Below are 283,032 nucleotides of genomic sequence, written 5' to 3' on the forward strand. Positions count from 1 at the left end.
CTTTTCTGAGTGTAGTAGCACACAGTTGGTACGTTACTCTTGGGTTATTGCTACCCATACGCAGTACTTTGCATTTGTCAATGTTAAACTTCAGTTGCCACTTCTCAGCCTATTTGCCCAACTTATCTAGATCCAGTTGGAGTAGCATACTGTCTTTAATGTTACTAACAACCCTGCCAATCTTTGTATCATCTGCAAACTAGGACATTAAACCTGATATACCTTCATCCATATCACTGATAAATATACAAAACAACAATAGGTCCAACACCGAACCTTGTGTAATTCCACTAATAACATTTGATCACGAAGAGCAGTGTCCATTGATTACCACTCTCTGTCGTCTCCCACTCAACCATCCCTTTATCCATTGTAGCAACTTAACCTTAATACCATACCTCTCCTATTTGTACAGCAGTCTTCCACATGCAACAGTATCAAAAGTTTTCCTGAAATACAAGTATATCAAATCAAAATTATTTTTGCCATTCAATTCCTTTGTGTCCACATCATAGTATCCAATCAAATTGGTCAGACAAAACCTCCCTTTAACAAACCCATGCTGTGTCTTAACTATTACTGCAGCCTTGTCTAGATGATCCTGTAATGCTTCTTTAACCAGTGATTCCATTATTTTCCCCAAAACACAAGTTAAGCTAACAGTTCTGTAGTTACTTGTGTCACCTTTTGAACATCCTTTGTGAATTGGTTATAAATTTGCACACCTCCAGTCCATGGGGACCTACCCTGAGTCCAAGGAAGCTCTCATAATTACGGCTAAGGGTTTGCTTACTTCTTTTGCTGCCTCCTTTAATATAACTGGATAGATCCCATCCACCCCAGGTGCCTTCCTTATGTTTAATTTCAACAATTTTTCCTCCACTTTGTTCTCAGTTATTACAAAATCACATAGCTCCCTGTTAGTATTTGATAATCTTCTGACACTCCCCTCATTGAATAACTCCTGTGTGAATGAAGATGCAAAATACTCATTCAGTTTATCAGCTACCCGAGCATGATCATCAGTAGTCAATCCATCTATGTTAAGTGGTCTATCTGATTAATCTGCCTTTGCCTGCCCCTACAGAGGTCTCAGACAGTTTTTAAATTCTGTTCAGTGGCATGAACTGATGATGTTACCAATTTTGAATTCTAAATGGTAAGTCTTCAGGGACTTAATTTTGGAGGCTACTAGGCTTTTTATTCCAACTAAGAAATACTGTTCAAGCTTTAGACCTAAATGGATTTTAGATGAATTAATGAGGCTTGTGGCAGAGAATAAGAATGTATGGGATGCATATAAAGTGTCAGGTGACACAGAAGCCTATAGCAGATATAAATGAGTCTGTAATCAAGTCACAAAGGAGATTAGGCAGGCGAAGGCAGATTACGAGAAATCTTTGGCAAAGGATGCAAAGAAAAACAGCAAAGAGTTCTTTACTTATGTAAGCTCTAGAAGGAAAGGGATGAATCAGATTGGACCACTTAACATAGATGGGTTGACTATTGATGACCATGCTCAGGTAGCTGATAAACCGAATGAGTATTTTGCATCTACATTCACATATCAGGAGTTATTCAATGAGGGAGTGCCAGAAGTTTAGAACGAGTACAAAGAAGGGCAACAAGATTGGTTAGGGGAACAAAGGGGTGCTTTTATCAAGAAAGGCTTAAGTTCTGCCAATTGCAGCGCCTGGAGAGTAGGCACCTGCGAGGTGATCTGATTGAGGTGTATAAGGCCTTGAATGGGTTGAGCAAGCTAAATGCTGATAGGATTCTTCCTCTTTTTCAGACTAAGAACCTGAGGGGGCACAGTTTCAAATTGAGGAAAGATAGTTGTAGAACAGATGTGCGGAAATTTGCCTTTAGCCAGCGGGTAGTTGATTGGTGGAACAGATTTCCATCGTTTGTTGCGGAAGCTAATAGTCTAAATAAATTTAAAGCTGAGCTGGACAGGCATTTTGAATGAATGTAGGGGTGAAATGGGAGGGTTTTTTTTTTTTTTTTTTTGGCTGATGCAGCCTAAACTTGCTTTCTTGCATCGTATGCCTCTACTAATGATAACCTTCTTTGTGACTTGATTACAGACAAGCTTATATCTTCCGTAGGCTTCTGTGTCACCTGATACTTTATATGCATCCAATACATTTTTCTTCTCTACCACGAGCCTCATTAATTCATCTGACATCCATTTAGGCCTAAACCTTGAACAGTATTTCTTAGTTGGAATGAAAAGCCTAGTAGCCTCCAAAATTAAGTCCCTGAAGGCTTCCCATTTAGAATTCAACATTGGTAACATGATCAGTTGATTCCACTGTACAGAATTTAAAAACTGTCTGAGACCCCTGTAGTCACATTTACGAAAACAAAAGCCCTTCCCTTTTGCCTTGATGGTAGTTATATCTTTAAGTAATTCCCACATCAGTACATTGTGATCACTGTCACCCAGTGGTTCCTTTGTCTGCAATTTTTTAATGCATGAAAAATCACTGCTGATAATCAGATCAAGAGTATTACTCCCTCTGGTTGCCTCTTGAACATGTTGCTGTAGAAAACAATCATCCAATAAATCCACAAAAGTTCTGCTAGTGTGTGAGTGACCAATCCACAAGTTTAATCAATATCTGGAAAGTTAAAATTCCCCATTACAAGACATTCTGATTTACTGGCTTATTCTATTTCTCTGCACAACTGCCCATTATACTAATCAGATTCATTATGCCTATAACACACACACCTACTCTCATTTTTCCTTTCTCAGTGCTTATGTCACACCAAACAGACATAACATTGCATTTTCCACCAAGATCAATTGGATGCACTTCCTTAGATTTTATGTGTTTCTTAACTAACAGCATAATCCCTCCTCCCTTCCTGTTCTGTCTATCCTTTCTGTACACATTGTACTCCTCAAATTCCAATTCTGCACTGCTTATGTCTGTCTGACACCATGCCTCTGATATCCCAACAATATCTGCCTTTGATGTCTTGACTAGCACTTGAATCTCATCAAATTTATTAACTATACTCCTAGCATTGGTGTATATGCAAGTATACATGCACCTGTTTCTACTCTTAGTCATCCTAACACAGCCCATGTATTTACTTGTTCCACTATGACTCCCAGCAGTCCTGGAAATCTCCATTGCCTTGCTTTCCAGGCTGCTGCTCATTTTAATAGAAGCATTGCAAGAATCACTTTTGCCTCTTCCTGTGGCCACTGTTATCCTTTAATCTTTGTATTCCCCCAAACTAACAGTTTTTCGACCCACCTAACACTGCCTCAATAGCATCGGCAAATATTCTTGCACCCTTTCTATTTAAGTGTACCATATCCCTGTAGAAGCAGTCTCTCCTGTCAACAAGCATAGAGGCTGAAAAAAAATTCTACACCTTGAGCCTTGCACAATCTCTCCAGGGCCAAATTGATCGATAAGGCTCTCATCATATAAAAAGTGCAGCCATTATCAACCCACTGCAGGATGGAAGCTTCCTCAACAATTCATGCTGAGGGAAATGGACCATAATCTGCCACGCTGGTCCAGTGCAGGTTGGCAGATCGACCGTATTCAGCAGTCAGGGGCTTGAACCCTGATCTACTCAAAGAGCTTGTGCTATTGCACTCCCGCTCCTGACCACTCGGCTACAGAGGCATATATTCTCTCCTATTGTGTCTGGGCAGAATTGCAGACACTTTCACATTCAACCCTAACTCGCAACTTTATTTCAATGACCTGTAATTATTGAGTAAATCTGCAGATCTCTTATTCTTCTTAAATTTAATCCTAACTTGCGATTCTCTCAACATTGCCCTGTACTTGTTAAGTAAGTCCTCAAATCTCCTACTCTTTATATCATTAGTGCCAACATGTACAATAATATTACATTTGTACCCTTAAAAGATTATATCTGCTCTACGTTATCTCCTTTTGCTCCTGTCAGACATAACCTGGTCCTATTCCACTAATCCTTGCACAACATATTTCCCATTTCTCTGACAATAGAGTCACAGACAATAATCACCTCTTTTGAAACCAACACATTCTGCTTTGGAGATTGCCACTGTGTTGCCTGATTCCCAAGTGTGAGCTCTGGCTTTGAATTAAGCAACTGAGAGCTTGATGCACCCCTAGTTTAATTCCCTCAGGGGTATCTCCTCTACTCTTCAAATTCTCATAAACGCTCATCAGAATGATGAGTTGGTGCCTAATTTCTTCACATTCTTTTTATCAATTTTATCAATGATATTGATGAAAGTATATCAGGCTTAATATCGAAGTTTGCACATGATACAAAGGTTGGGCAGATGGGCTGGGAAGTGGCAACTGAAATTTAATATTGAAAAAAAAAAACAAAGTACTGCATATGGGTAGCAGTAACTCCAGAAAGATGTACCAACTGTGTGGTGCTACACTCAGGGTAGTGGAGAATGAAAAAGACCTGAGGGTAATTGTGCAGTCAAATATGAAGTTTTCTGAGCAGTGCAGACAGGCTGCCAGAGCATGCCATGGGATCTTGTCAATGATATACAGGAATTTTGCCAGCAGGGATAAGGAGGTGATTATCCCTTTGTATAAGCAATTGTCAGGCCAAACCTTGAGTACTGCATACAGGTCTGGGGGCCTCATTTTAGGAAGGATGTAGAGTTGCTAGAGCGAGTGTAGAGAAGGCCAACAAGATTGGTGAGGGGAACAATGGGGTGCTCTTACCAAGAAAGGCTTAAGTTCAGCAAATTACAGCATTTAGAGACTAGGCACCTGTGAGGTGATTTGATTGAGGTGTATAAGGTTTTGAATGGGTTGAGCAGGCTCAATGCTGATGGGATTCTTCCTCTTGCTCAGATTACGAACCTGAGGGAGCATAGATTCAAACTAAGGAAAGATAGTTGTAGAATAGATGTGTGGAAAAAAGTTTGTCTTTAGCCAGCGGGTGGTTTATTGCTGGAACAGACTTCCATCTGTTGTGGGAATTGATAGCTTAAATAAATTCAAGGAAGAACTGGACAAACTTTTGGAGTGAATGAATAGGTGAAATGGGTTTTTTTTTTTTTTTTTTTAACTGATGCTGTATAAGCTTGCTTTCTTGCATCATATACCTCTTCTACTGCTAATGGCGTGCACCTGTATATGCGATACTATCTGTATATACGTCTACATGATTATCTGATAGGAATGAAGCTATAAGGCAAGACCACTCTGATTCAGTACTATGAGAATATCAGAAAAGAACTGGATGTATGGTATAATTTTGGCATTTCTGACATAGATTTCAATAAAACTGTTAATGCCATCCCACACAAAGGTCTTTTGTATAAATTGGAGGAAGTGCAGTATTAGAGGCAGATAAAGGGATGGTTAAGGTGGTAAGAAACAGAGTGGCGAATAATGGCTGCTGCTTTTCATGAATGACGTTTGGGGTTAGACTGTTTATAAATTAATGTTTCTAATATTTATTAATAATATATGTAGAGTTCAAGTTTAATGCCTAAGCTGACTGATGAAACAATGGTATGTAGGATGATTAATAACATTAATCAAAGTATGCTACTTCAATGAGATCTAGTTAAACATTTCTGATATTTGAAAAATGGCAATTGAGGTATAATAAATGGAAGGTACTGCATTTTGGTACAGTAATCCTAGGATAAAATACAATCTAAACATTAAATGCAAGATAGTCAATACTAAAAATACTTGGGGATGGTTAAGTGCACAAATTAAAAATTGTACAAATTATTATTTTAATGGCACTGAAGCTTGTTGCTCATATGCATATTGTGGATTTACATGTAGGAAGTTGTGTTTACAGGTCAATCTGCATGCTGTGTTAGCTGAAAAACATGGAATAATTCATGGAGGAAAACCCTATTCCCACCACCTGAGATGTACTAACCACAGCCTTATTAAAAAAAACCTTTCCATATCACTTGTCCATCCTCTCTCTAATAGTTTGTCTAGTTCTTCCTGGAATTTCTCTAAACTACCCACTTTCACAACACCAGGTGGAAATTTGTTCCAATAGTCACCTGCCTACTGGCCAAAAGCAAATTTACACGTATCCAACATCTTCCAATCATCCCCTGCCTCAATTTGAATTTATGCCCCCTTCTGTACGTAGCCTGAAAAAGAGAAAGGATGTCATCAGCATTAAGCTGCTTACTCAATCCACTCATGCCTTAAAGACCATAATCAGATCTTATTACAGATGCCTAGTCTCCAGATGCAATTTGCAGAAATGAAGCCTTCCTTGGTAGGAGCACTTTTTTGTTCCCCTAACTAATCTCTTTACTCCTCTCTGAACCCATTCCAACAGACCCAAATCCTTCCAGTCATGCATACTGTGTAGGTTTGTGTGTATGAGTTGTATGACTAGCCACTTGGCAACCAGCCAGCAGATAATCATCTGGAGATTTTCTCTCTAGTTCCTGTCCTTAGCCACGAGGAAGTGGGCTATCTTTACTATTTGTTTAAATTTCTGTACTGATATGCATTCAGTCAAAAAACAAGCACTGGAGCAGCTAAGGACCCTAATCCCTAATAACAGCTCCTAACTGGAGCTGTTAACCAACTGGAGTTGGTTTGTTATTTGTTTGTTATTTGGTTTTTAGGAGCATTAGCAACTAAGGCCATATTGCTCCGGGATATGCGGTGGTCATTCCTTGACCTTTCCGCATACTCCGTATTTGGTGGTGACGGGCTCGAACCCCGGTCTAATCAAGAAGCATGTGCTACGCACTGCTGCTCCTTCCCACCTGGCTACGGAGGCGCCCTCTGGAGTTGGTTAACAGCTCCAGTGCTCGTTGTTTGGTAACGTTCACATGCCATGAGGCAGCTTCCTGAAAGGATCCAAAGGTGGGCAACTCGCATTGGCAAAAGAATTACCAGATGAGAAAAGACTTTTGATTATGTGGGCTACGGAGCTTGGCAACCAGGAAATTTAGAAGCTCTGAGAGGAGTTAGTAAAATGAATGAAGATGAAATTTTCACTCTTATAAAGAATTCCAGAACTAGGGAGTCATAAATTCATATTACAGGGGAAAAGGTTTAGACAAGATTGTAGACAATTTTCTAGCCATCGAGTTGTTAATTAGTGGAACAAGTTGCCTCTGCAGTCAGTTGAGACTGACAATTTGAAGATATTCAAAGGTAAACCAGACAGTTACCTATGTGAAGAGGGCAGTGCCTATCTTATACACCAAGGCAGTGCATAATCAGTAATTTATCTCCTTTTTAGATTTTTATTTGGTCCAGTGCAGCAAAAGCCCATGGTTTCCTTGCACTATATGGCAACTATTAATACTAACATATTCCAAAGCACTTTGATAGGAAGAGCACTGCAAACAATGTACTGAGTGTGGTGAAGAACACTTCATAGTTAGACAAGACACATTAGGTGGGTAGAAAAACTGCTAGCTTGGGGGATTCACAAACTAATAGATTAACAGTAGCTGCAAGCAGAGATGGAAGTGATTTTAGCGCTGCTTCTATTATAATGAGCAGCAGCTTGGAAAGTAAGTTGCTGGGGATTTCAGGAACTGCTGGGAGTCATAAAACAAGTAAATACATGGGCTGTGTTAGAGTAACTAAGAGTAAGAATAGGTTCATGTATAATTGCATGTAAAACAATCCTAGGAGTATTTTAAATAAATTTGATGAATTTGAAGTGCTGGTCAAGACATGAAAGGTGGATATTGTTGAGATATCAGAGACCTAGTATCACACAGATATAAGGATTGCAAAATTGGAATTTGTGGAGTACAATGTGTACAGAAAGGATACACAGAATAGAAGGGGAGGAGGGATTATGCTGTTAGTTAAGAAACACAAAATCTAAGGAAGTGCATCCAGCTGACACAGATGGACAGTGTAACGTTGAGTCAGTTTCATGTGACATAAGCACTGAGAAAGCAAAAATGAAGGTAGCAGTTTGTTTTAGGCACAATGACTCTGATGAGTACAATAAACAATTATACAGAGAAATAGAATGGGCCAGTAAATCAGAATGTCTTATAATGGGGGATTTTAACTTCCCAGATATTGGCTGGAACTTGTGGGTTGGTCACTCCCACACTAGAAAGACCTTTGTGGATTTATTGGATGACTGTTTTCTACAGCAGCAGCACGTTCGAGAGGCAACCAGAGGGAGTAATACTCTTGATCTGATTATCTGCAGTGATTATTCATGCATTACGAATTTACAGATAAAGGAACCACTATGTAGCAGCAATCACAGCGTACTGATGTAGGAGTTACTTAAAGATTTAACTGCCATTAGGGGTAAGGGGAAGGGTTTTTGCTTTGCAAAGATGACAACAGTGGTCTCAGAGATATTTTTTAAATTCTATACAGTGGGACCAATTGATGATGTTACCAACAGCAAATTCTAAATGGGAAGCATTCAAGGAATTAATCTTGGAAGCTACTATGCTTTTCAAGCCAATTAAGAAATACTGTTCTAGGTTTAGGCCCATATGGATGTCAGATGAACTAATGAGACTTGTGGCAGAGAAGGAAAATGGTTAGGCTGCAAGTGGCATCTTGAGTACTTGGGAATCCCACCAAGCTAGTACTTGAGTACTAGCTTGGGTGGATTCACAGATTAAAAGATTAACAGCAGCTGCAGGTAGAGGTGCAAGTGATTCTTGCGTCTATTAGATTGGAGGGTGGTGGTGTTGGGGTTTCAGGGACTGGTAGGAATCATCATGGAACAAATAAATATATGGGCTGTGTTAGGGTAACTAAGAATAGGTGCATGTATACTTGCATGTACACCAATGCTAGGAGTATAGTAAATAAATCTGATCAATTTGAAGTGCTGGTCAAGACATCAAAGGTGGATATTGTTGGGATATCAGAGAAGTGGTGTCACACAGATATTAGCAGTGCAGAATTGGAATTTGGGAGTACAATGTGTACAGAAAGAATAGGAAGGGAGGAGGAGTTATGCTGTTAGTTAAGAAACACACAAAATCTAAGGAAGTGGATCCAGTTGACATAGATGGTCAGTGCAATGTTGAGTCAGTTTGGTGTGATGTAAGCACTGGGAAAGCAAAAACGAGAGGAGTGTGTTATAAGCCTAATGACTCTGATGAATACAAAGAACAACTGTACAGAGAAATAGAGTGGGCGAATAAGTCAGATTGTCTAATAATGGGGGATTTTAACTTCCCACATATTGACTGGAACTTGTTTGCGAGTTGGTCACTCGCACACTAGCAAGACTTTTGTGGATTTACTGGATGATTGTTTTTCTACAGCAACACATTAGAGAGGCAACCAGAGAAAGTAATACTCTTGATCTGGTTATCAGCAGTGATTATTCGTGCATTAAGAATTTGCAGATAAAGGAACCACTGGATGGCAGTGATCACAGTGTACTGATATGGGATTTACTTAAAGATATTACTACCATCAGGGGTAAAGGGAAGGGTTTTTACTTCTGCAGAGGTGACTACAGTGGTCTCAGGCAGTTTTTAAATTGTATACAGCGGGACCAACTGATGATGTTACTGACAGCAAATTCAAAATGGGAAGCATTCAAGGAAGTAATCGTGGAAGCTACTAGGCTTTTCATACCGATTCAGAAATACTGTTCAAGTTTTAGCCCTAAATGAATGTCAGCTGAACTAATGAGTCTCATAGCAGAGAAGAAAAATGCATGGGATGCATATAAAATATCAGGTGACACAGAAGCTTATGATGGCTAGTCTGTAATCAAGTCACAAAGTAAGTTAGGTAAGCAAAGGCAGATTATGAGAAATCTTTGGCAAAAGATGCTAAGAAAAACATCAAGGACTTCTTTAGTTCTATAAACTCTAGAAGGAAGGGGATGAATCAGATCGGCCCACTTGATATCAATGGTTTGACTGTTGATGATCCTGCTCAGATGGCTGATAATCTGAATGAGTATTTTGCATCTACATTCACACGAGGAGTTAAGGGAGGGAAAAGCAAGAAGTTTATCAAACTGTAACAGGGTACTTAATGATTTTGTAATAACTGAGAGGAAAGTGGAGGAAGTAAGCAAACCCTTAGCCATAATTATGAGCAACCTTGGACTCGGGGGAAGTCCCAATGGACTGGAGATTTGCAAATGTATCCCCAATTCACAAAGGGTATCTCAGGGTGACACGAGTAATTACAGATCTGTTAGTCTGACTTCTGTTCAGGGGAAAATAATGGAGTCACTGGTAAAAGATGCATTGCAGGATCATCTAGACAAGACTGCAGTAATAATTCAGACATAGCATGGGTTTGTTAAGGGAAAGTATTGTCTGACAAATTTGATTGGATACTATGATGTGGTTACAAAGGAACTGGATGCAAAAAATAATTTTGATATCATATACTTGGATTTCAGGCAAGCTTTTGACACTGTTGCACACAGAAGACTACTGTACAAATTGGAGCAGTATGGTATTAAGGGTAAGTTGCTACAATAGATAAAAAAGGATGGTTGAGTGGAAGAAGACAGAGTGGTAATCAATGGATGCTGCTCTTCGTGGACTAATGTTATTAGTGGATTCCCCCAGGGTTTAGTGTTGTTTTGTATATTTATCAATGATATTGGTGAAGGTATATCAGGCTTAATGTCGAAGTTTGCAGATGATACAAAGGTTGGCAGGGTTGTTAATGATAGTAATCGCAGTGCACTACTGCAACAGGATCTAGAAGATTTGGGCAGATGGTCTGAGAAGTGACAACTGAAGTTTAACACTGACAAATGTAAAGTACTGCATATGGGTGGAAGTAACACCCAGAGAAACGTACCTACTGTGTGGTACTACACTTAGAGTGGTAGAAAATGAAAAAGACCTGGGAGTAATTGCGCAGTCAGATATGAAATTTTCTGAGCAGGGCAGACAGGCTGCCAGAGCAGGTCATGGGGTATTGTCAATGATATACAGGAATTTTTCTAGTATGGAAAAGGAGGTGATTATTCCTTTGTATAAGGCAATAGTCAAGCCATGTCTTGAGTACTGCATACAGGTGTGGAGGCCCCATATTAGGAAGGATGTAGAGTTGCTTGAGCACGTATAGAGAAGAGCAACAAGATTGGTGAGGGGAACGAAAGGGTGGTCTTATGAAGAAAGGCTTAAATTCTGCAAATTGCAGCATCTGCAGACTAGGCACCTGCAAGGTGATCTGATCGAGGTGTATAAGACCTTGAATGGGTTGAGCAGGGTCAGTTCTGATGGGAATCTTCATCTTACTCAGATGATGAACCTGAGGCGGCATAAATTCAAATTGTGCGGAAATTTGCCTTTAGCCATCAGGTAGTTGATTGTTGGAACAAACTTCCATCTGTCATGGAAGTTGATAGCTTAAATAAATTCAAGGGGGAACTGGACAAACGTTTAGAGGGAATGGATGTGTGAAATGTTTTTTTTTTGGCTGATGCTACATAAGCTTGCTCTCTTGCATTACATGCCTTGATTACTACTACTACTACTTCATATAGGTCTGGAGGTCCCATTTTACGAAGGATCAGATCTGCTGTACAGAGAGAGAAGGGAAAAAGATTAGAGAAAGGAACAAAAGGGTGGTCTTACCAAGAAAGGCTTCAGTTCTGGAAACTGTAGAGTCTGGAGATTAGGCACCTGCAGGGAGATCTGATTAGGTGTTTCAGGATTTGAATGGATTGAGCAAGCTCAATACTGATTGCATTCTTCCTCTTACTCAGACTACATGTGAGGGAACATAAATTCATATTGAGAAAGGATGGTTGCAGGATAGATGTATGGATGTTTGTCTTCAGCAAGCAGCCGGTGGATTGTCAGAACAAACTTCCACCTGTCTTTGTCGAAGTGGGTAGTTTGAATAAATTCAAGATAGAACTTAGACAAATTATAAATTTTTGATGCTTTATAAGCTTGATTTCTTGGATCATTTCCACTATTAATACTAAGGGTTATTCTTACTGAGAAAAACTAGATTCTCTACACAACTGTAGCACCTGAAAAGTAGGCATCTACATAAAGATCTAACACCAAGGTATCTGATGCTTCAAGAGGGTTAAGTAAACTAAATGCTGATGACACCTTTACTCTTTCAGTGGCATATGTAATGAGGCATAAATTTAAATTGAATCAGGATGGTGGTTTTGTGATAGAGCAGCCACTTTTCCAAGTTTTACCTGGAATCTCCAGGTTTAAGCATGCCATGTTCAGGTTCTGGGTTTGTTGAAATTTCTCTAGGTTACAGAATGGTACGGATTAAAAAAAGTAAAATTTCCACCCACTTTGAGGTGAATATAACATACTGTATGTCACATATCTTCTCTTTCTTGGTGATTCCTTTCTGCTTCTGACTCTCTCTCAGGGTAACTCAGGAATTTTTTTGGCTGGTGCAGCATAAGCCTCAAGCTTCCTTGCACCATATGACTAATAATAATATATGCTTTTTTTGTAATATATAAAACTTATGAAACCATTTAATGCTCATGTAGCCTTTAGCATTATTAGGTACTTTTAAGTATAAACAGAGTGATGAGATTGACTGATCACAATTTTTTTACAAGAGTATCCTATTTAAAATATACTAGTTGTAGAATTATTATTATTATTTTTTTATTATTATTAAGTAAGTAGATACATAAAAATTTGAAGTAAACTTAAACACTACATTAGTCAAGTAATTAATGCGATTCCTGGAAATGGTGTTATCTGAAAAATTATAATTAAATTTTATTTCTATAAACTGCAATTGACAGGAGTTGCTGAGATCTTAATAAGGTCCTAAACTGAAAATAACCAGAAATCTTTACAAGTATATAGTTATCAGAAATGTTCTTTAAGCAATTTATTCCTCCTAATATATATATAATATTTAAGCAATTAGTGTGTTCAGAAGGATGTAACATTAGCATTAGTAGAGGCATATGATGCAAGAAAGCAAGCTTATTCAGCATCAGCCAAAAAAAAAAAAAAAAAAACACAAAACAAAACACACCACTCCCATTTCACCCCTCCGTTCACTCGAAATACCTGTCCAGTTGAGCCTTAAATTTGTTTAGGCTATCAACTTCAACAACAAGTGATGGAAGTCGGTTCCACCAACCAACCACCGGCTGGCCAAAGGCAAATTTCTGCAAATCTATCCGACATCCGTCCTTCCTCAATTTGAATTTATGCCCTCTGAGCTGATTATTCTGAGCAAGATGAAGAATCCCACTAGCATTGAGCATGCTCAAACCATTCAAAGCCTTATATACCTCTATCAGATCACCTCGCCGGTGCCTAGTCTCCAGACTCTGTAATTTGCAAAACTTAAGCCTTTCTTCGTAAGAGCAACCCTTTGTTCCATTCACTAATCTTGTTGCCCTTCTCTGTACCCGTTCCAGCAGCTCTACATCCTTCTTGAAATGAGGCCTCCAGACCTGTATACAGTACTCAAGATGTGGCCTAACCATTGCCTTATACAAGAGAATAATCACCTCCTTATCCCTGCTAGAAAAATTCCTATATATCATTGACAAGACACCATGAGCTACTCTTGCAGCTCGTCTGCACTGCTCAGAGAACTTCATATCTGCCTGCACAATTACCCCCAGGTCCTTTTCATTCTCCACCACTATCAGTGTAGTACCACAGAGTTGATACGTTACTCTGGGGTTACTGTTTCCCATATGTAGTACTTTACATTTGTCAATGTTAAACTTCATTTGCCACCTCTCAGCCCATCTATTCAACCTTTCCAGATCCTGTTGCAGCAGCATAGCGTCAGTGGTGTCCTTAAAAACCCTGCCAACCTTTGTATCATCTGCAAACTTGGACATTAAACTTGATATCCCATCATCAATATCATTCATAAACACCGAAAACAACAACGGACCCAACACTGAACCCTGAGGAACTCCACTAATAACATTAGTCCACGTTGAGCAGTGTCCATTGATTACCACTCTCTGTCTTCTGCCACTCAACCATCCCCTTATCCATAGCAGCAATTTGCCTCCAATGCCACACTGCTCCAATTTGTGCAGCAGTCTTCTATGTGCAACAGTATCAAAAGCCTTTCTAAGATCCAAATATATAATATCAAAGTTATTCCCTGCATCCAGTTCTTTTGTGACTACATCATAGTATCCAATCAAATTGGTCAGGCAAGACCTGCCCTTAACAAAACCATGCTGCGTCTGAGCTATAACTGAATTCTTGTCTAGATGATCCTGCAGTGCTTCTTTAACCAGTACCTCCATTAATTTACCTGGAACAGAAGTTAAACTAACAGGTCTATAATTACTTGTGTCAGTCTTTGATCCTCCTTTGTGAATTGGGGTTACATTTCCACATCTCCAGTCTATGGGTACCTCCCCTGAGTCCAAAGAAGCTCTCATAATTATGGCTAGGGGTTTGCTTACCTCCTCTGCTGCCTCCTTTAATATAACTGGATAAGCCGACCGGGCTAGCCGAGTGGGTAAAGTACCTGCCCGGCAAACCAAAGGTTGCGGGTTCGATTCCCGCCTCGAGCTTGGATCAAAGTACTGCAAAAACCTTGGGAGGTGCAATATGGCCACAGAAGCCGATGCGCCAACAACTACCAAATCAAAAAAAAATAAAATAACTGGATAGATTCCATCCACCCCAGGTGCCTTTTTTATGTTTATCCTCAACAATCTCTCCTCCACTTTCCTCTCAGTTATTACAAAATCATCCAGCTCACTGCCAATGTTTACTTTACCTACATCATTCTCCTTCCTGAATAACTCCTCATGCGTGAATGTAGATGCAAAATACTCGTTTAGATTGTTAGCCACCTGAGCAGGATCCTCAACTGTTGAACCATCAATATCCAGTGGACCAATCTGATTCATCCCTTTCCTTCTTGAGTTTAAATAGGTAAAGAACTCTTTTCTGTTTTTCTTTGCATCCTTTGCCAAGGATTTTTCGTAGTCTGCCTTTGCCTGCCTAATCTCCTTTGTGACTTGGTTACAGACCAACTTATATCTATCATAGGCTTCCATGTCACCCATTAATTTGTATGTATCCCATGCATTTTTCTTCTCTGCCACATGTCTCATTAGTTCATCTGACAACCATTTAGGCCTAAACCTTGAACAATATTTCTTAGTTGGTATGTAAAGCCTGGTAGCCTCCAAGATTAGTTCCTTGAATGCTTCCCATTTTGAGTTTGCTGTTGGTAACATCATCAGTTGGTCCCACTGTATAGAATTTAAATACTATCTCAGACCATCATAGTCGCCTTTACGAAAACAAAAACCCTTCCCTTTACCTCTGATGGTAGTTACCTCCTTGAGTAAATCCCACTTCAACACACTGTGATCACTGCCACCTAGTGGTTCATTTATCTGCAGATTCTTAATGCATGAAGAATCACTACTGATAATCAGATCAAGAGTATTGCTCCCTCTTGTTGCCTCACGAACATGCTGATGTAGAAAACAATCATCCAATAAATCCACAAAAGCCTTGCTAGTGTGCGAGTGACCAACTCACAAATTCCAGTCAATATCTGGGAAATTAAAATCCCCCATTATAAGACTCTCTGATTTACTGGCCCACTCTATTTCCCTGTACAGTATCTTATTATACTCATCCGAGTCATTAGGCCTATAGCACACTCCTACTCTCAATTTTGATTTCTCTATGCTTATGTCACACCAAACTGACTCGACACTGCCCTGTCCATCGATGTCGACTGGCTTCACTTCCTTGGACTTTATGTGTTTCTTAACTAATAGCATAACCCCTCCTCCCCTCCTGTCCTGTCTATCCTTTCTATACACATTGTATTCCCCAAATTCCAGTTCCGCATTCCTTATATCTGTGTGACACCACGTCTCTGATATCCCAACAATATCTGCCTTTGATGTTTTGAGCAATACCTCAAATTCATCAAATTTATTTACCAAACTCCTAGCATTGGTGTACACGCAGGTATACATGCACCTGTTTTTATTCTTGGCTACCCTAACACAACCAATGTGTTTACTTGTACCGCAATGACTCCCAGCAGTCTCTGAAATATCCTGCATCTTGTTTTTCAGGCTTCTGCTCATTTCAATAGAAGCAGTGCAAGAATCACTTCCACCTCTGCCAGTGGCTACTGTTAATCTATTAGTCCTTGTATCCCCCCCAACTAGCAGTTTTCCGACCCACCTAACTCTGCCTCGACAGCATCAGCAAAAATTCTTGCACCCTTTCTATTTAAGTGTATCCCATCCCTGTAGAAGCAATCTCTCCTGTTAACAAGTACAGTCCAGGCTGAAAAAAATTCTACCCCTTGAGCCTTGCACAATCCCTCCAGGGCCGAATTGATCGACAAGGCTCTCATCATATACTCCCTCCTATCGTGTCTGGGCAGAACTGCAGCCACTTTCAAATTCAACCCTAATTCACGGCTTTTTTTCAACAGTGACCTGTACTTGCTAAGTAATTCTGCCGGTCTCCTACTCCTACATGGTTGCTCATAATGGATTAATTAAATTTGAATAACACTAATTAAAACGTGATTTAAGCCATTTTATCACTTAAAAAGCATACTTTTTATGATAATATTTATATAGCAAAATTCACTTAAACAAATCAGGTGGTTTAACAAATCAGTTAATTAAATTAAATGTGTATAGTAATAATTAAACTACTTGATTTTGTTTAAATTTAATAATTTGTTTAATAATAATCTAAAAAATATGTATTTTATATGAAAAAATTTCAGGATTGCATTCTTTACCCTCTCAATCATCTCCAAGTCAGAGGATTTTGAAAAGGTTGCAAACTGTAGATAATTTGAATAAATTTAAAGAATTGTATACATTATTAAACTGGATGAACAAATAAAGTGGGTAAAAGTTTTCCTGGTAGAAGCTTGCTTCCGTATATATAATTAACACTAACACCAATACAAAATATATCTGTCTTGCAAGAGAATCCAGCAAAATTAAAAAGGAAGAAACTTACAAACAATATAGGCCAACAACTTATTACAAATTATGTCCACTGTGCAGGATGCTCTACACTGTGGAAAGTTATTGCACAGTGGCAGATTTACATAATAATCACAGAAATTGGGGATGACAAGTTCCATTATGGTATGGATAATGTATTTAGGGAAGATAGAAGGGATAGTGGTGGAATGATACTTCTTATCAAAAGCAGCCTGTGTGAGAAAAGAGCTTCTGTTGAGTCAGTAGTTACATCTACCAGCATAGAATCTGTGGCTTGAGTTGGGAGCAAAGATATAATGAGAGTGGGAGTAATCTACAGACCAGAAGATTCTGAGGAGTAAGACAAGTCTTTACATGGAGATGGAATGGGAACAAGTGTGTGTCTTATTACATGTGACTTCAGTCTGCCCCTAACTGATTGGAATAAGTGGGAAGGGAATTTGCCATGGGGAACAAAATTTTTAAATAAACTACATGATTATTATTTATACTAGAAGATTAGAGAAAATTAGGGGTAAGAATATTCTTGATCTCATTATTACTCGCAAATCAAATGACATCACAGGGCTTAATGTATAGGAACCATTGGGAGGTAGTAATCACACAGTTGTTAGTTGGAAGATGAAGAAATATGTTGCAGTAGTTAAAGGCAAAAGCATGGATTTTAATTTCAGAAAAGGGACCTATGGCAGTGTAAGGCACTACATGACATCTATTAATTGGGCAGATTGCCGAGGGAGGGCAAATATCTTCAAAGCAATAATCACAGAAGCCAAGAACATGAGGACATCATATACCATTTAAAAAATATAGCACGAGAAAGATGCCAGGATGGATGAATATGGAGTTGGCCAGTCTAATAGAACAGAAAAAGAAAGCATGGGAAAGTTAAAAAGCAGTGAAAAGAATACAAAGAGGAAGAAAACAAATTGGATCAGACCCTTGTGTACTGTGTGTGGGATGGTCTTAATTAATCCATTTATGATGAAAGATCCTTTATGCGGAGGAGGGGGCTGAGCCATATGAAATTATTGATTTCAAAATTACAGATGACTATTTATTTGAAAAAAGTTCGAGCTGAAAGGAAAGTAAGGCTCCAGGAGTTGATGGAATATACCCAGTAATTTTCAGAGAAGCAGATAAGAGAGTATATTGTACCATTGAGGTTAATTATGAGGGCATCATTGGACGTGGGAGAGATTCCTTTGGATTGGAGAAGTGCCAACATATTGTCAATACATAAAGGCAGTTCTAAAAGTGAAGTTGGTAACTACAGGCTGGTTAGTTTGGCTTCATTGGTAGGGAAAATCTTAGTGGTAATGATTAGGAGTGCAATTCAAGGTCATTTGGATAGAAATTGCATTCTGAAGGATACACAACATAATATTGTTAAAGAAAAATCATGTTCAACTAAACTGGTAAGCTGTTTTGACACAGAGACAGGGAGATCATAATTCCACTGTATAAGGAAATTTTAGAAGTACATTTGGAATACTGTGTCCAAGTAAGCAGACACTATCTGAAAAAAGACATTGAGCTTCTTGAAAGGGTCCAAAGCCAAAGCAACTCGCATGGTGAGATCGGCAAAAGAGTGACTGTATGAGGAAAGACTTTGATTTTACGGGCTACAGAGCTTGGCAATCAGGCACCTTAGAGGGGGATCTGATTGAGGTTTATACTGGAGATATGTGAACATTTCCCTAAATCATAAAGAAAGATCAAAGGTTTAAGTGAATAATTGCAGACATGTAAGCATGACTTCTGTCCCAGGAGAAAAATAATGGAGTCACTGGTTAAAGAAGTAATGCAGGACCATCTAGACAGGAATGCAGTTATGCAGCAGTCAGAACATGGATTTGTTAAGAGTTGATCTTGTCTGACCAATATGATTCAATAATATTATTATTATTATTATTATTATTATTATTATTATTAATGGCCATATGGTACAAGGAAGCCTGAGGCTTATGCTGCACCAGCCAAAAAAAAAAAAAAAAAAAAATTCCCAAGTTACCCCCTGAGAGAGAGAGAGAAGTAGAAAGGAATCACCAAGAAAGAGAAGAATGATGATATCCAGCTCAGGACCCTGGGTTTGCCAAGCCCATACTCACTAGACGTGAGCCCCCGGGGTTAATGATGCAGTAACAAAGGAACTGGATGAAAAATATAATTTTAATAACTTAATCTTAGATTTCAGAGAGCTTTATACTGTTCTATAAAAATAAATAAATAAATCTGCAGCCATTATCAACCCACTGCAGGATGGAAGCCTCCTCAACAATTCACATTGAGAGAAATGGACCATAATCTGCCACAATGGTCCAATGCACGTTGGCAGATCAACTGTATTTAGCAGTCAGGGGCATGAACCCCACTCTACTCAAAGAGTGTGTACTACTGCACTCCTGCTTCTAGCCACTCAGCTACGGAGGCCTCTGTTCTATATGAGAGACTAATTTACAAATTGGAGCAGTGCAGCATCAGGAGCAAGTTATTGCTATGAATAAGGTGGTTATCATAAGGCACTGCTCTTCTTGAACTACTGTTATTAGTGGAGTTCTTCAGGGTTCAGTGCTGGCCTTTGTTTTTCTATATTTATTAATGATAACGAAAGACACATAATGTCTGGGTTTGCAGATGTACATAGGTTGGCAGGATGGTTATTGACAGTAATCAGCACATGCTACTGCGACAAGATGTAGAAAAATTAGGAAGAATGCAGATTTGTTTGAATGGTTACAGAGAAAAATACCATGATTTATCAAGTATACAGAATGGTAGTCTTACTATGAAAGACTTCAGTTCTGCAAATTGCAGTGCTTGGAAATTTTGTGAATTGCGAGACCTGATTGAAGTGCTTAAGGCTTTAAATGGATTGAGTAAACTAAATGCCGATTGCATTCTTACTCTTTCTTGGACAACACACAGGGGATGTAAAATCAGGAGACGTAAAGTGAACTTGAGGGTGCTGAACAGAGGTGCAAACATTTGCTTACAGACAGAGAGCAATTAATTTCTGGAGCAGAGTTCCATCTGGTGTTTCGGAAATGGGTAGTTTAAATAAATTTAAGGAAGATTAGCAAAATTGTTAGAGGGGGGATGTATAGATAAGGTTTTTTTTTTTTTTTTTACTGATGATGTATAATTTTGCTTTCTTGCATGTTTGTATTAATTTGATATTAATACTAGTTTGATTAATATTAGTGTGATATTAATAATATTTATCCCTTCTACTTCTGTTGTTTGGGATATCCTTCCATCATATGTACTTTCTGAATATTATAATTTACAGAAATTCAAGTCTAATGTTCTACTGTCAACAAAGATTTTTTATGTTATTTGGATTTTAAGAGCATTAGCAACTAAGGCCATATTGCTCCGGGATATGCGGTGGTCATTCCCTGACCTTTCCGCATCCTCTGTATTTGGTGGTGATGGGCTCGAACCCCGGTCTAATCAAGAAGTGTGTGCTACGCACTGCTGCTCCTTCCCACCTGGCTACGGAGGCGGCAAGATTTTTTATCTTTTCTGCCTTCGACTCATACACAGTACTAAAGTACTATAGGTTCTTATGCCTTTTCTGTTTGGGGCTTTAATTAAAAAAAATATATATATTTAACTTTATTATTATTATTAGCTATATGGTGCAAGGAAGCCTGAGGCTTAATGCTGCAACAGCCAAAAAAAAAAAAAATTCCCGAGTTACCCTGAGAGAGAGAGAGAGAGAGAGAGAGAGAGAGAAGGGAATCACCAAGAAAGAGAAGAATGATGATATCCAGCTTAGGACCCTGGGTGTGCCAAGCCCATAACTTACAAATATTGTGGCAGTCAGAACTGATACCTACCAAAGAAGTAATTATAAGTGATATAATGATCTTGGAGAAGAACATTAAGAAAAGCTGCTGAGAGAAGTTAAGGATCTGGTGGTGGATACGGTATACATCTTTTTATACTAAAAAGACTCCATGTGTATGCACCAACACGGGAATGTTGAGATCACCTTGGGACTAGGATGATCCCTTGAACTATAAAAACATTATTTCCCCAATCCGCAAAGGTACGAAAGAGATGATTGGCAGCTATCATTTTTCCACATCCCTGCCAAGATTTCTGCATGATATACAGGACCATCTTGATAAGAATGGTATCCTTAATAGATCATAGCTTGGGCTCAGGAAGTGGTGGTCTTGCCTGAAAAATCTGATAAATTAATATGATAATATCACAAAATAGTTGGATGCAAGGCTCCATTATTTATTCTGCATTAGTAAAGCTTTTGATACAGTTTTTGCAAAATGACTATTGTATAAACGAGAAAATGTAGGCTACTGATACGATCCTTCATTGGATCAGGGGATGGTTAAAAGATGGCAGACAGGGCAGTCATAAATGGTCATCTCTCAGGTTCGACCAGTGTAGGAAATGGAGCCCCTCAGGGGTCAGTGCTAGCGGATGCATCGCATTTCTGACTTTATATTCTGACATTGGTTGGTTAGTTATAGGGTTTTAGGCGTATCAGCTGCTTAGAGCATATTGCGCCATCTATTATGTCTGTAAATTGCATGTGTTCTGTGGTCGATTTGTTTGTTGGACGAAACACATTTATGGGAGAAAAACCATGCTACCCTTGCCAAACCTATCTGTTTTATAGGACATTGGCAAGTAGGAAGAAGTAGTAGTAGTGGCATGTGAATGCAAGTGTATGAGCTTATGCAGCATCAGCCAAAAAAAAAAAAAAAAAAAATCACACCATTCCCTCCAAATGCCTGTCCAGTTCCTCCTTAAATTTATTCAACCTATCAACTTCCACAACGACAGATGGAAGTTTGTTCCAGCAATTAACCACTCGCTGGTTAAAGGCAAATTTCCGCACATCTATTCTACATCTGTCCTTTCTTAATTTGAATTTATGCCCCCTTAGGTTCTTAATCTGAACAAGTGGAAGGATCCCATGAGAATTCAGCATGCTCAACCCATTCAAGGCCTTATACACCTCAATCAGATCACCGCGCAGGTGCCTAGTCTCCAGCCACTGCAATTTGCAGAACTTAAGCCTCTCTTGGTAAGAGGATCCTTTCATTCCCCTCACCAATCTTGTTGCCCTTCTCTGTACACGCTCAAGTAAATCTACATCCTTCCTTAAATGAGGCCTCCAGACCTGTACGCAGTACTCAAGGTGTGGCGTGACCACTGCCTTATACAGAGGGATAATCATCTCCTTTTCCCTGCTAGCAAAATTCCTATATATCATTGACAAAACCCATGACCTGCCCTGGCAGCCTGTCTGCATTGCTCAGAAAACTTCATATCTGCCATTGTCCATTGGATGCATTGTCCATCTGCATAAGATGACGGTGAGACTGTATTTGAAATATTGTATACAGGTAAGGTCTAGAGATTACACCTGAAAAAAGGCATGGAGCTTTTAGAGCGGTTTCAAAGAAGGGAGACCGGACTGATGAGAGGCACTAACAGACGTCCACCTGAAAATCAGTTTGGAAGCTGAAGGTGTAGCGTTCAAAGATTAGCAAATAGATATGTTAGAGGGAGAGAGACCATATATACAGACCCCTCAGTTAATAACAACATGTTGCCAAGCTTTGCATTATAATATTTAGATAGAAAGTTGTTGATTGAATGCATGAGTACTAATAATTTTGCATCACCAGTTTTATTAGAAATCTATCAGAAGTGGTACCATAAACTTCCATTCAAATATCTGAAAAATTGAAATTAAAGTATATTAAAATATAATTTATTTTATTTGTTCGATATAATTTAACTTATAAAAAAGAGCTACACAGCTCAATAGATCCTACTTTCTATCAATAAGTAAAAAATATAAAAGATTACCTTATTCAGCTTCATAGGATACCTTCAATACGACACTATCCAAGTATAACTGACTAAAAAACGACTTAAAATAATTTTAATGCATTCTTCCACTCATTGCTCATGAATGATTTGACACACTGGGAACACAGATGCAGGCCCCAACCCGACCTTCTTCCAAAGATATCAAAGTCCCACGAAACTGAGTGATATCTGGTGAGTATGGGCTTGGCACACCCAGGGTCTTGAGCTGAATATCATCATTCTTCTCTTTCTTGGTGATTCCTTTCTACTTTTGACTCTTGCACTCTCTCTCTCTCTCTCTCTCTGGGTAACGTGGGAATTTATTTTTGGCTGGTGCAGCATAAGCCTTGGCCTTTCTTGAACCATATGCCTAATAATAATAAGACATTATGTCAAATTCATTAAGGTATAAAAATGGATCTTGACAATGGTATAACATAAAACCATGGAGAAATGAAACTGCTATTTTATGAATGGTTTCCTGCCCTAGAGTGGACTGAGCTTTTCGACTGGCGTCTTGTTCATAGGTTGAAAAATGATGCGAGGCATGCGTGTGTTAAGATATTAATAGGAGATTGTTTATCCTGGTGCAAGTGTGTGAGTGACCATGAATGGGAGGAGAGGAAGGGGCATCAAACACATAGAATTACCATACAACTTCATTTCCAAGGTTTCAGCGATTCATAATTTAGTATAGTTGTGCTCAATGCTTGGAATTTTTGTTCGTTAAATAGGAATGTATGACTTTCATTTATTACATGAAAAGCCAGTTCTGATGCTGTAGCATGTGAAGCACGAACCAATCCAGCATGTTGCTTCAATCTCTGGTCTAAAGTACATCGGGTCGACCCTTCTTAAGTGGAGTCACAATCACCACACGAAATGTTATACAGAAGGTTATTTATTTGTACTGTTGTTTGTTATTTGGTTTTTAGGAGCATTAGCAACTAAGGCCATATTGCTCCGGGATATGCAGTGGTCATTCTCTGACTTTTCCACATCCTCCGTATTTGGTGGTGACGGGCTCGAACCCCGGTCTAATCAAGAAGCGTGTGCTACGTACTGCTGCCTGGCTACGGAGCGCCTTTATTTGTACTGAGAAGGAACAAAGGACAATATGATTTCTTAGTATGGAGTGTAATTTCTGCATAGGTTTTGCTACCATTTTAAATTCTGTGTCCGTAAAGAGTCTATTAAGTTGCTTATACCATTATTTTACAATGGCAGACAAAAAAAACTGCATCACTTGTGAATTTTGCAAATAATGTTTTGTGCTGCATTGTGGGTTGCAGAAATGTTCAAAATGCATTTGTTAGATGGCATCACATCTGGTGAGTATGGGCTTGGCAAACCCAGGGTCCTGAGCTGGATATTACCATTCTTCTCTTTCTTTCTTTCTTTCTTGGGTGATTCCCTTCTACTTCTGACTCTCTTTCTCTTTCAAGGGTAACACAGGAATTTTTTTTTTTTTTTTTTTGGCTGGTGCAGCATAAGCCCCAGGCTTCCTTGCACCTTAAGGCTAATAATAATAATAATATCAGATCTGGTCTCAGTGCACAGTTCTTACTGCAGATAAGCAAGTTGTGACTGCCCAAACACTAGTCTTCTTTTTTGGAAACAGAGCTACAACTGACTTTAATATTTCCCCTGCTCAGATGCTCCATTTGGCTAGCACCAAAGAAAGAGAGAGAGTGACAGAGCTGAATTGTGATAGTTAACCTACAACTAACTAACTAATCCAGAAAGTTTCTCCACATTGGGTAATTATCTTTTAATCCTTCTAAAACTAAGTCCTGTCTTATACCTCACAAAACGGATTCTTCTACTCCTATGATTATCTTTGATGACACTCAGATTTCCAGACAAGTTCACATATCTCCATTAGGGATTACTAACTTCTAATCTCTTTTGACATAAGCATATCACAAATATTGTCTCCTCTGTTACTCATCAATAAAAAACTGGGTTTCCTCTTTCACTCCTGGCATTAATTTTCTTCCAAACAGCCACTTACACTGTACAAATCTCAGATCTGTCCTACCATCGAATACTATTCCCACAGCTGGGGTGGTGCCTCCATAACCCTTCACAGGCTTTTAGACCATTCAAAGGAGGGCAGTTAGGTTAAGTAATGACCCATCTCTTACAAAGTCTTTCCTCTCTTTGTCTTGTAGATGTTATGTTCCTACTGTGTGCCTTTTCTATAGATACTTCCATGGCCACTGTTCTTCTGAATTGAGTTCTGTAATTCACCCTCTTTCTTCTAAAAGTCCAAACATGTACCAAAACCAGTCAGCATCCTTTTAATGTCCAACTTAAAACTCAAAGAACCGACTTATCTTCTTCCTAATTTATTCCTTCAACTTCTGTTGTCTGGACCAACCTTCCTGCGTATCTATTTCTTGAAAATTACAATCTACGGAAATTCAGGTCTAATGTCAAGAAGTATTTTCTTTTGTCTTCTCAACCATCAGCCTATGCATGGTATTAAGTACTACAGGTTCTAATACCTTTAGTGTTTGGGGTTTCATTAAAAAAATAACAATGGACTGGGCATTTTTTGTGACAGTTTATGGATTCAACCTTGCAATATACATGATGGTATATGTTACCACAAGATCATGGCCAACTGTGATTATTGTTTGAGGCTTTCATAAAAAGAAAAAAAAAAAAAAAAATCGAAGATTCTGTATCAATGGGCTAATAAAAGTTGGAGTTATGAATTCTATATAATCAATGTAAAATCTAAGTTTTATAGATTTTTAGCTGTTAACCATAAAAAAAGGAGCCACATGGGTATGAAATGTCTGGTTTTATATGTATATATTTTTTAATTAACTACTTGAAATTATTAATATTAGCATTAATAGTGACAAATGATGTAATTAAGTTTGCTTTCTTGCTTTCCAAAAAAAAGAAAAAAAAAAAATCTTATTTAACATAACCATTTGCTTTTGCACTATACTTATACATAGCCTAACCATTTCCTCCAATAGTTTGTCTAGTACTTACTTGAATTTATCCAAACTATACCACTTCCACAACAACGGATGGAAGCTTATTCTGGCAATCATCTACCTTGACTGATTGGATTGCCAAGTAAGGGCAAATACATTTGAATTAAGAATACCATTTAAAGGAAAAATTGCAGAAGCCATGAAAGCATTTTTAGCATTAAGCAATTATTGGAGGAGGAGGAGGAGGATGCTGAAATGGATGACTGCAAAGCTGACCAGTCAAATAGAGCAGAAAAAGATAGTATGGTATGGTATAGTTACAGAGCGATGAAAAGTACTGAAGCCTACAACAGGTACAAGTTGATCTGTAATAATACTACAAATAAGGTTGGGGAGGCAAGGCTACATATGAGAAAGCACTGGCTAAGAAAGCAAAGAATGTGGACAAGGAATTTTTCATGTACGTGAATACAATGAAGAAGAAAGCTATCAGATTGGACCTTTGTTCAATGGGTATGCTAAAGTCTTAGATAACCATCCAGCTGATGTGAAGGAATCGAATAGATACTTTGCATCGGTCTTTACTGACGAATGACCCTTCATGCTGAGAAGAGACTGAGCTATATGAAATTAGTGATTTAAAAATTACAGATGATTGTTTTTAGAAAATTTTTGGGCATAAAGGCAAGTAAAGCCCCCAGAGTTGATGGCATATACTTGCTAGTTTTGAGGGAGACTGCCAGGGAATATAATGAACTATTGAGGTGAATAATGAGGGCATCTTTAGACTCAGGGTGTGGGAGGGGAATTCCTTTGAATTGGAGAAAAGGCCAACACATCATAATACATAAAGGAGATTCTAAGAGTGAAGTTAACTACAGACTGGTTACTCTGACTTCAGTGGTAGGGAAAATCTTTGAGGCAATGATTACGATTGAAATCCGGTGACATTTAGACAGATATGGCATTCTGAAGGACACACAACATAGTTTTGTTAAGGAAAAATCATGTTTAACTAACTTAGTGGGACACAATTACTCATGAGCTGGATGCAGGGAATGATTTCGACATAGTTTATTTGGATTTTAGCAAAGCATTTGACTTGGTCCCTCACGAGAGGTTAATGTATAAGCAGGAACAGGTTGGAATTACTGGAAAGCCTCTAAAATAAATTGCTGGGTTGCTGCAGGGCAGAAAACAGAGGATTGTGATTAATGGATATTCTTCATATTGGTAACTATTGTCAGGAGTGGGGTCCCCCCAAAGATCAGTTCTTGGACCACTGTTGTTTCTCATTTTCTTAAATGATATTCATAAAAGAATAGGTGTGATATCAAAATTTGCAGAGAACGTAAAGATTGGTAGAGTCATTAATGATCAGTGCAAAGCAGTGCTTCTTTGGGATGACTTGAACAGACTTCACAGATGATCAGAGAAGTGGCAGCTATGCTTTAAGATTAAGAGTGCTTTAATGCAGCTAAATGTAAGGTCTTACACTTGAGGAACAGCAACTCCAAAATAAATTACAACTTGGTGGGGTTGAATTAAAAACAGTGGAGGAATAAAGGAATCTGAGATTACGATATAGGCAGATGTGAAGTTTTCTGAGTGATTTAAATAGGCAGCCAGGAAAGCCGATGGAGTCCTATCGATAATTTACTGAATGTTATCCTGTAGAGATAGGAAGGTCATAATCCCACTGTATAAGTTATAAGACCACATTTGGAATACTGTGTTCAAGTATGGAGACCTCATCTGAAAAAAAACATTGAGCTTCTTGAAAGGATCCAAAGATGGGCAACTTGAATGGTGAGATTGACTATAAGAGAAAGACTCCAGTTATGTTCGCTACACAGCTTGGCAACCACACATCTCAGAGCCAGCAAGCTGTTGATTGCTGGAACAAGTTGCCCTCACAGGTAGTTGGAGCTGACAGTTTGAATAAATTCAAAGGTCAATTGGATAGTTACCTATATGAGGAGGGAAACATATAATTTGAATTATTATCTACTTGGTGTGTTTTATTTAATTTTTGTCAGTGCAGCAAAAGCCTGCAGTTTCCTTGCACTGTATAGCAAATACTATTACTATGCGACCTGACTATTGCCTTATATAATGGGATAATACCTCATTATCCCTGATAGCAAAATTCCTATGTAAAACTGTAAATCCCCATGTGTCCTGGCAGCCTGTCTGCACTATTCAAAGAACTTCATATTACTGCACAATTACTCCTAGTTCTTTTTAATTTTATTTTCCACTACTCTGAGTGTAGCATCACAAAATTGGTACTTTAATCTGGGATTACTGCTACCCATATGCAGTAAATTGCATGTGTCAATGTTAAACATTAATTGCCATTTCCAGCCCATCTGCTCAATTTTTCTAGATCTTGATCATACTTTGATTACTTTCATTAACCACCAGTGGCATATCCAGGTATCATCGTGGGGGGGGGGGGGGGGGGGGCGGCAGTAACCAGGTCCAGATATCATTGTGGGGGGGGCGTAGTAACCAGGTCCAGATATCATCGTAAGGGGGGCATGGCAACTAAACTTTTGAGGTTTTTTTTTTTAGAACACCACCTGCGTTCTTTTTCTTTAATTTCAAATTTTTGGTTAAGGGGGTGCATATGCCCTCTCTGCCCATCCTTGAATATACCCCTGTTAACCACCCTGCCAACCTCTGTATCATCAGAAAACTTAGACATTAAGTGTTATTTGCCTTCATCAATATCATTATGAAATACAGAAAACAACAGTGGGTCCAGGACTGAACTCTGGGGGAATCCACTAATAACATCAGTCCACAAAGAGCAGTGTCCATTAATAACCACTCTGTCTTCTCACACTCAATCATTCCTTTATCTTATCCATAGCAGTAACTTGCCCTTAAGGCCACACTGCTCCAATTTGTACAGCAGTCTTTTATGTGCAATGGTATCAAAAGCTTTCCTGAAATCCAAGTATATGATTATCAAAATTATTTTTTGCATCCAGTTCCTTTGTCACTGTGTCATAGTATCTAATCAAATTGGACAGACAAGATCTCCCCATACAAAATACCCATATTGTATCCGAAGTATAACTGCACTCCTGTCTAGATGATCCTGCATTACTCCTTTAACCAGTAACTCCATAACTTTACCAGCAACAGAAGTTAAGCTAAGAGGTCTGTAATTATTTTTGTTACCCTTTGTAAATCGGGGATACATTTGCACATCTCCAGTTCATAGGTATATCCTCTGAATCCAAAGATGCTCTTGTGGCTAAGTGATTACTTACCTCCTTTGCTCCTTCCCTTAATATAATTGGATAGAGCCCATCCACCCCAGGTACCTTTCTTATGCGTAGCTTCAACAATTTTTCTTCCAATCTCCTCTCAGTTATCACAAAATCATTAGTTCCCTGTTACAGTTTTATAAACATCTGGCATCTCCCTCCCTAAAGAATTCATCATATGTGAATGTAGACAAAAAATACTTATTCAGCCTGTCTGCAACCTGAGAAAGATCAACAGTTTATTATTATTATTATTATTATTAGCCATATGGTGCAAGGTAGCCCGAGGCTTATGCTGCACCAGCCAAAAAAAATTTCTGTGTTACCCTGAGAGAGAGAGAGAGAGAGAGAGAGAGAGAGAGCAGTAGGGAAACACCAAGAAAGAGAAGAATGATGATATCGAGCTCAGAACCCTGGGTGTGCCAAGCCCATACTCACCAGATATGAGCCCCTGGGATAAACCATCGACATGAAGTGGACCGATGTGATTCAATTCCTTCCATCCACTGTTAATATAAGTGAAGATGTCTTTGCTGCTTTTCTTGGTATTCCTTGCCAGTGACTTGTAATCTGTCCTGTCTCGCAAAACTGCTTTGTGACTTGTTTGCAGTCTAGTTTATATTTGCTACAGGTTTCTGTGTCACCTGATAATTTATATGCATCCCATGCATTTTCTTCTCTGCCACATGTTTCGGTAGTTCACTCACATCCAGTTAGGTCTAAGCCTTGAACAATATTTCTTAGATGTTATGAAAAGCTTAGTAGCATCTAAGATTGTTTTTGTGAATGCTTCACATTTAGAATTTGTTGTTGGTAACATTATTAGTTGGTCCCACTGCTTAGAATTTAAAAACTGTCTGAGACCACTGTAGTCTCCTTTATGAAAGCAAAAACTTTTCCATTTAGCCTTGCCAGTAGTTACATCTCTAAGTAAACCTCACACCAATACACTGTGATCACTGCCACCTAGCAGTTATTTTATTTGAAGATTCTTAATGCATGAATAATCACTGCTGATAATCAGATCAGGAGTATTATTCTCTCTTGTTGCCTCTCTAACATGTTGCTGTAGAAAACAGTCATGCAATAAATCCACAAAATTGCTAGTATGTGAGTGACAAATCCACAAGTTCCAGTCAGTATCTGGAATTTTAAAATATCCCATTATAAGAGGTGATCTGATAGAGGTGTATAAAGCCTTGAATGGTTTGAGCATGCTCAATGCTGATGGGATTCTTCCTCTTGCTCAGAATAATCACCTGAGAGGGCATAAATTCAAATTGAGGAAGGACAGATGTGGGATAGACGTGAGGAAATTTGCCTTTAGCCAGCGGGTGGTTGGTTGGTGGAACAGACTTCCATCCCTTGTCATGGAAGTTGATAGCCTAAATAAGTTTAAGGCTCAGCTGGACAGGTATTTCGAACAAACAGAGGGGTGAAGTGGAAGTTGTTATTTTTTACTTACTTATTTTTATTTTTATCTCTTTTTCTTTTTTTTTTTTTTGGCTGATGCTGCATAAGCTTGCTTTCTTGCATCAAATGCCTCTACTAATGCTAATGCTAATGCTAATAAGACATTCTGATTTACTGGTTCTCTCTATTTCTCTGTACTCTGATGAGTTTGTTGTACTCGTCAGAGTCATTAGGCTTATAACACACTCCTACTCTCATGTTTGCTTTTCCAGTGCTTATATTACATATACACCAAACTGATTGATTAGGCACCTCCGTAGCCAGGTGGGCAGGAGCAGCAGTGCGTAGCACATGCTTCTTGATTAGACCGGGGTTCGAGCCTGTGAGCCACCAAATACAGAGGATGCGGAAAGGTCAGGGAATAACCACCGCATATCCCTGGAGCAATATGGCCTTAGTTGCTAATGCTCCTAAAAACCAAACAACAACAACCAAACTGATTCAATGTTCCACTGGTCACCGGTGTCAACTGGATGCACTGCCTTAGATATTACGGCCTTCTTTCCTAAGAGCATAACTCCCCCTCCTGTCCTGTCTGTATACCCCATCCCTTATATCTGAGTGGCAACACATCTCTGATATTCCCCCAATATCTGCATTATACAGACATAGTTTGGAGATAGTGTGACTTTTACTTATACAGTCAAAGCTCTATATAACGACCCCCCCCCAAGGGAATGAGAAAAAGGATCGTTATAACTGAAGGATGTTATATCTATCTTTCATAAAATCAGCAACAAAACAAGTAAAAGCTTGAACATTTAATGTAATTCTAGTAATATCATACAGTGTAATCTTATTTATAATATGTACTACAGTATTACACAAAATCATGATTGTAAATTTTGCATTGATTGTGGAGTGCAGTAAGGTTACAATTAAATTGGAAATTTCACTACAAAGGCTGCATACCTATCAAGACCTAATAACAGAAATGTTTCATATCATACTTTAAAATAAAACATGCTGTTTCAATGGTAGAGTATGTTTTAAAAGAGAATTATGATGGTGCAAGATAGCAATTATTTCACTTTTGTTAGGCTGCACATGAAAAAAATTGATGTACAAGTTCTAATCCTTGATGAGCATCTTTCACTGAAACTTCTTGTTCAACCACAGTAGGTTACACCATTACACCTGCAAAGAGTTCCTCTTCATTTGGCACCTCCGTAGCCAGGTGGGCAGGAGCAGCAGTGCGTAGCACACGCTTCTTGATTAGACCGGGGTTCGAGCCTGTGACCACCAAATACGGAGGATGTGGAAAGGTCAGGGAATGACCACCGCATATCCCTGGAGCAATATGGCCTTAGTTGCTAATGCTCCTAAAAACCAAATAATATCTATCTATCTATACCTCTTCATTTTTGCATATCCTGAAACAGACAATGTCCGCATCCACTTCTGAGTAATCTTTAAAACTTAAGTTTTCCTGTACGTTTAAGTGATGGTGCACATGCCCAAATATTATTGGACTGTTCTTCGCAATTAATAGAGGACGAAGCATGCGAAACTTCACACATTGCATAATTCAAGGTGGTGAATCCAGCATGTTTGAAGCAGTTGGTGATTACTTTTTCATCAACTTTTTCCCATGCTGAAACACATAAATACATTGCCTGCAAGATGTTGATTTCAAGACAGCACAATTTTATTCAATAGCCTTCTTTAGTTGGTAGTTTTTCTTAAATCATTGGATTACACTTTGATCAAGTGACTGAAGAACTGACATCATATTTGGTGGTAGGTACTCAACTGTGACTGCACTTAGGTCATTTACTTGACAATGCAGTTATCTACAAACAGCAAAATTTTTCTGTTCTCATCACTCATCCTGCAATCTAAGTCTCTGATCCATTCTTTGTAGATTTGTGATGTCATCCATGCTTTTGGTTTGCTCGATACATAGTCGGAAATGTCTTCAAACCTTTAAAGCATCGAGGCTTCTGGGCTTTCCCACTGATTAGAGTCCAGTTTCATCAGCATTGAAGATGTTATTGTGATCTTATGTCAGCAAAACATTTTTAAAATGATTTTCCTTCCATTCTTTTGTAGCATAAATGTCCACAGCTGCACACTTTTGAAAGACAGGCCATGATGAGTCTTAAATTTCTGGAACTATCCATCTGAACTTTTAAATTCTTCAGTATCCATTCAATGTGCAAATGATTCAGCCTTAACCATTCCAAAAGTACCTTTTCAAGATCCGGATACTTCAAGATGCTTGAATCTTCCTGGTGCAACAGATTTCTCTAAACCTTCAATCTTTTTCTGATCTTTCAGAATATAGCAGTAGTAGTAGTAGTGGCTTGTGATGCAAGAAAGCAAATGTATGAGCTTATGCAGCATCAGCCAACAAAAAAAAAAAAAAAAAAAATCACACCGTTCCCTCCAAATGCCTGTCCAGTTCCTCCTTAAATTTATTCAACCTATCAACTTCCACAACGACAGATGGAAGTTTGTTCCAGCAATTAACCACCCGCTGGCTAAAGGCAAATTTCCGCACATCTATTATACATCTGTCTTTTCTTAATTTGAATTTATGCCCCCTTAGGTTATTATCTGAACAAGTGGAAGGATCCCATCAGAATTCAGCGTGCTCAAACCATTCAAGGCCTTATATACCTCAATCAGATCACCGCACAGGGGCCTAGTCTCCAGCCACTGCAATTTGCAGAACTTAAGCCTCTCTTGGTAAGAGGATCCCTTCATTCCCCTCACCAATCTTGTTGCCCTTCTCTGTACACGCTCAAGTAAATCTACATCCTTCCTAAAATGAGGCCTCCAGACCTGTATGCAGTACTCAAGGCGTGGCCTGACCATTGCCTTATACAGAGGGATAATCACCTCCTTTTCCCTGCTAGCAAAATTCCTATATATCATTGACAAAACCCTATGACCTGACCTGGCAGCCTGTCTGCATTGCTCAGTAAACTTCATATCTGCCTGCACAATTACTCCCAAGTCTTTTTCATTTTCTACCACTTTAAGTGTAGTACCACACAGTTAGTACATTTCTCTGGGGTTACTTCTACCCATATGCAGTACTTTGCATTTGTCAAGGTTAAACTTCAGTTGCCACTTCTTAGCCCATCTGCCCAAATTATCTAGATCCTGTTGCAGTAGCACACTGCCATTACTGTCATTAACAACCCTGCCAACCTTTGTATCATCTGCAAACTTGGACATTAAGCCTGATATACCTTCATCAATATCATTGATAAATATACAAAACAACAGTGGACCTAACACCGAACCCTGTGGGACTCCACTAATAACATTAGTCCAAGAAGAGCAGCACCCATTGATTACCACCCTCTGTCTTCTCGCACTTATCCATCCTTTTATCCATTGTAGCAACTTACCCTTAATACCATTCTGCTCCAATTTGTACAATAGTCTTTCATGGCCAACAGTGTCAAAAGCTTTCCTGAAATCCAAATATAGGATATCAAAATTATTTTTTGCATCCAGTTCCTTTGTAACCACATCATAATATCCTATCAAATTTGTCAGACAAGACTTTCCCTTAACAAACCCATGCTGTGTCTGAATTATTGCTGCAGTCTTGTCTAGATGATCCTGCAATGCATCTTTAACCAGCGACTCCATTATTTTACCCGGAACAGAAGTTAAACTAACTGGTCTGTAATTACTCGTGTCACCTTCAATCCCCCTTTGTGAATTGGGGATACATTTGCACATCTCCAGTCCGTGGGAACCTCCCCTGAGTCCAAGGATGCTCTTATAATTATGGCTAAGGGTTTGCTTAGTTGCTTTGCCGCCTCATTTAATATAACTGGATAGATCCCATCCACCCCAGGTGCTTTTCTTACGTTTAACTTCAACAATTTCTCTTCCACTTTGCTCTCAGTTATTACAAAATCATTAAGTATCTTGCTACAAGATACTTAATATAGGAATATTCCTAAGAATATTCCTATATTCTTAGGAATGCCAAACTGTTTGGCAATATTAGTCTTAGAACACACACCATTATCTACAGCTTGCAAAATCCTAATTTTATCTTCAGTTGGGCTATCTGCTTCCTTGGAGCCATACCAATAAACATACACTCCAACTAATGGAATGAACTTCTAGCTGATGTTCATTTCATTATGCACTGCGAGAAGAAAGAGCATGGGAAATCTTAAATGATTTCTCATGGTCAGGCTGCAAGCTTGTCAATTATTTCAATACATTTGACGGTATTCACTCATTTTTAAACATGAATATTGTAATAAGAAAGTAAAAATTTTGATTAAGAGGTATAAATTTATGGTAGTCGTTATAGAGAAATCCTTTTATTTTCAAGGTCGTTATACTGAATGTAAAAGAGCATTAAGTTAATGAGAAATTGGCTGGAACCAACCCAGTGTTTTCCCCAGGACCTATCAAATGGGTGTACTGCCCGGCTAAAATTTAAGCGATTCTTGTGGTACCATATGGTACTGCTCACTGATCTCGATCAATATTAATTTGAACATACTATGCAAAGTATTAAACTTCCCCACCCAGCTGAAAAATTTTATTATTTTAAAGGACGTTAAAAAGAGGGTCACTATAAAGAGCTTCAACTGTACTACAGCTCTGCACCCATTACTGCTCTTTCATATCCTACATTTTAAACATTTTACATATCTGTTTTTGTTTCCATTTTCACTAGATAATCTAAGAATGGATCAGTCATGTCTAAAACAGCATTCTTTATTAGCAAAGCATTCATATTCTTTTATGAGCAAAATTACTCATGCATTCACCATTTTTTTTTATAAGATTTTATATGGGCAACTAGTTAAAGCTAATGGGCAGTTATTATAATTACCACCCATTATCTAAACATTTTTTTTCTGTTAGAGTAAGATCTTTGCTTTAATGCACTTTTTCTTTTCAATTGCAGAAATATTTCTATCAGATAAAGTTTTTAGAAATTTTATTTTATATTAAAAGCTGTACTTATGTGATAAGGAAACAGATTATAACTACATATGAGAATTTTATTTTTCTTAAGACTGTTGGCCTTAAATCATTAAAAAGTATTAATGCCTCTGGAGACTCTTTACTGTGTGAAAGGCTACATTTTATGACCAGTTGAACTGCATTATCATACAAATAGCACTAAGGTGCAAAGTGGCACAGTGCTACATTACATTCTAAATATGAAATTAATGATTTGTATTAAATATACAAGTTAAAGTAATTTATTTCTGTGTGTTTCTATAACTCGTCTGCAAATTAAAACATTTATTGTGTGAGACTGAAATGTTGTGCCAATGTGTTAATAAACCTGACCATTTGTTATGTTTGTGGCAAGTTTGTAACTGAATAACACAAAAGAACAATTTCTTCTGAGATCAAAATAGCTGACAATTTTTATTTTGGCCACAAAATTAAAAAAAAAAAAAAAAAAAATCAAATAAATTCCGACATGGCATATTTGCTGTGCAGTTAAACTTTGAACATGGCTGAAAAATTTAATGTATGCAATTTGTAGTACCAATGATATGCAAAGAAAAAAAAACATTTTGAGGACTGCTACTTTTGTTTAAGCAGGACTGCTGACTTTACCTAAAAGAAGTGGGTTCAGTACTTCAATATGTCTTCCACTCTGTAGGTGGTAGCTCATTCTGATGACATAATTTTTGAGTCTTCTTAAACATGGACTTTAGATGAAGGTGTGTCATCTTGTGAAGCTGATGATCAAAATAAATAAAATAAATTTCCATTTATTCTCAATATGGCTGAGGCCAGAAGAAATGTCTCACAAGGATGAAGAATGTATGCTAATAAAAGAGAGTCAACCTCAATTGATTATTCATGTGGAGCTGAATGACCTGATTTGGGAACTAAAACTTTCTAAGAGTGAGTTAGCATTAGTAGAGGCAAACGATGCAAGAAAGCAAGCTTACGCAGTATCAGCCAAAAAAACCAAAAAAAAAAAAAACCCCATCTCACACCTCTATTTGTTCCAAATGCTTGTTTAGCTCAGCCTTAAATTTATTTAGGCTATCAACTTCCACAACAAAAGATGGAAGTCTGTTCCACCAATCAACTACCCACTATGTCTTTCCTCAATTTGAATCTATGCCCCCTCAGGTTCTTAATCTGAGCAAGAGAAAGGATCCCATCAGCATTCAGCTTGCTCAACCCATTCAAGGCCTTATATACAGATCACCTTGCATGTGCCTACTTTCCAGAACTTAAGCCTTTTCTTGGTAAGAGCACCCCTTTGTTGCCCTTCTTTGTATGACCTGCCCTGGAAGCCCCTCTGCACTGATCAGCAAACTTCATATCAGACTGCACAATTATCCCCAGGTCTTTTTCACTTTCCACTTCCCTGAGTGTAGTACCACACAGTTGGTACATTTCTCTTGGGTTATTGCTACCCATATGGAGTACTTCGCATTTGTCAATGTTAAACTTCAGTTGCCACATCTTCCACTCAACCATCCCTTTATTCATTGCAGTAAGGTTGGTTGCCTCTTGTACCAGGAATTCAGATTCTGCTCTTCAAGAAAGATCTGTTATACAGGAAGAGTAAGTAATCCAATATTTGGAAAATTGGTGATAGGTGTTTAATCATTTCATAATGGATGTCATCTGGTCCTAGAGCACTTGCTTTTGCAGGGGTAAGAGATGTTCCAATTTTTGTATGGTAAATGACCTGGATAAAAACCTGACATGAAATAAAATGTCTGTTTTTTATTTTTCTGCTTCTGGACCAGGAACTTTGGGAAATAAATCTCTGTAACATCATTTTACTTCCCAAAATTGCATATACCCGATTTCCTGGAAATCGGGTAGATGTTTTTATAACTTCAATTGCAGCTGTATAAATAGTATTTCTCGTGATGCATATTACTGCATTATTGATAGGTCCCTGACTGACTGTAGTGATGTTACACTTTTCCAGATATAGGAAAGAATTCCATTCAGCCATCTGGATAACCTAAAATTAAGACACGGTCTTACTTTTAAGTAAAGAATTTACCATAGGGAGGTTTTGCTCAGTGGTGGGATTCAAATAATTTAACAACCGGTTCACTGCCCTAATGACCGTTCTAAATATAAAAAAACTATATACCGAAAGGTAGTTTATTATTCCATGCAGTTAATACTTAAATAAGAACAATAAAAGAGGTCCACAAAACTAGATTATGTTATAAGAAAGAGTTTTAAAATATTAATGAAAAAATATTAAATAATACCTGACAAAAAACAATAAAACTGTTATTTAAGATATTTCCATATTGTTTCTTGATTGGCATCCTCGCTTGCAATTTTCTTCGCTTTTATCTGATCATCATCGGCTGAGTGATTTATCCTTAACCACTGTAGGAGTAGGATCCCATTCCTTTAGAGGTAGACCAATTAGACTAATAGTCATTGTGTTTGATATATTAGAAACAGTTAGGCGACTTCTCTTCTCTGAACATATTATGTTCATCTTTGAAAAACCCCTTTCCGCTTCTGCTGAACTTACAGCAATTGTTCTGACAATATTTTTAGCTCTTTGAACACTTTCAGGATAATTCTGAAATTGCATAATTCTGGGAATTTTTTAAAACGTTTTCCAAGAAATCTCGATAATCATTAATATCAATTTGGTAATTAAAAATGTCATTAAATACGAGCAATTGTTCTTCAGCTGCTTTCCATGGAACTAGTACTTCTTCAATATTCCAGTAATCAGGCTCCAAAAAATTGAGAAATTGTAATTTATTCCTATCTTGAAATTAGCTACAACTTGCTTTTAAATGTTTACAATCCATTAGTCTTTTTTTCAAATTCGTTTTACGATGTTTTCTAAAAGTCTTTCCCGAGGAAGCCCGAGACAAATCGATGATTTTCTACAAATTTTATATTTTTGAAGGTTTCTGAAGTAATTAATTCATCAACTTTTTTTTCGTATGGACCCTTTTCTTTTCCAAGCATTTGAAATGCTTTAATAGATCTTATCACGAGTTTTTCAGCCTTTATTATGTCTATATTTCTTGCTTGCAGTGCATTTGAAAGAAGAGAAATTTCTTTTAAAATATCAATCATCAATGCCAAATCAGTTATAAAATATATATTTTCAAGACGAGCAGCCACACCTAAGTACTTTTTATTTGAATAAAAATAGTGATGTAGCGCTGGATAAGCGGGCCACACAGCTAGGGTTGACCTTAAACCACAGGCAGCCCATCTTGGTCCCAAAACTCTACCAATCTTTATAATTTCAATTCCAAGTTGTTCGGATATTTTGGAAAGTTCAATTTGGCTCTTATTGAATTGATGAAAAATAGTATATATCTTATCAATAAATATTTTAAAATGATTTACTTGCTTTGTTTCCTTTATCAAATCATCTAAAACAAGATGGAGGCGATGATTTAAACAGTGCCATATTATTATGTTTGGAAACTCTTTTGCAATCCTTGTGCTCACTCAAGATTTTCTTCCAAGCATAACGCTGGCACCATTGGAGCAAAATCCTATTAAATTTTTTTTAGGTAGTTCTTAGTAAGCCCAAAATTATTTAAACTTTCCATAACTGAAGAACGTATTGTCTCTGCATCTTGTTTTTCCAATTCAACTAGTTCAACGAAAATTGTTGGTGATGTAACTGAATCCAAGGCCAATTCTAATACAACAAATTCTGATTTTGGTTTCTTATTGAAAAAAATCTGTCAAACTCTGTTGCCTTTTCATCCTTTTAAGGGCTACTGCAAAAAAATTTTAAAAATGTTTTATTTTAATATATTATAGAGCAGGAGCGGATATGTGCCAATATATTTGAATATTTTTACTGGTTCTGTCCACGTGTGGTCATGTCATAAAATTTTATAAACATCAGTCAGAACATACATTTTCTTCATTTTATCGATATTAAACGAAAATTTCTTGCTGAATTAATAAATGGCATAGAATACCAGGTGCCCACCTTAGAGAGAACCCTGATCACAAGTGCCATTTTAACAACCAGTTCGCCGAACTCAACAAAAAATTAGGTATCGGTTGTTTTTTTGTTTTTGTTTGTTATTTGGTTTTTAGGAGCATTAGCAACTAAGGCCATATTGCTCCGGGATATGCGGTGGTCATTCCCTGACCTTTCCGCATCTTCCGTATTTGGTGGTGACGGGCTCGAACCCCGGTCTAATCAAGAAGCGTGTGCTACGCACTGCTGCTCCTTCCCACCTGGCTACGGAGGCGCCTGATTAGGTATCGGTTCTGCCGAACCAGTGCGAACCGGCTGAATCCCACCACTGGTTTTGCTTCCAGAGGATGTTCACCTCCACCTCTCAAAAGAAGTAGGTAAATAGAATGATCAGTGGCAGAAAACAACAGAGTAGGCATGTGGAAAAAAGGTGTTAGTTCCCATATTTAGAAGGGAGAAGTTATTGTTAGTGAGCATATGCTTTCAGACATGTCCCCTTCCATTAATGTCAGCACTATCCAATAGGGTGTTGTGTCCATTAAAATCTCCAAAAGATGGGGGAAAGCAACTGCATAATAAGATCTGTTGGGGGGATATGGCAAAAAAACATAATAAAATGGAATACCGCCAATAAAAACTCAACTTCAAGTCTAAATACTACTGCCTTATGTTAGTTGCAAAAAGCAAAGGCTGAGATGGATCTGGTTGCCCACAAGGCTAGCAACTCCTCCATGGGAAAGTCCATTCCTAGTTTTGTTACTGTGTATGATAGTAACATTATGCAAGGAAAGGTTTTCATTTGCCTTTAGGTTTGTCTCCAGCAAAGAGAAGGAAACTAGTTCATGCTTTTCAGGAGGGCCTTGATGTCATCAGAATTTTGTCGGAATTCACAATTCCATCGTTGGAATATAGCCATTATTTGGACTTAGCTTCTGAAGTGCTGAGAGCTTGTTTTTCTCAGTGCTGGATTTATCTCTTTATTTTATTTTATGATGTATGGGTGCTGTCCTCTGCTCATTTTATTGCAAGGTTGAATCATCTGGTAGCTGCTTTACCTTTACCATTTGATTTTGTTAGAGGTAGAGCACAAGGAGATACTGATATAGGAATGGCAGCTGATTGAGTTTTCTGTGCAAGTTTTTGCGATCTTAATAATAGCATGCAATGGAGTAAATGACTCTAAGCGTGGAACAGTCATTTCGCTATGTGTTCTGATTAAACCCCAGGGGCTCACATCTGGTGAGTATGGGCTTGGCAAACCCAGGGTCCTGAGCTGGATATCATCATCCTTCTCTTTCTTGATCTCTCTCTATCTCACACTCTATCAGGGTAACTCGGGAAATTTTTTGGCTGGTGCAACATAAGCCTCAGGTTTCCTTGCATCATATGGCTAATAATAATAATAATAATACTAATAATTAAAAATCTTCCTGCAATCTTCTAAGCATGTAAAGGTTATTACTATTAATAGGTTTTACTGCTTTTCTTGCCTTCTGCAAATATTCAACTCTGCCTTTAATCTTTGTATCTCTTTTTCTTCTTTCCATCGCTGGCATGCTCAGGAGTCAGCAGGGTGTTCTCTTTTGCAGTTGATACATATGGGTTTGGGTTTGGTTTTTTTTTTTTTTTAGAAGCACTAGCAACTAAGGCCATATTGCTCCGGGAATATGCAGTAGTCATTCCCTGACCTTTACATATCTTCCGTATTTGGTGGTAACGGGCTTGAACCCTGGTCTAATCAAGAAGCGTGTGCTATGCACTGCTGCTCCTTCAATACAGTTCATATCTGGAATGTATGTTGCTGGGCCAGTCCAACACTGTAATGCCAGCATTTCTGAGGTATGATTGCACCTTAAGGGAGAAAAACGAGAGAAAATATTGGTGTAAGTATGTTTTAAGCCTTGTAAGCCTTGTAATGCCAAACTCATTAAATTTAAATAGCATAAAACTTACTAATTTTGCTATGTGGCAAGGTGCTGATCGTGTTGAAAAATGCAGTTTTGGACATCTGTGTGGTGATCCTTAATAACGGATTTCAGGCACTCCTCCAAGATAGCAGTGTAGTTTTCTGCATTCACCGTTCCATTAATAAACTTAACTCACTCACCCCTTTGCTTGTTATGCATCTCCAGACCATCTGACTGGCGGGGAACTTTACAGTCGGTGTTATGCAGTCAGGATGGTATGCCTCCGATTTTTGTCTTCTCACATATCGCTTCCCATCCAAGCCATGCAGGTTGAATTTTGTCTGTGTGGGTAGCACAGTGGTATCGTCACATGCACCGCACACCAGGTGGAAAAGCCCCAGGTTTGTATCCCATCAATGATGCGAGGAACTTTAGTGGGCTTTTTTCATTCTGTGGCTGAGTTAGTCGGTCTCAGGCGTAGATAGCAAGTTTTTTTTTTCCCCAGAAACTGGGGTTTTTTCGTCCAGCAAACAGGCAAATCGACCAGAGAACACATGCAATTTACAGACAAAATAAATATATGGGTAGATGTAATCATTTATGGGGTACCCTAATATCATAATTTTTTTTTTTTTTTTTTAAGGTTGAATTTCGATTCGGCAGAAAATATGACAGTGTAATGTCCCATTGCTCTTTTGTCCTTGAAAGATGCATTTTAGTCCAAGAAAGTCGCTTCTTCCTCATTTGTTGGGTCAATAGAGGCTTCTTGGGCTGGTTTTTTTAGGAGCATTAGCAACTAAGGCCATATTGCTCCGGGGATATGCAGTGGTCATTCCCTGACCTTTCCGCATCCTCCGTATTTGGTGGGCATGGGCTTGAACCCCAGTCTAATCAAGAAGCGTGTGCTATGCACTGCTCTCCTGCCCACGGAGACGTCTTTCTTCTTGGGCAGATAGGCATGCAGACCACATTTCGAAAGCCGTCTTTGGATAGTTCGTGCACTTGTTTCAACACCATCTCAAAGTTCAGTTTAAGATCAGGAGCACTAGCATGCCGATTACGAAGTTTCAAATATCGATTTTGGGAAGGGGTAGTCACTCTCTTACGGCCTGATCCAGGTCTTCTCTTCATGCTTTAATTTCGGCACTCGGATTGCTGTTGACTGGTGGCAGCCTATTTTATCAGTGATAGCACGCATAGGAAGCCCTTCCTGGAACAGAGCAACAGCTACACTTTTTTTTTCTTAGTGTCAACTGAACATATGGAACCATGCTTAAATCTCCACAAAACAGGATACTAATGAGCATGTATACCATTCCAATGGAGTTTTTATAGAAACGGCTGATGCAATACCTTGCAATTACTGTCTGATGCAATACCTTTGCTTTGCGACAAACAAAATGACTGCAATCAAACAATATCTTATAATGGGAGATTTTAACTTTCCAGATATTTACTGGAACTTGTGGGTTGGCCACTTGCAAACTAGCAAGACTTTTGTGGATTTATTGGATGACTGTTTTCTACAGCAACATGTTTGAGAGGCAACCAGAGGGAGTAATACTCTTGATCTGATTATCAGTAGAGATTCATCGTGCATTAAGAATCTGCAGAAAAAGGAACTGCTGGGCGACAGTGTAGCCAAGATGGTAGCTACATCTTTAAACAATTCCCACATCAGTGGGAATTGTTTAAAGATATAGCTACCATCAAAGCTAAAGGAAAGGGCTTTTGCTTTCGTAAAGGTGACTACAGAGGTCTCAGACAGTTTTTAAATTCTGTACAGTGGGATCAACTAATGATGTTACCAACAGCAAATTCAAAATGGGAAGCATTCAAAGAACTTATCTTGGAAGCTACTAAGCTTTACATGCCAACTAAGAAATACAGTTCAAGGTTTAGGCCTAAATGGATGTCAGATTAATTAATGAGGCTAGTGGCAGAGAAGAAGAATGTATGGGATGCATATAAAGTATCAGGCGATACAGAACCTTATGGCAGGTATAAACTCGTCTGTAATCAAGTCACAAAGGAGGTTAGGCAGGCGAAGGCAGATTATGAGAAATCTTTGGCAAAGGATGCAAAGAAAAACAGCAAAGAGTTCTTTACTTATGTAAACTCTAGAAGGAAGGGATAAATCAGATTGGACCACATAACATAGATGGGCTGACTGTCGATGATCATGCTCAGGTAGCTGATAAACTGAATGAGTATTTTGCATCTACATTCACACAGGAGTTATTCAATGAGGTGAGGGCCAGAAATTTATCAAACGCTAACAGGGAGCTAAGTGATTTTGTAATAACTGAGAGCAAAGTGGAGGAGAAATTGTTGAAGTTAAACATAAGGAAGGCAACTGGGGTGGACAGGATCTATCCAGTTATATTAAAGGAGGCAGCAAACACTTGGCCATATTTATGAGAGTTTCCTTGGACTCCGGGGGAGGTCCTCATGGACTGGAAGTGTACAAATGTATCCCCAATTCACAAAGGAGCTTCAAAAGGTGACACAAGTAACTACAGACCTGTTAGTTTAACTTGTGTTCCAGGGAAAATAATGGAATCACTGGTTAAAAAAGCATTGCAGGATCATCTAGTGACAAAACTGCAGTAATAGTTAAGGCACAGCATGGGTTTGTCAAAGGGAGGTCTTATCTGACCAATTTGATTGTTTACTATGATGTGGTCACAAATGAACTGAATGCCAAAAATAATTTTGATATAATATACTTGGATTTCAGGGAAGATTTTGATACTGTTGCACATGGAAGAATGCTATACAAATTGGAGAGGTATGGCACCAAGGGTAAGCTGCTACAATGGATAAAGGGGTGGTTGAGTGGGGGACAACAGAGTGTGGTAATCAATGGACACTGCTCTTCGTGGACAAATGTTATTAGTGGAGTTCCCCAGGGTTCGGTGTTGGGCGTATTATTGTTTTGTATATTTAACAATGATATTGATGAAGGTATATCGGGTTTAATGTCCAGGTTTGCAGATGATACAAAGGTTGGCAGGGTTGTTAATCCAACTGGATTTAGATAAGTTGGGCAAATGGACTGAGAAGTGGAAACTGAAGTTTAATATTGACAAATGCAAAGTACTGCATATGGGTAGCAGTAACCAAAGAGAAATGTACCAACTGAGTGGTACTACACTCGGGGAAGTAGAAAGTGAAAAGACCTGGGGGGGGATTGTGCAGTCAAATATGAAGTTCACTGACAGTGCAGACGGGCTGCCAGGGCAGGTCATGGAGTCTTGTCAATGATATATATGAAGTTTGCTAGCAGGGACAGGGAGGTAATAATCCCGTTATACAAGGCAATGGTCGGGCCACACCTAGAGTACTGTGTACAGGTCTGGAGGCCTCATTTTAGGAAGGATGTAGAGTTGCTTGAAGAAAGGCTTAAATTCTGCAAATTTTTTTTTTTTTTTTTATGAAAACCCCAAACACTAAAGGTACTTAGTACCGTGCATGGGTTGAAGGAGAAGTATAGGGGGAGGGGAATGCCGGAAACTTTGCTCTAGAGACTAAACATGGGTTTCACCTTTGCAGTGCCTGGAGAGTAGGCACCTGTGAGTTGATCTGATTGAGGTGTATAAGGCCTTGAGTGAGTTGAACAAGCTAAATGCTGATGGGATTCTTCGTCTTGCTCTGACTAAGAACCTGAGGAGGCACAGTTTCAAATTGAGGAAAGATAGTTGTAGAATAGATGTGCTGAAATTTGCCTTTAGCCAGTGGGTAGTTGATTGGTGGAACAGGCTTCCATCTTTTGTTGTGGATGTTGATAGCCTAAATAAATTTAAGGCTGAGCTGGACAGGCATTTGGAACGAATGGAGGGATGAAATGGGAGGGTTTTTTTTTTTTTTTTGGCTGATGCTGCATAAGCTTGCTTTCTTGCATCGTATGCCTCTACTAATGCTAAATGCTAATGCTAATATCTTATACGTTTCACTACAAATGTTACTTTTTTTTAAGGTGATGTAGTTTTTTTGTCTGCCACTGTATATAATGACAATGATTTTAAAAGATTTACAGCATGTTGTAAATTCGAATTTTTATTTTGAAGATTTTCAAATTCGTTTGCAAAAATATTTTTCTCTTCCACTTTCAATTATTATCATATCAATATTTTGGCGCCCCCCTCTGATCGGAGGCCCTAGGCAGATGTCTTTTTTGCCTATTGGATAATGTGCCCCTGTCCACAAGGAACATTATCTTTACGTTTGGTAAACCAAATTTACCTCCCAGTGTTAAAGCTGGCTATCCCATCATTATTGCCATGTAAGGCCATGTTCCTAACAGATGTTAAAGTACCAAAAATTTCGGCACTCTCAAATTGTCTGTCAAGGGGATGCAGCGTACCCAAATTCCACATGAAAATGTACTGTGATGCTAAAACACCACATTGTCTGAACTGTCAAGGCCAACCCCACTTACTTGTAAGTCCTGCAAATTGTGAAAAACAGGAAAAAAGATTTGAAATTATAAAGTAGAGTAGAAAGTCACCTATTAGGAGGCAAAGAAGCAAATAATGCTCACTACACCAAAACATACCTATGCACAGCAACAAAGAAATACCATTCAGTAGTGGCACAAGTCAAAGTGTCAGTTCCACCAACCATGCCTATTGTAGATTGGGCTTGAGCAATACCCTCAACCTCGCAGTAGTCTCCTAAAGAACAGTAGGCAATAGATCATGCCAAGAACACACAAATCACAGTACCACCAAGTGCATTCCAATCTTCAACAGAACAGCAGCCCAATGAAGACGGCTCAGCCAAATTTAATCAACATGGATACAGACGACAATACCAACCTGGATGAACCAATCTTAGATCTGTACACAGAAGATGATGTGAACTCTGGATGTCCTATCTTTCCCCTCCCCAAAAAAGAATGAAAGTGGAGAGACAAAAACGGGCTGGACCCAAAACAGAATGAATCAAACCCAACCATTAAAAACAAATAATGGATCCAATAATCAAGAACTGCATTATCTATCAACGCAACAGAAATAACAATAATACAGTGCATGGAGGTATGGCCATTCTTGAAGGTTCATGAATTTCCACTAAACACTTTCCACTGCAGACATCCTTAGAAGTAGTGACAAAGAAGAACTAGACAAATTCTTGGAGGGTATGAATGGGTGAAGTGTGTAGGGTTTTTTTTTTTTGGCTGTACTATATAAGCTTGCTTTCTTGCATCATTTGCCACTACTTTTACTACATTTCACTTTAATACATTTCACCCACTCTGGGGCTTCCCACATATAGATAGATGATGAAATCTTCTGGAATCGCTGCTTGACAAATATAATCTAACATTATTGAATGCTGGTACTGATACGTACATTCATTTCTCCACTAGAACAAGTACAGATATAGACCTGACAATCTGTTCTACAACACTGCTTCCACTCATCTGCTGGTCAGCACTGGACAACCAGCTGAGCAGTAGTGACATTACCTGATAATTTCTGAAATTTAAACAACTAGTGTTCCTCAGGAAGATACTCACTTGAAATGGAAATTTTTCAAGGCTAAATGGAATTTATTTGCTTCAAACATCTCATTTGATGATTTAATCATCAAATGAGATGATTAAATCATCAAATACCAATCCACTGAAGTGCTCTACAACACATCATGATGCAGATTCTGACTGCTGCAACCAATGCCATACCGAAAATCCTTTTAAACATGCTAATCAGTGGTGGAATGATGTGTGCTGCCTTGCCTTGACAAAAAAGAGAAAAACTGGGCATGGAACCTGTTTTGTAAACATCCAACAACAGAGAACCTTATAAATTTCAAAATACTTAAAAAAACCAAAGGCATGGTTTACAAGAAAAAGGACTAAAAAGATTCTTGGATTCAGTTTGCCTCTACTACAACAAAGAACATGAACAGCAGAATAATCTGGAACAAAATAAAAAATGCTGAATGTTAGATTTCCACCAGCATCCTCTCCAATACTGAGATGGAATGGGCAAGCTTTATCATTTCTAGTAAAAATAGCAGTGGTTTGGCAGAAAGTTTTGCACAAATCTCAGATATATCTGCATATTCAACCATGAACCACTAAACCACAAATATGAACCACCTTTTGAACAGCTTAAAATAAAGGATGAGCAAATGCAAAATAAATTTCAGTGCAAGACTATCAATTACATATAATCAATCCTTTAAAATGCAATGGCTAGACAAAAAGGCATTAAACTCCCTATTGCTTTTTGTGAATCAGATTTTCTCCAAAAGCTACTATACAGGAATTTTTCTAGCAGGGATAAGGAGGTGATTATTCCCTTGTATAAGGCAATGGTCAGGCCACACCTTGAGTACTGTATACAGGTCTGGAGGCCTCATTTCAAGAAGGATGTAGAGCTGCTGGAACGAGTACAGAGAAGGGCAACAAGATTAGTGAATGGAACAAGGGGTTGCTCTGACGAAGAAAGGCTTACGTTTTGCAAATTACAGTATCTGGAGACTAGGCACCAGCGAGGTGACCTGATAGAAGTGTATTAAGCCTTGAATGGTTTGAGTATGCTCAATGCCGATGGGATTCTTCCTCTTGCTCCGAATAATCACCTGAGAGGACATAAATTCAAATTGGGGAAAGACAAACATAGGATAGATGTGTGGAAATTTGTCTTTAGCCAGCGAGTAGTTGGTTGGTGGAAAAGACTTCCATCCCTTGTTGTGGAAGTTGATAGCCTAAATAAATTTAAGGCTCAGCTGGACAGGTATTTCGAATGAACGGAGGGGTGAAATGGAGTGGTGTTTTTTTTTTTTTTTTTTTTGGCTGCTGCTGCATAAGCTTGCTTTCTTGCATCATATGCCTCTACTAATGCTAATACTATCTTAACTTATTGTGTTGTTCGACAGTGCTAGTTTTTCCTAAACCAACCTGGAAAAGATTGGATGAATCTATGCAACTATTGACTAATGTCCCTTACCAGCTGCTTGGGCAAGACATTAGAAAAGATGATATACAATGGATTCATATGCTACCTGGAATCTCACAATCATCAATTATAATCAATATGGCTTCTGCAAAAACCAATCCATGTCAGACTTCATGGTGAAAGCGGAGTGCAACATACAGAGTGCCTTCATCTGAAAAGAACATCTTGTCATTGTATCCCTGGATATTGATAAAACATTTGATTCCAACTGGTACTATGATCACAGAGAATTTCCTTCAAAATAGAACTTTTCAAACAAGTTATCACAATGCTATTTTGCAATCTGTTGTTCAAAGAGAAGGTGTATCATAGGGACTGGTACACCAGTCCCTATGATACACTCTTTGCTCTCAGAATAAACAATTTAGTGCAGAACATTCTGTATAATTTGTAGACATCTATCTTTATGTTGATGATCTCACAATACCTTGCCACTCACAGAATGAGTTCCACTGAAAGACAACTTCAGCTCATAATAAACAAACAGTGTCATAGACTTCACGTAGCAGTTACCGTCTATCAGCTTCAAAAATCAAAGCCATTCACTTTTGCAAAAAGTGTCAACTACATTCAGAACTCAAATTATCACTGGAAACTCAACTTATCAACAAAATCTGATTCTTAAGCATAATATTTGACACTAAATTGACATCCCAGAAACATATACTGTAATACATGAATTCTCTGAATGAAAAAGCAGAACATACTTAGTCATCTTGTCCATGAGGAACCGATCGTTATACTCTCCTCCACCCACACTGAGCTTTGAGCAGATCTAGGTTAGATCATGGAGCTCCAGTTTATGATTTTGCTAAAAAAAAAACTCTCTTAACATGTCTCAACCCAGTACAACACAGTGCACTTAGGATTGCTCTTGTGGCATTCAGGATATCGCCATTCTAAAGCCTATATATAGAAGCAAATGAAACTCCACTTCATCTTTGGAGGCCGCCTCCGTAGCCAGGTGGAAGGAGCAGCAGTGCGTACCATACGCTTCTTGATATAGACCGGGGTTCAAGCCCATCAACACCAAATATGGAGGATGCGGAAAGGTCAGGGAATGACCACCGCATATCCCGGAGCAATATGGCCTTAGTTGCTAATGCTCCTAAAAACCAAATAACAAACAAACATAACAAACAACATCTTTGGAGAAAGATGCTGCTCCTCAATTAGCCTTCTTTCTCATCTTATCTGGTCATACTGCTATGATCCTCAACGGATAAACCTTTTTAGCAATAAACTTTGTGAAAACAAACCCACAGGAATCCATCTGCCTACCCTGCAAGAGCTAATTCAGAGGAAGAATATGCATCTGACCATGGGCACTGGCAGGATATTTTGAAAGGTGGGAATAAATTTTTTGTTCACCAAATTTTAATTATTTAATTAAAATAAGTTATTTTAATTTTGTTCTTGTTTTGATAAATTATTTGAATTAATATTTTAGCTTTTTTTTGTAGAATTTGTATTGTTTTAATAAATTAATGAAAATATTAATTGTGTATTACTTCAAAATCCAAAGGTGGTGCACTTGCACTATGATGCTGGCACCCGTGCATCTGACCAATGCTCGTCAAGACAAAAATTGTACAATCTCAATGGAAAATGTGCTTACCCTCATGTGATAACTATATCCATCATTGGGGAAAACAGCCCTTGGATAATAAAACCTTTCAGAAACTACAATGTAGCCCATGTGGCAAATGCACCAACTCTACAAATTTATAATGACTGCTCCAAAAGTGACACAGTTGTGGGAACTGTAGTGGTCCTACCAACATCAAGTCTCTGTTTCATTGCCACAGGAATGCAGTATGTTCACTGCTGAACTCTATGCCCTTAAAGATGACTTTGACCTTTCTTACAAATGATTTCAGTTAAAAGACTATAATCTATACAAACTCTTTGAGTGCAGTGATGGCCTTCTAAGACAATATTCACTCTTCATATCCATTTGTAAAACAAATAAAATCTCAAATATTGGAACCCGATAATAATAAACAGACTCATATTCTGTTGGATCTTTAGGCATGCTGGAATACCAGAAAATGAGTGTGCACATAAAGCAGAAAGAAACCCCGTCTGACAACAACCACATTCAGATTCCCTATACAGATTATTATAAACCAATCATATGGCGAGTATGCAATGCAAAATGGACAGAATTTGGCATAACCAGTTATATAACAGGTTAAAAAACATAAAATTGAATCCACAGCTATGAAAATCCAGCTTCTGATCAAATAGACACAAAGACTTCTGCTAGCCAGAGCACATATTGGTAATACTCACCTTATGCATCTTTATTTATTGCAAGGAAATGATCCTCCACTATGCTTGCACTGCAGTTTGCCATTAACTGTAAAACATATTCTTATATAGTGTACTCATTATCAGTCTGCCAGATCTGGTTTGGTTTGTTTTTTTTTTAGGAGCATTAGCAACTAAGGCCATATTGCTCCGGGATATGCAGTGGTCATTCCCTGACCTTTCCGCATCCTCCGTATTTGGTGCTGACAGGCTTGAACCCTGGTCTAATCAAGAAGCGTGTGCTATGCACTGCTGCCCCTTCCCACTGCCAGATCTACATCATTCTGTCGGCGCCTCCGTAGTCAGGTGGGAAGGAGGAGCAGTGCGTAGCACACGCTTCTTGATTAGACCGAGGTTTGAGCCTGTCACCACCAAATACGGAAGATGCAGAAAGGTCAAGGGAATGACCACCACATATTCCCGGAGCAATATGGCCTTAGTTGCTAATGCTCCTAAAAACCAAATAACAAACAAACATCTTCTGTTCCTCTCTAACTTACAGGAGTCTTTTCAGCTTAGTCATATTATTGGGGGAAATTTCAATCTAGCTGAGTTTTTCCACTATCTAAAACCGATTAATATATATATGCTCTTCTTAACCCATATTAATAAATTCTGTCTCACATCTGGTGAGTATGAGCTTGGCACACCCAGGGTTCTAAGCTGGTATCATCATTCTTCTCTTTCTTGGTGATTCCCTTCTACTTTTTGACTCTCTCTCTCAGGGTAACTAGAGAAATTTTTTTGGTTGGTGCAGCATAAGCCTCAGGCTTCCTTGCACCATATAGCTAATAATAATAATAACAACCTTTACCATCTTTCTCCAGAGGAATAGGCACAATTGGCCCATAGCAGCCCTTGCACCAAAAAAACCCACTGCAAAACCAATTTGGAGAACATTAATTCTCATATTCAAAAGAAAGATGTAATTGTCAGTGAATATATGTTTTATGATATGTCTCCCCCATCAATGTCAGTACTATGAATCATGACTGAAGTTTCTAGTGAGGACTAGATTCCCATACATTAATAATCGTTTTGCATCTATAACTCTTTGTGATTTTATCTAAGAACAGATTTCCTTTACATATGCTTTAAGATTCCATTCAGAGACTGAGCCCAGGGCTGGTTTAGTATCTTTTAGTATTACAGTGTATAAATATATATATATATATATTTTTTTTTTGTTAATGAAAACCCCAAGCACGAAAGGTATTAGAACCTATAGAACTTACTATCATGCATGGGTTGAAGGTCGACAAGAAGAAAGAAGATTCTTGTTGACATCAGCCAAGAATTTCTGTTGATTGTAATTTACAGGAAATACATATGAAGGGAGATTGTTCCAGAAAACCAAAGTTGAAAGAATATATGAGGAAGAAGGAAATGTTGATTCTGTGAGTTTTAAGTTGGAGTAAGAGGATGCTGACTGGTGTAGCCCACCTTCGGATTGGTTTGGAAAAGAGAGAGTGAGAATTATAGAGGTCAATTCAGAAGAACAATGGCTATGGAAGTATCTAGAGAAAAAGCATACAGTAGGAACAGAAAGAGAGAGAGAAAATCTTTATTGCAACAACCTCTGATTGTAACAGGTTAAAAGGTTAAATAGTGTTGCATTTTCAAACTCTTCATGGAAAAAAGGCCAGGGGTTTACAGATAAGAGTTGGTAAATCACATTAAATAACATAAGACATTAAAGAACAAAACAAGATGACATTAAATGATATGCCATAAATTTACATAAGACATTAAGGTGACGAGAACTGGCATTAAACAAATTACATTATAAAAACTACTAAATCTTACCATGAGATAAATTTAGAACATTAAACTTAAATAAACCAAATGACAACTGATACATATATGATTTACATTAGTGACTATTGTTGACTCACAGTTCATGGGGAGAGCAGAAAGAGCAGTGTCAGGCTCATTCCCCATTATGTTCATTACCTTATTCACAGAGACCGCCAAGTGGTGATGAAGGGTATGCTGTCTTTGGATGTGCAGAAAGAAGGCTTTTCCTTGTGCACACTGTCTGGACCAATGTAGAGTATTCCTTACTAGGAGCAACCGGAGCAGTTTCACTTCCATCTAGATAACTGCGACTGGTTGTAATGCTTTAGCATTAGCATTAGTAGAGGCATATGATGCAAGAAAGCATGCTTATGCAGCATCAGCCAAAAAAAAAAAACGCTCCCATTTCACCCCTCCATTCGTTCCAAATACCCGTCAAGCTCAGCTTTAAATTTATTTAGGCTATCAACTTCCACAACAATGGAAGGAAGTCTGTTCCACCAACCAACTACCCGTGGCTAAAGGCAAACTTCCGCACATCTATCCTACATCGGTCTTTCCTCAATTTGAATTTATGCCCTCTCAGGTGATTATTCTGAGCAAGAGAAGGAATCCCATCAGCATTGAGCATGCTCAAACCATTCAAATCTTTAGACACCTCTATCAGATCACCTCGCTGGTGCCTAGTCTCCAGACACTATAATTTGCAAAACTTAAGCCTTTCTTTGTAAGAGCACCCATTTGTTCCATTCACTAATCTTGTTGCCCTTCTCTGTACTCGTTCCAGCAGCTCTACATCCTTCTTGAAATAAGGCCTCTAGACCTGTATACAATACTCAAGGTGTGGCCTGACCATTGCCTTATACAAGGAGATAATCACCTCCTTATCCCTGCTAGAAAAATTCCTGTATATCATTGAAAAGACACCATGAGCTACTCTTGCAGACCATCTGCACTGCTCAGAAAACTTCATATCTGCCTGCACAATTACCCCCAGGTCCTTTTCGTTCTCTACCACTGTCAGTGTAATACCACAGAGTTGATACGTTACTCTGGGGTTACTGCTTCTCAATTGTAGTACTTTACATTTGTCAATGTTAAACTTCATTTGCCACCTCTCAGCCCATCTGATCAACTTTTCTAGATCCTGTTGCAGCAGCGTACTGTCATTAGTGTCCTTAACAACCCTGCCAAACTTTGTATCGTCTGCAAACTAGGACATCAAGTTTGATATAGCATCATCAATATCATTTATAAATAAAGAAAACAACAATGGCCCCAACACTGAACCCTGAGGGACTCCACTAATAATATTAGTCCAGAAAGAGCAGTGCCCATTGATTACCATTCTCTGTCTTCTCCCCCTCAACCATCCCTTTATCCATAGCAGCAATTTGCTTCCAATGCCACATTGCTCCAATTTGTTCAGCAGTCTTCCATGTGCAACAGTATCAAAGGCCATTCTAAGATCCAAATATATATGATATCAAAGTTATTCCCTGCATCCAGTTCCTTTGTGACATAGTATCGAATCAAACTGGTCAGGCAAGACTTTCCCTTAACAAAACCATGCTGTGTCAGAGCTATAACTGAAGTCTTGTCTAGATGATCCTGCTTTTTTTCAGCCTGGACTGTACTTGTTAACAGGAGAGATTGCTTCTACAGGGATGGGATACACTTAAATAGAAAGGGTGCAAGAATATTTGCTGATGCTATCGAGGCAGCGTTAGGTGGGTCGGAAAACTGCTAGCTTGGGGGGAGACAAAGACCAATAGATTGACAGTAGCCACTGGCAGAGGTGAAAGAGATTCTTGCACTGCTTCTATTAGAATGAGCAGAAGTCTGAAAAACAAGATGCATGATATTTCAGAGACTGCTGGGAGCCATTGCGGTACAAGTAAACACATCGGTTGTGTTAGGGTAGCTAAGAATAGAAACAGGTGCAGGTATACTTGCGTGTACACCAATGCTAGGAGTTGAGTAAATAAATTTGATGAATTTGAGGTATTGCTCAAAACATCAAAGGCAGATATTGCTCAAAACATCAAAGGCACACAGATATAAGGGATGCAGAACTGGAATTTGGGGAGTACAACATCTACAGAAAGGATAGACAGGATAGGAAGGGGGAGGGATTATGCTATTAGTTAAGAAACACATAAAAACCAAGGAAGTGAAGCCAGTCGACATCGCTGGACAGTGCAGTGTTGAGTCAGTTTGGTGTGGCATAAGCATTGGGAGATCAAAATTGAGAGTAGGAGTGTGCTATAGGCCTAATGACTCTGATGACTATAATAAGAAACTGTGCAGGGAAATAGAGTGGGCCAGTAAATCAGAGATTCTTATAATAGGAGATTTTAATTTCTCAGATATTGACTGGAATTTGGGGGCTGGTCACTCACAAACTAGCAGGGCTTTTGTGGATTTATTGGATGATTGTTTTCTACATCAGCATGTTCAGGAGGCAACTAGAGGGAGTAATACTCTTGATTTGATTATCAGCAGTGATTCTTCATGCATTAAGAATCAGCAGATAAATGAACCACTAGGTGGAAGTGATCACAGTGTGCTGAAGTGGGATTTACTCAAAGAGGTAACTATCATTAGGGGTAAAGGGAAGGGTTATTGCTTCCGTAAAGGCGACTACGATGGACTGAGACAGTTTTTAAATTCTATACAGTGGGACCAACTGATGATGTTACCAACAGCAAATTCAAAATGGGAAGCATTCAAAGAACTTATCTTGGAAGCTACTAGGCTTTACATACCAACTAAGAAATATTGTTCAAGGTTTAGGCCAAAATGGATGTCAGATGAATTAATGAGGCATATGGCAGAGAAGAAAAATGTATGGGATACTTACAAATTAACACATGACACAGAAGCCTATGATAGATACAAGTTGATATGCAACCAAGTTACACAGGAGGTTAGGCAGGCGAAGGCAGATTACGAGAAATCCTTGGCAAGGGATGCAAAGAAAAACAGCAAAGAGTTCTTTACTTATGTAAACTCTAGAAGGAAGGGGATGAATCAGATTGGTCCACTTGATATTGATGGGTCAACTGTTGATGATCCTGCTCAGGTAGCTAACAAACTAAATGAATATTTTGCATCGACATTCACACACGAGGAGTTATTCAGCGAGGGGAATGCCAGAGGTGTATTCAACTCTAGCAGTAAGCTACAGAATCTTGAAATAACTGGGAGTAAAGGGGAGGAGAAATTGTTGAAGATAAACACAAGAAAGGCACCCGGGGTGGATGGGATCTATCCAGTTATATTAAAGGAGGCAGCAAAGGAAGTAAGCAAACCCTTAGCCATAATTATGAGAGCTTCCTTGGACTCAGGGGAGGTACCCATAGACTGGAAATGTGCAAATGTGACCCCAATTCACAAAGGAGGATCAAAGGCTGACACAAGTAATTATAGACCTGTGAGCTTAACTTCTGTTCCAGGAAAATTAATGGAGGCACTGGTTAAAGAAGCACTGCAGGATCATTTAGACAAGACTTCAGTTATAGCTCAGACACAGCATGGTTTTGTTAAGGGGAAGTCTTGCCTGACCAATTTGATTGGATACTATGATGCAGTCACAAAAGAACTGGATGCAGGGAATAGCTTTGATATTATATACTTGGATCTTAGAAAGGCTTTTGATACTGTTGCACATGGAAGACTGCTACACAAATTGGAGCAGTATGACATTGGAGGCAAATTGATGCTATGGATAAAGGGGTGGTTGAGGGGGAGAAGACAGAGAGTGGTAATCAATGGACACTGCTCATCGTGGACTAATGTTATTAGTGGAGACCCTCAGGGCTCAGTGTTGGGTCCATTACTGTTTTCTGTATTTATAAATGATATTGATGATGGTATATCAAGCTTAATGTCCAAGTTTGCAGACGATACAAAGGTTGGCAGGGTTGTCAAGGACACTACTGACACTATGCTGCTGCAACAGGATCTGGAAAGGTTGAGCAGATGGGCTGAGAGGTGGCAAATGAAGTTTAACATTGACAAATGTAAAGTACTACACATGGGAAACAGCAACCCCAGAGCAACGTATCAACTCTGTGGTACTACACTGACAGTGGTAGAGAATGAAAGGGACTTGGGGGTGGTTGTGCAGGCAGATATGAAGTTCTCTGAGCAGTGCAGACAGGCGGCAAGAGTAGTTCATGGAGTATTGTCAATGATATACAGGAATTTTTCCAGCAGGGATAAGGAGGTGATTATTTCCTTGTATAAGGCAATGGTCAGGCCACACCTAGAGTACTGTATACAGGTCTGGAGGCCTCATTTCAAGAAGGACGTAGAGCTGCTGGAACGAGTACAGAGAAGGGCAACAAGAGTAGTGAATGGAACAAAGGGGTGCTCATACGAAGAAAGGCTTAAGTTTTGCAAATTACAGTGTCTGGAGACTAGGCACCAGCGAGGTGATCTGATAGAGATGTATAAAGCCTTGAATGGTTTGAGCATGCTCAATGCAGATGGGATTCTTCCTCTAGCTCAGAATAATCACCTGAGAGGGCATAAATTCAAATTGAGGAAAGACAGATGTAGGATAGACGTGCGGAAATTTGCCTTTAGCCAGCGGGTTGTTGGTTGGTGGAACAGACTTCCATCCCTTGTCGTGGAGGTTGATAGCCTAAATAAATTTAAAGCTCAGCTGGACAGGTATTTTGAATGAACAGAGGGTTGAAGTGGAAGTGGGGTTTTTTTTTTTTTTTTATGGCTGATGCTGCATAAGCTTGCTTTCTTGCATCAAATATCTCTACTAATGCTAGTGCTTCTTTAACCAGTGCCTCCATTAATTTTCTTGGAACAGAAGTTAAACTAACAGGTCTACAATTACTTGTTTTGCCCTTTAATCATCCTTTGTGAATTGGGATCACATTTGCACATCTCCAGTTCATGGGTACCTCCCCTGAGTCCAAAGAAGCTCTCATAATTATGGCTAAGGGTTGGCTTACTTCCTTTAATATAACTAGATAGATCCCACCCACCCCAGGTGTCTTTTTTATGTTTATCTTCTACAATTTCTCCTCCACTTTCCTCTCAGTTATTACAAAATCATCTAGCTCACTGCCAGAGTTTAATTCACCTCTCCCTGAATAACTCCTCATGTGTGAATGTAGATGCAAAATACTTGTTTAGTTTGTTAGCCTCCTGAGCAGGATTCTCAACTGTTGAACCATCAATATCCAGTGGACCAATCTGATTCATCCCTTTCTTTCTAGAGTTTACATAGGTAAAGAACTCTTTTCTGTTTTTCTTTGCATCCTTTGCCAAGGATTTCTCATAATCTATCTTTGCCTACCTAATCTCCTTTGTGAATTGGTTACAGACCAGCTTATATCTATCATAGGCTTCCATGTCACCCTTTGATTTATATGTATGCCACACATTTTTCTTCTCTGCCATGTGTCTCATTAGTTCATCTGACATCCATTTAGGCTTAAACCTTGAACAATATTTCTTAGTTGGTATGTAAAGCCTAGTAGCTTCCAAGATAAATTCTTTGAATGCTTCCCATTTTGAATTTGCTGTTGGTAACATGATCAGTTGGTCCCACTGTACAGAATTTAAATACTGTCTCGAACCACCGTAGTCGCCTTTACGAAAGCAAAAACCCTTCCCTTTACCACTGATGGTAGTTACCTCTTTGAGTAAATCCCACTTCAGCACACTGTGATTACTGTCACCTAGTGGTTCCTTTATCTGCAGATTCTTAATGCATGAAGAATCACTACTGATAATCAGATCAAGAGTACTACTCCCTCTAGTTGCCTCCCGAACATGCTGATGTAGAAAATAATCATCCAATAAATCCACAAAGGCCTTGCTAGTGTGTGAGTGACCAGACCCCAAATTCCAGTCAATATCTGGGAAATTAAAAACCCCATTATAAAACACTCTGATTTACTGGCCCACTCTATTTCCCTGTACAGTTTCTTATTATACTCATCAGAGTCATTAGGCCTATAACACACTCGTACTCTCAATTTTGATCTCCCAATGGTTATGTCACACCAAACTGACTCAACACTGCACTGTCCAGTGATGTCGACTGGCTTCACTTCCTTGGATTTTATGTGTTTCTTAACTAATAGCATAACCCCTCCTCCCTTCCTGTATACATTGTACTCCCCAAATTCCAGTTCTGCATTCCTTATATCTGTGTGACACCACGTCTCTGATATCCCAACAATATCTGCCTTTGATGTTTTGAGCAATACCTCAAATTTATTTACCAAACTCCTAGCACTGGTGTACACGCAAGTATACATGCACCTGTTCCTATTCTTAGCTATCCTAACACAACCAGTGTGTTTTCTTGTACCGCAATGACTCCCAGCAGTCTCTGAAATACCCTGCATCTTGTTTTCCAGGCTGCTGCTCATTCCAATAGAAGCAATGCAAGAATAACTTTCGCCTCTGCCAGTGGCTACTGTTAATCTATTAGTCCTTGTATTCCACCAAAGCTAGCAGTTTTCCAACCCACTTAACACTGCCTCGATAGCATAAGCAAATATTCTTGCCCTTTCTATTTAAGTGTACCCATCCGTGTAGAAGCACTCTCTTCTGTTAACAAGTACAGACCAGGCTGAAAAAAATTCTATCCCTTGAGCCTTGCACAATCCTTCCAGGGCTGAATTGATCGACAAGTCTCTCATCATATACTCCCTCCTATAGTGTCTGGGCAGAATTGCAGATACTTTCAAATTCAACCCTAATTTACAGCTTTTTTTTCAACAGTGATCTGTATTTGTTAAGTAATTCCACCAATCTCCTACTCTTAATATCATCAGTGCCAACGTGTACAACAATACCACCTTTTGTGCCTTTAAAAGATGATATCCGCTCTACAACATCATCAACCTTTGCCCCTGGCAGACATACCCTGGTCCTGTTCCACCTATTCTTTTTACATGCAATGGTCCCTGTTTCCCTGACAACAGAGTCACCAACGACTACTAGTTCCTCTGTCAAAGGATGGTGGTGCTACATCTCCTGGGGTCACCAATCCCTCAGAACATCTATGAGACAAAGATGTTGAAAAACTTTGTAAAAGATGGGTCATAAATTAATTTAACTAACCTCTTTGGAATGGAATCTAGAAGCCTGAGAGAGGTTATGGGTGCATCACTCTAGATGAAGAAAATATTCTATGGTAGGCAGACTTCAGATTTGTACAGAGTGAATAGCTGTTTGGAATAAAAGTAATGGCAAGAGAGAAAGAGAAAACCCAATTTTTTAGATGAAGATTAAGAATACTTGTGATGTGCTTAGGCAAGAGAGATTAGACATCAGGGTAATCCCAGAGATATGTGGTTTTGTCTAGAATCCTGAATGTCATTGAAGGTACGCATAGGAGCAGAAGAATCCTTTGTGCGAGATATAAGACAGAACTGAGTTTTAGAAGGATTGAAATTAAATAAGTTATCTTTGCCCACTGGAAAATTACCTAGAGATCAGCATTTAAAGAATTTCAGAAGTTGAAGATGTTTGTGCAGGCCAACGTTTCTCAAACTGGAAAGCAATGTGCTATCATCAGCAAAATTATGGATTGTATTTCTGGTCAGTGGAAGGTCATTAATATATAATAGGAAAAGAGGGGAAGAAAGAACTGAAACTTGGGGAACACCAGTATTAGTGAAGTTGGAAGACAGAGAGCCATGTACCATCACCCAAAGTTAACAGTCATGAATTTGTCCATAGCTGAGTAACATAAGCCAGCATATAACCAGTGGATTGGCATTGATGGAATCCATACTGACAATTGTTGATCAGATGGAAGATTTCTCGTTAGTTTAGGAGTTTCCTTGATACTTTAGACAGAGTACAAATAAGTGCAATGGGAGAAGACAGAGAAGACATGGAAGGAATTTTTCATCCTTTATAGGAACTGGCTGGATATCAAAAAATTTACAAGCAGAAAGAAAAACACCAGTGGAATAAGAAAGTGTAAAAAGATGACAAAGAACAGCAGTAAGCTTAGGAGCACAGGTTTTGAGAACAAATGGAGAAATACCATCAGAATATGGTGCTTTCTTGGCATCAAGACTGTCCAAAATTACATCTAACATCCTTTTGACAGAAGACCAGAGGAGGCATTGAACAGAGAGTGCTAGGAATGGTAGGAGGAGGTTTACTAAGACCATCAATACAAGAATTAGAAGAAATGTAGAATGCTAGCAGCTCAGCTCTATTGCTAGCAGAGGTGGCAATAGAACAACCCATTTTGACGGAGACGGGACTAGAGATGGCCAAAAATTGCAGTAAATAGCTTTAGCAAGAGACCAGAATGCTCGACTACCATTTGGACAAGAAGCAAGTTTTCTACTCTTAGCCTGTTCAATATTTAGTTTGGACTGATTAATACTTGCTTTACAATTGTTGCAGTCTTTGGTGTAGGCAGAAAATGAAGATTTGGATATGGATGCAAGCCAATTGTGATATGCAACATTTTTATCTTAAACAGCCTTAGCATATTTATTGGAAAACCAAGGTTTGGATAAAGGACAATATTTTAAGATGGAGTGTGGACTTAAGGATTTCATTCCTATAAATATAATTTCACTGACATGATCTAAGCAAATGTTGACATCAGAAGATTTAAAACAGTAATCCAACAAAGGAAAAGAATGTAAAAGCAATCTTGCAGATCATTCCATTTTGCATTCTTGTAATGCCAAACAATGAGAGGTTGTGGACAGCCAAGAGAGAAAGGCTTTATTGGAGAAGAAACCATCACTAAGTTGTGATCTAAGTTGCCTAGAGGACAACTCACCTCAACCTTGTACTTAGCACTACTGCAATAGAGGAGGCCTTTAGGAGCTGGTCTGAGTGCTTATTACTTTTTTTTTTATATGAGGATGTCTCTAAAATGCAGCTGGCTGTTTGACTGATTTAAGAAAGCCTACCAACTTCTGGATAAAAGGATGGTGGAATTTTCCCTAAGGGATTCTTACTAATAGAAAGAATTATCAAATATAAACGTGTTAGACCTAACATATCTTCGCTCCTCTGCCTCATTGCTGATATCTGGGTCAACGTCTAAATTTTCTGAAAGGGTCTGAGAAGCAGGACTTATAATATCAATGTTCACAGAGCCTTTAGTCTGTTTTAGTGACTGGCAGTTCCCCCACTCATCATGGAGACCAAAGGGATATTCACTAACTGAAAAACTGTACGTGTTCAGCAGTGGGATGTCAGGGTAACTCAACAATTGAATCTCCTAATTTGTCAAAGCAGGGGCTAAAATGGCATGTTAAAGCTAAACTCCCATCTGAATTCCGGATGCAGTAATCCAATCTAGGAAAAGAAGAATAGAAATCTTGCAGATCATTCCATTTTGCATTCTTGTATTGCCAAACAATTCAAGATTGAGAATGACCATGAGAGAAAACCTCCACTGGTAAAGAGTGATCACCAAGTTGTGATCTGAGAATCACCAAACCTCGACCATGACTTTTGACTGTTCGGTCTCCCTCCAACCACTATCTGGTAGAGTAGAAGCAGTGAGATTATACACCATCTGATCTGCAAGCCTCCTAGAGAGTTACCAATATGTTCAACCTGGTAGGTATCTAGCAGCTCTTCTGAAACACTGTTTCAGAACACCCCAACATATAATTGATACTAGTATCTCTCCTCATTGTGATGGCACCACCCCTTGACAGTTTGTTGCCAATCAAATTATCTCTACTAACCCTGCTGTCATCTTATTACAAGGTATGGGATTCTAGCTTTTACCTTGACTAATCAAATATTCTGAAACAGTAACCTACACCAGGGATGCCCAGTCCATGGCACATGTGTTACTTGTGGCCCATGTAGCTTGTTTAGTGGCCTGCCTTTCAATGTGAAAAAATAAAATAAAAAATTACATAGTCAAATTTAAAAATCAGAAAGGAAGCTAAAACACATTATAGCAGATCTTTCCAAAGTGGGTGTTGCATTATATTGCCAAGAGTCTCATGAAATTTTGGCATATCAGCATTTTTTCACTCTGATTTTCTCTCACTGCATATCATTGATTATTATGAGCCATATGGTGCAAGGAAGCCTGAGGCTTATGCTGCACCAGACAAAAAAAAAAAAAAAATTCCCGCATTACTCTGAGAGACAGAGTCAGAAGTAGAAAGGAATCACCAAGAAAGAGAAGAATGATGATATTCAATTCAGGATCCTGGGTGTGCCAGGATGTGGCCCCCTGGGGTGAAAAGCCAACTAATTAAAATACAATTACTGATTAATACATAAAAGAATTATGAAATTTATTTATCTGGATATGTTCTTTCTCTTTAAAAGATAATAACTAACTGATATAGTCAGTCAGATAATAACTGACTAGCTTTCTATTTAAAAGATAATAACTGACTGTGGTGTAAATTGCAAATATGTAAGGTAATGAAGACCTTCCCTCTCTGTTATTCTTGTTTACATGCTTTTATCTTGAAACTGAAGGTAGTTTCATATTTTTAATTTTACCAAAAACTTAAGGAACAAAAAAAAAAATAATAAATAAAGGGTAGGCCTTGATTAATCAAAAAATTCTGGGTGGAGTGTCAAATTATTTTTAACACATCTATTGTGTGTTAACATAAAAAAAAAAAAAAAAAAAATGGAAAGCAATGACATAGTTTAAATTCCACTTTTATTGCCAAAAATTATGACAGGTTTCACTGTGATGGGAACTTTATTTGCCTTTTATTTATTGACTTTTGGAACAGGTAAGTAGGGGTTGTAAGTGAGCTTACCATGATATTGATTCTGTGAGGGCAAAAATTTATTTGTCAACTATATAAAATTTATTTTTAAGCATAAAATTTTTAAGTTTTTTTTATTTTAAGTGCTTATTATAAATTACCAGGTGCTGATCAGTAGTTTCTGTTTCTACTCCAAGATGGTTTGCGATGCATTTCCAACACATGTGGAAAAGGATGGCCACACCTAAATGACTAACAATAGCATTAGTAGAGGCATATGATGCAAGAAAGCAAGCTTATGCAGCATCAGCCAAAAAAAAAAAAAAAAACCACTCCCATTTCACCCCTCCGTTTGTTTGAAATACCTGTCCAGCTGAACCTTAAATTTATTTAGGCTATCAACTTCCACAACAAGGGATGGAAGTCTATTCCACCAAACAACTACTCGCTAGCTAAAGGCAAATTTCCGCACATCTATCCTTCCTCAATTTCAATTTATGCCTACTCAGGTGATTATTCTGAGCAAGGGGAAGAATCCCATCGGCATTGAGCATGCTCAAACCATTCAAGGCTTTATACACCTCTATCAGATCACCTTGCCGGTGTCTAGTCTCCAGACACCGTAATTTACAAAACTTAAGCCTTTCTTTGTAAGAGCAACTCTTTGTTCCATTCACTAATCTTGTTGCCCTTCTCTGTACTCGTTCCAGCAGCTCTACATCCTTCTTGAAATGAGGCCTCCAGACCTGTATACAGTACTCAAGGTGTGGCCTGACCATTGCCTTATACAAGGGAATAATCACCTCCTTATCCCTGCTAGAAAAATTCCTGTATATCTTTGACAAGACAGCATGAGCTACTCTTGCAGCCCATCAGCACTGCTCAGAGAACTTCATATCTGCCTGCACAATTATCCCCAGGTTCTTTTCATAATCTACCACTGTCAGTGTAGTACCACTGAGTTGACACGTTCTTCTGGGGTTACTGTTTCCCATATGTAGTACTTTACATTTCTCAATGTTAAACTTCATTTGCCGTATCTCAGCCCATATGCTCAACCTTTCCAGATCCTGTTGCAGCAGCATAGCGTCAGTAGTGTCCTTAACAACCCTGCCAACCTTCGTATCATCTGCAAACTTGGACATTAAGCTTGATATACCATCATCAATATCATTTATAAATACAGAAAACAATAATGGACCCAACACTGAACCCTGAGGGACTCCACTAATAACATTAGTCCACGATGAGCAGTGTCCATTGATTACCATTCTCTGTCTTCTTCCTCCTCAACCATCCCTTTATCCATAGCAGCAATTTGCCTCCAATGCCACACTGATCCAATTTGTGCAGCAGTCTTCCATGTGCAACAATATCAAAAGCCATTCTAAGATCCAAATATAGAATATCAAAGTTATTCCCTGCATCCAGTTCTTTTGTGACATCATAGTATCCAATCAAATTGGTCAGGCAAGACTTTCCCTTAACAAAACCATGCTGTGTCCGAGTTATAACTGAAGTCTTGTCTAGATGATCCTGCAGTTCTTTAACCAGTGCCTCCAATAATTTTCCTGGAACAGAAGTTAAACTCACAGGTCTATAATTACTTGTGTCAGCCTTTGATCCTCCTTTGTGAATTGCGGTCACATTTGCACAATATATAAAGAAAAAAATAGGGAAGTAAAAGCAGAAGTCATCAAGGCAAAGAACGAGTCCTGAGATAGAGTATGTGCCGAGGTGAACAGCAAACTAGGATGTACAAGATCTGCAGAGGCATGGAGAAGAGAGTTTAAGGAAATCTCATAAGCAAAACGCTAAACTGGAAATGATAGATCTGGGAGGAATAGGTCAATTATTATGAACAGCTATTGAATTAAGGAAGAGAGGAATTTAGAAAAACTGAAACAGAGACAGTTGTCATGGAAAAAGGATTGAACATTCAAATTAAGGAAGTGGAAATAAAAATGGAAAAAAATGGAAAAGCACCAGGCCCAGGTGGAATTAACATGGAGCTGCTTAAATATGGAGGTCGAAAAGTTATACATTTACTAACTCGATTGTTCAGTAAATTATGCGATGGCGAAGAAATACCAGATGAGATGGCAATCGGATACATTACATCAATTTTCAAGAAAGGTGACAGAAGATGCTCCAACTATAGAGGAATCTGTGTTATGCGTTTTATTACTAAACTATTTGGAAAAGTGATAAAATCAAAATTGGAACAAGAGATTGATATTTCTGAGGAACAGTGTGGTTTTTCGACTGGATGCTCATGTAAAGACCATTTATTTATTGTTAAGCAAATTCTGCAAAAATATCGGGCTACAAACCAAGATGTAGGTGTGCTGTTCATAGACTTGGAGAAAGCATATGATAATGTGCCAAGAAATCTTCTGTGAAAGGCTATGAAAAAAATATCAATAAGCCAGCCATTAACTGAAATCATCATCATTATTATTATTAGTCATATAGTGCAAGGAAGCCTGAGGCTTATGCACCAGCCAAAAAAAAAAAAAAAAAAATGTTTCTGAATTACCTGAGAGAGAAAGGGAATCACCAAGAAAAAGAAGAATGATGATATCCAGCTCAGGACTCTGGGTGTGCCAAGCCCATACTCACCAAGATGTGAACAATGCTGTATAAAAATTGGTTAAAAAATTTCAAGAAAATTTAAGACTTCTAAAGGTCTACTTCAAGGATGCTGTTTGTCACCTACTTTGTTTAAGCTGTACCTTTACGATCTACTGTTTGCAGACAACTAAGCTGTGGTAGCACAGGATGATAATAATGTAAACTACATGAGCAGACAGTTACTATAGGAATATAAAACATGGGGACTGACAGTTAATTTTAATTAAGACAGATTTTTAATAATAAGAGAACATGAATCGAAGTGGGGAGATTCTGGATTTAGATGGAATACAGGTGAAAACTGTACAGCAATTTAAATACCTGGGTGCAATTATCCAGGCTGATGGATCATCTGTGCAGGAAATTGAGAGAAGACTGGATGAAGGTAGAAAGGTCATGAGGAATGCTTAATTCTGCGCTATGGAATAAAAATATTATTAACAAAACTAAACATCAAATATATAATCCAATATTACAGTGTTTTATTATATGGATGTGAGATTTGGACCTTAACTGAAAGACAAAAAAATAAACTACTGGCCGTCGAGACAGATTTTTGGTGAAGATCAGCATGAAAGTCTAGGACTGAAAAAGTTAGAAATAACATGATAAGGAATATAATGAATGTCCAAAAAACCACAATTAATAAAATAGAGGAGAAAAGATTGGAGTGGTTTGGCCATGTGAAGAGAATGGAGGACGACAGATTGGCCAGAGAAGCCATGGAGAAAGAAAAAGAGAAGAAAACAAGGACGTGGATAGAAGGCGTGAAAGCAGCCATGAATAGAAGAGGACTAGTGGATGGAGATTAGGAATATAGAAGAAAATGGAAAAAAAGAATAAAGGAATGACTTTTCGATGTTAGGTTGAGGAGAACCGTTGTAACAACAGAATAAATCCTAAGAAAAAGAAGAGAAGATAAATATAACACCCACTCCTCTTCCTGTTAACACCTGCTCGTGTTAGGCCACTAGTGGATGCCTTCCCTTGACTTAAGGCTGGACAGAACACATGCCCTGTCTAAACTCTGGCCACCTTGGTTGGTTTTTTTTTTTTTTTTATGTAAACCCCAAACACAACAGGTATTAGAACCTATAGTACTTAGTACCGTGCTTCGGTGGAGGTTGAGAAGATATTTGTTGACATTGGACTTGAACTTCTGTAGACTGTAATTTTCAGGAAATACGTATGAAGGAAGGTTGTTCCAGAAAACAGCAGTTGAATGAATAAATGAGGAAGATGAAAAGTTGGTTCTGTGAGTTTGAAGTTGGACAGTAAATGGATGTTGGCTGGTGACGGCACGTGTTCGGACTGTTTTGAAAGAGAGAGTGGGAATTATAGAAGCCAATTCAGAAGAACAGTGAACATGGAAGTATCTGTAGAAGAGGCATGCAGCAGAAACAGTACGTCTATGAGAGAGCGAGTGGAGAGACTGTTAAAGATGAATCATTAATTAACCTAAATGCCCTCTTCTGAATGGAATCAAGAAGCCTGAGAGAGGTTTTGGGGGCACCACCCCAGATGTGGGAACAATATTCCATGGCAGGGAGGATTTGCGATTTATACAGAGTGAGCAGCTGTTTAGAAGAAAAGTAACGCCGAGAGCAAAACAGAAAACCAAGTTTTTTAGATGCAGAGGAAGCAATATTTGTAATGTGCTTGTGCCAAGAGAGATTAGAAGTCAGGGTAATCCCCAAAAGAGATATATCATTTTGCCTAGAAATCGGAGTGTCACTAAAGATAAGCATAGGAGCAGAAGAATCCTTTTTGCAAGATATAAGACAAGACTGAGTTTTTAAAGGATTGAAATCAACTAAGGTGTATTTGCCCCACTGGAGAATTACTTAAGATCCGCATTTAAGGAATTGGTAGCAGATTTTCGAGAAATTGAAGCTGATTAAGCAGGACAAGTTTTCTCAAAATGGAAAGTGGAATGCAATGTGCTATCATCAGCAAAACTATGGATAGGATTTCCAGTCAATGGAAGAAGGTCATTAATATACAAGAGGAAAAGAGTGGGGGAAAGAACTGAACCTTGGGGGACACCGGCATTAGTGGAGAAGTTAGAAGACAGAAAGCCATTTACCATCACCCTCAGTGAGCGATCAGAGAGAAAACTGGATAACCAATTACAAAAAACAGTTGGCAAACCATAAGATGGAAGCTTGTTTAGAAGACCTTTATGCCAAACACGATCGAAAGCTTTTGAGATGTCAAGAGCAACTACTTGTGTTTCACCGAACCTTTCCATTGAATTAGTCCATAAATGGGTAACATAAGCCAGAATATCACCAGTGGATCGACACTGACAGAATCCATACTGGCGATCGTTGATCAGATGGAAGGTTTCTAGGTGGTTTAAGAGTTGGTGGTTAATTGATTTCTCCATTACTTTAGAAAGAGTAGAAGTAATTGCAATGGGACGATAATTGGATGGGAGGGATTTGTCACCCTTTTTAGGAACTGGTTGGATATGAAAAAATTTCCAAGCAGAAGGAAAAACACCTTTGAAATAAGAAAGTGAAAAAAGGTGGCAAAGAATAGGGGTAAGTTCAGGAGCACAGGTTTCGAGAACAAGTGGAGAAATACCATCGGGACCTGGAGCTTTCTTAGCATCAGGATTTGTCAAAATCCTTCTGACATCCTTTTGGCGGAAGACAACAGGAGGCATTGAATGGAGCGTGTTTTGGAATGGTGGGAGGTGTTTTACCAAGATCATTAATACATGAGTTGGAAGAAAAATAGGATGCTAGCAGGTTAGCTTTATCCTTGGCTGAAATGACAACAGAACCATCTGGTTTGGACAGAGGTGGAAGAAGATGGGCAAAAGTTGTGGCCAATAGCTTTGGCAAGAGACCAGACTGTTCGGTTACCATTAGGGCAAGAAGCAAGTTTTCTACTCTTAGCCTGTTCAAACTCTAGTTTGGACTGATTAATAACTGCTTTACAATTGTTGTGAGCTTTGGTGTAGGCATAAAATGAAACTGAAGAATTAGAAACAAGCCAGTTACGATATGCAACATTCTTCTCTTGAACAGCCCTAGCAGATTTATTTGAAAACCAAGGTTAGATAAAGGATGAGATTTTAAGTGGAGTGTGGGATAAAGGATTCCATTCTTGCAAGAATAATTTCACTGACACGATCTGAGAAAATGTTGACATCAGAAGTTTTGAAACAGTAATCCGACCAAGGAAAAGAAATCTTGCAGGTCATCCCATTTTGCATTCTTGTAATGCCAAATAACACGAGGTTGTGGATAGCCATGAGATAACGGCTCCATTGGAGAAGAGACAATCAAGTTGTGATCTGAAGTGCCTAAAAGACCTCTCACTTTGACCGTGTACTTAGAAGGGTTATTTGTGAGAAAAAGCTCAAGCATGTTATCTGTATGATTAGGATTGTCCAGTATTCTTGTACAATTTTCTTGTATTCTTGCACAATCTGTGCAAGGTCATTAGTAATTGCAAAAGCTTCAGCATCTTGACCAGCTGGGTCGGGGTGACTAGAAAATGGAACCCAGCTGGAGTTGTGAACATTAAAATCATCAAGGAAAATACCTCACTGGTATGAAAGTTGGACTGGAGAAAGTCAAGTTGCAAAGAGAGGAAGTCAGACTTCCAAGTGATTAGTGGAATTGGGAGAACGGTAGAGAAAACAGATGAGAATTTGACACAATGAGGTAGAGAGATTTTAAGTCAGAGAAGATCGAAAAGAGGAAATTCCAAATTGCCAAGTCTCTGACAGGGAATATAAGAATGGACATATGCACAAGTACCACCTTTGAGGCGAAAGGAATCATACAGTGAATAATTTGGGCATCTGAGATGAGCAGTAGTTGAATCAACCGATTACTGAGATTCTGTCAGAAAAAGTACATGGGGTTTGGCACACTGCAAGTGGAAACTGACATCGTTGAGATTAGAATTGAGACCATGTATATTTGTGAAATGAATTAGGAAGTGCTTGGGAGGTTTAGATCTTTTCGCAGATAAGCTTGCTCTATTAGTTTGACAATTCATGGTGTATTCAATAGTAAGAAAAAGTGAGTGGGACATGCTGTATGAAGTAATGAAATTTTTGGATATGGCGTACACGTGGTAAGAATATACCCAGATCCTTGACATAATGTGGCCTCGACAATGCTCCCAGCATACACACTACTTGGACTCCCTCCAGTCACTATCTGGCAGCATAGAGGTAGCAAGATTATACACTAGCTGATCCGGAAGCCTCCTAGAGAGTTACCAATAGGTTCAATCCGGTGTACGAACTAGCGGCCGACCTGCGAACACCGTTTTAGAGCTGTACCCTCGAAATGTAAGGAATATTGGATCTCGCCACGACGTTCATCATAACCTCAAAAGTCATCAATCATACTGCATGATGGAAGAGATAGGGAAGGGTTGACCGGAACTTAGCTCTAGAGACTAAACATGGGTTCCATCACTTCAAGCCTCCAATAAGCAAAGTGGTGGTATTGCACCGGTTGATGAGAGTCATCTATCACTTAGTACTGCCTGGTAACATAGAGGGGCAGCGTTCCTCAATGTGGTGTGGGCATCACACCTCGACCCCTGCTTACGTTGGTTCACACCTGGGTGGTCACCACCATATACTTGTGTATGGAGGTTATACCCAGGATTACTAACAGTCCCACCATCGTGAAGGTGCAAGCAGAGGATTTGGCTATCACAGACCATCCGGACTTCTCCGAAATTGGGTTCACTTGACTTCAGTGTCACCCGAATATCAGTTCCATCAGCGTTTTAGGCTCCCAGGTAGCAAGTACAGCTTGTCTGGCATATCTGAGAGAATGTCGGTGACAACGTGAAGGACATAAGCAGCATTACCTGAATGCGGAATGGTCTCAATCGTGCAGATGAGCTAGACCATTCACACTTGGTATACAGCAAACACATTAAATAGCATTTCGCAATCTGTTTAACAGAGTGCAGTATCCACCCTGTGATCTTTTCCCAACAGATGCCTTCTCTATCATCCTCTAATGCTGTCCCCCTCCTCCTTCCCACGTAACAACATTAAATTTCTACTCCAGAGATATTTCTTTTTGTATTGCATCTTATGCAATTTTTTTTAGTTTACTTGTCTATCTTAACTCTTCTCCTTTCTTTTATTGGGAACTTGCACTGTGATCCCAGGGTTGGGGTGAGAGGCCCAAAAATCATGTTTTTGTGTAGAAGATGGCCTGCCTCCTAAACATGGAGCTGCCTAAATATGGATGTCAAAAAGTTATAAATTTACTAACTCGATTGTTCAGCAACTTATGCAATGGTGAAGAAATACCGGATGAGATGGCAATCGGATACATTACATTAATTTTTTTTTTAGTGAATTTTGCTGGCTGGTTGCTAAGAGGCCAGTCATATACATCACAAACTTACATAAATGGCTTTGCAGAGGTGCTCAACACAGAGATATGCGGCAGGTTTGAGTGAATCCCTAGACATGCATAAAGATGTTCTGTCTATACTTTGGCAAGACTACTAGGTCAGACGATTTGATGATTAATCATTTCCAAATAAATACAATTGTTAACTGTATTCAGCCGTCACGTAAGTTTGAATCATGATCCATTCAAATGTATCTGCATTACTGCACACTCATGCTTAGCCATGTCAGGTCATTAAATACATCCCCCCAAATGGACACCAGCAAAAAACTATAAAGTTTAGTGATAATGCAATGCTTGTTGATCAATTATACCACCATGTAGATAATGTATAAAAGTGCACCTACAACATATTAGATTGGATTGTACATCTCAATCCTGGAGATTGAAGCCTGCATTAGTGAGGTTTATTCCTCCGATCTTTACAACATTTACATCCCTTCTAACAATTCATTCAATTCCCTGAGGTTGGAAAAGCAAGCTTTATTTTTCATAGAAGGCTTATCCCATTCAAACACAACATTAAGAAAAGTAACCATTAAACAGGAATGGATTATGTCTTGCAAAGACACTAACAAACTCCACTCCAAACCAAAACAGTTTTCAGTCCTTCTGTGCTCTCAGATGCATCCACGATCTTCTTGTTGCCAAATCTGAACTTGATCAACCCCAAACAGCAGTATATTTTGAGAACTTCTGGCTTGTGGGCCTGATTTCTAGTAGTGTCCATTTGGAACCAACCTTTAATTCACCTATTATGAATGAAAGAAACATTTCACAATCTGTGGCACAGTGGCAGTAGGATCTCTCAGGTATTTTGTTCAAATTAATGCAAGATCTCTCACTTACTGAACCATTAGCTGATTGTGACAAGAGAGATAAGAGAAAAAAAGAGTCAAACAACCTGTCTACTAGGGAATGATTGTCTTTTTAATCCAGTTTAAACATCAATTTCAGCCCAACTATAAAAAAGTCCAGGTGAAATTTATCCAAACTTAATAATAAGCAAGATACATCTGAATGTATTTTAATTGAAACACACTGTATATCGCAAAAAATAGTAGCAATTCATTTAGTATTTTATAATTTTTGCTTTTTTTTTTGGGTATTTATTCTATTTTAATATTGTGTATTTGCATACATACATGCACTGAAAGTAGTAAAACGTGTTAAAGCAAAACAATTATGCTTATCTGATTCATTCTTGTATACAGTTTAAAGTGGTCTACTTTCCAACACGAAATTTAGATATTTCAAAAAAAAAAAAAAAAAATCATTAAATTTAGTAAAGGTGTACACACATATTCCATTTGAAAAAATGTTTACTGGAAGGCTGAAAAATCAAAATATAAAAAAAGTATTTACAATCTTGAATGTCTGGAAAAGTAATTTTTTTAATTCTTCAATTCTGTGGTTAAATATTTAAATTTTTTACACCCCAATTTATACTTCTAAATTCTGAAAAAAAGGCTACCCTTGAGGTTTAAATGCCCAGTTATTTTCCCAGCTATTCAAAGACAATGCTTTCTCAAATTTTTGTTTGTTAGTCAGTTTTAATATAATATTTTTATGTGTGACAAGTATAATTCTTTTTCTGAAGTTCATGTGTAGTCCACATATACTGAAATATGAACAAATCTTTAATTCTGCAAAATTTCATTCAGCTTCAAATTTTGCATACTACATAAAATGTGATTGTCAAATAACTGCATGTGGGAAAGGAAGGCTTGGTAAATAAAGGGTAAGCTGAAAATTACAATTATTACTGGAAATATGATAATTTAAAACTAATGTTATCATTTACATCTTGAACAGAGTATAATAATTATTTTGATTATTATAAAGTTTGGGTAACTGCAAATATACCATGTAAGAATACAAACCAGAGAAGTTTTAATTTATATAACTTTTATCAGAAAACATACACACACACATATAATTAGCTTGATGTTCATATATATAATCAGCTTGAAATTTTATAGTAATAAATGAGGGCAATTACAAAAGTGAATAAATTAATTAAAAATACGAGGACGGCTGAAATAAATAACGAGCCGTGCTGAATTATTTTCACAGCTGCAGTAATGATAGAAATTTGCTTTTATAGAAATAATGTAATTTGCTATTGTGATTCATTAACTGTTAGTTACCATATAAATGGTGACTGAATTAAAATGGAAATGGTGACCTTGTAATATTTTGTCATATTATTTTTTTCCACCATCTTGTGGCCGCCGATTAAAATATTACGCAACGTGTTATGAGACATATTTGCTTTTAAATTGTGCTTGGATCCAGAAGCATTAGTTTATCAATTATACGATATAAACTGCAAGGTATTAAAATTATTAATAATTGGCTAAAGCCGTTTTATGTAAATATATATTCATAGTTCAGTTCAGCATGTATTATCAAGAAATCGCAGATACAATGTAAAACATGTTATCTTTATTTTTAGATATAAGAGAATAAATTGTTTTTTATATTCAGTTATGAACAATAACGAAAAGAGCAATTAAAAATGCAGTTTTTAAGAAGTTATCGGGTACTCATTTGAAACCTGGTTTTTTTTTCCAAGCGCAAATGCAACTAGGTTTCCGTTGATAAAACCTTAAATTAAGGTTTTATCAATTAAAAAAAAAATACATTTGCGACTAAACAATTTAACAGACGGGTATAAAATGTATTGGAAAGCAAGTTTGCTTTTAATAAATTGAATTCATCACATGAAAGATCGCTACGTGAAGATTTCAAATTTATTGTGAAATTACCAACTCAATGTATTTACAAATACATATCTGTACCATCCACCTGATGACTACCGTTTTCCAATTTTGCTGTGGCATCAACGATGTTAAATCTATCGCCATTGGCCAACTGACGAAGCGATGTTCTCACGTGATTGGATGATAAAGAATAGACGTTTTTCTTTATTTCTTTTCTTCTCTGGTTTTGCCTTATTTCTACGCATGTTATATTTATTAGAGGAAAAACTTACTCAAATTAGTATTCATATATAGTAATATTCTTGGAAAGATCACTGTTAGATTTTCTGCTCTCTCCGCCTTCACTATGTGACGCTATACGGAAGATAAGCTTTCCGATTGGTAAACAAGTTCAAGCGGTAGATACAAAGGTAAGCCACAATACAGTTCTGACGTCATTGGTCATTGGCGAATCAAAAGTGGCAACTGATAACTCATTACTTTTTCCTGATTACGTTTAAAATCACGCCTTTTAAGTGCTAAAAGGCCAGGTGACAATATTAAGTTTAGTGGCGGTGAAAGAACTTTAAACAATGTAATGATTCAATGTACTACTTCAAGTAAATTCAGTTATATTCGCTTGTCATTTAGGCATGAATGACCCTTTTTTTACTGGTCAGGTAAGTGGCTGAAATATCTGTTTTGTGGCACTCACATGGGATCTGCCCCACCAATAGAACCTTTTATTATATTTTTATTATATATATAACAATGTGGTTATTTAGTAGTTTCTGGGGTTTTTTTCTTCTTCAAAATTTTTAGTCTCTTATGAAAAATGGTTCCTTGATAGTGATATTAATACGAAAGTCATGTCGACCTTTGTATGTTCGTAGGAAGCTTAGCTTGTACTCTGGCTTCACAATGTTCAGGGTTGGACTAGGAAGCACACGCGCGCGCGCAAAGAGACACGCACTCACAATACATACAGACAAAAAGGTTTTGTTGAGCCTTCGCTTTTCTTCTATAATATAAATGTTATAGGAATAATGGCCACTTGTGGATATAATTGAATTGAAGTAGTATTTCTTGTGAGCAGTTTGTATTAAGATAACGCTATATAAACGGTAATCGGAACTCGCCCATTTTTAAAGATGGAGAATGCAATCTTTATGAGTGTCGAGGTGATGATGAGATCCAAACTTACTTGATATCATAGCTCCGTTCAGTTATTATTTGTAGAGGATGTTTCACACGTTCAGAGTCAACGAGCCCAGTCGTATTCGATGAAAACTTAATATTTTATGAGAGAATGACAGTAGTATGTCAAACGAACGGAAGTTCACCGCTGTGAACTGTATATGCAAACTCATTTGTAGTAAAGGTAATTACATATGTTTGTGATTTAGTCGCTTAATTTATTCTTTTTTGATCTCATTTATTTAACATTATGCATGTCATTATTCGTGAAGTGTTTTACTTGTATAGCTCAACTTAGCCGAGATTTCCTTTTCCACTTTTTTTTTTAATGTGTACATGTTCTTGAGTTAGGGTAGTTTAAGCCTAAATTCATGCTATACGTAATTATATACAAACACGAAATAATACTGCTTATCCATTTCTTGTCGTTTTGCTCATTGTTAATGGCTTAGTGTTACTGTAATCTCTATGCTTATTCAGCGATTCTTTAATAGAAGTGTAGCACGATTTATCCTCAAATTAAGAAAGACATGTAATATTGATTGTTATACTTTTTGTCAGTTTATGCAAAAACAATTCAATCATAAAATGCCTGTTGGCTACAGTTTCGCTTTAGCTTAGTAAGAATTAAATAAACAATGGTAAGTGCTTCAGCTTAAATAGTTGGAGTATTTGTTATAGCTAACACCATTGAAGGCGGGCGGGCGGGCTTGGTATTGTTTGCATTTTATTGAAAGATTGAATATGGAACAGTCTTCGATTATGAAGGACCTATGAAAAAGGGATTCGAACCGAATCCCCCCAATGTAATAATAGGCAAAATGAACTGGTACTTTGAGAAAGTGTCATATTTGGGATTATAAGATCTGTTACTGATTGAATACCGAAGATCATTTGTTATTGGCATTTTTGTGCCGTTAGTGTCATGTTTTTTCCATATAATAATGAGATTGCTATCAGAATTATTTTACTTGTATACAAAAGTTAGATGTGATAAAAAAAAAAAAAAAAACATCACTGAGTACAGATAGGTTGTTTTGCAGACATATGCTTTAATTCTGTTTCAGATTTATGGATATCCATAAGTGTGAAACCAATTTATTTTAGTTAAATTTCATGAAGAATATAGCTTAATTAAAATTAGCTGATTTAAAAAAAATTAAATTAAACTTCAGAAAATTAAAACTTTCATTTGAGGTTTTCCCTCTTGTAATTTTACATGTAATATATATATTTTTATTTTTTAGGCTAACAGACTGAACACCCATCCAAATTCTATGATTATATGAAAAAGAAGTGCTTTGGTATGCATATCTAATTTGTTTTTAGCCCATATAAAATATTTTCAGTAAATTTAAATTTCAAATCATTTGCATGTTAACAGGGCTCCAGAACTTCTATGTTATAGAAAGTACTTTAAAAATAACTTATTTTAATTGGGTTAACAGTTCTCACAATAGTCATACTGACTTTTCCTATGAAAACATTATTTAAAATATGCAAAATCGCAAATATGAGCTTGAATTTTGTAATAAATAATTATGGATTTACTGATAATCTCTTGTATTAATTGAGACTTCTGTGAATTTAGAGAACTCTTAATTCGATTTTTTTCCCTCAGGGTTTTCTTTAATCTTGTTTTATGAATTATTTATAAAGTTTATTTTTTAGAATAATTGTAATTACAAAAATACATACTGTAGTTGTAGCTGAAATTATATTCTGTGAACAACTTATCAGGAGTGCCTCTCTGACATTGTGTAGTACCTCCATTTTACTCCAGAACAAGTGGTAGTTTGCATTATCATTGTGAAATGTTCTCCACTTTATCCATACAGCTGTATACATGTAATCTTTTTACAATTTTTTTTTTTAATAACTATGGAAAATGCAAAAATTTTATTAGGGATAATTAATGGTTAAACTTAAATGGATCAGAAGTATATGTATATCATGGCTTGATACTACAGAGAAATACAAGAAATAAAATCATATGTGATTATTGCAGTTTCACCAGTATTAATTGTTTTAAATACTTGTGGCTATTTATAAGTTACCTCCAATATTATAATTTTTTTTTTGTAGTTTTGACTGATATTTCTGAATCTCCCTCTTATAGGGATTGTTGATGGTGGAGAATGTTTTTTTCCAAATTCAGAATATTGATAAATGCAAGCTAGTGCATTTGGGTAGTGTTACTCTAGATAAATACGGCCTCCGTAGCTGAGTGGGTCAGGAGCAGGAGTGCAATAGCACATGCTCTGAGTAGACTGGGGTTCAAGCCCCTGACTGCTGAATACGGTTGATCTGTCAACCTGCACTGGACCAGCATGGCAGATTATGGTCCATTTCCCTCAGCATGAATTGTTGAGGAGGCTTCCATCCTGCAGTGGGTTGATAATGGCTGCACTTTACCTTTTTTTTAACTCTAGATAATTCATAATGAAGACCTAAGTGTTATAACTGTTTGCACTGCTGACAGAGTTCTTGTTTGTCATATACAAGGATAATAAGCTGTTATTCTATTGATATATCTTGAATAATGCATACAGGTTTGAAAACAATTTTAGAAGGGGCAGAAAGAAGAGCAACAAGATCAGTTACAAGCATAAATGGGGTCCTCCTGTCAAAGAAGACTGAGGTTCAATAAATTGCATCATTTGGAAACTTTCACCTCTGTAGTGACTTGATTGAAGTGTTTGAGGCTTTTAAAGGGTTGAGTAAATTAAATTCTAGTGTTATCTGTAATGTTTTTCAGGTGACATATACAGGGAGGAATATTTTTAAATTGAAAAAGATGGTTTTAGAATAGATGTGCTGAAATTTTTACCTTGGGCCAGAGAGCTATTGTTGGAATAAACTTCCAACTAGTATTTTGAAGGTGGGTAGTTTTGAATGAAATAAATTCCAAGAATTAGTCAAATTATTAGTAGGAATATGCAAATGAAGTGAGTTTTTTTTTTTTTTAATATACGGCTCATGCCGTATAAGCTTGTTTTCTTGCACAATTTTACTGATACTAAAACTACACTTTCTTGCACATTTTACTACTGCGTTATGATCAATGTTATTTTCTTATCTCAACTTCGTTGCTGAAAAATTCATATTATAGATTTTATATTAAACTTTGATTTTTATAATAAATCTAATTCTAAAGAATTAGAAAAGGCTTTACTGGAAAAATAAGTTAAAAACATTGTGCTGCATTATAATTTTTTTAAATAAATTTCTGTAATTGTCAAATTGTTACTTAAGATAAGAAAAAAAAATCGCTATGAATTGCATGTAGTGCTGTTTTCCATTAACCTGAGAAATATCCATGTGCAGCTGCATTATGGATTACTGAAATGAGACATATAGAAGTGGATGTAATTTAAGGTATTTTGCTGGGGGGGGGGAGTAAATATATGTACATCTCGACATTAAAGGTCTGGGTGTCATATCAGCTCGTATGACACCCAGAACAACATGCTTTCAGAGTAATTAGGGGTAAAAAAAACCTAAGAAAATATCAGAAATTCACTGTGCATAACATCAACTAGAAGAAAACAAATGAAAAATACTATGTTGCCACCAGGGCCACAGTAATGCTACTGCCGAACTGGACACGGCCAGGGCCTCATTTTCAGTGTAAATATTTTCCAAAGTAGTAATAAAATTTCTAATAATAATAAACCAAGAAAATGTGTAATATAAAAGCATTCTTAAACTTTAAGTGTTTTAAATTTTATTCTTATACAATTTTTATTGTACAATAAATAAGTTAAGTTTCTATTAAAATTGTTTTTAATATTATTTTATTTTTTCAAGTCAAAAATCAAAACATTTTTGATCTTAGTTTACATTTTTATCAAGGAATTATTCACAATATAAAAACTTATGTAGTATTTATGTGTGTAAAATATACACTGAGCCATTATGCAAAGCAACTGCTGGCAAACTACGGTGTGTGCGTGGATCAGGACATGGTATAAAAAACACCTGATACTGAGATCCGTTTATAAGTGTTACTCTTGTTCTTCAGGTGGGAAAGGCAGTGGACTTAAGAAGCGAGTTTTACGAAGGCCAAATTGTAATGGCCAGATCACAGTCAACCGTGGTTAGTACCTACCGAAAGTGGTCCGAGGAGGGGAACCCACGAACTGCTGGCGAGTTCCTGTTGCACTATGTGGACGGCTGGGTATGTGTGCATTGTTTACCTGGGGAAGTGATGGTGCCTGGATGCACCATGGGACGAAAACAAGCCGGTGGCAGCAGTATCATGCTTTGGGCAATTGTTCTGCTGAGATACCCTGGGTTCAGCCATCCATGTGATGAGCACTCTGATGTCTACCACCTACCTAAACATCATTGCTGATCAGGTACGCCCTTTAATGGCAACGTTCTTTCCCTCTGGTGGTGCAGTCTTAATGCACCATGCCACTCCGCCCGGATTGTTCGAGACTAGTTCGCGGAACATGAGGAAGACTTCCAGGTATTTCCCTGGCCTCCAAATTCCCCAGACATCAATCCCATCGAGCATCTGTGGTTTGTGTTGTAACAGCAACTCCGATCTATGGTGTCTGAACCACAGACATTACAGGAGTTAATAGGATCTGCTGGTTACGTGTTGGTATCACATACCACAAGACACATTTAGAAATTTTGTAGTGTCCATGCTTCGCCAGGTAAGAGCTGTTTTGGCTGCATGTGGAGGACCAACATCATATTAGGTAGGTAGTCATAATGTTTTGGCTCATCGGTGTACATATATATTAAAGCGGCCCCAAATTTAAATGACTGAGAGGCCTATTTCATCCTTAATCTGGCCCTAGTTGCCACATTGTTTTTAAAATGACTTTTTTTTGTAATAATATGAAAAGGCAGAGAGTTAAAGATCTAGCAACATAATCATAACGGCCAGTAGAATTGTCAGAGCAAATATAGATTTATTTGAATGACCCCAGCCTATCAGAACATCTCCATCTACAGAAGATATCTGTACTGCCCTTAACCTGTGTTTATCGGGCAGTGTCATCACATTTGGCGACTCTCTACAAACAAATACGTGGTATGGCTATGGGTGCCACTGTCAGCTCCATCGTTGCCAACATTGCAATTGAGGATTTAGAGGAACTCATCTTCCTGAAGGCGCCTCCGTAGCCAGGTGGGAAGGAGCAGCAGAGCGTAGCACGCTTCTTGATTAGACCGGAGTTCGAGCCAGTCACCACCAAATATGGAGGATGCGGAAAGGTCAGGGAATGACCACCGCATATTCCCGGAGCAGTATGGCCTTAGTTGCTAATGCTCCTAAATAACAAACAAACAATCATCTTCCTGAACTCACTGGTACCAATCACAGTGTGGTGCAGGTATGTAGACGATATTTTCACCATAATTCCTCGTGGTTTGGATACACCTCTATTAGAATACCTCAATTTCCTATCTCCCTTCATCCAGTTCATTTTAGAACTGTAAGTGAATAAGACCCTTTCTTTCTTGGATGTCTTAGTGAGGGTGGGTCCTCATCTGGAAACCGACGTGCTACAGGCAATTCACGAAATACAAGTTAGTGCATGCCCCTTGTCACCTGAACAGCAATACGCGTGCTCTACTCTCTCGAGTGTGGAGTCATTCCACCTCAGAAGCCAGGTGCACAGAGGTTTCTGGTGACCTCACGAGAAACCTCTGTGCACTGACCTCACCAACTGTGGCTTCCCAGCCCACGTGTTGGATAAGTGCTGACTACAAACATAAGAACTCTCCTGAGGCTCTCTTCCCTAATGACAGCAAAACAGTATTTCCTGCTTATGTTTCATATTACCTGGGTGCCTCAGACCAGGTTTGTAGGATCTTACGGGAGTGCCACGTGAAGTGCTTACAGCTTCCTGGTAGAAGTTTGATCTTTGGTCTCAAGAGTAAAAACACCCATTGCCCCTATCTTACGGAGCGGTACGTATACTGGAACATTTGCCATGATTGTGGCAGCTGCTGTGTGGGGGAAAGCTCCAGGTGACTCCAGGACTGCTTTGTGGAACATGATAGGTCCATCTGCCTGGGTGACTGCACACTCTGCAATCCCAGGTGCAACAGCAAGGTGATCGACCAATCTTGGCACTACTATCACAGAGTCCCTAGCTGTCATGGTTTTAAGTCGCAGCAGAGGTACAAGACTAGACCCAATTTTGGAGTCTCTAGTGTTAAAGCATAACAAACGCTGGCTGGCAGTCATCCCACATACATGCCAGGTACCAGCAACAATCACCTGATCTGACATAGTAAGTGATTGAACATTCATGTGCATGCTCTCCCAGCAATCTGAGCACGCACTGCTTATTTAGTTTATTCCATTTCTAACGTTTTATGTTATGTTTACTTGCTGAGGAAGTGGTTCATTACCCTGAAAGTTTCTTTACGTTATTAAAATTAATTTAGTTACCGTATTCTTTTGTAGATTTCTTTTATTTTCAATATTAAAAGGTGGTACAAGATCAGCTAAAAAAAAAAAAAAAAAAAAAAGTTCCCGAAATGAAAGTGTCTGTTTCTCTGATTAAAAATAACTGAAGTATTTTAGGAGGTAGGATTGGCTGCACTTCTATTTTCCTCTAGAACTTTTTTCACCTCATTTACCAGACTACATGGTCACTAATGGGATTTGTTTGACACGGTATCTCTTGTTTCACCCTTATATGTTCTGATTCTTATTGTCAATGTTATCTTGCTCATCACACTATAATTGCTTTTCACAACCAACATGAGGGTCAACCACTAAGCAGTGGTTGCAATCATTGCTTAGCAGATCGTGTCATTGTGAGGGCCAGCTGCTAACTAGATTAATGATAATGAACCAGTGGCATTCCTAGCTAAGTGTACTGGCATGTGGCCAATCATGAAAGTTTATACTTTAAATGTTTTATTCAAAGGCAAACTTGTTTTATAGTGTATGAGACATCTAGGGTGAAAATTGTGTTGAAATTAGTCTACAGTATGATTACTAATTTTAGTGTTTTTTTTTCTCTTAAGACCTTTTTAAGTTTATATTTTTGTTTCAGATTATTCAACTGCAACTGGATCCCCTTTACACAAACTTTTACATCCTAAAAGTGTTTAATGACAAATATCAAGTAGCTGTCACACAGATATTGCTTTTTTTTTGTAATTTACCACTTTTTTTTTTTTTTTGTTCATACTTTTAACTCTTTAATAATAAAATAAGACAGGATAAATTTTTTTTGTTGTAAAAATAATACACTGAAACCTGTAGGGTTAAAAGCAATAAAAATGATATATAAAATTAAAATATACAAAATATTACAAATTAAAAACTTAAAAGAACCATAGCTTTCAAAGGCAACTGCCTCCTTTATCAACAGTAAAACTTGACTGTCATGATACATCCTTAAATAACATCAGGATCACAGCACACGTGTTGCTGTAGGAGCATGGACATTATTCTCCACACGTGCATGGAGACTGGAAATGGCTCAGAGTGCTGGTTGGAACTATTAATCACATCTAAGGATTAGTTTCAAAGAGGAGATGAATACAGACTCCCTATCTCTTTTGATGTATTATGTTCTGAAGAACAAATCCAGAAGCTCTCAAGCCAGTTCCAATATCCATTCGAACGATCAATGATGACTGCGTTGCTTGGAGAGATTTGGCAGTTCTCTCAGAAGTGTTCTGCCACAAATTTCCCATAGTTTGCTGTCTTTATTGCATTAACATGCTCCCCCATGCGATCTTTTAAACCTGCCTTTTGTCTCTCGAACATAGCACTCCTCACACTCCAGACATTTGATCTCGTATATAACCAGACTTGTACCCTCACATTTTCACCTTGTCATTCATTTTGCCTCAGAGGTGGCAATGGATGGTACCCTCCCCTTCCTCGATGTGTTGGTTTGTAGTGATGGCCCCAGAGAAAAAACGAAGTGCATAGGAAACCTATGTGTGAGGACACTACACAAACCCACAATCGTAAGAACAGTTTAATTAGGGCCCTATTGGATAGGGCTGGGTCCCACTATAGCACCTCCGAGGATAGTATGGAGGAGATTAAATGTGTCATAGAGGATCTCCAGAAATGTGGCTACCTCCCGGAAGATCTTGGACAAATATATCCTAGAAGCTGAACATGGACGAAGAGAGCAAGTCTCACCTGCTGCTACCGCGTACATTTCCCACTATCTCTGCTTAATATGGTAGATTTCTAGAATATTATGCACCTGTCAGACATACTGTGTGCAGCTGCCAGGGTGAAGTTTGTGCACACACTAGTTTCAAAGGTAAAAGATCCTGTACCGATTGAGGGTACAATGTGAGATCAAATGTCCAGACTGTGGGGAGCGCTATGTTAGAGACAAAATGCACTAAATTTAGTGCAATAAAGACAGCAGACTGGGAAATCTGTTGTGGCTGAACACTTCTTGGAGGAGAACCATCATACTTCTCCAGGCGATGCCATCATTGTTGATCGTTTGTATAGAGTATTAGAACTGGAAATGGGTTGAGAGCTTACGAATTTGTTCTTCCGAACATAATACCATCAATAGAGATAGGGGAATCCATATTCATCCCTGCTTTGAAACCTTAATTCTTGGATAGGATGAATGGTTCCACCTGACATGCTCCTCAGGCATTTCTAATTTCTATGCATGTGTGGCAGATAATACCCATGCTGTGACAGTCAAGTTTTACTGTTGATAAAGGAGGTGGTCACCTTTTTGAAAGCTACAGTTGTATCTTTTTAATTTGTAATATTTTAATATCTATCATTTTATTGCTTTTAACTCTACAGTTTTCAGTGTGTTTTATTTTTACAACAATTTTATCCCATCTTATTTTATTATTTTAATAAAGTTTGTTATATACAGTTGGTATATTCTACTGCAGTTATGAGGAAGTTGTCATCCAGCATTCTGTAAGGTGGCTCTCACCCCACTTCTGTTCTTTATTCTTCAATCTTTTTGAAACCCACCAAAGAGTATAAATTACTTTGGGATTGCTATTTCCCAAGTGCATTAAAACATAGCTATCACTTTTCTGATTTATCCTTTAAGGTTGTGCATGGCTCCTGAAGGAATGCAAATCATTGACCACTTTCCAAACTTTTCATCTGTAAATTTTGAATCTTGCCCAGTATTTGCCCCCTTTGCCAATGTAATTTATGAATATCAAACTATTTTGTAATACAAGAATATTCAATTAATTGAAGATTTGAATTAAACTGTATATTGCAATATATTAGGAGAATAGATTTAAGAAACGGTGTTCAATAATCTGCTTGAAATTTGTATAAAATGAATAATTCCTTTTCCAAAAGATGGTTATTAACTTGAATAACTAAATTTATTCTAATTTTTTTTTTTTGCATAATGTCTAGCTCTGTTGGGAATTGTCTCTACTAAGGAGGAGCAATTTAGGCTTTGTTGCCTTATTGCACTTCTAAGATTCGTATATTTAGTTATTATTACAACAAAACTGCTATTCAATGAAATGTACATAAATCGGAATGTTTTGTTACCGTATCATGCACTTGAAATGGTGAAATCTAGCCGCTTCATTGTCTCTCCATATTGCCATTTTCCCTTGTCCATTCTAGATACTATTTACGTTTGTGTTGTATTTGAGTTTTGTGGTGGCACCCAAGGCAATTAAAGGAAGTTAAGTAAAATTAAAAAATAAGGTAAATATTTCTCTTTTTATTACTAAGATTAATGTTGTTCACCCCACTCCTGAGTAAGATTCTAATATATATATATATATATATATATATATATATATATATATATATATATATATATATAAATAATAATAATTATGAATAATAAAATTAAAATTAAGTAGAGAAAATGGATTTGAATAGCGATAATATGAATTATGGATCAGGGACACTGCAAGAGCAAAGGTACCCTACAACCATAATGTATATATATAAAATTATTTTTAAAGTTATGTGTAGAATGTAGTAGGTATAAATTTATAATATAACTAATGCTAATAATGAAAATACCGTATACCCTGGGAGCAATATATGTTGATTAAAGGGGGAAGAACGGAAAAGAAAAATGTAACGTTATAAACAAAGTGCAAATTTTGAAAAAATGTAAATTTTGAAAAGAACGACCAAGGTAGAAATAGCAGATTTTTGAAAATTTCTACCTTGGTCGTTCTTTTCAAAATTTACATTTTTTCAAAATTTGCACTTTGTTTATAACGTTACATTTTTCTTTTCCGTTCTTCCCCCTTTAATCAACATATATTGCTCCCAGGGTATACGGTATTTTCATTATTAGCATTAGTTATATTATAAATTTATACCTACTACATTCTACACATAATTTTTTATATATATATATATATATATATATATATATATATATATATATATATACTCTTTTTGGAATGTTGCTTCTATTCCATTTTATTGTAAGCTTTCTCCTATGCATTATAATGCCATTCTTGCTTAGTACATATAGCAAAGATAGGGCATTGCGTTAAGTTTGTCTGTAGCATTCAATTAAATGTTCAAAAGCTTGAATTGCATCACTCGCAGTGAAAAATCATTTTTCTACTTCTACAACAGATTCGTGCTCTGATTGTGTAGTGAAGTGCTTCTTTGACTTGGGTGGTCGAACCACTCTTGCAATTGGACATATCAGACTGCTTTTCTCAAAAGCAATGTCTGATATGCCCACTCCTCTCCATCTCATCTGCACTAACTCCTTCAATCAAACACAGTTGTCACATGGTTGTTGTCTTGGTTGCACTGGATAGCTCATCTTCAAAAGCAAGGAATCTTGTCTGACTTCTGGGTACTGTTGCTTCTAGATTCTCTTCGTACAAACTGGGGAGACTTCATTGTTGTTTTCTCCAGTGTTGCTAATTTCTTCATCATGCTGAGATCTTTTTCACTGGTTTCACATGCTTTTACTATTAGGCCACCAATAATAGTTTAACACTAGTGGTTGCCCAAGACCTGTCAAGTAACTTGTGCAAAAATTATTGAATAAAGGATGATAACTGAAACTTTCTTTGCTTTCCTTAATGTTCTAAAGACATCTTTAGTGTAGTGGTTTTGGAAAAAAAAAAAAATTTAATGTTTATGCAAAGTAATTGCATTAAAGCACATGTCAGCAGTTCTGAAAACTACTTTTGTTTAGCAATTGCACTGTGCATGTGTGTGTGCACACAAGGTAATGGCTGAGAGGAAATAGTTGAGGCTAAAAGTAAATAAGGCAACTGGAGTTTATGTAATCTGAAGCAGCAGAAGTATACCTTTTAGCCATAATTATGAGAGCATCCAGGAAACTTCACTGTGGATTGGAAATGTGCAAATGTTTACTCTATTCATAACGGGGATCAAAGGGAGAAGTGATTAACTGCACTTTTGTAAGCTTGATTCTGTTCCAGGACAAATAGTCAGTTATCAAACTAATAATGCAGGATCATTCTGACAGGAATACAGTTATATGGAAATCACAACAGTGAAAGGAGCTTTATATTAAAACCTCAGGGGAAAATAATGGATTCATTAACCTGCCTAGTTAGTGGTATTGCACAGTTTAGCAAAAACAGTTGCAGGTGACATTCCAGGTGCCCATCTTTCTAATTTAAGGAAAATGCTTTGGATTTTTGAATTCTGCTTGAGCACTATCAATATTTCATATTTTCGTAATGGATTACAGTACATATTATATGTAATCAGTTTTAATGAAAAAAAACAAGTCTTAAAATATGAGTGTTTTATTTTGGAAAAAAAAAACCAATGGAAATTTCAAACGTACAGTGGTACCTTGGATTGAGAGTCACTTGGTCTAAGAGTGTTTTGCAAGACGAGCAAAAATTTTTAATAAATTGTAATTTGATAAATGAGCGAGGTCTTGCAATAAGAGTACAGTCAGTCCTCGTATAACAAGTGTTCACACTACACGAATTCGATCATACACATATTTATAAATATGCAAATGATAGCTTATATAACCCGAACCGAATTCGCTTATGCACGATTCGCCTTTGTGTTCAAATGCCAAGAAATGGCAGTTGAACGCAGAATCACCCCAACCAAACGCAACACGATAGGAATTAAGAGAAGATTCTGAAAATGTGTGTGGTTTTTTTTTTTATATATATCAGTGAAGGTGAAACACTTCACCATAATAACGTCAAAACCAACACAATTTCAGCTATCAGTATAATCACAAATGCAATTAGATCGAGTTTACTACCAGTTTATAACAGATTCCACTAGCAGGAAAAAAACTGGAAATTGTTTTATGGTAGTAACCCCTAGAAATGTGCTTTAGTAAAATGCGAGATGTTAATAGTGTATCTCTGCCTTTACGGTGTTGTTTATTCAATTGCTACACGTGTGCAGCTTTGTTTGTGTATGCCTCATTTTGTAATAGTGCGAGTGGTGGTATCTGTTTAACGACAATGCAATGTCATATTTCCGTGAAATCCTCAAGAGGAGGCAAGTGTCATTGGAGAGGTTCCTTGTTAAAGTCGCACAAAAAGAAAGACGACAGATAGCAGTGATTCCGTTAGTGACAGTGAAAGTTGTCCTACCATAAATTCGATTGCTTTATGTATATTAAATTTACATATTAAAAATATGAAAAGGTATGTATTTTGTATTAATCATTTTTACAGTATATGAATATATTTGAGTTTTGGAACAAATCATCTGGGTTTCCATGATTTCTTATGGGAAAATTCACTTTGATATACGAGTGCTTTGGATTACGAGCATGTTTCCGGAACGAATTATGCTTGCAAACCAAGGTACCACTGTATATATTTCTACTTATGTATATAAATATTAAAGCATTATAATTTTCTCTTATTTCTTCAAACTATCCATTTCCACAAAACAAGATGGAAGTTTGTTCCAACAATCTGCTACCCACTGGCTGAAAGTAAACTTCTGCATGTATTCAGTATTATTAGTTCTGTTTTCAGCTTTATTTTAAATTGTGCTTGGTGAGAAGCATGAAAAATTTGAAATCGTGTATCTTGCTTCATGCTGTGTGATAGCCATCTTGTGAGAATAATGGTTTATGTTTTTGATTTTACTAAATCAAAACAGTAATAAATCATAAAACAGCTAGGGCTAGGATAAGATTGTATATTTACATTAGTGGGAGAAAATCTAAGTAACGTGAAACTAAAAAAAGTGTAGAATGTAGAAAAAAATTAAGATTTTTAATCATTGATTAATGTGGAATGTTACTTTCAAGGGTCACTTCTGTAAGTTGATCTGTCACCCTGTCACCTCCATCAGTTCAAGGGATGACATTGGTCAGGCAATCTGATTGGCTGCTGTGATGTTACATCAATGGACCTGGATGCAAAAATTTTCGATTAACCTCTGTATTTAATGCATTTTTACCCATAACACGCAAAGAACCCTTAAACAATGCAGGAGTATGTACTTCAATATCAGCAACCTTTTGCTGTTCCACATGAGACTGCTTTATAAATCAGAACAGGGTTGCATTAGGGGCAAGTTACTGCTATGGATAAAGGGACATGATGTATAGTGTTTGTCAAGTGGCACTGGGGTCTCCCCTAAAACTGTATGGTATTCTGTGTCGCAGTAAAAACTCTAAATGCCAGAGATAGTGCAAATTTTGTTCTTGGTCTGCATAGTGTAGTGTTGATCTGTTGTTCCTCTGGTGTTTAGCCATGGAACCCAATAGTGGGATCCCACGTTGTCTGTCCTTGTCCTCCCCCCTAGGAGACAGCCGGGTATAGTAGGAGATATAATATCTGGCTGGAGCAAACCCTGGTCTGCACATGAGCTTGCCAGGGAGGTCCCCAGGACAAAAAAAAATTGTGTACCGAGCACGCATGGCAGAAGTTAAGTGAAACTTCTTTAGGCAAACATTTATCACTTGACAGAGAATCCCGTATTGACTGTATGAATTCTGCAGGCAATGAATCTGCACAAATGGGAACCTCCTGAGATTTGAGACGTTCCGTTATCAAATCTAGTTTTGTCAAGTGCTGTGGCATCGGATGATAAATATTTAAAACCATTTGACTTTGATAGAGCCAAAATCACTTCGTTCCTGAGAGAGCAGCGACAGCTGTTACAGGCCAATATTTGACTTGCTTCCTCATTTGGAAATGCTGTTTGGAGAAGATCTCGACTGCTACAATCTTCACATCATTCTTGAACCACAGCTGTGTTTCACACAAGGAACAGACTGACTCAGTCATTATCCAGGAATGTACTTTTAAACTGTACGTGGATGCTTTGGTGTCTTAAAATCCTGTTGCTGCTCCTGCTGTGTATTACGCCTGCTATGTGTTTAACAATTTGGTGGAGTACTTCTGTCGGTTTTGGCTTTTTGCTTACGATTGGGTTTCGAGGACTCTTCATCGTTTTCATTTGCACTATCAACTTCCATGACTCCTTCCAAATTCACTTTCTACATTTCTGGAGAGATGTAAGGCACGAAATGATGTGGATAGACCTTCTCTGGCTTCTTTGTTCATCTCCATTGCATGCTGTAATTTCTTCCACTGTTGAAATAGCTTAGATGCCTCCTTTGTACTCAATAGAGGTGGTTTCAGTGGTCTCATTGCACGTATATGTGCTCTGTACGGCTTACAATACTCACTATTAGTCTTTGACATGTTGAATTATAAATTTTTTCCCCCCATCAATTATTTATTAAATACATGTCCCCCCCCCCCCCCCCCCCGCTTAACGCTGATAATTCGTTCCGGAAAAACAGAGTGCTAAGTGAGCACTGCATTCCCATAAGGTAATATTTTTGCGAGTTGCAGTCAGTGCCATAGGATATTTCCTAATCAATAATAAATGGTAGGGAAAAGATGCAGAAATGTCGATCAAAATATTTAATATTCAAATATTTGTACATATAAAATATTCTGCATTACATTATGTATATAATTATGTGGTAACTATTTACGTATCAAAATTAAACTTAATTCCAATTAAAATCTTAAATTTAATTGAATTTAATCAAGAAATGTGTCGATTTTGGGTTGAACTTTGGCCCTCTTCCAAATAAACTAAAAGGGGTATTAATTTGAAATCCCCTGCAGGTTACCACCCAACAACAAAGTCAACCGATCCTTTGCCGCTTTGAAACTTGGCATGTTTTTTTCTTCTTTCAATATGAAACTTCTTTTAGGCATCCGTTTCTACAAAAGTCCTGCTTCATCTATGTTAAAAACTTGAAGTATAACACATACTCCTCTTCAATAATTTTAACTAGTTCTTTTTTGAAAGTTTTGGCTCCTTAATCTGCACTTGTGGCTTCTCCCTGAATTTTAAATCTATTCAACCAACCCTTACTAGTTTTAAATGGTTCCAATTTTTTTTTTATAATATTTAACTTAACTGAATTCTGCATTGGATATTATCTTCGATAAAATTAGTCTTTCCATTTCAATCCTAATATCCGTCCTAGCCCTAGTTGCTTGCAATGGAACAGCTATCTTTCCCACTGCTAAAATTAATTAATTTTTTTTATAATTGTTCTTACAGTTAAATTTGTAAGTTCTAAATTATGGCACACATCTGCTTCTCTTTGACTGGAATCGATTCACTTCAAAACAACTAATTTAATTTTCAAATTCAGTCTTTTTCTTACATTTATAGTCTTCGTACTGCGTTCAGACGTTGTTGCTTTTTCATTCTTATCCGCCATTATTAACCTTTTCGAAAATGTAACTGCGTTGGTTGCATTAATTATGGTACAATGTTCAAGTAAATTGTCTGTTACACACGATGTCTAATACTGTACTGAGTGATGACTAGACTTCGGATAAATGCATGTAACGCAAATATTACAAGCAATATACTTGATCATTTTTTAAAATGTTGATCTTGGAACTACGTAACAAGTCAATGTACATTAAATTAGCATGCGAGAATTTCTCAAGTTGGTGTGGGAAACGTTTTAATGCTGTTTTGCTATTCATTTTCAAGCTATCGACTCCATCAAATGAAACGATCTCGTTAAATATGCCAAAAACGCAATCTGTAAAAGGATGTTATAGTGATCTGTGACAGCATTAGTCAGTTACGGGTTATAATATAAGAACAGTGTTAAAGCGAACGGTGTTATAATGGGGGCCTGCTGTACAGTGGAGAATGATGCAATCACTAGAAGTATTGATTGGGTCGTGCATTGCTTGTGCCTGGTACAGTGGTGGTGGTGTGGGGGGATGAATCATTTCATGTCACATTTTCTTGGTGATTTTTGTCAATCCATGGATGCATTGCACGTGTACGTGCTCTCTATATGCCTTACAGTGGACACCCGCTTTATGATTGGTTCAATGTACGATCAAATCACTTTACGATATAACTCCATAACAAAATACCGTTCACTGTATAATATGTAGCAAGTGCTGGTTATTGTGATCACATTTATGAATTGAATTTTAATTCTATTAATGGTGATTCTAATAAGCAAAAATAGGAGGAATATTACACACAGGCTATAAAAGTAAAGATATAAAGCACAGATTTACACTTTATTACCTTACCAATTAATAAAATTAAATGATACTTGAAAATTGGAAGAATATTTTCCACACAAAAGAAAGGAAGGAAACTAGACAAAGTATTCCCAGGTGGTTATCCTCCCAATTGCTTTCCCTGCTTATCTTCGGTGATCGCACGGAAACCGGTACGTTTAGCCTAGTATGATAGTTGGCTGTTCGGAGTTTCTGTAATGCATATATTTATGGCAATGGTCACATTTTCGCTGTGTTTTTTGTCAGTCTGTGAATGCAAGTTACTCTCATTTGAAAACTGCCTGGAGCATGCCTAAAGAAGTAGGAGGGAACAGATGAAGATAAGGAAGGTGCATGATAGGAAGATAGTAGGGCATCCCTGTGGAAGGAGCCCATTCTCTACATAGCAGGGCACTGTTAAGAACAGTAAAAGTTGTGGTGGTTCAGTAGGTGACATGCTTGGGTGGGGAAGAGATGTGGAATTGGTTGGGGTCAGTCATCGGGCCAGGGTGCCCTATGATGGGGAGAGATCGCACTGTGGGTGCATAGTGGCTCTCTGCATAAGATCCCACTCCAGTTAACTTCTGAAACCACTTGAGTTGGTTTCAGAAGTTATCATGCCTGACGGGAAGAGGCATGGCAGGGGCTCCTAATAAGTTGCCCCCATTGCAGTCTGATTTGGGGTCCTGTTAGAACACATACTCCACATATTTGGCCCATCTGTACACCTGTCATATATACTTATATACGAGTGCACTTTTTTTTTACTTCAGTCCTTTTGATTCTTGACAAGATCATAAATTTTAATTGCATCTATCATTTATCTTCTGGCCTTTTTATTTCACAAATCTAGCAATACAAAGGGCATAAGATTAGGTGCAGACTGAATAGTAAGATATAGGAAAACTCTCTCGCACACATTTGTCATCTTGCATTCAGCCACACCAGATGCAGGTACCACCTAAACAGCATTTGTCAGACAATCACTTTTATTTTTTGTACTATTCACTCAGTCACTGCATGGTTTACACAGGTGACCTGACATTCACTCATACAAGGGGTTTCAATAAATTATCTATCTATGAAGGAAATGAGAGAAGCAAAAATCTGGTTTTGTTTTTAGTGCAACTCTTCTGAATTTCAATAAACTTGTTCCATTTTGTTGGCAATGAGGAAATAACAGACAAATAAAATTCTTGTTCCTGTCTATGAAAGAACACAGAAACAGCAGACTTCAGTTCATTATCATCAGCAAAGCGATCTCCAAGTTTTTCTTGAGGTGTCGAAACTGGAAATAGTCACTCGGGGCCAGATCTGGCCTGCAAGGTGGATGGGTAAGTGCACAGTCTCAAAACAGCAACCTGTGCACTGGTGTGTTGTCCTGAAGAAGCAGAATGCCTCTGGAAAGCTTTCCATAGCTGCTCATCTCTGTGATTTATGGATTCAATTTTGGCCATAGGTCTACATCTGTGGGGAATTAATAATTGGGTCAGTCAAAAAGGACATAAATCCAATCCTTATCAACTTCACAGGTACATTTGTGATTCTAAATAAGACCCAGTTGGCATAACTTTTCACTTAAAAACCATGCCCTGTAAGTAAGTGCGTGACTTAGTCCTGGGGAAAACTAGAATTATCTGAGGCAGGAACCACCCAATGACTTCTTTAGTTGACTCTACCCGTCTGGTCTGCTATTGCTGGTAGCATGTGGTTGTTTTTTTTTTTTTTTTAACATTAGCCTTGAGATCTATTGTAATCCCTAGGATATTAGTTGTGATTTGTCTCTTAATTCTATAATTGAGGCCTCTTATTACTTCTAGTGGCAGTGCCCCTGCCCGGACCTGCAGAGCAGATATACTGACAGTGCAGCATTCCCTCGTGTTAGTTAGTAGTATAATCCATTGTATAGAGTCTAGCTTTTTGTTTTTATCCAAGATAGTGCTGTAGAACCATATGCCTGCACAATAAGTAATGATTTGGAGACAGATTGCACTTATAAGTGTCTTCCTCTTTATGTCCCAGTTTGCATGGCTGATTCTTGTTATCATTCGAGTGTAATTTCTCACTATTTTGGCAATATACACTAGATGGAGATAGAATGTGTTGTGTCAAAGATGACTCCCAGTTGCTTGTTCTGTCACCAGGGTTATTGTTTTGCCAGAAATTGTTAGCCTGCAGAGCTGTCTCATGATTAGCATGGTTTTGGCTTTGGAGATTTTTAGCTTATGGATTTTTGCCCAGTCCTGCACAATGTTTAGAGCATTCTGATGTTTTAGGCTAGCTCTGGTGTTAGCTTTGACAAGCAAGACAAGGTTGTCTGCAAAGGTGGCTCTGTCAATGTTGCCAATACCATTGGCAGGACAAGATTACAAGATGTGGGAATGAGAACTGAACCCTGGGGGGAGCCATCCTTGGGTTATTGTATGGGTAATACTCTGGTAGTGGATAAAGGGATAGTTGGTAGTTATAAATGGGTGCTGCTCTTCTTGGGCTTAATGCTATCTGCGGAGTTCCGTGGTGTGCACTGCCGAGCCCTTTCTTTCAATGTTTATTAATGATATTGATGAAAACATAAAGTTATGTGAAGGATCTAAACCTCCTAAGAACTTCCTCATTCACTTCATAAATATACATGATCTGTTTCAATCTCAGTGATGGTCATTTCCATTTAATGTGCTCTGCACTACTTTCTTTTTCTGACCAAATCTCAATTATTGATTGCGTCAACCACTGCTCATCTTAGTTGTTCTAGTTCTTTTGCTTCTAAGTTGGGAATTGTGGATATGTCCACTGTGATATTCCATGTCAAAGACTTTAATTTGAAATATCTTTTTTTTTTATCTTCTTTGGTTTACAATCTCTGCCTCATTCTGTCAAATTTGTCTATTGCCTCTTATCTTCTCTCCACCCATCTTAATCACTTGGTCCTCTGACTTTCTTAACTGTTTTTTCCACTCTAGTGAGGTAATTTTCCATTATGATTTTAATATTGACAACTCCAGGTGCCTTCCATCTCTAGTCACATGGACCCTGGACCTAGATGTTGAGGCTTTTGCAGTTACTAAAGACCTTGCAAGGATTGTCCACTTACCTACCAGATAATCCTAACCTTTGATCTTTTCCTTGCAAAAAACCCTTAAATACACAGTTGAGGTGATTGGTTCTCTTGACACTTCAGATCACAACTTGATGATGGTTTCTTCTCCATAGAAGCTTTTCTCTTATGGTCATTCTTGCCCTTGAGTTGTTTGGCATTGTAGGAATGCAAAGTGGGATGATTTAAGATTCCCCATATCATTTCCTTGGTTGGATTACTATTTTAATGTTCTAATGTCAGTGTTGCTTATATTGTGTTGAAGTTTTTTTCATAGGAATAAAAGAAAAATCATTGTACACACTCCACCTTAATCTTGTCCTTCTAATAAATTTGTCAAGGCTAGGCTGTTCATGATAAGAATGTTGCATAAAGCAATTGACTTGCATCCAAATGTCCAGTTTTCATTTTCTGCCTACACTAAAGCTTGTAACAGTTGCACTTTTTGGCTGTGAGGCTTTTTAAATAATACGATTGATAGTTGATTGCAGAGTGAATTAATTCTGTGAGATGCAAACTGCAGAACTGTTTTAGTTCAGTTTTTGGAGACTAGGCATCTGTGAGGTGATCTATTTGAGGTTGTGAATGGATTGAGCAAGCTCAGTTTTGATGGGATTCTTCTTGCTCAGATTACTCACTTGAGGGAGCATAAATTCAAATTTGAGGAAGGATGGTTGCATTGATAGATGTGTGGATGTTTGCTTTCAGCCAGTGGGTGGTTGATTGTGGTAACAAACTTTGTTGTCGTGGAAGTAGGTAGTTTGAATAAATTCAAGGAAGAACTAGACAAACTATTGGACGTGATGTGAGGTTTTTTTTTTTTTCTGATTCTTTTTTTTATAAGCTTGATTTCTTACATATGCCATTACCACTAATAATGTTAGGGAAACAAGCTTAAATAATTCACTTGAAGTTATTTAAGCTTGTTTCCCCCCACCCTTTGTATTTAATTTCACAAGAACATTAGTCTTAACTGTATCCACAGGAACATTAATAAAATAGGTAAATTTGAACTGATAAACTCTAACATAATAGGGTTAATGGAAATATGGCATCACTCAGAAATAAGAGATGAGTTTCACTAAGTTATATATGATGTATTTAGGAAGGATAGGGAAGAGAAGCGGTTGGGGAGCAGAGTTATTTTTCTGCTCAAAAGCAAGTTTAAGCTTAAAAGCTTTTCCAGATTCAGACTTGTATAGAATGTGTGTTGTTTGAAAATAGTTGTGATGTAGATGGAAAATAAGAGTGGAGCCTGCTGCAGATAAGAATATTGTAAAGGGTATGACAAGAGCCATCTGTCTGCAGATGGCTCTTGGTGGAATGGGTGAGAATGCTGTGTGGGGTGTTAATTTCTCCTGTACAATAATTGGAGCAAGTGTGAGGGGAGAACTTGCCATGGAGGACAAATTTTAAATAAACTAGGTGATAATTATTTGTATCAGCATCTAGAGTAAACACTAGGGGTAAGATATATTTTAGACCTGGTCTTTATCCACCAATCAGATAACATCCTTTTAACAACTGACCTCTTTCTTCATCAGAAGATGAAGAAAGAGGTCAGTTGTTAAAAGTAAAGGCATGGAATTTAAAGAGTGACAGTTACAGACACCATATGGCATCTTTCCATTTGGCAGACAGAAAGCTGCAGAGTGATAAATAAAAATTATGGAATATCTTTTAAAGATAGGTATAGATGTATATATACCATTAAGCAAAATAGCATGAGTATATTAGCATTAGTAGAGGCATTTGATGCAAGAAAGCAAGCTTATGCAGCATCAGCCAAAAAAAAAAAAAAAAAACCCACTTCACCCCTCTGTTCGTTCAAAATACCTGTCCAGCTGAGCCTTAAAGTTATTTACGCTATCAACTTCCACGACAAGGGATGGAAGTCTGTTCCATCAACCAACCACCCACTGGCTAAAGGCAAATTTCTGCACGTCTATCCTACATCTGTCTTTCCTCAATTTGAATTTATGCCCTCTCAGGTAATTATTCTGAGCAAGAGGAAGAATCCCATCAGCATTGAGCATGCTCAAACCATTCAAGGCTTTATACACCTCTATCAGATCACCTCGCTGGTGCCTAGTCTCCAGACACTAATTTGCAAAACTTAAGCCTTTCTTCGTAAGAGCAACCTTTTGTTCCATTCACTAATCTTGTTGCCCTTCTCTGTACTCGTTCCAGCAGCTCTACATCCTTCTTGAAATGAGGCCTCCAGACCTGTATACAGTATTCAAGGTGTAGCCTGAACATTGCCTTATACAAGGGAATAATCACCTCCTTATTCCTGCTAGAAAAATTCCTGTATATCATTGACAAGACACCATGAAGCTACTCTTGCAGCCCAATCTGCACTGCTCAGAGAACTTCACATCTGCCTGCACAACCACCCCCAGGTCCCTTTCATTCTCTACCACTGTCAGTGTAGTACCACAGAGTTGATATGGGGTTACTGTTTCCCATATGTAGTACTTTACATTTGTCAATGTTAAACTTCATTTGCCACCTCTCAGCCCATTTGCTCAACCTTTCCAGATCCTGTTGCAGCAGCAAAGTGTCAGTAGTGTCCTTGACAACCCTGCCAACCTTTGTATCGTCTGCAAACTTGGACATTAAGCTTGATATACTATCATCAATATCATTTATAAATACAGAAAACAACAATGGACCCAACACTGAACCCTGAGGGACTCCACTTATAACATTTGTCCATGATGAGCAGTGTACATTGATTACCACTCTGTCTTCTCCCCCTCAACCACCCCTTTATCCATAGCAGCAATTTGCCTCCAGTGCCACACTGCTCCAATTTGTGCAGCAGTCTTCTATGTGCAACAGTATCAAAAGCCTTTCTTAGATCCAAGTATATAATATCAAAGTTATTCCCTGCATCCAGTTCTTTTGTGATTGCATCATAGTATCCAATCAAATAGGTCGGGCAAGACTTCCCCTTAACAAAACCATGCTGTGTCCGAGCTATAACTGAAGTCTTGTCTAGATGATCCTGCAGTGCTTCTTTAACCAGTGCCTCCATTAATTTTCCTGGAACAGAAGTTAAACTCACAGTTCTATAATTACTTGTCAGCCTTTGATCCTCCTTTGTGAATTGGGGTCACATTTGCACATTTCCAGTCTGTGGGTACCTCCCCTGAGTCCAAGGAAGCTCTCATAATTATGGCTAAGGGTTTGCTTACTTCCTTTGCTGCCTCCTTTAATATAACTGGATAGATCCCATCCACCCCAGGTGCCTTTCTTGTCTTTATCTTCAGCAATTTCTCCTCCACTTTACTCTCAGTTATTACAAGATTCTCTAGCCTACTGGTAGAGTTGAATACACCTCTGGCATTCCCCTTGCTGAATAACTCATGTGTGAATGTCGATGCAAAATATTCATTTAGTTTGTTAGCTACCTGAGCAGAATCATCAACAGTTGACCCATCAATATCAAGTGGACCAATCTGATTCATCCCCTTCCTTCTAGAGTTTACATAAGTAAAGAACTCTTTTCTGTTTTTCTCTGCATCCCTTGCCAAAGATTTCTCGTAATCTTCCTAATCTCCTTTGTAACTTGTTTACAGATCAGCTTGTATCTATCATAGGCGTCTGTGTCACGTGTTAATTTGTATGTATCCCATGCATTTTTCTTCTCTGCCATATGTCTCATTAGTTCATCTGACATCCATTTAGGATATTAGATGAACTAGTAGCTTCCAAGATAAGTTCTTTGAATGCTTCCCATTTTGAATTTGCTGTTGGTAACCTCATCAGTTGGTCCCACTGTATGGAATTTTTAAATACTGTCTCAGTCCATCTTAGTCGCCTTTAGGAAAGCAATAACCCTTCCCTTTACCCCTAATGGTAGTTACCTCTTTGAGTAAATCCCACTTCAGCACACTGTGATCACTTCCACCTAGTGGTTCATTTATCTGCTGATTCTTAATGCATGAAGAATCACTACTGATAATCAAATCAAGAGTATTACTCTCTAGTTGCCTCCCAAACATGCTGATGTAGAAAACAATCATCCAATAAATCCACAAAAGCCTTGCTAGTGTGTGAGTGACCAGTCCCCAAATTCCAGTCAATATCTGGGAAATTAAAATCCCCCATTATAAGACACTCTGATTTACTGGCCCACTCTATTTCCCTGTACAGTTTCTTATTATACTCATCAGAGTCATTAGGCCTATACCACACTCCTACTCTCAATTTTGATCTCCCAATGCTTATGTCACACCAAACTGACTCAACAGTGCACTGTCCAGCGACGTCGACTGGCTTCACTTCCTTGGATTTTGTGTTTCTTAACTAATAACATAACCCCTCCTCCCTTCCTTTCCTTTCTGTAGACGTACTCCCCAAATCCCAGTTCTGCTTTCCTTATATCTGTGTGACACCACGTCTCTGATATCCCAACAATATCTGCCTTTGATGTTTTGAGCAATACCTTAAATTCATCAAATTTATTTACTAAACTCCTAGAATTGGTGTACAAGCAAGTATACATGCACCTGTTTCTATTCTTAGCTACCCTAACACAACCCATGTGTTTACTTGTACCGCAATGACTCCCAGCAGTCTCTGAAATATCCTGCATTTTGTTTTTCAGGCTTCTGTTCATTCCAATAGAAGCAGTGCAAGAATCTTTCACCTCTGCCAGTGGCTACTGTTAATATATTAGTCTTTGTCTTCCCCCCCCCCACAAGCTAACAGTTTTCCGACCCACCTAACACTACCTCGATAGCATCAGCAAATATTCTTGCACCCTTTCTATTTAAGTGTATCCCAACCCTGTAGAAGCAGTCTCTCCTGTTAACAAGTACAGTCCAGGCTGAAAAAAAATTCTACCCCTTGAGCCTTGCACAATCTTTCCAGGGCCGACTTGATCGACAAGGCTCTCATCATATACTTCCTCGTATCATGTCTAGGCAGAATTGCAGACACTTTCAAATTCAACCCTAATTCACGGCTTTTTTTTCAACAGTGATCTGTACTTGTTAAGGAATTCTGCCAGTCTTCTACTTGATATCATTAGTGCCAACATGTATAACTATATCACCTTTCGTGCCCTTAAAAGATGATATCCGCTCTACAACGTCATCAACCTTTGCACATGGCAGACATACCCTGGTCTTGTTCCACCTATCCTTTTTACAAAACATGTTCCCCTTTTCCCTGACAATAGTCGCCAACAACTACTAGTTCCTGTGGGACCAGCGCATTCTGCCTTGGGAGTTGCCACTGTGTTGCTTGATGACCAAGTGCAATCTGTGGGGTTGACGTGGGCAGCTGGGAGCTTGATGGGTCCCTCAGTTTAGTTCCTTTGAGGGCATCCACCCTGTCCTTCAAGCTCTCATATAGGCCCATAACAATGCCGAGTTGTTGCCTGATTTCGATACACTCCTTGCATTGTGCACACACAAAGACATCCCCCATGGCAATATAGAGCTGGCCAGTCTAATACAACAGAAGATGGTGACGTGGGAAAATCAGTGAAAAGTACAGAAGTCTCTAGTCACTACAAATTGTCCCCTACTGCAGTGAGGGGGCAAAAAATTGTCCCCTCACTGCAGTAGGGGACAATTTTTTATGTATGTTGAATACAAAGAAGAAAATTAATCAAATTGGATCCTTGTGTAATGGGTGTGGAAAAGTCCTAGATAACAGTTGATGAATTAAACAGGTACTTTTCATTATTTTGACACTGGTTGTAGTCTCATTGGTGGGCGGGTATGCCTTGTGAAGACCTGAGCATCCCAGTGAAGAGTATCCACAATATGCAAGATGGTGCAGTAAGTAAACTGTCTATTAAATAAATAGTAATAATTGATTATTTATATGCAGTGAAATCTTCCTAAAGTGACTTCTATTGGGGCAAAAGTGCCCAGTATAGGGAATTGTCTGCTTTGCAGAGATCAGTGTAGTCGGTTTCAATAATTCATAGAAGTGAAATTCACTGTAACTGGTTGCTAAGTTGTTTTAATTTTTTTTTTTTTTTTTTTTACATATCATTGTACATGTGTTTCAGTTAAGTTTTAACAATTCATTTTTTTAGTAAAAATGAATATGGCTTTGTTTGTAGCATTTCATTTTGGAAATCATTATGGATGATTGGATCCCACTAGTTTTGAACTGAGAACACGGAATTATTTTAATTAATAGGATACACCCCCCTTAAATGGGTTAAAATCCTTTTTTAAAATTAGCATGCAATCAATATAATGCCTAGGAAAATTTTTCATTAACAGCCTTCTTGCATAGTTAGTTATGATCACCATTTTTGACTTCTGAATGAAAGTAGTTAGTGACAGCATGGGAAAACGTTTTTTACCATCAGTCAAAAAGCTGGACACTGCCATCACTAAAGCAGTTATGAAAGTAATATCAGGTATTACATGGTGTTTTTATTGAATGTACAGAGTGTCAACATACTTCCATTACAAAACTAAAATTATAATCATGTTTTAGTTATATAAAGGAGGTATGTGGATACCCTGTATTTGGTCAAAATTATCTATAAAGTCTGTACCATTGGCAGATTTTTTTTTTGAAAGAAATGTGTTATTATAAATCTATTCCCACACTTTTTTTAATATACATGGTACAAACTGAATCCTATATAACTTCAGACTTGCTACAGTACTTTTTTTTTTTTTTTTTTAAATTCTGGAAACAGTATCTCTCACTTTTGAAATTTTATTACAATGTGATTCTGAGTTATATGCAATGGTTGGAACTGTATCAGACATCCCAAATAAGTTTCTAAACATTCTTGACCAGCAGTGGTGAGCACACTAACATTGTTCCATCTGTTTAGAATCAACATATTGCAGCATTTGGCAAAAAGTGTAACTCCAAAGGGGAGGACTATACAGGGTGTTTCAGTTAAATGTTTCAGAATTCTAAGAGGGGTAGGGTACATCCTGACAACTCGAAATCATATAGCAATGTGGGGTCGGAAATGCTTTCCTGAAGCGGTGTTGTACACAGAAGCACCAAAAAGAAAAGAGACCGTAAGTGAGAAATCGTTTTAATAATACATGAAAAGAAGCAAAAGGTACATGGATTAAAGTAAGTGTTCGAAGTTTCTTCCACGGGCTACAATGCACGCCTCACATCTCCGACGCATGGACATCTGAACATTCTGGAATACTCCAGGCGAATTTCGAATTTCTTCGGCAGCTACTGCGATTCTTGCAACCAGCTCCTCAGCATTGTCAACAGGGGTGTCATAAACTAGCGATTTCATATGACCCCAGAAATAAAAATCAAGACATGATAGGTCGGGTGACCGAGCAGGCCAACGCACGGGACCACCACGTCCCGTGTGTTGGCCTGCGAGATCACCTCATCGGACCTTACCTGTTACCGTGTCGTCTAATCGGACCTATCTACTTGATCTTTCTGCAGCAAGTATTGCCACAACTTTTGAGAGATGAACAGATTTCTGCATCGACGCAACAGACAATGTGGTTCCAACACGATGGAGCCCCTGCCCATTATAGCGGAGATTTCTTAGCAGGTACCTAGTCTAGTTTGCAAAACTTCAACCTTTACTGGTAATTCCTACATCCCTAGTTTATAGGACACTCCTCTGAATCTAGGGATGTTCTAATAATCATGGCTAAAAGTTTTTTTTTCTTAAATCTTTTGCTGCCTCCCTTAATATAACTGGTAGATTTCATCCACTTGAGGTGCCTTTTTTATTTTGTTCCAACAATTACTCTTCCCCATTACTCTCAGTTATCACAATCATTCAGCTCCCATCCAGGGTTTTTGTGCAAGGTTTTTGGTGACAATTTTTTTTTTATTTCATTGTGACTTGCTGTAGGGATGCAAATTGTAGCAATACCCAATAATGATAATGGTTGAGTTTCTTAATTTATTCAATAAAGATTGGTATAATACAAACACCATTTTGATTGTTATTGTGAAGTGCATGTTATCCAAAGGTTAATATTCCCTTTACCTTAGATTTGAAATATTGTTTTTAAAAGTTCTAACAGTATTATTATGTATTTTGATTGTAGCCCTTTTCATTCTGAAGTAGAATGGTAATTGAATGGCATGTGAGAAATGGTTGAGTAGGCGTTTTAATAATTATGTATGCAGTGTTGAGTTTATGCATAGGTGGTTGTTAGAGGCATCAAAAAATTAATATTTTTGTAATTTTTTGACTTTTTATACCAGTAAAAGTACTTTGCCATAACGGCATTTGTATTGTTGCTCGCTCGGTAAACAGACGGGTGTATCGGTCAGGAGTAGAAATTGAATCCCATGGGAGCTTGAAACCCTCCTGAAGTGGAGGGGGTAACCTGACTTTTTTTTTTTTCTTTAGAATCACTGGTGGACTAGTGGATAAATTTTTTTTTTTTTTTTTATTAAGAAAAAAAAAAGGCAAAGGAAGCCCACACAAGAAGCATGGCAATTTTCGAAAGAGTTTACTGGTGGAACTATGTTACGAACATTTTTATGATGCCAGAACTTCCAATATGACTCTGTTCATGATTCAATTAGTGATTCTAAAGAAAAAAGGTCAGGTTACCCCACTTCGGGAGGGTTTCAAGCTCCCGTGGGATTCAACTTCTACTCCAGACCGATAACATCCACTGTCTGTTTACTAAGCGAGCAACAATACAAATGCTGTTACGGCAAAGTACTTTTACCGGGTAAACTTCATCGAGCTTTTGCGTGCTTCTCGTGCAGGCCTTCTTTTTGTTGGTCGAAGATTAATGACTGAAACTTTCTCTACCTTCTTATATATAACCCTTTTGTTTCCTTCACAAGTCTGGTTGCACTTCTCTCTAAGAGAAGGGAAACCAGACTGGTGAAGGGAACAAGAGTGCTCTTACCCAGAAAGGCTTCAGTTCTGCAAATTGCAGCAGCTGAAGTCTTAGGTGCCTGTAGGGAGATCTGATTAAGGTGTTTGAAGCCTTGAATGGATTGAGTAAGCTCAATGCTAATGGCATTTTTCCACTTGCTGAGACTTCACATATGAAGAGGCATAAGTTGAAGTTGAAGGTTGGTTGCAGAATTTTGCCTTCAGCTAGTGCGTAGTTGATTGATGGAACAGCTTTCCATCTGAAGTGGATGGGTTGAATAAATTCTTGGAGGGTAGAAATAGGTGAACTGTGTAGGGTTTTTGCTGATGCTGTATAAACTTGCTTTCTTGCATCATTTGCCATTACTACTAATATATGACACAACGGTGTAATGTCAGTTTCTTCACCAGTATTGTTATAGGGCTACTAATCTCCAAAGTAATGCTGCCATAGTAATATTAAGTGAATATCTCTGTTGGCCATTTGAAGGAAGCATGTAATACAGTGTGTAGAATGATTTTCCTGGCTGAAAAGAGTGATGTGAAGTAAATGATTTCAAGTTTGTCACATCTTTTCTCACTTACTTTACTGAGAATACTCCATACATTAATGCACAGAGTGACAGTAATGTCTTCATTTTGCTAGCCATCAGTTCAGACCCTCCCATTTTAATGAGGTTTGTATCACTGGTTAGGAAAATGATGTCACATGAACCAATGAGACTTGTGGCAGAGGAGTGTGATGCATACAAATTATCAGGTGATACAGAATTCAATGCTAAATATAAACCAGTCTGTAGTCAAGTTACAAAGGATGTTAGGTAAGTAAAAGTAGATCATGAGAAGTCTCTGGCAAAGAAAACCAGATATGAATGGTTTAACTGTTGATTCTACTCGTGTTACTGACAAGCTTAGTAGGTATTTTGCATCTATAATCACAGTTTTTTTTTTTTTTTTTAGGGATTAGGATCCGAGAAATGTATAAAATTCTAAATGGGAGCTGAATGATTGTGATATATATGAGGGAAGTGGAAGCGAAATTGTTGAAGATGTATGTTAAAAAAAAACAAAACAAAACCACCACACTTGGGGTGGATAAAATTTTATCTATTTTAATCAAGGGAGGTAAGCAAACCTTTAGCTGTAGTTTTGAGAGCATCTATGGATTCAGGAGACTTCCTTGTGGACTAGAGTTGTGTGAATGTATCCTCAATTTATTGAGGGGAACAAAGGGTGATGTGAGTAATTATAAGCCTGTTAGCTTGACTTCTATTCCAGGCACAATTATGGAGTCACTGGTTAAAGAAGTAATGCTGGACCAACTAGACAGGAATGCAGTATAACTGCATTCCTGTCTAGATGAAATGCTGAAAAAATCCATATAAGAGTTCAAGTAGTGGAGCATGATTGGTATTGTGCATTATATTTTTCCCTAATTTACAATCAACTTGAATTATTTCTTTGTAAATTTCACTCTTATTGCATAGCTTCTTACTTTGTAGCAAGGATGAATAAATAATTATTCCACTGTATATAGCAGGGCAGTGGTAAGGCCACAATCTTGAGTATTGTATACAAGCTTGGAAGCCCAATTTTAGGAAGAATGTAGATCTGTTTGAATGGATGTAGAGAACAAAAAGATTAGTGAAAGACCAGTCATTCATGCAACGTCTGAAAGTAGGCATCTCCGTGGCTATATGATTGAGATGTTTATGGCTTTGAATGAATTGAGTAAGCTAAATGCTGATGGTATCCTTACTCTTGCTCAAACAACACACATTGAGAGGCAAAATTTAAATTAAGGAAGGATAGTTATAGGACAGATGAACTAGACAAACTACTGGAGAGAAAGAATAGGTGAAATGGAAGGTGGTGTGTGTGTGTGTTTTTTTTTTTTTTTGCTGATGTTATAAGCTTACTTTCTTACATTTTGTTGCTACTAATGTTAATATCAGGATAATTTCTGCTGTTGTTGAGAGTAACCAACCCACAAGTTCCAGTCAGTATCTAGAAAGGAATGCTCCATTATGGGGCATTCTGATCTCCTGACCTGCTATTTGTCTGTACAGTTGTTTATACTCATCACAGTCATTTGGCCTATACCTTGTTTTTATTTTTTTTGCTTTAAAAGTGTTTGTCATACCAAACTGACTGTATTACACTGGCCACCCACATAGTTGGTGCACCTACTTAGATTCTGTGTGCCTCTTAAACAAGAGAACTCTCACTCCCAACCCCATTCTGTCTTTCCTTTCTGTACACATTGTACTTGTGTTCAGATTCTGCATCCCCTGTCTGAGTGGCACCATCTTTCCAGTAGTCCTACAATGTCCTATTTGATGACTTAACCAATACTTCTTAATCAAATTTATTAATTATACCCCTAACATTAGCGTATAAGAAAGTATGTAAGCCTGAGACCGAAAGTATGTAAGCCTTAACACTAATATAGCCCATATTTGCTTTTCCCAATAGTATCACCATCTGTAATATCCCACGCCTTGCCTTCCAGGCTGCTTCAGGTCCTAGTAGCAGCAGTATATGAATCAATTTCACCTTTTCTTGTAGCTACTGTTAAACTAAACTGTATCTCCCCCCTTGTCATTCTAGCCATTTTCTGACCTACCTAACACTGCCTCTATAGCATTGGCAATTATTCTTGTACCCTTTCTATTTAAGTGTATCCCATCCCAGTAAAAAGTCTCTCCTATTAACCACAGTTAATAGGAGACTGTTTTTTAATGGTTCCTTCAGTGGAAGAAAGAATTAGGCAAATTACTAGATGAATGGAGAGGTAAAGTTGGTAGTTTTATTTATTTTTTTTTTTTTTGGCTGATGCTATATAGCCTTGCATCCTAGTATGATATAAGGAAGCAAGTATTGTATTAGTATCAATACTAACTTGGGTTTACTATGGAAACACTCTAGTTTTGGCTCAATTTAATCCCTTCTCCATCTGAGTCATAACAGTTTGCCTTTTTTTTTTTGCAGTAGTATAGTTTTTCCATTCATTTTTCTTTTCACAAAATAATCTGAATTTTTAAAACAAAAATCCTGTGAATGCCTGCTTATTTTCTTTAATGAATTGTCCATCAGGTTTACTTCTGTAAAATAGGAATGTAGAATAACAGCATTCTGTGTAATGAGCGAGTTAGTAGTTAAAGAAGATCCACTTGATAGGAGTGGAGTCACCAGGAAGTTACAACATGGATTTGCTGAAAGAGATCATATCTTACCAATCTGATTATTTACCATAAGGCTGTCGCAAATCAATTGGATGCAAAATATTCTTTGGACATCAGAATTGTAGCAGAGTGGCACTAGAGGCAAGTTATGACTGTGGCTATAGGGAGGTTGTGTTAAGATTCTAGGCAGGTATTAAGCTGTGCACTGTTTAGTTTATGCCACCCCTGTCCTGGAGTATCAGGATCAAGCTCTTCATCCCTTATTGTGTCCATTCCTCATTCAGAATTACAGTAGTGTCAAATCTGAATTAACCAGCATTTATTTTTTTTATGCTGGTACCATAAAATAATTTCAGTAAGCACTGGTTATTGTTGATTACATTTGCAAATTGAATTTTGATTCTATTAAACAGCAATTCTGATAAGCGAAAATTGTGAGAAATTTTATTCACAGGCTATAAAAATGAAGATGAAGCACAAATTTGCACTTATTACCTTCCTATTTAACAAAATTAAATAATACGTGAAAATCGGAAAAATATTATCCACAGATTAGCAAAATAAAAATAAATTTACATTATGCACATAGCTTAATTAATATACATACACTACCAACTAAAAATAACACTTTGTAATCTGATATTTCTGTTCACTGACTTTTTGGGTTGTAAATTGTAAACAAAGACAAGCGTCAATCAATAACAAAGACCAAGGCATCCAGAAATTGCAACTAACATGATACAAGTTTAGATACGGAGTAAAAAGTTTACGAAGTTTAAATTTAGGGACGAAGAGAAGATTCTGAACATTTACAGAGATTTTATTTACCGTACTATAGTTATGGTGTTCTCTCCTTTTCAAAGGAAGCAGAAATTTTTAACAATTAAATCGAAGGTTCATTATTTAAACACTTTCAAAAGGAGAAAGCTTATCTTCGTTAGCAAAATTTTATGAGCTTGGAAAGGCAACCATAACAGACATTCAATTTTTTTCCTTTTTGTTTTTAAAGTTCGCATCAAAACTTGATTCAGATGATGTTGTTAAAAAAAAAAAAAAAAAAAGAAATTGGTGAAAACAGTTAATGACGATCCCTCGGAGATGCAGTTTTTTGTTGTATGGTTTTAGCAGCATCAGTGACTAAGGACATATTGCTCCATGTAGAAAAGTCTGTAAATTGTGTGTTCTGTCATCTATTTTCTGTTTTGGATGAAAAACCAGTTTCCATGCTGACTTTGCCTGAGACCGAATAACTTGGCCACGTTGTGAGAAAGGCCCATAAAAATTCTTCATGTCATTGATAGACTCAAATGCAGGTGTTTTCCACCTGATGTAGGGAGGATGGCAATTCTAATAACTGTGCTAACCACGAGGACTTGGTACGAGAAACAAATTGAATGCTGTTCATCTTAACTACTCTTGCTGAAAAGAGTGAGATCTGGCAGCAAAGAAATGAAGTTCGAAAATGATGTAGAAAAAATAAGTGGTTATTTTCATTAAAGGGCTTATACATGTGTTTTTTTTTTTTTTTTTTTATGTGAACCCCAAACACGAGAGGTATTAGAACCTATAGTACTTAGTACCGTGCTTGGGTTTGAGGTTAAGAAGACGAGAGAAGATATTTGTTGACATTGGACTTGAACTTCTGTAGATTGTAATTTTCAGAAAATACGAAGGAAGGTTGTTCCAGAAAACGGCAGTTGAATGAATAAATGAGGAAGATGAAAAGTTGGTTCTGTGGGTTTGAAGTTGGACAGTAAATGGATGTTGGCTGGTGGCGGCACGTGGTTCGGACTGTTTTGAAAGAGAGCAGAATTATAGAAGCCAATTCAGAAGAACAGTGCCCATGGAAGTATCTGTAGAAGAGGCATGCAGCAGAAACAGTGCGTCTATGAGAAAGCGAGTGGAGAGACTCTGTTAGAGATGAATCATTAATTAACTTAACTGCCCTCTTCTGAATGGAATCAAGAAGCCGGAGAGAGGTTTTGGGGGCACCTCCCCATATATGGGAACAATATTCCATGGCAGGGCGAATTTGAGATTTATACAGAGCGAGCAGCTGTTTAGAAGAAAAGTAACGCCGAGAGCGAAAGAGAAAACCAAGTTTTTTAGATGCAGAGGAAGCAATATTTGTAATGTGCTTGTGCCAAGAGAGATTAGAAGTCAGGGTAATCCCCAAAAGAGATAACATTTTGCCTAGAAATCGGAGTGTCACTAAAGATAAGTATAGGAGCAGAAGAATCCTTTTTGCGAGATATAAGACAAGACTAAGTTTTAGAAGGGTTGAAATCAACTAAGTTGTCTTTGCCCCACTGGAGAATTACCTGAAGATCGGCATTTAAGGAATTGGTAGCAGATTTTCGAGAAGTAGAAGCTGATTGAGCAGGACAAGGTTTCTCAAAAAGGCAAGTTGAATGCAATGTGCTATCATTGGCAAAACTATGGATAGGATTTTCAGTCAATGGAAGAAGTTCATTGATATACAAGAGGAAAAGAGTGGGGGAAAGAACTGAACCTTGGAGGACACCGGCATTAGTGGAGAAGTTAGAAGACAGAGCCATCTACCATCACCCTCAGTGAGCGATCAGAGAGAAAACTGGATAACCAATTACTAAAAACAGTTGGCAAACCATAAGATGGAAGCTTGTTTAGAAGACCTTTATGCCAAACACTATCAAAAGCCTTTGAGATGTCAAGAGCAACTACTTGTGTTTCACCGAACCTTTCCATTGAATTAGTCCATAAATGGGTAACATAAGCCAGAATATCTCCAGTGGATCGACACTGACGGAATCCATACTGGTGATCGTTGATCAGACGGAAGGTTTCTAGATAGTTTAAGAGTTGGCGGTTAATTGATTTCTCCATTACTTTAGAAAGAGTAGAAGTAATTGCAATGGGACGATAATTGGATGGGAGGGATTTGTCACCCTTTTTAGGAACTGGCTGGATATGAGCAAATTTCCAAGCAGAAGGAAAAACACCTTTGGAATAAGAAAGTGAAAAAAGGCGGCAAAGAATAGGAGTAAGTTCAGGAGCACAGGTTTTGAGAACAAGTGGAGAAATACCATCAGGACCTGGAGCTTTCTTAGCATCAAGATTCATCAAAATCCTTCTGATATCCTTTTGACGGAAGACCACAGGAGGCATTGAATGGAGTGTGTTGGGAATGGTGGGAGGTGTTTTACCAAGATCATTAATACATGAGCTGGAAGAAAAATGGGATGCTAGCAGGTCAGCTTTATCCTTGGCTGAAGTGGCAACAGAACCATCTGGTTTGGACAGAGGTGGGAGCAAAGATGGGCAAAAGTTGCGGCCAATAGCTTTGGCAAGAGACCAGAATGCTCGGCTACCATTAGGGCAAGAAGCAAGTTTTCTACTCTTAGCCTGTTCAAACTCTAGTTTGGACTGGTTAATAACTGCTTTACAACTGTTGCGAGCTTTGGTGTAGGCAGAAAATGAAACTGAAGAATTAGAAACAAGCCAATTACGATATGCAACATTCTTCTCTTGGACAGCCTTAGCACATTTATTGGAAAACCAAGGTTTAGATATAGGACGAGATTTTAAAGTGGAGTGTGGGATAAAGGATTCCATTCCTGCAAGAATAATTTCACTGACACGATCTGAGCAAACGTTGACATCAGAAGTTTTGAAACAGTAATCCGACCAAGGAAAAGAAGAAAAGAAGTCTCGCAGGTCATCCCATTTGGCATTCTTGTAATGCCAAACAACACATGGTTGGGAATAGCAATGAGATAAAGGTTCCATTGGAGAAGAGACAATCACCAAGTTGTGATCTGAAGTGCCTAAAGGACCTCTCACTTCGACCGTGTACTTAGAAGGGTTGTTTGTGAGAAAAAGATCAAGCGTATTGGCTGTATGATTAGGATTGTCTGGTATTCTTGTAGGTAAATGAACAATCTGTGCTAGGTCATTAGTAATTGCAAAAGCCTCAGCATCTCGACCTGCTGGGTCGGTGTGACTAGAAAACGGAAGCCAGCTGGAGTTGTGAACATTAAAATCACCAAGGAAAATTACTTCACTGTTAGGAAAGTTGGACTGGAGAAAGTCAAGTTGCAAAGAGAGGAAGTCAAAGAGCTCCAAGTGATTAGTGGAGTTGGGAGAACGGTAGAGACAACAGATGAATTTGACACAATGATGTAGAGAGATTTTAAGCCAGAGAAGATCAAAGAGAGGAGATTCCAAATTGCCAAGTCTCTGACAGGGAATATCAGAACAGACATATGCACAAGTGTACCACCTTTGAGGCGAAAGGAATCATACAGCGAATAATTTGGGCATCTGAGATGAGCAGTAGATGAATCAACCGATAACTGAGATTCTGTCAGAAAAAGTACATGAGGTTTGGCAGACTGCAAGTGGAAATGGACATCGTTGAGATTAGAATTGAGACCACGTATATTTGTGAAATGAATTAGGAAGTCCTTGGGAGGTTTAGATCTTTTCGCAGATAAGCTTGCTCTATTAGTTTGACAATTCATGGTGTATTCAATAGTAAGAAAAAGTAGGTGGGACATGCTGTATGAGGTAATGAAATTTTTGGATATGGCGTACATGTGGTAAGAATATACCCAGATCCTTGACATAACGTGGCCTCGACAATGCTCCCCGCATACACACTACTCGGACTCCCTCCAGTCACTATCTGGCAGAGTAGAGGTAGCAAGATTATACACTAGCTGATCCGGAAGCTTCCTAGAGAGTTATCAATAGGTTCAGTCTGGTGTACTAACTAGCGGCCAGCCTGCGAACACCGTTTTAGAGCTGTACCCTCGAAATGTAAGGAATATTGGATCTCGCCACGACGTTCATCATAACCTCAAAAGTCATCAATCATACTGCATGATGGAAGAGATAGGGAAAGGTTGACCGGAACTTAGCTCTAGAGACTAAACATGGGTTCCACCATTTCAAGCCTCCAATAAGCAAAGTGGTGGTATTTCACCGGTTGATGACAGTCATCTACCACCTAGTACTGCCTGGTAACATAGAGGGGCGGCGTTCCTCCATGTGGTGTGGGCGCCACACCTCGACCCCTGCTTATGTTGGTTCACACCTGGGTGGTCACCCACCATGTACTTGTGTATGGAGGTTATACCCAGGATTACTAACAGTCCCACCGTCGTGAAGGTGCAAGCAGAGGATTTGGCTGTCACAGACCGTCCGGACTTCGCCGAAATTGGGTCCACTTGACTTGAGTGTCACCCGAATATCAGTTCCATCAGCGTTTTAGACTCCCAGATAGCAAGTACAGCTTGTCTGGCATATCTGAGAGAATGTCTGTGACAACCTCAAGGACCAAATGTGTGTTATTGTGGCTGAAAGTGTTATTGTGTGTTATTGTGGCTGAAAGTTCTATTTATTTTGTTACCTATGAATAAAAATATATAAGTACAATTTAGTTTTTTTTATTCCTAAACTTGATAAACCTTTTTTGCATAAGGTAAAGAAAGCCAACACAAGAACCACAGAAAACCTTTAGCGGTCAAACACGTTTCTTGGTACCACAGCTTATCCCTGCATTCTCGGTAAACAGATGGGGGGGTGTATGTGTGTGTTATTGGTAGTTGCAGTAGAAGTCAATAATGATGTATTGATTAGTTTTTTTTTCTCATTATTAAAAACAGATTATTGGAGCTCATGAGTGTAATGCCTTCACGGCTGAAATTTATTTACGGGTATACCCTCCAGACTGCCTCAGTCTTTAGGCTGTTTATCCCCTCTTTCCGCTGTTTTAAACTGATATAAAAATGACTTCTACTGAGGCATTTGAGGCATCAGCCAGAAAAAAAAAAAATTTTCACCCATCCAGTCACTCCAAATGTTTGTCTAGTTCAGCCTTAAATTTATTTAAGCTGAAAAACTTAAATAAATTTAAGTTAAGCTAATTTGTGTTGAACACAAGTTATGGTAGTTGCTGTATAAGTTGTTTTCCTATTGGGTTAAAACAGTGGGAAGGGGGGGGGGAGATAAACACCTTAAGACCTTAAAGTCTGGAGGGTGTACCGATAAGTAAATTTCAGCCCCACTCAGGAACTCTAATAATCATCTGCTTTTAATAATAAGAAAAAGTTAATACATTGTTATCGACTTCTACCAATAACACGCATCATCTGTTTATCGAGTATGCCGGGAGAAGCTGTTGTACTGGTAAAAGTTTCCTATGGTTCTCATGTTGGCTTTTTCTTTTAATCTCCAGGCGAGTATTTTTGATAAGTTCGGAAGTCCAAATTGCCCCCAGTTAATGGAGGCGCTGGTTTTACCAGTGCCTCCATTAATTCCCATGGAACAAAAGTTAAACTAAGAGGTCTGTAATTACTCATGTCACCCTTTGATCCTCCTTTGTGAATTGGGGTTACATTTTCATATCTCCAGCCATGGGTACCTCCCCTGAGTCCAAAGAAGTTCTAAAAATTACGGCTAACAATTTGCTTACTTCCTTTGCTGCCTCCTTTAATATAACTGGATAGATCCCATCCATCCCAGGTGCCTTTTTTAAGTTTATCTTCAATTTCTCCTCCACTTTGCTCTCGGTTTATTACAAAATGATCTGGCTCACTGCCAAAGTTTAATACACCTCTGGCATTCCCTTCCCTGAATTACACCTCATGTGTGAATGTAGATGCAAAATACTCATTTAGTTTGTTAGCTACCTGAGCAGGATCGTCAACAGTTGAACCATCTATATCAAGTGGAGCAATCAGTTTCATTCCCTTCCTTCTAGAATTTATATAAGTGTTTTTCTATGCATCCTTTGCCGAAGATTTCTTGTCATCAGCCTCTTCCTGCCAACTTTCTTTGTGATTTGGTTACACACCAGCCTTGTATCTACCATAGGCTTCAGTGTCACTTGTTAATTTATATGTATTCAATGCAATTTTCTTCTTTGCCACATGTATAGTTAGTTCATCTGATCTCCATATAGGCCAAACTGACACTGCTCTGTCCACCCATGTCGACTGGCTGTACTTCCTTGGATTTTGTGTTTCTTAACTAATAGCATAAACCTTCAACAATATTTCTTAGTTGGTATGAAAAACCTAATAGCTTCGAAGATTAATTCTTTGAATGCTTCCCATTTTGAATTTGCTGTTGGTAACATCAGTTGGTCCCACAGTGTAGAATTTTAAAAACTGTCAGACCACTGTAGTCATCTTTACAAAAGCAAAAACCTTTCCCTTTATCCCTGATGGTAGTTACCTCTGAGTAAATCCCACTTCAGCACACTGATCACTGCCACCTAGTGGTTCCTTTATCTGCAGATTCTTAATGCATGAAGAATCACTACTGATAATCAGACCAAGAGTATTACTCCCTCTAGTTGCCTCCCGAACATGCTGCTGTAGAAACAATCAAAAAATTTACAAAAGAGTGACCACACCAGAAATTTCAGGCAATATCTGGGAAATTAAAATCCCCAGTATAAGACATTTACTGGCCCGCTCTATTTCTCTGTACTGTTGTTTATTATACTTATCAGTCATTTGGCCTATAACACACTCCTACTCAATTTTACTTTCCCAGTGCTTATGTCACACCAAACTGACCCAACACTGCTCTGTCCACCCATGTTGCACTAGTCAAAAGCAGCATGCAAATTTGTCATGGCTAGTCAAGTCTTAATCCTCACTTGAGTTGTTTTGTTGAGCTGTATGCCACCAGCTGGGGTCTTACCTTTTGAGTTTTCTGTCAACTCTGACTATACCGATTATCATCATTGGATGAGTGAGAGGTTTGGTCTGGGATTACTGCCAGATATTTTGTGGTGATATGTGATATTGATTGAGCCGACGTTTGATCACTAGTGGTGTGTTTGTTTAGGCTACTACTTCTGAGTATGATTTTAGTTCAGATGCAGGCAGTGACTTTGTCTTGCACCATATACCCAGGCAGTCAAGTATTGTTACATTTCTGTTCACCAAGAGTAAGAGGTAATCTGCTTATGTTATAATGGCATTATCTTAAAGTTATTTTGTAAGCCAGCCATCACAGAATGGTGTTCCACAGTAGAGGACCTAGCACAAATCCATGGGCAATCTGCCCTCCATTTTGTGGTAAGTTACTTTTACAGCTGAAGTTGTCAGTCAAAGCAACCCTTGATTACATTATATATTTACTAGATAACAGTTGTTTCTAAGTTATATTAAAACATTCTGCAAACCACTTGCCAAATGGCCTCTGAAAATCAGATTCCATTCAGAAGAGGGCAGTTAGGTTAATTAATGACTCATCTTTAACAGAATCTCTCCACTTGCTGTCTCATATGTGTACTGTTTCTGCTGCATGCTTTTTCTACAGCTACTTCCATGGGCACTGTTCTTCTGAATTGGCTTCTATAATTCCTGCTCTGTCAAAACAGTCCGAACATGTATCGCCAACATCCATTTACTGTCCAACATCAAACTCACAGAACCAATGTTTCATCTTCCTCATTTATTTGTTTAACTGCCATTTTCTGGAACAACCTTCTTTCAGTCTTTCCTGAAACTACATTCTACAGAAGTTCAAGTCTAATGCCAACAAATTTCTTTTCTTGTCTTCTCAACCTCCAACTCAAGCACTGTATTAAGTACTATAGGTTCTGATACCTATAGTATTTGGGTTTGGGGTTTTCATAAAAAAAAATAAAAAAGAAATAATAATAAAAAAAATCATTGCAATGAGGAGAACAAAGGGGTGGTCTTACCAAGAAAGGCTTAAGTTTTGCCAATTTCAGCGTCTGGAGACCAGACTCCTGCGAGGTGATCTGATTGAGGTGTATAAGGCCTTGAATGGAGGCTCAATTCTGATGGGATCCTTCCTCTTAACCAGGTTAATCACCCGAGGGGGACATACATTCAAATTGAGGAAAGACACTTGCAGAATACATGTTTGGAAATTTGCATTTAGCTAGTGGGTTGTATGCTGCAACAAACTTCCATCTCTCGTGGATGTTGACAGCTTAAATAAATTCAAGGAATAACTGGACAAAGTTTTGGACAGGATGGAGAGGTGAATGGGAAATGAACACAATTTTTTAAAATTTAATCATTTACGATACAGTCTCAACAAGTCTAATTTTGCAATCATTTCAATAGAAAATGATCGTTTCGAACAAATAAAATAAATTCGCATCACAAAGAAAGGTAACATAAATTTGTATAATTTTTTTTTTGTGATGGAGTATAATTATTGTAATTTAGAATTTAAAGTTTATATCCAGAATTTCAGAATGATTTTGTTATTTTATTTTATTTTTTTCATTACATTATATGTGAGATATATTGTAATTCTTTTTTTTCAATAAATTAATAATTATTTATGCCTTATTTTAGTTTTTAATCGAAATATTTTGGAATGGCAAATTTGATTTTGCTTACTGGGGGCACATAGGGTCATAATTTATAAAACAAGGAAGTAAAATTATTATTGATGAAGCTTCAATTGTCAAGTATTTTTATTATTTACTTAATGTGAAATTCAAGACAGTTTAATGGTTTTTGTTGTTGTGGAGGTGGAAGGAACAGCCAAAATAATTTATCAAACTTTATTATTGGTGCTTGAGGTAAATGGTTTTAACGACAAATATTTACATAAAAGCCTTATCGGATTTGTACAGATCCGATTTCAGCCAAAATTTTAGAAAAGTTTCCGGATGTTTTAATATGGCACTGTTTAAGTCACCATTTTCAGTTATATTTGGATGATGCAATAGAAGATGTAAATCAGTTTAATTCTTTTCTCGATAAATTTGTTTACTTCAGATAAACATCAGAAAGAATTAAATAATATATCTGAAGAGTTAGAAATTGAAATAATGAAAATTGGAAGAATATTTGCACTTCATTGGACAGCCTGTAGTGCTAGAGCTGCAAAAGCAGTTTGGAATTCATATCAAGCCTTGTATATTCACTTTAATAGAAACTGAAATGGAAATAGTTAAACATTTGGAAAGTGAATTTTTTTTTTTTTGAGATTTGGCTGTAATGAGACATTACTGTTAGAAATGTCAATACTTTTTTTAGCATTATAAGAAAAAAAAATTCTGCTATTAAAGCTACAGATAAATTTGACAAAAAAATAAATGATTTGAACATAAAAACCTCAATAAAGGAAACTATGAAAGAAGCAGAAGATATTATAAACAAATTTTTGATATACCAATTGAAACAAAATCATAAAATATGAATTCCAAGAGGAAAAACTATTAGGTTACACAAATTGGAGCAGTGTGACATTGGAGGCAAATTGCTGCTATGGATAAAGGGGTGGTTGAGGGGGAGAAGACAGAGTGGTAATCAATGGACACTGCTCATCGTGGACTAATGTTATTAGTGGAGTCCCTCAGGGCTCAGTGTTGGGTCCATTATTGTTTTCTGTATTTATAAATGATATTGATGATGGTATATCAAGCTTAATGTCCAAGTTTGCAGACGATACAAAGGTTGGCAGGGTTGTCAAGGACACTACTGACACTATGCTGCTGCAACAGGATCTGGAAAGGTTGAGCAGATGGGCTGAGAGGTGGCAAATGAAGTTTAACATTGACAAATGTAAAGTACTACACATGGGAAACAGCAACCCCAGAGCAACGTATCAACTCTGTGGTACTACACTGACAGTAGTAGAGAATGAAAGGGACTTGGGGGTGGTTGTGCAGGCAGATATGAAGTTCTCTGAGCAGTGCAGACGGGCTGCAAGAGTAGCTCATGGAGTATTGTCAATGATATACAGGAATTTTTCCAGCAGGGATAAGTAGGTGATTATTCCCTTGTATAAGGCAATGGTCAGGCCACACCTAGAGTACTGTATACAGGTCTGGAGGCCTCATTTCAAGAAGGATGTAGAGCTGCTGGAACGAGTACAGAGAAGGGCAACAAGATTAGTGAATGGAACAAAGGGGTGCTCTTACGAAGAAAGGCTTAAGTTTTGCAAATTACAGTGTCTGGAGACTAGGCACCGGCGAGGTGATCTGATAGAGGTGTATAAAGCCTTGAATGGTTTGAGCATACTCAATGCTGATGGGATTCTTCCTCTAGCTCAGAATAATCACCTGAGAGGGCATAAATTCAAATTGAGGAAAGACAGATGTAGGACAGACGTGTGGAAATTTGCCTTTAGCCAGCGGGTGGTTGGTTGGTGGAACAGACTTCCATCCCTTGTAGTGGAGGTTGATAGCCTAAATAAGTTTAAGGCTCAGCTGGACAGGTATTTTGAACGAACAGAGGGGTGAAGTGGTTTTTTTTTTTTTTTTTTTTGGCTGATGCTGCATAAGCTTGCTTTCTTGCATCAAATGCCTCTGCTAATGCTTCACTTGCCGCAAGTATTATTTCCATTACCCTCTTTTGATTCTCGTCTGGCTCCTCATTCTGGTTTGTTGTTTCCATGTGTTGGGCCGCAGCAGGCATTAAGACCTCTCTGAACCTTTCCCGGTTTGCCCAGCGGATGGCGAAGCGATTTAGTGTTTGTTTAGGTATCAGTAGCCTGTTTAATGATCTTCTGATTTGGCAGGTAATCACCCTGTAGTCGGAAGCCGTCCACGAGTCTCTGACGATCCACTCTTCAACGTAACATCAATAGTCACCTCCCACAGGGTATTACAAAATGTAGGCATCTGGTGTGGTCTGTTCAGGATAGTGAACCGAGAGTTTGAGAGAAAGTCCTCTAAAATCTGTCCATTTCTGGTACCTCTCCTGTCTGGGGTCAGACTGTGCCAGGCTGGTGAGCGGCAGTTTACATCTGCCCCAATTATGATCCTTTGATCAGGGAGCATGTCGGGCAAGGCCTGCAAGTACGTGGTGATGGGTGTGATGTCCTTGCCCGGCCTGCTGTAAAGGGCAACAGCATAGATTTGGCCCAATGGCGTTAAGATGTGGGCACACGCCGCCCAGGGTGCACAAAGCTGTGTTACTTTAGTCACAGTATAATTGGGATTGCGGACCACAATCGCAGCCCAAGGGGTGTTACTCTCGTCATGGACTAATTTGTATGCAGCAGGATATACGCACACTCGTTTTGAGTGGGTATATGGTTCCTGTAATAGTAGGACGTCAGCTGCTTCCTCGTCCGCTATGACTCTAAGTTGCTGGGCCACTGCTCTAGCTCTCTGCGCGTTATGCTGTATTATTGCAATTTTGGATCTGTTGTACTCTTTAGGGCATCTCTCCATAATCGATTCGTGTCTGGTATAACCCTTTTACTTTAAGATAAACTGGACAGTTCAGGTCTCTGATAGAATACGAATGGTCCATTTTCCCTGCCTTGCAGTTTGTACAGATTGGATCTTGCTCCTTGTTTGGACATGTTTTATTTCATGTCCCCTGCCAGAGCAGTGACCGCAGATTGATTCTGTTTGTGTACACGTATGGGTTGTGTGGCCGTATTTACAACACCGGAAGCATTTCGTGACTGCCACATGCTCCCGGAATCAGTGGGATCCCCATTCAATGTAAATTCTCTTGATTCTTTAGTTGCTGCCAGACAGTCGGGGCCATCTCTAGAACCCAGTTTCTGTTTGGTCCTGCCCTAGATCTGGTGGAGTACCTGGGCTGCACCAGAGTTCGCTGTTCCTGTAGTTGCTGGGGGGTCTGTCTCAGATTTCTGTTTATGATCTCTGTGGCTAACTGTTCCGTGGTTAGGTCTTTGTCAAAGACAATGATAGCAGGTCCTCTCTTTTTTGGCAATTCTGCAGTCAAACCCAAGGTGGCAATTTTTGGGTTATCCATTATCGTCTGTATGTCTTCGTTTCCCTCCGTTTCAATAACGAGTCCTACATTCCTCGTTTTCCAGATGGACTTTATCTTAGTAGCTTTGAGGTCATCCTTTAGTTCCTTCATCACAGTTGTCTTAATTTCTTCACTAGTTCTCTTTTCCTGGGGGCCATCTGTGGCCATAGGTCTAAGCACAACCAAGTTGGGTGTCATCGAGAGAGGTTGCTTCCTTTTTGGGAGCCCGTGCTGAGTTTGTTTTCCCTGATTTTGGTTACTCCTCAGCGTTTCAGCATATGTGGGAGCACGCTGTTGCATTTTATTTGCCCCACAGTCTTTATAGGCCTGCAGCCTCGCGGTGACCTTTTCATTTTCAACATATGTCTTGAAAAGGATAGTCTCCATTTTGTTAAAGATTGTGATGATTTGCGACCTCACAAGGGTGGTTATCCTGTTATTCGGTTCTTTAAATATTGATTCCAGTGCTGTTTTGAGTGCCAGTGACTTTTCATAGACAGTGCCCGCCGGTAGGGAGGGATCCATGGGGGAGTTTCCTGCTGCTTTTCGTTGTTTGTTTCTTTGTTCGCATTGACATTTTCCTGAGTGTCATTCTCAGTTTGGGAGTGTGTTCCCCGTTCTATTTTCGCTGTTAACAACTTTTTGTTTTTACGCTTGCTTTGTGTTTGTGGGTCCCTGGACAGGTGTCTTCTGTGTCCTCCTGTTGTTCTAGGGGGATTATCTCGTCGTCCTGCCCCTTTGGCTGAGTTTCTTTCAGTTTGTGATTTTTGCTATCCATATCAGCAAAGGTTCCGGATAATCGGATGTGCGGATTATCGAAGTTGTCAATCTTTTTATCAGTTTGTGGCTGTAATATGCTGGTGAACAATACCTGCTACACGCACATAGGGCAAAGAGAGATTATTTTGTAGGTTTTTAGGGCTTCCAAAGTTTGGTCTGCTCTAATCAAAACAATTATTCTAAACATATGCTGCCAGCATATTGCTGTTACTGGTTTACATAGGAAAATTTCTTAAAAACATTCATATCTCTAAAAATAGTTAACGAAAAGTCACAAAAGGTCACCCGTATATCCAGTCCAATTACCTCTTCTTCCAACACCATTTGCAATCAGAAATTTGATGTTTTTCACAATAAAAATAACTTTTTCCACGGAGCTCACTATTTGCGTGATTACACTGGTCAGGGTATTCAGCGGCCTAGTTTAAATAGCCGATTGGGCTAGCCAGGTGAGTAAAGTGCCTGCCTGGAAACCCAAAGGTCGTGGGATCAAATCCCGCCTCAGGCTTGGATCAGAGTACTGCAAAAATCTTGGGAGGTGTATTATAGCCACAGAAGCCGATGTGCCAACAACTAACTAGGTTTAAACGAGACAGTCAGCGATTCCTGAGTTAGGCCTAGCAATATTACTACGGTAATTAACTAATATTAACAGTTTACACAACTATTAAAATTTATAGCCAGTTAGGGAATCACTTACTGACAATTTCTCGACAACAACTGAATTAAATAAAGCACAATGAATACATTAGGATATTAAATGAAGTGCAGCATATGGGCTGTGCACTTTTTGTTGCAGTATATGGTCTCTCATAATGGACAAATGTGTCTATGCACATTACCCCAGAATCACGTCCAGCCACTGTATGGTAACAAGTTTCTACTTCAAGACCATCTCAAGAAGAACGATATCCTTAATCAATCCCAACATAGTTTTGTTTATTGATGATCATTTCTTAATTGTGAACATTAATTCTCCACAATTACAGAATGACCACAAACATACCTACTGTTTGTCATTCCTTACTAATCTAGTAAATTACTGCAAAGTACACTAATTGAAATAGTTGCATGCAGTAAACAGTTTTAACAATGTTACCTTGAAATAACAGGGTGCTGTGGGACAATTTTAAAACCCTTGTTATAAGTGAAGTATGTTTTAATCAAAAATAAAATTTGCCCAGTATTTTCCAGTTTTTTAACATGAATACACAATAACCAAAAGATAGTCTATTAAGCAGATGCTTTTTATATAAGTAAATTTCATTTGATTAAATTTCATATAAGTAAATTTCATTTTGCATCCTTTTTACTGTTAGTGAATGAAATGGGTTAAATGGCTTTAGAATAATAATAAGCAGCATTGCAGTATAGCGGAAATGGGGGAAACCCCTGGTGCTGTTAGACCCAAAACACAGAGTAGTGCAGTATAATTAGGGAAAAACTGATCAGTAGTGGCAACTTGTAAAAACATACCTACTGTTTGTCAGTTCATGCACACTTCATTATGCCTTTAGCAAGTTTTGCCATTTTAAATGTTTTTTTTTTTTTTGAAAAGAATGTCACCTGCAGTTTTGCAGAAATTTATAACAATGTATCCCAACTGACAAACATGGTAGCTAGGTACCCCCACCTCCAAGCTAAGTGTGTAATTTTGTGTGTCCTGTGTGCAATTCAACATTTCTCTCATTGAGGTGAGATGGGAGAAGTTAAACATATGTAAATTATCCATGGATAGCTACTGTTATTTATTAAAAAATATGTATGTGTCTAATATAAGGCAGAGGAGAATACAGTAATTCAGTGTTTCACACTTTCGAAATCATTGCAGTAGTTGGTATGGAGTTTGCATCTTCTAGTTTGTTGTAAAATTTCTTTTGCCATAAAAGAGCACTTTTTATGGCAATTGTGTGTGTGGTCATGTTCCTATGAGGGAACACAACCACATGCTTTATATCCAAAACTGTAGTATATCAAGGTTTTAGTGTAATATCTAGCCTTTATGGTAATGCTTTTGATACCATCTGTCTTGGAAGGCTGTTCGATAATCTTGAAGAAATTAATCATTGGTAACATCTTTTGCTGCATCACAAGGTGGCTAAAAGATAAGAGAAGACAGGATTCTTCTATATGGTCAATTTTCAGGGTGACCTGGCTGTAACAAATGGGCTTCTTTAGGGATTGGTCTTAGGTACCTTCCTATTTCTGATTATCATGAATGATATTGATGAAGGTATCCAAGGGAGGCTGGCAAAGTTTGTTAATGATTTGAAGGTAGGAAGAATGGTTATCTTTTGATACTATCTCTCTTATAAGGCTGCTATATAATCTATATACAAAAAAAAAACTTATCTAAGAGAAGCCGTCAAAGTTTGTCAGTGATTTGAAGGTATGAAGTGTGGTTAGCAATTCCTTCCAGGCCATTTGTAATTCCTTTCCAGGTCTTGTGCAAATCCTCTCCGTGTCTTGATTGTAGAGAGATAAGAACCAGGGGGTGCAAATATAAAATTTCAGGGAATAATGAAAGATTGAATCTTGTTAAGATCATTTATGGCAGCCATTTATTTGAACAATGGAATGAGTTTTTTCCCAGTGTGGAAGAGGCAGAGGGTTTAGCTAAGTTAAAGGCTGAATTGATTGGTTATCTAATGGAATAGTATGTATATTCAGTTTGTTTGTACAGAAAACACATCCTTGCATCATTTGTTTGTATTAATTCTAACAGTTGTAATTAAATTTTAATTACACATTTTAATAAAATGTTTGGGCTAAGGTAAAGAAAGCCTGCACGAGAAGCATGCAAAAGTTCGATGAAATTTACCGGTAAAAGTACTTTGCCGTAACAGCATTTGTATTATTGCTCACCCCGTAAACAGATGGTGGATGTTATCGGCCTGGAGTAGAAATTGAATCCCCCAGGAGCTTGAAACCTCCCGAAGTGGAGGGGGTAACCTGACCTTTTTTCTTTAGAATCACTAATTGAATCATGAACAGAGTCATATTGGAAGTTCTGGCATCGCAAAAAATGTTTGTAACGTAGTTTCACCGGTAAACTGTTTTTCGAAGTTTGCAGTGTTTCTCGTGTGGGCTTCCTTTGCCTTTTTTTTTTCATAATAAACAATTTGTCCACCAGTGATTCTAAATAAAGGTCAGGTTGCCCCCTCCACTTTGGGATGGTTTCAATCTCCCTTGGGATTCAATTTCTACTCCTGACTGATAACATCCACTGTATGTTTACTGAGCAAGCAACAATACAAATGCCGTTACGGCAAAGTACTTTTACGGTAAATTTCTTCGTACTTTTGCGTGCTTCTCATGCAGGATTTTTTTACCTTATCCAATGTTTGGATTTAGCTAAGCTGCAATTTTAATAGGCTAACTATGAGATGAGATGGAATCCTGTTATCAGTTTATATGGAAAAATGTTTCAACTTAGGCACATTTTCTAAAACCATAACTGCCTTTTAAGCTGGAAAATTTCTAGTAATGAACTGATATTTTTTGTATATTTTTGTTTGCATAATATGCCATTGAATTTACATTATTTTATTGTGTTTACACCTGAAATGTACTAAGTGATGCATATCATTATCCTCTGGTATAGTAACAACATTGTCCATTGTGTTATTTTCGATATTTCTTTTTTTTATTTATTAAACCAGGCAGTCCCAGCCAGCTTTTTCAGCATCCCTGCCACCTATTTACAATACTGTACAATTTTTAGACATTTCTGAGTACCCAAGGATGGGTTGCACTCTACACTCCTATAGCTGTGGAATACAATTTTGAATTATAAAATACTCATAGAATCTGTGCACCTAGCTGCTTTTCAGATGTAAGTGAAGATTGACATTCTGATGCAACAAGGAACACTGAGATAGCAGTAATTCATCCCTTAGAATATTCTGATCGTGGGGAAAGACAGATGTAATGTCCCAATAAGATTGAGGAGATAGAAGCACACTGTGGCACAAGGAGACAGGGATAAGAGTGATCATGCACCGCAAGGATGACTATTGAGTAGTAAGGAAGTAACACTCCACTAGGATATGCATCACAAGGAGACGCAGCGGTGGCAATCAAGGTCATTGGGAAATTCAGGTCATGTGCACTACTTGGAGATGCCTAGTCATGATGGCCATTCTACTCTGTCACTTTAACTTATGTCAGTCAGGTATCACCACCTCTAAATAAGTTGCACAATTAGTCAATGTTGACAAGGGCAGGCAAGAGAAGACTAAATGAAATATTTAGTCCGCATGCACCTGGACAGCCAAGGCTTATAATACGACCAGATGCTTTGCTACCTTTTGAGTCACTAATCATCATTCTGTAGTAGTACAGTTATGTGGATGTGCCATAATATTATTGTAAATGCTGCTCCTACTCTAATAGCACATGCCATCTGTTAAAAACCTGGACAGAGAATGTGTGTAAGGCCTCAAAAGTGTCCTTAATGGCTAAGCTATTCCTTGCATCCAGGTTCCAAGCCAAGGCTGGCAAAGTTGAAATTGTCTTCACAAAGTTCTTCCTGAGATCTTCATATTCTTGACACATGTATAGGACATGTTCCTAAGTTTCTGTACTCCTGCAACTGCAGTACATACATTCATAGATTCCTAAGGCATGTAATTTAGCATAAAGGACCCATGGCCAGTTATGAAAAATGTAGCCTGCAAGTTTAGATAAAACTAACATGGCATCCCCTTACTTTCTTTTGCCACATTTTGGGATAAACTGTTCTGGTGATACTCCCCTTTTTGCTATTGTTCCATCAATCTTGCCAGATAACTGTCAGAATCCCATAGACATTTCTTCTCTTGTTTATTGCCTGCCTCAATCTATTTGTATAGAGTTGCTCATCAGGGGTTGCTTGTCGTAGGCGATAACACATACTTTTGAAGACTAGTACCAAGTCTAATGGCATACATCCAGTTATATGAAGCCTTGTTTGAAACAGTTTGTCAAGCCATGGACAGTTTCAACAATATTGTTATTCTGTATAGAATATGCTTTCCTGGTATTCATTTTTTGCAGTACACAGTTTAGCCCTGTATGGGCTTTAGTACGTGACAAAGATATTGAGGGCGCCTCCGTAGCCAGGTGGGAAGGAGCAGCAGTGCGTAGCACACGCTTCTTGATTAGACCGGGGTTCGAGCCCGTCACCACCAAATACGGAGGATGCGGAAAGGTCAGGGAATGACCACCGCATATCCCGGAGCAATATGGCCTTAGTTGCTAATGCTCCTAAAAACTAAATAACAAACACATAACAGACAAAGATATTGATGAAGGTATATCAGGCTTAATGTTGAAGTTTGCAGATGATACAAAGGTTGGCAGGGTTGTTAATGGCAGTGTGCTACTGCAACAGGATCTAGATAATTTGGGCAGATGGGCTAAGAAGTGGCAACTGAAGTTTAATCTTGACAAATGCAAAGTACTGCATATGGGTAGAAGTAACCCCAGAGAAACGTACCAACTGTGTGGTACTACACTTAAGGTGGTAGAAAATGAAAAAGACTTGGGAGTAATTGTGTAGTCAGATATGAAGTTTTCTGAGCAATGCAGACAGGCGGCCAGGGCAGGTCATGGGGTTTTGTCAATGATATATAGGAATTTTGCTAGCAGGGAAAAGGTGATTATCCCTCTGTATAAGGCAATGGTCAGCCACGCCTTGAGTACTGCGTACAGGTCTGGAGGCCTCATTTTAGGAAGGATGTAGATTTACTTGAGCGTGTACAGAGAAGGGCAACAAAATTGGTGAGGGGAATGAAGGGATCCTCTTACCAAGAGAGGCTTAAGTTCTGCAAATTGCAGTGGCTGGAGACTAGGCATCTGCGTGGTGATCTGATTGAGGTGTATAAGGCCTTGAATCGGTTGAGCACGCTGAATTCTGATGGGATCCTTCCACTTGTTCAGATTACGAACCTAAGGGGCATAAATTCAAATTAAGAAAAGACAGATGTCGAATAGATGTGCGGAAATTTGCCTTTAGCCAGCGGGTGGTTAATTGCTGGAACAAACTTCCATCTGTCGTTGTGGAAGTTTGATAGGTTGAATAAATTTAAGGAGGAACTGGACAGGCATTTGGAGGGAATGGTGTGATTTTGTTTTTTTTTTTTTTTTTGGCTGATGCTGCATAAGCTCATACACTTGCTTTCTTGCATCACATGCCACTACTACTACAACTGGAAGGAAAACACACTTGTAAAGCAACTCCTACAACCTACCATGAATTACCCACTCTCTTCTAGTTACCCTTGCAATTATATGTACAAAATGCTGAATGTTTTCTGCAATATGCCTAACGTGCCATACAAATTGTTACTGCCAATCCCAAATACTTCAGTTTTAAGGCATCTCAAGCTAACACCCAATCCATGTCATGGGGTTTGTTTATTGAAAAGTTTCCTTTTAGAAAGTTGGTTGTGCTCTTACTCTGAGACTGTCAATCTATGCAGTTCACCCTGGTGTTATTCTGCCAACATGTTCTGTTTTCTCCAACTGCAGTCGAATTTCCTTGCACCAGTAAGACCAGGTCTTCTGCATATGCTATCATAGATACATTGTTGCATGTTTGAAGCAGTCACTCATTTGGCACCAGATTCCACATCAAAGGACTGAAAATGGGACACCCTTGCACTGCATTTTGTTTAATGCAGCCACATGATGATTTTATAGTGATAAACCTGTTGAAGGTAGTCTTTAATAACAGAATATATTTGTTGGCTGCATCTTGCTGGATGCAGAACCATTAATATGCTATCCCACTAAATTGTGTCAAAGGCACCTGAAGAGTCCACAAAGATACCCAAGCAGTACATTTTGTTAGAATTCCGTACAGTTGTTACCAATTTCTGCAGTGCATTCTGTTCCCTTTCCTGACGTTAAATCCATACTGGTTTTCTGATAAATGGTAATCACAGCACACACAATGCATTATTTGCACAGCTAACATCTGTTTGTTCATACACATTCCCAAGCCCACTAAGCAATGCCTCTGTAGTTTTCTAGGATTTTTTTTGCTTATTTGCTGATAACTTGCTGTTGTGTGGCAGTAATTATCAGACAGACTCCATTCTTTCAGCCACAGAATAAACATAGTATAAGTACATTGTGGCCTGTAAATTGCCATTTGCGATGATTTAAATATCGAAACTTACTATCGAAACTCTGTTACTACACTATGGAATAACCTTTCAAGGAAGGTTCTACTTATATATACATTTTTTGGTGTTACTCTATTAATTGCACTATGCTGATTCTGAATATGACCTTAGTTTTTGTATAGCTGTCAATGATTTGCCCAAAATGAAAGAAAAATAAATATGCAATAATACTATATCCGATTTATTAAGTGTTTGATTTCTGTACAGAATAGAGTATTAATTTTTTTTTTTTTTTTTACAAGTAAGCACAAGCTGAAAAAAATTGCGAGTAGTAACCCCCCCCCCCCCCCCAGTGTTAATCAGAAATATTTCCTTAAAATCTACATTTGAATGTCTGTTATTTGTGGTCACTTTGATTATCTTGAGCCAAGAACTGGATATAGTTCCCAACATAGCTTAATCCTAGGGACTTCCTTGGCACACATTCTTCATTGACTATATGCTTTGGTGGAATGTCTCCTAATTCTCTTCACTGATATTGGCCAGAAAATATCAGGCGAGAGAGTGCAATGGAGCTTGAATGACATTGTATCCCATTTTTCTGCTATTTTTAATCAACATATTACCTGGTTCTTAGTAACATTTTAATGTTACCAAGAAAGGTGTTCACTACATGCCTGAAACAACTGTCAGGGATTGTGCTCACGATCAGTCATTTTGTTTTCCAGCTCTTGAGAAGACAACATCAGCTTAATTTGAGGACAAATAAGAGGGCTCTTCAATAAAGAGCATTTTTTTTTCATACCATAACTTTATTAATCATTCATATTTTGATTGTCCTTGTAAAAGTTGTCCCCATTTGATGAAATGCACTTACTCCAGCTTTTATGCCATTCTTAAAAAAACATGGTAGAAGTCATTTTTTGACAATTCATTTTAGAATTGACCAAGTCTTCAAAACATCTTTTGACAACTGGAAACACTTTCCTTGCATCTCCTTTCTTTAACATTTTTGAAATGGCAATAAAAAAATCATAGGGTGCAAGATCAGGGCTTGTAAGTTAGATTGGAAACAGTTTGACATTAATGCTGGCTAAGTACTCAATGACAGTATGATCAATATTGTTAACAATATTACATTGTTGTGTTGTAGCATCCACCCATCTGCATGTAGTTGTGGTTGTTTGTAATGGATGTGATTCCCCAAAGCGTGTGGTACAGTTTTGTAGTGTGGATCTATAACAGTTGTATGACATGGTGCAACTTGCTGGTAAACCATTCCTTAAATGTCAAAAAAAAAAAAAAAAAAAAAAAAAAAAAACACAACCCATAACCTTTCATGCAGAAGCCACCAACTTTTGCTTTTTTTTTGTTGGCGATGACGTAGACTTCCAAACAGAGCTTTCTTTGCTTACTTTATGGATAAAAATTACGAAGCTATGTCTCTTCTGCGTTTATCACCTTGTGCCTCATTGTCTTCAGTAATCTCCCATTGCAGCCCCTGACAAACCTCCATGCAAACTTGCTGTTGATCACGTCTGATTAGTCTTGAAACCCAGCATGAACAAGCGTGTCATATGCAAATGTCATGGAGAATAGTGTGTGTGTGCGCTTCCTACTGATATTCTCAACCCCCTACCAGTAGTAGTGGCACATGATGCAAGAAAGCAAGTGTATGAGCTTATGCAGCACTAGCCAAAAAAAAAAAAAAAAAATTATACCATTCCCTCCAAATGCCTGTCCAGTTCCTCCTTCAAATTATTTAACCTATCAACTTCCACAACAACAGATGGAAATTTGTTCTAGCAATTAACCACCTGCTGGCTAACGGCAAATTTCTACACATCTATTCTACATCTGTCTTTTTAATTTGAATTTATGCCCCGTTAGTTCGTAATCTGAACAAGTGGAAGGATCCCATCAGAATTCAGCGTGCTCAACCCATTCAAGGCCTTATACACCTCAGTCAGATCACCGTGCAGGTGCCTAGTCTCCAGCCACTGCAATTTGCAGAACTTAAGCCTCTCTTGGTAAGAGGATCCCTTCATTCCCCTCACCAATCTTGTTGCCCTTCTCTGTACACGCTCAAGAAAATCTACATTCTTCCTAAAATGAGGCCTCCAGACCTGTACTCAAGGCGTGGCCTGCCAATTACCTTATACAGAGGGACAATCACCTCCTTTTCCCTGCTAGCAAAATTCCTATATATCATTGACAAAACCCCATGACCTGCCCTGGTTGCCTTTTTTTTTTATGTGAACCCCAAACACGAGAGGTATTAGAACCTATAGTACTTAGTACCGTGCTTGGGTTGGAGGTTGAGAAGACGAAAAGAGATATTTGTTGATATTCGACTTGAACTTCTGTAGATTGTAATTTTCAGGAAATACGTATAAAGGAAGGTTGTTCCAGAAAACGGCAGTTGAATGAATAAATGAGGAAGATGAAAAGTTGGTTCTGTGGGGTTTGAAGTTGGACAGTAAATGGATGTTGGCTTGTGGTGGCACGTGTTCGGACTGTTTTGAAAGAGAGAGCTGGAATTATAGAAGCACAATTCAGAAGAACAGTGCCCATGGAAGTCTGTAGAAGAGGCATGCAACAGAAACAGTAAATCTATGAGAAAGCAAGTGGAGAGACTCTGTTAGAGATGAATCATTAATTAACCTAACTGCCCTCTTCCGAATGGAATCAAGAAGTCTGAGAGAGGTTTTGGGGGCACCACCCCAGATGTGGGAACAATATTCCGTGGCTGGGTGGATTTGTGATTTATACAGAGTGAGCAGCTGTTTGGAAGAAAAGTAACGCAGAGAACGAAAGAGAAAACTAAGTTTTTTAGATGCAGAGGAAGCAATATTTGTAATGTGCTTCTGCCAAGAGAGATTAGAAGTCAGGGTAATCCCCAAAAGAGATAACATTTTGCCTAGAAATCGGAGTGTCACTAAAGGTAAGCATAGGAGCAGAAGAATCATTTTTGCGAGATATAAGACAAGACTGAGTTTTAGAAGGGTTGAAATCAACTAAGTTGTCTTTGCCCCACTGGAGAATTATTACCTGAAGATCGGCATTTAAGGAATTGGTAGCAGATTTTCGAGAAGTTGAAGCTGATTGAACAGGACAAGGTTTCTCAAAATGAAAAGTGGAATGCAATGTGCTATCATTGGCAAAACTATGGATAGGATTTCCAGTTAATGGAAGAAGGTCATTAATATACAAGAGGAAAAGAGTGGGGAAAAGAACTGAACCTTGGGGGACACCGGCATTAGTGGAGAAGTTAGAAGACAGAGAGCCATCTACCATCACCCTCAGTGAGCGATCAGAGAGAAAACTGGATAACCAATTACTGAAAACAGTTGGCAAACCATAAGATGGAAGCTTGTTTAGAAGACCTTTATGCCAAATACGATCGAAAGCCTTTGAGATGTCAAGAGCAACTACTTGTGTTTCACCGAACCTTTCCATTGAATTAGTCCATAAATGGGTAACATAAGCCAGAATATCACCAGTGGATCGACACTGACGGAATCCATACTGGCGATCGTTGATCAGACGGACGGTTTCTAGGTAGTTTAAGAGTTGGCAGTTAATTGATTTCTCCATTACTTTAGAAAGAGAAGTAATTGCAATGGGATGATAATTGGATGGGAGGGATTTGTCACCCTTTTTTGGAACTGGCTGGATATGAGCAAATTTCCAAGCAGAAGGAAAAACACCTTTGGAATAAAAAAAAGTGAAAAAGGCGGCAAAGAATAGGAGTAAGTTCAGGAGCACAGGTTTTGAGAACAAGAGGAGAAATACCATCCGGACCTGGAGCTTTCTTAACATCAAGATTCATCAAAATCCTCCTGATATCCTTTTGACGGAAGACCACAGGAGGCATTGAATGGAGCGTGTTGGGAATGGTGGGAGGTGTTTTACCAAGATCATTAATACATGAGCTGGAAGAAAAATGGGATGCTAGCAGGTCAGCTTTATCCTTGGCTGAAGTGACAACAGAACCATCTGGTTTGGACAGAGGTGGGAGCAGAGATGGGCAAAAGTTGTGGCCAATAGCTTTGGCAAGAGACCAGAATGCTTGGCTACTATTAGGGCAAGAAGAAAGTTTTCTACTCTTAGCCTGTTCAAACTCTAGTTTGGACTGATTAATAACTGCTTTACAATTGTTGCGAGCTTTGGTGTAGGCAGAAAATTAAACTGAAGAATTAGAAACAAGCCAATTACGATATGCAGCATTCTTCTCTTGAACAGCCTTAGCACATTTATTGAAAAACCAAGGTTTAGATAAAGGACAAGATTTTAAAGTGGAGTGTTGGGATAAAGGATTCCATTCCTGCAAGAATAATTTCAATGACACGATCTCAGCAAACATTGACATCAGAAGTTTTTAAACAGTAATCGGACCAAGGAAAAGAAGAAAAGAAGTCTTGCATGTCATCCCATTTTGCATTCTTGTAATGTCAAACAACACGAGGTTGGGAATAGCCATGAGATAAAGGTTCCATTGGAGAAGAGACAATCATCAAGTTGTGATCTGAAGTGCCTAAAGGACCTCTCACTTCGACCATGTACTTAAAAGGGTTGTTTGTGAGAAAAAGATCAAGCATACTGGCTGTATGATTAGGATTGTCTGGTATTCTTTTAGGTAAAATCCAAGTTACATCATGGCTAAAGTACATTCACTATAAACCTTTTTCTTCTGGTTCACAGTTCTGTGGTAACTATTTAAAATCACATTAGTCATTTTGAGGACTTGTACATGTGTATATAGTAGGTGCTGCCTTGAGAGCATGTCATATATAACTTACACCCCCCACAACCCAACATGGGGTGGGCGCAGAAACTCTGAAGTTTGTGTTGATTGAAATATTCAGTTCGTCAATACACATTAAAAAGGTGCAAAAATTCTAACTTTAATGAGTTGTTAGACTATCTGGTTTTGGCCAAGATAGTTATCACTACCCAACCTACCAGTCCATACCTGTCTCTGCTCAATTACATGGAACAGCAAAGAAATCTCTTGCTGACGCAATCGTTCTTTGTAAATTTACATAACACCATCTTCGGGAAAGTAAATGAAGAGAAAGTGAACTTTGTTCACTTTCTCTTCATTTACTTTCCCGAAAAAAAAAAAAAAAAAATTACATTAAACCCTGCATTAAATCTTCTTTTTTTAGTATACTATTATAAATATGAACGAGTATTTATGAAAATAAAATTACATACAGCAGGCCCCTGTTATAACGCAGTTTGCTTTACGCTGATTCGCTATAACACTGTTCTTATATTATAACCTATATCTGACTATAATGCTCTATACAGATAGCATTTTTTGCATATCTAACGAAATCGTTTCATTTGATGGAGTTGATAGCTTGAAAATGAATAGCAAAACAGCATTAAAACATTTCCCATGCAGACTTTTGAAAAATTTTCCCACTCAGTGAAATTTTCTCGCACGCAATTTTAATTGCAGTACAGTGACTTGTTACTTATTTCTGAGATCAACATTTTAAAAAATCAAATATATTGCTTGTAATATTTGCGTGAAATGCATTTATCCGAAGTCTGGTCATCACTCAGTACCGTATTAGACATCGTGCATATAGGAATTTTGCTAGCAGGGAAAAGGAGTTGATTATCCCTCTGTATTAGGCAATGGTCAGGCCACGCCTTGAGTACTGCGTACAGGTCTGGAGTCATTTTAGGAAGGATGTAGATTTACTTGAGCGTGTACAGAGAAGGGCAACAAGATTGGTGAGGGGAATGAAGGGATCCTCTTACCAAGAGAGGCTTTTCTGCAAATTGCAGTGGCTGGAGACTAGGCATCTGCATGGTGATCTGATTGAGGTGTATAAGGCCTTGAATCGGTTGAGCACACTGAATTCTGATGGGATCCTTCCACTTGTTCAGATTACGAACCCTAAGGGGGCATAAATTCAAATTAAGAAAAGACAGATGTAGAATAGATGTGCGGAAATTTGCCCTTAGCCAGCGGGTGGTTAATTGCTGGAACAAACTTCCATCTGTTGTGGAAGTTGATAGGTTGAATAAATTTAAGGAGGAACTGGACAGGCATTTGGAGGGAATGGTGTGGTGTTTTTTTTTTTTTTCATGCATTTGCTTTCTTGCATCACATGCCACTACTACTACTACTATAACGGACAGTTTACTTGAACATTGTATCATAATTAATGCAACCAACGAAGTTACATTTTCGAAAAGTTAATAATGGTGGATAAGAATGAAAAAGCAACAAAGTCTGAACGCAGTACGAAGACTATAAATGTAAGAAAAGGACTGAATTGGAAAATTAAATTAGTTGTTTTGAAGTGAATCGATTCCAGTCAAAGACAAGCAGATGTGTACCATAATTTAGGACTTACAAATTTAACTGTAAGAACAATTATAAAAAATTAATTAATTTTAGCAGCGGAAAAGATAGCTGTTCCACTGCAAGCAACTAGGGCTAGGCTAACTATTAGGATTGAAATGGAAAGACTAACTAATTTTATTGAAGATAATATCCAATGCAGAATTCAGTTAAGTTAAATATTATAAAAAAAAGAGAGAGAAAAAGATTAGCCAATATGATCATCTAAAGAAAACTCATCTTAAAAAAAAAAAAAAGTGTAACCATTTAAAACCTGTAAGGGCTGGTTGAATTGATTTAAAATCCAGGGAGAAGCCGCATGTGCAGATCAAGCGGCCGAAAATTTCAAAAAAGAACTTGTTAAAATTATTGAAGAGGAGTATTATGTGTTATACTTCTCAACAAGTTTTTAACATAGATGAAGCAGACTTTTTGTGGAAACGAATGCCTAAAAGAAGTTTCATATTAAAAGAAGAAAAAAACATGCCAGGTTTCAAAGTGGCGAAGGATTGGTTGACTTTATTGTTGGGTAGTAACGCTGCAGGGGATTTAAAATTAATACCCCGTTTAGTTTATTTGGAAAAGGGCCAAAGTTCAATCAACACATTTTTCATGAATAAATTCATCAATTAAATTAAATCAATTTAGATCAATTAAATTCATGATTTTAATTGTAATTTTAAGTTTAATTCTGATACGTAAATAGTTACCACATAATTATATACGTATGTAATGCAGAATATTTTATATGTACAAATATTTGAATATTAAATATTTTGACCGACATTTGTGCATCTTTTCACTACCGTTTATTATTGATTAGGAAATATCCTATGGCACCGACTGCAACTCACAAATACATGGTACCTTATGGGAATGTGGCGCTTGCTTAGTGCAGATTCACTTAGCGCTCTGTTTTTCCGGAATGAATTATCAGCGTTAAGCGGGGATCACCTGTATTTGCCATGTTTAAGAGTTTTTATTTTTTTTTATTCCTAAAATTTAGCAGATTATCTGGTGTTTTGATTACCCAAGCAGATTTATTTCCAGTTTACTCAGGATAACTTGGAGTTTGCTGTATACTGGTCATGTCTGATTTTTCTGTAACCCATGCTGCATGTTTCTGTTGCCTTAAAGTCATCAGTGCACAACAGGAATAGATCCTGTTGCGAAGCTGTCTCTTCACAGTGAAATATAGATTCCTATTGTGAGGCAACATGTCTTTCAGACACTTACATGAATTATCTGTGAAAAAGGACTCCTCTCTTCCAGATTTTGTGGTTAATTTCAATTTTTCATGAAGACCAACATTTAATGAACATGCATAGTGACATGTCTTTCTCTGTATGTGGAAGCCTGGTGTCTGGCATCTAGTAGATTTTGTTTTCCTGAACAAGGTGTCAGAAGTTATCTTTTGGATTTGATAGATCCATTTCCATGGCTAAATGGTCAGAAGTGGGAGAGCAGTAGTATATGCTCTGAGTAGACTGGAGTTCAAGCCTACAATTGCTAAATATGGTTGATCTGCATTGCACCAGCATGGCAGATTATGTTCCATTCATTTAATATGCACAGGTCTGGAGGCCTCGTTTTAGGAAGGATGTATATTTGCTTGAGAGTATACGGAGATGGGCAACAGGATTGGTGAGGGGAATGAACGATCCTCTTACCAAGAGAGGCTGGAGACCAGGCACCTGCGAGGTGATCTGATTGAGGTGTATAAGGCCTCGAATGGGTTGAGCATGCTGAATTCTGATGGGATTCTTCCACTTGTTCAGATTACAAACCTAAGGGGGCATAAATTCAATTGAGGAAAGACAGCTGTAGAATGGATGTGCCAAAATTTGCCTTTAGCCAGCGGGTGGTTAATTGCTGGAACAAACTTCCATCTGTTGTGGAATTTGACAGGTTAAATAAATTTGAGGAACTGGACAACCATTTAGAGGGAAATGGTTGTGTGAACACTTTTTTTTTTTTTTTTGGCTGAGGCTACATAAGCTCATATGCTTGCTTTCTTGCATCACATGCCACGATTACTATGACTTGCTGAGGGGCCTGCCATCCTGCAGTGGGTTGACAATCACTGCAGATTCATCTTATTATATACACACACACACATGTCTAATTGTCACTATACTATAGTATTAATAGGAGCAAATATCCTCATTTATGATATTTAAAACTTTAATATTTAAATCTAATTGACATCACACACACACACACACACACACACACACACACACACACACACACACACACAGGGTGTCTATAAATGGTGGGAATACTTGCAATAATTTATTGCATATGGAGTAAGAGAGACACCATGTTTTATTTATACCATGTGAAAGAGAAAACATGAAACTTCCCTAGTTGTTACTGCCGAGGCGTGTAGTTCCATCATTCACCGCCAGTTGGCATTAATTCTGAGGTAGGATAGCTACCTCTGAATCTGGGCATATCCTACCTTGATATGCTTCAGCAATGGTTGATGCCTCAAGTTCAGGAAGATAGTGATGACTATTTACCAGTAAGACTGGGCCACTCCACACTTCCATAATGACGTTCAGGCCTACATTAACACCGAGCTATACAAGTGCTGGACTGGAGAAAGGGACGTCCCTTTTGTTTATGTACCACGTCTGCCTCGTGACATCCAGGAACTAAAGCAGAGAATTGAAGAAGCTACCAACACGGGATATGCTGAATAGAGTATGTCCAGAGTTTGATTACCATGTGGACATTTGCCATGTCACACATGGTTCCCGCATTGAATCGTTGTGATGTGATGTAAAAAAAACTGACATTTTCTCGTTCACAAGGTATGTATGACACTATTTGTCTTAGTCTTTGTGCAATCAATCACTGAAAGTGTTCCCACCATTTATAAACACCCTGTATATGGAATAACAAAAAAAGTGGAAACAAGAAGGCAGAAAAATGTGGAAGTAGTCAAAGGCAACAAATGCTAAACCTGTGTAGAGCCTGGATAACAAAGTGAAAAAAAAAAAAAAAAGATAGTGATAGAAGGTGGATATAAGGCAACAATTAAAATGTATAATAAGAGACATGTAAATATTCTCTATCTCCCTTATTTTTTATTATTTTTTTCACTTATAAGTTATGTTTACCAGATATACCATCCAGTTCTTATCTAGTTCTCTGCGAATTGGATTGAGAAATGGTAGCTCTTTACTTCTGGCACTGGAGTGTATGCTGTGTCAGGATATAGCTTTGACCTGCATCCTAAGATTTGATATAGCCACATTTAAAAGTAGCAGATGTCACCATGGTTTGTCAGTTTTATCCATATTTGGGATGTATAAAAGGCCCGTAAGTACAGGTAACCCTCATATAACAGTTGTTTGGTTTCTACAAAATCTCGTGTAATGCGAAACAGTGTTATACAGGACTAAGATTGAGTTACATACCAAAAATATGGCATTTTTTATAACTATCGGAAACTCAAATTTTATGGTAGTAATAACTTATTATTTTAACTTTATTTTTATAATAAAAAAGGTAAACTGCAGCCATTATCAACCCACTGCAGGATGGAAACCTCCTCAGCAATTCATATAGAGGGAAATGGACCATAATCTGCCATGCTGGTCCATTGCGGGTTGGCAGATCAACGTATTTAGCAGTCAGGAGCTTGAACCCCCTGTCTACTCAAGGAGTGTATGCTGCTGCACTCCCACTTGGCTCTGGAGGCCTCTATTTTTATAAATAGGAGTAACTTAAATAGTAATAACTGAACAAACATCTTGCCTTACAAACTGTGATACATTATATGTGAGATAATGTACGTTAATTTAATTTTATTCCTCTTCATTGCTGCTAAGCACAATCTCTTCTGCAGCATCTAGATTTTTGTGTACCTTCTGCTCTCTTTAAAAGTCATGAACTGCACTCTTCGAAGTCCCAATTTTATGGTCTCAAACAACCACAAGCTCAATAGCACAGAACCTAACCCAGGGATCTTCCACCAAAGTACCATGGACCCCTGCTTTAAATGATTCGTGAAAATCGGAAGAATATTTTCCGGTTAGCAAAATAAAAATAAATTTATGCTTATGTACATAGCTTAATACGTACTGTAATATGTACATACTGATTGATATTTCTCTTCACTGACTTTTTGGCTGTAAAATTTAAAACAGTAAAAATGATAAGCAGTTAATAACATGGCACACAAGTTGCAACAAATATGATATGGAGTAATGTGTTTCTGAAGATTTAATTTTTATATGATTGAATATTTCATTGAAGGGCTCACACCTGGTGAGTATGGGCCTGGCACACCCAGGATCCTGAGCTGGATATCTTCATTCTTCTCTTTCTTGGTGATTCCCTTCTACTTCTCTCTCTGTCAGGGTAACTTGAATTTTTTTTTTTTTTTTTTTTTTTTTTGCTGTGCAGGCCTCAGGCATCCTTGCACCATGTAGCTAAAAATATTTCACCATAAATTGAAAACTGACAATTCCAGCTATTGATACTATAGCAAATGCAAGAAGATCAAGCTTACTACCCTTTTATAATTAGATTGCACTAACAGAAAATCCCAATAAACTGGAAAGTGCAAATTATTTTTGTTTTATGGTAGTGACCTCCAGAAATGTGCTTTAGAAAAATATCACTAAGGTGATACTAGCAAGTCAACAGCAGGGATTCACAAAAAGGAATGGAAACTTTGAAAATTGCATCTAACATAAAGAGGTATTCAGTTTGTGATTACACATAGGCTATTTTAGTGCCACCAATGATGTTATGCTTCACTTGTTGCTTACTCCAATAATATCTACAATCATAGATATTATTGGAGTATTACAATTCTAGGTAGGAACTGAAAAAAAAAAAATTATACGAATATTACATGCTCCTATGTCATCATGGTATATAAAGGGCCTTTCATTTAAAAGAAGGGGGGTCTATCTTGCTTTATTTTTGGTGTAGACCATTTGTCATCCAGATATTTTATTTGTCATATTTGGTTTGATGTTAAAATTGGACTGTATATTAATGATTGAGACTTTGTGTGCGACTTTTCAGGGGTGTGGTTGGCCCAGATTTCTTCTCATTCACGACAACGCAACTGCATATGGATTTCCGGTGGTGGAGGAATACCTCGAAACTGAAGTTTCAATGAATGCCATGGCCAGCATGATCACCAGATTTAAATTGAACATGTGTGGACATCTCATTGTATGGTGACAGCCAACTCCTTGTGACTTGGTGAGCTGAAGTCTGCACATCTGGATCAATTGGGTTTGTTGCCATACAATCGTATAGACACCCTTATTGAGTATGGTTCACTGCTTTCAGGCCTGTGTAGCTGTTGGAAGGGATCATACACTCTATTGATGTCATGTGATCATATTTTAGAGGATCTTGTAATGTGACCTTTTTTGGTAATTCTTATACAACCCCTATAAATATCCCTTATACCCCTCCGAAGTTCGTCACTGTCTCTTCATTACATCGTTATTGTATGGTACATCAAGGTACCAAATTTTGTCCCGCTTCATCACAAACTGCATGAGATACACTACATTTTGTACTTTTCTGTTAATTTTGCTGAGCAGTGTAATTATGCTAGATGCAAAACCAATACACCATTAAATTCAGCACACAAAATATTGTTAAAAAAAGTTAAATACAGGCACTCCCTGGCTTAAGTAATACTCGACTTACAGAAATTAATCTTTACGTAAGATTTTGTTGGCTGGTGCAAACTTAAAAAAATTGTGCTAACTTATTTTGCATCCTGTAGGAATAAATGGAGGTATCATGAAAATATCGTAATGTGAACCCAATAACATGGTTTTTTTTTTTTTTTTTTTTTCCGGAAGTTTAAATTTCGTTATATAACTAAGCTATTTATCTCTCTAAAAGGTCCATTTTTTTTAATGGAAATTGCACTACTCTTTCATTGTTATCATATGATCTGTTATAAGAATCAATTTTGAACGCCTTTGTGATATTTTTCTAAAACACATTTCTGGAGGTCACTACCATAAAACAGTTTGCACTCTCCAGTTTATTGGTCTTTTCTGTTAGCGCAATCTGTTATAAACAGGTAGTAAACTCTATCTTATTGCATTTGCGATAATACTGATAACTGGAATTCTGTGGGTTTTTATGTAACAGTATTATGGTGAAATGAGTTTCCACCCCCCCCCCCCCCCTCACTAAAATCTTCAATCATATAAAAGTAAATTTTCAGAATCTTCTTCTCTTCATTCCTATTTACTTATTACAGTGGTTGAAAGGAAAGGGACCAACGGAAAGTGAAAGTGCTGGCAGTGCTAGGAAATGAAACGAAACAAAATTGATTCAGAAATGAAGATAATTAAGAAGTACGAAGCAGGACAAAGTTTGTCATCTATTGCACGGAATTAGGTCTCGCTGCTGCAACAGTGAATACTATTTTAAGGGAGTGTGCCTATAAAATAACACGTTAAAGGATCAATGCATTTAAGATCAACAATGATCACAAAACAGCATTCAGGTGCTATATTGAAGATGGAAAAGCTATTAATTATGTGGATGGAAAATCAGAAGCCAATGCCCCTGAGTCCAATGGCTAGTCAAACAAAAGCAAGAAGTATTTATGAAGATATTAAGGATAAGTATGGCGAATCCCAAGCCAAGTTCGTGGCAAGCAATGAGTGGTTTAATAGGTTCAAGCATCATGCCGGTGTCCAAAACATTAAAGTATGTGCTGAAGTTGCTAGTGCAGATTCTGCAGTTGCAGAGAGATTGTGATGTCTTATGTGAAAACTTTCCTTCTAAATCTCCACAGCCCTCAACTTCTGCAGTGGTGTGCTTATATCAGCTGGAGGCACCTCTGTGGGCAGGAGCAGCAGGGCATAGCACATGCTTCTTGATTAGACCGGGGTTCGAGCTCATCACCACCAAATATGGAGGATGCGGAAAGGTCAGGGAATGACCACTGCATATCCCCAGGGCAATATAGCCTTCTTGATTAGACCGGGGTTCGAGCTAGTCACCACCAAATATGGAGGATGTGGAAAGATCAGGGAATGACCACTGCATATCCCCAGAGCCTTAGTTGCTAATGCTCCTAAAAAAAAAACCAAATACCAACAAATATAGCTTATCAGCTGGAGAGTTAATTCTGGCGGTGATGCTTGAAAGGTAAAACTTGCTGACATTATGCCCGTCTCCTCTTTGTAATTTTATAATTTTTGTAATTTTGTACACTTGTAATTTTTCCTGCGCATTAGATAAAAAAAAAAAAAAAAAAAATTTGAATTAACTCTAGTTATATGTTCGTTGAACTTTTTTTTTTTTATTTATTATTTTGCTTCAGTCAAATTCAGTGCATGTTAGTTGCAAGTGCATAAGTCCCTAAATGCATAAGCATTTAGGGCAATTCCGTCGCGTAAAATTCGACATTTGATTAGAGTTCCATGGAACGCAACCCTTACATCATTTGGGGAGTGGCTGAATAAATAAATACCTTTGTTACATAGTGTTATTAAATAAACAATAAACAGTTATCATTCTGTAGGTTGCTAAGTTAGTTTTTGCCCATGTTAATTTTTCTCTTTTCATGACTCCTGTATTTTAATATAGTGGAAATAAATGTAATTTGGAATTTTGTCTGTTTTTATGTCGTGTTCTTAAATTAGTTTTTTTTTTTACAGATATTTCTGTGGTTCTGAAACTTGTAAACAATGGCCATGGTGAGTACAACTTAATTCCCTTTAATTGTATAATTTAAACTCACACTTACTGTGGTAATTATATATAATTGAAAGACATTAAGTAAATAAAGTTTTTAAGAAACTGTATGAAAAAGGTGTTCCACTTATTAGATTTGCAACAGTAAGTATAAAGTGACCCCATTAACTTGGGGTAATTGCACCAAAATGTACAGTGGGCAAGTAGGCAGGTCACCTGATAAAGGTCCAACTTTTTTAATTTCTGAAAATATTTAGTCTTTCAATATTTTATGTAGACATTTGCCAATATTTCATCTACTTTTCAGCTTTTAAAAGAAAAGCACTTATCTACTTCTTAGGTTTTAAGAGAAAATTAAAAGTATTAACTTAAAAAAAAAAAAAAATAGTGCTGAATATTGCAAAAAATATTTTTAGCCACAGAAACATTAGTCTTTTATTCTCCATTTTCCAGTTTAAAGACTTGTGTACTAAATTTCAAATATGTACATGCAACCATATTTCTACTTATGTGTATCAAATCTAAGGTAGAGCATCCAGTTGTTATTGGTGGACAGTGCAATGTTGAGTCAGCCTGGTGTGAAAAAAGCATTGGGAAAGAAAAAATGAGGGTAGAAGTGTGTTATAAGACTAATGACTGAGTACAATAAACAATTATACAGAGAAATAGAATGGGCCAGTAAATCAGAATGTCTTATGGGGGATTTTAACTTCTCAGATATTGACTGGAACTTGTGAATTGGTCACGTGCACACTAGCAACAGTTTTGGGATTTACTGATGATTATTTTCTACAGCAGCATGTTCAAGAGGCACTTAGAGGGAGTAATCTTGATCTGATTATCAGCAGTGATTATTTGTGTATTAAGAATTTGCAGGTAAAAGAACCTGATGTGGGATTTACTTAAAGATGTAACTGCCATCAGGGGTAAGGGGAGGGTTTTTGCATGCTTTAGTAAAGGTGACTACAGTGGTCTGGTCTTCTTTTTTTAAATTCTATAAGGGTGCTCTCACGTAAAACGCAGGTGACCGATTATTTGGAACCAGCAATGACACACAGCTGAAGCTTCTCACTGGGTATGAACACATAGAAAGCAGTGACCGGTGCAACTTCTCACTGGGGTAAGTTTTACGGGCGCTGCTGTATTGCAGAACGGTAATCCCTTTAGCTCTCGGGTAAACACTACCGTAAAATTTCTTATTATCTCTTCCTGCAATTCAGCGGGTGTCCTGTAATTTTCAGGTGAAAACTTATCAAAAGATAAATAATTAGGGGAAAAGAGAGGGAGCGGGTTGTTTACTAATGCCCATTGCAGGACATTAGATTAAATATTTGTTGGCATGAGCACTGAAATAATTGAAAGAGGAAGGGAATAATGTTTCTGCAGGGGAAGAATTTAAAATTTATCGAAGGGGGGAAAAAACGCTAAAGTTGCAAAGTGTTCAGAAGTTACTACATATGAATATGTGTTATGTATTGATAACAGTTGAGGAGAATGAAAAAAAAAAAACAAAACTGGCAAGATGAGAGGAGGTAGCATAGCTACAAATCGAAAAATGAAGCATAACAATCAAAGACAAAAATAATATTTTAAACGTAAGATAGAATTATATTCATAAGTGTATTGTCCGACGCCAAGCAATCCTGGAGTCTCTTCCAGTGTCAAACACCAGAACTGCACAGGGAAAAAAAAAATTCAGTTTTCTTGCAATCATTCTTTTTTTAAGACTTACCTCCAAAAGGGTAAGGGGTGGGGGGGGGGTTACGAGATCTAGATAAAAAAAAAAAGAAACCAGGACACTTTTAGTTTTAAAAATGATAACAATTTAAAAATGATATAATTATTATTAAAAAATTACAATGCATACTTATCCTTACTGCCATTTTCAGTAAGTTCGGATTACAAAGTAAATAATTATAAAATGTTTTTCAATCCATTCTGAAATTATATGCACGAGAAAGTTAACAAAATACTATTCAGTATTTGTCTCCGTATTATTTATAATGTTGCTCCATTAATGAAAATACATGCTCTACGTTCCATTGTGGGGTAAAAAAAAAAAAAAAAAAAAAAAAAAATAGAGAGAGAGAGAGAGATTGATTTAAAAGCTCGGAACATATCTGGGAACTCTTGCATTGATTAAAGTATCCAGCCCACTTTCTATGCAATTATCATCTTTCTTCTTGCCCAATTATCTTTTTCTCAGAAATTCCTTAAAATTCATAATTTGGTCAAATAATCTAATATTATAGATTTTTGATTATACAAATGATGATAGTCCACACAAATTTTTATTAAAAAAAAAAAAACAGCGTAATACAAATATTAAACCCGGTTATATACTTCTGTGCCTCATACCATATAAAATAGATTTCATAGATTTTTTTTTTATATATATGAAATGTATATTTATGTAACACAGTGCATTACACAAATATACATATTTATGTAACGCACTGCGTACATAAATCGACAAATTGTTATATATAGTGATTTTTTTTTTTAAATTGTAATTGTTTCTGTTGTAATTAATTTCCTTGGCTTATTTCTTTTCAACATTTCTCCATTGCTGAATACGGTGCTGTTTCTTGTATTCTGTGTATCTTGTAAACTCCTGACTGTTTGGTCATCCCGGAGTATAAACTGAAAATTTATTATTTATTTATTCCTGTTCGAATGTAATTTTTCTGTTTTGTCCCATGTTGGTTGTCGAAGATACACCTTGGGAAAAAAGCTTCAATGTCCATGTTGCAATGAATGTGTGGCGTTGACAACCAGCGAGCTTAAATAAAAATTCATTTAAGCAAGCAGGTGGATTAGCACAACCAGCACTAATCAATTCCGATATGTTTTTGCGGACCCCACTATCTCGCGTGACTTAGTGGAGAGGGGGGAATGAATCACATGTTCCATTAACAGATTAAATTTGGATGATTATCAGTGATTTTTTAGGTATAGCTTAGTAGTGGAAATCATACAACATGCATTTTTCAAATTAATTAAGTTTCATTTAATGTGAACTGCAGAAGGAAAACCAAGATTAATTAGAAGGGAGGAAATATGAAACTGATGGGTGTTATCAGTTATTGTGTTGTTTAAGGTCTTCATTTAAAATACAATGCATATTTCACACACTGTGCAGGCTGCAATTTGTTGTACAAAGCAAAATAATAAATTTTTTTTTTTTTTTAAATAAAAAAGTTATTGTTTTCAATGATAATAAAATTTAATGTGATGTTTTTAGAAACAAAATATAAATCTAGGAACTGAAGTAATGAGAAGTTCATTTTAGATATTCCAAAACTATCTTTGTTGTCATAATGATTATTTATTTATTTTTTTTTCAAGATTTGAAAACAATAAGAAACAGATGGGCATACCCAATGTCTGTACATTACAGTAGGCATAATTTTGAATATCATAATTTATGTAACGAATGGGAAGTTTCTAAATATTCAGAACAAATAGAGAAACGCTAAGTTTCAAATTCGAATAATAAAAACACTAACTGGCCGACTATTTCTACATACAGTATTTATTAGCACTTTACAAACAAATATAAGAAGAAAACAGAACTGTTGTTACTTTGAGAAAATAAAAAAATGGTAATTTTTTTATTTTGTTTTTTTCAACATTTCTCCATGGTAATAGTAGTAGTGGCATGTGATGCAAGCATATGAGCTTATGTAGCATCAGCCAAAAAAAAAAATTTCACACAACCATTCCCTCTAAATGTTTGTCCAGTTCCTCCTTAAATTTATTTAACCTATCAACTTCCACGACAGATGGAAGTTTGTTCCAGCAATTTGTTCCACCACCCACTGGCTAAAGGCAAATTTCTGCACATCTATTCTACCTCTGTCTTTTCTTAATTTGAATTTATGCCCTCTCAGGTTCGTAATCTGAACAAGTGGAAGGATCCCATCAGAATTCAGCGTGCTCAACCGATTCAAGGCCTTATACACCTCAATCAGATCTCCGCGCAAGTGCTTGGTCTCCAGCCACTGCAATTTGCAGAATTTAAGCCCCTCTCTTGGTAAGATGATCCCTTCATTCCCATCACCAATCTTGTTGCCCTTCTCTGTACATGCTCAAGCAAATCTACATCCTTCCTAAAACGAGGCCTCCAGTACTCAAGGCATGGTCTGACCATTGCCTTATGCAGAGGGACAATCGCCTCCTTTTTCCCTGCTAGCAAAATTCCTGTATATCATTGACAAAACCCCATGACCTGCCCTGGCTGCCTGTCTGCATTGCTCAGAAAACTTCATATCTGACTGCACAATTACTCCCGGGGGGGGGGGGGGTTGCCGGAAACTTTGCTATGGAGACTAAACATGGGTTTCACCACTTCAAGCCTCGAATAAGCAGTGGTGGTATTGCACCGGTTGAACATATTCTGCCTTGGAGATTGCCGCTGTGTTGCCTGATTCCCAGGAAGTGAGCTCTGGTGTTGAGTTGGGCAGCTGAGAGCTGGACGGGCCCCTCATTAATTTCTTCGAGGGCATCTATCCTACACCTCAAACTCTCATAGATGCCCAGTAGAGCACTGAGTTGATGTCTAATTTCTAGACACTCTCTGCACCTGGCACACACATTGCACATTTTTTTTTTTTAAGGCTGTGATGCATTGGGGAATTGCCCCCCTCAGTTTTCCCCCAAGTCACAGCACTCCTGCTGCTTTGTGCCAGTTGCTTTGTTGCTCTAGTCTGGGGCATGATATTTTAAATTAATAAGATCAATAAATTTAATCAATTAATTGTCAATACTATGCTATCTAATAGAATCCTAAATGCAGTGATGCGTATTACGCTATATAATTATGTTAGAGCTACCTAGTTACCACAATTAAAAATTTGAATTCTCTACTACTCTATACAAAAAACAATGGCTGCAAAATTCGAACGAAATAACTGTTTTATGTATATTAAGTAGTAATTTACAAAAACTCTATCTAAATTAAAAATAACCAGTGTAACAATAACTGTAAGACTATGTATAAAGTACAATATAAAATAACAATTAGGTAAATAAAAGGGCAAACACTTATCGCTTTTTCGGAGCCTATAATTCACAGCTGTAATTTTTAGAGTCGGCACCCTCCACTTTCATAGTGGACAAAAAGAAAAAATGCTGTCTGTGCTTAATAATTGAACATAAATGTCAGTAAACATGGATTTAGCTTTTAAAATTGTTTATTTGGTATATGAATAGATGGTAGTATAATAGCTGTGCCAACACAGTTGGAAAGTAAAATAAATAATCGAACTCCAGTGGGTGCACTGGATGTTACATAAGACTAAAAGTGGAATTTTAAGATGTCACTGTGGGTGTGACATTGGACTGCAAGGGGGTTAACCCCTGTAATCCACCTTTGTATCATCAACAAACCTAGACATTAAACTTGAATACCTTTTTATTAGTGCTGTTAATAAATACTTAAGGTTAGTCCACGAAGAGTAGTGGTCATTAAATAGCCACACTGTGCCTTACTATCCATCCCTTTATCCAAAGGGTCACTTTCTCACAGTGCTGCACCTGCTTCAATTTGTACGGCAGATGTTTATGTGGAATTTTTTTTTTTTTTTTATGAAAAGCCCAAACATGAAAGATACCTATAGTACTTAGTGTAAAGTAGGCAACCAGAACAAGAACTGGGCTCCACACATTTGCTGCATTACCTGTTCATCAAAACTCAATGTGTGGGTGAATTGAAAGGGATGTTTTATGCCTTTTGCAGTGCCCATAATATGGAGGGAGCCAACAAATCGTGTCACAGACTGTTATTTCTGTATGGTGCCTCCTATTAGAAAAGGGATGATGGTGAAGAAAAAGTGGACAGTGATGTGCTGAAATATACCCTCTGCAGTTTGTCTGTGCCCCACCCTGAAGTACCTATACGTATTCCTAACCCACCTGACTGTTTTCTGTACACTCTGATGGAAATAAAGACACTGATGAACAACATGATATACTCGAATAAACATGTCAGCTGCTGAACAAGTATACAAACACGGAGAACATCCTCTTAGGTGTACACTGTCAGAAGTATGAAAGGCATATATATGGTGATTTAAAGGTAATTGCCATTTTATTAGGTCTACAAAAGGGTTTCACTAAGTATTGTTGCTTTCTCTGCAAGTGGGATAGTTGTGACAAGGATATGTACTATGAGAAAAGGGGCTGGCCTCAACAAAAATCATTAACGCCTGGAATGAAGAAAGTAGCATTTGAAACTCTGGTAGATCCAATTCAAGTTTTGCTTTCACCACTCCACATCAAACTGAGGCTCTTGAAAAAATTTGTGAAGGCTTTGCAAGTGAATGGTCCTGCATTGACTTACTTGCAAGAGAAGTTCCCAAGACAGTAAAGAGAAGATTGACAGGCATTTTAATTCGTCTGTCAATAAGGCAACTTTTCAAAGATTAACAGTTCAAATGTACCCTTAGTGATAGCGAGAAATCAGCATGGAAAGCCTTTCGAAATGTTTAGATTCTTCCAGAAATGTTAAAGCTGGCAACTACAGGCAGCTTGTGGAAGATCTCATTACTTCTTATGAATAACTGGGGTGCAACCTGTAATTGAAGATGCATTTTTTGCTCTTACCTGGATTTTCTCCTGCCAAACTGTGATGCTGTTAGTGACAAACATGGTAAGTGCTTCCATCAAGACATTATAGAGATGGAACAAAGATCCAAAAGCAAATGGAATGCCACAGTGTTAGCCAATTATTGTTGGATGGTGAAAAGGGATGCTCCTGAAGCTGAATAAAAGTGAAAGGCGAAAAGGTTCAGTGTTTGATATAGATATATTTGTAGCTACATCTTACTGCCATATGAATAAAAAATACCTTTTATAAATATAAAAAACTTGTTTCGAAAACAAGAGCCAATCTGCCATTTTAAGCACTATTTCCATGTTTAGCACTCAATCTATAAAGTAAACTTACTTTCATCATGCCTGTAATAAGATATGACCCAAAATTTGTTGTTCAGTGTAATCACATCAAAGGTATTGCTTTCTAACATGCTGCTGTAGAAAATAGTCATCCAATAAATCTACAAAAGTTTTGCTAGTGTGCAAGGACCAACCCACGAAAATGGAATTTTACTTTCTCCACAATAATGGAGAAAGTAAAATTTCTCCATTATTGGATATTCCGATTTACTGGCCCACTTGTACAGTTTGTTGTGCTCATTATAGTCATTCAGCCTATCATACACACTTCTACTCTAATTTTTGTTTTCCTAGTGCTTATGTCATACAAGACTAATTCAACATTGCACTAGCTAACAATGTTAATGTAATGCACTATTTTAGATTTGCTCTTTACTAAGAGCATACCCCCCCTCCCGTCCTATCTGTATACATTGTACTCATTCTACCACTTGAATTATTGCTATTGGCCAATCCTACGTTGACATTACCGTATCTAACAGAACCATTAGCAGCAGAATTAAGAACTGGAAGGGCCAAAATTAGTGCTGTTCAAGTGACTTTCAGCATTACTCTAAAACAGTTGAACTGAAAATCCAACATATCAGATCCCATACTACTAATGAAAACCCGAACAGACTGGTGCAACTCCCGTCTGAACAAGCCAAATAAGTTAAATAGCTCATTATTGCAGCTTGTGAAGCCTCAATCCCTTAGTGGAAAAGAAGTATCAAAACGTACCTTTGGGGACAACATCTTACCAACCTTAGAAACTAGACTAGACAGTCTGGAAAATAGTTTCAGCAGGCAACGAGAAATTGGTCTGGTGGCGGACTCAACCAGATCGGGCATATCCATAATCCAGATCTGCTTGAAGTTGATATCATCAAAAGGGTCTCAGGAGGTCTTTCCAGATCTCCTATAGAACTGTTGCAACTCCTGCATGAGAGGGATGAGGTTTTTCCCTGCTGATGGAAATGTGCTACTCTCAAAATTCTGTTAAAATGTCTTAAGATAATCCACACTCGTACCAGCCTATTGCCTTACTCTCTATAACTGGAAAAATTCTCAATAAATTAATTGCCACCAGATTTACTGATGCATACAAAGTTGAAAGTCTGGACTTGCCCAACAAATATGGATTTAAAAAGAGGCTGTACAGTGAGGAAACCATACCATATGCAGAACTCAGAAGAAATATACTCGACCTCTTTGTGGACTTCAAAGGACCCTTTGACACCCTCTGGTAGAAAAGTGTCCTGGTGAGTTTCAGAGAGGCAGAAGTGTCAAATCCATTATGCGAGGTTATCTCCAGTTTCTCTGATAAGTGAACCAATATTGCCTCCTTTCCCCAGGGGTCAATACTTGGTTCACTTTGCTTGTATGTGGTGCTTGACATCTAGCTTATGAGGATCACCAGATTGTCACCCAGTTAGCATATGCAGATGATTTGGCCATTGTTACTTATGGAGATGAGATGACAACTAGAGGACATCTCAAATCCCATTCTTAAAGACTTTGCTGAATGATGCAACAAGAATAAGATTGAATGTCTCCACAATGAAAACAAGACATGCTTCTCAAAGGGTCCTTGAATGACCTAACTCTCCCCCTTCACTATCCAATATAGAGGACAAAAAAAATAAATAAATAAATAAATATGAGAGGTTTTACAAATATCCCCTTCACTATCCAATATAGAGGGCAAAAAAAAAAATAAATAAATATGAGAGGTTTTACAAATATCTGGTAGTCCTAGATGATTAATCCTCCTTACCACACTGCAGCTATCTCAAAGAAGTGAAAATCATCGCGGGAAAAGTAGCTAGAGCCACTTGCAAGGACTGGGGTCTGAAGGGACCCTCAGTGAAATTATACTATGAATATATATTTCTCCCCTATTACAACATATGGTGCCTGGGGGCACCAAATAAAAGCTTCTGCTGTCTGGCAAAGATGACTCAGACCCAGAGAATTGTCCTCAGTCTGCAGGATGGTTTCCACTCCAGTCCTGCAGGTCATATGCAGAAAGCTGCCAGTTAAGCATGCTATTGCTTTTTGTTGTGTGAAATACCATCATAGAAAGGGCATCCATCAGGAACTTGATGGCATTATCCTGGACTTGAACAATCCAATTCGAACAAAGAAAACTAGAATCAGAATGGAGCTCGTGAACCTCTGGACTTGGAATCTGTCTCCTGAGCAGCACTACCTTCAGGCTTATTACAACAGTGCAGGAGTTTAGTAAACACCATCTCAAATGGTTCAATCCAGGACCTCATACCATGTACCTCATCTCCAGACACTTCAGTGTGAACATGAAACTTAAACTTGACCTCTCTCCAACTGCAAGCTGCAACCAACTGGAAACCTCTGAATATATATTGCACAATTGCCCATTCTACACCAGCACTGCATTTCAACCTCCACATTCAAATTGGATTCTCCACCACAGAGGATACTCTTTTTTTTTTTTTTTTTTTTTTTATTGCCACTAGTCTTTCCTGGCATTCTCTCAATTTGCAAATAAAGTCTTCAAGAGAAGAACTTTATTTCACAGACTGGAATAGTCCATCTTTCTCCAACCTATTGCAGTCTTCAAACTGTGCTGGAATCTACTCATACAGTGCCAATTACCTATTACAATGACCATATTTCAGTAACTGACTTGTCCATATGCCAGAACCTTTGTTGGCAACTGATCTTGACCTTTCTTACTACTGAGGCACCTCCCTAGCCAGGTGGGCAGGAGCAGCAGTGCGTAGCACACACTTCTTGATTAGACCGGGGTTCGAGCCCGTGACCACCAGATACAGAGGATGTGGAAAGGTCAGTGAATGACCACCGCATATCCCCGGAGCAATATGGCCTTAGTTGCTAATGCTCGTAAAAAAAAAAAAACAAAACTTGCTACTGATTATCCAGACTTTACTTACTGCTTGGTATTTGAGTTTAAATCTTGATCTTAACTCATACGAACTGATTGCTGACTTCATCTTGGGGAGGGACTTCCTACTGACCGAGGATCATGCTGGTGGGATTTCTCTGCTGGCTCTAAAGACATTCTCAGAGTGGGTTTTTGCTAACCCCATAGCGATAGGAAATAGCAGACTTTGGTCTCCCAGGGTGGAGTTTTTCCAAGCACATAGCTTGGATGTGCTAAACCCTTGTGGGGTGGATAGACACCTTTTCCTTCCTGTTCTTTCAACTTCACTTAAGTAATTTGTCTTCCAACTTCCAATGGGATGCCTCTTTCATTTGCCTTTTCTTTTCCCTTGACCCTAAATTTCTGCTTTCCTTCATGCTCATTTCAAGACTTGTGCTTTCTCAGAATTCTCTGGGAAGTTCAGTAAGAAATCTTGTGGTGAAGGATTGGAGCCGGTGGGTGACTGACCTGTGGCTCCTTGCCCATGGCTGATAAGTCACCAGTTGCTGGCCTCCAGCATTCCAACACAACTCTTCACCACACTTCAACTACACAGCTGGCATTGGCTTTTGCCAAGTACAGATGACAGAGCAGCAAATAGGGAACCCTGGAGACTGCATGTAAGTATATATATTACATTGTACTCCCTGTATCAAAATTCTGCAACCCTAATATCTGAATGCCATCACATCTCTGATATCCCCCCCACACTGCTGCATTTGACGTGAACACCACTTCAAATACTTTAAATTTATTTACTATGCCCCTAGTGTTGGTGTACATGCAAGTATATGCACAACTCTTCTTACCCTTAGTTCCCCTAACAGAGCCCATGTATTTCTGTGTTCCGTGATGACCCACAGCAGACTTTGAAATCTTGTACCTTGCTTTCCGGGATGCTGCATGTTTCAATAGGAGCAGTGCAAAAACCACTTTCACTTCTATCTTCAGATATTGTTAATGCAGTTATTGTGTACCCCCCAGGATAGCATTTTTCTGACTTGCCTAACACTTCCTCAATAGCATCAGCAAATATTCTTGCACCATTTCTATTTAAGTGTATCCCATCCCTGTAGAAGCAGTCTTCTGCTAACAAATACAAACCACACAGAACAGTTCTACCCCATGAGCCTTCTACAGTCTCTCCAGAACATAATTGATTGACGAGGCTTGTGTACTCCCTCCTATATGTCCGGACTGAATTGCGGACTCTTAAATTTAACCCTAACTTGCAACTTTTTTAAACATTGCTCTGTACTTGTTAAGTTAGTTCTCAGATATATTCTTAATGTCATTAGTACCAACATATACAACAATATCACCTTTTGTCTCCTTAAAATATATCTCCTGTATAGTGTCATCAACATTTTCCCCCTGGCAGACATACCCTTGTCCTATTCCACCTATCCTTTTTGCACAGTATATTTCCTATTTCCCTGACAATAGCTACCTCCTGTGGGACCAGTACATTCTGCCCTGTGGGTTGCTACTTTGGTGCTCGATGCATAAGTGTAACTCTGGCATTGAGGTGCGCAGCTGAGAGCCCAACTTAATTCCTTCTAGGGCATCCGCCCTGATTTTCAAGCTCTCATAAATGTCCATCTGAATGATGAATTGCCATGTAATATTCTCACACTGTTTACATTGAACACACACAGACCTCTCCCTTGGTTCATGTCCTGTTCCCAATAGATCTGCAAACATCAGACAAGCAGCACATTTTGCAAGGCTGTGATTCGAAGGACCCCCCCCCCCCCATCAGTTCTCCCCAAGTCATAGCACTCCCACTACTTTCAGCCCTTTGCTGCTCTGGTCTGAGGCATGATTTCTATTCAAATTGAATTAAGTGAATTTGAATGGAAATCATGTATTTATGTAGTAATACATATTATACACTGGTGTTCAAAGAAAGTGCATCACCCCTTAAAATTGTAATTGTCATCCGAATAACATAAGTATATGGCAATATTTCTTACAGGTTGCATCAGATAAGGTTGACATGCATAGGCGATGACGTAAAATTATATCGCTGTTACTTTCAGCTATATAAGCACACTCTGCAAGAGTTGCAGTCATTCCTTGCTTGTGTCAGGATGGAGAGTTACGTGTAGTTGACACCACGAAGAAAGAGTGATATTGTTGCTTTACGTGAGGATGTTCTTCCCCGTCATATGTCTTGTAAACAGTTGACAGTGAGTAGATTTCTTTCCAAACTCAAGAATACTGGTTTTGCTGATAGGGAAAAAAGGAACTCAGTGCAAACCAGTCTCTATGCCAAAACAGGACCCTGTTTTGAAGTACTTATGCCTTAAAAGCTGTAAAGCTTCTTTGTCTGAGTTGAAGAGAGAGAGGATGAGAAGAACATACAAGAGTGGTAGCAACTGCAGTAGCAGTTAGAACTGTTACTTGTTACTTCTTAGGATGCTGGGCTACAAGTCCTTTAAAAATGGACTTGTAGCCCGTCGTCTTAAGAAGCCCCTCCTCACACAAAAATGAAAAAGGCCCGATTAATTTTGTGTAAGGAGCATGTGAAATGAAGTCCAGTTATTTTCTCGGATGAGAAGAAATTCAACTTGCATGGCCCTGATGGGAGACAAACGATTCGCCATAGATGCGGTGACGAATACCATCCACACTGTATGGTGTCTACACTGAAATTCCCCACCAGCCAAATGATATGGGGTTGCATTTCATATTGCAGAGTAGGTCACCTGTAGTTTATAAAACGTTCCATAAATGCCAATGGATACCTGGCTATATTGGAAGGCAAATTGCTGCCAACCATTAGAGACCATTTCAACTTGCCAAGTAACTTCATCTTTCAGGATGACTGTGCTCTTTGTCATCGGACAGAAAGTGCAAGTAGGCACTCTGTAGTTACTTTAGCTTAATTTCTGAGGTTTGACAGTTATGTTTACATCCTGTAATGTGATTGGTTATTATGATGTGGTTACAAAGGAACTGGATGCAAAAAATAATTTTGATATCATATATTTGGATTTCACGAAAGCTTTTGACACTGTTGCGCATGGAAGACTATTGTACAAATTGGAGCAGAATGGTATTAAGGGTAAGTTGCTACAATGGATAAAAGGATGGATAAGTGGGAGAAGACAGAGGGTGGTAATCAATGGGTGCTGCTCTTCGTGGACTTATGTTATTAGTGGAGTCCCACAGGGTTTGGTGTTAGGTCCATTGTTTTGTATATTTATCAATGATATTGATGAAGGTATATCAGGCTTAGTGTCAAAGTTTGCAGATGATACAAAGGTTGGCAGGGGTTGTTAATGGCAGTGTGCTACTGCAACAGGATCTAGATAATTTGGGGCAGATGGGCTAAGAAGTGGCAACTGAAGTTTAACCTTGACAAATGCAAAGTACTGCATATGGGTAGAAGCAACCCCAGAGAAACGTACCAACTGTGTGGTACTACACTTAAGGTGGTAGAAAATGAAAAAGACCTGGGAATAATTGTGCAGGCAAATATGAAGTTTTCTGAGCAATGCAGACAGGCTGCCAGGGCAGGTCATGGGGTTTTGTCAATGATATATAGGAATTTTGCTAGCAGGGAGAAGGAGCTGATTATCCCTCTGTATAAGGCAATGGTCAGCCACGCCTTGAGTACTGCGTACAGGTCTGGAGGCCTCATTTTAGGAAGGATGTAGATTTACTTGAGCGTGTACAGAGAAGGGCAACAAGATTGGTGAGGGGAATGAAGGGATCCTCTTACCAAGAGAGGCTTAAGTTCTGCAAGTTCTTAAGTTTAGGCACCTGTGCAGTGATCTGATTGAAGTGTATAAGGCCTTGAATGGGTTGAGCATGCTGAATTCTGATGAGAATCCTTCCACTTTTTCAGATTACAAACCTAAGGGGGCATAAATTCAAATTAAGAAAGGACAGATGTAGAATAGATGTGTGGAAATTTGCCTTTAGCCAGCAGGTGGTTAATTGCCGGAACAAACTTCCATCTGTCGTTGTGGAAGTTGATAGGTTGAATAAATTTAAGGAGGAACTGGACAGGCATTTGTAGGGAATGGTGTGTGTTTTTTTTTTTTTTTTTTGGCTGATGCTGCATAAGCTCATACACTTGCTTTCTTGCATCACATGCCACTACTACTACATTTTTTACAGGTAAAAATTTGGTTGGAAGAACTGTCCGTTACAACTCTTAGCTGGCCAGGAAACAGCTTGGACCTTTTTTTTTTTTATGAAACCCCCTAACATGAAAAGTATCAAAACCTATAGTACTTAGTACCGTGCATGGGTTGAAGGAGAAGTATGGGGAGAGGAGGATGCCGGAAACTTTGCTCTAGAGACTAAACATGGGTTTCACCACTTCAAGCTTCCAATAAGCAAAGTGGTGGTATTTCACCGGTTGATGAAAGTCATCTACCTGAACCTGAATCCTATAGAGAACTATTGGCATTGTGTGGAATCTGCAGTTGCCAGAAAGAAATCAAAGACCCTTTGTGAATTTTGGGAAGCCATAATTCATGTTTGGAACCACAAACTATCAGTTGATTATCTTCAGAAATTGATCTTGTCAATGCCTCAACAGTGTGCTGCTTCTATCAGGCCCAGAGGTGGTTCAACTAAATATTAGTTTGCACCTGGTGAACTTTTCATTTTATTTTCCATTTAAAATGATAAACTGAAGTAAATTGAGGGCTTCTGATAACATTTCAGCCATAATTGTCATGTTTACCAAAACTGTTGTATAAAGGTTGCAGATTCTCTTTTTTGAATATTTTGAGAGGACCTGTCAAATATTACTTAGCTTTGCCTTAACTATTTAATAAATATCTTTTGTTTATTTTTATATGTGCTGCTAGTCATTAATGTGATGTACCATTGCGAAAAATGGTAAGAAATGTAAAATTCTTAGGTGATGCACTTTCTTTGAACACCAGTGTACTATGAAGTTCATGTTATTCAATATATATTACAATATTAGGGTTTATATTATATGTATTTCTTTATGAAGTTTACGTGATACCATTACACTTTTAAAGTTATAAATTAATTATAATAGCTAATAAAATTATCTGTTAATGCTAATCTATGTGATTTGAACCTTTAATATAGCTATTTACCACAATTAGACTCTAGAATTTCTCTACCATGTGCTACAATACAAAGTTACAAGGTATGATTTTCTTGGCACATCACCAATACAAAGATTCTACATACAGGATGATATAATTTAATAGTGATGCAGATCAGATTGGGAGATATGCTTTGTATGCATTTGCTTCTGTGACTGTCAGTCTTCCCACCTTTGAATTGTGGGTTCACCCGTGCCTGTGAACATCAAACTTGCAATTTTGGCTCTTTGAGTGAAATATAAACTACCAAGGTTCAAAAGTTCTTTCCCACAATATGAGGTTTATTTGTTTATAAATAAAACTACAAGAAGAAGAAATTAATCTGCAAAATGCAGGCCATCATTTTCGATGACTTTTATCTCTCTGGCTCCAAGCATTTGAATTTGGCTATGGTACAAATGCTTGGAATTAGAGACAACTTTTAACAGGCTTCTTCGACTTCGTCAAATGTGTCAAAATGCTGTCTGCATAGGAATATAGTCATGGAGCAGAACAAACTGTAGTCAGATGACACAATGTCTGGGCTATATGCTGGATGCAACAGAATTTTGATGTTGCCCAATTTTCTTGTGGGTCAATCATGCTTGGTGAGTTGGGGCTGACTGGAACTAGTTGGTAGTGCACAACAACCTCAAAGTTTCACCAAATACATAACATCACCTTGTGCCCAAATTAATCTGTTGAACCATGAGTTAAGGCTCTTTATCTTAGGGCACACTACCTTCTCTTGTCAGGATTATGCAGAAACCCTGATTTTCCAACACAGGTTATGATCCACTTTTAGAATCTGGTTGTCAAGCTGATTGTTAGCAGATGTCAAGTTGTTGCTGGGCCTGTGCTTCAGACAATTTGTGTGGATCTTTGTTATTTATTGTAATATTTATACGTATACACATAAATATAATTAATTTTATTAATAAATAAAATGAAATACAAATTAAAGATAATTTTAAAAATATAATTATAGTAATAAAATAAAAATAAAATTCCAGTAACAAAAATTGCAATATTTTATTTTTATAATATTTAATGAGAGATTTGATACTGTTTACTTTTATCAGTGAATCAATATCTGGATTGATATTTGTCATGGCAATGGGCAGAGCATTTTCTAAATTTACATCAGAAATTCCATTAATCCAAAAATGTATATATAAATGGCAGGCTGTTTACATATATTTTGAAAAATGACTGCAGGCCAGATTATGCACATTTGAGGGCCATAGGTTGTCTACCCCTGAACTAAATGAATACAAAATAACAAATAACACAATTGGTCATAAGCGCCTTTGAAATATGCTTCAGAATGACATCAAATGTGTTCAATTTACTACGTAATTACTACATAGTTGAATTTTTCAACTGTGTAGTAACAATGCAAATGCACTAACAAATGTCATAGGTTGAGGCCTTGTCCTAAACTCTTATTAGTGTAAGAAAGTACGGGGTATAAGCACACTGTGGATGACCACCCAGGTGTGAATCAACATAAGCAGAGATCGAGCTGTGGCACCCACACCACATAGAGGAATGCTACCAGGCAGTACTAGGTGATAGATGACTCCTTGACCAGTGCGTTACTACCACCACTTTGCTTATTGGTGGCTTGAAGTCAGGGAACCAGTGTTCAGTCTCCACAGCTAAGTTCCGGTTAACCCTTCCTTATCTCTTCCATCATGTAGTATGACTGACTTTTGAAGTCAGTCATACTACATGATGAAAGAGAACCTATATATGATGGACATAATGGCAAGATATAATCTTCCTTACATCTTTGAGAGTACAGCTCTAAAACAGTGACCGTAGGCTGGCCGCTATTTAGTACACTAAACCGAACCTATTGGTAATTCTTTAGGAGGTTTCCAGATCAGCTAATGTATAATCTTGCTACCTCAACTCTGCCAAATAGTGACTGGTGTGTGCACCATTGTCGAGGCCACGTTATGTCAAGGATCTGGGTATGTTCTTACTATGTGTATGCCATATCCAAAAACTTCATTACTTCATACAGCATGTCCACCCCCCCCCCCCCACTCACTTTTTCTTACTATTGAATACCATGAATTGTCAAACTATCTGCAAAAAGATCTAAACCTCCCAAATGCTTCCTAGTTCATTTCACAAATATATGTTGTCTCAGTTCTAATCTCAGTGATGTCCATTTCCACTTGCAGTCTTCCAAATCCCATGTATTTTTTTTTTTTTTTTTTTATTGGTTGATTCAACTACTGCTCATCTCAGTTGCCCAAATTATTCGCTGTATGATTCTTTTTTCCTCAAAGGTGATATTTGTGCATATGTCCATTCCGATATTCCCTGTCAGACTTGGTAATTTGGAATCTCTTCTTTTCAATCTTTTCTAGCTTAAGATCTCTCTACGTCATTGTATCAACTATGTGTGTGCTACGTCATCGTAGTACACACTTCTTGATTAGACTGGGGTTCGAGCCCGTGACCACCAAATACAGAGGATGTGGAAAGGTCAGGGAATGACCACCGCATATCCCCGGAGCAATATGGCCTTAGTTGCCAATGCTCCTAAAAACCAAATAACAACAACATCGTGTCAAATTCATCTGTTGTCTTTACCATTCTCCCAACTCCACTTGGGATTTTCCTTGACTTTCTCCAGTCCAACTTTCTTAACAGTGAGGTAATTTTTCTTGGTGATTTTAATGTTCACAACTCCAGTTGGCTTCCATTTTATAGTCACACTGACCCAGCTGGCCGAGATGCTGAGCCTTTTGCAGTTACTAATGATCTCGCACAGATAGTTCATTTACCTACAAGAATACCGGACAATCCTAACCATACAGCCAACATGCTTGATCTTTTTTCTCACAAACAACCCTTCTAAGTACATGGTCAAAGTGAGTGGTCATATAGGCACCTCAGATCACAACTTGTTGATTCTCTTCTCCAATGGAGCCTTTATCTCATGGCTATTCCCAACCTCATGTTGTTTGGCATTACAAGAATGCAAAATGGGATGACCTGCGAGATTTCTTTTCTTTTCCTTGGTCTGATTACTGTTTCAAAACTTCTGTCTAATGTCAACGTTTCCTCAGATTGTGTCAGTGAAATTATCCTTGTAGGAATGGAATCCTTTATCCCACGCTCCACTTTAAAATGTCGTCCTTTATCTAAACCGTGGTCTTAAACATTTAGGATCAGAAGGCTGCTTTGCTCATAAATGAGCAACGAATGACCACTTTCAAGTGTGAAGGTAATGAGTTATCTCCTTGCCAAATTTCTTGGATAACTGCTTGTGTGGTATTAACCCAGCCATTCCTCAGAGTCAAACCAACTTTGCTAATATATAACAGACTTGGCGTGTCTGACAGATTGCTTCCTAAGCAGTTTACTTGAGTCACAGATGCACCATAAAACCCTTAAGCGAGCAAACAAACAAACAAGCTTCCTAATCAGTGTTTTTATTATTGATCAACTTGACTCTGATCTGTATAAGTAGAGGTGTCATGTTTTTTTACAGGTTTGTTTTCTGCTAATTAGTAACCTCTCATATGCAATCAATATCTGCCGAGAAAGAGAAATGCCTGAGGAGAGACTAAAATTTTTCAATACTCATCAAAAAACTGTAAAAAAAAAAAAAAAAAAAAATTTAACCTGTATATTAATGTTTTATATATGTAAAAATATAAAACATTAATATACAGGTTTATAGGGGAACAGGTATCCTGTGTGTTATCAGACACTCAGCCTAAAACACTGATGGATCCAATATCTCTCTATTACAGAAGATTTAGGAGAAGTCCGGTTGGCCTGCCTCCCTAAAATCCACTCATGCACACCTTCTCGATGGTAAGCCCTGTTACGTCACTTAGGTGGCAACGAACGTGTAGAGTGGTTCTCTTCAAGACGCCTGGTCAGCTTGAAGAGGAAAAGACCAAACCCTCCAGCAATGAGAGCACAACAATACAAATGGCCCTCAGTCCCCAGCAGCTTTCACTCTCCCTCTTACGGCAGCAAGAGGATCAGAGTGGAAGCAGAGGGTGCTAAGAATCTCTGGGTACGACCAGGCTGCCATGCACGGAAATTGAACTTGGCCTGTTATAACGTACGATCACTCATCGGTGAAGACAGGATACTAGAGCTGGAAAAGGAATTAGAAAATGTGAATTGGAATATCATTGGTTTGGCTGAAACAAGAAGAAGAAATGAATCACCTATAAGTTTATCAAGTGGAAATCTGCTGTACACCAATGGAAACAGTGAAAGGAGTGAAGGTGGAGTTGGGTTTCTGGTCCATAAAGATTTTAAAAACAACATTTTGGAATTCAAAAGTACATCACCAAGGGTGTCAAGACTAATACTCAAGATTTCTAAGAGGTACAAGCTAAAGATTATAATGATTTATGCACCAACATCGAGCCATGATGATGAAGAGGTCGAAGAAATGTACACTGAAATTGGGAGTCTTCTAGATGAGCAGAAAACCCACTACACTATTATTATGGGGGACTTCAATGCTAAGGTTGGAAAAAAGCAAAACAGTGCAGAAAGAGGAACTATAGGAAATTTTGGAATTGGTGAAAGAAATAAAAGAGGTGAAAGACTTGTGGAATTTGCAGAATCTCAAGGAATGTCAGTAATGAACACTTTTTTCAAGAAAAGGGTGAACAGAAAGTGGACATGGAAGAGTCCAAATGGATTAACAACTAATGAAATCGACTTCATCCTCACTAACAGAAGATATATTGTGACTGATGTTACCGTCCTGAATAAGGTAAATGTTGGAAGTGATCACAGAATGGTAAGATGTACACTTGATATAGATGTAGGAAAGGAAAGGAAAAAACTGACTCGAGTAAATAATACAAAGGTCTTTGAGATAACAGAAGAGGAGAAAAAGCAGTATGTACTGGAACTTAAGAACAAGTATGAGCTTCTGCAGACTGCTGAGGACCAAGATATCGACGAGGAATATTACAACTTTTTGAAAGTGATAAAGCCCAAGAAACCTATAGGGAAACAGAAATCCAAAGAAGAAAAAATTAGTCAAGAAACACTTGTCATGATGAACCAAAGACGACAAATGAAAAGCAAGAAAAACACTGACAGGGAGAAAATTGAGTATACTGAGTTATGCAAAGCCATTAGAAAGAGACTCAGAGAGGACATAAGAAGATTTAACACAAGAAAAGTAGAACAAGCATTAAGGGAAAACAAAGGATTTAAATCAGCAGCCATGAGCAGTAATACAGAAAGACAAATGATACTGAAACTGAAGAATAGCGATGGTGTACTTATAAACAGCAGAGAAGGCATACTTCAAAAAGCAGAAGACTACTATAGAGAATTATACAAGGAGCGAGGGAATGATACCAGCAGTGGGGAAGATGGATTGCAAAGTAGCAACACATACGACATACCCGATATTCTTCCTGATGAGGTAGAACATGCATTGAAGAAAATGAAGAATCGGAAAGCCCCGGGGGAAGATGAAGTTACTGTAGAGTTGTTAAAATTGGGAGGAAGAGACATAACACAAAAACTGGCAAGGCTCTTCACAAAGTGCATTAGAAAAGGTGTGACGCCTAAGCAGTGGAATAATGCAATCATAGTTTTGCTGCATAAGAAAGGAGATAAATCAGAAATTGGAAATTATAGACCAATTAGTCTGTTATCCCATATCTACAAGTTGTTCACAAGGGTCATTACTAACAGATTAGAAAGAATACTTGATGAGAATCAACCGAAAGAGCAAGCTGGCTTTAGGACAGGATTCTCAACTATGGATCACCTTCACGTAATATCACAGCTAATGGAGAAAGCAAATGAATATAAAACACCATTATGCCTGGCATTTGTGGATTATGAAAAGGCATTTGACTCCATACAGCATAAGGCAATGTTTCGGGCACTGGAAAGACAAGGCATAGATACTCCATATATTATGATTTTGAAGAAAATATATGAGAGTGCTACATCCTTTATTAGACTAGACAAAGACAGTAGCAAATTTAAAATCGAGAAAGGAGTTCGACAAGGAGACACAATATCTCCGAAGCTGTTTACTGCTGCCCTTGAGGAAGCTTTCAGAAGATTAGACTGGTCACAGAAAGGAGTCAATGTGAACGGAGAGTACCTAAACCATTTACGATTTGCAGATGACATTGTGGTCATAAGCCACGATCCCAAAGAATTAGAGGAAAATCTTAATCAGTTATGCACAGTTAGTAAGGATTTTGGACTAAAGATGAATATGGCTAAAACAAAAGTAATGATGAACAAGTATGCCACGGAAAGGGAAATAATGATTGAAGGAGCAGTAATTGAAAAGGTGGAGTCGTATACTTATCTGGGACAAGTTATTAGCTGTAATAATGATAAATGGCTGGAAGTCAAGAGAAGAATAAATTTTGGATGGATAGCATTCAGGAAATATAGTCACATACTGAAGAGCAATATCCCAGTTTGTCTGAAACGTAAAATAATGAATCAATGTATACTCCCCACCATGACTTATGGAAGTGAAACTTGGGCACTCACCAAAAGAATGGAAGAGAAGCTAAGAACTACACAGCGAAGAATGGAACGAATTATATTGGGAATCAGACTGTTAGATAAGAAGAGAAACACATGGATTAGGCAGCAAACTCAAGTAAAGGACATTCTTATCAAAACTAAAGAACTAAAATGGTCTTGGGCAGGACACATAGCTCGAAGACATGATGACAGATGGACTAAGAAAATAACAGAATGGTACCCAAGAGGAGCTAGAAGAAAACCTGGAAGACAAAAGCGGAGATGGATAGATGAAATTCATGAGTTTTTGAGTAGTAAATGGATGGCCAGTGCTCAAAACAGAAGGAACTGGAAAGTTGCTGGAGAGGCCTTCATCCTGCAGTGGATTGAAAATGGCTGATGATGATGATGATGATATGTAAAAATAAGAGAAGTTTACCTCAATATAGTACGTAGAACACTTCCATATGATACTCTCCAGAAATTAAAACGAAAAAATCAAAAAAATATGTTGATATCAACGTAGAAAGAATTGAGCATTACAGTTCTGGTTCATACTATCTAATTAATATTTTTATTTAAATACCCAATCTGTTTATTTTGGATTGCATATTGTGTCAGTACTCTTGTGTAATTATGGATTAAATTTCTGAACACGGCTTTATATTGTGAATTTAGGTAGTCATTAAAACAACTACCCCAGACCATCCCCATATATAGAGCAAATTTTTCTTCCCCCCCCCCCCCACCTTTAAGAATGTGTTTGAAATTGAATGCACAATTTTCCTTATACAACTTTTGCTATAGGAAATATTGTGCATTTCCCCCCTCTCAATTCAGAATGTGGAGTGTATTACATGGATTTCTGAATTTTATTTTTTTATTGAAATATTCATTTCACATGATTTTTAATTTGTATTCATTTATTTGTTAGGATGCAATGTTTGTTTTAGTGCTTCATGGTGGAAGTCTTTCTAATTTTGGTAGAAAGCTGGTGGTATTGTGCTCCACTCCTCTGATGCATTTGTGAGCTCCCACTAATGAAAAGAGCTATCATGGCCTTGTCCTAATGTTATCTATATTCTTATATATTCTAGAGAGTTTCAGTTGAGCTGAGGTTAGCAGTCAGTGTTGGCTACTGTAATTTTCTTTTATCATTCTCTTCAAATCGCAGTTCAGTCCATGCTGGAACAAACTTCTGTCGTTGTAGAAGTTGATAGCTTAAACAGATTCAAGCAGAACTAGACAAACATTTGGAGCAAGTGGATGGGTGAAATGAGAAGGGGGTGGTGGTTTTTTTTTTTTTTTTTTTTGGCTGATGCTATATAAACTTGCTTTTTTGCATCATGAGCAGTTAGGTTGGAAGGTGTGTAAGGGTCACTTGAATAAAATTGCCACATTGTCAGGCACACAGAATTAGCCAGAATATCAATGTAGGTTGCAGAATTCATAATTTCATGCATTGCAACCAGTGAATCTAGTTTCTACCACAAGATAACACCTCCAGGTTATAAGTCCTTCCAGTGTCACAGTTGGAACAACATTCTTCTTGAGGGTTAGTATTTTCCAGGTATCCTGAATGCTCAGATGTGTCAATTAGACTGCAGAAGTGTGTAGTGTGACATGTTACAGCACAGGACCAATTTCCACTGATCTGCAGTCCCAGTTTAGTGAGCCTTGTAAACATACAAATTGACAGTGTGCATTTCGTTTTGTTATCAGCCTTGTAGGCTGGTAGGCTGGAATCTTCTAGAACAGCCTTTCCCAAACTAAACAGGTGTTCCGTGAAAAATCATAATTAATAATTAAAAAATAATATAAAATAAATTTTGCATATCTGTAGCATACGTCACTTTTGTATCAATTTAACTTTTTTTTGGTTATTAATATACTGGCATAGCCTGATAATCAGACTGCAGGACACTATTTTGGCAACCTTTTGCATAGAGAAATATGTGAAAGGTAATGAAATCTATGAAAAAGTAGCAGTGTAGTGATCTATGCCATTCGTATGCAATTTAGCCTGGAATACACGGGTTGAAGGAGAGGGGGAAGTGAACCAATTTAACTACTCGCTTCCTTGTATAAATTATTTTTTGATAATTATCAGTATTTTGAAATATTATTAACATAAATGACCATTGATTTGTGGTTGAAAAAAGGAACTTTAAAATGATAAACAAGTACTTCTAATGTTGCAACTGTGGTTGATGAAAACGAACAATATTGTCACTTCAAAGTGAGGATGAACAATTGCAGATGTAACATTCCCAACTTGACCAACAAGTGATTGATTCTGATTTTTTTCCCTACATTCTCAAATATAATGAGAGAGGGGGGATGAAGAATAGTGGTATTGGTGAAGTACTGACACCATTTATTTCAGGTTACTTGTTATTATTCTCACATTATAGTTAATATCTAATGTACCTCAGCAAATATCTAATGTTTTACTCTAGTTTCCCCTCAAGATATTGTGTTTTTGACAGAATAAAGATTATTATTATCCATATGGTGCAAGGAAGCTCAAGGTTTTTGCTGCACCAGCCCAAAAAAAAAAAAAAAATTCAATTCTGAGTTGAGAGAAGTAGAAGGGAATCACCAAGAAAAAATGATATCCTGCTCAGGACCCTGAGTGTTGCCAAGCCTATGAACCCCTGGGGTTATTAACATGAAACCAATATTCTTTCAAAATGGCCACTGTGCAAAAATAATGTATTTAATTTCAAATTTTGTCTGCTGTGAAGGGTGCCAAACTTGAATTATACCAGAAACTGCAAGTTAACTAATGGTATTTAATGTATGTTATTTATTTAATTTTTTAATATTTATATACATAATAACCAGAAGCACATGTACGTTTGAAATTTTGAACACTGAATGACCATTTGAAAATGGAAGAGACTAAGAGAATAATGCTTTATTTTGTTCTCAAAAGACAAAATAGTTAAGGGAATTGCTGGTAACTGAAAAATTATTTTTTTTTTTAGTTTGCCGTTTAAAACATGGGCAAATCTCATTGTCTATAAAATATGGTATTTACTTTTTTCTTTTTTTTTTTGCTTTCAATTCAACATTGAAGAATAGCCACATTGCCCTTTTAACACTATTGAAGTTATTTTTTTCTTAATACAAGAATTTTGAATTAAGAGGTTTATTAATTGCAGGAGGTTGGTTGCAGTCCTCTACAAAGAAGAAAAATATTTGTTGGAAACCTGCCAAGTGGATGTAAATCTTCAGATTTGGAAGTGCTGTTTAAAAGATATGGTACTGTCGTGGAATGTGACGTTTTGAAAAGATACGCATTTGTAGTAAGTATTTTAAAAAATTAAGGCATGTTGTAATGTAATCTTTTTCCTGATAGTGCTCAGTTACTCTACACATAGTTATTGCACATACAGTGGTACATTCCATAATAATACTGTCAATATACATACATATATATATCTGCAATTTCATGTGTTTGGCACACAAGGATGTTATCCTTGTCAATGGTTAATTGTAACCTCCTATGAACTCTTGGAGTATAAACAGAAAATTTATTGATTAGTTGCTAAAAAGCCAGCATGCCTGAAATCCAAAAGTAAAACCAAAACAAAGAGTTTGGTTTTGCTGTCAGAATCATATCAGTAGACTTGTGGATGTAGTTGTGGGTATAGTTGTAAGAGCTTACAGAAGCGATTTTTGTAGTGTTGTTTACTGTGGTTTGACATGAGTAAAAACTGAAAACAAAGGGAGGGTGCTTCTGTATTTGGTGGGGCCAAAAAGAAAACATATGCAATTACTTCTGGGCGGCGGATAGAGGTAAAAGTGATGGCAGGGCATCCATTGGCTTTTTTTTTTTTTGTGAACCCCGAACAAGAGAGGTATTAGAACCTATAGTACTTAGTACCGTGCTTGGGTTGAAGGTTGAGAAGACGAAAGAAGATATTTGTTGACATTGGACTTGAACTTCTGTAGATTATAATTTTCAGGAAATATGAAGGAAGGTTGTTCCAGAAAACGGCAGTTGAATGAATAAATGAGGAAGATGAAAAGTTGGTTCTGGTTCTGTGGGTTTGAAGTTGGACAGTAAATGGATGTTGGCTGGTGGCGGCACGTGTTCGGACTGTTTTTAAAGAGAGCGGGAATTATAGAAGCCAATTCAGAAGAACAGTGCCCATGGAAGTATCTGTAGAAGAGGATGCAGTAGAAATATTATGTCTATGAGAAAGTGAGTGGAGAGACTCTGTTAGAGATGAATCATTAATTAACCTAACTGCCCTCTTCTGAATGGAATCAAGAAGCCTGAGAGAGGTTTTGGGGGCACCACCCCACATGTGGGAACAATATTCCATGGTAGGGCAGATTTGCGATTTATACAGAGTGAGCAGCTGTTTAGAAGAAAAGTAACGCAGAGAACGAAAGAGAAAACAGTTTTTTTTAGATGCAGAGGAAGCAATATTTGTAATGTGCTTGTGCCAAGAGAGATTAGAAGTTGGGGTAATCCCCAAAAGAGATATATATCATTTTGCCTAGAAATTGGAGTGTCACTAAACATAATCATAGGAGCAGAAGAATCCTTTTTGCGAGATATAAGACAAGACTGAGTTGAAGGGTTGAAATCAACTAAGAAGGGTTGAAATCAACTAAGTTGTCTTTGCCCCACTGGAGAATTACTTGAAGATCGGCATTTAAGGAATTGGTAGCAGATTTTCGAGACGTTGAAGCTGATTGAGCAGGACAAGGTTTCCCAAAATGGAAAGTGGAATGCAATGTGCTATCATCGGAAAAACTATGCTATCCATAGTTTTGCCGATGTTTTGGATAGCATTTCCAGTCAATGGAAGAAGGTCATTAATATACAAGAGGAAAAGAGTGGGAGAAAGAACTGAACTTTGGGGGACACCGGCATTATTGGAGAAGTTAGACAGAGCCATCTACCATCACCCTCAGTGAGCGATCAGAGAGAAAACTGGATAACCAATTACTAACAGCATTTGGCAAACAATAAGATGGAAGCTTGTTTAGAAGACCTTTATGCCAAACACTATCAAAAGCCTTTGAGATGTCAAGAGCAACTACTTGTGTTTCACCGAACCTTTCCATTGAATTAGTCCATAAATGGGTAACATAAGCCAGAATATCACCAGTGGATCGACACTGACGGAATCCATACTGGCGATCGTTGATCAGACGGACGGTTTCTAGGTAGTTTAAGAGTTGGCAGTTAATTGATTTCTCCATTACTTTAGAAAGTGTAGAAGTAATTGCAATGTGACAATAATTGGATGGGAGGGATTTGTCACCCTTTTTAGGAACTGGCTGAATACGAGCAAATTTCCAAGCAGAAGGAAAAATGCCTTTGGAATAAGAAAGTGAAAAAAGACAGCAAAGAATAGGAGTAAGTTCAGGAGCACAGGTTTTGAGAACAAGTGGAGAAATACCATCAGGACCTGGAGCTTTCTTAGCATCAAGATTCATCAAAATCCTTCTGATATCATTTTGACGGAAGACCACAAGAGGCATTGAATGGAACGTGTTGGGAATGGTGGGAGGTGTTTTACCAAGATCATTAATACATGAGCTGGAAGAAAAATGGGATGTTAGCAGGTCAGCTTTATCCTTGGCTGAAGTGACTACAGAACCATGCCAATATAGAATTATAAAGATGCATGAGTGGAAATTAACTATGTTGATAACTGCAATGAACTGCTTGGTAGCACTATTTGGGGTTACTCTGAAATTAGGAAGATCAGGCTTTTATGATACTTGGCTGCTTTTCGGACCTTATGATGCAGGTTAGCCAGTCTTGAGGATCAGTGTCTTCCTAGATGTTGAGAACGAATCTTTTCATTTCTGTTTCATCAGTTTGGTACATATTTGTTCTCACAGTTTTGCCAAAGTTTTTATTTTTTGTACTGTGTACAGAATTTAGAAAAAAAAAAAATTTGTGTGAAGTTACCAAGATCCGTTTTAGCTCATAATCTGGTATCTTGATGGATTGGAATACAGTGCAAGGCATCTGTATTAGTTTGATTAAATGTGTTACACACATGGAAGGTTATGGCCTTAATTTGCTATTGCAATGTAAGGCCAGTGACAATAGCATCACACACAATTGTGCTGTACAGGCCAGAATGAGATTAGTATTATTAGTGGCATATGGCTTAAGGACACAATCTTATTCATTATCACCAGCGGGGGGACCCAGTACCCAGCTTATCTCTTCAACCCTTCTAATAATAATTTATCTTAATTCTTTCTTGAATTTATTCAAACTATCCTCTTCCACAACACCAGATTGAAGTTAGTTCCAACGATCAGTTAACTCTGGTCGAAAACATTTTTGTAAAACTATCTTTTGCATCTCTCTCTCTCTCTCTCTCTCTCTCTGTGTCATTTAAAGCCTTAAATATCTCAATAAAATCTCTTAAGTCATTGTTTCCAGACACTGAAGTTTGCAGAACTAATGTGTTTATTCTTGCTAAGTGTTTTTGCTTTTGTTTTCCCATCAGCGATCTTTTTGTTCTTCTCTGTACCCATTCCAATAACTTCATTTCTTAAAATGAACATTCCAGACCTGTATGCCGTACTCAAGATTTAGCCTGACCATTGTTTTATACAACAGGATACTAACCTTTTCCTTCTGGCAAAATTCCTGTACAGAATCCCATGAGCTCTCCTAGCAGCTTGCCTGCAATGCTTAGAATCATTTTGAAGGGATTTTACATTTGTTTGCATAGCATCATTTTACTGAGTAACTGTAAGGACATTATTTCTAAGCTGTCCCTAATTTCATTTGTAATTGTATGTTACTTTTATATTCACTTGGAGTTGAAGACAAGAAGTTACAGAATACCACTGAGAAATAATGGCAGTAGAGTGCCAAATCCAAATGATTGACATTTATTTTTTTTTATGCTGGTGCCATAAAATAATCAAGTGCCAGTTATTGTGATCATGTTTGCGAATTGAATTTTGAAATCTAAAACTGTAAAAAAGAAATGAGCATCAATCAATAACAAAGAACAGGGCATGCAGATATTGCAACATAAGTGCAAGTGAGATATGGAGTGAAAAGTTTATGAAGTTTAGATATAGGAATGAAGAGATTCCGAATACAATTGTGCCATATTTTACCATATTGTAGTTGTGATGGTCTTCTTAGTCTTTTAAACCGAAATTTTTAACAATTAAATCAGAGATTGGGATTTTAAATACGCTTTCAAAGAACAAAAGTGTCTTCATTAGCAAAATTTTAAGTCACCAATGACATAAATTATAAATAACAAGGGAAAAAAAATTTTAAAGTTTGCACTGAAACTTGATTCAGATGATGACACAAAAAAAAAAAACCTTAAGAACAGCTAATGGTGCAGTTCATTGTTGTAGTTGTGTTTTGGGAGCATCAGCAACCATATTGTTCCATGTATACTGTCTGTATTGAGAGTTCTCTGGTCAATTTTCTGTTGTATGAAAAACCAGAGTTCCCTGGGGGGGGACTACGTTGTCTTTGCTTGGGACTGGCTAACTTAGCCACGTGTAAAAGGCCCATAAAATCTTCACGTCATTGACTGGTCTTGAACTCGGGTCTTTTCCATCAGGGGTCAGGAGGACTGATTATTCCAACTGCTACCCATGAGAGCTAGGTACAAGCAACAAACCGAATACTGGCCAACTCAAACTACTGTTACTGAAAAGAGAGATCTGGCAGCAAAGAAACTAAGTCCAAAAATGAAGCAGCAAAAAAAAAAAACAAAGTAATTGCAGTATTTTCATTAAAGGCCTATACATTGTGTTATTGTGGCTGAAAGTTCAATTTGTTTTGTTACCTAGGAATAAAAAATACAACTTTGTTTTTATTTCTGAACTTATTAAACCTTTTTTTAGTCTCCAGAACAGTATTTTTGATAAGTTCGAAAATCTGAACAAATCGGAAGTCCAAATTAGTTCACAATTAGTTCTGGTTATCCGACACTCTACTGTACATTAGCATTAGTAGAGGCATTTGATGCAAGAAAGCAAGCTTATGCAGCATCAGCCAAAAAAAAAAAAAAAAACCCACTTCCACTTCACCCCTCTGTTCGTTCAAAATACCTGTCCAGCTGAGCCTTAAACTTATTTAGGCTGTCAACCTCCACCACAAGGGATGGAAGTCTGTTCCACCAACCAACCACCCGCTGGCTAAAGGCAAATTTCCGCACGTCTATCCTACATCTGTCTTTCCTCAATTTGAATTTATGCCCTCTCAAGTGATTTTTCTGAGCTAGAGGAAGAATCCCATCAGCATTGAGCATGCTCAAACCATTCAAGCCTTTATATAACTCAATCAGATCACCTCGCTGGTGCCTAGTCTCCAGACACTGTAATTTGCAAAACTTAAGCCTTTCTTCGTAAGAGCACCCCTTTGTTCCATTCACTAATCTTGTTGCCCTTCTCTGTACTCGTTCCAGCAGCTCTACATCCTTCTTGAAATGAGGCCTCCAGACCTATATACAGTACTCTAGGTGTGGCCTGACCATCGCCTTATACAATGGAATAATCACCTCCTTATCCCTGCTGGAAAAATTCCTGTATATCATTGACAATACTCCATGAGCTACTCTTACAGCCCGTCTGCACTGCTCAGAGAACTTCATATCTGCCTGCACAACCACCCCCAAGTCCCTTTCATTCTCTACCACTGTCAGTGTAGTACCACAGAGTTGATACGTTGCTCTGGGGTTGCTGTTTCCCATGGTTACATAAGGACATAAGTGATGTCTGTATGAATATATGGAATGTATATTTAAATATATATTCTTGGGTGGTTGAAGATAAAACTACAAGATGGTATTTTGTTTAACATTAAACATTATAATTATATTTTAGATTATAGTCTTCATTTTATATAATTATAATCAAATCCAGGTTAACTGAATTTTATATACCATAGCAAAAATCATGAAACGTAACAAACTGTTTGGATTTTATTGCAAAACATTATTTTGTAATTTTATCTTAACTTCCCGGTAAGCTGAACTTAAATGTATATTATGGTATAATGTCTCTTTGTATTAAGAGAAATCTACTAAGAAAGTTTTATGCTGTGAAAGTTTTTAAGAAAGTTTCTTAACTGAAACTTTCTTAATTAAGAAAGTTTCTACTGTGAAAGACTTTATTTTTTATTACAGCATATGAGCACTTCCGAAGAAGCAAGTGCTGCTATAAGATCGCTGAACAATTATATCCTCATGGGATCATGTCTGACTGTTCAGGTTAGGATTCTGTTGCTTGTTTTTAATAAAATAAAATTTCATTTGTAAATTTACCTATTTATTATTGCACTTTCCTCTATTTTTCTTTTATTTATTTTTAATCTTTAGTTTTCAGTATGTTAGTGAAAAAATTAATTACATCACCTTTCCCTTAAATTACTTAATAATAAAACATCAAGTATTAGTTTCTATAAATGTAAGGGAAACTTTGCAATAAGTTAATGATTTGGGAATCAGATCTATAAAAATTCAGTTCTAATTGAAATCTAAGTTTTACCAATTTCTTTTGCATCCAGTCCCTTGGTCACTGCCTCATAGTACCTAATCAGATTGGTCAGACAAGGTTGACTTCAGACCTAAGTATAGGTCTGTAGTATAACTGCATTCCTGTCTAGATGATCCTGCATGATTTCTTTAATCAGGTACTCCATTATTTTCCTGGGAACAGAAGTTAAGCTAATAGGCCTGTAATTACTACTGTCACCTTTGGCTCCTCCTTTGTTGAATTGGGGATACATTTGCACATCTCTAGTCCATCAGAACCTTCCCTGAATCTGGGAATGCTCTCATAATTATGGCTAAGGGTTTTCTTACCTCCTTTACTTGCCTTAATTAATATAATGGATAGTCCCATCCACACCAGGTGCCTTTCTTATATTTAACTTTGATAATTTCTCTTCCACTTTCCTCTCAATTATTACACAGTTATTTAGCTCCCTGTTAGTTTGATAACTTCTTGCATCCACTTCCCTAAAGAATTTGTCCTGTGTAAATGCAAAATTTTTATATGCAAATATTTATAAACTTAAAATATTTATCCAGTTTGTCGGCAACCTGAACAGGATTGTCTACAGTTGAACCATTGCTGTTATGTGGCCCATTGTGATTCAACCCCTTCCTTCTACTGTTAATATAAATAGAAAAGTCTTTACTGCTTTTCTTTGCAGAGACTTCTCACCATCTACCTTAGTTTGCCTGACCTTTGTTACTTGGTTACAGACAAATTTGTGTACAATAGGCTTTTGTATCACTTGATAATTTATGTATCCACTGCATTTATCTTCTCTCATCTGTTCATCTCGCATCCATTTAGACCCTGAAGAGTATTTTTTAGTTGGCATGGAAAGTCTATACAGTCAAATCTCATTAATACAAAGTTCAAGGGACCAAAATTTTCATGTTTTGTAATAATGTTTGTAGTAACAAGGTCACCAAAAGTGTCAATTTTATCATTGTTTTTTTTTTTTTTTTTCCTTTTGGTACATGCTTTATATCTAATAATAATATCAAAAATAAAAAAAATAAAATAATGAAACCAAAAGCCTGGTCTAATAATACAGTAATAGGAATAACATTTTTTAAAGATTTTATTTTAATTGTAAGATAAACTAAGAAAAGCAGTTAACAAAAGTGAAAATATTGTATAGGATATATACAATACTTTAGTATCAAGTAAAAAGAATTGCAATCTTAATATAAAAGGAGACATGCGAACCATTAACTTTTTGATAAATTTATCTAATTTAAAGAATCCAATGTTGTTTGCACAGTTTTTGTCCTATATACATTTTTAACTACAGCACGGACTCTATCAAATTCAAGTTTTTTTCTTTATTAACATTACTGCAGGCCAACACATTCTCTATTATGCTCAATGCATTTTGGGCATCTTTTTTAGATGGCAGTGGGGGGGGGGAATGCACGCTTTACTTTTTTTGTTGCTGGTAATGAAAACAATCATTTTGCTTGGTGCTTAGCAGCTCTTCTGGTGTTGCGTTGCTGTGGTAGAAACTTAATCATCCACCTTCACAAACTCTTCATATTCACCAATAAAATCCATGTGGAGAGTATCATATGGAAGTGTCCTACGTATCACATTGAGGTAAATTTCTTATTCTTTTACAAATATTGATATCAATATAGAACATATTGAGCATTATAGCTCTGGTTCATACTATCACACAGTTTCTTTGTATAGTTTTGTATATTGATCAGTCATGGCCTCAGTCACTTACTCTCATTTTTGTTTTCCCAGTGATCTTTATCCCATTCTGTCATACTACCAAACTGATTCAACGTTGCAGTGGTAACCCATGTCAACTGATCCTGGGTGCCAAGCATTCCATGGCCAAGTGATTTCAGTGCGTTCATTAAAGCAATCCTTTTAAAGAGCTTTTGCCAGATATAGATTTTTTGTTCTAAATACCCTTATTTCCTCATTTTCTATTAGAGTAGCTCTTTCGCACTAGAGGGTTTTTTAGGAGCATTAGCAACTAAGGCCATATTGCTCCGGTGCGGTGGTCATTCCCTGACCTTTCTGCATGCTCCATGTTTGATGGTGACAGGCTCGAACCCCCGGTCTAATCAAGAAGCTTGTGCTACGCACTGCTGCTCCTTCCCACCTGGCTACGAAAGTGCCTTGCACTAGAGGAAGTAGGCAAAAAAGGCCCAGAAAGGAAAGTCACCTTTGTTTCTTTTTCTTCTCTCACTAACACAACAGTTGCTTTGTCACCTTGTGACACTGCTCCTGCCTCCCTGTGGTGAGGCAGGAAATCTGGAAGGAAAAGTTATCCTTCTAGGACCAAAAGGAGCAAATGTGGAAACCGACTAAATCCTGCTTCTATGGATTTGCAACAAAATGATTCTGACAATCAAAACCGTAAGAGGATGAAAACAGATGTACCTCAAATGGAATATCCATCTTTACTCATACTGCATTCATTAATGAATCAGTCATTGGATACTTTGCCTCCTTTTTATATACAAAAATGTTTAGGAAGTGTAGCTGGATCACCAAAAATGGTAAGAAGACTGAAATCTGGCAACTTATTAGTCAAAACCACTAACCGTAAACATTGAGTCTCTTCTCAAACTTTGTTTGGAGTCCCTACTAAGGTATCTCCTCATGCTACCTGTAATAGCTCCAAAGGAGTCATTTCTGAATGGAATCTATTGAACATCAAGGAGGAGGAGATTGTTCAAGAATTCCAAGACCAGAAAGTTACTGAAGCAAGATGAATAATGCTAAAGAAAGATGGAGAATTTGTTCCTACTCATAGCATCATTCTTACTTTTTCTACACCAAACCTTGCTTCATCAGTAAAAGCAGGATACCTAAACTGCTGCATCCGTCTTTATATCCCCAATCCTATTCAATGCTACAAGTGTCAGAAGTTTGGGCATTCCCAAACTGTCTGCCGAGGAGATTGTTTGTTCAAACTGCAGATCAAAGGAACATGTCCATACCGATTGTAATGCCGAATCATCACGGTGTCCAAACTGCAAAGGCAACCACTCAGCCTTCTCTAGATCCTGTGAGCAATGGAAACTGGAGAAAAAAATTCAGAAATACAAAGTGGAGAACAAGATCACGTACCCTGAAGCCAGAAAGCACCTACTACAAAACATGCCTATACGTACATACGCTGAAGCATCCAAAAGATACCAAACATTTTCAACGCAAACAGATATCAGTTCCACCAAAAGTGTCTTTCTGAATGGGCTCGATCATTGCTGTCATCTATATCACAGTCAACAAAACACCAAGCAGTAGATAGGACAAACAATACCCCGATCTCGATACTGTTTACTGCTAAATCAGATCCAGTTACGCCAGATCAGAAGGAAAATTCACTTTATGTTAGAAATTATCTGATAACACAGCTATGGATATTGCAGAAAATAATACTTATAACGAACCCATTCTAGATCTTTGTACAGAAGACTACATGGACACGTCTATTCTTTTCAAAAAATGGACAATAAAAATTGACTGTCACAAGCAGAGCAACATTAAAAAAACAGACAGATTAGACTTCTAATTCAAAACCTACACAATGAACAACAACATTGTTCAATGGAATTTCAGAGGCTTTCACAGCAACATAGATGATGTATATGAATTAATTGACCGTTATCATTCTGTGGGCATATGCCTACAAGAAACAAATCTAACACCTCAAGTGTCCGTGTCAGTTAAATATTACACTATTTCGACAAGACAGGACAAACAGTGCTCGTGGTGGAGTGGCCATACTCATAGACTTGAGGGTTCCTTGTAAGGAAATTCCTCTTCAAACTGTCCTTAGAAGCTGTTGCGGCTTGTGTAATGATTGGCATTGCTTTAATGATCGTTTCGATATATCTCTCTCCCAATCAGCAATGTACAATTCACGAACTAGAAAACTCTTGTGTTGCAATTACCATCACCAGTCTGCTTATTAGGAGACTAATGGACACCATCCTTTATGGGGATCTCCCGTCTCAGACAGACATGGAGAACTCATTGAAATACTACTTGACAGACAGAATTTAATGTTACTGAACACATTTTGCTACTGGAGCATCATCTGCAATAGACTTCTTGATCTGCTCTCCGATCCTCTTCCCAAGTGTCGAATGGACAAAACTTGACAATCCTCTCAACAGCAATCACTGTCCAGTAATATGCAGAATTCAAACCACCAATTCCAAAACAACTGATACACTAATGAAATGGAAATTTTGTAAAGCAGACTGGACAAAATATAAATGTCATGTCTCTTTTGATGATCACATCATTGAGGCTTCTATCAATACTGTCACCAAGCATATCACAATGCAGATACTATCAGCTGCAAAGTTGACATCCCACAGTCTCAATTAAGAAACCATAGACATGCTAATCACTGTTGGAACGATGATTGTAACAAGGTGAAAAGAGAAAAGAATGCAGCATGGAACTTATTCCGAAAATACCGTACCACTGCCAACCTTATTAATCATAAACTTAGAGCCACGGTACATCAGGCAAAAGGCTAAAAACAACTCTTGGATAAAATTTGCTTCATCACTCAATAAAGATACTGAAGCCAGAATAATATGGAAAAAAAATAAGGCAGCTAAATGGTAAATACCTTGCATTACCTGCATCTGTTCTTAACTGGAATGGGAAGGAGATCTCTAATCCTGAAGGTATTGCAAATGGCTTAGGAACTGTGTTCTCTGAATTGTTTGCCTCCATTGCGTATCATCCATCATTCCAAATAATTAAAGCCAAATCTATAAATAGTTCCTGCAGCAGTGCCCCCGGCCCTGACGGAATTTACTATGTGATGCTTAAACATTTAGATCAGCAATTGTTATCCTCACTGCTAAAATTTTACAATCAGATATTTTATGAACACACATTCCCGAGCTCCTGGCAACATTCATATGTGATTGCTATCCCTAAACCAGGAAAAGATCATTTGACTTCTAACAACTATAGACTGATCTCTCTAACCAGCTGCTTAAGTAAAACATTTTGAAAAAATGGTGCACAATCGATTAACATGGTACCTGGAGTCTAGAATCAATTCAATCAGTAACAATCAGTTTGGCTTTCGGAAGAATAGATCATCCTTAGACCTCATGATAAAGGCTGAATCAAACATAAACGCTTTTATCAGAAATCAACATTTCGTCAATGTGTGTCTCGATATAGAAAAAGCTTTTGGTACCACATGGTGTTTGGAGATCCTTTAGGATTCCATTTCTATAGATATGAAAGGACATTTACCATATTTTATTCAAAACTTCCTTTGCCATAGGACTTTCCAAGTTCGATACTGGCAGGCTCTGTCTCAAACATACAGACAAGGAGTCCCACAAGGCTCTGTCCTCAGTGCCACTCTATTTGCTATATGAATTAACAATATCACAAACAGCATTCCAAACACTGACTCATATATTTATGCTAAATTATATTGAGAGGCAATTACAAATATCAATAAATAATGTTTAACTATGGATGACACAAAATGGATACAGACTATCAAACCACAAATGTACAGCCATGCATTTCTGCAACAAGTTCAAAATGCATCCAGAACCAGAGTTACACCTGGCCAATCATCCTCTTCCAATCGTGAACAGTATTTTCGATAAGTATCTAAATTTTCAGGAGCATGTTAAACACGTACGAACCACACCTGCCTTAAGAAAATGAACATACTCTGGGTCATATCTAGTACATCCTGGAGTGCAGACTGTTATATGCTGCTCCACTTGAATAGGTATCTAATTAGATTTTGGCTAGATTATGGAGCACCTGTTTATGACTGCGAGAGAGAGAGAGAGAGAGAGAGAGAGAGAGAGAGAGAGAGAGAGAGAGAGAGAGAGAGAGAGAGAGAGAGAGAGAGAGAGGAATCTCTACTCAGTATCAGAAGAAAGATGTTATTGTTTAACTACTTGGCTAAAATTAAAAGCTTCTCCACTCATCCTATTTGGCCACTACTGTATGATCTGTAGTGGAGAACACAATATGGAAACAAACCCAGAACAATCCGACCTACCGGTATCAGATTACAGAACCTATTAGAATGCTGGAATTTTTACTTTCATAATATCATCAGAGATTTAAAAGATCTGGATCCCCCAAGGATTACCTTAACTCCTTCATATGATGATTACTTTGAAAAATGGGGAAAAGGTGCTGTAGCAGATATTAACATCAGACAACTGCATCTTGTTCATGAGAAAAATTATTCCCACTTTTCTAAGATCTACACTGACGGTTCAAAGTCAGGCAATAAAGTGGGTGTGGCTGCTGTCTTCCCTAATACAACTGTTTGTATTCCACTTCCAGCTGAATGCAGCAGCTACACTGCTGAGCTCTATGCAATTAAACTTGCCCTGGAAAATATTTCACTCCTGTCAATCAAAAGTAATTAATACACAGATTCCAAGAGTGCTGTCTTAGCTCTCACAGACACCTTGCCTTGCAGTCCTTTGGTAAAGCTAATCAGACATGAGCTGATACATCGCACTGTTGTCTTCTGGATCCCAGGTCACAGTGGTATTCCTGGAAATGAGCATGCTGATGATGCTGCCAAGCATAGCCTTAATAAATTATCTGGTCCCCTATCCTGATTATAAACAATATGTATGGAACAATGGACAAATATGCATGGAACAATGGACACTTCTGTGGAAAAAGCAAACACAATAAGCTGTTTCAACTGAAACCCGAACCACAATTATGGACATCCTAGCCTCCGTAAAATTAGAAAGGAAGAAGTACTTCTAGCCAGAACCTGAATTGCCTATACTCTCCTCACTCATCTGTTTCTGCTCACAGGAAATGAACCTCTTCAGTGCATGCACTGTTTGCAACCTCTATCAGTAAAGCACAATCTGATTGAATGTACCTTGTTCAACACTGCCCAACAGTTTACTTTCATCTCCAACCCCTTGTCACTCAACAACATAAGTAATGATGCAAAACTCTCCGAATTTTTCACCTACTTGAAAAAATTTAATGTATGATCAATTCTAATTGCTCTCAGAGCAGTTATCACACCTATACTTTGATAGGTGCAATATGACCTATGTAGCCCTTGTGCCAGAAAATCTCACAACAATACCCATGTCAGCTGGATGCTGCCTTAGTTTTAATATGCTTCATAAGAGCATAATCTTCCTACCCCTCCTGTTCTTTTTTTTTTTTTTTATGTGAACCCCAAACACGAGAGGTATTAGAACCTATAGTACTTATTACCGTGCTTAGGTCTGTCCTTCCTGTATACATTGTACTCCCCATATTCAAATTTGAATCGCTTATTATATGGATAACCTAATGTGATATGAAAAATAGAAATGATTGCTGGATTTGTTGGTCTGATTTAAAAGAAATTTGGGATAGTTTGACAAAGCTCTCTAAAAGAGCTAAATGTAAACTTGCATGAAAATGTACCCACTGGTACCAGTGTTACATGAAGATGTACAGAATGGTCATGGTGAAAATAGGTGCTTTATGAACATATGCTAATACTTTTTTTTTTTATTTTATAAAGGTGTATTAGCATAGTGTAAAAAAAAACCCTATTTAGTTGATGGGATTTCTGGGTATTTGCATGGTCAGGATGTCATCAGTAGTTTAACAAAAGAACAGGAAGAAGAGAATGTAGAAGACATTTCTTGAGTATAGTATAAGATTGGAGTGTAGTCCAAGGATGCTCATAATTATGAGAGCATCCTTGGACTCAGGGGAGGTTCCCACGGACTGGAAGTGTGCAAATGTATCCCCAATTCACAAAGGGGGATCGAAGGGTGACAAGAGTAATTACCGACCAGTTAGTTTAACTTCTGTTCCGGGTAAAATAATGGAGTCGCTGGTTAAAGATGCATTGCAGGATCATCTAGACAAGACTGCAGCAATAATTCAGACACAGCATGGGTTTGTTAAGGGAAAGTCTTGTCTGACAAATCTGATAGGATATTATGATGTAGTTACAAAGAAACTGGATGCAAGAAATAATTTTGATATCATGTATTTGGATTTCGGAAAGCTTTTGACACTGTTGCACGTGAAAGACTATTGTACAAATTGGAGCAGAATGGTATTAAGGGTAAGTTGCTACAATGGATAAAAGGATGGTTAAGTGGGAGAAGACAGAGGGTGGCAATCAATGGGTGCTGCTCTTCGTGGACTAATGTTATTAGTGGAGTCCCACAGGGTTCGGTGTTGGGTCCACTGTTGTTTTGTATATTTATTAATGATATTGATGAAGGTATATCAGGCTTAATGTCAAAGTTTGCAGATGATACGAAGCTTGGCAGGGTTGTTAATGGCAGTGTGCTACTGCAACAGGATCTAGATAATTTGGGCAGATGGGCTAAGAAGTGGCAACTGAAGTTTAACCTTGAGAAATGCAAAGTACTGCATATGGGTAGAAGTAATCCCAGAGAAACGTACCAACTGTGTGGTACTACACTTAAGGTAGTAGAAAATGAAAAAGACCTGGGAGTAATTGTGCAGGCAGATATGAAGTTTTCTGAGCAATGCAGACAGGCTGCAATGGCAGGTCATGGGGGTTTTTTCAATGATATATAGGAATTTTGCTAGCAGGGAAAAGGAGGTGATTATCCCTCTGTATAAGGCAATGGTCAGGCCATGCCTTGAGTACTGCGTACAGGTCTGGAGGCCTCATTTTAGGAAGGATGTAGATTTACTTGAGCGTGTACAGTGAAGGGCAACAAGATTGGTGAGGGGAATGAAGGGATCCTCTTACCAAGAGAGGCTTAAGTTCTGCAAGTTCTTAAGTTCTAGGCACCTGTGCAGTGATCTGATTGAGGTGTATAAGGCCTTGAATGGGTTGAGCATGCTGAATTCTGATGAGAATCCTTCCACTTGTTCAGATTACGAACCTAAGGGGGCATACATTCAAATTAAGAAAAGACAGATGTAGAATAGATGTGCGGAAATTTGCCATTAGCCAGTGGGTGGTTAATTGCTGGATCAAACTTCCATCTGTCGGTGTGGAAGTTGATAGGTTAAATAAATTGAAGGAGGAACTGGACAGACATTTGTAGGAAATGGTGTGTGTTGTTTTTTTTTTTTTTTTGGCTGATGCTGCATAAGCTACCCATGCTTTCTTGCATCACATGCCACTACTACTACTATTGACTTGAGATTTATAGAAAAGATAATATTCCAGATAAAAAAAATTATTTATTTTTTTAATTTTTTTTAAAACTAAATTAATCATTTTGGAACAAGAAACAACTTTAAAAGACTTGTGCAAACAATTTCTTTTTTTAACCCAATGTTTAGTTATGAATGTCCATATGTATTGGGATTTTATATACTTGTTATTTTAAATTATGTATTGCTGTTATCTGATACACTAGGTTTAACATGTTTTGATTACTTATATGTGAATTTTGGTTAAAGAAGAATGAGACTAGTAAATCCCATAATGATGGTAGTGACAGTATACATTGATCTCGTTTTAAGAGGTGCTTTTTTTTTTCCCCCCACATATCAACAAAATCGAAAATATGAACATTAATTGCAAATAAAATGAATGTTAAACATTCATAAATACCAAATTTCAAACCACATGCATAGCTATACAATACGGTGCACCCCACTTTTCGATGTTAATCCGCTCCAGAGACAATATCATAATATGAACCCAATAACAAATTGTTTTTTGGTAATTTGTTCTACAACCTCGGGAGTTGAAAACTAATAAAAACTTTTAATTACATTAAAACTAATAATTTTGTTTTAGTAAAAACTAATAATGTAATTTATTAGTTTTTTAGTTTATTTATTATTAGTTTTAATAATAAATAAACTAAATTTAATAATAAATATAACTAATAAACTAATTTATTAGTTTATTAGTTATACAGTGACTATCCACTAGAAGTTTTGTATATGTAATATTAATTTTAACATAACAGTAATTTGGTTTATTCTTTTCTTTCTGTTTTTAAAATAACAGCCTGTGTATGGTCTGAGGATGAGTTCTGGAAAGGTGGTGCCTTCAAGGGATTTAAATTGGGGACCCATCAAGCTCTCAGCTGCCCACATCAATGTCAGAGCTTGCACTTGATCATCAGGCAGCACAGCAGCAATCCCCAAGGCAGAATGTGCTGGTCCCATAGGAGGCTAGTTGTCAGTGAGACTGGAAGTATACAGAAGCCTGGAATGCATATATAACATAAAAATAAAAAAAAATCCATGAGGAGGATTCTAAGTTGGATGAATAATGAAGGTACCAGACTTCTTGAGCAGAAAAAGATAGCATGGAAAAGTTAGAGCAGTAAAGACTGAAGCCTATAACAGCTACAAATTGATCTGTAGTAGTGTTACACAAAAGGTTAGGCTGGCAAAGGCAGATTATGAGAAATTGCTGGCAAAGAGAACAAAGAGTGAGGATAAGGAATTCACATATACAAAGAAGAGAAGGATCAGATCAATGTCCATTACATAAGGATCAGATAGGACCTTTATGTAATGGACATGGGGTAGTGTTGGATACCTCATTGATTTTGAATATGAACTCAACAGTTACTTTGCATCAATATTTACAGAAGAAAACCCTTTATGTCAATGAGAAATTATGGAGTGAAGTTGAAAAATATGTAATGATATTGAAATTTAATATGATTATTTAATGAAAAAAAACTGAGCTTACAGGTGATTAATGCTCCTGGGGTTGAATGCATATACCCTATAATTTTAAGGGAGGCAGGAAGTGAGTGCATTAAACCATTAAGGCTGATTATGAGAGCATCACTGGGCTCGGAAGAGATTGGATCGGAAAAGTGCCAATCTTTGACCAATACATAAAGGTGGTTCTCAGTGTGTAGTGGGAAATTACTGATCGGTCAGTCTAACTTCATTATTAGGGGAAAATCATTGAGGCAATGATCATGGGTGGAATTCAGGATCATTTAGATAGAAGTGGAATTTTGAAGTGTACATGGCATGCTTTGTAAAGGGAAAACTATGTTTAACAAATCTGGTTAGCTATTTTGACAGGGTCACTCATGAGCTGGATTTATGGAATAATTTCGACATTGTTTATTTAGATTTCAGCAAAGCATTTGATTCAGTCCCACATAAGTGCTTACTTTAAGCTGAAACAGGTTGGAATTACAGGGAAAATCCTTCGATGGATAGCAGGATTGCTTCAGGGCTGAAGGCAGAGGGTTGTGATGAATGGCTATTCCTCAGATTGGGTTAGTTCAAGAAGTGGGGTTCTCCAAGGATTAGTATTGGGACCACAGTTTTTGATTTTTCTTAAATGACTTCGATGAAGGGATAATGGTGTGATGATGTCTAAGTTTGCAGATGGTGCAAAGATTGATAGTAGTTAGTGATCACAACCAAGCAGTGCTTCTTCAGAGTGACCTAGTTAGACTTCAGGGATGGTCAGAAAAGTGGGCTATGCTTTAATTCAGCAAAATGCAAGGTCTTACACCTGGGGAACAGCAACCCCAGAATAACATATATGCTTGGTGGAATTGAAGTAAAGTCAGTAGTTGAAGAAAGGGACTTGGGAGTTACGATACTGTCAGACATGAAGCTCTAAGAGCATTGTAAACAAGTTGCAAGGAAGGCCCATGGTGTCCTATCAATGATTTATTGAACATAGAATTTGAATGTCTAAGACCACCATAGTCACCTTTATGAAAGCAAAAATCTTTCCCTTTATGCCTGATGGTACTTAGATCTTTAAGAAAATCTCACGTCAGTACACTGTGACATAGTGGTTCCTTTATCTGCTGGTTGTTATGCATGAATAATCACTGCTGATAATTAGAGTATTACTCCCTCTGGCTGCCTCTTGAACATTCTGCTGTAGAAAACAGTCGATAAATCCACAAAAGTCTTGCTAGTGTGCAAGTGACAAAACCCTCAAGTTCCAGTCAATATCTGAAAGTTAATCCCACATTATAAAGACATTCTGATTTACCGGCCCACTATTTCTTTGTACAGTTGTTCATTGTACTCATCAGAGTCATTAGACCTATAACACACCCCTACTCATTTTTGCTTTTGCAGTGCTTATATCACATCAGACTGACTGAACATTACACTGGCCACCCATGTCAACTGGATGCACTGCCTTGAATTATGTGTTTCCTAACTAACAGCATAACCCATCCTCCCTTTTTGTATACACTGTACTCTCCAAATTCAGCATTCCTTACATCTGTGTGACCTGTCTTTGATATCCCAACAATATCTGCCTTTGATGTCTTGACCAGCACTTCAAATTCATCAGATTTATGTACTATACTCCTAGCATTCATGCATCATTTCTTACTCTTAGTTATCTGAACACAGCCTGTATATCTACTTGTTCCATGATGACTCCCAGCAGTTGCTGGGTATTTCAAGGCTTTTGCTTTCCAGGCTGCTACTGCTCATTCCAATAGAAGCAGTGCAAGAATCACTTTCACATCTGCCTGTGACTATTGTTAATCTATTGGTCTATGTATCTCCCCAAGCTAGCAGTTTTCCAACCCACTTAACACTGCCTTGATAGCATCAGCAAATATTCTTGCAAACTTCCTATATAAGTGTATCCCACCTCTGTAGAAGCAGTTGCTCCTGTTAACAAGCACAGACCATGCCAAGAAAAATTCTACCCCATGAGGCTTACACATTCTCTCCAGTACTGAATTGATTGATAAGGCTCTCATTGTATACTCCCTCCTATTGGGTCTAAATTTCAGATTTTTCACTCTAAAATCTGCTTGTAATATCTATACAATTTCCATGTATGTTGGTTTCCTCCCCCTCCTGTAAAATGATGTAAATAAGTAAAAATACAGATGGAGGGAGGAATAAAAGTTTTCTAACCAAAATTGAGATAGAGATAAAAGCATGACTGTAGAAATAATCTCCTTACAGTCCTTATTGTCCACTAGCATGTAGGACTGGACTAACTAGGTTAAAAGCAGTGCAATTGGAATGAAAGTACATTACTTGGGCATTCTGGGATTGTAATGACACAGTTCATACTGGGGGAGGGACCCTGGAAACTAAACTGATAACTGTTAATTTATATGGAAATAACTTAAATTTAGAAACTAAGAAATAAAATAAAATTAGTTCTGAATCTCTAATGTTACAATGCATGCACACAAGTGTGTGTGTGTGTGTGTGTGTGTGTGTGTGTGTGTGTGTGTGTGTGTGTGTGTGAGAGAGAATTAGCAATGGCATTTTTCCTCTTGCTGAGACTCCACACATGAGGTAGCATTAATTCAAATTGACCAAAGATGGTTGCAGGATAGGTGTGTGGAAGCCAGCAGGTAGTTGATTGTTGGAACAAACTTCTATCTATGGTTGTGGAAGTGGGTGGTTTAAATTTGTGGAGGGTATGGTTGGGTGAAGGGCATAGTGTGTGTGTGTTTTTTTTTTTTTTTTTACCGTTGCCCTATAAGCTTGCTTTCTTGTTTCATTTGCGACTACTACTATACTTGGATGTGGAGGGTGCAACAAAGTGAGAAAGTTGTGCTGCCTAGCATATTTGACAGGTTAACTCTGTAATTGTATTGTGGGATCAGTTATTCACTTAGACGTGAAAATAATCTCATAGTCTGTATTGAAACATTTTGTACTAGAGCAGGGTAATATACTGGTTGTGTATAGAGCTAATTTCATCAGCATGGTAGTTTCGATAAATTAAATTAAATCAATTATTGTCCCATTGCACTTCTCTTCCTAAACTGATAGAGCAATCCATCATTCACACTCCTACACTATCTGTAAACCTTCCATCTGATCAGTGATCACCATTATGGATTCTGTAAATCCACTGGTGATATACTGGTTTTATGTTACCCATATGTGGACAAATTCAGTGAAAAAGGTTGAAACTCAAGCAGTTGTGCTTGACATTTCAAAGGCTTTTGATCATGTTTGTCATAAAGGTCTTCTAAAAATAAGCTTTCATTTTATGTTTTGGCAAATGATTTTTGTAATTGGGATCCAGTTTTCTCTCTGACTGCTTCTTGCTATGGATGATGGCTCTGTCTTAACTTTTCCACTAATGCTGGTGTTTCCCTAAGATTCAGTTCTTTCTCCTACTCTTTACCTCTTTTACATTACTGATCTTCTATTGACTGGAAATCTTATCCGTAGTTTTTCTGATGATATTACATTTCATTCCACCTCCAATTCGGGAAATATTGCCCTGCACAAATAGCTCCAACTTCAAGTATCCACTACCAATTCCTTAATTCTGATCTCCAGGTAATTCTCCAATTTACAGGAAAGGCGTGGGGCAGAGATAACTTAGTTAATTTCAATCCTTCTAAAACTGTCCCAGCTTATCTTGCAAAAAATATTCTTCTGCTCCTATGATTATCTTCAACAACACACATTTATGTCAAAATTATACATCTCTATTAGGGATTACTGACTTCTCTCTCTCTCTCTCTCTCTCTCTCTCTCTCTCTCTCTCTGCATAAACATGTTAAAGTGTTGCTTAATCTGTATCTAAAGAACTGGGTTTTTTCGAAAGCTCTCGGCATTACTTGTCTTCCAAATGGTTATTTACTCTTTACAAATCTGAAATCAGCCCTACCATGGGATATTGTTTCTTCATCTAAGGCATGCACTCATAACCTCTTTCTGGCTTCTAGACTCCATTCAGAAGATGGAAGTTAGGTTAATTTATGACTCCTCTCTTACGAAGTCTCTCCACATCTGCCTTGTAGATGTTCTGTTTCTACTGCATGCCTTTTCTATAGATATTTCTGTGGGCACTGTTCTTCTGAATTGGCCTCTTATTACTCCCACTCTCTTCCAAAGTAGTCCAAATATGTGCTGCAATTAGTCAACATCCATTTAGTGTAACTTTGAAATCACAAACCAACTTTGTCTTTCTCATTTATCCCTTCAAGTTTCATTTTTTGGAATAACCTCCCTTCACATGTATTTCCTGAAAATTACAATCTCAGAAATTCAAGTCTAATGTCAACAATATATCTTCTTTCATTTTCTCAACCTTCAACCCACACACACAGTACTAAGGATTATAGGTTCTAATACCTTTCATGTTTGGGGTTTTCTTTTAAAAAAAAAAAAAAAAAAAAATACATGAAGATAATAGGTGCATTATGCATATATGCCATTGTGCCTAATAAAAAAAAAAAAAAAAAAAAATAGTGAAAAGTGAAGTGGTGATAATGAGAAGTAATAATTGTAGGTTGTAGCTTGATATAAAATTGCTTAGTTTCAAAAAGGTATATTGTCTAACCTTTTTTAATTGGTATTTAAAAATTGGTGTGCACATTTTTATTCTTGATATATGAATAAAATGCATCTTTGTGGATTTAATAAATACGGTATTTTTATAGTGATAAGATTCTACCTTGTATGGTGCTCTAGTAGAGTGCTTGCTGGTGGGTTATTGCTTATTAGTGGGATTAGTTTAAATTAAAATTTGTCATAATGTATATTTCATATGTATACTTATAAAATAATTTAATCAAGACCATCTTAATATTTAGCCATCAAAGAGTACACGGCATCCTAATCGCAAGACAAATCGAACAGAAGGTGACATTGCAAGGTAAGTTTTTCTCCTTTGATGCTAATTTTAGATGTCCTTTGTAAGTATTTCTCCCCAACATTGTTTTTAAACTACTTATTCATTTTTAATGTTCTTATGACCCAAATTTTGGGTTTGAGAGTAGCCTGTGCGGCCGCAGCTGTTTTGCAGCTCCTGGAGAAGAGAAGTTTTTTTTCTGATTTATTTTCTGTTTTATTAGCTTAAATTGGCATATTTAGTTATTTTTTAAAGTAGTTTTATATTCATAGTTATGATACTTAGTTTAAAGTTTAACTTGATAGAGATTTTGTGGGTATTACTTAGTGTCGGTAACGGTATCAAATCCACGTGTTACAAATTGCAGCTCTGTTGAACGAGAGGTTTTTAACTGTATTTAGCCGATTTATTAACCAATTGTTATATCAAATTATTATCTATAAGTAGCTATAGACCTAGTCAGGATCCTTAGTTTATTCTAAATTGAGACAGCGAGATTTGGAAGTTAATCAATACTTAAAAGAGTCCGTAGAAGTACCGTTCGTAATTACCGCCATTGTAACACGATGCAGCATATCCGGAATTCTATAGCATTAGCTTTGTATAGTATAGTGCATAATATAATATTGTCAATTAATCAGTAAATCTATTAATCTTGTTAAACTTCATTGTCAATTAAATTGTACTTTTATCTATATATATATATATATAACGACTTAGAATACAAATGTAACAAATAATTAATACATAACTTGATACAGAAGTTATATAAAGGGAACTCGTAGATAACACTCGATACTGAAAAATAAATATAGCGTTATAACTGTGTTAGGATACGAGTTTAAGGTTTTAATTTTGTTCTGAAATTGTAATTTTATTGAATTTTATTGTAATTAAATCGAAATCATGACTCAAAACAGAGCAGCAAAGCAAAAGGCTCAAGCTAATGGGAGTGCTGTGGCTCAGAGAACTGAGGGGGCAGTTGCCCTCTGAATCACAGCCTTTTAAGATGCACTGTTTGCTTGATGTTTGCGGACCATTCGGGTACGGGACATGATACTGCCATGGGGGATGTCATTGTGTGTGCATGATGCAAGGAGTGCAAGGAAATTAGGTGACAACTCAGTGTTGTTATGGGCCTATATGAGACCTTGAAGGACAGGGTGGATGCCCTCAAAGGAAATAAATTGAGGGGCCCATCAAGCTCTCAGCTGCCCACATCAACGCTAGAGCTTGCACCTGGTCATCTTGCAACACAGAGGCAGCCCCCAAGGCAGAATGCACTGGTCCCACAGGAACTAGTAGTTGTTGGTGACTCTATTGTCAGGGAAACGGGGAACATGCTTTGTAAAAAGGAAAGGTGGAACAGGACCAGGGTATGTCTGCCAGGGGCGAAGGTTGATGACGTTGTAGAGCGGATATCATCTTTTAAGGGCACAAAAGGTGATATAGTTGTACATATTGGCACTAATGATATTAAGAGTAGGAGACCAGCGGAATTACTTAACAAGTACAGGTCACTGTTGAAAAAAAGCCATGAAGTAGGGTTGAATTTGAAAGTGTCTGCAATTCTGCCCAGACACGATAGGAGGGAGTATATGATGAGAGCCTTGTCGATCAATTCGGCCCTGGAAAGATTGGCTCAAGGGGTAGAATTTTTTTTTCAGCCTGGACTGTACTTGTTAACAGGAGAGATTGCTTCTACAGGGATGGGATACACTTAAATAGAAAGGGTGCAAGAATATTTGCTGATGCTATCGAGGCAGTGTTAGGTGGGTCGGAAAACTGCTAGCTTGGGGGGAGATAAAGACAAATAGATTAACAGTAGCCACTGGCAGAGGTGAAAGAGATTCTTGCACTGCTTCTATTGGAATGAGCAGAAGCCTGAAAAACAATATGCAGGATATTTCAGAGACTGCTGGAAGTCATTGCGGTACAAGTAAACACATGGGTTGTGTTAGGGTAGGTAAGAATAGAAACAGGTGCATGTACACCAATGCTAGGAGTTTAGTAAATGAATTTGAGGTTTTGCTCAAAACATCAAAGGCAGATATTGTTGGGATATCAGAGACATGGTGTCACACAGATAAGGAATACAGAACTGGAATTTGGGGAGTACAAAATCTACAGACAGGATAGGGAGGAGGGGTTATGCTATTAGTTAAAAAAACACAAAATTGGAGGAAGTGAAGCGAGTCGACATCAATGGACAGGGCAGTGTCGAGCCAGTTTAGTGTGACAGAAGCATGGGTAAATCAAAATTGAGAGTAGGAGTGTGCTATAGGCCTAATGACTCATGAGTATAATAAGATACTGCACAGGGAAATAGAATGGGCCAGTAAATCAGAGAGTCTTATAATGGGGAAATTTTAATTTCCCAGATATTGACTGGAATTTCTGTGTTGGTCACTCACACACTAGCAAGGATTTTGTGGATTTATTGGATGATTGTTTTCTACACCAGCATGTTCGGGAGGCAACTAGAGGGAGTAATACTCTTGATCTGATTATCAGTAGCGATTCTTCATGCATTAAGAATCTGCAGATCAAGGAACCACTAGGTGGCAGTAATCACAGTGTGCTGAAGTGGGATTTACTCAAGGAGGTAACTATCATCAGAGGTAAAGGGAAGGGTTTTTGCTTTCGTTAAGGTGACTATGATGGGCTGAGACAGTAATTAAATTCTATACAGTGGGACCAGTTGATGATGTTACCAACAGCAAATTCAAAATGGGAAGCATTCAAGGAACTAATCTTGGAAGCTACCAGGCTTTACATACCAACCAAGAAATATTGTTCAAGGTTTAGGCCTAAATGGTTGTCAGATGAACTAATGAGACATATGGCAGAGAAGAAAAATGCATGGGATACATACAAATTAATGGGTGACATGGAAGCCTATGATAGATATAAGTTGGTCTGTAACCAAGTCACAAAGGAGATTAGGCAGGCAAAGGCAGATTATGAGAAATCTTTGGCAAAGGATGCAAAGAAAAACAGAAAATAGTTTACCTAGAGCTTCTTTGGACTCAAGAAGGAAATGGATGAATCAGATTGGTCCACTGGATGTTGATGGTTCAACATTTGAGGATCTTGCTCAGGTGGCTAACAATCTAAACGAGTATTTTGCATCTACATTCACACATGAGGAGTTATTCAGGAAGGGGAATGTCGTAGGTGAAGTAAACATTGGCAGTGAGCTAGATGATTTTCTAATAACTGAGAGGAAAGTGGAGGAGAAATTGTTGAGGATAAACATAAAAAAGGCACCCGGGGTGGATGGGATCTATCCAGTTATAGTAAAGGAGGCAGCAAAGGAATTAAGCAAACCCCTAGCCATAATTATGAGAGCTTCTTTGGACTCAGGGGAGGTACCCATAGACTAGAGATGTGCAAATGTAATCCCAATTCACAATGGAGGATCAAAGGCTGACACAAGTAGCATTAGTAGAGGCATTTGATGCAAGAAAGCAAGCTTATGCAGCATCAGCCAAAAAAATTAAAGTAAAATAAAAAATAACCACTTCCACTTCACCCCTCTGTTCGTTCGAAATACCTGTCCAGCCGAGCCTTAAACTTATTTAGGCTATCAACTTCCACGACAAGGGATGGAAGTCTGTTCCAACCACCCGCTGGCTAAAGGCAAATTTCCGCACATCTATCCTACATCTGTCTTTCCTCAATTTGAATTTTTCCTCAAGTAATTATAGACCTGTTAGTTTAACTTCAGTTCTAGGAAAATTAATGGAGGCACTGGTTAAAGAAGCACTGCAGGATCATCTGGACAAGAATTCAGTTATAGCTCAGATACAGCATGGTTTTGTTAAGGGCAGGTCTTGTCTGACCAATTTGATTGGATACTATGATGTAGTCACAAAAGAACTGGATGCAGGGAATAACTTTGATATTATATATTTGGATCTTAGAAAGGCTTTTGATACTGTTGTGCATGGAAGACTGTTGCACAAATTGGAGCAGTGTGGCATTGGAGGCAAATTGCTGCTATGGATAAAGGGATGGTTGAGTGGCAGAAGACAGAGTGGTAATCAGTGTACACTGCTCACTGTGGACTAATGTTATTAGTGGAGTTCCTCAGGGTTCAGTGTTGGGTCCATTGTTGTTTTCTGTATTTATAAATGATATAGATGATGGTATATCAAGCTTAATGTCCAAGTTTGCAGACTATACGAAGGTTGGCAGGGTTGTCAAGGACACTACTGACACTATGCTGCTGCAACAGGATCTGGAAAGGTTGAGCAGATGGGCTGAGAGGTGGCAAATGAAGTTTAACATTGACAAATGTAAAGTACTACATATGGGGAAACAGTAACCCCATATCAACTCTGTGGTACTATGCTGACAGTGGTAGAGAATGAAAAGGACCTGGGGGTAATTATGCCAGCAGATATGAAGTTCTCTGAGCAGTGCAGACGAGCTGCAAGAGTAGCTCATGGTGTCTTGTCAATGATATACAGGAATTTTTCTAGCAGGGATAGGGATGTGATTATTCCGTTGTATAAGGCATTGGTCAGGCCACACCTTGAGTACTGTATACAGGTCTGGAGACCTCATTTCAAGAAGGATGTAGAGTTGCTGGAACGAGTACAGAGAAGGGCAACAAGATTAGTGAATGGAACAAAGGGTTGCTCTTACGAAGAAAGGCTTAAGTTTTGCAAATTACAGAGTCTGGAGACTAGGCATCGGCAAGGTGATCTGATAGAGGTGTACAAGGCTTTGAATGGCTTGAGCATGCTCAATGCCGATGGGATTCTTCCTCTAGCTCAGAATAATCACCTGAGAGGGCATAAATTCAAATTGAGGTAGGACGGATGTCGGATAGATGTGCGGAAATTTGCCTTTAGGGTATTCATTTCTCGGATTACCAATGGAACGATGAGGGCAGTGAAGAGGAGGCTGGTTGGAGTCCCCATGTGGGACTCCAACCAAGATTACTTTGCAGTATTGTGAGTTACCTGCAGACAGTTTCACTATGTGGCTATACAGCAGAGATGTCAGGAAAGCCAAGATGTCACCACCTATTTGATAGTGGTTCTCTAGTAGCTTTAGGAGAGATGGTATGTGCACGTCATAGAATGCAGATTCAATGTCTACTTAGGTGGTTGCTAGTTCTTCTCTATTCTCAAAGGCTGTGATGATTCTGTTGGTAGTTTCTAGAAGATCAGTCACAGTTTATCTGTGTGAAAGTGTGTAGTGAATTTGTGTGGGGTTATTTGGCAGCAGTATTTTTTATACCCGCTTCAACAGGCAGGATGAGTTTGAGATTGGCCTGTAGTGTTTCACCTGTGATGGGTTTGAATTTTTGGCCCTGGCTTGACTAGTTATTCCTTCCATTGGTATGGGAAGCAGCAGTTAGAGAGCACAGAGTAAAAAATATATAATAGAGCTTGTAGTATGTAAGGACTTAGGCTCTTGAGCATAAATTGCAGGATCCCATCAGGTCCAGTAGTAACAGTTGCTGGCAGTGAGTTTATGGCAGTAACCAGATCTTGTCTTGATATTAATTTGGTGGTGAGCGGATCAAAGATGGTGTCAGATGTTTTTAGCCAAAGCTGATCATCTTGGTTGACTGTAAACCTGGTGAGGTAATCAATCCAGCTTTGGGGATCAAGTTGTGGAGAGAAACCTGAAGGAGTATCCTTATAAGGCACTCTCCTGGTGCGTATGGTCCTGTCAAGATTTGATTTGATAGCTTTGGATTTCTGGAAGTTAAACTATGCTCGAGCTCTCGAGTAGGAAATTCTGCCTGTATCATTCTGAGACTGCTTCCACAATTTGTGCAGGTGTTGCTTAAGACGAGCTTCTTAAGGTTATGGGACCTGGAGAAGCTCTTGGGTCACAATCTCTCCATACTTTTAGAGTGTGGAGAGATTGACCTTTCTTGTTGGCACAGCTTGTCACAGAGACAATCCATTTGGTAAGCAGAGTAACAGCTAGCTTAACATTGCATGACTCGAGGATCGACCAAGGTATAAGCGAGGCTGCCTCTTGTATTTATGCAGACCAAATATTTCAGCTTTCACTGCCTTGTAGATGCTTAAACTTTTGAGCAATGGCAAATTTAAGCCACCAATGCTGTAGTGCCCCATTGGATTGTTGAAAGAAAAATCCAGATTTGGAAATGTTGAATGCACGCTCAGATGCCCAACATTTTCATCTTTTCTGACATTTTCCTGACCTTGAAAATTAATTTTTCTAGTATTCTGTAAAGAGGATGTGACAAACTTTTCACCTGGACTGTCTTGTTTGAGGACTTCCTCATCTGCTACTTTTAAGAAACTTCTCTGTCAACCCCATTCATAAATTAGTACATAATCCATTCTCATAATTCACAAGAATGATTATTAAACATAACACAGCCATGGATTAGTTCATAATCCCTGGCTGTGTTATGTTTACAGATTAGTTCATAATTCATGGCTCTTATGCTTTTGTATCTTTTTGGCAGGATGGAATGAATGTCCCAATTAATGTTTGACTAATGTACAATAGAAATGTAATACTGGACTAAATGGCCAACTATTGTGTTAATTCTCCTGATTGGATTTATTTGGGTATATGTGGGGGTGGGAATAATTAAGTGTTTTCAGAACTTGTACTTGATTTGCTTTGTCTGTGGCCTACAAATTAGTTTTTTTTACAAGATTTTTAGATTTTACAAGATTTGTCGTTCTACCTTATTTTGGAGATTTCAATACTGGATCATGGAATTCTGCATCAATGCAAAAAATTAAAATAATTTGGGCTGCTTAGGGGACTGAAATTATTTATTGTGGTTTCTAATTACATTATTTTATGGAGGGGGGAAATATAATGGTATCTGTTTTTATATATATATGGCAAAAATTTTTTTTTACTCATTTATTTTAGGAGGGTACCATCGTCAACCGAAGTAACAACTACTGTATTGGCTTCCAAGGGGGTTTGTAGTGCCTTTGATAATGGTTTTCGCGGTTTTGATAATATTCCATTTGATGATCCTTCTTGTGATCCCTACTGTGATACACTGTTTCCACAAAGAGGTCAGAGAAAACCACTCTATGAACGTTGCAGCAGCATTAACTCCCTCCCACTGCGAGATGATCTCTACACAAGTAGGTCACTCATTTCCACTCCTGCCAGCACTGACACCTGTGCACAGTCTTCCCTTCCCTCATCAGTGAATGCTGAAAGTTTGTCTGAAGGAAATTTGATGAGCAACAGGTACAGCTTTCAAGAATCTTCACCGCTTTCTTCTCCTGCTATGTCATACAGGTATGTTTTAAAGTTGGCTGTTTTTCCTTTTTATAAATTACTTTGAGTATTAAATACATCAAAAAGATAGTGTTTAACACTGTAATAATGTGGCTTTTTAGATTGTCAGGTATTGTCTATACAAGTGACTCAGTCAATTTGTTAATCTTATTGTGTTGTCTTGTATTTATTTTTATGAACACTTTTGATAGTACAGTATAACAAAATTTGAGAATAATGTTAATAGCAGTTACACAATTTTATTAATTTTGTAATTAAATTGTTTCCTAAGAAACATTTCTTATATATAAGAGTTGCTTGAAGTAGAGGAATAAACAGTTCAGAGATGTACATCTCTGTAAAGCATGGGTTGAAAATAATTTCTTTTAATTCATGAAAAAAAATAAATAAATAAAAAAAAAGGTAGCAAAGCCTTTGAATTCCTGACATCTTCAATTCCTTATTTCAATTTTTGAAGATGAGCAACATGCACAGTTCTTCTGTTATAAATTAGTTTAGTTTATAATAGAAGGTAAGTTTTAAAGTTTGTTTATATAAATTGTTTTCAGTTCAGAATATATCGAAAAATAGTGAGTAGCACCATAATAATGTATGTAGCAGTTGCATGATGGGAGATCAGAGCTGTAGTACTTGTTTGTACTGCTTGAGATCTGCAGATTTACTTAGTACAGGTCAATGTTGCAAAAAAAGTCATGAGTTAGGGTTAAATATGAAAGTGTCTGCAATTCTGCCCAGACACAATAGGAGGGAGTACATGATAATAGCCTTGTCAATCAGTTTGGCCCTGGAGGGAACTTGCAAGGCTCATGGGGTAGAATTTTTTTTTTTTTTTTTTTTTTTTTTTTCAGCATGGTCTGTGCTTGTTAACAGGAGAGACTGCTTCTACAGGGATGGGATACACTTAAATAGAAAGGGTGGAAGAATATTTGCTGATGCTATTGGGGCAGTGTTAGGTGGGTTGGAAAACTGCTAGCTTGGGGGGGGATTCACAGACTAAAAGGTTGCAAGTAGATGCAGGCAGAGGTGAAGGTGATTCTTGCACTACTTCTATTAGAATAAGCAGCAGCCTAGAGCGAGAGGTGCTGGGGGTTTCAGGGACTGGTGGCAGTCATCGTGAAACAGGTGGGTATGTAGGATGTGTTAGGGTAACTAAGAATAGGTGAATGTATACCAATGCTAGAAGGATAGTAAATAAATTTGATGAATTTGAAGTGTTGGTCAAGACATCAAAGGCAGATATTGTTGGGATATCAGAGACTTGGTGTCACACAGATATTAGGAATGCAGAATTGGAATTTAGGGAGTACAATGTGTACAGAAAGGATAGGAAGGGAGGAGGGGTTATGCTGTTAATTAAGAAAAACAAAATCAAAAGAAGTTCATCCAGTTGATATAGATGGACAGTGCACTGTTGAATCAGTTTGGTGTGACATAAGCACTGGGAAAGAAAAAAATGAGTAAGTGTGTGTTATAGGCCTAATGTATCTGAGTATAATGAGCAATTGTGCAGAGAAATAGTGGGCCAGTAAATCAGTGTCTTATATTGGGGAGGTTTTAATTTCCCGGAGATTGACTGGAATTTGTGGGTTGATCACTCGCACACTAGCAAGGCTTTTGTGGATTCATTGGATGATTGTTTTCTACAGCAGCATGTTTGGGAGGCAACTAGAAGGAGTAATACTCTTGATCTGATTATAAGTAGTGATTCTTCATGCATTAAGAATCTGCACATAAAAGAACCACTAGGTGGCAGTGATCACAGTGTGCTGAAGTGGGATTTACTCAGAGGTAAGTACCATCCGGGGTAAAGGGAAGGGTTTTTGGTTTTGTAAAGGCGACTACAGTGGTCTGAGACAGTATTTAAATTCTATACAGAGGGACCAACTGATGATGTTAACAACAGCAAATTCAAAATGGGAAGCATTCAAAGAACTTATCTTGGAAGCAACTAGGCTTTACATACCAACTAAGAAATATTGTTCAAGGTTTAGGCCTAAATGGATGTCAGGTGAACTAATGAGGCATATGGCAGAGAAGAAAAATGCATGGGATACATACAAATTAACATGTGACACAGAAGCCTATGATAGATAAAAGTTGAGGCCCCGGGTGCCAAGCGATTGTGACTGAGCGATTTCTCTGTGCTATTACTGCGATTTCTCAAAAGTGATTTATAGTTATTTTGCGTTCTTGGCGTTAATAAATCTATTCATTTAAAAACAGCTCTTGTTACAAAAACACTTGTACAGAGCAAGAAAGGAAAGGCACCTTTCTTTATTTCTTCTAGTTTACTACTAACCACTTACTACTTTTCGCTTGGTCACACCAGGCACTGCTCCTGCCTCCCCGTGGCGGGGCCGGTAACCTTGCCAGAAAAGTTCATCTGCCAGGGGCTAAGAGGAGCCAACATGGAACAAAGTATGTTTCCAACTTTAGAGCCGTCGAGCTGTCGGCCAAACACCGAAAATGACCATGACCAAGACCATGATTCGTCGCAAGCAAAGAGGTTGAAAACCAATCCCTCGGCGACAGACTTACCTGCATTCTTAATTATGCACTCACTATCTGACCAGCCTCTCAGTAAGCTATCCCCGTTTTTAATCCAAAAACACCTGGAAAGTATTGCAGGGTCTCCCAAGACGGTTAAGAGACTGCAATCAGGGGACTTACTTATTGAAACTATAAATGGCAGACACTCTGAAAAATTACTAAAAAAGTCAACTTTCGCTGGTATTCCAGTGAAAGTAACTCCACATGCAACCCTAAATACATCAAAGGGTGTAATATCTAGTTGGGACCTGATGAATGTGACGGAGGAAGAAATCAAAGAAGAGCTTCAGGCACAAAATGTAATTGCTGTAAAAAGAATTATGATAAAAAAAGACAATATTCTCACACCTACCAGAAATATCATTCTTACATTCAACAGTCCAAGCCTACCCTCATCAGTAAAAGCTGGATATCTACTTTGCCGCACTCGTCCTTTCATACCAAATCCGTTGAGATGTTATAAATGCCAAAAGTATGGCCACTCTCAAACGACATGCAGAAGCAACCCAGTTTGTCCCAACTGTGGATCCTCCGATCACATTCAAAGTGATTGTGTGGTGAAAGAAATGATATGTCCCAACTGCAAAGGGAACCATCTGGCCTACTCTAAGACATGTGAGAGGTGGAAAACAGAGAAAAAAATTGTGAAATATAAAGTTGAAAACAGAGTTAGTTATCAGGAGGCTAGAAAATTAATTGCACCGAGTATACCTAACCGTACCTATGCCAATATTACAAAAAAATACCAAACCATTGCCACACAAACCGATGTTACCGTTCCTTCAAACACTTCCATCTCTGACTGGGCTCGGGCTGTCCTCTCTCAGCAACAGTCCAGTGCCGTTAAGCACTCAGACCAAGCAAATAATACGCCTCTCACAATACCAGCAAAATCTCAATCTCCGCCAGTGAATGCCACTACAAATAAAGATAGTTCGACTTTGAAAAAGATTATCCAGGACAAATCGATGGAGGCAGAGTATCCACCCAAACAGGAAGATCCAATTCTGGAAATATTTGCTGAAGAAGAGATGGACACTGGTCGCCCTTCCTTCCCGAAAAGAGACAAACCAAAGCCAGAACGCCATAAGACAGCCACGTCAGGTACAGCTTCTTCCTCTAAATTCAAATAATGTCTAACATCTTACAATGGAATTGCAGAGGCTTTCGTGGAAACATTGACGACATCCGTTATTTAATTAATCGCTACTCTCCAGTTGGTTTCTGCCTGCAAGAAACCTATTTAACTCCTCAAATTTCCATTTCCGTCAAAAACTACTCGGTCTATAGGCGAGATCGGAATATATCCGATTCTCCTCGAGGTGGTGTAGCTATTTTAATTAGTACAAGGATTCCAGCTAAGCAAATTACTCTCCAAACCCAAATCGAAGCTGTCGCTGTGCGTCTGATTACTCAAACTGCATTAACTCTAGTCTCAGTTTATCTCCCACCAAACCATGCTTACACTTATAGTGATCTTAAAGAACTTTTACTGCAGCTACCCTCCCCTATCTGCCTGCTAGGGGATTTCAACGGCCACCACCCTTTATGGGGTTCATCTAAATTAGACAGACGCGGCAGACTGATTGAAACTTTACTGGAAAAAGAAAACCTCACTCTTCTTAACAGTGGCTCGCACACCCATATACAGTTACCTAATGGACAGACCTCTGCCATTGACCTATCGATCTGCTCCCCGATACTATTTTCAGCTATACAATGGTCCACCCTGGATGATCCCATGGGCAGTGATCATTTTCCAATTGTTTGTAATCTGTTTACTACCCAACCACAATTACAACATCCCTGTAGGAAATGGAAATTCTCTAAAGCCAATTGGGCGAAATTTCAGTCAGCAATCACTCTTGACAAAAAAACTATTCAACTACAGCCCATTGATGAAGTTACTGATTATATTACATCCCACCTTTTAGTTGCAACTAAGTACTCAACTCCGTTATCAAATCCCCCGTCCCGACGGCATTTCAACTACTGGTGGAACGAAGAGTGCACAAAAGCAAAGAAGGAAAAAAATAAAGCTTTTAATTTATTCCGTCGATCTCCAACCACAGCTAATCTAATTAGCTACAAAAAACTAAGGGCAAAAGCGCGTTACATTCAAAAGCAGGCCAAGAAAGATTCTTGGACTAGGTTCGCATCAACTATCAATAGGAACACTGACTCCAGACTAATATGGAAAAAAATTAGGCAGCTTTCTGGGAAGTTTCCAACTGTTCCTTCCCCAATTCTCTCCTGCAATGGGCAAGAACTCTCTGCTCCTATAGATATAGCCAATGCCTTGGGCAAAACTTTTGCTGAAATATCGGCTGCATCAAACTACACTCCAAAATTCCAGAAAATCAAGACTGCCAAAGAACAGAGACCTATCAACTTTCGAACCTCACTGTCACTTCCATATAATCAGCCTCTGCAATATTGTGAACTTTTACAGGCCATCAGAATGACACGAAACAGTGCCTCTGGGCCAGATGGCATATATTATGTCATGCTGCAGCATCTCGATGAGAAAAACTTACAAATGATTCTAATCTTTTTTAACCGGATCTTCCTGGAAAATATCTATCCAACCTCTTGGCACCACGCTACAGTTTTGGCATTTTTGAAACCTGGAAAAGATCCATCCAGTTCTAATAGTTACAGACCAATATCACTGTCAAGTTGCCTTGGTAAAATTCTCGAAAAAATGATCCATAGTCGGCTCACTTGGATCATTGAAACTCAGCATCTACTGAGTAATTGTCAACATGGCTTTTGCAAAAACAGGTCATCCCTAGATCTGATGATCAAGGCGGAATCTGAAATTCGCAATGCCTTTGTGAAAAACGAACACCTTGTCATGGTCTCCATTGATATAGAGAAGGCATTTGATACTACCTGGCGGTATGGCATTCTCAGCGACCTATATAATGAAGAGCCGATCTTTCCAGGTGAGATATCAAAATTCACTTTCTGCTACATTCTCGCAGGAAGGAGTACCACAAGGATCAGTTTTGAGTGCAACCTTGTTTGCCCTTAAAATTGATTCCATTACAAAAGTACTCCCAAATACTGTAGAGGCTTACCTTTACGCTGACGATCTCGCTATTTCTTGCCATTCTCAGAACATGAGATCTGTCGAAAGGCAATTGCAGATGTCCCTCAATAAAGTTCAAAAGTGGGCTGAGCTCAATGGATATCGTCTTTCCCCACAGAAAACAGTTGCGATCCACTTTTGCTGTCAACGCAAATTGCATGCAGATCCTGAACTTCGGATTTCAAATTCCACCATTCCGATTGCCAGCAATATGAAATTCTTGGGACTAATCCTGGACAGTAAGCTCAACTTCTTAGATCATGTTAAATTAATACGTACTGCCTGTCTTAAAAAGATCAACATGCTAAGAGCTTTATCTGCCCTCTCTTGGGGAGCAGATCGTACAACTTTGCTGCTCTTATATAGAGCACTGATTAGATCCCGTTTAGACTATGGTGCTCCAGTTTATGATTCTGCCCGAAGGAGTGTGCTACGCTGGCTGGATCCTATTCAACATAATGCATTGCGGATTGCAATTGGTGCATACAGGACATCTCCAACTCAGAGTCTATACATTGAAGCTAATGAGCCCCCTTTGCATCTTCGTAGAAAAATGTTACTACTTAAATATGCAGCCAAAATACAGACTTGCCCTTTGCATCCTATTCAGCCATACCTTTTTAATCAACCACTAGTTAATCTCTATAGAAATAAACCAAGTAAAATCCAACCGGCTGGCCTACGGCTCCTTGAAATATCGCAGAACTGGAATGTTCCTCTCCACAATAGGCAACAGATAAAGAATTACTCTCATCCACCATGGACCACCTTTCCTCAACTGACCTCTGATACCTATTTCCTTCAATGGGGAAAGAATTGCCTACCGGCAGTGACTGTGCAACAACTCCATGCTAGCCATATTCAAACCTATGCCGACTTCTTACCGATATATACGGATGGTTCCAAATCTCTGTCAACTGTTGGAGCAGCAGCAGTGTTTCCCTCTGCTATCATATCAGCTTCTCTTCCACCTGAGTATAGCAACTTTTCAGCAGAACTGTATGCAATACAGTTAGCTCTACAAAATTTGAATTTACATCCATCTGCAAAATATATAGTTTATACTGACTCTCTCAGCTCAATCAAAGCAATGCAGAATACATCTCAAAAGAATCACCATATTGTAATGAAAATCAGGAGTTTGTTATTGCAGATTTATGATCGTCAACAACTAGTGAAGTTTTGCTGGATTCCAGCACATTCAGGCATAAAAGGGAATGAAGTGGCTGATATATCTGCCAAAAGTCCAAATTCAGACCTAACTTCTGTCCCTATTCCAGCGCCCGATTATAATACCTTAATTCAAGCAGCATGCCATGCACAGTGGACAGAATTATGGCATAACCAAACGAATAACAAACTTTTCCAGCTGAAACAAAACCCAAAGTTCTGGCATTCCAGCAATCAGACAGTGCGGCGGGAAGAAGTGGTACTCACACGAATGAGAATAGGACACACCCATCTGACTCACCTCCACCTACTAATGGGCGATGATCCTCCTCAATGTCCACACTGCTTAGAACATCTAACAGTCAAACACATTCTGATTGACTGTCCGCAGTATCAACAACATCGAGATGCAATACTTCAAAATATGGATAATCATTCAGAAACATTGACATTACATCATGTCATTGGAGAGGATGCAAATGTTAACAAACTTTTCTGCTTTTTAAAACAAATCGGAGTGTATCATCTTTTATAAATAGGCTACAGAACTGAAACTAATTTAAACTGGGTTATTTTTTAATATTCCTAAGAACAGGCGCACTATAGCCATAGCAGCTAATGCGCCAATAAACACCCATACCACACACACACACACACACACACACACACACACACACACACACACACACACAGATAAAAGTTGATCTGTAACCAAGTCACAAAGGAGGTTAGGCAGGCAAAGGCAGATTACGAGAAATCTTTGGCAAAGGATGCTAAGAAAAACAGCAAGGATTTCTTTACTTTTATAAACTCTAAAAGGAATGGGATGAATCAGATTGGTCTACTTCATATCGATTGTTCGACTGTTCATGATCCTGCTGAGGTAGCTAACAAACAAAATGAATATTTTGTATCTACATTCACACATGGAGTTATTCAGGGAGGAGAATGAAGAGGTGTCTTAAACTCTGGCAGTAAGCTAGATAATCTTGTAATAACAGAGTAAATTGGAGGAGAAGTTGAAGACAAATATAAGAAAGGCACCCGGGGTGGATGGAATCTATCCAGTTATATTAAAGGAGGCAGCAAAGGAAGTAAGCAAACCCTTAGCCATAATTATGAGAGCATCCTTGGACTCAGGGAGGTCCCACAGACTGGAGATGTGCAAATGTATCCCCAATTCAAGGGGATTGAAGGGTGACAAGAGTAATTACAGACCAATTAGTTTAACTTCTGTTCCATGGTAAAATAATGGAGTCACTGTTTACAGATGCATTGCAAGATCAGCTAGACAAGACTGAAGCAATAATTCAGACACAGCATGGGTTTGTTAAGGGGAAGTCTTGTCTGACAAATTTGATTAGATATTATGATGTGGTTACAAAGGAACTGGATGCAAAAAATAATTTTGATATCACATACTTGGATTTCAGGAAAGCTTTCGATACTGTTACACAAGGAAGACTACTGTACAAATTGGAGAAGAATGGTATTAAGGGTAAGTTGCTACAATGGATAAAAGGATGGTTGAGTGGGAGAAGACTGGTGGTGGTAATGAATGGGCACTGCTCTTCATGGACTAATGTTATTAGTGGAGTTCCACAGGGTTTGGTGTTGGGTCCACCGTTGTTTTTTATATTTATCAATGATATTGATGAAGGTATATCAGGCTTCGTGTTGAAGTTTGCAGATGATACAAACGTTGGCACGGTTGTTAGTGACCATAATGGCAGTGTGCTACTGCAACAGGATCTAGAAAATTTGAGCAGATGGGCTGAGAAGTGGCTACTGAAGTTTAACATTAACAAATGCAAAGTACTGCATATGGGTAGAAGTAACCCCAGAGGAATGTACCAATTATGTGGTTCTATGCTTAGGGTGGGAGAAAATGAAAAAGACTTGGGAGTAATTGTGCAGTTAGATATGAAGTTTTCTGAACAATTCAGACAGGCTGCAAGAGCAGGTCATAGGGTTTTGTCAATGTTATATAGGAATTTTGTTAGCAGGGAAAAACTGATTGTCCCTCTGTATAAGGCGATGGTCAGGCCAAGCCTTGAGTACTGCGTACAGGTCTGGAGGCCTCATTTTAGATTTGCTTGATTGTGTACAGGGAAGGGCAAAAAGATTCGTGTGGGGAATGAAGGGATCCTCTTAACCAAAAGAGGCTTAAGTTCTGCAAATTGCAGCGGCTCGAGATTTAGGCACCTGTGCGGTGATCTGATTGAAGTGTGTAAGGCCTTGAATGGGTTGAGCATGGGGAATTCTGATGGGATTCTTCCACTTGTTCAGATTACGAACCTAAGGGGACATAAATCGAAATTGAAGAAAGACAACTGTAGAATAGATGTGTGGAAATTTGCCTTTAGCCAGCAGGTGGTTAATTGCTGGAATAAACTTCCATCTGTCGTTGTGGAGTTGATAGGTTAAATTAATTTAGGAGGAACTGGACAAACATTTAGAGGGAATGGTTGTGTGTTTTTTTTTTTTTTTTTTTTCCTTTCTTGATTGATGCTACATAAGCTCCTACGCTTGCTTTCTTGTATCACTTGTCATGATTACTATTACTAATTAGAGCCTATATGTGAACAACCATGAGGTTTTCTGTTGTGGAGCACCACCATGCCAGCGTTAAACTGCCTGTTCACTTTTCCTTAATGGAAATTTTTGCTCCCTATTAATCAATACTAATCATTTTAGTAGTTCAGTTCAACTCATTTTTAGTTAGCGAGTTGGTGTTTCCTCTTGTTTCATACATTTAACCCTGTACTGTAGTAGTGGCATTACGTTGTGATGATTTTGTCCAGAAAATATTCACCTGTTTCATGCAAAAACCCATGTACAGTGTGCTCTGATTCTGTCTCAGAAAGCCCATCTGCTCATAATAACCACAGTTTGTGACTAATGTTTTACAGATTGTTCATCCTCTGCATTCAAATTGTATCATTGCATATTTGACACACTTGGATATATACATCTTTTGCACAACTGCAAACTAATTCTGTTCTCATCTGTAGTGTAGTATCCAACACCTATATCTCCTACCAGTGCCGTTGTGTTACTGGTTTGACAGTGTTTATTTCCTGTGTTTCATTTGGATGAATTATATAAATTTAAATATTATTGCTAAATATATAATATAAATAAATAAAAAAAGAAATAAACTAGGGCCAATGCTTACTTTTAATGCAATAATAGTTGAAATCGACCATAATGTGAATCAACGTATGTAGGAGTTTATAGTGTGGCCATTGAGTATTTCTGTTTGGTCAACAATTGTGCAAACTCTAAAAATCAATTTTTTTTTTTTTTAAGGGGAAAAAAAAGTAGGTGTGTTAATCTGTCAAACACTCACTCACTTTTTTTTGTGGAGATTTTTAACAATTTCCAGCTCAAGTGGCTGATTTGAAGCTCTTAAATTAATGTTCTTCTTTACATGGCCAGAAGTAAATATTTTTGCCCCCCCCCTTCCCGTGTCCTCTATGGCTGTTAAATCAAATCATCACAAATTTGTTGCAGCGTGCCATTTGTTTGGAAAGGTGTAATAGCTAGAAGAGTTTGAAGTTTGCTTCATTGGAGGCTGTAGTTAGTAGAGGGATTATGCCCCCCCCTTCTATGAGTTATTCCAGTTTTTTTTAGCCTGCACAACATGAAACTTGGCTTGTAGTAGTAATGGCATGTGATGCAAGAAAGCAAGTGTATGAGCTTATGCAGCATCAGCCAAAAAAAAAAAAAAAATCACACCATTTCCTACAAATGTCTGTCCAGTTCCTCCTTCAATTTATTTAACCTATCAACTTCCACACCGACAGATGGAAGTTTTGATCCAGCAATTAACCACCCGCTGGCTAATGGCAAATTTCCGCACATCTATTCTACATCTGTCTTTTCTTAATTTGAATGTATGCCCCCTTAGGTTCGTAATCTGAACAAGTGGAAGGATTCTCATCAGAATTCAGCGTGCTCAACCCATTCAAGGCCTTATACACCTCAATCAGATCACTGCACAGGTGCCTAGAACTTAAGAACTTGCAGAACTTAAGCCTCTCTTGGTAAGAGGATCCCTTCATTCCCCTCACCAATCTTGTTGCCCTTCTCTGTACACGCTTAAGCAAATCTACATCCTTCCTAAAATGAGGCCTCCAGACCTGTACGCAGTATTCAAGGCATTGCCTGACCATTGCCTTATACAGAGGGACAATTACCTCCTTTTCCCTGCTAGTAAAATTCCTATATATCATTGACAAAACCCCATGACCTGCCCTGGCAGCCTGTCTGCATTGCTCAGAGAACTTCATATCTGACTGCACAATTACTCCCAGGTCTTTTTCATTTTCTACCACCTTAAGTGTAGTACCACACGGTTGGTACATTTCTCTGGGGTTTTTTCTACCCATATGCAGTACTTTGCATTTGTCAAGGTTAAACTTCAGTTGCCACTTCTTAGCCCATCTGCCCAAATTTCTAGATCCTGTTGCAGTAGCACACTGCCATTAACAACCCTGCCAAGCTTCGTATCATCTGCAAACTTCGACACCAAGCCTGATATACCTTCATCAATATCATTGATAAATATACAAAACAGTGGACCCAACACCAACCCCTGTGGGACTCCACTAATAACATTAGTCCATGAAGAGCAGCACTCATTGATTACCACCCTCTGTCTTCTCCCACTCAACCATCCTTTTATCCATTGTAGCAACTTACCTTTAATACCATTCTGCTCAAATTTGTACAATAGTCTTCCATGCGCAACAGTGTCAAACTTTCTTGAAATCCAAGTATGTGATATCAAAATTACTTTTTGCATCCAGTTCCTTTGTAACCACATCATAATATCCTATCAAATTTGTCTGACAAGACTTTCCCTTAACAAACTCATGCTGTGTCTGAATTATTGCGGAAGTCTTGTCTAGATGATGCTGCAATGCATCTTTAACCGTGACTCCATTATTTTACCCGGAACAGAAGTTAAACTAACTGGTCTGTAATTACTTGTCACCCTTCGATCCCCCTTTGTGAATTGGGGATGCATTTGCACATCTCCAGTCCGTGGGAACCTCCCCTGAGTCCAAGGATGCTCTCATAATTATGGCTAAGGGTTTTCTTAGTTGCTTTGCCGCCTCCTTTAATATAACTGGATAGATCCCAACCTCACCAGGTGCCTTATGTTTAACTTCAACAATTTCTCCTCCACTTTGCTCTCAGTTATTATAAAATCATTAAGTATCCTGCTACAATTTGGTAACCTTCTGCCATTTTCAAACCTTAATAATTCTTCATGTGTGAATGTAGATGCAAAATACTCATTCAGTTTGTTTGCTATCTGAGCAGGATCATCAACAGTCGAACCATCGATGTCAAGTGGACCAATCAGATTCATCCCCTTCCTTTTAGAATTTATATAAGTAAAGAAATCCTTGCTGTTTTTCTTAGCATCTTTTGCCAAGGATTTCTCGTAATCTACCCTTGCCTGCCTAATCTCCTTTGTGACCTGATTACAGACTAGCTTACATCTGCCATAGGCTTCTGAGTAGCTTGATAATTTATATGCATCTCATGCATTTTTCTTCCCTGTTAAGAGTCTCATTAGTTCATTAAATAACCATTTAGGCCTAAACCTTGAACAATATTTCTTAATAGGTATGAAACTTTTAGTAGCTTTCACAAGTAATTCCTTGAATGCTTCCCACTTAGAATTTACTGTTGGTAACATTGTTAGTTGATCCCACTGCACAGAATTTAAAACTGTCTGAGACCACTATACTCTCCTTTACGGAAGCAAAAACCCTTTCCTTTACCTCTGGTAATTATATCTTTAAGTAAATCCCACATCAATACACTGATCATTGCCACCTAGTGGTTCCTTTATCTGCAAATTCTTAATACACGAATGATCACTGCTGATAACCAGATCAAGAGTATTACCCTCTCTGGTTGCCTCTCGAACATGCTACTGCAGAAAACAATCATTCAATAAATCCAAAATTCTTACTAGTGTGTGAGTGACCAACCCACAAGTTTCAGTCAATATCTGGGAAGTTAAAATCCCCAGTTATAAGACATTCTGATTTACTAGCCCACTATTTCTCTGTACAATTGTTCATTGTACACATTCAAGTCATTAGGTGTATAACTCACTCCTACTCTTATTTTTGCTTTCACAGTGCTTATGTCACATCAAACTGACTCAACAGTGCACTCTTCATCTATATCAACTGGATGCACTTCTTTTGATTTTATGTTTTTCTTAATTAACAGCATGACACCTCCCTTCCTATCCTGTCTATTCTTTCTGTACACATCGTACTCCCCAAATTACAATTCTGCATTCCTAATATCAGTGTGACACCATGTCTCTGATATCCCAACAATATCTGCCTTGGATGTCTTGACCAACACTTCAAATTCATCAAATTTATTTACTATACTTCTAGCATTGGTATACATGCACCCATTCCTAGTTACCCTTACACATCCCATATACCCACCTGTTTCCCAATGACTGCCATCAGTCCCTGAAACCTCCAGCACTGCTCGCTCCAGGTCGCTACTTATTCTAATAGAAGTTGTGCAAGAATCACCTTTACCTCTGCCTGCGGCTGCTTTTAACCTTTTAGTCTGTGAATCCCACCAAACTAGCAGTTTTCCAAAGCATCTAACACTGCCTTGATAGCAGCATCAGCAAATATTTTCCCACCCTTTCTATTTAAGTTTATCCCATCCCTGTAGAAGCAGTCTCTCCTGTTAACAAGCACAGACCACGCTGAAAAAAATTTCTTCCCCTTGAGCCTTGCACAATTCTCTCCAGGGCCGAATTGATTGACAAGGCTCTCATCATGCACTCCCTCCTATCATGCCTGGGCCCAATAGGAGGGATGCACGATAGGAATGCATCATGTACTCCCTCCTATGTTGGTGTCTGAGCAACCTGTTTTCTACTGTAAGTATCCTTTTAGCGAATTTGGAGAGTGATTTTTCTTTACCTCAGAAATGCATCTGGTTCAAAGAAATGAGTCATCCACACTTTCACTAAATTTCTTCTGTCTCTTTTTACGTACAAGTGGTCCCTAATTTCAGTTTTGTTTTAGGTGCTATGCAAGTAACTTTAGTGTCTAAGAGGAAATCCTTGAGTGTAGTGTGAAAAAGTGCTTAATAATGTAGATTGGGGTGTAAAGAAAAAAAAAAAAATTCTCTTAAAATTTGTTATTCCTACCAGTAGCTTGTTAACCATTCTGAGGAAATGGGACCCAGTTGGAAGTGTGCAAAATTCTTCCTGTATGAAGATGTAGACGTAGCACTTTAAGTGGATGAAGTTTATTCAAGACCAAAATGTGCTGATATCGGGGCCATTAATAAAAGAAAAAGCTATGGAGTATGGTTCTTTTCTGGGGCATAAAACATTCCAAGGTGGTTCTTGTTGGCTGTTGTAGCCAACCAGAACTGGCTTGGAATCTTTTTATATTTAAAGAGCGCCATGGCTCTAAAGCATTCAGGGCATAAGCCTCAAGCTATGGAGAAGTTTAGACTATGTATAAATATAGTGCAAGCGCATCAGAAATACATAGCTATATCTGAATAAATCAGGAATATTAGTAAAACGGCATCGTTTTAAGTTATCTCATATTGTGAATACCTTCCCAACGAGTTTCCATGATATTGCACTACGAATAAGTAACGCTTCACCTAAGGAGAAGACTAATGTTACTTATTCTCAGATGGATACCACCACCCAGATGGCACTGTTTCATTGCTATTTGGCCCTTCTTCGGTGGGTGGGTAGGTACCCGAGTGATGCAATGATGGCAAAACAGTTATGAAGTATAAGTAACATTACTTACTGAGAATAAGTAACATTAGTCTTTTCCTTAGATGAAGCGTTACTTATTCGAAGTAGTGCAATATCATAGCAACTCGTTGTGAAGGTATTCATAATGAGATATAACTTAAAACGATGCCATTTTACTAATATTATGATTTATTCAGATATAGCTATGTATTTCTGATGCGCTTGCACTATATTTATACATAGTGCCATGGCTTATTCAAAAATTATTTCTGATGAAAGTGGAGTTGCAATCACAGAAGACTATACCCATTGAAAATAAACTGTTTTGAAAAAAAGTTTTGAACAGTGGATTTTAAATTGTGATAGAAAGATGATGAAAGAAAACAGAAAAATTACGCTAATTGTCAACAAGTGCCCTGCCCACCTTCACTCGGTAATTTTGAAACTTAAAAGTGCGAAGCTTGTTGTTTTCTTCCCTCCGAATACCTCATCTGAACTGCAACCAACTTACCAAGGATTTGAAAATGCACTACTGAAGGTGCATTCTGAAAAATAATACTGAAAATAGAATCGAACTGACCAACCTATAGATTTGTGGATGTGCATATCAGAGTTGGCGAAAGTGTGTAGTCAAGATGTGATGGAAACAACAATTAAGAATTGTTTCTCAAAAGCAGTTTTTTGCTAAAACACCAATTAACAACGATGATAGGGATGAACTACTACAAAACATTGAGCAATATTGGGAAGAAACTCCAAGGGAGATAGTAGCTTATTTCTGATGAAATGAGTGCAATAGCAATGTAAAATCTTCCAAACAAGAAATGGCAGAATTTGAAACTTTGCATTGAGGCCTTTGGTGGAAAGAAAATATAACAGAAAATATTTGTGTGTTTAAACAAATGCAAACATTTTTATGAACGGTGTACAGTAGAATCCAGTGTACAAAAAAAAATAACCAAAAATTTTACAACAATTCTTAAAAGTGTACTAGTATATTGTGTGCATCATGTAGTTATGTCTTTGTGTTAATAAATTGTTTTAAAATGTTAAATTTATTCATTCCCACATATTTCTGATTTATTTCCCATCTTTTACTATATTTCTGAATTTACAGTATTTTTCACTGTTGAAAAGGTCTTATCTTTATAACAATTTCTGTTTAACTAATTTTTTCAACGAATTTCATTATATAGAGGTCCGACTGTATATACCTACTGATTTCCATTGTGCACTCTTCATATTAAAGAAGACTACAGAAATCTAAAGTTTGTTAGAGAAGATGAAGTATGACCAGAATAAATGGGATGTCTTTGGAGACTGTCAGAGGATGAAGTTCCTTCTGAGTTTGCAAGGTGGTTTCCCTAAGTTCCCTTGCTTTCTGTGCCTCTGGCACAGCAGCACAGTGTAACTATGATGGGGAACTATTTGGTTCTTGGTTTGGGATGATTACACTTATCACAAGAGACCGATCCGATGTTCAAATGAGTGTCTTTAAGGAAAAAAGTGTGGGGCAGGCAAGTTGTTAATTCCGTCATCAAAATGTGTATATACAATTTTTCTTGAATTTTGCCAAGCACTATCTTGGCCATTTTTGCAGGCAACGTATTCCAGTTTTCCAGAAATGTGCTGTCTGAAGGTAAACTTTATAATGTCAAGTCTGCTTCCTTTTGTTTTTAAGATTATAGTTGTGCACGGGTTTTTCTCTCACTTACTAGTGAGAATATTCCTCCCTCATTAATTTTATTGATTCTCTTCCCCCACCCCAAATCTTAGTTGTTATGCTTTGTAGATGACACCTTTTTTAAGCCTTTTCTCATAGATTGGTACTAGTCACCAACCTACTAGTTTCCCTTCTTTGTACCTTCTTTACAAGTTTCACATATTTCTTTAGATGCAGCCTCCAGACCTGGATACAATATTTCATATGTGGTCACCATTGACTCAAAAAGAATAATGACCTCCCTTGCAAATACATTGTAGATAGAACACCACATGCCATTCTTGGTTCTGCCTTGCACTGCATGTTGAACTTAGTCTTTCTGTATTATGATCGACACTAATTGTTCACATGAGCCCGTAACTACCCTATCGTTTTTTTATTTTGCTCAGTTAAGACATTCAACTCTTAGCCCATTTGCCTAATTTTTTTTAGATTTTATTGCAGTAGCTTACCCTGATTACTGTCATTAACCACCCTGCCATCCTTTGTATCATCTACAAGCCTTCATCACTATCATTAATAAATATAAAAAACAACAATGGGCCCAGCACTGAACCCTGGGGAACTCCATTAATAACCACTCTTCTCCCACACAATCATCCTTTTATCTAGAGCAGTGTTTCCCAAACTGGTGTCCGTAGACCAGTTCCAGGGGTTCGACGAAATGGACCCTTTGGAACTGGTCAAATTATTTGTTCTATGTATAGCAAATTGATGATAAATAAAGTTATTATATATTTATGTAAACATAAGAATAAAAAGTAGAGTTGTTTTAAACATAACTTCTGAATCCCCCCCACACACACAGAAAACCCACTGCATGCACGTACACACACACACACACACACACACACACAGAGTGTCAGTGTCTACGTAGCCAGATAGGAAGGAGCAGCAGTGGGTAGCACATGCCTCTTGATTAGACTGGGGTTTGAGCCCGTCACCACCAAATATGGAGGATGCAGAAAGGTCAGGAAATGACCACCACATATTCCCGGAGCAATATGGCCTTAGTTGCTAATGCTCCTTAAAAATAAAATAACACACACACAGGATGGTCCACAAACTTTTTTGATTTTTGAAAAGGTCCATAGATCTCAGTAGTTTGGGAACCCCTGATCTAGAGCAGTAACTTGTAAATTCCACATTAGCATAATGTGATCACCACTGCCACCCAGGTTGTTTACCTGCAGATTCTTAGTGCATGAAGAATTGCTTCTAATAATCAGATCAAAGTGTTGCTTCCTGTTGTTGCCTCTAACATTCTGCTTTAGAAAAGTCATCCAATAAATTGGATGACTTTTCTAGTGTGTGAATGACCAACTCAGTTATATACACCTTATAGATCAACTCACAAATTCCAGTCAACGTCTGGAAAGTTTAAGCCCCTCCCATAAGACATTCTGATTTACTGGCCCACCCTATTTCTCTGTATACTTACTTGTTATCCTCATTACAATCATTAGGCCTACAGCACACTCCTACTGTTTGTTTTTCCAGTGCTTATGTCACACCAAACTGACTCATTACTCTGGCCACCTATTTGACTGTAAAACCTGCCTTAGATTTAATGCGCTTCTTAACTAAGAACATAACCCCTCCTCCTGTCCGGTGTCTCCTTTCTGTACCTGTACTCTACCTACGTCTGAATGACAGTGTCTGATATCTCCACAATGTCTGCATTTGATGATTTAATCAGTACTTCAAATTTATTTACTTGTACATGCAAGTATACATGCACCTGTTCTTACTCTTAGTGACCCTAACACAGCCCATGTATTTACTTGTTTTATGATGAACCACAGGTTTTTGTATAATTTATTAGGTTTGTTCCATTTATATAGAAACATAGTACCCCAGCAGTCCTCTTAAGGAGGGTGCCAGTGTGACTTTGGTTTACCTTTATTCTGAGTGTTACTAGAGCCTCCTCATCAATTAGTTTCCCTGAGCCCATAAGGCCTTCTCTATTGCATCAGTAGAGACCCTTGCATCTCTCCTGATCAAGTGAATTCCAGCCTTTCAAAATGAATCCTTTCTAACTTGGGCAGGCCTAGCTGAATTTCAGTGAAGTTCTTGTGATCAAAGTGATCCTTTGTGGTGGTGATATTGCAAAGACAGCTCACTGAAGAAGAGGTAAGAAAATACCACAATGTTTGACTCCATTATGTACATATTTCCACTTCAGAAATAAACATAATACCAATGTAGGTTGAGTGCTTTATTATCTTTACACTTAATTATGGCCCTAATTCAGTAAGACATTCGCCTACTGAATTACTGGATGTTTTAAGGAATATCTTAAAACAGGTCGTAATTCAGTAGGCAAATGGCCAAAGGCAGTTCACCCAACAGACATTCTTGAGATACATTATGCATACACAAAACAATGTGAATGAAATTGCAAACTACCACAATATTATCAGTAAAATATGGTAACGTTTATTCTTATTATAACACTGTTTAATAATATGATATCCTACTTTACAGTCCTGTATTTGAACAATCCAAATTTTGTATCTTACTCTCCACTTCATTAAATGTACTTCAGAAGTGCAATGTGACTAGCCTACTATTTTTGAATGTTATGATACACTGAAAAAAAATTCAGTTATTGTACACCTTATAGAAAAATCAGTGTATAAAAGAGTCAGTTTTCAGTTACCCCATATGTCATTTTATAGTTCATAAAACAGCATGGTGTGGGTGTTAATGGCCAGTGCCTTGCTTCATTTTACTGAAGGGGAAACAACAACAAAAAAAGTTCGAGTGGGAAATAAGCAGGGTATGTAGAGACTTGCAGACATTTGGTATCCTAGATAAGTATGAATTCTTGGCTGGGCAGATCTGGACAAAGGAACAGGTGCCACTTAATGACAGTGTGGCTTCCATCCTGTTTTACCCTGGGGTGTGAAACAAAAATAATAAAGAATATTAAAACTGTATGATGTTCAGTAAACAAATTCCCAGCAGAAAACTTCAAGCTGTACCCCATTCCTGAAATGTTTAGTAATTGGTGATTTCTAAATAAAACTTTTGTAGGGGATGCTAGTTATATTGACAAAGTAAAGATGAATTTTCTGCAGGGTATGCTTATGAGAGGGTTGTGCAGAGGATTAGTAACAAAGATACTGGCTTGAAGCAATGCATATTTATTGTATAAAGTAGCTAAGAAACAGGGAGACTTGTATTCATCCTGTCTTTGAATTAGCGATATTGCATTGACAAAACCCAATGAAAATAAGTGGGGTATGGGAGAGGTACAATAGATATGCTTGACAATGGCATTGGATGTTGTCAGTGTGAACATAGGATCAGTGCACATATATATGAGCAGGCTATCAGATACAGTCGGTCCTCGTATAACACGTGTTTACATTACACGAATTCGATCATACACGATTTATAAATAGGGGAACGATATCTTATATAACACGAACCGAATTCGCTTATGCACGATTCGCCTTTGTGTTTACAAGAAATGGCAGTCGAATGCGGAATCACCCCAACCGAACGCAACACGATAGGAATGAAGAAGATTCTGAAAATGTATTTATGTGTTTTATATCAGTGAAGGGGAAACATATATTTCACCATAATAACGTAAAAACCAACACAATTCCAGCTATCAATATAATCGCAAATGCAATTAGATGGAGTTTACTACCAGTTTATAACAGATTCCACTAGCAGAAACGAAACTGGAAATTGTTTTTATTGTTTTATGGTAGTAACCCCCAGAAATGTGCTTTAGTAAAATGTGGGGTGTTAATAGTGTATCTCGGCCTTTACGGTGTTGTTTATTCAGTTGCTATACGCGAGCAGCTTTGTTTATGTGTATCAAGCGTGCCTCCTCGTTTTGTAATTGCGCTTTATTCCCTAAAAATTAGTAAAATACTTAAAAGGTGTGAAAAGGAAGCATCCTGGCGAAGACACTGCAGATTCAGAGAGAGAGAGAAAAAAAAAAGCAATATCGATAAACAGAGGCGGACTGAGTCAAAAATTCTTACCCGGGAAAATTTATAGTGGCCTCATACTACAGTTTATGGCCAAAATAACACCGGCCTCTGGCCCACTGGGATTTCCCGGATAAGGCTTATGGCCAGTCCGCCTCTGTCGATAGAGAAAAAAATATGAAATTGTGAAACGCTTTGAGCGAAATGAAAGACCATGTGATATTGCACGTGCTACAGACCTAAATGAGGCAACGCCGAGAATTACAACGAATGCGGAGAAAATAAAAACAACTTTCGTAGCAGGAACAACTCAAAGTGTAATTAAAATCCATTAGATTAAGACACAAGAATTGGAAGGGATGGAACGGCTGTCATCTGTTTGGATAGAAAATCAAACAAAAAACAAGTTTCGATAGAAGCAAAAGCATTAGCAATATTTTATTACGTAATAGTCATTACGTATTATAAAATACGTAAGTATTTTATTACGACTATTTTATTTAATATAATAATTTTTTTACGAATAACATACGTATTTTATTCGTAAAAAATACTTTTTTAGTATTAAAAAATACTAAAAATACTTTATTATAATATAATAAATAATAAAAAAATATTTATTATATTATAATAAAAATATATATTATATTTTTTATTACGTATTTTATAACGATTAAAATTACCCGATTATTTATTGTGTTTGGTAATGTTTTGGTTCCAAATGTGTGTTCAATCTTGGGTGGTCGGCACCTAACCCCACTTTTCCCATAGGGCCTGTTGTTTATATTGCACGATTTTGCATTGCACGAGGTTTTCTAGGAACACAACTATCGTGCTATACGAGGACAGACTGTACCTGGTGATTAGGTTAAGGAAGGGTACCCATGCTTCAGAAGTAACCATTTATATTTTAACTGTGTAGTATTTTAATTGTATAGTAATATTGTATTTTATTTTTATACTTATACAATTTTATATGTATTCTAAAAGTTTAACTGTACAGTTTATGTATACAAATTTAGGTGAATAAGGATTCAGTGACATTTAAAGGTGTTTAAATACGGTTGGTCAGTGTTGGATAGAATTGCTATGCATTTAGAAGTAGTTTGGCATTTGTGCTTTTTTTTTTTTTTGTATGTACATAGTATGAGCTGTGCAGAATGATATAATATAGTTTTGCCTATAACTGAAATAAGCAAGACTGTAATTGGTTTCTAGGAATGGTATACCGTCAAGAAATGATTCTCCATACAACAGAATTTCCAGCGAAAATTACAGCAATGGCTTTTCTAGAATGGATGCTCAACTTAGGTGCCTGCCAAATAATCCTAATTACAGTAAGAAAGTACTGTATGCAAGAGATTGTATACAATCATACCCGCTGCATTATGATAGTTTTAGTCGAGGTATTACTTCTTCGTGGGATGATTCTTCAATTCATCAGTCTCAGACGTCAGTTTCCCCAAACACTAACCAGTGTATACAGTTTTCTTTCTCGCCGTCGGTAGATGTTGACAGTAATCTTCATTCAAGATGTCCAGTAGCCAGTACACCTGACCATTTATATTTTTATCACACGACCTCACCTTCATCAGCGTCGTACAGGTTAGTTTACTAGTTAATTACTCTCTTATTTTCTGTTAGCTTAATATAAATTTGCATTCAGATATGATTTTTAAAGAACTTGATCCAAGGTAATTTTGAAACATAAATTGAAAGCTCTTAGCTTAATGGTAGGCTAGTAAAAATAAATTTGATCAGATCAGGCAAATGCTGTATTCAGCATAAGGAAGTTGAAGGACAATATGATAATTAATCCTAGGGAAATGCACTCTGCTGTGTTGTAATTGCATAACAATTTGACTTTAACATGATATAATAACTTCTCCAAACCACACAATTTTGTAGAACTGCCCCATTTTTGTGTGAATAAAACAACTATATAAAAACATTGAGTAGGTTTCCCAAGAGTTCTGTACATGGAGTGAATTTGGAAGGCTATAAAAATTGAAAAACTGTATACATAAATGCTTTTAACATGTTTGTTGCCACTTACATTTTAGAGTGTATTCAGTGTGCTATAAATTTGAGGAGCAATTCCTTTAATAACTGCCTAATAAACAAAACCCAAGCATTGCTGCAAATAGTACAGAGTTCAGTCAATGTATAGTGATTTTGAGCAGTTATTAATTTCATGTCTTTCCTTTTACAGCACTCATTTATTGACTGCTTAAGAATGTATGCTTTTATGTCAGTGAACATGTTAAATTCCACCCCCATCTTTATTTTGTAGCTGAACATTTTATGGTAATGTCTGTATTTATATAAATAGGCATCTAAAACTTTTTTTCTGCTGTTATGAAGTGTTAGACAAATGTTCCTCACCAACAACATGAGGTTTGCTCATGTAGAAATATAGGGATAGTGGCTTTCCTCCATTTTTCAAAGATTAATATTTGATATAGTTTCATGAAGGGTTTTTCATCCTTTTTAAACATTGAGTTACAACAATGTGTTGCTATGGGATTGGTGTTTTTACCCCAGTAACATTGAATGGTTTATCACAGTGGCCATGCATTCCCTGCAGAATTTTGCATTATATTGGAAGTGTCTCTGTCCACATGGAAAGATCCAGAAGCCATCCAAGGCAAATCAGAGTTGAGGAAAATTGTGGACTAAGTATAAGAATGCAGCCACACTTTTCCATAAAAAAGTTTAGGTCAGTCTCTTAAAGGGAACTAATATCCCCACTGATGATGCCACTTAATATTTTTAGTAGCTATTAAAGGAATTTTATGCTAAGCACTTGAAATAAAACTGAAAACTATTTTACATCTATAAAATTTAATATTAAAAGTTAATGAACAAATGTCATTATTACAGAATTGATGTTATAAGCTCACTAGTGCCCCACCTGCTTGTGTTGATAGGTAAATGGGAACCATAGGTTCCCATAAACGTAATTTTAAAGTTGTAATTTATAACAATAAAAAATTTAAATCTATTTTAATTTAAGAGTTTTTGATTCAGTTGCACAAGGTCCTCCCCATAATAGGAAGAGTTGTGCACATGACCCATGGCAACATTTGGCAGATTGGCCACCCTGTCTGACATGCTGACGTAGGCTAGCCCTTCATGTCATTTGGTTTAAATAGGATTATTGCTTACCACTAATGCGAATGAGATTATTTTGAAACTTCTTGCATATTTCCATGGAATTTTTTTTATTATTGGGTATTTTATAACCAGAGGTTAGGCAGAATATCATAAATAACCACCTTTGTCTCTGTGTGCATTTGAAATAGTCTTTGTCCTCTCCTAACCCTCTGAGTACTGTGACCCTAGGAAAACAAACCATTTTTTGCTTCATTTTTATTCAAGTTTTATTTCCCATCTTCTGTGGACTGCAGTCACTTTATACTAACAATTTTTGAAAAAAAACTTTTCTTCATCTTGTGTTAGTTTCATTTTCTGATGCGAAGGCGAGTTGGGAGATGAGAACATATAATGATGTTGCACAATGACATATAATTATCTTTTATACAACAAAGAAATTTTACTTTACAACATTTACAAACTATGTATATAAAGTGCTTAGCATCATAATACACAGCCATTTCTGAATAAACAGAAAATTTTTAAGGTGGCATCGTTTTAGGTTATATCTCATATTGTGAATGCCTTCACAACTACTTATTCGAAGTAGTGCAATATCATGGCAACTCGTTGTGAAGGCATTCACAATATGAGATATAACCTAAAACGATGCCACCTTAAAAATTTTCTGTTTATTCAGAAATGGCTGTGTATTATGATGCTAAGCACTTTATATACATAGTCTAAATTTGTTCACAGCTTGAGGCTCTAGCCCTAAATGCGCCTTAGTCTAAAAACATTTACAAAGGTAAATTAGTGTAATGAAAAACATTTTATAGGTTTTTATTGATAGTTAATTTTTGGAAATCAGCTTTGACTCTCACATTATTAGGTCATGCTTATTAAAATTTTTGTAATTTTTTTTTTTTTTTTTTTTTCATACAGTGGAATATATGCTGACCGGGCTAGCTGGGTGGGTAAAGTGCCTGCCTGGCAACCCAAAGGTAGCGGGTTTGATTCCCGCCTCGGGCTTGGATCAAAGTACTGCAAAAACCTTGGGAGGTGCATTATAGCCACAGAAGCCTATGTGCCAATGTTTGAAGTCTGGAGAAACCTTCCAAAATGAAACAATGGTAGAAATGATGTGCTAATATACATGAAATATGTTTGAACAATGGATTAAAATATTAATACAAATATTTTTACCCTCCCTTGGACTGGGCCGGGTATAGCTTTTCTAAGGCATAATGACCCATATATGTCCTAAGGGATGGCTATTTACATACTTACAGCCTCCTTCTAAGTGAATTTTTACCCTGTGTCACTATGTGTTGTATTGTCATGCTGTTTTGTGGGAGTAAGCTTCCAGTGGTATTTTTCTGAATTTTCTGACTTAGGCTGGAGGGGGTATTTTTGAATTCGGGTTGTAGTGCGGTCAGATGACGAGCCTCGTCTGAGCGCAGTAAACCCGTGTAACAATTGTGGCAGTTATCTTGGACAATTTAGTGCCAATTATCTCTACAATCTATGGGCCATTGATAGTTTTAAAAAAAGTTTCATAGCGTTTTCAATGAATGTATAAGGGTTGACGTTACGGTGGTGTGTGTTGAGATTCGAATGCGTGGCTGCTTTTATATGATACCTGCTGTAGTTGGTAGGTATTTTATTTTTGCTGAGAGTCTTTATGAGCTTTTGAATAGCTTCTGTGGTACTTTTTAAATTATTGCATGTGTATCAACCTGTTTGATTTCTGATAGTGTTTCCATGGATGTGTTTAGCTATGTTGCTCTCCCAGTGGATGAGCTTTATTGCTGTGAAGTTGAAATAGTCTCTTATCATAGTGTTGTGTGTGGACATTGTCTTGGTGATGGTAATTTTGCTATCGAGGTAGTAAGCTTGTAGGTTGCTATCTGGGTTGGTGCACTCAATGGTTAGATCTGTAGGGTAGATTTCTTGGGCTAATGTGCCGAAATTGTCATTGATTACTAGGAAGTCATCAGTATATCTGTAAAAGGTAATATTTTCTTTGATGTTGCTTTCGAAGTGATGCAGGTAAAGTAGTTAGCTATAGAGCAAGAACTGCTAGACCCCATAGCTACCCTCCTATTCTGTATGTAAATTTTTATCTCCCATAAGCACATAGTTGTTTTTGATACTGAGGTTAATGAGGTTGTGCCAATATTGTTTATTGCATTTCATAATGTTTTGATGATTTTGGTAGTATTTCAAGAGGACTTTAATTAAATTGTCATGAGATATGCTGGTGAAAATGTTTTTAAAGTCATAAGTGTATATGCTTCTGATGTTATTGTTTTGGTTTTTGATGTATTCCAAATTTTTTTGTTGTTAGAGATAATTTTGGTATCTGTGATTTCATTAGCTATATTTAATTTGTTTTCCATTAACTTACTGGAATTGTTTAATGTAACTGTTTTTGCCTGAAGTGAAATCTTTTTCCGGTTGTTACTTTATGAAATTTGGAGATCCAATAAATGTAAGGATATTGTATCTTGTCTATTTTTAATTTGAGTTTTTTGTGCATAGCTATGATTTTCTTGCTTATACTGTTTGGAGTGGAGTTAATAGATTTGTATGTGTTATTGTGGTTCATCACCTCTTTAAGTGTGTCTATGTAGAATTTTTTGCAAATAGTGCTGAAGTTATTGGCCTTATCTGTGTTGGTGATGACAAATTTATTTTGTATATCTTTTGCTTTGTAGTTAATGTTTTTGAGGTTAAATTGTTTATCGCATTTTTGTAGCAGCATGGTTTATTTTGAATCTGGTCAGGATGTGTTCTGTGGTAGTATAGATAACCTTGCTGACATTGCAGATGAATTGAACAGGTACTTTCCATCAATATTTACAGAAGAAAGCTTCACATTGAGGAAAAACAAAAAAAAAAAGATTCTGGAAGCATGAAATTAACAATATTAAAATTTCAATATTGCTAATTTCTTATAGAATTACTTATTCAAAAAACTTTTGAGACTAATGGCTAGTAAGCTCACTGACTTGATGACATACACTAATTTTGAGGGAGGTGGTAAGAGAATGCACTCAGGACCCTGGGTGTGTCAAACCCATACTCACCAGATGTTAGCCCCTTCCTCCAGTTCAAGTTCCTTTATGATGGAATTTGAACCCAAAGCTCTTCAAACAAATGGAAAGTGGTGTAACCACTATACAGGCATGGGGAACTTTGCCTAATTAATAACTCAATATTTTTCTGTAATTTTGCGAAATATTCTGCCTACAAGGTATAAATTTTTGTGTTTATCAGTTGGTTTCTTTATGAATATGACTTGAGTTGTACTTCTAGGTGAAACTTGCCTGATTCACTCTTAAGATTCATTTCTATTTTAGCATAATGTTCATTAATTTCTCACTTGAGTAAGACTACTTGTTTTACTTATATAGTGTACCATTGCTTTTTGTCTTTCTAGCATAATGCAAGTATCTCATAAATGATTGACTTTTGTGGATGTACTTCAGCCTTGAACTGCACACAGTTTTTGTGCTGATAAAAACTGATTTCAGTGCTGCTTAGAAATGATTGCTGTTTGGCTTTTAATTTGCTTTTCTCTTGGTTTAGTTTTTATTGGTATTATTATTCTGCCTCTATTGAATTAGAATACAAGATTTTTAAAAATAATTTAATTTAATTGCAGTGAGGGATCTTCGCTTCTCCTTCCGCTGGCTACCCGTGAATCCATTTATGACAGATATCCGTTATCCCGTCGTTCCGTATTGACTCCGTCGCCATTGTCTCAAAAGTAAGCAAACTGAAAAAGAATTTTAATAGTTGTGTGGGGGGGGGGGGGACTGGGAAAATTTTATATATATGTGTGTGTGTATAAAATACTATTTATTCCTTTCATAATTTAAGTTAGTGTACACTGAGATACACTGCTTTTAATTTTAAAGTAACTTAATTTATATTGTTTAAATGGAACTAGATTATTATTTTAGTTGGTAGATTGATTTGGTAATCAGCATTAACAGTTTACAGGACAGATATGGATAAATCTAAGTAGTTATTGCTGACATTTAACATTTTTGATGTCATCCAGTAAATGTTAGATTTTTGATCTAACATTTACTGGATCATCAAAAAAAAATGCTCTGGTTTGACATTCCTTTATTTATTGAAATATTTAATGCAGTGGAATTTTCTGTCACTGATCATCTTAATCTGTGGGAGTTTATTCTTGTTCCATGGTAGAACATTCATGGTACAACATTCTATAAGCAGTATGATTGAAATGGCATACATTACTAAGCAGCATGAGTTGTGCATGAAATAGTATTATCAAGCTAATCAGTCAAGTATTAAATAGCATTTGATAGCAGAGAATGTTCAAGGAAGTTGAGACCAGCTCTTGTGTATGGAAATAAAACTGGAGTTTTTGGCAGTAAGGTATATTTGATATGTTACATTGAACATTTTTAATCCACATTTCTTTATGTAAACTGTGATATAGGTTTATGACAGTTTACACTATGCAAAATTTGTAGTGTGAAAATTATGAAAAGTAAACATGATGTGGATAGATGTGAAATATTAAAACTGTTTGTGTATATTCTACTTTATTTTTGCCTGTTTATTTCAACATCTGGAAATACTTATAAAGCAAAATACAATTTGTACAGAAAAGATAGGAGGGGGGTTATGCTGTTAATTAAGACACACACAAAATCTAAGGAAGTGCATTCTGTTGACATAGATGGACAGTGCAATGTTGAGTCAGTTTGGTGTGACATATAGGCCTAATGACTCTGAGTACAATGAACAATTATACAGAGAAATAGTGGGCCAGTAAATCAGTGTCTTATAATGGGGATTTTAACTTCCCAGACACTAGCAAGACTTGTTGAGATATTGGATGATTGTTTTCTACAGCAGCATGTTCAGGAGGCAACTAGAGTAGTGATTCTTCATACATTAAGAATCTGCAGATAAAGGAATCACTAGATGGCAGTGATCAGTGTGCTGAAGTGGGATTTACTCAGAGGTAACTCAAAAACCCTTCCCTTTACCCACCATCGGGTAAAGGGAAGGGTTTTTGCTTTTGTAAAGGTGACTATGGTGGTCTAAGATAGTTTTTAAATTCTATGCAGTGGAACCAACTGATGATGTTACCAACATCAAATTCTAAAAGGAAAGCATTCAAAGAATTAATCTTGGAAGCTAATACACTTTTCATAGCAACTAAAAAATATTGTTCAAGGTTTTGGCCTAAATGGATGTCAGATGAACTTTTTTTTTTTTTTTTTTTTTATGAAAACCCCAAACACGAAAGGTATCAAAACCTATAGTACTTAGTACCGTGCATGGGTTGAAGGAGAAGTATGGGGAGAGGGGGATGCCGGAAACTTTGCTCTAGAGACTAAACATGGGTTTCACCACTTCAAGCCTCCAATAAGCAAAGTGGTGGTATTTCACCGGTTGATGAAAGTCATCTACCACCTACACTGAGATGTGGAAGAGAAGAAAAATGCACGGGATACATAAATTAACAGGTGATGGGTGGGTTTAAATTTTTATCAACGTGGCCTGCATTTGTAGGTAGTAGGAATCATCTATTTTGTAGAGGTGGTATTCATTTGAACAAAGGTGGTGCAAGAATTTTTGCCAGTATCATTGAGGATACCATAAGGGTTCAGGGAAACTGCTAGTTGGGGTGGAGGGAAGTGTAATTTAATCTGCATTTATCTAATGATATGGGTCAGAGTAATGCTTGCACTTGCCTCACAAATTCTTGTTTGTTGCTACTACAACTGATGTTGATATAATGTTCTGACCAATGTTTTGAATGAGAGAGAGAGAGAAGATGAAGCTTGGGATATGAACCTAAATAACTTCAAGGTGTGTGTGTGTGTGTGTGTGTGTGTGTGTGTGTGTGTGTCAGGGTAGTAAAATATAGAAGATTAGTCTCAACTGTGTCTATAGTAATGTCAGGAGTGTTGTCAATAAAATGGCTGAAATTGAACTCCAGGTTAGGACAACTAATGCTGATATATGGCTAACAGAAACATCTTGCCACCTGGAAATTGGTGATGATGAGTTCCAATATGGTATGTATAATATATTTAAAGAAGATAGAAGGGCTTTAGAGGTCATGCTTCTTATCAAAAGCAGCTCAAGCATGAAAAGAGCTTTTGTTGAGTTTGAAGTTGTTCACCAGCATTGAATCAGTAGTAGTAGTGGCATGTGATGCAAGAAAGCAAGTGTATGAGCTTATGCAGCATCAGCCAAAAAAAAAATCACACCATTCCCTCCAAATGCCTGTCCAGTTCCTCCTTAAATTTATTCAACCTATCAATTTCCACAAAGACAGATGGAAGTTTGTTCCGGCAATTAACCACCTGCTGGCTAAAGGCAAATTTCCGCACATCTATTCTGCCTCTGTCCTTTCTTAATTTGAATTTATGCCCCCTTAGATTCGTAATCTGAACAAGTGGAAGGATCCCATCTGAACCCATTCAAGGCCTTATACACCTCAATCAGATCACCGCGCAGGTGCCTAGTCTCCAGCCACTGCAATTTGCAGAACTTAAGCCTCTCTTGATAAGAGGATCCCTTCATTCCCCTCACCAATCTTGTTGCCCTTCTCTGTACACGCTCAAGTAAATCTACATCCTTCCTAAAATGAGGCCTCCAGACCTGTATGCAGTACTCAAGGCGTGGCCTGACCATTGCCTTATACAGAGGGATAATCACCTCCTTTTCCCTGCTAGCAAAATTCCTATATATCATTGACAAAACCCCATGACCTGCCCTGGCAGCCTGTCTGCATTGCTCAGAAAACTTCATATTTGCCTGCACAATTATTCCCAGGTCTTTCATTTTCTACCACCTTAAGTGTAGTACCACACAGTTGGTACGTTTCTCTGGGGTTACTTCTACCCATATGCAGTACTTTGCATTTGTCAAGGTTAAACTTCAGTTGCCACTTCTTAGCCCATCTGCCCAAATTATCCAGATCCTGTTGCAGTAGCACACTGCCATCACTGTCATTAACAACCCTGCCAACCTTTGTATCATCTGCAAACTTCGACATTAAGCCCGATATACCTTCATCAATATCATTGATAAATATACAAAACAACAGTGGACCTAACACCGAACCCTGTGGGTCACCACTAATAACATTAGTCCAAGAAGAGCAGCACCCATTGATTACCACCCTCTGTCTTCTCCCACTTAACCATCCTTTTATCCATTGTAGCAACTTACCCTTAATACCATTCTGCTCCAATTTGCACAATAGTCTTCCATGCGCAACAGTGTCAAAAGCTTTCCTGAAATCCAAATATATGATATCAAAATTATTTTTTGCATCCAGTTCCTTTGTAACCACATCATAATATCCTATCAAATTTGTCAGACAATACTTTCCCTTAACAAAGTATGGTGTGAGTTTGCCAGAAGCAAAGTAACAATGAGAGTGGGAGTAATCTACAGACCAGATTGTAAAGAATATGATGAGAGTGTATATGCGAATGGAATGGGCAGGCAAGCATGAATGCCTTATGGGCAGACTTTAATCTGCCCCAGATTGATTGGAATAAGTGGGAGGGGAAACTCGTGATAGAAATAGTTTTTAAAATAAACTAGATCATTATTATTTGTACCAGCATATTAGAGAAGGTACTAGGGGTGAGAATATTCTTGATCTCATTATTACTAATTATTAGAGTTCGGATTTTTATGACCTTAATGTCAAACATTATGAAAATGTCATTAAATTTAACCAAATATGTCATTAAATATGACAAATTTATCCTTGCATCCGTATAAATGATGATATTTACTTTGTTCTTTACAAGTTGTACAACGACTTGTTATACAAATTGCTAACAAGTAATATAATGAAAATATTACAATTGCAATTTTTTTTTTTTAAGTATAAACATTAAAATTTTTTTTAAACATACAAAAACAAATGTATAGGCTAAGATACTAACATTTAAGTTGCTAAGTACTTTCCATAGCATTGCAATACCTGTATCCACTCCAAATGTTTTGAAGTTAATCTCCTATCATCTGCTAATATTTGCTTGTAAGCAGAGAAGGACCTCTCAACATCACAAGATGTGATTGGGTAAAATCAAACACCTTAATGACATCGGGAGCTAGAGGAAGTCCCTCAATGGCCCCACCCTCAAACTTGGGAAATTTGCATATGGTGGGATAAGCTGGGTTTCTAGCAAAAACTACATCTAGTTTATTAACAATTTTCTCTCCAATTTCATCTTGTCCTCTAGTTTTCGAACGATCTTTATAGCCTTAATGAGAGGGGTGTATCGTTTGCCTCCAGTTTAGTAATCGAGGAAGATGGGAAGATAAATTACTGTCAGTATAAGCGACATTGTTGGATACCTTCCCTTTAGCAAAAATTTCCTGTGCTTCAGATATGGATTTAGTTTCCTCGGGTACAAAGTTGTCAATTACCTGTAAATAAAAATAAAATTATTCATGGCTTTAAATACCATGTGTTTAAGTTTTATTTAAAATGGTAACTAACCTCCTTAATTGCCGTAAAATGTCGGCCATAATACGATACAGTGTTACTGGCTTGGGTGGAAGTGGCAGATGAGGGTGCATTTCTTTTAAGAGCTGTACTCTTGAGGGCACCTTAAGGAAGATCTTTTTAGTCAGTGATATTAGCTTGTCAACATCTTTAAATTCTGAACGCATTTCTTCTGCTACACAGTGGAGACCATGGGTAAACAAATAAGATGTATCATGCTTGGAAAAAATACCTCCAATGCTTTCCCGGCTTTCAGAATGTAGGCTGCTGAAATCTATTAATAAAAGAAAACGATCAGCTTTTACACAGTCTGGCCACAAAATACCTGAAACAAATAAGTAATTGTATATTAATTTATCATTTTATAAACTATACATTTATAATTTTAAATAATTAAATAAGTAAAATTACAAAAATATTAGTTTTGAGTTTAATTTTAACCGTGTAGACTCCCATTCCAAAGTAGCAGCGCTCAATCGATCACAGAGATACTGTACTTACCGAGAGAATCATTAAGAAATCTCGCAACAGTTGCATGATTAGTTTTATCCAGAACCTTTGCAAGGAGATAAGATTTAGATGGATCATCTGAATCAAGCTTTCTGACAATAAAATTACATCTGCCTTCACAATCCCTGGTTTCATCAACGGAACCCCACACACACAGTTGCTTCCAATGTCTTTGCAAATATTGTTTATATACTGCAAGTAAATAAAATAAATAAATAAATTTACTAATTAAAATATAGCCTACACAGCATCCAGTCTTTGGTCATATAATTAATAATTTAATAAAATCAATGAGAACATACTGATTTATAGCAGTCCTTTATTTTTCTATAACGTTGATTCATCAGGAATTTTTCGGGAGCAGTATTTTTCCACGAAGCTTCTGAAGACCAGATTGTTCACTTTGTTCCAAGGAATGTTTGCGGCATAAATCGGCAAAGAATGGATCTGGTGTTTTTTGGTTTCTGCAGTAAGCAGCTGCTGTGTAGTACGCTCCTGTGAAATTCTCCTCTCTTACGTTTGCTTCATGCAAAGCAGCAACGTTATGCTGTTGTAATTGGGATACTTTCGCGCACGGAACCTTAAAGTATTTATATATTTATTTAAGATTATTTATAAAAATTATTATTTTCTGATTTATATGAAAAATTGTATGAAAAAATTAGATGTGCATGAGCATTAAATTTGGAAGATAAATTTATTGAAGCATATTGAAGCATCCAAAAATAAAAATATCTTCAAAAAGGCCTCTAAGGTTGGTAGAGTAATACGTATCCAGAATTTAAAACAAATACACCAACCGTTTAACTATAGTGGTTTAATACTGAAAACTATAAAATGTACCAAACAATACTGCACTGTAAAATAATATATGCAAAACAGTGATTTGCAAAATAAAATGTATGATAAAAATGTTTTTTAAAATATACCATAAAATATAAAATATTTAAAATACAATAAAATTAAAAGCGATAAAACATTTGACTGAAGCTTTCGGGGGGCTTCCACCTCCTTTCTCAACAACAATGATGTTTAAGAAACACATCCTTAAGTAACAGGCTCACAGCACATGTGGCTGACCAGGTGCATGCTAGATATTTCTTCCATGTGAACCAGAACCAGATGCGGCTCGGGAGTGTGGAAATATAAAATGCTCTTCTTTTGTAAGGACCACAGCCTCCAGCAGGGGGTGAAATCAAACGCCCCTGTCCTTATTCATACTATTGTTTTCAGATGAGCCTATCCACAAACTCTTCAGCCACTTACGGTCCCAGAACCTATGCACTCGGTCAAGGATGATAGCATTCACAGGGGAGACCCGATGATGTTTCTCCCAATAATGCTCAGCAATGGTGGACTTATTGAACTCTGCAGTCTGTATAGCTCGCATGTGCTCCCCCAGACGGTCTTTTAATCGCCATCCTGTCTCCCCCACATAACACTCCCCACAATCCGAGCATTTGATCTCATGATTAGGCGTGGAGCCTAATAATGGAACACAGTCTGTTCCATTCGCCACAGTTTATATTCCCTACTATCCGGGCTTGTCAGAACGACTTTCAAGAATGCTACGTGGCTTTCAGGCACGCTGTGTGCAGCTTCCGGGCCGGAGATTGCACACAGTGTTGTCACAGGTCAAAGACTCCATTCCTGGGGATTCCAGTAGTGGGGTCGTATATGAGATCAAATGCCCAGATTGTGGGGGAGACAGGATGGCAATTAAAAGACCGTCTGGGGGAGCACATGCAAGCTATACAGACTGCAGAGTTCAATAAGTCCGCCATTGCTGAGCATTATTGGGAGAAACATCAGGTCTCTCCTGTGAATGCTGTCATCCTTGACCGGGCGCATAGGTTCTGGGACCATAAGTGGCTGGAGAGTTTGTGGATAGGCTCGTCTGAGAACAATAGTATGAATAGGGACAGGGGTGTTCGATTTCACCCCCTGCTGGAGGCCATGGTCCTTGCAAAAGAAGAGCATTTTATATTTCCATGCTCCCGAGCCGCTTCCGGTTCTGGTTCAAATGGAAGAAATATCAAGCATGCGCCTGGTCAGCCACATGTGCTGTGAGCCTGTTACTTAAGGATGTGGTCCTTAAACATCATTGTTGAGAAAGGAGGCGGAAGCCCCCGAAAGCTTCAGTCAATGTTTTATCGCTTTTAATTTTATTGTATTTTAAATATTTTATGGTATATTTTAAAAATTTTTATCGTACATTTTATTTTGCAAATAAGTGTTTTGTATACAGTGCAGTATTGTTTGGTACATTTTATAGTTTTCAGTATTAAACCACTATAGTTAAACGGTTGGTGTATTTGTTTTAAATTCTGGATATAAAAATAATAATATATCTATTACCAGGTAATTAATTAATTTATGTACCTCTTTATTGCATGTGCTTCAATATATTATTTTTCTATCCATATGTCTTTAGACTCTCCTTTAACCACAGAAGAAATCCATTTTCTAAAAAGCTTGATTTTGGATTAATTTCGCCAACAGCTGAAGTTTCTACTGTATAAAATAAGTTGAACGAATAATTCGTTGAACTCAGTATAAGGCACAACTACTGCAAAAGTTTAAATTATAACTAAAATTACACTATGGTGTCGTTGTGAGTGACTAACCAGCCAATCAGAATAACTTTCGGATTTAGCCACTCATACGCGCCCGTGCTGGAATGTGAAATGATTAAATGTAAATTCCCCTGGTTTTTTAGAAATATATTTTAAATCAATTTGATAAATAATTTGTCGATTATCGTAAGATGAAATATGAAAATTATGTCGACAAGTATAAAATATGCTATTAAATATATTTCATATTTTTTTTAAATTATGACCCAATGTGTTAAATATGATGAAATTACAAACATGCTTCTTTAGGATCCTCAGACCATGTATTATCGACCCAATAAGTTTCGCGCCTTTATCTAAACGAAAAATGAATACGATAATACATAAAAATCCGAACCCTACTAATTATTCAAATGACATCACAGGGCTTAAAGTACAGGAACCATTGTCAGAAAATGATCATGCAATTCAGTTGGAAAAATAAGATGTTGCAGTAGTTAAAGGTAAAGGCAGGGGTTTTATCTTCACAAGAGGATATTTTGTCAGTTCAAGGTGTATGGCATCTCTGAGCTGAACAAATCCATTTGAATTGTGGAATACTTTTAAAATCAAAAATCACAGAAGTCATGAACACATGCATACTTTTAAGAAAATATTGTGGGAGGATGCTGCCGAAATGAATGACTGTGGAAATGACTGGTCAAATAGGCAGAAAAAGATAGCATGGGACAGTTACAGAGCAATGAAAAGTGCTGAAGCCTAAAACAGGTACAAGTTGATCTGTAATAGTACACAAAATAAGGTCAGGGAGGTCAAGGCTGCATATGAGAAAGCATTGGCTAAGATAGCAAAGAATGGGAATAAGGAATTTTTCATGTATGTGAATACAAGGAGGAAAAAATGAATCAGATTGGACCCTTGTGCACTGGTGTAGGGCAAGTCTTAGACAACTCAGCTGATTGTTGCAGATGAATTGAACAGGTACTTTGCTTCTGTATTTACTGTTGAAAGACCGTTTATGCTGAGAAGAGCCTGTGTGAGTGAGGTTGAGCCATATGAAATCAGTGATGTTGTAATTACAGATGATTGTTTATTAGAAAAACTTTTGAGCATAAAGGCAAGTAAGGCTCATGGTGTTGATTGATATACCCAATTGATCGATCAATTGATATTGATTGTTGTTTTGAGAGTGTGTGAGGGAATATATTGAACCATTGAGCTTAATTATGAGGGCATCTTTGGACTGGGGAGATTCATTTGCATTGGAGAAGTGCCGATGTATCACCAATACATAAAAGCAGTTCTAAGAGTGAAGTTGGTAACCATACACCAGTTACTTTGACTTCGTTGGTAGAAATAATCTCAGAGGCAGTGATTGAGTGCAATCCAGGGACATTTAGATAGATATGGAATTTTAAAAGATGCACATCATGGCTCCGTTAAGGATAAATCATGCTTAACTAACTTAATAGACTATTTTGACACTCATGAGCTGGATTTAGGGAATAAATTTTGACACAGTTTATTTGGATTTTAGCAAAGCATTTGACTCTCTCCCCCACGAGAGGTTGCTATATAAGCTTGAACAAGTTGGGATTGCTGGGTGGCTGCACAGCAGAAGGCAGAGAGTTGATTATGGGTATTCTTCAGATTGGTGTGATGTCAAGAGTGGGGTCCCTCAGGGATTGGTTCTTGGACCACTGTATGTCATTTTCAAAAATGACATTGATGAAGGGATAGAAGGTGTGATGTGGAAATTTCCAGATGACGTAAATATTGGCAGAGTTATTAATGATCAGTGCCAAGCAGTGCTCCTTCAGGATGACTTGAACAGACAAGATCAGAGAAGTGGCAGCTATGTTTTAATGCTGATAAATAAGGTCTTACACTTGAAGAATAGCAACCCACAAATCAATTATATGCTTAGTGTGGTTGAATTAAAAACAGAGGTGGAATGGGACCTGGGAGTTATAATATGGGCAGATATGAAGTTTTCTGAATAGTGTAAACAGGCAGCCTGTGGTGTCCTGTCAACGATTTATTGAATGCTATCCTGTAGAGATAGGGAGGTCATAATCCCACTGTGTAAGGTAATTGTAAGACCACATTTGGAATAATACATTCAAGTATGGAGAAAATTTGGAAGGTCTGAAGATGGGTATCTCAAATGGTGAGATCAGCAGAAGGCTGACCATATCAGGAAAGACTTATGTGGGCTACAGAGCTTGGTCACTAGGCACCCCAGAGATGACCTGATGGAGGTTTATAAGGCTCTGAGAGGGATTAGTAAAATGAAGGTGGAATTCTGACTGTTCTAAACAATTCCAGAACTAGGGTTCATAAACTCAAATTACAGGGCTTGAGGTTTAGTTTAGATTGTAGGAAGTTTTCTTTTAGCCAGTGAGTCGTTGATAGCTGGAACAAGTTGCCCTCACAGCTAGTTGAGGCTGACAGTTTGAATAAATTCAAAGGTCTACTGGATACTTGTGTCAGGAGGGAAGCATAAGTTCTGTTTTATCTACTTGGTTTTTTTTTTGTTCAGAGCAATAAAAGCACGTGGCTTCCTTGCACTATATAGCTAATATTATTACCACCACCACCAAATTGTCACCTGTAAAGGCAATTTTCTTCTTCCTTAGCATTTTTTAAAAACTGAAATAATACTTTCCTCCTGTGTACTCCTTACACAGAACAGGCAAAATTTATGCTCTAAAATCATTACTTACAATACTCTTCAAAATAGTGAAGATTCCATTGTAACTAGTGATGTTAAAGCTTGTATATGCTTTAACACTAACTTTTAGAACTAGCTTGGAATGAATAAATTCATATCTTTACGTAGGAACTATTACAAAACTAAGTTCCTTTGTGGATTATATTTTGAAATTTCTGGCAGAATGTTAACTTCATTTCAGTCTTACTGTTTTATATGTTGTCTTATGCGAAGCATTCCTACTGTGTTCGTGTCACTCAATGGGGAGAAGGCTTCATGGTTCACTTAGGGCACCAGTTGTTGGCAGCTAGTCTAGGATTACATCTGCACCCAATAATCAAACTCATTTCTGTTCTTTTTTGATGATGTATTGGTTAAGTGAGTTATGGATTTGTTCTTTATTTATACATAAATTTCTCTTTACACTCTGGGACATTTACAGAGATTGTGTTTACAGACAGTGAATAATGGTAGTTTCTCAACCTTCCAGTTCATGATACATTTTCCCCTCAACTGCTAAACTTTTATTGCAATAGAAATTTATAAAACCCACTTTTTTTTCAGTTTACAAAAAAAAAAAAAAAATTTTTTCACTGTGAGCAAATTACTACTTATGAAAGTTTGAGTCACTTTGATTCTGTGTTGCAAATTTTGTAGCAAATGATTTCAAATATTAATAAATTCTTATAAATGTAGAGAAATTAATCAAGTCATATTCCCCATCAGTATATTCATGAGAACTGATATGTCATCTTTATTTTATTTGTATTGTTTTTTATTTAAATGTTTCTTTTTTTTTTAAACTTTTTTTTTCTCAAATTTAATTCTCTAGGCAACTGCCTAGGTCACCTTTATGGACAGGGTCATCCTGGTGCTGCTACTACATTAAAGTAGTTTATTAAATAAAGTAAATTAAGAATGAAACTACAAAATGAAATTCAAATTTATTTATAAAGGAAGTGTTCAGCTTTTAAATGAACTGAAGCTTAGTAAAGTGGTTTTATTTTTTAATCTTTTTAACAGAACTAGAATTGAAACAGTTTCATTACTATAAGGAACTTTATAAGCACTGCATCTATTTTTATAATAAAGAAACCATCAGAATACTGTAGATGAACAACCATTTGCAAAGCTCTTTGCAATAGGTGGTGTGTGCACTTCCATGTTTGATTTTTTTTATAAATCCCTACATGCCAAAGTTTTTCTTCCAACTATTTTTCTGTTTGAGGATGTTTTAAGTGAAAGTAAATATTTTGCACTTGATTTTAGAAATGTATTTGGAACAGGCATTAACTAGAGGTTTATTGGAGTGAAGGATTAATATAGCTGGCTAAAATAAGAAATAGCTAGGCTTTTTTCCATGCACATTCAGAATTATTTGTTATATTCTACTTGTATTTACTTTAAACATCAGAATAGTTTTTTTTTTTTTTTAAAACTTTGGTTGTTTTTAACAGCATCTTCCAGGGACTCTCCATATTTCTTTCAAAAAAGTTTTTTTTTTTTTTTTTTTTTTTTTTCAGACAAATTAGGTGTCCTCCATAAAACACCTGAGTAAACAAGGGATATTTAACCAGGCTCTGTGGAAGTAATGCTGAAATAATTGCCATTTATAGAATGGCATGATATTAATGAACTTAAATTATTTAACATTTCTTTTTAATAGGTAAATATAAGTTAAATTTTTTTTTTTTATAGCGAGGGACTCTCCTCACTGGATGTTCAAGAACGTTTATATGAAAGAAGGTCCAGTCATTCATTATTTCTACCATCAGTGGTGTCTCAAATGTAGGTAAACAACTTTTTAAAAGCTCCTTTATTAGTATACAGAGCTTTCTGCTTATGTGCATTTTATTATACTTTAGCTAATTAGCACTAGTAGAGGCATACGATGCAAGAAAGCAAGCTTTTTTTGCAGCATCAGTCAAGAAAAAAATGCTCCCATTTCACCCCTCCATTTGTTCCAAATGCCTGTCCAGCTCAGCTTTAAATTTATTTAGGCTATTGGTTTCCACAACAAAAGATGGAAGCCTGTTCCACCAGTCAACTACTTGCTGGCTAAAGGCAAATTTCTGCAAATCTATTTTACAACTGTCTTTCCTCAATTTGAAACTGTTCCCCCTGAGGTTCTTAGTCTGAGAAAGAGGAAGAATCCCATCAGCATTTAGCTTTCTCAACCCATTCAAGGCCTTATACACCTCAATCAGATCACCTCGCAGGTGTCTACTCTCCAGGCACTGCAATTTGCTGAACTTAAGCCTTTCTTGGTAAGAACATCCCTTTGTTCCCCTCGCCAATCTTGTTGCCCTTCTTTTTATTCATTCTAGCAACTTTACATCCTTCCTAAAATGAAGCCTCCAGACCTGTGCACAGTACTCTAGGTGTGGCCTGACCATTGCCTTGTATAACGGGATAATCCCCTCCCTATCCCTGCTAGTAAAATTCCTGTATATCACTGACAAGACCCCCATGACCTGCTCTGGCAGCCTGTCTGCACTGCTCAGTAAAGTTCATATCTGACTGCACAATTATCCCCAGGTCTCTTCATTCTTTGCATTTGTCAATGTTACAATTACTTCAGTTGCCACTTCTCAGCCCATCTGCCCAACTTTTCTAAATCCTGTTGCAGTAGCATACTGTCTTTACTGTTGTTAATAACCCTGCCAACTTTTGTATCATCTGCAAACTTGGACATTAAACCTGATATACCTTCATCAATATCATTGAAAAATATAAAAAAACAATGGGCCCAACACCGAACCCTGGGGAACTCCACTAACAACATTTGTCCACGAAGAGCAATGTCCATTGATTAGCACTCTGTCATCTCCCACTCAACCATCCCTTTATCCAGTGTAGCAACTTACCCTTAATGCCATACCTCTCCAATTTGTACAGCAGTCTTCCATGTGCAACAGTATCAAAAGCTTTCCTGAAATCCAAGTATATGATATCAAAATTATTTTTGGCATTCTGTTCCTTTGTGACCACATCATAGTACTCAATCAAATTGGTCAGACAAGACCTCCCTTTAACAAGCCTATGCTGTCTTAACTATTACTGCAGTCTTGTCTAGATGATCCTGCAATGCTTCTTTATGAGAATTTGTGTTGAAATACAAGAGGATATCAAAAAGTTTCTCTACCCTTACCTAGAAATAAAAGCCCTAGAAAGGTGAAACTTCACAGGAACTAATCCTTTTCTATGTACCCTCCATGTATAATAACATATTTCTTCCATATATGGATCAGTTGTTTATTGCCTTGATCATAGAAGTCAGCACTTTTTGCCTGAAACCTTGATTCCACTTTGTTGATGACTTCCTGAGATGAATCAAAGCGCCATCCATGCAATGGTTTTTTTAATTTATCGAAACAAGGAGTCTGTTGGTGCTAGGTCAGGAGAATAGGGTGGGTGCTGCAGTAGTTCGAAGCTGCACTGGTCAACAAAGTTGGTGGTGGTGGCAACAGCCATGTGAGCAAGTGCATTGTCTGACAGAAGACAGACACCTTTTCACCCTCAAAGCATCGCTTAACTTTTTCAAAAGATTTCTGTAGTATTCTCTGGTAAGTGTGGGACCAAGAGGTTGGTAATCTGTCAGGATAACACCTTTTCATTCCCAAAACAGACAACATCACTTTCTTTGCAGATGGAGTGGTCTTTGTTCTTTTGGGAGGTGGGGAAGAGGTATGCTTTCACTGCTTTGATCATACTGGTACACCCAGCATTTGTCATTTTTCACGAACTGATCAAAAAAGTTCTCAACATCTGCATTACCACAATCCAACAGTTGGTGATAACATTGCATTCAACATTGCTTCTGAAAAGACGTCAGCAATCTTGGAACCCACTGTGTGGACACCTTAGACCTGTGCAGTTGGTCATGTAAAATGTTGGGGAGAGACCCATAACTAATTCCCACTGCATTTGTGATTAAATGAATTGTCACACGCCTGTCACTCAGCACTAGCTGCTCAACCTTTTTAACTGTCTGTGGATGTTGATGGCCTTCCTTTTCTTGACTCTTCAAAGACACTTGTATGACTGCATTGGAACTCCCATTTCCACCCTTTTACAGTGTCATAGGATGGAAAATTCTGCTGCCCATACACAGCTTTAATTTCTTCATCAATTTCCTGAACTTTCTTGCCCTGCAAATGCAGGAACTTGATCACTGCTCGATACTCCACTTTGTTAAGGAAGCGTCCCTCTGAGGAAGGACCCTCAGATTCCAGGCTCCACCTCTGGTGTATGATCACCTATGGGAATGAAATTTCTCATGTTAGTTATTGAATATGTAGACAACTTATATTAATAACGTCAGCTTTCTACTGATGTTTTATGCAGGTCAGGGTATGTACTTTTTGATACCCCTTTGTATTATCTTAAGTATAACTGAGGAAATTGACTTTCCTTCATGTTGCACAAGCCCTCTGTTTTATTTATTTATTTTTTAGTTTATTTAAAGCACGTGTGCCAAACAAGTGTGCAACATGTTGGAAAGGTGACATTTGTGAATTTTTATAGGGAGGGGACTCTCCTCACTGGATGTTCAAGGATGTTTATATGAAAGAAGTGTGCATGGAACCACCAAATGAGTTTGCTATGTAATGGAACTTTATGCTTGCAATAAAAACAAAAGTTAGGTTTATAAAATAAATTTAATATAATTTAAACCAATGCTTATCCTCATTGAATCAATAGCATGAGGTGTTCACTAATGCCCCTACTTACCTACACCAAATGAACTTAAAAAGGTTAAATATGAACAGAAGGTTTCTGTAATATTAAAATTGGGGTCATTTTTGACAGCAAAAGTGAATATAAACTTCGTTAGTTATATTTCTGGTTTTTCAAATCAGTTTTATAATTAATTTTTTTTTTCACATCAGAGGCATACCACTAATAAGAGCTGTGCATATCAAAAGTGGCATGCATGTTTGCCACCTCTTGTGTACAGAACTGTGTGTGTGTGTGTGTGTGTGTGTGTGTGTGTGTGTGTGTATTGATAATAATAATTAAGTTACTGAATGACAAAGCAAGCAAGCAAAGTATTAAATCAAAATTATTAAGCTGTGTTATGGATCTGGGGTACTACTAGTTACAGTAGAGAAACCCCGCAACCATAATGAAATAAAGACAAACATTTATATTCAGTGTATGGGGAAGTGATGCTGACCTGTCAATTGTAGTTACCATGGAAAAATTGAGAAGGCCTGTAAAGTGAAGGAGTTAACCTGAAATAAATTAATCAACATAAAAATGATAACGATGTTACCTAAAGTAGTGGGTCCTAGGGCTTTAACTAATTCTTCAAAGGGTCAGCAGACAAAACTGTAGGAGCCACCACAGTAAGCAGGGTCTCTGTTTCTGTTACGATGTGTATGCAAATGTATGATGTATCAGGGGTAAAGGAAAGGGTTTTTGCTTCCATAAAGGTGACTACAGTAGTCTCAGACTCTTTTTTTCTCAAATTCTGTACAGTGGGATCAACTGATGTTACCAACAGCAAATTCTAAGTGGGGAGCATTCAAGGAATCAGTCGTGGAAGCTACTAGAAGTGTCATACCTATTACGAAATGTTGTTCAAGGTTTAGGCCTAAATGGTTGTCAATTGAAATAATGAGACTCGGGGAAGAGAAAAAAAAATGCATGGGATGCATATAAATTATCAGGCGACACAGAAGCCTATGGCAGATATAATCAAGTCGCAAAGGAGGTGAGGCAGGCGAAGGCAGATTACGAGAAATCTTTGGCAAAGGATGCTAAGAAATATCTTTATTTGTCCTACCAAATTTAAAACATTGGTAAGTGACAAATTCCCTTCACGGCAGACAATGCCAGGGGATTATCATAAAATAACAGCAAGGATTTCTTTACTTATATAAACTCTAAAAGGAATGGGATGAATTTGATTGGTCCACTTGATATTGATAGTTTGACTGTTGATGATCCTGCTCAGATAGCAAACAAACTGAATGAGTATTTTGCATCTACATTCACACAAGAGGAGTTATTAAGGTTTGAAAATGCCAGAAGGTTATCAAATTGTAGCAGGGTGCTTAATGATTTTGTAATAACTGAGAGCAAAGTGGAGGAGAAATTGTTGAAGTTAAACATAAGAAAGGTGGATGGGATCTATCCAGTTATATTAAAGAAGGCAGCAAAGGAAGTAAGCAAACCCTTAGCCATAATTATGAGAGCAACCTTGGACTCAGGGTAGGTCACCACGGATTGGAGATGTGCAAATGAGGATCGAAGGGTGACAAGTAATTACAGACCAGTTAGCTTAACTTCTGTTCTGGGTAAAATAATGGAGTCACTGGTTAAAGATTAATTGCAGGATCATCTAGACAAGACTGTAGCAATAATTCAGACACTGCATGGATTTGTTGAGGGAAAGCCTTGTTTGACAAATTTGATTGGATATTATGTGGTTACAAAGGAACTGGATGCAAAAAATATAATTTTGATATCGTATACTTATATGCATGGTCATATACTTATATGCATGGTTGCGCATGGAAGACTACTGTACAAATTGGAGCAGAATGGTATTAAGGGTAAGTTGCTACAATGGATAAAAGGATGGTTGAGTGGCAGAAGACAGGGTGGTAATCAATGGGTCCTGCTCTTTGTGGACTAATTTTATTAGTGTAGTCCCACAGGGTTCAGTGTTGGGTCCACTGTTGTTTTGTATATTTATCAATGATATTAATGAAGAGGGCAATAAAATGATTTGGTACAGAAGAAAGAAGATGTAATGTTTAAGCATAAATTTAAATTACGTTATGTCAAATATACATGATTACTCTTAGGGAGACATTGGTCTACTAAGAAAGTGATTTTGAGGGTTACTTCAGACTTAGTGTCGAAGTTTGCAGATGATACAAAGGTTGGCAGGGTTGTTAATGGCAGTGTGCTTTTGCAACAGTAATGGCAGTGTGCTACTGCAACAGGATCTAGAAAATTTGGGAAGATGGACCGAGAAGTGGCAACTGAAGTTTAACATTCACAAATGCAAAGTACTGCATATGGGTAAAAATAACCGCAGAGAAACGTACCAACTACGTGGTACTACACTGAAGGTGGTAGAAAATGAAAAAGACCTGGGAATAATTGTACAGTCAGATATGACATTTTCTGAGTAATGCAGACAGACTGCCAGGTTAGGTCATGCGGTTTTGTCAATGATATACAGGAATTTTGGTATCAGGGAAAAGGAGGTGATTGTCCCTCTGTATAAGGCTACATCCTTCCTCATTTTAGGAAGGATGTAGATTTGCTTGAGCATGTACAGAGAAGGGCAACAAGATTGGTGAGGGAAATGAATTGATTCTCTTACCAAGAGAGGCTTAAGTTCTGAAAATTGCAGTGGCTGGAACCTAGGCACCTGCAAGGTGATCTGATTGAGGTGTATAAGGCCTTGAATGGGTTGAACACGCTGAATTCTGATGTGATTCTTCCACTTGTTCAGATTACGAACATAAGGGGACATAATTTCAAATTGAGGAAAGAATAGATATGTAGAATAGATGTGCGGAAATTTGCCTTTAGCCAACAGGTGATTGATTGCTGGAACAAACTTCCATCTGTTATTGTGGAATTTGATAGGTTAAATAAATTTAAAGGGGGAACTGGACAAACATAGAGGGAATTGTCAATATTTTTTATTTTATTATTTTTTTTGGCTGATGCTGCATAAGCTCATACACTTGCTTTCTTGCATAACATGCCACTACTACTATGTACAAAATGTATAAATCATAGCCGACCCAACAGAGACCAAAAAAAGAAAGGAATAAAATTTCAAACAAAAAGCCAATAATTCTTTATTAAAGAAAAAAGAATAAAAATTTTGCAATCAAAGAGAGCAATACATTACAAAAATTAAACTAAGTAATTGTAGATTATGGGATCAAGTCAGGTTAAAGCCAACTTACTGTGTGTTTGAACCGGATAAGCCCTAGGACCCACTACTTCAGGTAACATTGTTATCTTAATTTTTATTTTTATGTTAATTTATTTTAGGTTATCTCCTTCACCTCACAGGCTTCAATTTTTCCATGCTAATTACAATTGACAGGTTAGCAGCTCTTCCCTATACACTGAATATAAACATTTGTCTATATATATATATATATATATATATATATATATATCCAGTGGTGAGCTGTGAATATTTTAACAATGAGCTCTCAGTTTTTTCTGGCTTTCTTAATTGAAAAGGGAATTTCACTCGATTTTATAGAAACTGTCTTCAACAATCTCTAAAATCATTAATTTTTATTTCATATTTTATCAGAAAATTTAAATTTCATATTCGGGTAGCATATGTTTAAAATTTCTTTCAATGGTATCGTTATTTTCATTTATTTAATTTAAAATGACCCTGTTGCATTAATTCCAAACTTATCCTTTAAGGATAAAACAATGAATGTAATAACTTGGGGGGAAGTAACAGAGAGAGAGAGAGAGAGAGAGAGAGAGAGAGAGAGAGAGAGAGAGAATCACTTCAAGGATTAATTCCTTGAATGCTTCCCATTTGAATTTGCTGTTGGTAACATCATCAGTTTGCCCCAGATCTAGATGAAAACCGTTCTAAATTAAGTGTCTATATATTACTTCATTTAATTTTCAGAATTTATTTTTCATTTTTATATTTACGGAATTTAATATTTTTGTTTTTATATTGTATTGATAAAGATTTTAAATGCAGACACGTTTACCATTGTATTGTTAATTTTTTGATTTTTTATTTTCACCAAAACAAATATTTCCAGGGGGCCCACACTGAACTTTACATTGAGAGCCCATTTTTATAGTTATGCCCCTGGAAATGAGTAACTGATACACCAGTCAGTATGATTTCAGTGGTAGAGAAATTCATGGAGGCAATGATCAAGAGTGCATTACAAGATATCATCTAGATAGAAATTGAAATCTGAATGAAACAGCATGGTTTTGTAAAGGGAAATTGTGTTTAAAGTGGTTAGCTATATTGTTGATAATCAGTCATAAGTTGAATGCAGGAAGTAATTTAGACATTTTTTTACTTGGATTTTAGCAAATATTGCATGGGAGGTTACCATATAAGGTGGACTGTGCTGAATGGGTAAGATTCTAAGGTGGATAACAGGGTGGCTTTAGGCAGGGAATTGTGATTAATGTTTGCTCTACAAATTGGTCTAATGTTAGAAGTAGCAAATTTGCCATAAAGTGTGCAAAATTTGAATGTTATGTAACTTGCCAACTATTGTGAGTTACTGTTGTCTTCTGTGTTTGAAAATGCATTCATTATTTTTCAAAAATTACAAATTTCAAATGAATTGTTCAAATATATTTTATAAGACTATTAGAACCCAGGTGTGAGAGTTCTATAAAACACTTGAACTAGAAATAAACACATACTTTAGAGCTCTGTAGTTTTGGTACCTGTCATTACCATGAGTTGAAAGTAGAATGAATGTAGTGGTGCATGACTAGATAGGTTCTCTCATGCTTTGGTGTAGGGGAGTGTAGAAAATTAAAATTTAAAATGTTAATTTTTTTTTATGTTTAGGGAAGTTCAGAAAATTGCAGATTTTTATCTTTTAATAATGAGAAATTATTTTCAAGAGGAGGTTATTTTCATTACCACTGCAGGGTTAAAGTAACATGACTATGAGTGAAATTGGTGTATTTGACTTTCGGTGCATGCTGTTCTGTTTAATATTATTAAGTCTGGTATATGTAGATTATACGTTTTAAGTTTGCATTTAAGCTTATATGGAAGACAACTGTTTTGGCAAATAATTTTTACCAGTGTTAAAATAAATTGAAGTTTAAATAATTTTGTAATCTCCTGAAAAAGATAACATAATGTAATTTTAATCACTTTATATTAAGATTCTGATTTAGTCAATTTGTTTTGAATTTATTGAAGTAATCAATAACTGTAATCATTTATGAATGTGATCTCTGAATTAATATCCTCTTTTAAATTTTATTTCAGCCGACGATGTTGATGTACTGGCTGTTCGTGAGCCATTTGTGCCGACTAGTAGAGTTGCTTTTTGTTGTTGCCACCGAAGGCAAGCACCAAGTATTCATAAACCACTGGTTACCTCTAGGATTGAATGGGTCACTGCACATACAGATATATACACACATACACACACACTTACACACATACAAATCATGACTTCCTTGAGAGTGCATGGCACCATTAGCACATTCTGCACAAAAGATGCTACCACGTGAACAGTGAATATGTTGAACTCATTAGTAGTTGTTAGTCAAGTGGCACCAGATACCACAGAGTCCAACATTGCAACGAATGTGTGTTGAAAATAACACACAGTTCAAAGAAAAAAGCTTGTGTTAATCTTTGGGAAATGTCTGTTGTTCTGATCTAGATTCCAGAACAGTTTTTTGTTAACTGTTTTGCACGTCAAAAACATTGAGTATTATGTTTGTATTTTAATTTTTAACTTCGCTTTTTCTCGGTACTGTAATGATGTACCTTATCGATTATGCGTATTCCCCACCTCATCCCTTCCCCATCCTCAAATTGGAAATGCCAACACACTACTCGGAAGTTCCTGAATCCAGAAATTTGTCTTCACGATGTACTTTATAACCGTTGAAAGAAAAAAAGTCGGTAATTTTTGTATCGGTTAGTAGTGTATTCTGAAAAATTTTCGAATAAATGCAAAAGAAGCTTATGTGTTTGTTTTATTTTATGGTAAATTCCAGATTCTACATGCAATTTAAGTTCTTGTATTTGTGTTTGCATTAAAAAAAAAACAAAAACATATATATATATATATATATATATATATTTGAAGTTTCAGGCACTGTGGTAGTATTTTAATCTTACTTGGGTTTTGTTGCTGCTAAGGATCATAATTTAAATTTCACTCATCATTACATTGTAAAGTTTAGCCTGTTTAGTCTAGTTAATTAAGGATTTGGAGACCACGGAACCAAACAAGCAAAAATTGAGCACCAGATGAAGACTTTAATGCAGTGTGGAGTAATAATTATATCCTGCATCGTTTTCCTACATAAACTGCATTACACTAATATGATAATTTTTGTAGATATCTGATGTGGTGATTGTTTTTGAGTTGTGGTCGTCAACATTTTGTATTAGGAATAATGTCATAAATAGATATCTGCTAATTTAAAAAACCTGTTACTTAAAGATGTTAACAAAATTTAATAATGAAGCACTTTTATACATTGAATAAAATGTTACTTTGTTTAAACTTATTGGGAATCTACAGCAAATTTGTTTCCAGTCTAGGCATTAGGTTTGAATTTTAAGAAAATAATAAAAAAAATAATCTAAAAATGTCCCTCCATTTGAGTTCATAATGATGTAATCACATAGCATGTGAAATTAGAACTCCCCTGATTTATGTGGTAAATGCCATGCTTGAAATATTGTATCCTTGTTATCTAGGACTTGAGCTACATCTGAATAAAAGTATAGAACTCCTGGAGAAGTGCAAGTAGGAAGGGTGACTAGATTTGTGCAGTGTTCTAAACATTATCCCTGTGAGTAACAGCTTAGGTTGATCTTGCAGAGCTTGGCAACTATTACATTTATTGTGGTTAAGCGTGGAAGGATTTGGTTGAAGTATAAGATCATGACCCTGAAGGCAATTAGAAAATTGAACAAGGGAGGAATATTCTTGCTGGTAAGTGAGACAATCATAGGGCACACTACAAAATCTTAGGAATCAACAGTAGATAGACTAGATCTTAATGAAGTTTTTCTTTGTTGTAGCATATTGTGGAATTTTGGAATAAGTTGCAAAGGTGGCCAAGGTGAAGAGTTTAGCAAAATTCTAGGAGGAATTGCATAGCACATTTTTTTTGTAATGGAATGTTTTTTGCAGATGTGGAGCAAGTTAACTTCCTATTGTATCGAATAGAAAAATCCATATTTATGTTTCTTGAGACCAATGGCATAAGTACAGATTTCTGCTGTTTATTTCAATTTAGTTACTTGCTTGCATTTTTTAGATGCATTGGTTATGACAGATATCCTTAGGATTATACAGATATTAGATATGCATATAAAAAGTAATTTTTTTTTTTTCGAAATATAATAAATGTAGTTAATGGAAAACTGATTTGCCATCAGGACTTCTTAAAAAGAATTTGAGCTGCACAAGCTGTCTCAATCTATGCATATTAAAATAAGAACATTTTTGGAATGTAGAAAAACAGCTTAAAAAAAAAAAAAAAACTGACTGCCCCAAGACGACTTCAACATGATTATCACTTCATCGTGAGTATCTGTAAGGTAGTCCTCTCATGCCTGTATTTAGGCATCATTTAAATAGTGCATAGAGTACACACTGAAATTTTATTGTACTTTTATTCATTAGTTTTGTGCTTCATCCTTTCTATTAATCCTTAATCATTCTTATTGTGAGTACAATTGTTTTTTTTTGCATGCTCAGGTATTATGGTTTTTAATGTATAATGTGCATAACACATGTGTTTTTTGTTATTATAAGCATTATGTCTAATATAAAAATTAATATGAAGTTGGAGGGGAGAGGAAATCACAGCCAGTTCATTATTTATATGTAAAAGCATTCAAGTTCTTTTTGTATGTAATTGCTGTTGGCTAGTTTTTACACTAATATTTTGTAATACAACACTTCATTTTCCATTTCTTTGGTCTTGGGATGTTGCTTAGGATGTTCCATTTACATTTGAAATAAATTCCATAACTAAATAACTAAGCTCCTAATTGGTAGCCTAACCTCTTGTTCAAAGGTTGAAACGAATTAAATGAGGTTTGTGTCAAGGCAGAGATAAATGTATGCAGCATTCTTAAATTTGTAAAGATTCCCATGAAATTCTACTGTTGAAACCAGACTTTGCAAGCTGCTCAGATTCAAAATACTAATTCATATATAATGGTCCCCCCCCCCCCCCCAAGTAACTTTTGTAGTTACTCTAAACTTTGTCATTATGGTTTTGATAAAATTCAATAGAGGTAAACAGATAACATGTCATCAGCACTGCTGCCTTTATGGCATTTGCCTATAAATCAAAATAAAGTATGATGGGACCTTTTGTCTATCAATACATAACATCAGAATTAATGCTCAGAAATTGTAAAGAAGCAGGAGATACACAGATTGTGGATGTGAGCTTTCGTTTTTTAATATGCTTAGGAAAAAATTGTTTCTAATTAAAACATTTTATTCAAGAGGGTAATACTAATTTCATTAATTCTCAGCGTATCCAAATACAAATTTTGACCAGTGATTCACTGGTCAAGATTTTCTGAGAAAAAAAATTCTCTAAAAGGCTAAAATTTCTTTTTGATTATCTTTTAATAAATTCCTATATTAGCTGTCATTTGGGTGAGGAAGTTTTAACTGAAATTAACTAAAGGCAAAACTTTTCACATGAATAGTTCTAGATGTTACTAACGACAAAGTTGAATCTGTAACAGTTTTGTTACAGATTTCAAGTGTTTTACAGGTTCCAAGTTGCCAACATGGAAAATGTATGTTTTTACAATATATTGTGGTAAATCTTCAGCTGTTGAAGATTGTGAAATATATATTTTTTGAATATATATAGAAATAAAGAGGAATTTACTTTTTTTTTTTTTGTAGAAAACTTCACTACAACACCCTCCTAAATTCAATCAGACATAATTATTTCTTGATGGCTTCCTTCCCTCACAGTGGTGAATGGTCTGACGTATCTGTGATCGATAGTCAAGATCTCCCAACCCGACCACCAACACATAACCCCCAACATCTTGTCTAATAATTAAATCATTAAAAGGATCGTGGAGAATTTTAAATTAGCTAAAATAGTTCAACCCAATTTTGAATAACTTCTCTTCCTAAAGCTGACTGGGGCTTTTCAATGGTCGAAAAGTCCCAGTCAGCTTTAGGAGGTGGTGATGGTTTGTGTTGGTGGTCAGGTTGGGAGCTCTTGACTGTCAATCATGGATACATCGGACCATTCATGTCTGTGAGGGAAGGAAGCCATTGAGAAATAATTTTACGTCTGATTGAATTTAGGAGGATGTTGTAGTGAAGCTTTCTACAAAAAAGCATTGAGGTAAATTCCTCTTTATTTCTATATAATATAAATGTAAAACTCATTGAGCATTATAGCTCTGTTTTATTTATCCAAAATTTTTATTTGACTAAATAGCATAGAATAGAAAAAGTGAATTTTATTTTGAAATAAACTATTTTAATACAAAAATAAATATTAATAAATGAGCATCACATTTCAAATCCTTTACCAGGTTCTTTTTTGCATGTGTAATGAGTAAAAAAATGAATTATAGATCTGCCTTTCTCAAACTGCTGATGTGTTATAAGCAGCATCTCCAATCCAGTGTCTAGCTGTCTCACAGCCTGTTCTCTGCTTCTCCCAAGTTCCATTAATTTATACTTAATTTAATTGTTGAAAAGCCTCTCATTTCTCTCTTCCCCATGTTTCTCTTGTTATTTCTGTTCAAAGCAATCTGGCTAAATTTTGTAACGTAGAAAAGTTATTTTCTCTTTTGCCCCTTGCCCCTCACAACCCATTACCACGAAATTCCAGTTACTATATCTGAGTGCATTTCAGATCTGCTTCCCATTTCATCCACCATATTTATACTTATTTTTGTATATTGCATGTCTTTTATTATAATTGGGCCTGACACTGGTGACCTAGATTTTCTCCTTTGTTTGGATAGGATTCTTGAAAGGGGGCCTAGTGTAACTTGCAGTCTGAGGCATTGATGCTGAGGCAATTATTTGATTAGTTCATGGGTGTTGACAGAAGGGGAAGGAAACAGTTCGGTTTTTGTATCTTACAAAGTCAAAGATATCAAAAAGATTAACCATAAATTTCCGAATTTTTATTGTTCATGTTTGATCTCTAAATTTAATAAACATCTGTTAATGCATAGTAAAATGGTTTTGTTACTCTGTTTAGTTGACCTGCTTGATTATCAGCAGTACTGTTCAGTTATTTAATTTTAATTACAGCCTATTATTGAATGAGGAATTTAAAAAAAATTAGCAAAGACATTTGTTTAGCAATGATGATAACAGAACTTAGACAACAACCAGTTTAATGATTTTTTGCAACTAATGCCAGATGGTAGTCTATTTGGTTCCAACATTCTTGATAGTTTTAATTGGTCCTCCACGTGAATATCCATCATCTGAGATCTCAAGCTTGTTTTTATTTGTGTCATATATGAAAATTGACAACAGTAGGTTGTGCCAAAACAAGATAGCATTTAGCGAGCGTGTTGATGTAGACACAGGTCAACAGCATTTTTCCATATTTGAAGAGGATTCTTCATTGCTTCAAATAGACTTAAGAATATCTTTTGAGAGTTCAATTAATTCCATCTATAAGTTGTCAGGTGCTTTTGGAGACATCAATCAGGTGTGGTTGAAAAGCTAGTTTCAGTGTGAGATCACATTTCTCAAAATCAGCAAGCCTTTCATTGTATTCTTCAGTCAGGGAGTCTAGAACAGCTGTGTATTCTTTCATGTTGCATATCCTTAAACTTAAATTGTAAACTAAATTATATAAGGAGAATAATGATATATGAAAGAGAATAGATAAAATTTATCTAAAAAATATTGAGTTTGGTGTTATGTCATGAAATAAAAGGTGGATCTCACATTTGAGAGAAATAGACAAAAGGCCACAACTGGTACCTCAAAAGGTCACATGTGGCCTTAAGGCTGCAGGTTCCCCACCCTGGTAAAAGGCAATGGTTAGGCCTCATTTTAGGAAGGATGTGGATGTGTTGGAATGGATGCAGTGAAGAAGTAACAAGATTGGTAAGGGGAGAAAAGGGTACTCTTACCTGGAAAAGCTTCAGTTTTGCAAATTGCAGCATCTGGAGACTAGGCACCTGTGATAAGGCCTTGAATGGATTGAGTAATTACGAGAGCTTCCACATAAGCTCAGTGCTGATGTGGAATCTCTCTCTTGCTGATCCCGCCTCGGGCTTGGATCAAAGTACTGCAAAAACCTTGGGAGGTGCAATATGGTCACAGAAGCCGATGCACCAACAACTACCAAATCAAAAAAAAAAAATCAAAAATCTCTTGCTGAAACTACGAGGGGACATAAATTCACATTGAGGAAGGATAATTGCAGCTGATGTGTGGAAATTGCTTTTAACCAGAGAGTGGTTGATTGTAGGAACAAATTCCTATTTTTGTGCAGATGGACTAAATTCAAGGAAGAACTACATAAACTGTTAGACAGGTGAAATGGTAATGTTGCGTGCACACTTTTTTTTTTTTTTTTTTTTTGCTGATAATTAAAAGATTGTAAAAATGCCCACTATTTTTCAAAATGATGGAGGCTGTATACAACTTTTGTAGTGCTTATGTTATGATATGTTTATTAGTAATGCCTAACACTAACCATATGCAAAGTTTTTTACATTCTGGTTGGCTTTTTGAAGGTAAACTCCTAAAATGAATGGGCTGCATATACCCTGTCTCAATGGGTTATTGATCAAAATTTGAAAGCTCTCAAAATTACCTAGTCACCTCTAGTGCTCTAATATACATGGCATCACTGCCGATTAATTTTTTTTTAATAAGAAAATTCAAATTATACATACAAGTTAATGCATTGCATCAAGTCTGTGTAGTAAGTCAACTGAAGTTAATTAAATGCCATTGTTTTATTTACATCTCATATTGTGAATGCTTCAAGAGTTGCCCATTTCATTGTACTTCAAATAAGTAATGCTTCCCCAATAGTGAAGACTACTGTTACTTATTATCAGTGGATATTGCCAGCCATAATTTCATGGCATCATTCTTTTACATCTCATATTGCAAAAAATTCAAAACTTAAACATAAAACAAACACCTCACTGTACACAATAAAACATGTACTTAATTAAAAGTTTCCTATGCAATATGAATTAAGAAACTTTTATAAACTGTATGTTTGTTACATACCACTATTTTGGCTATCTATGGTGAAGAACTAACGTCTTCCTGATCCATAAGGGAGGTGTGATAGATGTGATGGGCAACTATAGACCAGTGAGTGTGAAATCAGTGGCAGACAAGATCATGTAGTCTGTGGATAAGGGTACAATGAGGCACTAGTGTGCTGTCCATGATATATTGAACTTTGCAGGTAGGAAAAAGCATCTTATTTTTATTTTACATAAGATAGTGGTGAGACTGCAATTCAGTATTGTGTTGAGGTCTGCAGGCAACACGTGAAGATAAATAGCTGCTAGAAAGGGTTCAAAGAAGGATGAGGAGTGCTAATCAAGAAGGGGTAGTGTGCAAAGGAGAAGTTATGAGCAATTGAACTTTTTCCCCTTTTTGAGAAGAGGGGGAAACATATGCAGAAGTCTACTTCCTTGTATCATTTATTCATTATAATACTAATTATAATCTTGGGGACTTCAATGAGAGAGGTGGGGATGGCTTTCTCTGCCATCCCCCACCTCTCCCAGCACTGAAAAGCAGCAGACACTGTTTGAGGTTACATGTCAATGCAACAAGGCTTATGTAGGCCATTCCTACTGAAAATTGCAACTGCACATGAAGGAGCATGTTATTTTGGGACATAACACTGGTTACTTCCCAAGACAATATCTATGATTGGATAAAAGTTGTAAATATGTATATAGTATTCCAGGCATTTCAAACTTATGCTGTAGAAAGGTTAAACTAGTCCTGCCTGGAAAATAACATTTTATTAATTTCACTTTTATTAGTTGCTCTTATAGATTAAAATTTTATTAATTTTTTTTACTAGTTTTGATGCCCTTGTGGGCATTACAGTTGATATAATTGCCATCCACATTGGGTGGAAAAGATGTAGTTAGAATCCCCATTGATAATGTGAGGAATTGGGCTTTTTCTCACAATGTGGCTGAGTTAGTTGGCCTCAGGCAAGGGTAGCATGGTTTTCTCCTAGAAGCTTTTTTTTTTTTATCCAGAAAACGGGCATATTGGCCACAGAACATGCAATTTACCGACAATAGTATACACAGCAATATGGCCTAAGTTGTTGATGCACAATATTTTGATTTTATTCAACAACAAAAAAAATACTTATTTTAAATTTCCAATTAGTGATCAATTAATTAGAATTTCTTTTGGAAAAATTCAAATGAACTTTTATTACCACTTTGTCACTTGTCAGAGGATGTCAGTATTGACTGCCAGGACAGCAAATAACTAGATTCATTTTCATTCACTCCTGCTGGAGTGAAGGCAGAAAAGGTGAGGTAATTAAACTTAATTTTAACTTTAAATTTAGTTAAGGATACATTATGGGGCTTCTCTCCTTATCCTAGTTTACTGTAAATATAATTAGAAATTGAGTTTAACTATTTGGGGTGCCTCCGTAGCCAGGGGGACAGGAGCAACAGTGCATAGCATACGCTTCTTGATTAGACCGGGTTCGAGCCCGTGACCACCAAATACGGAGAATGCGGAAAGGTCAGGGAATGACCACCGCATATCCCCGGAGCAATATGGCCTTAGTTGCTAATGCTCCTAAAAAAACCAAATAACAATAATTAACTGTTTGGCATTATTATGCATACAACTTCTATAACTGAAGTTTGAATTAAGATACAGGTAACCCTCATATAACACGATAGTTTGGTTCCTACAAAATCTCGTGTAATGCGAAACCGTGTGATATGGGACTAGCAACCAGTACAAAAAGGGGGGTTATGTTCCAAAAGCTAACAAAATATGCTTATATATATATATATTATGTGAGGTAAAAGTTAGACAAAAGTAATAAAAATAAATAAATAAATAAAGCTTTATTTATTTATTTTTATTACTTTTGTCTAACTTTTACCTCACATAATATAAATTAATGGTAGTAGTGGGTTGATATGCTAAATAAGCAGCGCCTGTGCCGCCATCTATTCTTTTCCTTTCTATTATATAAGCTGGTTGAGCTTGCATTATGTCAGTGGTGTGGCTCTGATCAAGAATGCTGTCTGTTCTATAGATTATTTTTCGCTGCATAAGGACCACCGCCATGCAAATCCTCTGCATTGGTTGATCTATCGGGGAATGGAGGGGTGGTTTGGTCCTTCGATATTTCTGCCTTTGCGATGAATTGTATGACGATTGAAATGCAGCGATTCCATGACCATTATTGGCCTCGTGGTCCTCTGTCGATATGGGGCATGATGGTCAGTCTATCATTTTGATATTTTAGTTTTTGGTAGTTTCTTTAACCCTTTTTTGGTGATATTTCACGTCTTTTGGAACTGGTACCTTCGAGGGGGGTACCGCTAAATTATTTATAATTGGCATTATTCTAAATTTACATCATTTTATTAATTGGGTTTAATGACTTAATTGACTAAATTAAACAGGGGATTATCGACTACCTTTTTGTCCTATTATCTTTACTTTCCCTTCCCTGTTTGTTTATTTTATATTTTTTTGCGTTTCGTTTCGCTCTGCATTATTGCTGTACTACTGGCTGATGTTTTTATTTTAAGTATCATATTTATTTTAATTATCAGAGATATATATATATATATATATATATATATATATATATATATATATATATATAGCTATTGAAAACTTAATTTTTATAGTAGTAAGCACAAGTACAATAGCACAGAACCTAACCCAGGGAGCTCCTAACAAAATACAGTGGACCCTGCTTAAAATATGTGCAAAGTGGAAGAATATTTTCTGGTCAGCAAAATAAAAATAAATTTATGCTTACATGCATACTGTAATATGTACATACTAATTGATATTTCTGTTTAGACTTTTTTTAGTTGTGAAATTTAAAACAGTAAATATGATAAAAGCAATTAATAGCAAAGAACACGGCATGCAGCAGTTGCAACAAAATAATTAGTTTCTGAAAATTTGTTTATGTATGATTAAATATTTCATTGAAGGGAAACACATTTCACCACAATAACATGAAAACACCGGATTCCAGCTATCGGTACTATAGCGAATGCAAGAAGATTTGAGTTTAACCACCTGTTTATAGTTGATTACACTAACAGAAAAGACCAATAAACTGGAAATTGCAAATTGTTTTATGGTTGCGACCTCCAGAAATGTGCTTAGAAAACTATCAGAAAGGGGATTACAACTAATGAATCCACAGCAGGGATTCACAAAAATGGAAACACTGAAAATTACATCAGCAGTGTTTTACCAGCACAAAAGCTCAAAAATACCGTGTTATGCGAGATTTCCAGCAATTGTCAAACTGTGTTAAAGCGAAACCTTGTAGAGGTACAGTGTTATACGAGGATTGCTGCAATTTATCAATCGTGTTATACGGGGGTTGTCTGTATTTATTTAAAGAATAAAATTATAAAACTGGAAGAAGCTAGCAGAAACATATGTATAAAGTATTCAATTTTTCTAACTGAATATTAATCCATTGAAAGTTCCTCATGAGTAATGGAGGAACAATCATGTAGAATGAATAAAACTCAATTTGTTATTTGAAATTTATTTGTATGTTCATAGATAACAGTGTTTAATGTAGCTGGCTAATTATTGTTAGTGCAGATGATGGCTGAAATGATACTGCTTTGATAGATAATGCATACTAAAAATATTTAGGCTACTGAAATTAGACCAGGAATGTGTGCACACATAATGTAGCCTCAAAATTGTAATGTAACTAGAAATTTTAATTTCAGGAATCTCAGCTAAAGTCATGGTTACATAATTTTGTAGTCTATAAAATATTTCTTCATTCTGATTGTACAGGAAGTTTTTAAATATTTTACCTCTGTGGAATTGAAGCATTTTGTTGATTTTCCACGTGCATATAACCATGCCCTTTGCTGATCACATTAGAAATAAACATAATTGTTAGGCCCTTCTAATTTCAACTTAAAACTACTGAGCATGTCAATTTACCATTACACATGTGCACAGTTCCTGCATATGCATTTATTGTTATTTATATGGTAATTTTAATGACAATCAGTATCTAACTTATTTTAGAATCAATGTCAACTGTCTGAGTATAATCAATAGCAGCTCACACAGCTATAAACAAAGGTAGTTATAAGAATTGGTGGCTTGCCTGTTGTATATCATTTTATGTAATTATTCTTCATAAACATACATAAATGTCACTTACAAAACTACTTAATTAGGTAAGATAGTAATAAAAGAACCTCAATGCGAAACAGATGTTTTCCTGTCTGGCAGTGTGCCATCACTGATAGCCTAATGTAATGGTGCGCAAACTGTGGGGTGTGAGCCCAAGAAGGGTCACAGGATAAATTAAAGTGGTCACAGCAATTTTTAAATAAAATTATTTTTTGTGTACATAAAATCGAAAAAAACCTGTTGTCAAAAACTACATTTTTCCAATACTGTAAATGTAGGGGACCTTACTATTAAGTCTGAGATATGAATGAACCCTACTTCCACTCTTTATTTTGTTAGAGTGATGTTCTTTATTATTATTGTCCACCATGTTGTGAATACACCTTAATTTGCTCTCTGGCTATGGACACACACACACACACACACAGAAAACAGCTGACTGGTGCAACTTCTATGTATTAATACACCTCAGTACACTTGCTAAACAGTAATCCCTTTAGATCTTAATTTGTGTTTCCTACTGCAAAAATTCTCGAATTACCTATATTATGCCTAAAGGCTAGAGGTGCAAATATGTGGTGGCAGTAAACATTTCATATAAAGTCTGCTGCACACGTGCTTTATTCTTCTAATTTGGTGCGTTTTCCATTCTTTTGCTATTTTTTTATATTGCATGTTTCATGTTATTTTTAAGAAGAAAAAATATATTTTACTATGGAAAATCGGGTAATCAGAACAAAATGGCCGAGGAGTGATGACAATGTTGCTACAGATACTTCAAAAGCTAATAAGGTGAGAAATATATCGTGTGAAAATTTTGACACTAATGTTATTTAAAGTGTAGTGCAACCATCAATTTCTGGTAGAGCCATCATATTTCAAATCAAAAGGAATGAAAAAGAACAGAAAATATCAAGAGGAATTTATGCAGTACAGTTTCACTTAGTGTTGTTGATTATGAGCAATGGCTTGTGTGCATAATAAGTTATGAAAAACTGCCTAACAAAAGCATGAAACCTATTAAATTAAAGACACTTGTGTACAAAACATCCAGAGCTAATGGAAAAAAAACTGAATCCCTTTTCAAAAGATGCTTAGATGCCATACAAGGTCTGAAATCTTTCAAGAAGAAACATGGCAGTTCCTTGTAAAGCTATAAGATCATTGTTGGAAGTTTCATTAATAGGAAAAAATTTGTAATCATATACTATTGCTGAATGTTTTATTCTCCCTGCAAAATGTTTAAAGATGCAATAAGCATGATCAGCTTTATTAAAAGAGAAGCTTAAATAGCAGACTTTTTGCTATACTTTAAAACAAATTGGGTTCTGCTTATGAAATGCTTCTTTTATAAATGAAAGGTGGTTGTCCAATGGTAGTGTTGCAACATCTTTTTACCTCAAACATCATGGTTTGTTTTTATTGGATAAAAATCAGAATCTTGCTCAATTGTTTATAAATCAAAATTAGCTTGGAAAACTTAGATACCCTGTTGATATATTTGAAAAACTTGATTTAAATTTAAGTCCTTGATAACAGGGAACAAATATATTAATACTCAGTGATAAAATAGAAGCTTAATCTTTGGAAAACTGAATTTGTGTATAATAATACTTAAATGTTGCTATGTTTTTCTGATTTTGTTAATAATATTGACATTTTACAATTTAAGGATATCATTGCTACCTACCTAACAATGCTAATTAAGAATTTTTCCAAACGATTTAATGTATCCCCAGAAAAAAAGTATTGGACTTGTGATCCCTTTGCTTTTTAAAATTTCTTCATGCCCCAAAATTACCATTCAGCAAAAGGAAGATCTTATCGACCTCTTGTTGACGAAGCATTGTGCTCGTTTCAAGCCTACAACTTGTGAAAAATTTTGGCTTCCTCTTCGAGACATATCTAGAATTATCAAAGATGCCGATAGAAACATTTCTACCTTTTGGGTCTACATATTTATGTGAGTTTGGTTTCTCAGAATTAACAGCTATAAAAACAAGTGTTCCAAACTTGATCCAGAAGATATGAGATTAGCAGTTTCAAATATTATTGGTTATCCAAGCTCATTGTTTTGTTTTGTAATTTTTTTTTTTTTTTTTTTGTTTTGCAATCTTAATTGAACAATAAGAATTTGATTTGTTGTATTCAGTTAAAATATTAAACAATTATTTTAATGTGTACTAGGGGCGCTTAGCACACTGCTTGCTTCTTTTGATAAAATAATTACAGAAGCTTTAGACTCTTCCTCAGCTATGAATACATAAATACGTTACTCTATCTATATAATATGGTGTAGATACACCATAAACAACTTTTAAAGAAACTGATTGTCGTGTGAGAAGCATTTCATCTATCTCGTATTTTGCTCATCCTTCACAACAAGTTGCCATGTATTGCACTACCTCGAATAAGTAACACTTCACTAACTAATAGACTGTTGTCACTTATTCTCGGTGGGCACCACCACCCAGATGGCACCGTTTCAACACTAGTTGGCTTTTCATCAGTGAGTGCCTTTCACACTACGATCATAGTTTTTCTTTAAGAGTTGTCTATGGTCTACGTACACAGATATTATATAGAATCTTAAAATATTATGCCTTCTATTTAGTTTAAATAAATACGTTACATAGGGAAATCAAGAATGGTACTGTATGGTCATGTTAGATAAACATAGTGTGTGACCACGCTTAAACAGAAGTTTGTTTTACCACAGTAAAACAAACTTTATTACCATGTAACCCTCATCTCCCATTGGCTGAATAAATATCATTAGCAGGAAAATTATTTTGTCTAGAAAGAAATTAAAATGGAAACTAAATTTTTATTCCTTTCTCAGTAGTTGAATAAAATTTTCTGCTATATAATTTATAAAATGCTATCTTTCCTTGCTAAAAAATCTGGTCATCCTACCTCGGGTTTTATATTGAGGGTTCGTATCAATTTTTTTATTTAATAAAGGGGGGTTGCAAGCAAAATAAGTTTGTGCACCACTGGCCTAATGAAATAATTATCACCCATTAGTGAATACAATAGCAATTTTTTTTTTTTGATGTAAAAAAAAAAAACACATCAGTTTTATTCCAATTTATTTTTGTGGCAATAAGAATGATGTTGGTGCATATGTGCTGTGTAGCTGCTTATTATGCAATGAGAATCATATTTTCAATATTCCCAGCCCAGATAAAGGGTGAGGGTTGGCATCAGGAAGGGCATCTGGCCGTAAAAATTGCATGCCAAACCAATAAAAAAAACGCTGACCCCATATAATAATGGGAAAAGGTTAAGGGGGGGGAAAATATTTTCAATAGAAATTTTCTAGGGAAGCGAGTCTTGGTAATTATATACTCCTTTTTTCCAAAAACTTTGCACAAAAGTAATTCTAGATTTCATGTCCTTAGCAAGAGAAATTAGACCACATGAAAATTTTAATATTTAAAAGGAGTTTCAAAATAGATTTTAATATTTTCAGGTACCCTCCCCAGTATTCAGTATAACTTTATTACAAAAATCTGAGCATAGCTGATTACATCTTGTAATGTTGAACAGTGAAAGTCAGAATTATCACTCTTGTGAGCAGAACGGTCCATAATTTTTTTAAAATATGCTCTGTTAAAGTAAATTGTTTTATATATTTAAACTTATTTTGTTTTGCAAAAACCATTATTTTATATACTCACAATGTTGCTCAGCAATTGTTATATAAGTGCTTCAGTAAGTAATATATTTGTCAATTTTTTACATTTGTTCTTTTATCAGATCATCACCTTTTTCAAGATGCGTAATCATAATGTCAGCTAGTTCACAGTAAAAAAATTTGAGATATGCAATCTTCTAATTTTTGTTGGAGCTATTTTGTATTGCTTCAATATGAAGATACTTGGCTTGTCTGTCTATGCAGGGTATATATCCCATTGGGTATCATTTAAAAGCAGTATGTGACTTGCTGATTTCAATTACTGTTTTGGGTATGGTTACCATTAAGTAATATAACCAAGTTGTCACCATGTCACAGGGCAATTTCTGATTACCAACAGCACAAAAGGATCTAGCTTAATATCTATTCCTCTTTGTTAATGTACTGGGGCTATTAGACCAAAATTTGCATGTGATAAGTGATACTAATTCTGAGAGAAGCTGCATTTCACTCAAGTCAGTTGTTTGTGAATGGTTGATATGAGTGTGTCATGATGATGAACAGCATAAATAGCTTAATGAATTGATCTTTTTCACTCAAAACTGCTTTTTTATTTCTCAATGGAAATTGCCTGGCAAACTAATGACAGTTTCTATGCCACTAAAATTTCATGAACAGTAAAAACAAAGCTCTAACCTGTAAAATTGATGGACAAGTGGGTATTACAACAAAAATGACTGTCTTTGGAGAGCACATGGTGGGAAAGTAAGTTTGCCATGGTGTGTAGTAGAATCACATTTTACCAGGACATTTATTGATTTCTTGATATTTCAGGACTAGGGTTGAATATGTGGTCCATTACTGTCTCCCCCCCCCCCCCCCCATATGTGAGGTATTATTCCTTTGGGTTATTGTTAAAAATATGGAACTTCTGAACCCTTCTTGAATAAAATTATGAATTTAGATGAAGTATTTTTTCCCTTAATTTAAAAAAAATTACACAATTATTGTATCTCCTTTAGAATTGTTGCGTGTTATGAAAGCCTAAAATGGTTAACAGGAAAAGTTTGTGGCTTAGTTGAACTCAGTACAGAGTAGTCAGACTGCTTTTCAGTATAGAGTGAATGTGCATGTATTTATTATTATTAAATATAAAAGCTTTCAGAGTAACTATTACAGTTTATGGATCTGAAACTGGATCAAGCCTTTTGCTTGAAAGGATGCATAGTACTCAGAAAAATGCTGCAAAGCCATCTAGACAAACCTATGTAGAGAAAGTATTGTTAATATTGACCCTTATTTAGTGAAAAGATACATATGTGAAATCTCTCCAGTAATTTTTTTTCTTGTTCTGTCTCATTGACACGTTGTGTACTGGTAATAATAAATAAAAGCAGTATGAATGAATTCTGTTTATTTTTGTCAGTTTCACATCTTAAACATGACATTAAATGAAACACATGTCATTAATATATCTAACAAAGTATAGTATTTAACCATCAAAGTGTAATGGTGAAAAGTTAAAGTACTAAGCAACCAAGAGAAATCTTATCAAAATGTAAAGCCGTATTTATTCACAACTTGATTATTTGCATCTTGCTTAAAATACTGGCAGAGGTAGATATATTATTGTAAAGTTGTGAATAGTTCTTGTATTTACTGTAGTTAATTGCTACAATGCAGTTATTGCATGGTATCATTTTGCATTTATTAATTTAGAGCAACCCGAACTTTGTAGAAAGGCATCATTATATTTCATCTTGTTTTTGTGAATTACTTAAGTGAGTTAACCTAGTCTTAAACTTTGGATAAGTAACATTTCCCCCTGGAAGAAGGATGTTACTTATTCTCATTGGAGTTCTACCACACTCCACTGAGAATAAACTAAATCAGTGTATATAACTATAATGAAATCGGTGCATTATAGTTATTATACCTTGGCATCTCTTATGTTGCATAGTTAAGTTACAACTGGTTGTCAGCTTTCACTTTCTATCTCAATTAACGTTGCTATCTGGGTGATGGAACTCCAGTGTCATATTTATCCTAAGGGAAGTGTCACTTCTTCATAGTTTAAGAGTAGGACAACTTGTGATGGAGTAATTCACAATATCAGATCTCAATGCCTTTTAGCAAAAAAAAATGCTATTTGCTAAACTGCATTAGTTATATATATAATTTCCATAGTTTGTCTTTCTGCCTTAAACTGTGATTTGTAGCTAGCTGTTTCATCTCTTGACTGCATTCCGTATTGCAGTACACGAGCATTTTGAAAAGGCTTGTTCTCGGACATTGTTCTCCTGAGTATTGTAAGTGACTGTCACAGGACCAAATTGGCAGCACACCATTTACATAAAGAAATCAGTATGCAGCTTGCTACTGCTGCTATTTCAATATTTAAGTAATAGCAGTTATTTGGTGATTGTAAATAAATCTATAGTACAGAAGGTGGAACCAAAATATGTTCCCCCAGTGTTTATTTGTTAAAAATATCCAAACACTGAATAAGAAACATTCTTTTAATACACAGTAACCATGGTGTTTCAAAATGTGACTATTGTAATTAAATGCTTGTAATGACTTTTCAACATAGTGTAGTGTAGTTAATCTTTATAAAGAAAAACTTCTTTTGTAAGCTAGAACATCTAGAATTTCATTTTTATTGTACTGTATATAAATAATTTGGGATGTTAACTTCAATGGTTTACTTTCTACCCAACATAATGTAAATGTGATATGTAGCAAAGATTAGGTCAGATACTCAATATTCACTGCCAGTAAACATATATATAAATGGAACCTTTTCTCAACATAGTAGCATATGTAAGCTATAATTTTGATTACTATTGTATTGTCAAATCTAGTATCATACTAGGTTTATAACTATACATTTTAAGATATCTCCACATAAATGTGTTGGGAGATCTTTGTGGGTGCTTCTTTGATAACTTGCCTGCCACTCAGGAAATTCAGAATCCTGATATTTTTGTGAAAGTATGCTTAGTTCAAGACAGTTTTGCTCCTACTAAAGATGGGAGGGCAGAGTTTTAACAATTGTAGCTCTGTGGTGTAATATCTTAAATAATATGGCATCACTCAAAGGCTAATCCACTATACATTTAGAAATCTAAGACACAGCTATGGCAGTGTTAAAGTTTGCCAGCCTGCCTGGGTAGCACAACGGGTGGAAAAGTTGGTCTCATGTGAGGGTAACATGGTTTTCCTATCGGAAACTCGGTTTTTTGTCCAGCAAACAGAAAATCGGCCACAGAACACAATTTAGACAATAAATACGGAGTAATATGGCCTTAATCACTGATGCTCCTAAAAACCCTACAACATTTAGGAAATTCTCATTGGCTAGTGTGTAATCTGTTAGCAAATGTATGCTGAGCTGTGAATAATGTCTAAGTCAACAGCCATTGCATGTTAAAATCAGTGGTAAAAACTACCCTACTGCTGCAGGATGGATGGCTAATTTCATATAATTTTTAAGGATCATGTTGGGCCCAGCATTCAGTTTTGCCACTGGCTAAAAATGGAAGCAAAGATCTCCCAAGAAATTGAATGCTGCATAGAATATTTTTATTTGATTTTATCCTATCTTGACTTTATCTCTTGCAATGAAAGATAGCATTGCAACCCTATATTATTGCAAGGTAAAATTATCTCGGGGAAAGACAATTGACAATCCCTGGTGGGTTAACTCATTTCTCTGCAAAAAGCTGTTTTTTTTTATTAACCAAAAACACAGTATGCATTGTTTAAAATAGCTTTGCTCCCACCAAATTTAAATGGACATGTGAATCATCAAAAATTGTGTGTTTTAACTGAAGACATTTGATATTCTGATCCCCAGTTATGCTGAATGTAGCTTTGTCTGATCACATAACCATTTACTCAATTTCTGCTTCTGCCTTTCTTATGAAAATCCTACATGGAACAGTAAGTGCAGTTATTGAATACTACCTTTTTTGACATTCCTGGTAATTAGGAGATGGCTTGGATATTGAGCTTTAATTCCTTTTCTTCCCACAAATTTTTATTGATATTGTTAACAGTTTTGCTCTCTAAATTATGACACAAGCAAGTTACTTGCATGCTGGACTTCTCCAATATTTTTACTTCTAGAAAAGCATATCAGTTTCTTGTTTACCTAAAATAGATAGGCACAATATGGCCCTAGCAGCTCTTGTGCCATTAAACAACATACCAACAACAACTAAAATAGATAGGAATGGCAAGTGTGTTTTTTGTATCTATAATGTTAAATTTCTCTGTATTATTTTAGTTTGAATTGCCCAACCTAAAATATCTTGAGGTAACCTTACAGATTCCATCAGCTTCAAGGCTATAAAACAAAAAGTCTTACCGAAAATCTGTACTGAATGCAAAACTATTTTACACATAGTTACCAATTGTCAGTTTTAAGCCCCATTCTGCATTGCTGACAAATTCACTTGATTCATTAATTCATTTAATATGAATAATGCCAAACGAACATTTGTAGAAACTGATATTAGAGATGGGGACACTCAAAAATCTATTCCATTACAACTGATTAGTTTTGAAGCCAATATCTGCTTGCAGATATGCAAGTGAAAAAGAGTCTGTAACAATTGTTTATCTTTAGTTTGCATCTAAACTTTTAGAATATGCCCTTTATCCAAATATTTGAAATAAAAAGCTGTGTAAGCTGAAAGGCTATTCTTGATAATTTACATTTCTCTATTTTTAATCCACTTTCCTGATTATCTTGATGCTGTACCATTGAAAAAAATATACTAAAGCCCTAATTAACAAATGTTTTAGTTGTATTTTGGTTAGCTTTAGAGATAACATGTCATCTTACTGATGTTAGTCCCCTAATACAGAGCTGAATATTTAATGCACAAACAGGCACATTGTTATGTAAAGTATGTAGAGCACTTTAAATTATATAAAAATAATATCTATCAGACTGACACTGTCAGTTTTCAATTATATTAAAAAAAAACCTTAATTTAATTTTTGGCATACTTTATAGAGGGTGCTCCTGCCCTTCAACACAGCAATAACTTGATATGTTGAAATTTTTTAAAATTGATCGAGAAGATTGTAATGTTCACTTAATTTGAAATGTGGCATGAGATTTCACTTGTGAGTTTGTGTGTATATTTAAAGAAAAAAGGTTTGAATTTATCTAACATGGCATACCTAAGTGGTAGGGATCTTGGGATTCATAATAAATGATTTCATTTACAAATTTGAGCAGTGTGGCATTAGTGACAAGCTACTGCTATGGATAGAGGGGTGGTTATAAATGGGCCTTGCTTTGCTTGGACTTCTGTTATTAGTACTGCATACAGGTATGGAAACCTCATTTCATGTGTAGAGAGGAGCAACTAGAGTAGTCAAGGACACCTATTACCATATGACTTTGGTTCTGCATATTGCAGCACTTGGAAACTAAGCACCAGTGAGACCTGATGAAAGTGTTTAAGGCTTTCAATAAACTAAATGCTGATGGCATCCTTAGACTTTTGCAGATATACAGGGAAACAAATTGAAAAGAGATGGCTGAAGATCAACATGAAAATCTGCCTTCACCCAGAGTAACAATGTTGGAACAAACATCCATCTGTTGCAGAAGTGGATAGGTTGATTAAATTTAAGGAAGCAACAGAGGTTAGGGACAGGCAAAGTGGGTAGTTTTTTCTTTTTTGCTGATACCATATAAGCTTGCCTCACTTGCCATTACCAATATAAAAATATAATTAGTAATAAATAATTTTGAAAAGTTGACTGTATTCAAGATATTTGATTATTCTCAAATATCTTTTGATTAATCAAATAGTAGTAATGGCAAATGATGCAAGAAGGCAAGCTTATATAGCATTAGCCAAAAAAAAAAAACCTACACAGTTCATCCATCCATATCCTCCAAGGATTTGTATAGTATTTCCTTGAATTTATTCAACCTATCGACTTCCATGACAACAGATGGAAGTCTGTTCCAACAATCAACCACCCACTTGTCTTTGCCTTCTTCCCACGTTTATATGGGGTCGGCAAAAAATCAACCACCCACTATGCAGAAGGCAAACTGCACATCTATCCCGCAACCATCCTTCCTCGACTTGAATTTATGCTCCATCATGGACACCTATTACCATATGACGGTAGACCATATGTAGTCTCAGCAAATGGAAGAATGCCATTAACAATCAGCTTACTCAATCCATTCAAAGCTTTAAACACCTCAATCAGATCTCCTTGCAGGTGCTGTCTTGAGACTGCAATTTGCAGAACTGAAGCCTTTCTTGATTATACATTGTGTATACTTCTACAACTCAGAATAGTTATTTCACTTTACTTGGAGGTCTCTGATTACTTTGTCAGTGATACTTGTGCTTAAAGTTAATAGCAGAATGCCATGTAGGCTAGTTATAAATTTAACATTGCAGTTTTAATCAGTCAATTCCCATCCCAGTGACATGCTTCCCCTTTCCATCTTTATCACTTCAAATTAATTTTTTTTTTCTGTCCATAGCATCAACTATTTTGGGGAGGGGGAGAGAATGTAAAATCCTATGGATTTTATCACACACCTGGTAAAAACGTAAAACTTATCTGTTGCACTACTGGTTCAAATGTCAGTGTGCTTGTAATATCCTGATTTACAACTGTCAGTCATTTCTGCAAATGCATCAATTTCATATTTAAAAAAAAAATCAACCCATTCTGATTGATATTAAATTAAATTCCTGTTCAAGACATTGAAAATGACATGATTTATTTTTGCACATGCCGAATTCAAAGCCAATTTTGTAAACAAACAGATTTAATGATGTATAATGAGGAGTATATCTTGTGTACTTTTGAGTTATAGCGTAGCATTTCCTGCATTACAAAATTATTTTATGAAAACTACAAACATGAAAGACGTTAGAACCTATAATATACTTAATACTGCGCATGGTTTGAAGATTAAGAAGACACTAGACTTGGATTTCTGTATATTGTAATTATCAGGAAATACATCTGTAGGAAGGAAGGTTCTAGAAAACTGAAACTGAAAGAGGAAAATTTAGTTCTGGAGTTTAACACAGGAAAATAAACGGATGTTGACCAGTTGTGGCATGTGTTCGGACTGGTTTCAAACAATGCCTCCTGAGAAGCCAATTCAGGAGAGCAATGCACATGGAAATATCCTATCTATAGAAAAGGCATGCAGCAGAGACATATATGAAACTGTAAAAGATGAGTCATTAATTTACCTGACTGCCCTTTTGAATGTTTTTTTTTTTATGAAAACCACAAACACGAGAAGTATTAGAACCTATAATACTTAGTACCGTGCTTGGACTGGAGACTGAGAAGACGAAAGAAGATATTTGTTGACATTAAACTTGAACTTCTGTAGATTGTAATTTTACAATGAAAATACGCATGAATGAAGGTTGTTCCAGAAAATGACAGTTGAATAAATAAAGATGTAAAGTTGGTTCTGTGAGTTTGAAGTTGGACAGTAAATGGATGTTGGCTGGTGGTGGCAAGTGTTCAAACTGTTTTGAAAGAGCAGGAATTATACAAGCCAATTCAGAAGAACAGTGCCCATGGAAGTATCTGTAGAAAAGGCATGCAGCAGAAACAGTACATCTATGAGACAGCGAGTGGAAAGACTCTGTTAGAGAGAAGTCATTAACCTAACTGCTCTCTTCTGAATGGAACTTAGAAGCCTTAGAGAGAGATTTTTGGGGCACCACCCCAGATGCGAGAACAGTATTCCATGGTAAGGTGGATTTGTGATTTGTACAGAGTAAGCAGCTGTTTGCAAGAAAAGTAACGCTGAAAGCAAAAGAAAACCAAGTTTTTTAGATGCAGAGGAAGCGATATTTGTAATTTGCTTGTGCCAAGAGAGATTAGAAGTCAGGATAATCCCCAAAAGAGATATATCATTTTGCCTAAATATCGGAGTGTCACCAAAGTTAAGAAAGGAGCAGAAGAATCCTTCTTGCGAGATATAAGACAAGACTGAGTTTTAGAAGGATTGAAATCAACGAAGTTGTCTTTGTCCCATTGGAGAAATTCCTGAAGATTGGCATTTAAGCAATTCGTAGTGGATATTCGAGAAGTTGAAGCTGATTAAGCAGGGCAAGGTTTCTCAAAATTGAAAGTGGAATGCAATGCGCTATCATCGGCAAAACTATGGATAGGATTTCCAGTCAATGCAAGAAGGTCATTAATATACAAGAGGAAAAGAGTGGGGGAAAGAACTGAACCTTAGGGGACTCCAGCATTAGTGGAGAAGTTAGAAGACAGAGAGCCATCACCCTCAGTGAGTGATCAGAAAGAAAACTGGATAACCAATTACAAAAAACAGTTGTAAAACCATAAGATGGAAGCTTGTTTAGAAGGCCTTTATGCCAGATATGATCAAAAGCCTTTGAGATGTCAAGAGCAACTGCTTGTGTTTCACCAAACTTTTCCATTGAATTTGTCCATAAAAGAGTAACATAAGCCAGAATATCACCAGTGGATCGACACTGATGGAATCCATACTGGCGATCGTTGATCAGACGGAAGGTTTCTAGGTAGTTTAAGAGTTGGCGGTTAATTGATTGCAATAGGACGATAATTGGATGGGAGAGATTTGTCACCCTTTTTAGGAACTGGTTGGATATGAGCAAATTTCCAAGCAGAAGGAAAAACACCTTTGGAATAAGAAAGTGAAAAAAGGCAGCAAAGAACAGGAGTAAACGCAGTAGCACACGTTTTGAGGTCAAGTGGAGAAATACCATCAGGAACTGGAGCTTTCTTTGCATCAAGATTCGTCATAATCCTTCTGACGGAAGACCACAGGAGGCATTGAATGGAGCATGGTGGGAGGTGTTTTACCAAGATCATTAATACAAGAGTTGGAAGAAATATGGGATGCTAGCAGGTCAGCTTTATCCTTGGCTGAAGTTACAACAGAACCATCTAATTTTAATAGAGATGGGCAAAAGTTGTGGCCAATAGCTTTGGCAAGAGACCAAAATGCTCGGCTACCATTAGGGCAAGAAGGAAGTTTTCTACTCTTAGTCTGTTCAAAATCTATACAGGAATTTTTCCAGCAGGGATAAGGAGGTGATTATTCCATTGTATAAGGCAATGGTCAGGCCACACCTAGAGTACTGTATACAGGTCTGGAGGCCTCATTTCAAGAAGGATGTAGAGCTGCTGGAACGAGTACAGAGAAGGGCAACAAGATTAGTGAATGGAACAAAGGGGTGCTCTTACGAAGAAAGGCTTAAGTTTTGCAAATTACAGTGTCTGGAGGCTAGGCACCAGCGAGGTGATCTGATAGAGGTGTATAAAGCCTTGAATGGTTTAAGCATGCTCAATGCTGATGGGATTCTTCCTCTAGCTCAGAAAAATCACCTGAGAGGGCATAAATTCAAATTGAGGAAAGACAGATGTAGGATAGACGTGCGGAAATTTGCCTTTAGCCAGTGGGTGGTTTGTTGGTGGAACAGACTTCCATCCCTTGTGGTGGAGGTTGATAGCCTAAATAAGTTTAAGGCTCAGCTGGACAGGTATTTTGAATGAACAGAGGGGTGAAGTGGAAGTGGTTTTTTTTTTTTTTTTTTTGGCTGATGCTGCATAAGCTTGCTTTCTTGCATCAAATGCCTCTACTAATGCTAATCTAGTTTGGACTGATTAATAAACTGCTTTTCAATTGTTGCAAGCTTTGGTGTAGGCAGAAAATGAAACTAAAGTATTGAAAACAAGCCAATTAAGATATGCAACGTTCTTCTCTTGAACAGCCTTAGCATATTTATTGGAAAACCAAGGTTTAGATAAAGGATGAGATTTTAAAGTGGAGTTTTGTGTGGGGAGGGAGCAGAAGAATTTAAATTGCATAGATAATGCAATGGTCTTAAAATCACAACAGAACAAACCAATTGCTTCCATATTGTACTACTTTTGAAGAGATGGCCTCTTCAAAAGGTTAACTGGCCATTTATTTAAAAGATGAGACCACAATGAAAGCCTCTAGCCTCTTTAAGGAGTAATTGGTCCATCATCAGATAAAATATGGTCTCTAGTGACAACAAGCAAACAAAACAGTTCTAATGAAAGTTTTTCAATGTGAACTGTCATTTTTTTTATACAAAATCAGAGTTTTCAAAGGTTGTAGTAATATAACTAAAGCTAACTTTATTCTGCTAGGAGAATAACATACCAACTCTGGTACTACACTCAGGGAGCTGGACAATGAAAAAGAACTGGGGGTAATTGTGCAGTCCGATATGAAGTTCTCTGAGCAGTGCAGATGGATTGCCAGAGCAGGTCATGGAGTTTTGTCAACGATATATAGGAATTTTGCTAGCAGAGACAAGGAGGTGATTATCCCTTTGTATAAGGCCACACCTTGAGTACTGTATACAGGTCTGGAGGCCTCATTTTTAAAAAGGATGTAGAGTTGCTAGAACGAGTACAGAGAAGGGCAACGAGATTGGTGAGAAGAACAAAGGGGTGCACTTATGAAGCACCTTTTAGGCACCTGCAAGGTGATCTGATTGAGGTGTATAAAGCCTTGAATGGTTTGAGCAGGCTCAATGTTAATGGGATACTTCTGCTTGCTCAGACTAAGAACCTGAGGGGGCATAGATTCAAATTGAGGAAAGACAGTTGTAGAATAGATGCTGGAAGTTTGCCTTTAGCCAATGGGTAGTTGATTGCTGGAACAGACTTCCATCTCTTGTGGAAGTTGATAGCTTAAATAAATTTAAGGCTGAACTAGACAAACATTTGAAGTGACCAGATGGGTGAAATGGGAAGGGTTTTTTTTTTTTTTTTTTTGGCTGATGCTATATAAGCTTGCTTTCTTGCATCATATACCTCAACTAATGCTAATGAAGTCCACTGTATTATCCACAAAAACAGATGAAAGGCCATGGCAATCATAAATGTTTACTGACTTAAACCCGAGGGGCTCACATCTGGTGAGTATGGGCTTGCCACACCCAGGGCCCTCAGCTGGATATCATAATTTTTCTTTCTTGGTGATTCCCTTCTACCTCTCTCTCTCTCTCTCTCTCTCAGGGTAACTCGGGAATTTTTTTTTTTTTTTTTTTTTGGCTGGTGCAGCATAAGCCTCAGGCTTCCTTGCACCATGTAGCTAATACTACTAATAATAATAATGTTCAGTTGATTGTCTGTGCTTAATATTGAGATGTATCTACATATATCTCTCTAAAATCTGACACCTCTCCATCCCCAAGATTGCTGGATTTTAAAGTGTTCATTTAAAAAAAAAATTATTGATATTTACAATGAAAATTATAAATTAAAAAAAAAAAAAAAATTTCTTTCCTGCTTACCCAACAGACTTCAAAGATGGTCACAATAGTGGCAGCTATGTTTTAATGCTGCTAAATGCAAGGGGAATAGCAACCCCAAAATAAATTACATACTTGGTGGGCTTGAATTAAAAACAGTGGAGGAAGAAAGGGATCTGGGAGTTATAATACAGGCAGATATGTAGTTTTTTTGAGCAGTGTAAACAGGCAGTTAGGAAAGCCCATGAGGTCATATCAATGATTTATCAAACATTATCCTATATGGATAATATGGAGTTCAGAATGCTACTGTATAGGGCAATTGTAAGACCATATTTGGAATACTGTGTTCAAGTATGGAGACCTCATCTGAAAAAAAAAAAGACATCAAGCTTCATGAAAGGGTCCAAAGATAGGCAACTTGAATGGTGAGATCGGCAAAAGGGTGACCGTATAAGGAACAGAGTTTGGCAACCAGGCACTTCAGAGGTGACAATTTGAGTTTTATAAGGCTATGAGAGGGAGTAAAATGAATGAAGGTGGAATTTTCACTGTTATAAAGAGTTCCAGAACTAGGAGTTAGGAGTCATGAATTCAAATTACAGAGGCTGAGTTTTAGATTACATTGTAATGTACCTTGAAGTCAATAACTTTATAAAAGGAATTTACTTTCATATTTTTCAAAGTACTGCTTGTATACAACACAAAAACGAGTTTCAATCATTAATTAAAGAAACAAATTATATCCCAGTCCTTCAGTGAAACGATGAATGGGCATCCAACTGATGAAGTAAAATGAATGAAGGTGGAATTCTCACTGTTATAAACAATTCCAGAACTAGGAGTCATGAATTCAAATTACAGGGGCTGAGTTTTAGATTACATTGTAGGAAGTTTTCTTTTAGCCAACAAGTTGCTGATTGCTAGAAAACGTTGAACTCGCAAGTAGAGGCTGACAGTTTGAATAAATTCAAAGGTCAACAGGATAGTTATTGTTTGTGACTCAATTGTCAGGGAAATGGGAAATATATTGTGCAAAAAAGATAGGTTGAATAAGACCAGGGTATGTTTGCCAGGGGCAAAAGTTGATGACATAAAGCAGATATCTTTTAAGGGCACAGAAGGTGATATCGTTGTACACACTGGCACTAATGACATTAAGTGTAGGAGAGCTGCGGATTTACTAAGCAAGTACAGGTCAATGCAAAAAAAAAGTCTGGGTTAGGGTTAAATTTGAAAGTGTCTGCAATCCTGCCCAGGTACGATAGGAAGTATATGATGAGAGCCTTGTCGATCAATTTGGCCCTGGAGAGACTGTGCGGGGCTCATGGGATAGAATTTTTCTCAACGTGGTCTGTGCTTGTTAACAAGAGACTGCTTCTACAGGGATGGGATACACTTAAATAGAAAGGGTGCAAGAATATTTGCTGATTCTATCAAGGCAAAGTTAGGTGGGTCAGAAAACTGATAGCTTGGGGGGATTCACTGACTGATAGGTTAACAGTAGCCACAGGCAGAGGTGGAAATGATTCTTGCACTGCTTCTGTTGGAAGGAGGAGCAGCCCAGAAAGCCAGTTGCTGGGGATTTCAGGAACTGCTGGAGGTCATGAAACAAGTAAATACATGGGCTGTGTTAGAGTAACTAAGAGTAGAAACAGGTGTATGTATACTTGCATGAACACCAATGCTAGGAGTATAGTAAACAAATTTGAACTGCTGGTTAAGACATCCAAGGTGGATATTGTTGGGATATCACAGACTTGGTGCCACTCAGATATAAGGGATGCAGAATTGGAATTTGGGAAGTACAATGTGTACAGAAAGGATAGGAAGGTAGGTGCAGTTATGCTGTTAGTTAAGAAACAAAATCTAAGGAAGTGCATCCAGTTGACATAGATCGACAGTGCAATGTTGAATCAGTTTGGTCTGACATAAGCACTGAGAAAGCAAAAATGAGGTTAGGAGTTTGTTATAGGCCTAATGGCTCTGATAAGTACAATGACCAATTATACAGAGAAATAGAGTGGGCCAGTAAATCAGAGTGTATTATAATGGGGGATTTTAACTTCCCAGATACAGACTGGAGCTTGTGGATTGGTCACTCACACACTAGCAAGGATTTTGTGGATTTATTGGATGATTGTTTTCTACAGCAGCATGTTAGAGAGGCAACAAGAGGAAGTAACACTCTTGATCTGATTATCAGCAGTGATTATTCATGCATTAAGAATTTACAGATACAGGAACCACTAGGTAGCAGTGATCACAGTGTACTGATGTAGAATTTACTTAACTTAAAGATGTAACTATCATCAGGGGTAAGGGAAGGGTTTTTGCTTTCATAAAGGTGACTACAGTGGTCTTGGAGATTTTTTAGGTTCTATACAGTGGAACAAACTGATGATGTTACCAACAGCAAATTCTAAATGGGAAGCATTCAAAAAAAAAAATTCTGGAAGCTACTAGGCTTTTTGTTCCAACTAAGAAATACTGCTCTAGGTTTAGGCCCAAATGGATGTCAGATGAACTAATGAGAGTTGTGGCAGAGAAGAAAAATGTTTGGGATTCATATAAATTATCAGGCAACACAGAAGCCTACCAAGGTATATATAAGCTAGTCTGTAATCAAGTCATAAAAGAGATTAGCCAACCAAAGGCAGATTATTAGAAATCTTTGGTAAGGATGAAAAGAAAAACAGCAAAGACTTCTTTACTTATAGAAACTCTAAAAGGAAGAGAATGAGTCAGATTTGTCCACTTCATATCAGTGGTTTGACTGTAGGTGATCATTCTCAGATAGCTGCCATACTAAACGAGTATTTTGCACCTACAATCACACACTCTGAGAGGGCCAGGTGTTTATGATTTTGTAATAACTGAGGGCAAAGTGGAGGAGAAATTATTGAAGTTAAACACAAGAAAGGCACCTGGGGTGGATGGAATCTATCCAGTTATATTAAAGGAGGCGGCAAAGGAAGTAAGCAAACCCTTAGCCATAATTACAAGAGCTTCCCTGGACTCAAAAGTACCCATGGACTGGAGATATGCAAAAGTGACCGTAATCCACAAAGGAGGATCAAAGGGAGACACAGGTAATTACAGACCTGTTAGTTTGACTTTTGTTCCAGGTAAAATAATGGAGTCACTATTTAAAGAAGCATTGCAGGATCATCTAGCCAAGACAGCAGTAATAATTCAGACACAGGCATGGGTTTGTTAAGGGGAAGTCTTGTCTGACCAATTGTATTATATTAAAGGAGGCAGCAGAGGAAGTAAGCAAACCCTTAGCCATAATTATGAGAGCTTCCTTGGACTCAGGGGAGGTACCCACAGACTGGAGATGTGCAAATGTGACCCCAATTCACAAAGGAGGATCAAAGGCTGACAAAGCAATTATAGATCTGTGAGTTTAACTTCTGTTCCAGGAAAATTAATGGAGGCACTGGTTAAAGAAGCACTGCAGGATCATTTAGACAAGACTTCAGTTATAGCTTGGACACAGCATGGTTTTGTTAAGGGGAAGTCTTGCCTGACCAATTTGATTGGATATTATGATGCAGTCACAAAGGAACTGGATGCAGGGAATAACTTTGATATTATATACTTGGATCTTAGAAAATCTTTTGATACTGTTGCACATGGAAGACTGCTGCACAAATTGGAGCAGTGTGACATTGGTTTTTTTTTTTTTTTTTTTTGATTTGGTAGTTGTTGGCGCATCGGCTTCTGTGGCCATATTGCACCTTCCAAGGTTTTTGCAGTACTTTGATCCAAGCCCGAGGCGGGAATCGAACCCGCGACCTTTGGGTTGCCGGGCAGGTACTTTACCCACTCGGCTAGCCCGGTCGGCGTGTGACATTGGAGGCAAATCGCTGCTGTGGATAAAGGGGTGGCTGAGGGGGAGAAGACAGAGAGTGGTAATCAATGGACACTGCTCATCGAGGACTAATGTTATTAGTGGAGTCCCTCAGGGCTGGGTCCATTATTGTTTTCTGTATTCATAAATGATATTGATGAGGGTATATCAAGCTTAATGTCGAAGTTTGCAGACGATACAAAGGTAGGCAGGGTTGTCAAGGACACTACTGACACTATGCTGCTACAACAGGATCTGGAAAGGTTGAGCAGATCGGCTGAGAGGTGGCAAATGAAGTTTAACATTGACAAATGTAAAGTACTACACATGAGAAACAGCAACCCCAGAGCGACGTATCAACTCTGTGGTACTACACAGAGTGGTAGAGAATGAAAGTGACCTGGGGGTGGTTGTGCAGGCAGATATGAAGTTCTCTGAGCAGTGCAGACGGGCTGCAAGAGTAGCTCATGGTGTATTGTCAATGATATATAAGAATTTTTCTAGCAGGGATAAGGAGGTGATTATTCCTTTGTATAAGGCAATGGTCAGGCCACACCTAGAGTACTGTATACAGGTCTGGAGGCCTCATTTCAAGAAGGATGTAGAACTGCTGGAACGAGTACAGAGAAGGGCAACAAGATTAGTGAATGGAACAAAGGGGTGCTCTTACGAAGAAAGGCTTAAGTTTTGCAAATTACAGTGTCTGGAGACTAGGCACCAGCGAGGTGATCTGATAGAGGTATATAAAGCATTGAATGGTTTGAGCATGCTCAGTGCTGATGGGATTCTTCCTCTCGATCAGAATAATCACCTGAGAGGGCATAAATTCAAAATTGAGGAAAGACAGATGTAGGATAGACGTGCGGAAATTTGCCTTTAGCCAGCGAGTGTTTGGTTGGTGGAACAGACTTCCATCCCTTGTCGTAGAAGTTGATAGCCTAAATAAGTTTAAGGCTCAGCTGGACAGGTATTTTGAACGAACAGAGGGGTGAAGTGGAAGTGGTTTTTTTTTTTTTTTTTGGCTGATGCTGCATAAGCTTGCTTTCTTGCATCAAATGCCTCTACTAATGCTAATGCTAATTGGATACTATGACGTGGTCACAAAGGAACTAGATACAAAAAATAATTTTGATATCATATACTTTGATTTCGGTGGCATCCGTAGCCAAGTGGTCAGGAGCGGGAGTGCAGTAGCACACGCTCTTTGAGTAGACGGGGTTCAAGCCCCTGACTGCTGAATACGGTTGATCTGCCAACCCGCACTGGACCAGCGTGGCAGATTATGGTCCACTTCCCTCAGCATGAATTGTTGAGGAGGCTTCCATCCTGCAGTGGGTTGATAATGGCTGCACTTTACTTACTTTGATTTCAGAAAAGCTTTTGATACTGTTGCACATGGAATACTACTGTACAAATTGGAGCAGTATGGCATTAAGGGAAAGTTGCTACAATGGATAAAAGGACGGTTGAGTGGGAGAAGACAGACAGTGGTGGTCAATGGGTGATGCTCTACATGGACTAATGTTATTAGTCGTGTCCCTCAGGGTTCCATGTTGGGCACATTTTTGTTTGTATATTTATCAATGATATCGATGAAGGTATATCAAGTTTAATGTCAAAGTTTGTAGATGATACAAAGGTTGGCAGTGTTGTTAATAACAGTAATGACAGTATGCTACTGCAACAGGATCTGGAAAAGTTGGGTAGATGGGCTGAGAAATGGCAACTGAAGTTTAACATTGACAAATGCACCACCTATGTGGTGTTTCACTCACAGTAGTGGAGAATGAAAGAGACCTTGTGGTAATTGTGCAGTCAGATGTGAAGTCAGATCAGAAGTAGTGCTGACAGCCTGCCAGAGTAGATCATGGGGTCTTGTCAATAATATACAGCAATTTTGTGAGGATTATCCCCTTGTATAAGGCAATGGGCAGGCCATACCTAGAGTACTGCATACAAGTCTGGAAGCCTCATTTTAGGAAGGATGTAGAGTTGCTAGGAAGAGTTCAGAGAAGGGCAACAAGACTGGTGAAGGGAACAAAGGGGTGCTCTTATGAAGAAAGTCTTAAGTTCTGCAAATTGCAGCTTCTGGAGACTAGGCACCTGTGAGGTGATCTGATTGAGGTGTATAAGGCCTTGAATAGTTTGAGCAGGCCCAATACTGATGGGATGCTTCTGCTTGCTCAGATTATGAACCTGAGGGGGCATAAATTCAAACTGAGGAAAGACAGTTGTAGAATAGATATGCGAAAGTTTGCCTTTAGCCAGCCGGTAGTTGATTGTTGGAACAAACTTCCATCTGTTGTGAAAGTTGATAGCTTAAATAAATTCAAGGCAGAACTAGACAAACATTTGGAATGAATGGATCAGTGAAATGGGAAGGTTTTTTTTTTTTTTTTGGCTGATGCTGTATAAGCTTGCTTTCTTGCATCATGTGCCTCTACTAATGATAATGGCTGCAAATATTGAAATGTACCACTAATTTCAAATGAGGTGCTAAAAGACAAGTCACTATTAAAATACCTTTGCCCTATACACACACGCATTAGCATTGGCAGAGGCATATGATGCAAGTAAGCAAGCTTATTAAAAAACCTTCCTATTTCACCCATCCATTCACTTCAAAAGTTTGTTAAGATCTGTCTTGAATTTATTTAAGCTGTCTACTTCTGCAGCGACAGATGGATGTTTGTTCCTGCAATTAAATACCTGCTGGCTAAAGGCAAACCTCGACACATCTATTCTGCAATCGTCTTTCCTCAATTTGAATGTATGCCCCCTCAGGTTCATAATCTGAGCAAGCAGAAGCATCCCATCAGTATTAAGTCTGCTCAAACTATTCAAGGCCTCATACACCTCAATCAGATCACCTCACAGGTGCCTAGTCTCCAGATGCTGCAACTAACAGAACTTAAGCTTTTCTTAGGAAGAGCAACCCTTTGTTCCTCTCACCAATCCTGTTGCCCTTCCTGTACGCAGTACTCGAGGTGTGGCCTGACCATTGCCTTATACAAGGGGATGATCACCTCTTTATCTCTACTAGGAAAATGACTAGACTCCCATGACCTGCACTGCTCAGAGAACTTGATATCTGACTGCACAATTACCACTAGGTCTTTTTCATTCTCCACTTCCCGAGTGTAGTACCACACAGTTGAGACGTTTCTCTTGCTACCCATATGCAGTATTTTGCATTTGCAAATGTTAAACTATAGTTGCTACTTTCTCAGCCCATCTACCTAACTTTTCTAGATCCTGCTGCAGTAGCATACTGTCTTTACTGTCATTAAAAACCCTCTGCAAACTGGGACATTTTTCTCAACTAACAGTTTTGACATGTTTCGTAACTACTCTTTCTGTACATCCCAAATTACAATTCTGCACTGCTTATATCTGTGTGAAACCATGTCTCTGATATCCCAACAATATCTACCTTTGATGTCTTGACCAACACATCAAATTTATTTACTCTACTTCGAGCATTGTGTAAATGCAACTATACATGCACCTGTTCTTACTCTTACTTACCCTAACACAGCCCATGTATTTACTTGTTCCATGATGACTCTCAGCAGTTCTTGAAATCCCCAGCAACTTGTTCTCTAGGCTGCTGCTTATTCCAATAGAAGCAGTGCAAGAATTGAATTCGTTTCATATCCCAAAAAATGGGGGCCACGATTGTCCCAGTGCAGGATGGAGTTCAGAATTTTTTTTGGTGGGGTGGCGGTGGCCCATGTTTTCATTGCATAGACGTTTGGATCCTAGCAATGAATACGTTTCATCATCAGTTTATAATTTTTGAAAGAAACTAAGTATCTGCATCACGTTTAAATTTTCCCCACAAATTTGAGCCCTGCGCTGCTTTTGAAGAGGTGTAAGCATTATTGGAACTCAGTGGCAAATGACCTTTGACATAGCCAAATGTTCATGGAGGACAGTCTGTATTGAACCCTCAGAAATATCTTCTCTGGTATATTTCTAGATTTGTCACTTCCTCTGGTTGTCCTAAGTGGGTGGGCCAATCATCTGTGCATTTTCAACCCCATTAAAACTGCTTAGACCAAATTTAATGTGGTATTCTGATGGCGCAGCATCACCATATGCAACTTTCCTGAATAACTTTTGGTCCATTCTCTTCTTTTGTCAAATGATGGCCCAGTACTCCAATTTTGCAACGTTCATATTTTCCTTTCAGTTGGCTAAATCTCTTCTCCCCACTGAGCTGGATCCACACAAATACGATAGACATTTATGAGAATACAATAAAACAATTTTTTTTTTATATATATATATCAAACATACCTATAGTCAAGGTAGATAACTAATGAATGCCCCTTGTACATTATTTTCTGCTCAATGTAATCATCAGTAACTATTTACATAGCAAAATATGTTCCATTCAATTTTTTTGGAAATGGAATTCATTAAATGAAGTTCAATTGGCTCTATTTAATAATAACCCCGGGGGCTCACATCTGGTGAGTATGGGCTTGGCAAACCCAGGGTCCTGAGCTGGATATCATCATTCTTCTCTTTCTTGGTGATTCTTTTCTACTTCTCTCTCTCTCTCTCTCTGGGTAACTTGGGAATTTTTTTTTTTTGGCTGGTGCAACATAAGCCTCAGGCTTCCTTGTACCATATGGCTAATAAAATAATAATAATAATAATAAATTTGCTTCTGCAAATTTATAGGCAGGTTTTTAAATACTTGGGATTTTACTATTTTTTACATTATTTTTTAAATTTATAGATAGGCAAGGGAAAGAGGAGAAATTTAAGCATTTAAATTTACTACTGAACAATTAATTCCTGATGCTTAACATTCTGTAATTTCTTCTAAATACACATTCCCAGAAAAGGTGGTTGTCAGTTTTGCAGGCACCACCTGGTCATGCTGCCAAGTTGGACAGCTATGCTCTATCCTACCACAAGTAACAGAATGCCATTCTGGAGGAAAATAAAATGAATGTGGAAATGTGCATAGAAGCTGCACTTTAAAGGTGAACACCAATGTGCTGGGATTAGTCTTGAGAATCAAAGAAGCATGATAAATGGATACTATACTAGTATAAGCTGCAGTATTATGCAACAATTAAACATTCACAAGTTAAATGCTGGCAATATGCTACAAAAATTAAGACTGAAGGTGATCCTGTAAGTGAAGAAGCAGTGTAATTAAAATTCTTAATGAAAGACCATGGACTCCATGAAAACTGGTAATGTAATCATGTTACTTACTCTTAGAGATGCATGCATCTACAACTCACAGAGATCTGTATGTCGTAAAGTTATATGGTAGACTTGCAATGCTTTAAGCTCTTGTTTATAAAATCCAGCGTTGGGTAGTGGTAGACATGGTGCAGTGCATTAAAGCAGAACTATGATCAGAAAGCAGCATTGTGGGGTAATGAGTCAGTAGGTGCTCTTCAGTCAGATGGACATGTTTTGCTCTGGAGAGTGCATCAAAACAGAATGACATTCCAAATATTAAGACTGCAGATGTAAGGGTTTGAGTTCACGAAACTATAAATGCTAATGTGTCATAGAGATGCAATTTTATGGTATCAGTCCTTACACCTTTCAACACAATTGACAGATTCTACTGTTGGCATTCATGGCGAATATACGTGCCTATTGGAGTTCTGCATAGGGACATCAAAGAAGTATAGATAAGAAGGAAGTAGAGCAGGATTTACAAGGTAATTTAGTATAGTGTAAAGTTTATTTTGATGAGTTTTTTTCCTGTAATAGTTGATTTTTTTTAATATTATATATATAATTTTTTGAAAGTTTCTTTTATTAATAGATAACCAATATATCTATAAAATATACTGGTCTATCTATAAAATACAGTCGAACTTGGTTATAACGAGCATCAAGGGACCGTTACTCACTATCCGTGATGAGTTAATTCTGCCTCCTATTTTTTTTAATTCTCAATAACTTGATAAGATTGATTGGGAAAACAAAAGAAATATTAAAGAGAAAAAATAATACAGTATTAGTATATATCTACATATTATTTGTATTAATATGCGGTTTTTATTTTATTTTATTTTGTATTCGGTTTAAAAATCGATCTAGCCAACCGTTGTTAAATACAAAATAGCCGCATCCAAATTGTTTAGCAAATTTTTTTCATTTGGGTCTCCAAGATCTGATCGTCTATTGAAAAGCCAGCACTTCTTTGTGTAGTGAACCATTGAAGCAACGCTTGATTGGCATTTGTAACTTCGCAATTTATAATTTTTTTTAAAATTTTTTTTATTGGTTATGTTCTTTACCAGTGCAGTCATGTAAACATATTGATTCTTCCACAATGTAATTACCGTTGAAGAGGACAAAAACTTTTTACACACTTCAACATTTTTTGCACCACGTTCTAACTCGTGAATAATTTTGACTTTTTTGCAAATCGAGAGAGACTTTCTTTTGTTAGTAGATATGTTTCCAAAGGAAACATATCTACTAACAAAAGTTCGTTTCTAACTGATTTTATTTAAAATGACAGTAAAGTGATCTGCATACAAGTTCTTAGAAGTCTCGAAATGCATAAAAGTTCTTAAAAGTCTCAAAATGTATACAAGGTCTTAGAAGTCCCGAAATGCATACAAAGTTCTTAGAAGTCCCAAAATAAATTTATGGTTCAGTGAATACAAGACAATCTGTAAATAGGTTAATGCGACGAGCAGAACGCCAATGCACTATTGTATAGCCCCTGTCCCTGAAAGGTTTTGGTTTTTAGGAGCATTAGCAACTAAGGCCATATTGCTCTGGAGATATGCAGTGGTCATTCCCTGACCTTTCCACATCCTCCATATTTGGTGGTCACAGGCTCGAACCCCAGTCTAATCAAGAAGCGTGTGCTATGCACTGCTGCTCCTGCCCAACTGGCTACAGAGGTGCCGCCTCGAAAGGACAAGGTCATAAACTGGACACTAATTCAATGCGGGTGGTCAGAAAAGCTAAGTCACCCTTTTCATTTTTGTCTATTCCAACAATTGGGTTTTTTCGATCCCGAGCAATTAAGAATGTTTGCATAGTTACCATAATTTGTACGGTATATCCGTGTAGTATGCTCGTTATAACGGTGGGAAACTGTAGGAGAATACACAAATTAAAATCCTTGTGGCTTTTTGCTCATTACAGCCATGCTCTCGTTATTTCCGTGCTTGTTATAACTGAGTTCAATTGTAATTGGTAAATTTTAAAACGGCTATTACAAGATCTGCCATGAACACTTCGTCAAAGGTACCAGGACTCATACGGAAATAGCCGATGGCGATTTCCACGTGAGTTATGATTATATCCTTTGCAGAACCTGTGGCATGTATTCCACAGTCGACCTAGTGGATAATCCTAGCTCACTCGGAGATTCTTTTCTTTATCATCGTTGTAAGGATTACACCGATATAAATATGGCACATTGCTATAACAATTTGAGTCACTTTTGAAAAAAAAACGGGTGCTCGCCCTCGAGAATAACGTAACTGGGAGCTCATCAGGGACTCAAGACTAGCAACCTATCAAGTGTTGCACTCCTGATTCGGGCCCAGGGAACAGAATAACCAAGTGCAAACTACTCTGGTTCAAAAGGACTTAGTTTTATTAGAAGACTCCATTTCTCTGTCAGGGAAATGAGAAATGTTTTTTATAATAAGGATAGGTGGATAAGAACCAGGGTATGGCTGTCGGGAGCAACTATTAATGATGTCACCAACAGTCTGTCAGATTTTAAGGGGGATAAAGAGAATATTATTCATGTCGGGGACTAGTGACATTAGGCATACATGATCTGACGATTTATTAGACAAATATAAGACCACGCTGAAGAAATGCCGTGAGTTAGGTCACAATATCTATGTGTCTGCAATTCTGCCCAGGCACGATAGGAGGGATTATATGCTGAAAGTCTTGTGGATTAAGTCGACTTGAAGGACTCTGCAAGGCTTTTGGGGGGAAAATTTCTATCAGATTGGCCCGCACTAGTAGTTAGAAGGAATCTGTTTTGCAGAGATGGGATACATTTAAACAAAGGTGGTGCAAGAGTTTTTGCCAGTATTATTGAGGTTACTTTAAAGGTTCAGGGAAACTGAAAGTTTGGAGGGGCCAAGGGTAATATAGATAAGCATTTATCTGATAATATTGATCAAAGTAATGCTTGCACATACCTCAAGAGTTCTTGTTTGTTACCGTAACAGAACATATTAGCAAGATGTTCCGGGGGAAGAAATGGTTCAAATGAGTGGACAGCTAATGCCAGGAAAGTGAGCTTAAATGACTTTAAGGGGTGTGTCAGAACATAGCCAAGTGCTCAGGAGCACGAGTGCAGTAGCACATGCTCTTAGAGTGGACCTGGGTTCGAGCCCATGACTGCTAAATATGATTAACAATTTGTATTGATTGATTAACAATTTGTATTGCGAAGATTATGATCAAAGTAATGCTTGCACATACCTCAAGAGTTCTTGTTTGTTACCGTAACAGAACATATTAGCAAGATGTTCCGGGGGAAGAAATGGTTCAAATGAGTGGACAGCTAATGCCAGGAAAGTGAGCTTAAATGACTTTAAGGGGTGTGTCAGAACATAGCCAAGTACTCAGGAGCACGAGTGCAGTAGCACATGCTCTTAGAGTGGACCTGGGTTCGAGCCCATGACTGCTAAATATGATTAACAATTTGTATTGATTGATTTATTGTAAACTCTACTGACCTTGTGGGCGCCTCCGTGGGCAGGAGCAGCAGTGCATAGCACACGCTTCTTGATTAGGCCGGGGTTCGAGCCCGTGATCACCAAATACGGAGGATGCGGAAAGGTCAGGGAATGACCACCGCATATGCCCAGAGCAATATGGCCTTAGTTGGAAATGCTCCTAAAAACCAAAAAACATAACATAACATCTACTGACCTGGTGGTCGTGCCAGAGTATAAGAACATATTTTTTTTAACTATACAAGAAAACTAAGTCTTAATTGTTTATACAGTAATGTCAGAAGTGTCATCAATAAAATGAGTGAATTCGAACTGCTGGTTAGGACAAAAAACACTGACATAATAGGGCTTACGGAAATGTAGTGCCACCCAGAAATAGAGAATGACGAGTTTCAGTATGGTATGTATCATTTATTTAGGAAGGATAGGGAAGATAGGAGTGGTGGGGTCATGCTTCTTATCAAAAGCAGCCTGATCACGACAAAAGCTTTCCTAGATTCAGCTGTTTCACATGCTAGTATAGAATCTGTATGGTGTGAGATAGTTGGAAGCAAAGGTATAATTAGAGTGGATGTAATCTACAGGCTAGGTGATTGTGAAGATTATGATGAGAGCCTCTGCAGTGGAATGCACAAGTCAGTGTGAATGTCTTATTATGGCTGATTTTAATTTGCCTCTAATTGATTGGAGTAATTGGGAAGGAAACTCCACATGGGGGACAAAATTTCTAAATCAATTAGATGATTGCTATTTGTATCAACATGTCAGGGAAAAGAATACTCTAGACCTCATCATCACCAATGAACCAGATGACATAATAAGGCTGACAGTACAGGAACCAGTAGCACGAAGTGATCACTGAGTTCTACGGTGGACAATGAAGAGAGAGAGCAGTAGTTAAAGGCAAAGGAATGGATTTTAATTTCAGGAAAGGAAATTATTCTCTATTAACTGGATAGATATCTCATTGAGAGCGAATACAATTGAATTATGGTATACCTTTAAAACAATAATCACAGAAGCCTTGAATGCTTATATACCATTTAAAAAATACTCCATGAGGAGGATTCCAAGTTGGATGAATAATGAAGTTGCCAGATCACTTGAGCAGAAAAAAATGGCATGGAAAATTACAGAGCAATAAAAAAGTACTGAAGCCTATAACAGCTGCAAATTAATCTATAATAGTGCCACAGAAATGGTTAGGCTGGCAAATGCAGATTATGAGAAATTGCTAGCAAAGAGTAGGGTTAAGGAATTCTTCACATATATAAATGCAAAGAAGAGAAGGAAAAACCAGATCAGACTCTTATGTAATGGACGTGGGATAGTATTAGCTACCCCAGCTGAAGTTGCAGGTTAAACTCAGCAGTTACTATGAGAGAAATTATGGGAGTGATGTTGAAAAAATGTAATTAATGATGTTGAAATTTCACATGTATATTTAATGAAAAAAACTTTCAAGCCAAATGGCCAGTAGGGCTCCTGGGATTTATGGCATATACCCTATAATCTTAAGGGAGGTGGCAAGTGAGTGCATTGAACCATTGAGGTTAATTATGAGAGCATCACTGGATT

General features: G+C 37.4%; 1 protein-coding gene across 3 annotated transcripts; it reads left to right on the forward strand.

The window, feature by feature from the left end:
• Nucleotides 1-74,350: 74,350 nt before the first annotated feature.
• Nucleotides 74,351-243,528, forward strand: LOC150080488 (uncharacterized). Of its 3 annotated transcripts, none has more exons than XM_090381855.1 (11): nucleotides 74,351-74,528; nucleotides 76,293-76,349; nucleotides 141,288-141,326; nucleotides 165,948-166,091; nucleotides 171,936-172,019; nucleotides 187,803-187,864; nucleotides 194,729-195,112; nucleotides 216,610-216,996; nucleotides 222,158-222,262; nucleotides 234,521-234,614; nucleotides 242,817-243,528. In XM_090381855.1, exons 3-10 carry the CDS (start codon nucleotides 141,318-141,320, stop codon nucleotides 234,612-234,614), a joined length of 1,269 nt encoding a protein of 422 aa, XP_090237981.1. In that variant the 5' UTR covers nucleotides 74,351-74,528; nucleotides 76,293-76,349; nucleotides 141,288-141,317; the 3' UTR covers nucleotides 242,817-243,528. The 3 variants fall into 3 exon arrangements, with proteins under 3 accessions (XP_090237981.1, XP_090237979.1, XP_090237980.1); XM_090381853.1 differs by having other exon boundaries at nucleotides 74,352-74,528; nucleotides 234,521-234,610; XM_090381854.1 differs by lacking the exon at nucleotides 74,351-74,528 and adding an exon at nucleotides 74,785-75,229 and having other exon boundaries at nucleotides 234,521-234,610.
• Nucleotides 243,529-283,032: the final 39,504 nt, after the last annotated feature.

Source organism: Mastigoproctus giganteus, chromosome 9 (assembly GCF_048544385.1).
Source record: "Mastigoproctus giganteus isolate SK-2022 chromosome 9, ASM4854438v1, whole genome shotgun sequence".
In the NCBI taxonomy this organism is placed as follows: Eukaryota; Metazoa; Arthropoda; class Arachnida; order Uropygi; family Thelyphonidae; genus Mastigoproctus; species Mastigoproctus giganteus.

Coding starts and splice junctions, on each gene's coding strand:
- LOC150080488 (XM_090381853.1), top strand. Junction 195,113..216,609: donor TCTCCTGCTATGTCATACAG/GTATGTTTTAAA, acceptor ATTGGTTTCTAG/GAATGGTATACCGTCAAGAA. Junction 216,997..222,157: donor CCTTCATCAGCGTCGTACAG/GTTAGTTTACTA, acceptor ATTTAATTGCAG/TGAGGGATCTTCGCTTCTCC.